Source organism: Nilaparvata lugens, chromosome 2, assembly GCF_014356525.2.
Source record: "Nilaparvata lugens isolate BPH chromosome 2, ASM1435652v1, whole genome shotgun sequence".
NCBI lineage: Eukaryota > Metazoa > Arthropoda > Insecta > Hemiptera > Delphacidae > Nilaparvata > Nilaparvata lugens.
Genome location: NC_052505.1, coordinates 12,021,124 through 12,309,481, shown reverse-complemented (window position 1 = coordinate 12,309,481; position 288,358 = coordinate 12,021,124). Strand labels below are relative to the sequence as shown.

The following is a 288,358-nucleotide window of genomic DNA, read 5'->3' as shown; positions in this document are numbered from 1 at the left end:
GCGAACATGGACAGCGCTAAACAGGGTTAGAACTGGGCATGAAAGATGTGAAGCACCTCTCAGTGACTGGGGTAGATAGTCCTCCACTGCTTGTGATTGTGGAGAGGATAGACTAACGATGAATCGTATCATCCAAATTTGTGGTATTCGAGCCTATCAAGGCAGTTTGGATAATTTCAAAGCAGCTCCTTCACAAGCAATGACTTACATAACTGACCTCGGCATTCATGGTGACCTGATTTTCATAATTCTTCTCTATTTTCAGCTTTGGGACCTGGAGCTTCAAAGGCAGGAGATTATAAAAACCCTGAATATTTTGCTTACCATCAATGGTCATTCTACGAAGCAAATGTTGAAATGGACAAATTCAGACTACCACAACCATCTGCCGTCAAAGAAAACTAATTTCAATATACAGTAGCCTTAGTTGAATGTGAATAAATAATAAATATAGTTATATAGGTTTTATTTAAAATAACCATACTTCTGTGTCAACCAATTCATGAAGGAATAAAAAGGTATGGAATAAATAAATTGATGTTTTATTGTTGAAAAATAGTAAGGTACTCAGTACCTGTTGCACAAATTTCAACCGTGATTAATTTCACGAGAACCTATCAGAGAAGCCGTCTTTTCTAAAAGGCCTTCTCTAGTACTTCTTAGTTCATACTTCTCTCCTTAGTCATGGCCAGAAATCTGGATTGACTGTGTCATGTCTGGAAGTGGACCTGACTTGGTCCTTGTCATGTTTTTCACTTAGTCAAACATATAAAACATTAAGAAATTTACAACTTTTATCAAGATGGCCTTGCCCATAAAAGCATCACAGGTTCAGAGGGTGTTTCTGTTGGCCATAAAATATTCCTCCACGGAGTAAAATGGTGACTCCATTAAGAAATTGTTGATTCGTGCCCAGAAGCTCCTGACGTCGAGACTCTTCACCTCATCAGGTAGAGCGTTGTACGTCCTCAGCACTAGCACCGGAAAACAATCCCTGCTCAGCCTGCAGAATGGAACGTCTAATAAATTTCACTTTACATCTCGTGTTGTAAGAGTGTTTATAAGCTTTTCTTGTCAGCAAGTGATGGTTATCTCTTGCATACAGCAAGGAGAGCATGATATATTGGTTGAACATGGTGAATATTTTAAGCTTGATAAAGATGGGTCAACAGTGGTACAGGTATTCATTTATTTATTTATTGATATACATATACATATAAAGGCTCAAAGACAATACCATGAAGAGCCTAAATTACCATAAGAGCCTATTAATAGGTAACCATACTACATAATAAAGAAAACTTAGAAGATGAAAAATATTATGGAAAAATTATAGAAGAGAATAAGATAAAAAGTAAATAAAAAATTGAAATAATAATAAAGTTTCAGAATTAAGTTTGTTTTTTCAAACGAGCTGCAAGATAAATTCATTTCACAATTTTTCTTAAAGACATCAAATGAGTTCGAAAACGGATCTATATGTTCATTCAAAGTATTATATAATCTTAGACTTTTAATAAGAAACGAATTATAGTGATGAGTAGTTCTCACAAAAGGGATGTTGAACAATATATTTTTTTTAGGCCTAGCATAAGGTAGCTCTACATTGAAATTCAATAAATTTATGAATGATGGAATATGAACTTGATGATTTAAAATGTTGAATAATAGCAATAGAGCATTTACAGATTTGCGTAATTCTAGAGAGTGCACTTTGAATTTCGATCTTAACTCACTAGTTGAGAAATTAAAGGGACAAAAGCAATTACATTTTTTTATGTATAAAAGTCTCAGAATTCTATTTTGAATTTTTTCAATTTCATGAATGTCTGTCACATAATAAGGCTCCCAAACTACTGCAGCATATTCAAGTTTACTGCGAACTAGTGCATTGAATATTCTTAAACTAACATCACAATTAGTGAATGGTTTGGTATAGTGAAATATAAAACCCAGTAATTTATTAGCACTACCTAGGGTATAGTTGATGTGGTTTTTGAAATCAAGTCTTGGGTCCATGATAACTCCAAGATCTCCAATGTTATTAACACACTCAAGATTGTCACCTCCCAATGTATATAAATGGTGCTGAAAATTCATCTGCCTTGTATACACCATAAATTTAGTTTTAGATACATTCAACTCGAGTCTGTTCTGACAACAACAAAGGTTAACTCGATCAAGATTGTCCTGCAATCTGACATAATCATCAATGCTTTTTATTGACCTATAAAGTTTTACATCATCTGCAAATATCAGGATTTCAGATTGTTTAATACAATTTCAGGTATCCTGCTGAGTCCAATATTCGGAGAGCTTTCTTCTGCAGGAGTAGTACCTCTTTACAGCCAGGTGCATGTCCCCACAGCTGGAGTACGTAATTAATATGGCTATGGAACATAGCAGAGTATACGTCCATAGTATGCTTCCGGGGGATCAAAGGCTTCAGCCATCTAATAAGAAATATCACCCTGGAGAGCTTCAAGCAGACATTGTGTAAGTGACCACTCCAGCTGAGTCTGGTATCTAAGGTGAAACCCTACAACTTTACTTCTGTGAGGCCACTAAGCTGGCTCCGTACAAGACTGCATGTAGTTTCCTGTGTTTTGTTTGCATTGGTTCTCCTGAAACTAATCACGGTTAAAATTGAACAGGCTTTTCTGCAACCGGGACTAAGTCTACTAGACACTGACCCCATGTGTGGAAAGCGCTGCTTGCATTCTCTAAATTGATTGTTTGAGAACTGATTTTGTCTGATTCATATTTTAACCTTGAAATCACTTGCAAGTGGGTCCATGATCAAAATGAGTAGAAAATTAATCTTCTAGCTACATTGAGAGGATAACTCGAAAGGCTGGACACATAGGCCTACGGTACATCATTGTTCAGATTGATTTCTTCCTCCTTTGACAAACTTGATAATCAAGTCATCTTTGATGCCAATTTCCGATTTGATTTTGAACCCATAGCAAAAAGGTTTTTTTTCTTGTAGGTACGGACTGTATATTTTCATTTCATTTCATTTATTGACACACTTTACAATTTACAATAATAAATAATACACAAAACATTACAAAACAATAATATAAAGTGGTTAGGTAACCTCATTTGAAAAAACGTGTTGAGGCACCATCACACTGAAAATAAAGAAAGAGTAGCTTAGAGCCTAGCTAAAATTATATAAAAACTTGATAAATTTTTATAATACAGAGAAAAAAATATGTTGAAGAGTACTAAGAGATAAACTGTCCCTTCATAAATGTATCATTCACTGCAATATGATAATATCAAAAATACAATATAAAAGTAACTATACTATCTAAACAGAAACTCAACATCTTCTAGTGAAAACAACCAAGATTTCAATTCCTTGAGAAAAATTCTTAAATTTAAACTAGAGGACACATGGAAAGGTAGATAATTATTTAAAACTTTAAAGCACAAAAAGTAAAAAACCTACGAAAAGCTTCAGGTTGTCAAATATTTGAAAAAAGGTGGTTAACGTTTTTTGCAAAAATTTGCAAAAGAATTCCAAGAAAAGTAATTTGTAATTTTTTGTTTGTTTGCTATATTTGACTTTTGTTGAAAAACGCTTCAGTCTATATTTGATGTTCCTGAATCCAATTGTAATAATATTGATAATAAAAAGCAAGTGTCAAAAAAGAGTAATGTCTCAATTTACATAAAGATCAACTGTGCGCGAGAAAATGAATGAAAATTAAAAAAGTGACCACAGAAATCACTGCCATTGGAACCATGCCCGTATGTATTGCGTACTCATCTGATTACACAGAGGGCAGCGGGCCAGGTTTATATCTAGCTGCCAGTTTTGAATGCGCTTGCAGTGCACATACATACATGAGCTCAGGGAAGAGAAATGTGCGTTGATTCCTCAACGAGGCATATGACACACATTTAGACGTGGAGGGGGCTGCTGTTCAGCAACTGGCCGCTGCCGAGCAGCAAGTGGCTGTTGCTAAGCAGCAACAGGCCGCTGCTGAGCAGCAACTGGCTGCTGCTGAGCTGGCCTTCGGCGTCTGGCAGCTGGCCTTCGAGTGGCCTGCTGTTCAATTAAGTAGTAGTAGCTTTTCAATTAAGTAGTTGTTTGTGCTGTACAATCAATTATTAGTATTCAATATATCATTTGATTCTCTCAAAATAGTGTACAATTATTTCATTTTCTCTATTTTTTTTAAAACTTGCAACTTGCAAGATTAATCCCAGTTTGTATGCTGCAATATGCATGCATGTTTGTAACATTCTATTTATTTATTTATTTATTTATCACATGGGCTGCTGTTCAGCAACTGGCCGCTGCCGAGCAGCAAGTGGCTGGTGCTGAGCTGGCCTTCGAGCGGCAACAACCTCTTCTGCCACAACCATTTCCTCCGCGCCCACCGGCAACATCCAATCAATTTCTGCTGCATTCGGTCCAAGAATGGCCGCATTTGGTTGATTATTGATGTCGTTTTGTTGGAGGCCCATTGTCTACACAATGTGCCAGCAGCGCTAAGAAATTGATCAGTGTCACCTCTTGCTGAACCAATCTCCGTAGCCCTGATCTGATTGTGTCGGAGTTGTTATTGGGGCCACTCCTGTCTCGGATCATCTCGCGATTGCCACAATCCGCCCTTTGCAGGCTCCCGAATGCTTTAGCCTCGATGGTGCGGAGTCGCCCTGGAATAACAATTGTTATACATTACAATCGTCATAATAGATTACTTGTATAATACGCATTATGAAGACTGTAACACTGGTAAATTTATAATTATCAATTTTCACATAATTAAAGTTTATTTCTTGTGTAGAGCGTAGCGGTCTTACTACTCTAGTCTTTAAATTTATTTTATTTTAAGAGAAGTGCACTCCAATAGGGCTTATGCCTAGGTGTGCTCATATTTATTTCGCTTATGTTTTTGTCATCTGAAGCAAAACATATAATTTTCATCAGTTTTTTTTTGTATTGTTAGATGGTACAATGTTTTGTAATAATATTATGTTGTGCGGAATAAATTATTTTTTGAATTGGAAATTGAAATTGAAATAAAGTAATAATCTCTATAAGACAAATCCATCAATTGCAAGTTATGGACTTTAAACAGTGGTTAAATTTTTTTGGACCATTTGTATAACAAAATAAATTCTTGGAGTGAAATAAAATTTTTCAAAGCAAATAATGAATTTAAAGTCCAAGTTAATAAATAACTATAAAACACTGGTTTCTATTCCATAGAGGAATACATGGATAATTAGTGGATACATTTCAATAATCGTGCACTTAAATAGCTGTCCTACAGTGAAGGTTTCGGTAAGTTTTAAAAATATGAAATATATATTATGTGATAGTATGTGACAGTCATGTTCAACAAGTCCTTTCTTGTGACAGCTTGTGGAATTCATTGCCGGCTGAATTGAAGCACATTCGGTTCGGCGCGGCTGTCTTTTGGTGGTTCAGGAGTGGGGGGGTGTGTTTGGGCTTAGCGGGGGGTGCACGCGCGTGTGTGTTTTCTTTTCTTGCTTTCGTACTTTTCATAGTTTTGATACTTCCTTTTATACTCTTATATTGTCTCAAAATAAATTAATTTAGTGAAATTTTAAGAGATTAAAGTTCAACTTTAAAAGAAAACTCTAAAGAAAGATAGTAATAAATACTCTTTTTCTCTCTCAAAATTAATTTCTCATCATGCGTATAAGATGTGTAGCCATATTGTTCTTTTTCTCTTTGCTTCTTTGATCTCATCATTTCGTCATAAACATTTTATTTATTACGTGACAGATCTTTGTCATTTTACATATTAAGAATGCTTTACTTTCAAGTTTATTCAACTAATCCACTTATTATTTTTACTATTTTTTCATATGAAATATTGTTTAGTTTTATTTTTCTTTTACTGAGTATCGTTGTTAAACTATGATTTAATATTGTATTGAAGTATCACACACACCCTGATTAACTTCAGAGGTAGGTGATTGATATCCTGGTGTTGCTCCTGGACGACTTAGCTCAGCCGTAATGTGGGCAGGGAAAGGAGGCAAGTCGAAGTTCCTCTTCTTTCTTCTCTGTACCTTAGCTGGCGTGGACAGCACCTCCTGGTGCTTGTGACGGTGTGAAGGTCGCTCTCTACTCTGATGACACCACTTCGAGGTAATTATGTATGGGCCTTACGGCCTCGGTTCCACTCCAGTATAGTATGAAGAGGAAGGATGGACGGCAGCCAACGGGCCACTGTACTGGGAGAAGATGGAAGGGACGGCAGCCAACGGGCCGCTGTGCCAGGAGAGGATGGATGGAAGGGACGGCAGCCAACGGGCCGCTGTGTCCAGAGAGGATGGACGGAAGGGACGACAGCCAACTGGCCGCTGTGCCCAGAGAGGATGGACGGAAGGGACGGCAGCCAACGGGCCGCTGTACAGGAGGGAAGGACGGCAGCCGACGGGCCGCTGTACCAGGAGTGGAGGACAGGGACGTACGGCAGCCAACGGGCCGCTGTACAAGGAGGAGGAAGGTTGGGAGCGGAATGCTTTGGTCTGGGGCTCGTCCGGCATTTAAATACTCTCCCAAAGTAGAGGGGATGAAGATCAGCCGTTGCCAGAGGCAGTAAGAATCTCTCGATGCGTGGAAGATATACGCGCCATTGGTACCCTCCTCATCTCCGCGTTCAGCCAGCTTTGCTGATAGCCGAGCGTCTTTTAATAATATTATTAATTATATTCTCGTCACAATTTTACTTTGTGACAGAAGTGTGAGGTAAAGTGTAAGAGAGGGCTAACTGCGCCCTAACTTCGCCCTCCTAGGTCAAAATAAAGGCAGTCATTCAATTCAATTCTTGTAACATCTTTTTATCATCATTGTATCATCTTCCTATAGTGAGGTCCACGTTATAATGGCAGTATTTTGATTAACATGGTGTTGTTATCCTTGTCTATCATTCCACAAAGCAGATGGCGCCGCAACGTTGCCAGGTAGATTTTTAAGAATGTTGAAATGAAATTAATCAACAAAATATTGAATCTCAATTATCATGAAAATATATTATTCAATCATTGAAAGATATATTTTCTTGACGAATAAAATATAATTGATTAAACGGTATCAGCTATTGTGATGATACATAATTTAGTTATACATTTATTTATCATAACATAAATGTGTGATAATTTAGCTATCATGTATGGAAGGCTGTGACAAAGCAGAGAAGCGGCAACGCTGTTGTATCTCGATTCCCTGCCATTATAACGTGGACCTTACTATAGTCTAGTTGAGTTTTGTCTCCAAGATGAAGCCTAGAAGCATTAAGAGGCCTTGATCGCCGGGGAGACTTTGTAGAAAACTATACAGTGTATTCATATGGGCGTATCCGCGTATATATGACTTATGACTGTAAGAGCTTAATATGGTACTAAAGATTCAATTTAAAACTACAATTTTATATTGTAGGTCAAAGATTCATTACTCACGCCAGCATAAGATCTAAGTCCGGCTACATTCCATGATGTTCTACTCGCCATCTTCAGTCTATTGCTCGCAAATCTTGTAATCCGACAAGGCAGCAAAATCGGTCTTGGCGGGACTGGATTTAGCTGGCTTCTTCAAAGCAGGCACCTCGACTTTGTCAGTTTTAGCTGAGTTCTTTTCTAAAAATGTAAAAGATAGCTTGTTTAAATAAATACTCAAGAATGGAATGATAAGACACATTGGAACACACAAAATTGTTGATGATTAGCACCTTATCGCATCTGCCACAACACATGTGCTTTTTAATTTTGTACATCGTTTCATAATTTTTAATTAAGCATTAATCTGATAAGAATAATTAATACAATTTATAATTATATCAACAAAAGTTTAATATACAAGATGAATGACTTGAAACATACCTTCATCATTTCAAAACTTGACTATTTTGCTACAGTAGCCTATCCTTTGTTTTACTGAGCGTAATCGTCGCAGTTATTGTTAGAATATTTAAAATGCTACTAGGAAAATTGGATGTCAACAAACTTGGACAATTTATTTTGATTTTAAATAAATGAAGGAAACAAGGGTTTGAGGTAGAATGTAAAGAATTTACATAGTTTTGAGGTTAGGTTACAAGTCTTGTTGCCAAGTATCGATATCAACCAAAAACATCCTTCCGTTACAATCGATATTGCAAATATCGATATTTTTAATGTATCGATATCGAACAATAATAAAAATTTAATAAATTATAGGTTAGAATTTCCTGCTCCATTCATAAATCACTAATATACTAATTTTTTACATGCTCATCTCCCATGCCATGAAACCGTATAATATACATAAATTTAACATGTTACCAAAAATATAAAGAAACACCAGTTTTCTGCACTCATGGTTCCAAAAGTTCTTTATAAAAACACGTTCTTCAATTTGATTTATGCAAAATCCACTTTGATACCTCCTTGATTACTGGTAAGTTTTTTAATTGTAATAAATCTTAGAAAATAACTTTATAGTGTTGTAAGCCTTTATCATATCAACTCATGTTTAATTCACTTTTGAGTTATGCTTAACAGTAAGCTACGCTACAGAATAAATGTTTGTAAACTGTAAAACTACTATAGAGTATAGAAATATCCGACCGTATTTTGAATAAAACGTTGGCAAATATAAGTCATGCACAAATTCTAGCCTCTGAGCAGTGGCCGTGGCGTAAACAAATTGTTGGCGCGGAGGGCATTGGGGGATTTCTTGGATATAGGTTATCCCCCAACTGCAGGGGAGTTTAGGGTTACTTCTTTAGAAAATTATGTAAAAAAAGGGCCTGGATAAGCAGTATAAAGCCATTGTGGCTTATTTGAAATTAGTTTTTAAAACATACAAAGGTTCTAATTAAATTTAGCCACTTGTGGGTTGACAGAGAGCGACGCTAGGAAACCACTCAGACACCTTGATTGACTGCCAGGCTGGCAATCTGAGTGAGACACGAGTCGGGTCGCCAAAATCTGGTGGTCGGCTGCTATAATCTGACAACCCTAATGCCGCATCCACATGTTAGCCGAATGAAGGCCAATGTCGACCAGCGCCAGTGTGTGGATGAGTGGTTTGCCAACGCTGTAGTTTCGGCATAAGGGCTGAACCACACCGCGTTTTTAGACAAGTCGGCATGATAGGACAGGAAGCTCTCCGATTGGCTGATTCTTGATACGCCAATCCAATCTCCCAATCTGAGAGCTTCCTATGTTCTCATGCCGTGCTGACTCGTCGGAAAAACCGTCTCGTGTGTCTCGGCCCTCTGTCACCCCTTCTAGTGTCGGGAACTTTGGCACCCGACTCGCTCGGACACTTGGCAAACAATTGTTTACGGAATGTATATGTATACAATACTACGATCCTTTTTAGTAGGTACCTTTTTCTTATTGACATGACACAGCATACTCTAGCTGCCCGTGGTGACATCCACTACCACAATACCAGGCGCAGTGAGCTGTTGGATATCCCCAGGAGGTGCCTCCACCGATCACAGGTCAGTTATAGGATTTCTGCCCTGAAATTCTACAACAAGCTGCCTATAGTCCGTACAAATTTACTTCAGGCTTTGAGGAATATGCAGCGCAGAGAAATGGAGGGAGATCAGCCAATTACAGTGATTAAAAGAGTCATAGGAAGAAGCGCAGTTGCCAATTTGTCAGTCGTCTGTCTACTTTCAGACAGAAAACTTAGCATGTGTAGCATGAGCACATGAACAGTCACTAGAAGTTGAAGAACGCTGGCCACTTCAAAACGGCAACATCGCGCCTCTGTATCCCTCCCGCTGTATGCTTTCTCTGCTTCGTATGTCCATCCCAAGTCAGAAGCAAGTCTGTACAGAGTATAGTAGTGTGAAGCAATTGGATGAGGCCGCCTTCGGGAGAACCGTCCGGAAGCTACTGTGTGACAAGGCATATTACAGTGTAAATAAATTTATGGTTGTAAATAATTACATAAAATGGGTGTAAATAATTAAATAAATGAATTACAGTGTAAATAATTTGAATTTTTACGGAAGCGCGATCACTGGATCACTGCCATCTGAACCACCCTATTACAGTTTGTGTTGAATTACGGTACGTGTTTTGATTTTTGACGCCATCGATCCAACAATTGTGGGTAATGGATGAAGCAGAAGGTATCAAAGGTACTAAATTATTATTATCACCATTCGTCCACTGACCACCTATAAAAGGGGTATTTGAATTTGTCAATGAATATTAGTCAATAATATTATACTAATAAGTTACATAGAACTGCACAACTAATTTTGCATCTCATAATAAGCTTGAAATTCATCAATCGAGTATGCACAAATATTTAACAATTCCTTCTTCATTAAGACTTAGAATTTACGACCTGTGGATGCTCTTAAAAGGGCTAGTAGTTTGTTGTAAGATCGAATCCCAGCACTTTTAACTCCTCTCTCATATAATGTAGTGCGGTGCGTATCATCTCGCTACTGTTCTCTATGTCTAGTTCCATAATTGTGAAAAAGTGCACCAGTTTTAAATTTATCCTTGTTTTGATCAATAAAGCATATTGCTTCTAGGATATACAAACTTGGAAGTGGTAGAATTTTCATTTGTTTGAAGTATGGTCTACAGCTTGAACGAATTGATTCTCCAGCCATTACTCGTATTGTCCACTTCTGGATACGGAATATGTCAATTATTAAAGGTACACCTTTCAGTTATAGACTTTTCAAATTAATATAACTTTCATTTTTCCACTGTGGCAGTGGAATTAGAAGGAAAGCGTGCAGTACTGTCACCATAGAAATGCTGCCAACTACTTATCACTTATCAGATTACCCATGTTTTACTAAAATGTCCGCAGACCACCTTTCTTCTTTTGAAATTCATATCGAATTGGAATTGGAATCTTGATTCTGAGCGATATAATAAAATAATGTACGACTCATTCAATGAATATAAATGTTTTATCATGCGATACCAAGTTTTGATGATTAGATTTTCAGTTTTAATCATTAAGCCCTGCAATCAATTTCATTTTGTGATTGCAATTGCATTCCAGCATCATTCATGAAGCAGGAATGGAGATCCAACAAGATTGCATGGAGATTCCCCAGGAATCCATGGAAAACACAAACGAAGAACAGGAGAAACACAATTTCACCAAGGTCTTCAAAACCTTTCAATGCTATCGGTGAGATATTTTATGATTGATTTCAGTTTCTAGTATCTTGGGTTTCACTACTGTAACTTCACAGATATCAAAGCCAGTTTGGACGTATGATATACAACTTTTGGGTATTTAGCAATGTAATTTTAGATAATTTTTCCAAGCCTTAACAAATAAATATGCAACTATGACAAATATGATATACAACTTTTTAGTATTTACCAATGTAATTTTAGATAATTTTTCTAAGCCTTAACAAATAAATCTATGGGAACCGTTTTTCAAACTTATAAATTGAAATTATTCAGGTTGTAGGCATTTTAATTATATATAAGAAAGTGCCCAATTCATAAATATAGGCTTGGTTTTTAGAACACTTATTAAATAATCTAATTGTACATTGAATCTATAGGTTTAATAGTAGATTCGATTTAATAAGTTTCCTAGAGACCGGGACATACACTTTCCAGCGGGTCACACAGTGACTCAGACCATTTCACTTATTTTTAAATTCGTATCTAACACTTGATTAACAAGGTGATTGCTCTTTTTTATAGGGAGTATTGGCTTAAAGTGATGAACAAAAAGGAGGTGTTTGCAGCTGAAAATATGCCACAAGGGCGAAAAGGCCAATATTTTGCCCACCTACAAGAATTGAAAAAACGTGTTGAGTCCAATCAGCAATTCTTCTGGCATGTGCTTCGCGAATTTCCTTTTGATGAAGCTGGTTTCACTGATTATGTGAGTGCACTTCAACAAACGTCTATCAATTGGATATTAGATGAATACTTGATAATTTGATTACGTCAATTTAGATCATCTTTAAGTTATACAATCTCAATGACAAGTCACAACGTATTTCCATGGATCTTTTTTTAGATGCTGTTTCTCGGCTCCTGCATGATTCCATGTGCACTTGCACATATACGCATCCAATGTGATCTTACCCTTAGATTCAATAATCACATTCAATTTTTATCATTATAAATGAATTATTCAATTTTCAAATGTTCTGTAATTGTACTCCCTCCAGTTGCACCGTAACTTGAACAAAACTCTACCATATTCGCAAGATCCAATAAAAGCTGTCTTCAAACAATTGGTGAGAGAGTGGTCAAAGGAGGGTGAAGCAGAGAGATCGACCTCTTTCACTCCAATAATAGACGAGGTCAAGGCCCAATTCAAGTAAGTTTCATACTCATTTTCAAATATTTATCCATTTTAAAGATAACTTTATGGATGTCATCTCACAGTTTGATTGGCATGTTGCTATTACCACTTCCTATTCAGGTCAAATAGCAGTGTTGCCAGGGAAGTTATACAGTACTATGTTGAAAAAAGTTGTGAAAGTTGAGGAAGTTATGTTAGTCCTATGTTGAATTGTAGTTGAAATTTACTGATGCTCCTCATTTTTTATGATGCGGTTGAACTCTAGTATTGTGTTTTGCAACACATTTTACAGACTGTAAAAGTCCTATGTTAAATAGTAGTTGAAATCTACTGATGCTCCTTATTCTTCAAAGGTGAAGGTCATGATATGTAAGTCATCATTATCATATGTGTGAGTGTGGCCAAACACAAACCATGAGCCACATAACTGCTGAATGCCCAATCGATTCTTTTGAGGGATATCTAAGAGAGCTGCATGGAGCCACAAACAGCTGTAGACTGATTAAAACAGCTAAGAATAGAATTGTGAGTGACTCTGGAAGAAGAACTGAACATTTTTATTTTCAGACTAGGCCTGAAACTGATATTTTATGCTTTTGAGACGAGGGTCTAAGACCTAATTATTATTTTATTTCCTGAAAAAAAAGAATTTCAAGGCTGATGTTGGCTTCGGGCCATAAGATTGAATGAATGAATGATATTTATGTTTGAACTCCAGTATTGTGATATGCAACATATTTTACAGACACAGGAAGAAAGTGGATATTCTTGTCCCCGGTGCAGGGCTGGGTAGATTGCCGTACGAGTTGGCCCATGCCGGGTACACAGCAGAGGGAAATGAATTCTCCCTCTTCTTCTCGTTTGCTTCAAACTTAATCATGAATGGGTAAGAACTTTCTCTAAAAGTATTATAGCTTTTGTGCTAATAGTTGTTAAAAACGTTTTTACATATTTGCAAGCTGTTCTAGAAAAGCTCTTAACTTACCATAACACCTCTAAGCTGAATTTGAACTGATCATATAAGAAGCTACATAGATTACTGTATATTGAGAATACAATATTGTAACAAACAAACATGTCAATGCCATATGAATTAAACAAATCAATTTAGATTCGATGTATCGTTTAAGTAATAATTGCAAAACAGAACAGTACAATACGAGTGCATTGGCTATGAGCGAAAGCCCGACGCTATGCCACTTCTCAAAGTGGTCACCCACTATTTGTATACAGATGAAGCGAAGTGCTGCCATACGAGTTCAATTCAAATCAGTGAAACTTTGATAGCGCTATTAATTTATTCAAAAAAGTGTTAGGCTATTTATAAAAATTACGCCTATGTTATTCTATACAGCTTCATCATGAATCAAATAAGGTAAAAAGGTAATCTTTCTATCAAGTTACAAATTGAGCATAAAACTTCAATTTTAAATGTTTTTTCCTAGTTGTACTAAATGCTGCGAATACGAGATCTTTCCATACATTCACTCGTTCGACAACGTGGTGAAGAACGAGGACCAAGTGACTCCTGTCAGTTTACCCGACATTCTGCCCAAGATACCGAGCAGTGGCTTGTCAATGACGTGTGGCGATTTCGTTGAGGTTAGTTTCTCTTTTCGAATTTCAAGATTGCATTTGGAAGTTGGGAGATTTTACGTATTCATGAACGATTCTTCGATGATAAAATTTGGTGATAATATTGTGGAATTTCTCTAAAGTTGAAAAAACAGTTTCATTTTTGTCACTTTTGTTTCATTTTTGATAAAATTTGTTGATGATATTGTGGATTTTCTCCAAAGTTAAAAAAACAGTCTCATTTTTGTCACCATAGAAGTGGATGTGAAAAAATAAAACTGTGTTTTTTCGATTTTAGGAAAAAGTTAATGTGAATTGATCCTACTTTAAAACATCATCATCATCATCATCATCATCATCATCTTACGTACAAGGATTAGGTTAATGCCTGTTCCGACTTACAAACAGCTTATTAATATCTATATTTTAATTACAAAATTACGCTATAATATATACAAGTAGTGTATTTATTGCCATCTTTTCCGTGGCCTACCAATATATCTTTTCCCTGCCGGTTTATAATTCAATATCTGTAGTGGAAGCCTTTCTGCCGGCATTCTTTCCACATGGTCTTTCCACTGCTTCCGGTATTGCGTGATTCTTTCCAACAAGCTGTAAATTCCTAGCTCTGCTCGGATATCATCGTTTCTGATGTGGTCCCTTCTATCGCAGCCCTTGGTTCTCCGGAGGAATCGCATCTCCGCCGCCTGCACTCTACTCTCTAGGGGTTTAGTTGTAACCCACGACTTACGTAACCCAAGGTTTAGTTGTAACCCAAGACTTGCGTCTTTTTCTGCAAAAATACGAGGTATGCCGTCTGCTTTTCTCGGATAGCAGTTTCTATATCACAGTTCCAAATCCTTAAACGCTTCTTACTACTTCTTCTCAGCTTTTTCCCGAGTGCCTCAGTTGCTTTCTCAATGCATGACTTTATATTGGTCCATTCCGTCTGAATATCATCGGCAGTTGGTACGGTCAATAAGTGTTCCTGCAATCGCCTCTGATACAGGTCCCGTATGCTATCATAAAAGATTTATTTTAAACATTTCTCCCCTCTGTGGTCTACTCTTCTTGATAGTTCTCCATTTCCTCAGGATCAAAACTTTGCTTACTAAGATATAATGGTCGGTATAAATGTCGCATCCCCTAAATACTCTTACATCTTGAACTAGGCTTTTCATTTTATCATTGACGATGATGTAGTCAATGATGGACCTTGAGCCTCTAGCACTCCAAGTGAACTTGTGGATATCTTTTTCCCTGTAAAAAGTATTTGTAATTTTAAGGCCATTGAAAGAAGCAAATCGTCTCAGTTCCTGACCATTTTGATTCATTACAGCTTCTCCATATGAGCCCACCACACCTGGAATGGGGATGTTCCCGACTCTCGCATTAAAGTCTCCCACAATAGCAACATGATCTGTCTTACATATTTTTTGTACTACTTTTTGGAGATTGTCATAAAAGGTTTCAGTTTCTTCTTTTTTACCTCCATCTGGAGCATATATTCCAACTACCGTTAGGTAACCTCTTTCAATTTTGAGCCGAACTGATATAACTCTCTCACTCACACATGTATAATCTTGTATAGCACCCCTCCATTTATTGCTCACCATAATTGCAACACCTGCACTCGCTCTTTGATGCTGTGGAACCCCCTTATAGACCATCCAGTAATTTCTTAAATCTTTAGTTCCCTGTAATTTTCTCTTTGTTTCTGTAATTACCGCTATGTCAACATTAAGTTGTTTTCCAAGACTATAATCTAGTTCATCTTTCTATTTGATATTCCTCTTACATTCCACGTCGCTAATTTTAAAATATCCGCAATTCCAAATCGTTTTTTCTTGAGAGATCCTTTTTTATTATTATCCAAAATTCCGGTCCAATTTCCGAGGCTGTTTGTAAGTTTGTCAGTGATTAGAGTGATCCCCTGGCCGCGTTACGAGCGCTGCGCAGGTTAAGTCCAGTGGTGAGGGCGCCATCTTGCTGCATCTGGACTCACAGGATTTTTATGAGGTTTACTTCCCTAGACAAGTTGCTTCCACCACAGCTAATGAGTCTTGTCCACCCGGAGAAATTTGAAAAGAAAAGAGGAAGAGATCGGTCAAGGAAGATCAGACAGAGAAAGAAAGAGAGAAAATAGAGAATGGCAAAAAGCTTAGTCAATGGAAAATTCCAGATATAAAAGCGTTCCAGAGCAAAAGAAGACGAAGAAGGGAGGTGGGAGAAGGGCTCTGAAAATAGGAATGATGTCGCAGATAGCACAGTCGACATGTTTTACTGTGGCAACAGTCTAGATAGAGGTGACTGCCGATCTGACCTTGACTTTAAAACATTGCCTGCTTATCAGTTTACAGTTCAGGAATGAGCTATATATGCTAATTCGCAGCATCAATTTCACCAATTCAAAAGTCCAAAAAGAGGTATTCAGATAATTTAGAATTCAGTGGTTATGATAGACTAGTTAGTCTGGGTGCAATTCACCATTTAGTGACTTGAGTTACATTGCTATGAGATTGAATTCTTTACAAGGGAGTGCCTCAATACTGCGAGATTTCAATTTGTCTAGTGTATGAACTTACTGTTAATTAGTTTTTTTTAAGATTTCGTCTTGGAGACTCCAGGAGGGAGTATAAGACAAGTCATTCTTATGATAGTGTAAGTTATAGCATACTGTTCAATCAGGGTTTAAAGGTAGGAGGAAAGGTTAGGGAGGTTAGTTTTTGGCTTTTAAATGGCAATATGCTAATATTATTTAAAATGTGTTAATAAGTTTGTATAACAAACACAAATAACGAAAAGTTAAAATACTTTCACTTTTGAAATATCGCACATACGAATGACAAGCCTTTACAATTCTCAAAGATTGAATTAAACCTTGTTCAATAATTGCTTATTTACTAAAAATAAAACAAAACTAACACTTGAACTAAACTCCAAGTTAAACTTACAATAATAAAACTTATCATTCATTGATAACGTGTATCGGTCGAGTATAATTAATTATAGAAAAATAATCAAGGTAAGATGAAAATAATTCATAATAAAAAAGATTAATTTCGAATTGCAGGTATACTCGAAGTTGAGCGAGCAGTTCGATTGTGTGGCTACTTGCTTCTTCATAGACTGCGTGCCGAATACACTGCAGGCTATCAAGGTCATCTACCAAAACCTTAAACCAGGTAGGCTTTTGGCACATCATGTTTCTTTCAAGCTTTGTCATAAAATTTCTCAACTAATAGGATTGAATTTTTGTCTCAACCACATCATAGTCTCTTAAAACAAAATGTATATGCATTACTATCATGAAAATAGTTCTTTATTAATTTATGATAATGGCCTTAATGGGGTTTTACCCAAACAGCTGATTCAAGGTATACTGCTGAAACTTATAATTTTATACCCGGTGCACAAAGGGCACCCCTTCACAACGTTAACTTTTAATACAGATGCAACGGCAATAAGAACCAACCAGAGAAGCTGTCTTCTCTGATTTGTTTTCGTGGAATTCAATTATGATTTAAATTTAACAGGTTTTTGTGCAACTGGGCCTTGTTTTAATAAATTATTATAATCGTACAATAGACTAAAATATGACCTCATGAAGTGCGAAGTTCAGTAAGTGTCTCTTTTTTTCAATGATCTTGTTTGAAAAACAGCACCTTTTCGATCACATTTCTTACTTGACTTTCAGGAGGTTTATGGGTGAACAATGGTCCTTTAAAATACCATTTCGACGAGACAGAATCAAATTCCTCGATCCAGCTCTCCAGAGAAGACTTGAGAGAAGTAATTGTTGATACAGGATTCATTTTCAAGGTGGGTTGATGAAATTCATTTAAATTCTAAACTCTATTCCTGTCAACAACTTGACTGAACCTAATCAATTCTTGCTGTAATACTGGGTTAGCCAGTGAAACGGGAAGATTTGAGATGGCCTTGACAGTTGGAATGTCATTTCAACATACCGCGCAACAGGCCTGTTCCTTCGGATAACGCAATTCGTTCGTGGATAAACAACCTTGAACAAACTGGACCAACGTCTAAAAAACGAGGTGGGAGTGCAAAAACCGTTCGAACCCCTCAAAACATCGCTGCTGTTCAGCATGCAGTGCTCAAAAGTCCACGCCGATCTGCCAAACAACATGCTCAACGCCTTGGAATAAGTAACACATCAGTGAGAAGGATTCTTCTTAATGATTTACATTTTCACCCATTCAAAATACAGATTGTGCAATCTCTCAAACCAACTGACAATGAGAAACGATTACAATTTTGTGAGGAAATGGTCAGAAGACTTGAAGAAAATGTCAACCAAGTAAACAACTTGTGGATGAGCGATGTGGCGCATTTCCACCTCTCTGGTTTTGTTAATAAACAAAACTTCAGATACTGGTCGGAGGAAAACCCTGGCGCACTTCATCAAACGCCTCTTCATGCTGAAAAGGTGACGGTTTGGTGCGCAATGTCGGCAAGAGGAATCATAGGCCCATTTTTCTTTGAGGATATCAATGGAAGCGCTGTGACTGTTAACTCTGTGCGTTACGTTGCAATGATCCAGAACTTTCTTACGCCACAACTCGCCCGTTTTCCAGTGAATGAACACACAATGTTCCAACAAGATGGGGCAACAAGCCATACTGCAAGAGTTGCCATGAATGCTGTGAATGCTTTGTTTCCAGGCCGCGTTATTTCCCAAAACGGGGATATCCCTTGGCCCCCTCGCTCTCCAGATTTGACAGCCTGCGACTTTTTTCTATGGGGTTACTTAAAAACAAGAGTTTTCCAGAACGATCCACCTAGAACTATCCCAGCCCTAAAACAACGAATTTTGGGATGAAATCGAAGGAATAACAGTCAATATGCTGCAAAATGTCATGAGAAACTTCCAGGCCCGGCTGCAGCAGTGCATAGATTCCAATGGAGGACATTTGACAAATGTTATTTTCAAAAAATAATTTTTTTACTTATTGTACAGTAAATGGCTACCTTTTTCCTTATTATTTATAACAAGTAAATAATAAAATTTATTTTCTTAAAGAATTAGTTACTTATTAAAATCTTCCCGTTTCACTGACTAACCCTGTATTAATATTAATTAAATTACTGCCTTTATTAAAAATCTAGGAGGGTGAAGTATGTTGGTTGAAATGAATCAAACAAATTTGAAAAGTAATCTATGAAATGATTAGAACTTGGGAAAATTTCTTATAAAACTTATAAGACCAATTAGGCATTCCACTGTACTGCTATAATCATGTTAATTTATTTAATTTTATTTGTTAACTTGATGAAGCGATAATCCTTTTTTCTTTAGTACATAATGCACAATCTTGATAGGAATAGAAAACTGATAATCAGTCTTCTTCAGATTGTGAAGATGGCAACCCAGCCAAAAGATCTCCTTGTCAAAGTATGTAACTTTCTATCACAAAAGTTTCAAAACATGGGCTGCTAATCTTAAATTTATCAATTTTTTAATGAAAGAAACTCTATTACGTAGGTTATTGTTTCCTAATTAGTATTAATATTTTTATACATTTTTAATTTTCAGGTACCTATTGTATCTAATATTCTAAACTAGCAGGTAACCCGTGCTTCGCAAGGGTTTTTCTTAAAACTTGACGTAATGAAATCTAGAAGAATTCAAAATATGCCTATAAGAATCCTCGGTTGATTAAGAATTTATATGCTGCATTTCAAGTAAATCAGTATGACCACCTTTCAATTAAAAAAAGAAGTTGGATTCAAAATGACGGAAAAAATTTGGGTGTGACGGAAAACCTGTTTTTATCATTCGAAAAGGATCCCCAATCATACGTATCTTCTAATTTCATTTTTAAGAGAAATCTTCTGCTGCTTCCATACAAACTGGAAGCATGACAAATAATTGAAAACTTGACAAACTGAAAACTTGAAGTAATCAAATCTTGAAGAATTTAAAATTGGTTTATAATCACCCTCGGTTAAGCAAGAATCTATATGCAAAATTTCAAGTTAATCAGTCCAGTAGTTCTGACGTGATAATGCGTCAAACATAATTTCCCTATACTTTACATCAGTATAGGCTAAGTTTATAATCCAGTTCTTTCCTTTAGTATAGAAGATGATACATGGATGGATGATCATTGTTATTTTACTAAAAGATAGAATAAGTTGAATAGTTTCTCTTTCAGAGGGAGTTTTGACAACCCACAAAACTCATTTTTCATTTGAAGATATAACGAAAAGGTGCATTTATGACCTTATTTTTTTGCTCAGCTTGCCAAAATACCCCTCATTCCAATATTAAAATTTTCGACTAACTGTACAGTAAGTCAGTCATTCTATCAGGGCTCGAATAATTTTGAAATTTTAATTAAATAAAAATGGAAGAATATAATTTCTTTATGTAAATAACAACTTCATTCAAAGACATATTAACTGCATGCGTTTTCATATTGCCAATACAGCATTGATGAAACTGTAGACGTTTATTTAGCACTTTATTTCAAAAATTGTTCTAGCTGAAAAATTAATAATAATCCATGCCACGTGTAGGCCTAAACATTGCATCAGGAAAACGAAGTTTCAAAACTATGTTTTTCAGGTAGAAAGCAATATAGAAAATAGATGTTCCTTTTTTAATTTCGACCATATGATTTGGTGATTTTTTTAATGAAATCTAATGTACCATTAATGAAATTTAAACATTAATTCTGAAAAATCTAGAAGGAAAATTAAAATTTGGGCTTCCAGGTGCACGAGATTGATATTTTTAGAATCTATGTGCAAAATTTGGAGATCTACATCATTCCCGTTTTTCCGGTATGCAATCCACAAGTTGACATGTTTTGATGCGAACAAACGAACAAACACAACCCTACTCTCTCTTATTACATAGATAAAACTCACATGTAAATTGTAGACAGAAATGTTTGAAATATTCTAAATAGGAATCCATATCTTTATAAAAAGAGAACATAATACCATACAGGCTATTTTTTACTCGCAGCTATTTCGTTTGCTGTCTATTTTGTTCCTATTTTATTCATTGTAAAAGTATATTTTTACTAAGAAAATTCCTTGGTATTGTTGCGGTGCTCATCGACTGTTATCTACAAATTGTTCATTATTTTTCCTCTTCTCTTATATTTCAGACAGAAAAAGAAATCACAGCCACCTATGCGGAGAATGCGAGAAGTATGGCAAAAAGTCACTATCAAAATTGGTTTTTCTCATGCCAAAAACCGAGCTAATGAAGAGCCTTCATTTGAATTTATAGGAAAGAACAGACTCACCTAAGCCTTTACTGAGTTAATCCAGTCAAAGAATTCTTCTAGTACATAGTCCAGGTCAGAAGCTATTCGGTCCTCATCATAATTACTTAATTAAAAGTATAAGCTACCGTTTTCCGCACTTTTACAAAGTTTTTTCAAACTATTGTTATAGTTTTTCAAACTAGGTACTGTTGTAGCGTTGACGATTATGTAGACATCCATATTATAACAACTATATTATCTATATTAAACAACTGGAATTGAAAGAATAAGACGTGATATTGTCAATTTTATTTATTCGAAAATTAATTCATAATACAGAACCAGGTATCATGGTAATACCTACCACATCTTCAGCTGAACTAATATGTTTGTTGTTGTTGAAGAAACAGGAAATTCAATTTTAGGTTGTGTTGGGGTTGTAAAAGGGAAGGTGAATAAAAATTGTTAGTGGGAATAGATGGATTAATGATGGAATTAAACTATGCTAATATTTGTAGAATAGAATGGAAAATTAGAATTGAAATAAGTATAGTTTAATTCCATAATTAATCCATCTATTCCCACTAACAATTTTTATTGTCCTTCCCTTTTACAACCCCAACACATAACCTAAAATTGAATTTCCTGTTCCTTCAACAACAACAAACATATTAGTTCAGCTGAAGATGTGGTAGGTATTACCATGAAACCTTGACCTGTATTATGAATTAATTTTCGAATAAATAAAAGTGGTATTGACAATATCAACGTCTTATTCTTTCATTTATGGAGAAATACCACAACATCTCATATCATACAATCAAATTATTAACAACTGGAATTGTCAATTTTTCAATTATAAATTAGGATTTTAGAACTAGTTTTGAATTGTATAATAACTGAGTGGCTGTGACGATTTGAAACAGTTTTATTTAATAATGAAAATGAAATTTAAAAAATCTTTATTAGGCGGAGTTGGGACTTTTCAGTCCTCTCTACCACTCAACCTCAAATATTTTCAACATTTTCAATCTCTTATAATTAAAGTGTTCACGTTTGAATTTAAATTCAAGTTTTATAATGTTTTTAAACAAAAACGAGAAGAATAGACTCATTAATGGCTATATATTAACCAAAGTTGCCTTCCGTGAAAGCAATAATTTATTACAATATTGTGATGTGATTTTATAATAATAAAATAAAATTAGATGTTTTATTCTTTGATGAGTTATTCCATGTTAATATTATGACTAGAAAAAATATTGTATTTTGGTATTGACATTATTTCATGTGTTTAATTCATGATTTATTTCAATCCGTACAGCGTAGAGTCATTAAATCAATATTGTTGAACAATGCTATTCAATCAATATCGTTAAACAATGTTATTCAAGCAATATCATTAAACAATGTTATTCAATCAATATAGTTGAACAAAGCTTATTCAATCAATATCATTAAACAATGTTATCAATCAATATTTTTATTGTTGCTCATTATAATCTTAATTCATTGAAAATTCTATAAGAAATCAATTTCTGAAAGCCTCCAATTGCGAATGGTGACATTCATTTAGTCTAGATTCCAGTTTATCTAAAATCAGCTGTTCGGTCAACGTTTTCGTTCTATGTTTATTATCTAAAACTAGTGACCCCCTGGGTTGGAGAACTCACTCATGAACTGTTGTATTGTAATCTTTGAAACCAGCAACTTTTAATTATATAGTTGGTGAAAACTATGGAAATAGCAAAATATTTCTTTTAAAAGAATAATTTGAGGTTAATTTGAGAATAATTTTAAGAGGTTTCATTGGGGATCCTAAATGAAATGAAAAATTACTCTGTTGCTTAAACATCTTTGACCCTATGTATCCAAATTTATTTTTTTAAATGAGAATGTGGTCATGTGATACATGATTTTAATACAGAGTTCCAATAGAAAATGAATGACGAGAACCGCTCATTGATATCTCAACCAAGACCTACCAGACCTATGTCTTGTAGGTCTTTCGTCAACCCGTATCAATAAATTATGAACCAGCTGGAATCATGTGCCAGCGCATTTGTTTTGGTTTTTGTCTGTGCGTGTTGCACAAAAACCTGTTAAGTTTTAACCGTAATTAATTCCAAGCGAACCAATAAAAGTAACCTCTCCTCTTGAAAATAGCCTTCTCTGATTGGTTCTCGTGGATTTAATCATGATTACAATTTAACAGACTTTTGTGCAACCGGGTTTCTGTGTGGTAGCTCCCAAATAGCTTCAGCTGATGTTATGAATAAATGAATGAGAAAACTGTAGTAATTTCATGAAATGAATTCTTCAGCTGACTAAATGATAAATAACATTTTTTTTCTTATGCACTTTCAATGTCATTTTTATATCCTGAAAAAGGATGAAGGAGTGAGTCAATTCTGTTGTCCAACGAACTTGACCTGTAAAAAGGTTCGAAGAATACGTGTTCAAAATTTAAAGCTGATTGATCAATTTTTCCTAAAATATTGTAAAACATAGACGGACGACTTTGGCCTTCAGTAAGTCAAAAGTGAGAACTCGCTAACACTCGTTCAATAATAAAACATTTTGAATAATAACAACATTATATTGCTATTTAGAAGCAAAAACCGAATCCCTTAACCTACCTCAACAGTTGAAACATAATTCAACAGAACCTTTTAGGTTATGTCGCTATGTATAGATAAACTGAAATCTAGAGGAACTGAGAGCTGAGACTCTCGACTCGGACTATGTTCATAAACAGAACTTCAATAAACACTCATTGAAGCTGAATCGAACTTCTAAATAGTCCTTTATATTTAAATTCATTTGGCTGTTACATCAAACTTGAAGTGAAGGTCTCTTGTGAGTTGAGGTATGAAGAGTAATAGAGAACAAACATTTAAAAAGAAAAAATAGTTTAATGATAAATTTCACCACATTAAGTTTATTGAGATACTGTTGTCATCAACAAATCAATATTGGAAGTTTATTTTCTTTAGTTTCTTTTTTTTATTCCGATAAAAAAAGATTCATAATTCTTTATAAATACTATGACAAAATCAAAAATTACCAATGTGTTAGAAAACACGATTAAGGATTCAATTCTTTCTTGTTACATTTCCAACTTCTCTACAAGTAAACAATTCTTATTCAAATAAATGAAAAATTAGATTTCAAATCAAATTCAAAAATTCAATTAAAACAAATTCTTATTTCAATCATATTTAAAACAAAACAAAAAAAACATGAAAAGGTTCTTCAAAACTGTTAATATCCTCTATAAAAAATAACTTCTCAATTTTTGAAGATGAATATGATTGGCATAGAAAACACATTGCTATTCATTGTAGGATCAGTGGCTTGCAGAAATGTATCATAGTAACAAACATTAACAAAATAGGCTACTAGTAACAAATAATAGTATAACTAGAATTGTTTGGATTGCACATCAACAAAATAATGTTACTTGATAATGGCAGAATTGGTTCAAACCTAAGAATTACAACAATTCAGACAAACTTGATAGTGGCAGAATTGATTCAAACCAAAGAATTACAACAATTCAGACAATAGGCCTACAATACTTTCAAGATTAAAAGTTCAATAGAACATGAAAATATCAACTGAATTGATATAATAATATTCTGGATGTCGATAATTATTCCCTGTAGAGAATAGATACAATAAACATGTTTATATACTCCAAATGCAGAATAATACAATTGTTTTTGTGGTACTGAAAGATTATCTAGGTCTAGTGATATTTAAGTTCAAGATCAAGTTTACATTTTAGGCCAATCGACACATTTTCCTTAGATCATAAAAACCCAACTCCAGGTTTGAATAATTATTGATACTGAAGTAATGTTGGAAGAGGAAATCAAATTAGTTCTATACTAAGTGATTTTCTATGTAAGATCTAATTTGTTTTGATGGATGGAACTTAATTAAGTAGCATAGCAGGAATTGATCGATCAGCAATTGCCATCACTGATGGTAATTTTCTCTAGAATTATTGGTACATCTTTAATATTTCTTAAATTAATTAACTGACATATTTTCCTATTAAAACAATCGACTTATTTGTAAATAATTAGGCTAATAGAAATAAAATAATTATTGGCTAAGTAACTCTGGTACAGAAATAATTTCTAATGAGAAATTCAAGGTTGTTATCAAACAAATGAATATTTTTCGAACCTTGGATCGAAATTAAATATTTGAACGGAATGAGTTTGATAGACGAGCTTGAGGAGATTTTCTTAATTGGTTAAGCAATTTTAAGATACCAACCAATATTGTAATATAATTAATTATATTAATACGAAATATATTTTTACTGATAAGGAATATTTGATCCAAATGTGATACCTGAGTTTTGTATGTGGTTCAATACAAGGATTTTGTGTCCTTTGAGATTTAGGTCAATAGCTCTTTTGAAACTTAGGTCATTCGATATTTAAACAAGAGATTTTTTACATTAGGAAAAATTCCTAAATGAGAGTGTGGATACTCATGAATGAATAAATTTATTGTTATGTTTCAAACTGAAAGTTTAAAGAGGCAGACAATGAAAGTGTTATGAGTTATAATTCGCAAACATTAGTAATAGTTGATAAGGAAAAAATCGATGGAATATTAATTTATCACAGAATGGATTCAGAACAAGAGCCTTGTTCATCAAAACTTTTGAATGGAAGTCATACATTTTTTAACATGTGCGTAAGGTAAAATATTTTTGTCTAAAATCTGAGTTCGTCCAGACATCTTTGACGATTTTATCCTTTACACTCCACAAAATCAAGCACCGAAAATGTTTATTTGTCTTTTTTCACTTTGAGAGGAATCTTGGTGGTGGGAGCCGATGTGACCTCGGAGTTGGCAGGCTCTTTGATGGATTTCTCGTCTGACGGATGATCTTCATATCTGTTGAAAAACGAATCGTAAATTAATTTCTGAGAGATTGCTTCACCTCCGATAGAAAACAAACAAGGATGCTAATAAAATAACTTGAGAATGCTACTCTTATGCTCGGTTCCACAAAGCTTGGTCAATACATTTGAACATTGTAAAATCAGGTACGCTTTACAATGAGTAAACTGGAACATACATACGTATAATTTTTTATGCCGATAGTTACTATTGATAATACCAGTGCACATTTGAAAAGCGTACCCTTAAGCTTGGTGAAACAGAACATTTTTGACAGAATTAAATTAAATTAAACATTAATCAATTCAATAGAGTTAGCTACTGAGAAATGGCATATGTGATATTTTTGGAATTTTTTTAAAGGGAAGGAAGATAAACAACATTTCGGAGGTGGAAATAAGGGTACTCCGCAAAAATTATTCAAGATATATTAAAAATTGATTAAGTTTCAAATTGAGAGCAGCGTCTCCACATCAAGAATTTAACAAGAGACTGAAAACAGATTAAATTCAAACCATAACAAATTCTGTGCTAGAGCCATCTCAAGTAAGGATTTATCTCTAGTAAACATTACCTTCTCTACTGAGATGGCTGCGCTAGCATTTAATTAATTGTAGGTTAAGTTAAATGTTTAATTTTGTTGGTATACTCATATAATATTCTCTCAGAAGCACATCTATGAACGGAATATTGAAGCAGTGTATTATTGAAATATGAAGAATATAATGGAATATTGAAATTAATGGCAGTGCATTAAACAATTAAATTCAATTGAAACGTACATGCAAAGAGAATAATCATTCGTAATTCAAACAACTTTTGATTTTATTTCCGCAGCAAAAGGATAGAACGCTCGCAGTTTTTTTTGAAATACGATTTTAATGAATATAAAATAATGTTTTGCGTAGCAGAAATGACTGATTCAGTTAACTATAGTGTGGTTAATAGTAGTAGTGTATAGTGAAGTTAACTATATTCTGTCCACGTTATAAGGGCAGATTTTTAGCAACATTGGTGTTGCTATCCTTGTCTATGATTCAAGAAAGCAGATAGCGCTATCCTTTCTAGCTCTGCAACGTAGCCATATCGGTTTTTAATAATGTGAAAATATAATAACAAAAAATTCAATCTCAATTATAAAATTTATTATTTAATAATTGAAAAATATTTTTTCTCGACGAATAACATGTAATTGATTATTTTATACAAGAATGGACTGTCAATTTCACATCAGATATGCCGGTACCCTCTATAGAAGTAACTGACAAGGCAGGGAATCGGCAACGCTGTTCTGTATCTCCACTACCATCACAACGAGGATGTCACTATAGATATTGATAATGGTATAACAAACAAAACTATAGTCTGAGCAAACCTTAGTTTGCAGCATAAAGCTAGGCGCACAACAGTTAGTCAAGACAAGACAAGACATGATCAGACACGTTTTGTCACAATACTTCACATAGCTGCTTGTTAAGACATATCTAGTTGCAATGACTAATCAGTGTGAGTTGCGTCACAAGCAGCTAAGTATTGAGACAAAACGTGTCTGATCATGTCTTGTCAAGTTTAGTCAATACTTCACATAGCTGCTTGTGACGCAACTCACACTGATTAGTCATTGCAATTAGACATGTCTTCATAAGCAACTATGTGAAGTATAATGACTAAACGTGTCTGATCGTGTCTTGTCTTGACTAACTGGCGTGCGTCTAGCCTTAGTCTTATTAGAGTACAGCGCTGCCAGATTTCCCACAATCCAGAGAGCCTGTGAAATAATTGTGCGAGAGAAAGAGTGAAACAAGAGCGTAGGCCTTATTGATAGGATGAGCATGAAAACGGCAACTGTGTACTCCTATTGTTCTATTGAAATAACATTGGCCATAAAGCTCCGTGTTTTAAAAGTTTTACTAAGGTTTGCACGGATTATAGTATTTCAAATAGTTTGGATAAATTAGTGGTTTGAAAATAAGTAGTTTTCATTCAATAGTGGAAGGTGCACTTACTGAAACAGGGCCGTCAAGTCTCCCTTGAGAATAGCGACGATCATTGGAGTGCCCAGACAAGCAGGCACCAAGTACAGCAGAGCCGGCTGCGCATGCTTGAACACATGCATCACAAACATTGTCACAGCTAGGCCGGCGATGTACGCGATAAACGTCGAATAGAAGTAGGTCTTCGAGTTTCTTTGTAAGCTGAAAAACGAAATCATCAATCAATCTATTCAAGACATACAATGTTATCTTGTACATGAATGCGTCACATTAGTATTAAATGAAAATTATAATTATTATAATATTGTGGTCAAGGTATCCTTAGTATACTCGATAAAACATAAACCTTAGTCTATCCGTCTCCTTTCTGATGCTACCCGAGTATCGAATTTAGAAATAATATGATAATCTTGTATTATACACGTTCTTGTCGTAAAATACGAGTTAAAACTAACATGTTCTTTTCCTTGGAGAATCTCAATGAATATAATTGAATTCATAGCTATAAAATATCACATCAATACAAATGGGAATCAACTAGCTTAAACACTTTGGACACATTTGAGTTTGGAAACCAGGCATAGGTTGATTTATCATAATCAAACGTTTGAAATAGGATAGGAACAACTTACTTACAGTATCTCCATAATAACACAGAAAGTTCAACAAAGTCGACAGAATAGTTTATGATCTATGATGTGACGTGCAATAAAATAGCGCACAATAAAGTCAGACATAATAGCGTTTTCTCTGAAGTATCTTTATTTTAATAAGGGTGGCTACGAACGACAGGACTGTATCTTCGATTTTTGTTGTATATCTTTTCTTCGATGCTGTATTTGAGGTTAAATTATTTTTGTATAATTATGATTTGTGATTTTCTAGTGGTTTATTTATTGTTATTGGTTGTTTATTTTAGTTTATAAGCTACGGTCAAACAGCTGTTTTTATGAAGCCTCTCGCTGATGAAACAACAACCATGATGAGCTTGTTGTACACACATGTTGTACACACTTGTCCTGTCGTTAGTGGCCACCCTAAGGTAATATTGTTTTGTTTAATGCTGTTTTTATTTTATAAAAATGTAACCAATAACTTTTTGGTTATATTAAATTAAAATAGTTTAGAGTGTTAAATCAAATTGAGTGAATACTCCAATCTACAACACTGATAAGATAATAACATTCAGATAGAAAAGTTAAAATAGCAACTTACCTATTATCGAATCTGAGAAGAAGTGCAATGAAAATGCCAGGTACAACAATGTCTCCCAGTCCAAGCATAGCGAAATTGTTGGCTGCAATTCCCTTCTCCAATATGTCTTGCGGAAACACCACTGCCAACAATACAAAATCAATTACAAAAATTGAAAAGTAGAGAATATTGAAATGAAATTAAATTTGAAGGGGAAAAAAATATGAGTTTTCTCGATGGTGAAAATTAGCTGCTGATGAGAACACTCCATAGTCAAGTTGGGTGGATAAAGTCTATAGAGAGTAGATTTACTAATATTGAAAAGGTAGGAAAGATTTGAAGGAAAAACAAAAAATATGAGTTGTCTTTATGGAGTAACTGTAAATTAGGTAATGATAAGAACACTCATAGTCAAGTTGGGTACATGAAGATGGGCTTCACAGTCTCTTTGAAAAATGTGAACATATAGTTTAATCATGGTACTGTACTCCATAAGCTGGAACAACATTGTAAAAGAATGACAACTATCCCCTTAGTTTACTAACGGGTGTTTCAAAAAGGACGCACATCGAAGTTTGAGGGAATATATTTCCTGTATGGGGGATATTTTGTTCCCTCAAAAAACAGTTGGCACTACCGTACTCATTGTTGAACCGGCATGCACCATTTTACATACTAGTGCTTGTTAGTATTCATTTGTAATCTGTAGTGTCTGTGTATTTTCAACTATGTTTTTTCAAAGGATGAAAGTTTGTTTATTATTGAAAGTATTGTAGGGCCTTTATTTTTTACAAATCTGTGGATGGTGATGTGTATCGCAACCTTATTGAAAAATTTATAGCGTTGTTAGAATTAGACGATCGAGATTGTTGGTTTCAGCAGGATAATGCAACATGCCATACTTCTGCTGAAACGATGAATATGTTACGAGAATTTTTTGACCATCATGTGATATCAAAAGGATTGTGGCCGCCAAGATCCCGAAATCTTACTCCAGCTGACTTTTTTCTTTAGGGGAATTTAAAAGTAAGGTTTTTAATAACAATCCTCATACACTTGACGAATTGAAGGCTAATATTGAAAGTGAGATTAAAATCATTTCTGAGCAAACAAAACTAAAAGTGGCTGCAAATGTTATGAAACGTGTTCGAACCTGCATTACTAGTGGAGGAAGCCATTTTGAACTTTTATTGTGAAGTTTTAAAGGTAATTTGAATATAATAAAGGTAATAATTTCATACAGCATAACTTTAATAGCTTAATGTAATAAATGATATTCTCAAACTCCCATGTGCGTCCTTTTAACACCCGTTAGTAACCTATAATTTACGGTTCTAAAAGAAGTCGACATCATATCTTGTGAATTGAGATGATGAGAAGTTATGCAATGTAAATTCAATGAAGCGAGTGGAACGTTTGTCACGATAGTGGTTTTAAATATTCAACAAAATTTTATGAAAGATTTAAAGTACGGTATGTTGAAAGCAGGTTAATTTGATTATTTGCTAGACTAGCCAGCATAATTTTTATATTTTTAGAATTTGCCTATATCTCAAGTTTTTAAAAATTACAATTAATAAGAATTATATAAATTCGGTAACTGTTATAGAATTAACTAGTAACATGTTTTAAACTTTTTTACAAAAACAACTTGTTTTAGCACTCATGTCATTGCCTCAAGCGTTAAATATAAGTGTCTACTATTATTTTATTATTTTTTATTGGGAAGAGCAAACAATATAACAGTAATTTACAATGCTAGTAAATAAACTCTATTTGAAAGATCATAACAGTATCCTATTGGATTGATGTTATCCATATCTCTGTTATACTGGTCATCGCAGTATTGATTGAAGGAATACCCTCAAGCCACAGAAAATAACATGTAAAAATTTATAGAAGAAAATGGTTACTTACGTTTAATTGGCGCCTCGAAAGATTTGGCAACAAACACCATCACATTTGTGCCAAAAACCCAAAAAATGTCATAGACGAAAAGTCCTCCCAATAGAATGCAACCAGTGACCACATTATTCAAATGGAGCAGTTCAACTCCATTCACAGCAAAAGCTAAGCCGAACAGATTGTTAGCAATCCAGTGCTGAAACATTTGATATTACAAGAAGATCAATTAACATGAACAACAAGTAATATTAATCTTATTGATTAGTTGATTAACCGTTTTACTTTTATTCACACATCCTATTGAACATTGATCCAATTACATGAATGTTTCAATTGATTGCTGTCAACGTTTCCAATGATTGTTTTTCAATAATGAGTTTCACGTTATGAAGTCAACACCTGATTATAATTGTGTTGCTATCTTTGTCTGTTGTTAGACAAAGCAGATAGCTCTATCCTTCTATACATCAGCACCGTTCACAAATCGTTTGTAGACTACGTAGAAATATAATGAACTACCAAAATATTTAATCTCAATCATCAAAGTTTATCATTAAACCACAAAAAATAATTTCTTGACGAATAAGAAATAATTGATCATTATTAACAAGAATCAATTATATTAATATTATATCAAATATACCGAGATGACTTGAATCATGCTACCTACTATATAGAAGGCAGTGGAAATATGAAACTTGGCAACTCTGTCGTCCTATCATTTCCACATGTTCAAACCTCCGCCAATTTTTGTAGATACAAACCATATTCTATCATAGTAGTTTCAAATTGTAATTTAGCGTGTATAGTTTAATATTCTCGAATTCATACTTACTTTTTTATTAAAATGTGTCATGTTGTAAACTTTTTATCTGCGTATAAGCCTGTATATATTGTAATACGTTTAAATAAAGTGATTCAATCAAACAATCAATGTATTTCGCTATAAAGAGACTATGATCTGAATGGAATTGATCTCACTATGAGTTGAGTTTCATTGGTTTATTGACTTGACGTTCATAACGTTCTCGTTCATAGAACAACACGTATATTTGCACAATGAATTACTGTACAAACATGTAAGTAGTTCGTAAATTATTGCTGAAACAACATTAGTCACAGACTACGGAATCAAAAGCACTTCGCTCATATTTCCATTAGTAAATTCTAGTTCACTAACCAATTATTTTATAAAGAGCTGGGAAATATAACTGTACCTCAGAGCTAGAGGAGCGTAAGTCCATTTTTTTGACAAAAAGATGTTTTCAGTGAGTCTTGTTCAGTTTTTCGAACTCTATAGATTCAAGATAACGTAAGTCCTCTGCAGTTGATTGTTTTGAAGATAGCCAGAGCTGAAAGAGCGGAAGTCCAGTAAGCATTAAAACTGAAACAACGTGAGTCCAATAACTTGAAAGTGAATGTAATGATAATTCGACTTACGCTCTTTTAGCCCCGGCTGGGAGTGTAATACTCTTTGGGCTCTCCTGTGAAATCAACCGTTTGAGACTTCTCTTTTAGCCCCGGCTGGGAGTGTAATACTTTTTGGGCTCTCCTGTGAAATCAGCCGTTTGAGACTTACGCCCTTCTAACTCTGAGGTACAGATAATAACAACAGATAAGAGTTTCTTATAAAAAATATTCACTCACCTTCTCTTTCAAATACCAAGCTCCAACAACTGAGCAACAAATCAAACAGAAAATGTCGTGAGATGTGAATTTGTAATCGATGACATCAGTCTTATCTTCGTCGTTTCCTTTTGAAAAGCGTAAATGAAACGGAATGTTAGGAATGGCAGCAGGCACCAGTGAGCTTATTACAGGACTGCAACCAAAACACAAACATTATCAGAGAAACTACAAGACAACTACAATCAATTTTGAAGAAAAAACGAGAATAGAACAATGATAATATTAAGCAGGATTCCCAAAAATCAGTATCAATGAACGTGTCCGGTACAGAGAAAATATTATTCCCATTAGAACTCATAGGAATTATATTTTCACTGATGCTCACTGACTCTGATGTTGATATGTGGTTATCCACCTTTATTATGTTCATCGAAAGAAGATACAAAAATAACATGAAGTTTGCACGTTTGTGAATCTATATAATAAGAGAGAGTAGGGTTGTGTTTGTTCGTTTGTTCGCATCAAAACATGTCAACTTATGGATTGCATACCGGAAAAACGGGAATGATTTAGATCTCAAAATGTTGCATATAGATTCTTAATTAACCGAGGATGGTTATTTATGCCTATTTTCAGTTCTTCAAGATTTCATTACATAAAGTTTTCAATTTGTCATGCATCCAGTTGTTGTATAGAAGCAGCTGAACATTTCTTTTAAAAGGGACACTAGATGATAGGTATGATTGGGGATCCTATTCGAATAAAAATAACTGATTTTCTGTCGCATCAAAACCGCACTGATTTCTCAAACCGTTCAAAAGTTATTCTCATTCAGAGATACTGATAAATCATTAATCTATCCATCATTTTTACTATAATAATGGAAAGAGCTGGCTCATACAAGTACGTGATGTAGAAAAATTATGTTTGACACATCATCACGTCTGAACTACTGTACTGATTGATTTGAAATTTTGCATAAAAATTCTTCATTAACCGAGGATGGTTATAGGCCTATTTTCAAAATTCGAATTTTTTATTATGTCAAGTTTTCATTTTGCAGTTTTAAAATAGACCCTTGTGAAGCACGGGTTACCTACTAGTAATTATTATAAGAGTGATGACTAGACTCATATCTGTTAATAAATTCCTGAACTCGTAAATACCAGTTCACAATGCTTTCATCCACACTGAATCGCGTACTGTGATTATTCAATTCAGTACTAATTTCCTACCCTCTGTGTACTGTGAATTGACCTTACTGCTCCAAGATCCACTATCACACGGGCATGTTTTTCCCATCGTGTTTGGGCTCCCATGATAAGCTAGTAAATTACAAAGGACATTCATTGGCATCATTCGATGAATGAAAGTAAGACAACACTATAATTGGTGTAACATCTTGTCCTGTCATCATTTGAAAATAATTTACGTTACTTTCGACGTTAAAAAATCGTTAGAGGTACTAATCTCTCTATTCTTATTCTATTGCTGCTCTTACTGTAATTTAGGCATTATTTTCATGCCGTGAAAGATATTTAAAATTTAAATTGATAATAATCATTGCTTTTCTTTCCTCAAATGATGTGATTATTTCGTTGTTCAGAAAAGCATAAGATACTAGCGCTATGGATGATTTTACTTCTTCCACAGAAAAATTAGATTTATTTTCAAGGCAAGCCCTCACAAATATGGTAAACCAAATTTTGCTGAAACGACAAATCATGACTAAGCTAGAACCTATCCCAAATCAAAACAACGCACCAATTGTGAAACAACTTTCATTGTTCTTTAGGGCCTATTATACAGAATAAATCTTGACCTATAACTGAATCCAAAGTGATTCACGCACGTAATATCAAACAACAATGATGAGTAATACTATACAAATCATCATAAATTCGTGATTTGGGAATGAAACATAGTGTGTAAATAAATGTGATATGAAAATGTATGAATTCAGGGCTACTTTCTTGTATTTATATAATAGAATTAATTATATATATTTCTATAGTTAAAAAATATATGATTTACCTCATAAGATGACAAAGAGCGAGCACTCCAAGGAAGAAGAAATATCCAGTCACTAGAAGATTTATGTATTCTTTGGAAAAAGTCTGCAATAGAAGAAAAAGAGTTTAAAATAAGATATTGTAGAACTCAAAATCAATAACATCCAGACATGCAATAGACGCCAGGATTCAATAAGCAGACCTAATAATTCAATAAAGAATTTCTAGAATTGAGAAAATTGAGATAAGGAATACATGAATATAAAAAAATAAAATAATTCTAATGATGGGGTTTTCGCCTGAAATTATTGTTACAAATTTAATGCACATGTTCTTGATATTTCTCAATAATGCGCATGAGTATGGGAAGACAAATGGCATTACACATCCTTCATCCTTATAGCCACTTTTTTAATATTAACAACTCGATTTGAGTATTCAAAACGTATTCAAAATATATTTTCTTAACTGATAAAACAAATTTGAGATATAATAGATAAACGATAACAAGAAATCACAAACAAAACATCACCAATTATATCACTGATTAGCATATCTATAGCTATCCCCTCATCAACACTTTCAAATCCCTTCCACCAACTAGGCCTAATAAGATAAGAATCAAAAATTGATATTTGATCAGATTTACCGGGTTAACTTGAATCCTAGCTATATACTATGGAAATAAAAAATGGCAACAATGCCTTCCTATAATTTCAACTGACTTTATTATGTGAATCTAACCATAGATGAATATGCAAGCTAGTGCTCAAAATGCAATCCCCAAAAACATTCAATCGTTCAGAAATACGCAAGACTTCCACAACATAATATTTTCTATCTACATCATGCATAACATTACACTTTGTATCAGCGAAATGTTTCAATAATGAAACCATCCATCCTACCATAACTATGACTGTCTCGTGATTCATCCAAATATTAATTTTCTTTTTCTAAATACGTGTTCCACAAAAAAACATCCACGACATGAAAAAATAAAAAATCGAGACATGAAGATAAATGTTATATGAATAATTAGAAGTGGAACAAAGAAAATAAAAATAAGCAGATTGTATGGAAAAATAAAAATGTGCATATTATATGCAAAATATCTATATCTTGAAAATAGACCAGACAAGAAACTGTATTTCTCACTTTCTGGTTAGTTGAGAAGTTGATATTATGGTAATTATTTAATTCATATTGAATAAAAATACTAAGAAATTGTCAAAAACCACAGATTTATTGATTGTTAGAAAGATCGGTTTCAGTTGTTACACCATTGTTAATCTGTGATCAGAGATCGACAATGGTGTAACAACCGAAACCGATCTTTCTAACAATAAATAAATCTGTGGTTTTTGACAATTTCTTAGTATCTTTATTTAACAATAAAAAACTGTATCTATAGGTACTGACTTAGTGGATATTTATTGTGAATGATAATGTTCTGACATAAGTTATATGCAATTATTATTGAGTATTGTTTATCGCTATAATAGCGCACTAAGGAGAGGCAAAGAAGAAGAAGAAGAAGAAGAAGTTAATTGAGAGAAAAAAATTTATCTGAAGGTAAACTTTTGGGAAATTTAATCCATTTCCACAAAGTAGCGTAATATGAGTTAACTTGAGTAATTTAAAAAAATTCAATTTATTCCATAAAGAATAAGTTACCGTGAAGAATGTGCTCTCACATTTTAATTATTTTATCTATTACCAAATCTGTAAGTTTTGATAGCTTTCGAATTTAAGCGAACATACTAGAAAGTATATTATTGTATGATAAAGTATTGTTAAAGTATGTTGTATGATAGTAAAGCTATCTAAAAAGTAATAGCTGGATAAAAAATCCACAGAAATTTATTTCATTTCGATATCTAAATAGTATCAAAATAAGAAAACTTGGAAAAGACTCATGTAAAAAGTTTCCAAAAATCTGCTGCGCAGTTTTAAACAAGGCGAGTCATTTTTTTAACATAGCAATTAATTTCCAAATAATAGGATACCGATCTATGAATTATGATATATATGAATTGATATTATTTGAGGATCTGTTATCTAAATATTGTACAGAATTCAGTAGTGTAGCTATCAATTACCTCTGAGCCAAGTAGAACATTTTTCTCATTATTATTTCTAACTTAGTTATTGCTAGAGTAAAAATGTAAGATTGTGAAATGCACTGCTCAATTCTTTAATTATGGTATATATCAGACAATCTATATTTATTAATGATTGATGGAGGACAGATGAAAATTGTCATGAAACGTGACAAAAATGAGTTTATGAAACAAAACTGATCGATTTTATTGTAAATTGATCTCTTGATAAAGCTTACCCCGTACGCCTCAACGGTGACATAAAATTATTATGACAATTAGAATGAAGGTGATCCTAAATCATTGATAATAAATTGTGCGTAGTTTTCAAGGAACTGTTTTACTCAGCCATAACAGAGAATCTTAAAAATAATGTGAATATACATCATCTAACTTTGAATTCTTCACGTTATTAAATTGGAAGCTATTATATTAATTGAATAGAAAGATATTATATTAATTGAATAGGAAGCTATAAAGAGAATGCAATTATGGACAATTAGATAAAAAACCCAATAAATATTATGTTTTGAAATATCGAAACTGAGAAGCGGAATCCAAACCACAAAAATATTATAAAAACTAATAGGGATAAAATGGAGTTTATAAAAAAAACTAGAAGCCATGAAACGAGTTATTTGAAATATTAGAAAAAACGTATAATTGAAGAAAACAGTTAGCTCACCTGAAAAAATACATAAAGTCCGAAAAGAGCAGCACTTGCTATTAGAGGAAACATGGCGGCGTCTTTTTGTGTCATCGTTTCAGGTTTTTCACCAGATTCCTGAAAAATAGATAGCATATGAATATTTCAAAACTAAACTGGTTGAAAATTCAAGCATTAATAAGACTACGAGCTAACAAAACTACATAAAATGTAATTTAGTCACAATAGTAATTCAAGTGTATTCAGTCTATGACCAACAGTCGCCAGATAGACTTCGTCAAAGTTCAAAACAATTAAAAACACAAATAATTTGAGATAACTGCAGATAGTTTGTTTCATGTGACTCTGTAGATGGACTGCCACTCCATCTATGAAACAAACTGTTCCACAAGTCCACTGGTTTCATCCTCTCTCAGTGAGTACAGAGGGTAGTTGATAAGTTTCTCACGTAACAGCCTACAAAGCTTCCTATACTCCAGAGCTCACGAACACAAATCGGCAGTCTATTGAAAAATATTAGAGCTCGTAAGGGGTAGCATTCATGTGCTTTCGACAGTCTGGAGTAGGGCAGGTAAATTTTGCCTCGCCCCCTGGTATCGTGATGGTGCAACTGGCCCCTCTCCCGGAAGGCATGAATCTCACTCATTAGGTGCCGTAGGGAGCTATACATGTACTGACTAAGACTGTCAGTATTCTCAAACGTTTGCAAATTGGCCGGCTTTGAAATAATGATTTTATTTATCAGAAAAATGCATTAATACAATAATTCATAATACATTGCTCAAGGTAATGCGATGACGTGATAACACTAATAACTTTCTTCTGTAGAAGGAGAATCCTTTCACAGCTACCCGCATGGCTCCAAAGTAGCCTCCTATTCCATAGCTTTTATGGAAAAGCCCATGGTAGGCTGAAATCAAGTAGTTGGCAGGCACATGTCGCTTCAGTTTCCGCATCAAAAATGTTACCCTGGCCAGCCGATTACACAGCATACCAATATGTCGCTCCCATTATAGAGTGGGGTCCATTACATAACCCAAGACCTCCACCAGCCTGCAGACCACGCCTCAAGGTGCACACCAGGTTCTGTTGTATCCCCTCATTAAAACATATTTGAAGTCTTATGAAGGACATGAATCAGTATTGTGTGATCTCTCAAAGGCCTTTGATTGCGTGTCTCATGTTATCTTGTTGAGGAAGCTGGCTAGATATGGCTTCGAGGGACCGGCATGGAAGATGGTTGCTGACTACCTCCAGGATAGAAGACAGGTAGTTTCTATAATGGGTGCGTCATCAAATGAAGGAAATGTACCACAAGGTTCAGTACTTGGCCCGCTGCTGTTCCTGCTGATGATAAACGATTTGCACCTGGATGGTTCCAGCTTGCTTTTTGCTGATGACACCACCATCATTGGTCAGGGCAGACGGCCCCATGATGCCAAATTCGAAGCACAGGAGCTCTTTTCTGAGGCTAAGAAGTGGTTCTCCAATAACAAGCTGAAATTGAATGAGACCAAGACTCAGGGGATTGTCTGTACCCTAAGTAGAACAGAGATTCTTGATGCTGGTGCTGAACCTGTTTCCTTTCTCGGTTTTCGTGTTGATAAAAAATGATTATGGGAGTCTCATATTTCCAAAGTCTACAAGAGGCTCTCAAGAGTGATTTATCTGCTTCGGAAGATGAGACGACTACTTACTGTTGAACGCCTGTTGATGCTGTACCATGCAGTATTTGCCAGCCACAAACAGTATGGCATCTTGATATAGGGACATTCGGCGCATGTGAAGGACATACTCCTGCTCCAGAAAAAGGCACTCCGTGTAATGACGTTTAGCGACTATGATGCACACTGTCAGCCCATATTCCAACGCTTGGGCATCCATACAGTTTATGGCATGTACATATTGTCATCGCTCCTACACGTCAGGAGAAACATCTGCACGTTTGCTAGAAGGGAGGAAGTGCACTTACATGGAACTCGAAGGGGGGTTGACTTGGATGTGCCGCGCTGTCGCCTGTCAAGAGTGAAGGACAGTTTTCCTGTTTTGGCGGTGCGAATGATCAACTGCCTGCCGAACTCGGTTAGGGCACGCCCAGTCAATGTGTTCAGAAGCTCATTGTCAAAGAGGCTTGTTGGAAGGAGCTTCTACCGGTTAGAGGATTTTTTTCGGCGAAAGCTTTGCTGGACTGTGACGCTGCCTACAGTTTTATGTACCATGTTTAATTGACACGATCTATACAGGAAGACCTGGCCATGATTACGACTTTGGATATTTGGATTTTATCACGAACCACATTTTGATGTAGTAGCTCATTAATATTCTAATTCGGTAATTATGGGAGTGACCAATATCTTAATATGAAAAACCTCAAGTATTTGATTCAAGATTCAATAAATTGTATTAGCCAATTTATTAACTTATCCTTATTTATATCTCAAAAATATTTTTTTCAGGACCCTCCTTTTCAAGGATGAAGACGATAAGTCGTCGTTACGGCTTCCTAAAAACAGTCGATGAGTCATACCGTATCATACCAAGTTTAGTGTCAGAGTTTTTCAGAGAATCAGAGGACACAAAAAATGTTATACCCCAGAAATAGAGTGGGTGTCAGACCTGACCAAAACTGAATAATTTTTATATCTCAACTTTATCTGAACAACCAGAAACAAGTAACTTGATTATTATAATATGATTTTATAGTGGGTGCGGATAAATTTCTAAAAAAATAAATTATATTGATTTGTACTCAATAGGTCAAACACTTAGTTTATTACTTCTTTATACTGGGATGATAGCCACGTGACAACTATATTATTCAATTTTTAAGTTTCTTGATACTTAAAAAAAGTAAAGTATCAAGTAAGTAAGTAAGATATGTACTCAATATGTCAAACACTTAGTTTATTACCTCTTTATACTGGGGTGATAGCCACGTGACAGCTATATTATTAAATTTTTCCATTAGGCCTGTCAGAAGTCCTAGATATGGTTGTAACTTTTTCACACATGTTTCATATTAGGCCTATCTTGTAGAGATACTTTTAAAAGTTGAATTATGTTATACAGTACCATACATATTTTATAAATTCATTAGCTAGCAATTTTATTTTGACTTTATTTGATAGGTAGAGCTAAAATTCAATTCATTGGACTTTATAGAACTATAGTTGCTTATAGAACATATGGAACCTTGCAAGGAAGTCCTGAGAAAAGATTCTTGATAATGACAATATAAAAAAATTAAATTAATTTTAAAATTTACCTTTTGTTCTTTTTGGTGTTTGACAGAGCGAAACGCTCCAAAAAATATTGGTAATAAAGCCATGATCAACAAACTTCCATAAGCTACAGCCATTCCTTCAGGAGTCGCCGGGATTTTTGCCGTGGCATTAGTTGCGTTATGAACTAGATTGTCCTCTAAAGAGGAAGGTATTTTATCAACCTCTGCCATTTTTACAACTTTTATTCTAAAATTTTACTATTACATAGAATATGAAAAACACAAGTTGAAATGAAATACTAGTCTAGCTTATTTTACGCCACGACACGAAAACAAGTGATGATACGAAGACAGACGAGTCGAAGTCGAAGACAAGTCTGACCTACTGCCTCCTTGATATATTACCTGTGATATCACTCTCTATCCAGCCTGTAAAATGAGTTTATTTCATCATAAATCATCCTGATTATGATAAGAATTTTATTCTAATTTCATAGATATTATTGTTTGAAGTAATACAACTATTTTTAATTATAAATACATTATTTTAATTATTAGGACTACATTGGTGAAGTAAAGATGGCATTGTTTAATGATTGAATAGTCAGCTGATTGTTTGTGAACCGTTTACGCTTTTAGTTATAGGTTAGGTCATACTTTGTTTATTTTCACGCAGAAGCCAAAAATATTGAATAATTTAATAATTGCATTGTTATGCAAATAGTAACTCATCTACTGTCCATTTAATTTGTTAAAATGGCTGGAAAAGAAAAAGTGTAAGTAGAATTATATTTTATGATTTCATCTAAAGACAGCATTTATTTGAATATTTGACTTACTTTATAAGGGTGGGTATTTATATCAACGTCCGTTTTTTCCATGATTGTCCCGGCCTTCACCCGTTGTTCTCAGTTAAATTCTTGGGGTTTAGTATTTATCAGCCTATTTATTATTTTAGGTCCATAATGTGATCACTAAGACCAAATACACGTCATAAAATAAAAAAGAGAAAGAAAGCTAAAACCTAATAGCTAGTCACAACAACAAAAATTCGATCTCACCAGCGTTTAGTCCAGCATTAAGAACTCTCTGATGGAATATGATGGTTTTTCCACTAGCAATCTTCTCAGTGCGCCCTGAAATCGCCTGGTCGACAGTTCTCTTGCTGCTATTGGCAGCTTGTTGCAGAGTCTAGCAGACAGGTGGGTAAGGAAACTTTGTGTCCTGCACAGCCTCTGGTACGTTTCGTCCAATCTATGGCTCCCCCTTGTAACGGGGGCATAAAAACTCTGCCTAATGGCAGAATCCTCATCTGAATTCACATGTGTCCTGCAAAGCGTATATAAAATATAGAGTGTAAATACTGTAAGTATCCCCTCTCTAACAAAGAGCTTGTCTGTCAACCCCACAGAAGACCCGCAAGGCTCTCTTCTGCATGCGCAGCACACGTCCAACATCAGCAACTCCACCCCCCGAGGACCAAACCTCACAACATGATGCTCTGAAAGAAAGCAAGGTAGTGCATGGGAACACCATCTCTCAGCCCTTTCAATAAGAAAACTACACTGCTCAGCCTACTGCAAACATACTCTATATGACAACCCCACGACAGCTTCCTGGCCAGGATCAAACCAAGCCGCTTCACCGGAGCAGACTTATTCCTCTCCATCTGTAAGGCTGAACACAATTGTTTGCGTTTTCTGTTCATTGAGGAGGAACAGTTTTGAAGAGAACCAGTTTGTTGCAAACACCCTGGTCTTAAACATAGCTGTTATTAGTTCCTCAGCACTGCAGCCATTATAGAATGTCGTGTCATCAGCATAGCAGACAGTCGTTCTGAAATCCATAATGCAACGTCATTCACTGCAATCAGAAAAAGCAGAGGGCCCAAGACAGAGCCCTGGGGGACTCGACAGTCAGGATAGTCTCTAATCTGTGAAAGAATGCCATTGGCCAGCACCGCCTGTCTGCGACCCTCCAGATAGGCCTGGATTAGCCTGAGAGGAGATTCAACTACACCATAGTGCTTGAGCTTCTTGAGAAGAAGTACATTTGGGATGCACAAATGCGACGGGTACAGGCATAATTTATATCCAATCAGTGATTTAAAATAAAATATGAAATAATCATACCCTTGCCCGGGGCATCTAGGCATCTCGACAACGTTTTTTGGGACACTTGGTCTTGTGTTCGTTTACTGAAATAAGAGGACAATCCCAAAGAACCAAGACGTTTGATGATTGGAACTGTAATTGGAATATATATTGTTCAATTCAGTCTAATCTACAAAGTTCTAACAGAACTTGTACGTCACGCCTTTCCTTACTAGTATGACTCTAGTAGGCCTATTATTTTCCAATTGATTAATACTGTATTACCTTATACACTAAGAAGTAGCAGTAGTCAAGTGGATTAGATGCTTTTTATTAGAAAGAAATATTTTTCGAGCTACTTCCTTGTTTTGGATGTAGGCTAAATATAAAGTAGTTGGTCCTGGCTGCCTAAATACAGTCGTAAGGTCATCTCAGACTCCTTGAAATTTATCTGGTGTGACCTGAGAACATAGCTACCAGACCTGAGCTGTAAATGATTCTTGCTGAGTTTTATTGTGAGCCAGTAGCCAGTCAGGTTATAATACATTACTATCCTGTAGGCTATTTTAATTCTGTTTAAATTACTGTACAGTTGCCATTTTCAACGTTTAACGATTTTAGAAGATTCAAATTCATTTATTTTCCATAAAATAATACAGATCCTTTATAAGTTCAACTTAACATTGCTTGCATGAGTGTATGCCATTTCCCTTTATCAATTCACATAATCAAGCAAAACGTCACTTATATTCACCATAATTTCCAATTTCTAGATCAATGACCAGGCATTCCTGGATAGATCATGTCGTAAACACAAACACTGCTGGGTAATGGATGAAGCAAAATGTATCAATGGTACTATATACTAATACTTTGACCAACTGTCATAAAAAATGCTCAGTTAATAAGATTGGCAAGAGTCGGCGTTAGGATCAAGTCACTCAAGACACTCTTTCAGTCTATAATAGCCTAGCTCTTTTCAGTCAGCCACCAATTTATTACATTCTTGAAAGTACTGAACAGAGCAGTCTGAAGCGAAGAAGGCTATTAAACAGCTCCATTGCCAATGCTGGGAAAAAGTCTCACTTTATAAAATCGACAGTGAAGTTTATAGATATTGGGTATTGGCTCTTCCTCTAGTTTTGTATTCATGAATTTGTCCTCTTACTGGAAAGGACTTGTGGTGAACATTATTGATCTATCAACTATCACCTACTAATGTATTCTATTATTTTTAGATTGATATGTGGCGATGTTAACGGAAAATTCAAGACGGTTTTCGCTAGAGTGGAAAGTATCAACAAAAAGAATGGGCCGTTCAGCTACCTGTTATGCGTAGGAAATTTTTTCGGAAACAATGCCAAAGATTGGGAGCCCTACGCCAATGGATCTATAGAAGGTAGGAGACTATACAATATAATACACATCATATTATACAACAGTATATGTATCATAGAAGTTAAGGGTATGATCACATTGGATGCGTGTATGTGCAAGTGCACTTCAGATCATGCAAGTTCCGATCTGGAAAGATCCATTGAAACACGTTGTGACTTGTCTGTAGCTGCTCACACTAAACACAACCAGCAAGTGCACGCGTTCAGTGTGAATGTACCTATTGCACTGTCATGTTTAAACATAGATGGACATAAAAAAATAATATACTGTAGTTTTGGGATCATTTTATATATTTAATAGTATTTTTCTTGTATTATTTTTATATGTTATAATATTAGATTATTATAATTGTGTATGTTTTTTGAGAAATAAATTTGAATTTGAATTTGAATTTGAAAGTTAACTACAAGTTCATCATCGTTTGTTTTTTGGTTTCAGAAATATAATACTTCAACTATATATAAATTCATTAATAATCGTACGTCATTATAACTATTGTTATCCTTTACAGTACCGGTTCCAACATATATTCTTGGTCCGAACAATGAAAAACATGTTAGTTTCTATGCTAATGCAGATCGCGGTCAGCTAGCACCAAGCGTTGTTTATCTTGGTAAGTAAAGTCGAATTATATATTGAATTTGTTGTTACTTGTGTACCAGTAGTATTTAAATCCGGTTTTTATACAGGGGGATTTTTTAGTCCTGTTACCCAATTTTTGATGTAATTTATAAACGGAAATTTAGGTATTAATAAAAAAATAATATTTGTTATTTACAAAAGAAAATTTATATTTTATTACTCACATTTCTTAGTTACTTAAAATTATTACACCATATGCTCAAAATGTCCACCCATTGAGGTTATATACACGCTCCGACTCTTTCCACCATATTAGCAGAAACCTATATATTGGAAATATTCGTGATTAAGTCTTAATATTGGCTTTCAGTTCATCAATATTGTGAGGATTGTTTTTGAAGGCCTCAGACTTAATGTAGCCCCACAAAAAGTAATCAGGGGATTACTTTATTTTAAAATGCTTCTTTTACACTCGCGTACGATTTCGTAGCAAAATATTGTTCCAGAATGAAAACCCGTTGTTTTATGGTAAAAGACATTCTGTTCATAACACGACCGGAATCATTACAAAATGTTACACAGCTTAAGGATAATAAACTCGCACTGCCTTGTGTATACTGAGTGAGTAGGGCTACCAACTTCGTGCAACAAAACAAAATTTCCCTTTATTAGGGAAAAATTACCATGTATTAAAAATAGGGTAACAGGACTAAAAGATCACCCTGTACATTGGGCCATATGAATAAAGTTGAGCATTTGCTAATACTTCTAAAATATAGAGCATTTGCTTCATTTTCTATGAATAAACGTGAGCAAAACCTTTTGCTCATGCTCATCAAAAAAATAGTTTAAGCATTTGCTCAAAATTAAAAGCTTTTGCTCAAAATTGTATGAATAAACTAGAGCATTTGCTCAACTTTTGAAGCAAATGCTTCAAAAAAGGTGAGTCTAGTCTAGAGCAGCTTATGCTCATAGTAAAATGGTTTAACTAATTTGTATGAGGAAGAGGAAACTATACCAGATACGATCACAACCAATAGTTGAGAACTATAAAACTCTTTTTAGATTCAACCGTGATATATATCACCATTATCCCTACAAAAGAATAAATACAAAAGATAGCGGTTATAAAGATAGCCATCACAAAATAGGAAATAGGCATTTAAGAAGATGAGAGTGTAGACGATTATAAGAAGGCTATCGATATTATAAGAATATGCTGAAGATTATCATAGAGATGACATTTTTACACGCTATTATTTTAAAATTCTAAACTCAACTAAGTTAACCTAAAACTCTATTCATAAATAGAAAACAGAGCAGACGACGCAAACACAAGCGGTACACCCCACAGTATTTAGATGAAACGGTAGGGATCATGAGATGTGTGCGCAGTGGCCAGCTAGCTAGATTGCGTCATCACCACCAACCGAGGTTTTTAACACCTATTGACAATCTATGAAACTTATTTGTTAAAAACAGATGATTTGATATGAAAAGTGACGTCGGCTACACCGGAAATTTAGCGCAAACATGCGCGTGACACCTACCGTCTTCTTCTATATACCGTGGTACACCCTACTTGCATATTTAGCGCTTCCGTGAGCTATAAAAACAAAGTAAGGCTACAAAAGCGAATCAGCTGATGAAAAATCTTTAAAATACGTGAGCATTTGCTCCAGAGTTCAGGAGCATAAGGTAAGAGTATAAGCTTATTCATACAAGAATGAGCAAATGCTTTTGCTTCTACCTTTTGCTCATGAGCAAAACCTTATGCTCCATGCTCTTGCTCATGAGCATTTACTCTGGTTTTATTCATATGGGCCAATGTGCTTAAAGTGCAAGGTGCTAAATACTGGTCGTGATATTCTACGGTTGTTGAAGGGACCAATAATGCAATGGGACAGGTGTCTGATTGGTTTGCAGCTAATGGTTTTCTATTGAACCAAGCAAAGACACAGTCAGTTAGTTGTCTTCGGTTCAAGACCATATATGGGCGACCCCTTGATTTCTAATAAGGCCAAATTTCTGGGATTGACTGTGGATAGGGATTTGTCATGGGCTTCTCATATTGATACAGTTTTGGACAAGTTGTCTCGAGTGAACTTCCTCTTGCTGCATTTGATGTCATGTGTTCCTTTTGAATAATATTCAACATAATATATGAAATCGTCATACTTTGATCCAATCTGGATTACTAGATCTAGTAATAGATTACTTGATCAATCTAGATATATTTCTCGATCCATGAAACATCTATTTTAGATGCATAGGAATTTAGTCCAATCGGTTTTAGGGTATGGTCTGGTGTTCTGGGGTAATGCTACCAAGATTGGAGAGCTATTGATTATGCAGAAAAGTTCAATCAGAATAATGAGTAGAGCTGATAGAATATCCCACTGTAAGCCACTTTTTGTTGAGCTTGGCATTCTTACGGTGGTGAATCTCTATATATTCAGTAGCCTTGTTCACACTCATGAGTGTAGGGAAACGCTCAAATGTAGATCGAACGTTCATGGGATAGACATGACATCATCTTGTCCGTCTGGAGAGGCTAAGGTCCAGTCATCTGATCATAGGTAGACGTTTATTTAATAAATTGCCCCTAAAATTTAGAGGGGCATTTAGTTTTGTGGTTACTGAATTGTAACTAGAGACATGGGAACCATAGAGTTAAAAAAAACTTTACATACGTGGCTTTGCTTAACCCCCTTTTATGACGTTGAAGAGTTTTTTCAGCTGCCTGAATCCAGCATAGACCTGCAATGCTTTATAACTATTGAAACCATATAGGCATAATGGTATAATAACTTATTGACTTGTCCATATTATGTATGTGTTCTAATTTTTCGACGTGATCTTATGCATCTATACATGTTTCATGGATCGAGAAATATATCTATCTAAGTTACAGCACTTTTCCTTTACAATTTGAAATTTTGACGCTTTTTGTTTCCAATTGACATCAATTCATCGATTCCGTTGCCATCTATTTCTCGTTGTATGTCGATTTTTTGTAGTGTTTTTCTATGGCTTATACCTATTATTTGACTATTATTATGTAATTTCCTTTAGATTGACGGCTAATGTGGTGTGGCTACTGAATTGTAACTAGTGTAAATGTTTCAGGCAAAAGAGGAGTGCTGAATACAATATCTGGAATGAGAATCGCCTATTTAAGTGGAGTTGAAGGTGATAAGAAGGAATACACGTTTACTAAGGAAGATATTGTCCAAGTGCGAGACTCCTGTATCAAGGGCCAGCCTTCTTATCGCGGTGTTGACTTCCTGCTGACATCTCCGTGGCCAAGTGATATTTGCAATTTGGACGAAAAAGCGGTGAGAATACAGATGATCCAAGCCATTCTAATTACAAAATTTCACCTAAAAATTACATACAACTGTCTGATTTTATTCATCTCTCATGGTTTTTGTCGTTTGATAAGCCTTTGAATGAGAATATAAAATTTGAAACAGTTTCCTATTTTTCAGGTGAAAAATCCACCGGCAGGATCATCACTCCTCTCTTGGTTGGCTGTTCAGATCAAGCCGAGGTATCACATATGTGGGTTGGAGGGGTTCTATTACGAACGGTCTCCTTACAAGTTAGTAAACATTTGTTGTTATCTCCACTGAACTCATATTTCGCTTCGAGTGTTATATTGAATCATTTATTCAGAAAATCTTTTATTCGACGTAACTGATTCTGATTTCACAAGAGTAATTATTGAATATTAAATTCTTCAAGGCCTCTTTTATTACCAATTCAATTCAGACCAAGATCAATACATTGAATTCTTCAACACCATCCCCATGAATGAAATTCTATGTTCACAAATCTTTCATGTTTACTGAGCTTCCTGTAATATTACTAATTCCACCTCGATTATCAATTTTCATAATAATATTTCTTAATTGTAATAATAGTCATACAATGGGAGTTTGAAAACATTAGTTAGATGTAATCCAAAATTATTATAAACCACCATATATGATCAATACATGTCGCAGATTTGTGTTCTGTCTTGTTGCATTTATTCGGACCATTGTGTCATTAATCATCTATTTGGACTGACAAGTTGATTCCTAGCTTTTCAGTGATCCAATCAGACTGCCCGTCTGACTGTGTGACCTGGTTGCCTATTCTAATGGTGGCCCAAGGTATTTATTGTAAAAAAACTTTGGAATTTTCTCTTTACATTCTGAGTGATTCCTCATTTCAGACTGAGTTCTGAACGGTATTAAATAGTGCTTACTTACTTCTCAAATTTAAAAATATACTGCTAAATTTCTTATTCTTCTTACAGGGGAAGGAATCAATACCTGCTCCGCCTTCAAACATTTTCCCATCTTTTTCTTTGTCTGCCAATACTTCTCCTTCCTTCTGGCTTGTAAGAAATGACAGCTTTGGGGATTCTTCCGTTTTCCATTCTCTCAACTTGTTCTCTCCACTGTTATCGATTCTCGTTTAACTCGTGGAGGTATAGAGGGTTCTCTATATTGAGCTCTCTACAGATATTGAATTTCTATAAAATAAAATACTTAATTAGCATACATACAACATTTTGTTGATTTGTATTTATCTTGTATGTGTGTGTGAATAAATTTAATGCTTTCTAGGAACCTAGATGCAGGGCACGGCATTCACTGCACGAGGTTTGTGGCGTTGGCCGGCGTGGGAAACGCTGAGAAACGGAAGTACATGCTGGCACTGAGCGTGACTCCTATCGACGTGATGAACGTGATCGAATTGCAGCAGCAGACCACTGACCAGACAGAGCTGCCGTACGCAGGCGCCGCCCTTTCGTCACGCTGTGGTGGAGGGGGAACCGACGATGCGCATGCTCAGTTCTTCTACGACATGTCGACCTCGGATGGGGGTGGGGCTAGTGGACGCAAGAGGCGCCATGATGGATCTGACAAGAGGCAGCGGCCGACTTTCGATCAAGGTAGGTGTAAAGTCGCGGACTGGAGGGAAGATCTCTGGGTCGGTAAACAGCATCAGACGCTTCTATGTCCAGCAATAACATTTCATATCCAATCTTTCCTTGCCCTATTACCATAGGTAAGGAAAGTATTCCTTTCAAAAATATGGAGAAAAGATGAATCAATAGTTATAACTTTTCTGATAAAATATACTACCTCATTTGTTCTCACAAATTCATGATATGCTTGTGACAAAAGCCACTAGAAGTTGATGATATGCTTATTAAGTAAACTAATAATTTCTGTTGTATCTTATAATATAATAAATAATATCGTTCTCCAGAGGACTTCAGGATTGAAATGTAAATTGGGATTTTATTTTTTTCAGACAAATGCTGGTTCTGTCTTGCTAGTCCAGAAGTGGAAAAGCATCTGGTGATAAGCATTGGAACTGAGGTGAGTCCACTTCTGTTCTCATATATTCCTACTCCAAGGTATCTAAACTATCGATTTTTTGTGACAGTTGAAGATTTTTCTCCAAAAAAACATTTACTAACAAGTGCAATGAAAACTAATTTCAAGGGTTTAAGAGAAAATATCCATAATTTTTGTAGTATAAAATGTTAACAATTTGAAAAAAGCACAAACCAGGGATATTGTATCGTTCTAACTTTATCATGATTAATGGATAATAGCTCAATATTCCAACTTTACTATAATCTTCACAACTTTCCAGTATACTTCGAAAATAAAACAAGTTGAGACTTGAACAAAATATCCGTGTTGCCAAATTGTGCGAAATTTTAATCTTTTCACGCAAGCCCATATGGCTGAAACTATTCAAATTGACAAATCTGCATCGACTGTGTTGTCAAATTGAATATGAATATATCGAGTCATGTGAACATGCATGATCTCACACAACTTAACACCACGGATATTTTGTCCAAGTTCAAATATGTTTTATTCAGACTTTAGATTAAGTTGGATAGTTGTGTCATTCAAATCACTCTATTTTTATTTATTCTATGGAACTATGGTCAATGATTTATTATTGTCTATCAGTATAGATTGCCCCAAATCATCAACTCATTTTACAAGAAAATAATATTTATTGTCATTTCAATTCAATTGAAAGTATCAACCTACTCCAGATTTCCCAATTCTCTCTCAACGTCTTAAATTTGCTCTTCTGCATAATATTAATTGTATGCGTCTTATTTTTAATGGATGATTCACATCTTGCAGGTATATTTGGCATTAGCCAAGGGAGGACTTGTGCCTGACCACCTGCTAATATTGCCAGTGGCGCATCACCAGTCTACATCAAGTGTACCATCTACTGTATCTGATGAGATCAAACAGTATCCTTCCATATTACTTAAATTATTAATTTCTATTGTAAATTGACTGTGCTGCAGCAATTTTTATAGAATGATACTCTTATTTGAATTTGAATTTATTTATTTGCCAAAAACAAAATTTTGTTGATATATTGCAATCATTTGTTGTATCAGACGCGAGCTTTTGTAGAGTGGGTTTGGATAACTCCTCTCAAGCTTCAAAAAAATCTCTAAATATGCAATGTTTGATTCAAATTTGTTTCAAACTTGAATTTTAAAACACTTATGAAGTGAAAATGCACTTATCATTACCAGTCACGTTCGTTTCAAGCTGGTGTAAGTCATCATCAGACTGAAGAAACTAGCTCTAATGTCGCATAAGTGTTTTAAAATTTGAGTTTGAAATTATAAGTGAAAAAGAATGGATATGCAACACAGTTATCGATTTTTCATCAATACTCTGGTACTGAGCGATCAACAATAATTTACAGCAATGACCAGTTTTTCTTCCTGGCTGTAGCTCGCATAATAATATCTATAGTGCCGGTTAAATTTAAACCGTGATTAATTTCACGAGAGACAATAAGAAAAGTCGTCTTTTCAAAAGCCGCCTTCTCTGATTGGTTCTAGTGAAATTAATCACGGTTAAAATTTGAACGGCTGTTGTGCGACTGGGCGATAATCTTGTAATAGGTTAATTAATCAAAATAAGTCAGATCATTTTCACATATGAACTACAATATAAATAATAAGATAAATAATTTAAACTTATCAACTTGAATACCTGCATACTAGATCGACTGTATAACAATCCCAATTGTATATTACGTATAGTTTCCTCAACCAAATTCCAGATTCAAATCAGCGTTGAAGAAGTATTTCAAAAGTAAGAGAAAAGCTGTTGTATTCTTTGAAAGAAACTACAAAACATCTCACTTGCAAATACAAGTGGTGCCAGTTCCAATTGGCGCAACAGAAATATTGAAGGCGGAATTTGAGGTAAGTAAAGTTGAAATGCATGGATCTCAAGTAGTATTTCTACTAATCGTTTTAGTAGAAAATACGTAATATTTTACTCAGAGACTCTAGTACTAGTAGTTTTCAATGGATGATTTTCATTAAATATTACTTTTGAGAACTGATTTTAAAAATATTAAAAATTGAGGGCTAAAAGCAAAAACTGCAAAGTCTACTTAAGTGAATTTTACAGGACAGCCAAAAGAAAATTTGAGGTAGTTTCACCAAAGGTAAAAGGCTGAATTTTTTCTATAATGAACTTTCACAAAGTATTATGACTGAAAACTCATTTGTTGAGTGGTTATAGCAGTTTTTAGTTGTGACTTTGCTGGTTTTGCTTTTAAGTTTTGGATTTTGCTACCAACCTTTTATTTTACTGCTTTAGACAAACTTACACAAGAATAAAAAAGTAACTTTTTTATTACAAATAAAAAATAAGTATTTAAGGGTTGTCAACTTGAAAATGTGACCGGTGTGGTCACGAAACCATGATCGTATACCGAATAAAACTGTGTAGAATTTGACAACATATGTGTGTTTTTAATCAATATGGAACGGTTCTACAATATTGACAATGACTCAGTCGAATTTTTATTTAACGGTTTTGAAAAACGAATAAGTAATGAAAACTGACATTGTAGTCAGTTTACTTTCACAAAAAGTAAATAATAATAGAACGATGCGGTCTTGCGGCCATCACTGAAAGTGATCACATGACTAAATTACGGACTCTGATTGGTGGAATTGGATTTTATCGGTTTTGCTTCACAGATGTCAACATTTGAACTTGGATTTTGCAGACTTTGCATCTAAGGCCATTTTACAGATATTAAAATAAAGTATTCCCAAGTTTTTGCTTCTGAGAGTTCGATATTCTGAAACTAGACACAATACAGCATACAGTACCAATAACTCAATTTCGAAAAAATGACTTTGCAGCTTTTGCTTTTTGTGCCCACAAAATATTCTATTATATTTTTTATTGGAATGTTATCTTGTATATGATTTTTTTCAGGCTGGCGCTGAAATGGAAAATTTCAATTTGGACGAGTTGCCAGAGCAAACTGATCTTCAGCAGATAGCCCCTCCTGGCACGCCCTACTTTTTTGTAGAATTGCCTTCGGGCGAGAAACTATTCCATAGAGTGCGAAAAAACTTCCCTCTTCAGTTTGGAAGGTGAGATCATACATCATAATATTATCGAGTTGATTCTAACTTCAGTGTTATAGTGTCACAATTGATGCATACATTTTTTATAAATTTTAAAGTGTTGACACTATTAACCGCAAATAATTAAACCGTGAATATTAGTGTATCATGAACTTCCAAAATAACCATTCTTTTTGCAATAAGAATTCTATATTGATTTGTTTTCATAGGGGAACTTGATAGTTTCTTGATTAAAAGATTGAAATAAAAAAAACAAGAGTTATATAATCAGCCGAAACCGGTCGTTTCTCAAAAGAAGGAAACAGGTACCACTCATTTGAATGAAAAAAAAAAAATTAATATTGATTTTGGGAATCAAACAGGTACCACTTCAAAAGAAATAAACATGTACCACGACTACCACGTGATTGAATGGAAACATTTTTCTATTGGTTTTGGATAATCAAGTACCTTTAATTTCAAATTACTCATGTGTAACATCGTCTTATTTCAAATTTCTCCATATTCGTGCATCATAACTGATGAGGCCCACTGGTTTTCAATTGACTTGGGCCTTAAAAAATGAAAATGAAAATGTTTCTTCTATCTGAAAATTAAATTCTCTGACAATTGAAAGTAGCCTACCTGCCAAATTCCAATATTTTCGGTTGTGTAGATTTCCAGAGCGGTCGATGAATAAATTTACGCATAAATTTCAATAATTCATTCTCTATCTATTATACCAATTGCTATCATTATTATTGTGAACGCTTTCAGAGATGTTCTGGCCAGTGAACCAGTCCTGAACATGGAAGAGAGAGCCGATTGGAGAGAATGCAAACTTACGAAAGAAGAAGAAGTTGAAATATGCCAGAAATTCAGAAAAGATTATCAGCCTTTCGACTTCACATTGTAAACAAATATCTTGTATGCTCTCTTTTGGTAATGTATCACTTCATTTCTGTATAAATACAATACATATTTTATATTTGATGGATGTTATTTCAATTCTATTTTCCGATTTGAGAAAGTCAGCTATCATGTACTAGGAATTGAACAACAAGATAGGGAAGTAACCAAACATGGGTTTAGTGGATTACAATATAATACCGGTATCGTATTTGTAGCCGTACTCCTGTTATATTATTGGAACCATTCCACATGACATTTCGAGTGAAAAATATTCTATTACTGTATTTGTCATTCACTAATTTGTCTCAGCACCTTTATAAGAAAATCCATGAGCCACTCTTTTGAAGGAATGAAAACTAGTTTTTCTCTTGAAATTCTTTCATTGTAGATCTGATGATTTTTTAAAGATTTGGTACATTGTTACAGGCTTTATTCTGATAGAGGATAAAAAAGTGTTTTTGATTCCACCTTTATTGGAAAAAGTAAGGGGGATTCAATTTCTTCTTTAAGATTATTTTTCTAACTCATATAAAGTTCACAATAATATTATTTTATTAATAGAGATATACGTTTTTGCTGTGTTCCATGAAGTCGTTATCATCAAAATACCTTTTAAAGTAGATTGTAAAGCGGGATACTGCCAATTTCAAGTTTCATATAATTCATACTATTATCATAAAATGACATTTAAAAGTGTAATAATTTTATATCCATTTACAACTGATATTGAAATTTAAGCTTCACACTGAGTAGGTATTGTTTTCTAGTAAAATTAAATTTACAGTTTTTTCCATTCAGTAATTGGTATCAGGAATGGAATCCATTAAGATACGAAATTGGTTTTCCTGATTGGTATTGCTATTGGAAAGATTCATGAAGAAATTGAACAATTCCCTATTTATAGTTTTATTCATATGAAAAATAATATCACATACAAATACAGTACATTATTCTGTGAACAATAGAACTTATCTTACATTTTTAAAATTATAACCTATACTAAACGAATAAAATATTGCAAACAATATAAGTTTTTACTTAATATAAATTACAGTACTCATTGCATATTTGTTGATTGGATTACATTTTTTTAATAATTCTATCAAGCACGGTACTCCATATTTCATCTCAATTGAAATGAATCAGAATGTATCACTCCATAAGTACAATTTTAACGTTAATAAATGCAAAATATTTTAATTTCAATCAATAATAACTTATTTTCAAGATGATTCTCCCAATTACCATTTACCCTATTGTATGGTTACCAAATAAGTCTTATTCTATTGTTAATGCTTCACTTAGTGTTTAATCTTCTGTGACTACAATGCAGTGAACTTAATATCTTAGCAGTCATGTCAATTCAGTATTTTCATAGCACAAAGTTTATCAATGTTTGAGCAAGGTATAAAACTATTATAAATTTATTCAAATAGATTGCACATTGATACTTTTTTCTAATAGATGATGGAAAGTCGCAAATGCATATAATCAAGATTAAATTTGAATTAAATCTCACGTTCACGATCCCAATCTTCATACTATTTTGATTTCTGAACTGTGCGATTTGAATCTTTGATCTGTTGAGATTTTCGATGTTATTTTCAATATACATTTATAATTGTTTGTCCAAACCATGTAAAATGAAATTTGTCAGGCGAGTACTGACCTAGAAGGATTATTGTACCCATTGGAGCTCCCGATGCAGACAAACTCACAGAACTAAGACTAGGGGTACGCATCTCTCTCATTATGATCTTTGATGTGAAGGTCTGACCGGCTGTCATGAATGCGTCAAACGTGCTGTTCCACATGGGATCGATATTCAATGAAAATTGGCCACTGGATAAGCTGGTGGGGAACTGTTGTCCTTTCATAAATTCAGATAATGAGTATTCTCCCGACAATACTGAATCTTGAATACTGCCAGTCCAATTGACAAGCATGCTGCTGCTACCGTTCACTACAGGTATAGTTGTCGGCATCTCTCCCGACCACAACTTTCCTGCATTCTCCATACTTGTTATAGAGCCAGACTTTACAATGACAGCAACATTTTTCCTCAAACTAGCATCAGAAATACCTGCCTTCTTGACAAACTTCAATCGTTGCATATTTTGTGGACCCATTGGCATCATCAATTCGTTCATGAAAGTTCCTGGGTAGTAGTGAAATTTGATAATGAAGTTTCCAGACCAATAGAATGTCTTTTTGTTAGCTGAGTATTTCCCCAGTAATGTAATTGGTGCTTTGAAAGATGAGTCTATTTCATCCTGAGATGGAGCGTAAGCTAGTAATTTAGTCATGCTTTTCTCGTCTCCAAATGTCACTCTAGAACTGTATTGTAGTCCTGGGGCAATCATCTGTGCTAGTCCAATGTCCCAAGCTGATTCTATTTTCAAGGACATATCTCCCTTCCACCATTTGGTTGCTGCTGCCTTTCCAACCAGCGTGTGCTGTGGCAGGTAGAATGAACACTGCACCGTATTTCCAAACACGGCTCCTGACCATATCACACCATGACTGAATGAATCGGTGTCAAGACTTTCCGAATCAATACCTGGAGTCCAGAACACAGATAGGGGAATTTCCGTGGGAAGATCGCCAGACCAAACGGTGCTCTTGCTGAATGGACTTGTGCCAGCTACAATGGTGCCTGATAGAACTTTTGCAACTATTGGTTTCTGTTTGGTTGAAGCCAAACTTTTACTTGTATCCATACTTTGTTTCAGTGGTTTCTGGACTATGCTTGCTGGATCACTTGGAGTGAAGGGTGCCGGTGCTGGCAAGTCATAAGTGTAAGGAGAAGGCAAATTTCTAAAGACAAGTATAAAATTGCCAGACCAATAGAACACTTTTCTGTCTGGTGAATAGTTTCCAAGGAGAATTAGAGGTGCATCATAAGCAGAGTTGATCTCATTTTGAGTTACTGTTATGTCTGAGTCTGATGCTGAATATTTCTTTGTTTCTCTGAAAGCAACTCTAGAATAATATTTGAAGCCTGGTACAATCAAGCCTCCAATTCCAGTTGTCCATAGCGATTGTATGTGTACCCTCACATTGCCATTCCACCATCTCATTGAACTGCCTGCTCCATTTGAAATGTATTGAGGCAGTTTGAACGAGCAGTCAACTGTTGATCCGAATGCTGATCCCGACCAAATGACACCATGGCTGTAGGCATCAGGTGGTGTGTCTGGCAAAGTGGTCACTGGCGCCCAGAAAACTGGGAATGGGATGGCAGCTGGCACATTTCCTGACCATAGAGTTTTCTTGCTCTCACCTTGCAGTCCACCTTTCATATATCCTGAGATAACTTTGCCAATTACTACTCTCTGATGGAAATAGTATGGTGAGAATGGAGGAGCCCCCTTTGATAATTTGAGCTCATTTGGTGAGGGAGAGTCAGTGACTATGACCTCCTCTGGTCTGGGTGTGGTTGTGGCTGGGGGAGGGTATGAGTAGCTCAGAATAGCTTCTCCATTCCAAGTGAAAATAGTGGAGTCAGTGCAGAAGAAAGGCAAAATCTTACAATAGAATGGCTTCTTATAGAATACACCCACAAGAATGACATTGCAAGCTGAAGGAGAACCCAATGATTCAACATCAATTTCAGGTTTAGCTGCTTTCAGCTGTTGTTTAGTGCTACTCATGGGATTGATCGATTTCTGACCAAACTCTTTGAATATGACTTTGCATGTTAGCTTTCTTCCATCTTTAACCATTGACTCCAGGTTTCCACTCCATTTAACCATATATTTAACAGAGAAACTTCCTTTCCATTCTACCGTGGTTGTGTCTGTCTCATTCTTGAATGTTGTGGGTACAGAAAAGGTGCCTTCAAAATTAGTTTTATCAACAGTACCAGTCCAAGTGACCTGGGCTGAAGTTGTGTAAGACTCCTCTTCAAGGACATTATCCAAAGTCATGGTGACAGGAGGTGCTCCATTCCATACTTCTGTTGCATTCTCGAATCCTGCTGTTACTACTCCAGAAACAACTGTCAGTGACACGCTGAGTTTAATTGGGGATGGAGGTTTGGGAGGTTTAGTGGGCTTCGGTGCTTTTGTAGGCTTGGGTGACTTGGTTGGTTTCACTGTAACGTAACTATCTTTCTTTGCCATCAGTTTAAAGGTCTCTTCATTATCAGGCTTGGGTGCTCTAAATGATATTATGAAATTCCCATTCCAGAGGAAAACCTTCTTATCAGCTGAGTAATCACCTTGTAAAATAATTGGTACAAAGGAACCTGTATCATCTCCAGTCAACTTGTAGTTATTAACTGCAGGCTGTTCGTTACCTTGAAGGTAAATTTGAGAAACATATTTTTGTCCTGATACTACAATATTATCCAAAGAAGCAAACCATAGTGGTTCAACCATCAGTTTGAAATTACCCATCAGATTCATTGTAGAGTTGACATTTTGATAGTTATTGATTGCAAAAACACCTTGAAGTACTGACTCACTGTAGTTTCCATGCCATTCTACAAACATGTTGTTTGCATGTGGCATCATCATAATTTCAGTTGGAATCTGTGCTGGCAACATTCCCTCCCAGACCTTCTCTTCATTCACACTGTTGACTATACTCAGTTGCCCACTTGTCACTTTTCCTCCAAACTGCATACTGCCTTGAGTGGATTTCTGAAGTGTGAATTGTTGGTTTGCCACTGAAATTATTGCATCACCTGACCAGTAGAATAGCTTTTGATCCTTACAAATGAATCCAGGACAGAAGAATGGTTTCGAATAGTGGTATCCTAGTAGAGAAATCACAAGCCCTGGACTACCGTCACCCAAATTTTGATTGATTGCGTTGGTGTCTGTTTCCATACCATTGTTTCCTGCATTGACAGCTTTCTTTTTCATATCACTGAAAAATACTTTGGCAACGTATTTCTTATTAGATTTCAATACTGTGTCAACTGTTTGACTCCATGCTGTTGTGTAATCAAATGAGAAATTACCGGTATACAATGTAGAAATTCCTTTATCGTCATAAATTGGGACGGAAAATATTCCATTCAAATTTGTTGAACTCATCATACCAGTGAATGTTACCTCTGCACCTCTGATGAATGTGTTTGGTGGTATAAGAGAATCAACGTTTATTTTAACTGGGAAATCACCTTCCCAGGTTACTGGTGGCATATCTTGGTTTGAAGGGCCCACTGATACACTGCCTGTTGAAACCTTAATACGGGAAGTAGTTTTAGTTGGTTTGGAATCAGCAAGTTGCAAGCTTTTCTTGTAAGTTACAAATTTGTAGTTTTGGTTCATGCTTCCTTGAAATGAGATTATCAGATTGCCATTCCACATGAAAGTGTCTTTCATTGGAGAATACTGGCCTTGTAAAATAATTGGAGCGTAGATTGTTGAAGAAAGCTCTTCGGACATTTTATACTTGGAAAATGTATCAACTGCTGAGCTTCTATCTTCATCGGAATATTTACCTTGGAATGCTATTTTCGAAAAGTAGTTTGCTTCCGGTATGAGCAATGATTGTAGGTCGGAATCCCATAATGGTTGAAGCTGAAGGGAGAATGTACCATTATTCCACTGCATGTATGGTCCTAGGATAGAGTCTCCACCATACTTGGGGAATGAGAATTTACCTTTCAGAATATTTCCAGCCAAACTTCCAGACCAATGTATTCCAGATGAATATGAGAATGAATTCACAGTTTTATCATGTGACCAAATTGAACTTAGTGGTATATTGATTGGAGGGGTCAAGTTCATTTCCATGCCTGAAGCATCTTTGAAAGATCCAGCCTGCACTAAACATCCATACCTAGATTTAGTCGATATTGGTGATGAGGGTCCACCAATTGATTTTGTCAACAGGGTTTTACTTGTAGCTCGAACACTGATTGTCCCTTCACCAGACCAATGGAACATTTTCTTATCAGGTGAGAAAGATCCTTCTAATATAATTGGCGCTGGAACAGCTCCATCAATAGCACTTGCACTGTCTGCTAGGAACAATTTCAAATTCTCTTCCTTGCTATGACTATCCATACTATCTGACCCTAATAGTAAACTGTCCATTTTCTTCTCTCTAAATATTACTCTAGAAACATACTTAGTACCAGGCTCTATAACATTTTCCACAGTCATATCACTTGTTGACAGAACATCCAAGTCAAATTCACCATTCACCCAAATTACTTTATAGCCTTTAGTGTAGTTGTAAAGGGGCATTGAGAATTTACCTTGGTATTTGGGCCCACTTTTGAACAAAGTCCATGTGATTCCATACTGGAATAAGTCTGGATCTGCATCATTCATCTTGGCTTGAAGAAGAGTGAATTTCTCCAAGTGGAAAATTGGATTTGATAGATCAACTGGAAAACTACCTGACCAAATCGTTTCTTGGAGGCCTTGTGCATTGGTCAATTGAATGTTTCCATTTGTTACTTTGAATCCCACTTTGGTTTGCTCGGTTTTCATATTGCTTATTTTCAGAGAATTGCCAATCTTTTGCATGTTGTTCAAAGGGAGTCTTATTAAAGCACTTCCATCCCAAGAGAAGATACTGCTGTCTAACGAGTAAGTTCCATTCAAGATGATGGGAACTTTCTCAGATGAGGTTGATGCACTAGAAAGAGTGAATTCCTGATGAGGATGAACTTTTACGAATTGCAATGCATTTGTTATGTTGAACGACTTTTCTGAGAAAAATATTGGAGAAGAATAACTGCCAGATAGATCAACTGTTTCTGAATTATTCCAAAATGAGTCACAAAGAAACAAGAACTTTCCAGTGACCGATTTCAATGAAGTGGGAGAGAAAGGAGCAGAAAAATCCAAGTACGGGAAAGAGAATGTACCAGAAAATGTCAGCTTATCATCGGTCTTCGATAATTGACCATTCCATTGTATCTTGTAGAGATTAGCGAACGCTTCATAGGCTGGGTCGTTACCGAAATTTTCGGGAGCGAATTTTTTGTGGCTGAAGTATTCTGTTGGAATAACTAATGGGAGACTTCCGTCCCACATGATGCTTCCATCATCGCTACTTATGAAGCCGGATTTAACCTTGACTGCTAGAGTTTGTTTCTTTTCGTTGGGAGCGACACTTTTCTGTGGTGATTTCTGTTTTGCATCACTCGCCCAGTGAACGAGGTTTGGCTGCTGCAGACTGTCACAGGTCACTCTGGTATTTCCTTCACGTATGGTCTCCATCACCCGCGGCTGGATCACTGTCACGTTGTCAGCATTGTCACAGATCAGCTGGGCCAGACTGGTTTTGCGAATCTCAATCAGTTGCTCTGAAAATGAATCATAAACAACAAAACTCAATCAAATAACTTGACAATCAATCAAAATACCTAGTCTATATCTCCTACATTGTATAATTCGTTTTGTATTAAGAGGGAAATTATGGTTTATTATCATCCTTGTGCAAAAGTCAATTGAGTAACTTATCAACAAACAATCAAAATACCTACTCCGAACAGGCTTTCATCATTGTGACCACAAATGCGTAATTCGAATGAATAACAAAACTATAAAATATCTCAGAAGTTCACAGGTTTGAGTCACTTATATTAGTGATTCGAAAATTGTTGATGATATCAATTTGTTACGAATAAACTGAACGTCTTCATAATCAAGCTTCTTTAAATTTCACTTTTATTACGCATTTTTGGTTCATCATTTATTTTCCTAGTACTCGGATACAATCAAGTCAGTGGAATCTACATTATTACAATTCAATTATTAAGTTAGTCCTCTTATTAGATGTAAATTAAAATCTGTGTTTCAATTAATAAATAATATAATATAAATCTCCTATCTTCAAAGTAGTTGAATTATCTAAATAAATTGAAATTCGTGAATTGGGCTGATCTTAAGTCAGGCTTAAAGTATGCTAACAGCATTAACTAACCAGTATATTTATTCGATTTTAATAAGATTGAAATTATAAAAATCCTCCAAGGAAATTGTTTACCTATGATAGGCTGTATTCAGAGAGGCATGGTCATGAAGATGATTGCTACTTCAAGTAGCCCACAGTTACATTCGTATTGAACATAAACGCATTTTCATGAATGATAAGTAGATGAATTAATTCCCATGGTCTTGAAAATTACATGAACTTGTACCAAAAATGGTATCCTTCCCAAAAAAGTCGTCATCGAATTTTGCCTAGAAAATTTCCAGTTGGTTAATTGAAAATGGCATCATAGATGTCGAAACATGTTTGTGTTTTTCTCCAAATAAAATGTTGATAGTTGACTAAATTACATCTTTGTGTTTCCATTAAGGTTCGAGTACAGAGGTACGTTCCTGATAGTGTAATTTAAAATTTTTAGTTAAGTCATTAGTTTTGAAGTGGAAATTGGACTTTTTAAAGTGGAAAGTGAAATCATAACCTAATTTTTTTTTGAAATTTTTATTTGCAAAAATTTGGGAGAACACAGTTTTGGGCTATGCCTGTTGTCTTCTCCCAATCATATTATATTGTAATTATGATTTGTGACTGTCAATGAAATTAATAAATAATAGAATTATTGTGTTTTTCTAAGGTTCGATTATAGAGCCACGTTTCTGATAGTAACTAATAGAAGTAAAAAGTGACTAACAGAAGTGAAACGTGACTAATAGAAGTGAAAGGTGCTAAATGGAATTGAAAAGTGGATAATATAGAAGTGAAATGTGATTATCTAGTTGAAGTGAAAATTGACTAATAAAAGTGAAAAAATGACTGCATTACCTGGTGTGAACCCTTGTGGCATCTGGGATGTCTCATACCAATAACGATCTCCAACTTTCAGTCTCTTGAACTGGTCGCCAATGAGACAGGTGAGGGTGGCGCCTAGCATGCCTCCTTCCAGCGGGTATTCCGACAGTGCGCCCGTATACAGGTCTACGTCGTCCACCGATCTAAAATACAAAAACAAACATTGAAATAATGCAAAAGAAACAAACTTCATAATATAGCTGAACTGATAGGCACAGGTCAACATTATCTTCAGATCTGTAATGCTAATTGATACAGATATAAACTAGTAGTTCTGTGAACAGTAGACCTCACGCAATATTCTCATCCACAAGTACCTGATTGAAACTCTAGACCTTATGGAAATACAGCAATAGACTGGCTTCTCCACACATCTGTGTAATCACTTGTCAGTTGATTTATGATGAATAATTCTATAGTCTGATTTTTGCTCTAATATTGCTCTAATATGCAAAATTTCCAAAAACCTTGTATATACTTCGACGCGCAATTAAAAAAGGAACATACCTGTCAAATTTCATGAAAATCTATTACCGCGTTTCGCCGTAAATGCGCAACATATAAACATTTAAACATTAAGAGAAATTCCAAACCGTCGACTTGAATCTTACACCTCACTTCGCTTGGTCAATCAAGTTAATTCAAATAAACTAATAGAATTGCAACGTCTGCAGTACTCCGTCACTGATATCATATCATGTCAATAATGTCAAATCTTGAAATTAATGCACTACCATGATAATTCCCTTGAGAAAAAAAAACCTGACACTCAAAAGCAGTCTGAGTTTTTAATAAAATTTATAAAGTCTCAGTTTATAATAGCTGAATTGAGATATTTATTCAAATCAATTTAAAGTTGATAATGTAGAAACAATTTCTCTTATATAAACTAATTTAATTAATTAGCAATAACTTTTTCATTTGAAACTTGCCAAATTCATCAACAAAGTAATCGGTTTTTATATTTTGGATTTACTTGGGTGTCTCCTTAGACAATAAATTGACAGACTATTCTGTTCTGAAAGAGAGAATGGCTTTCATCTTATTCGAGTTATCGTAAAAAACCAATCAAATTTTTCAATCTGGTGCTGATTCCTGAACATATTTTGTTTGTTCCTACTTCCAAAATACATGTCAGATGAGCTTTTTGAAGCTGTATAGTCTCTGTACTTACTTGTATAATTTTGATATCCGGTTCAACGACTCATCATCGACCAATCCCCTCAGGTCATCGAATGAGGATGGCTTGGAGAGGCCACAATGCTCCCGCCACTCGGGGTACGCTGGCAGTCCGTGGTCTCGGCCTCTTTGAACATTCAAGGAAACCAGATCCAACCCGCAAGTCTTGTTCGGCTGTTTGAACAGTTTCTCAGTCACCTGCAAATGTTGCATTCCATTCATTTATTTGTTTACATAGTTACAAAAAAGACAATTCACCTATATTAATCAAAATAAACACATAAGAAAATACTGTATAATAATTCAATCAATACTATGTTTTTATATACTACCATAGATAAAGGATAAACATATCTATATTTCTTGTCTCTGATACTACGTTACTATACATCATTACTATGTTTTAATAATTCATCTTCACACGTTTTTTTGGGCCACAATGGATACTCGCAATTTTTATTAGAATACTCTCAGTAAGTTTCAAGTTGTGAAGCTGCTATGTTTTTTTTTATTATTACTTCCATTAAAACTAGTCACTAGGACTAACCATTAATTTTGTTCTCTTATTTCTTATCCTAAAATATTAATTTTTATTGCTAAAGTCTTCCAGTGAAGCCTACAGTTCTAATCTATAATTCTTCTACTTTAAATTCTTTCGCTACACATTTATTTAATTTATACTTTTTTCACTTCACTAGCACCACACCAACTCGAAGGGCTTTGTTCTCTTCAACCTCCTTGTGAGTTCAGTGCTTGCTGTCTAGGAGTTGGATGACTTCGGTGTTGTCGTGTTGATGAAGACGTGACTCATGATGGGCTGCCAATCGTCTTATTTCACTGGTCACATAGGGGATGTGTAGATCTCGGTGCAAATCGCTGTTCCTTATGTACCAGGGCGCATTCACCATGTTCCGCAGTACTTTGTTTTGGAATGTTTGAATCTGATTGATGTTAGATGTTCTAGAGCAGCCCCAAAGCTGAATTCTATACGTCCAGACAGGTTTTAGAATTTGTTTATAAATCAATATTTTGTTGTCCAATGAGAGTTGTGATTGTCTGCCCAACAGCCAATAGATTTTACTGTATTTGAGTCCCAGCTCACTCCTTTCATCTTGATATGCTCTTTCCATTTCAACTTAGCGTCAAGAGTCATTCCAAGGTATTTTGCTGTGTTTCTGTGTGGTACTACATTCCCATTTAAGCTGCTATGTAATAGATAATTTTCTCGTTTCAATATCCATTCCATAAGTGTGACCTTCACTCACTCCTTATTCATCCATTCAAAGGGTTAGCACCATAGAAAATATTAAATAGGCAAAACCAAATCTTCTTTCGTCCCTGATCTTGATAACAATAATTTTATTTGTTAACAGCACAGCTATTTAAATGAGTTGAGTTGGTTCACAGTTACAATGCAATGATCACACTATAAATTATTCAGTAACTCACATTTTACGATTTTTGGCAATAAATAATCATTTTAATTTTCCAGCAATTAATTGAATTTCAGGATTTTAATAAATAGTTAGAATTTTCGCCATCTAGCTATCAACTCTAAAGTTTTAAATACTTCACATTGAAAACGAGAGATAGTTCTCATTCTAATTTTAATTTTTCAGCAATTAATTGAATTAATCTCAGGATTTTAATAAATAGTCTGAATTCTCGTTATTTAGCTATCAACTCTAAAGTTTTAAAATATGTGTGATTTCACATTGAAAACGAGAGATAGTTCTCATTTTTGCATCCTATTTAGAATCTCCACCATTTTTAAATAATGAATAGTCTCAACTCAAAACTAAATTTATTTATCAAATTCATCACGTCAGAAAATGAGTTTGGAATTGGAAAGTACCAAATGGTACTGTAATTTCAAATGAGAAATGTATCTTACCTCTTTGTTGAAATAATTGTCCATCCTTTCAAGTGGCGTATTGATAGCACCCAGCATGGTACCGTCAATGTAACCGGGCGAATACAACTTGTATGGGTTGAAAAGCATATTATGGAGTTCAATTTTCTCTTCAGCAGTAGTGTTATGGTAAAACTTCATCACACCCTGTAAAAAATAAACTTGTTTACAATGCAGATTAGACTCACCTCTCTACTTGACCAAACAAATGTTGTATGTCAATCATCAAATTTCATTCGGTTGAACTATCAATTGGATTCCTTATATACGAGTATTATTTCGCAATCAAAGTTATTACCTAATTTGTTATCTAGTTTACAACTGCAATTCTCAGATAAATTAGATTTTCATAAATATATTTTATATATTTACAACCTAATTTGTTATCTAGTTTATTACTACAAGTCTCAGATGAATAAGATTCTCATAAATATATTCTGTATATTAACAATCTGTATTTTTTGCATTCAACTTTTCTTAAGAACTTAATCTATACCATATTTATTAAAAATAGTGCTATTTCAAAAAATATTTCATAAAATAATATTCCTCCTTACGCCACGCGCTAGGGCATAATTCTCTTGTAGGAATTTTTCTCAGACTTCTGAAAATTCTCATTCTCAGATTTTCTCATTATTTTCCCCAGAAATATATTTCTTAATACTATAAATACATACATGTATATTGAAATACCGTACCAAAGTACATCTCATAGGTTTAATTTATTAATTAATTTGTACATCTCACATTTATTGAAGGTCTTCTCCATCTCACAAAAATCTCTTTTGTACTCTAGTGATCTCTCAGTGAATATTAGAGTCTATTATAGGCATCAAATAATAAAATATGATTAAGTTGATATGCATATTGCTTACCGGCAATAATGTGTGAGCGAATCTGAAAGAAGCTGCAGCAAAACTATTACTGACAGATGCATCTACTTTGTCATCATACTTTGCATTGTAGCCGCTCTCTTCAGGAAGTAGATCCAGCCTGTCTAGTAGTTTTGGTCCTGAAAATTACATATTTCTATTAGAGATTTGCTCGCACTCCCAAAAAAGATTGATATTAATTCATTACGATTTAAAACTTGACATATCGGTACCGTACCGATACAAAGTAAACCATTCTCTCTTCGTATACCTGTGGACATCTCTAAGGGCCGATTTCCGAGCTCAGGATTTGGCTAAGTTCTAGACTTTAAACAGCTGGAGTCAGAAAATTGGCTTTCCGAAACGGGGCGTAGTCGTAGTCATTGTCAAAGTCACGTTTGAATTAAATTTCCAAAAACTAGAAAATTGAACACAAAATAAAATAAAGAGTAAATAGTGTAAAGTTTCAACTATTTTGAATCAAGGAATGTTTAATTCCGTCAAGGAAAAACGTTTCCAATTATAGAAATGAGAAAATTAAAACTGCGACTACACCCCGTTTTGAAAAGCCAATTTTCTGTCTCCAACTGCTTAAAGTATAGGACTTAGCTAAATCCCGAGCTCGGAAACCGGCCCTTAATGCTGTTTTGGAAAAGGACAATAGAGCGGATGTTGACAAGGAATTGAGAATATTTATCGCGTCCAGTTCATGATGATATAAAATTGAACTCTTTCAGAGAGTCAAAGCCAAAAACATATATTATTTTCTTAAACTGTTGATTTTTTCAGCAACAAACACTCTCAACTGAGCTTTCAAATTTTTGTAAAGGATTTTATGTTCATGATAAGGAGTACCATTCGGCTATTCTATCCAACTCACAACAATGAACACGTTATAATCATTTAGTTCAAGAACAATAATTTTATGTTTATCTAACTCGTGTTGAATTCCACAATCATTTTTTAGATGTGGATCCCCTATGTTCCAAGTATCGATTTTAGAAGGGATGTCCTGAAAGTCTTCTATATACGGTTCAATTTAATCTTTTCAAAAATCAAACTAGTTTTCAAAGTTCAATTCCAATGACAAAAGACACAAATTTAAAATGTCACGTGCTTGCTCATGTAACTTTATAGTGCCTGTTAATTTATTCTGGGTTTATTAACATATTTTTTTATTCTAAAGTATTGAGTATTCAAGTATTCTTAGGTTTAACTTGTGAACACTTAAAATCGGGGTTTCTCGTGATTTTTTCAATCTCCCCAAGTGACTCCATCAAATCCACACTTTCGTTTGTTTTTTCCAAAATTTTCAATGCATTTTGGTAGATTCGATTTTCCTTGATTGAATCAAAGATATTCAAATGCCAGTCAAATGTAGAATCATAGAAAAACATGATTCATTGTTGATGAATTCAGTAATGAATTGAGTTCTTCAGTCCGAATTAGCAGAATTATACCTGTACTATTACCATAGATAAACAATTATAGCGTGAGTAGATATCCCATGGTATAGGGCGTTTATGTTGCAACTTTTACTGTTTTCTCAAGTCGATTACTGTCGATTTTTACTGTTTTGTTGGGGTGAGAGTATATGAACGGCACAGTATGAGAGACTACGAGCATCACATAGCTTAACGGGAAAGAACTACGTGGACTATCGGCTTGAGATAACAGTAAAAGTGGCGACATAAACGTCCTATACCATGGGATATCTACTTACACTATTGTTTCTCTGTGGTAGGATTCAATTACCGTATTCAATATTCATATGCCGAAGATATATATACTGAAGACTAGGAAAATTGTGTTGAAGTTGAGGGGGTATTCTAATTCTAAAGCTTCTTGGAAAATTGTGATTTTTGTATAACACGTACCAATCAATACAGGTAGAAATTCATTGTAAGTGATGTGTTGCATTTGAGCTGCCACTATTTTCCTGCTTTCTTGGTAGATCTTCTCATCATCCCAGGTTGGATTGAGGACAGCCAGCTGCGATGCCAAGTTGTTGTGCTGTCTGGCCATTATCAAGTGCATTGTTGTTAGGTGCATGTTCTCGTTGGCCCTTGCGTCTCCTGCAATTTCAAATATCCATCTTAATTTGATCATAACCTATAATATCATAAAATAACTTAATGTGATTGTATACATATATCCGGCCTAATGTGATCATAGTAAAACCTCCAATATCATAATAACATAATAGTATAATGTGATTGTATAATCTCCAATATTGGTAAAAATGTTTCGAGATTTCGAGACTAAAAAACATTGAACAGCCAATCTATCTTTAAACAACAAAACTGAATAAAACAACATTCAAGAAGTTTCAGTAAGTTGTCAATTTTGATAAATCCCTTTTCATTTTAACTGTATGGAAGAAGAATAAATAAGACAAATAAGACGAACTTGTTAGCCCTTCAATCTTTTTAAAAACTACCTGCACTTTTCGGAACACATTGCTTTAGTTATTGGTTCCTATTTTCAACTCACTCTACATTGAAAAACATTGGTGTATTTTATTTGTAAGTTCTTATTGCTACAACATTGGTTTCATCAGTTGAGCTTGTTGGTAGGGAGAAGCTCGCGAGTTAATAACAAATTAACATTGACTTAGACACTAAAATTGTTGATGAATTCAGTAATGAATTGAGTTCTCCAGTCCGAATTAGCAGAATTATACCTGTACTATTACCATAGGTAAACAATTATAGCGTAAGTAGATATCCCATGGTATAGGACTATCGGGCGTTAATGTCGCAACTTTTACTGTTAACTCAAGCCTATTACTGTCGATTTTTACTGTTTTGTTGGGGTCAGAGTGTATGAACGGCACAAAATGAGTAACTAACAGCGTCACACAGCTCCACGGTAAAGAACTGCGTGGACTATCGGCTTGAGATAACAGTAAAAGTCGCGACATAAACGCCCTATACCATGGGATATTTATGCTATTACCTATAAACTATTATCTATAATATTACCTATATTTTACTGTATAGTAGGTGTATTTTCTTTGTAAGTTATTCTGACATCATTGTTTAATCAGTTGAGTTTGTTATTAGGGAAAAGGTCTAGTCAATAACAAATGAAAATTGTATCAAAATACTAAAATTGTTGATGAATTCAGTGTTGAATTGATTTCTCTAGTCAAAATTGGCCTACTGAATAGGTTTATTTTCTTTGTAAGTTATTAATTCTGATATCACTGTTTCATTAGTTGAGATGCTCAAGTTCATAAAAATAAAACTGAATTAGAAAATAGGCTTGTTGATTAAGTTGGTAATGAAATGGGGGGGTTTTTAGTCAAATTAGCTCAAGTTCATAACAATAAAAATAGAATTAAAAAATAGACTTGTTGAAGTTGGGAATAAAATGTTTTTCTTTTTTGGACGAATTATCTTACTTTATTTCTACTTTTGCATACTATTGCCAATTATTCTGACCTGAGGCGAAGCAATATTGGCCTTTGCTGTTCTCTTGCTCTCTGTTGCAACCGTCGTTGGGATCAGTTGAGACCGGAAGCAGTTCACGACCGTCAGGCGTCAAAGTCATGCGCAGTTGTCCACTCTCATAGGACCGCAGTGAACTGCTCAGTTCCAGAGTGTTTCCGTACACTACGCTTCCATCGATGAAGCTGCTCGCTTGGTTCAGCTGTTCTCTTGGTCCTAGGAAAGCAATCGTCATGGGGGAAATTAGAGTTATTCAGAGATGATAGGAAAACGTAAATCATATCCTAGCAGCATTTGGGTTCGGCTTCTAGGTCCAAGGACCAGTACCATTAATAATTATATAATAATATCCTTTATTTCTGCATGTACATTACTTGTATGTTTTACAATCGTCACCGTAACAATAAGATATAATGTAATATAAATCATTATACATGCGCTATTCAATACTAACATAGATATTGAGTTAAGTGACACATAACCTAGCTACATTTGGACTGTTGTGTAAATTAATTGGAGCCGTTTTGGGCTTATAAGCCTGTGGTAATTTTCTGTAAGTTATTATTAACACATTTATTTTTGAACACAGCAATCATGAGTTCAACGTCTAGATTCGAATAGTTCTATTAATGTCTATAAATTTAACTGTCCATTCGATTCAGTGTCGCTTTTTCCAAAAAAGTTGAACTAAAATTATAGTTTAAACCATCAGCTGTCTCACTTGGAACACATTATAATAAATGCGACCATACATTGATTAAAATATGTTAAAAGTTGAACCAACTTTGGAGAAAGTGACCCTCAATGTCCTAGAAATTAATTCTCTAGAATTTAGTATCCTAGAAACCAGACCTTAGTTTATTAGATGAAACCGTTAAATAAAAGAATTATAAGCGATAAGCAAATAAATAGAATAATGTTCAATATTTTAACTGAGTTTTTTGTACTAATTTTGTTTTTTCCCAATAACTTACTACAAGCTTTTAATAGTTCCCTATTTAGTGTTTAATTCAAAGAATTGCCTTTCATGCCAACTTGTTCACTAGTATAGCTTTAGTTGGAGATGCATTATTGAAGATCATGTATCGAAACCGAGGAGATATCTAATTTAGCTGAAAGCAACTAAAGGAGACTGTTGACTTTTTCCCATTTTTCTCTCATTGGCCCTCATCATAATTCATATGATTCATTAATTCCATGAAATCGATGATTTCAGTAACAGAGGACTGTTACGATTTAATATTCTCACTATACCGATTCACTTTAACTGTGCGTGAATCCTGAATTAGGGTATTTATAAGCTTACCGAAGGAGCAGGCAGGAGCTGGAGCAGAACGCACAAACTCCAAACAAGTCACGTTGAAGTAGGGATCACCAGAGCCCACCCTGACCGGGTAGCACTCTGGGTGACGCTGCTCCTCAGCCACATCGCAACAGGAAATCGTACTGCCGTCCTTTCCTGAAATACAATTCAATGCTTTACAAACAACGCCTCAATAATCACAATCATTTGGATTCAAGTAGCCTTCTTCAATACGTTTTATGTATACAGTGAATCGACGGTTTTTTTTCTATAATCACAATCCATAGAGACAATATACTATTTCATAGAGAATATTCCAGTACCATAGAGAGAATATGCCGTAGCTACAGTTTATTAATATTTCTATTTATTTCTCATACGTTACAAAAGAAATCAATAAACTATACAAAATACAATATACACTGTAATAATGATATTATTCTACAAAATAAAACTTTACTTCTTCCCCAAAAGATCAAGCTGGAGCTTGGGCAAGGAGAGCAAGATACATTGCATTATTAGTCTCTGCTAGTACTACATAATGTGACTATTCTGTGATGTATAACTCAGAGAATGTTCTAGCATACATACAATCATACAAATAGATTATGTAATTAGTAATGTCTAAATTGTTTATTAATACGGTAAAAAACATACCTTGACTGAGGGCTGTAGCCGAGATGTCATGATCCAAAAACTGTCCCCAAACGGCAAGCATGACAGTGAACTTAGGATCATCTCTGTATTCGGGTCTGTGGATTACTACACTCACTTCTCTAGCTGAAGGAAGTTCGGCACCGCTCATAGACTTACGTGGCGCGGAAACACCTACAATTCAAATCCAATTTGAATTTATTTCCCAAAGAAAACATTATATAAACACTTAGAAATCATAATACAGAAATCATAATACATACAAAGCACAATACCCTTTGTGTTACAATAAAATAAATGTACTTGATAATTTCAATTGTGTTTTTATAATCAGTAGCCCTAAAAAGAAGAGTGAATATACAAAACAAAATAACAATAATTATACAATGAAAAATAAAAAAACTATGGCATTCAATTAGAATTGAGGGTAACAATAGTCTGTTATTTAACGTGTTTGAATGTTTCAATAAGATTTATAGTCAGAATGTGTGCTATTGATGCTCAAAATATATTATGCCTTTTTCCAGTCACTTTTGACTTGCTCGTTTTCAATCATTCCTCAGACTTCATTGGAGGTCAATTATTTTGAATGAGTATCGTGAATTCCAATATGAATTTATTCTGAAATAGTCGGTACCGTACCGGTACTTATTCAAAAGAACTGACCTCCAATCAGGTATCCTGGTTTTGCATTCCCGGTATTATCCAGGAATTGCAACTGAATATTGGATTCATCTACAGATTTTTTAATGTAAAAAATTATTTTAAATGATCATCAACTTAATTTTTCTAATCAAGTCCAAATAAAAAATAAATAATGCATTTCCAAATTAATTATCTCTAATTGTTTTGATTTGAAAAAATACAAAATTAGCTTCAAAACTACATTAATTTGTTTTTCATCCATTCACTCAATAATGAAAATTTTTTCTTTGAAATACAAAGAAAATAATACCCTTACTATGTGTACTGTTCGTTTGGTGTATTTCTATAAATCTAATACAAATAATATAAATCCAAATCCCTCGTATCGAAAACACAATGCGCAATTATCAAACTCTTCCCATTTGGCCCATTGGCTTTATCTTAATGCTCCTCCAGAAATTCTATGAATTGGTGAGGGGTGTAGCATCGCCATCTATAAGCGTGGAGTGAGCAGGTGGCTTCTGAGTATTGGCCCGGCGGCTGCAGAGGCTCTGTTGCGGTCTCCTTATGTCTAGCTGTAATAGCCCGTCCTAATAGTTCGTCCTTACCTATTGGGTTTGTTCAGTTTTTTCTTCCCCTTCAACCACATATACTGTACTTTTTATTTATATTTTGGTTGTATGATACCTTAAATGCCGCAAATTAAATTAATTAATTTTTTTTAGTTCAAGTCACTTAGTTAAACTATTATTTTTGCTTATAATTTTCAATTTCTTATTTTATTAGTAATCTTCTTAGTAACTAGATTTTATATAGTATCTAGTGTCAATTAAGTTTTTCATATTAATGCAATCTAATATATTGCGTTTACTTTGTTTTTACATACTATGTAATGTATAAAGTTTTTGAATAGCCTAAATTGAATTTAATAATAGAAAAACAAATTATTCTTCTATAAACTTCAAATCCAATTATTTGTTTTGATAAAAAAATCCCGTTGAAATTCAACTGTTTGTTGGAATAATTTGTATATTGTTCCATAATTTTTCTAAATCGGGGAAGTTTACAATTTAATTCATTTTATGAGAAAATATAATAAATTTGAATTATTACCATCAGCATAGTCTGGAGCTAGAACTCTTCTAAACGGCTGCATAGCTACTCCCCAAGTGGAAGGGTGGTTGAGGTTGTTGCAAGAGCCGTCAATTGAGCGATACTCAGCTCCGTCGCACACCGAGCCTACATCATGGCTGCAGAAAGATGGCAGAGGAGGCACCTCCTTCAATCGCAACGTCCTTCCAATCGAAGCTTTCTTATTCTTTCCATTCGTATTGTTGGACTTACTGCAACACAAGTTCAATATTTCCTGCTTGAAATTTTCAATTTTGTGTGCTCATAGTTCTCAGAGCACATTTCTTGAATCAATCAATGTTATCAAAATCAATCAATATATACATTTTTATAATAATAAATTCCAACTAAATAATTGTCGCATTTTTTCCATGTATTTCACACGACATGCAGTCAAATATTCAAGTAAATAATCAAATTATTTTACTTACTGACTGTAGTACTTTATTGATTCTTTATGACAAATGACAATGTATTGCCAGGTCTTGCAAGACCCATTGCATACTAACACTACATTATAATGGAAAAAAATGAAAATTTAACGTATTCAGAGCAGATAATAGATATGTAGATGAGTAGATAACTTCAAGAAACTTTCGACCGTCTCGCGATCATTTTCAGTCAGTAGGTAAAAGAATTTGATTATTTCATTTTCACTGTTGAAAATGATCGCGAGAAGGTCGAAAGTACTACAGTCAGTAAGTTGAAGAATTTGATTATTTACTTAAATATTTGACTGCATGTCGTGTGAAATACACAGAAAAAAGTGTGATAATACATCACAGCTCGGAATGGATCAAGAAACCATAATCTTCAAATATATTGTTATAATAATCAAATTTTTGTTGCATGAAAAAGATTTTCCTCTTTCAATTATAACCTGATCTCAATCAGAAAAATACTTCAGTTGAACTTAGTACTATTTGAGACTAAGCTCATCTGTTTCAATTAGACTGATTGGTTGCAAATTGTAATTTTATCATAGGCCTAATTCTCATCAGAGAAATACTACAGTTCAACTTTAGGAAATACTACACTTGAACCTAGCTAACAACTCTACTAGGATATTCGGGACTTAGCTCTGTTTCAATTGAACTGATCTATTTCAATTACAACAATATAATTTCAATCAGAATAATACTACAGTTGAACTTAGCTCAACTGGAATATTTGAGGTGAAACTCAATTCTTTTTTATTCTCTAATGCTTATATATGGTGTGTTAATTATTTATTCATTCATTTATTGAACAAAAAACTATAATGTAATTATGACCATGGAGGAAAATCTAGGCTAAGCCTGTACTATCTCTCTCCAAAAATTTTGATAAAATGACCTAACGGTGCTTTAAAAGCATACTGCTACAGTGTCCAGTATAGAAGTGAGACCAAGTGTGAAGTCCATCTTCAACTGGAGGTGCATGCTGACCTCACTTTGTTAGGCTTAAAATAAACAACTATAAAATCAGTTGTAATATGACATTTTCTTCTTGTAGTGGATTGTAGATCAAGCTCTTCTGCAAACGCTGCAGCATTTATCCATTTTCCTAAATTTTTTCTATGAACTCTACAAATTTCTTTGAAATTAAATTCTCCCTAAAGTGAGTATTTATATAAAAATTCTGAAAAATGTTACAGCTTACCTGATCAAGTGTTTGGTAGCTACATCCATGACGTAACCAGCTCTTGACAGATACTGGGCACGGGGCGACGTTCTGATGGACTTTTGATGCTTGTATGATGCAGTGTCTCTAGGCAGTGATTTTGTATTCTTCTCAAGTTCATCTTTGGCTTGAAGGCTCTGCTGGCCTTTTACTAGAGCGATGACCATATCATTCTCCTCTGGCATTTCTCCCTGCCAATCAGGTACTCCATTGTCTGCAAAATTGATTTATAAAAAAATATTTATATAAAAATTATGATTATTTTGTTAGTTGGGAAAGGTAACTGCAATAGGACAGTATAGCTATATTCTATTTGATATAACTTGCGTGATATAACATTAATTGTGGTAGAGTTGACATTTACTTCCCAGACTTCACCACGTCATCAACTAAAGAAGTAATTCTATTCTATAACTTCCGACTCAGGAAGACAATGAAGACTATATAAGACAATGTATTCCAATTTGGAGTTGGGTACAACAATTAACAAGCTTAGACTTTTTAGAATAATATAAACATTTCAAATCGAACTGAAACACAGGTATAACTTATTCTTTAGAAAATTCATTCTTGTATTATATTTTTTATAATATCATTCTGAACTATTCTAGAGACAAATTCTTGAAAAAGATGTTCAATCGAATTGGATTAAATCTTATGATCTGAGATTTTTTCAAACCAGTTGTCAATTATCTCTAGCAAGATTTTTCTTTCCGTTGGAATTGATTGTAGTTACAGTATAGGTACTTCAATCATCTCCCTATAGATTTTTGTAGAATATTTGGTAATTATTATTCCCCTCTTTTCTTCATTATTGAACTGCTTTATTAAACTTGTACTTTTCCTCAATTTATGGTTTATTCCCAAGTTTTAATAATTATTACATAATAATAATAACAACGTATTTTAAATGTGAAAGTGCTCAAGCCTATCTCACTTCGTGTTTGTAAATTTTGTTGATTTTATCAATAGGGTACTAAGTACTTAATTTGTTTGAGTTTGACCTTGCTTCCATCAGTCGACCCCCACGAATAATTTATAATAATATAATGCATGGCTTAGATAATTGAAACTAAATAAGCATTTATCTGCTGGTCACAGATAGGGGATAGAGTATAGTTCTCAATAAAGAAATCTGATCCCATACATCCGAAAACATACATACCTATTTAGATGAATTTGATGTACTTATAGACTACATTTGCAGTTGCCTGCCAACAGATATTGGCAATGAAGGAGGGCGAGCATTGTATTTAGGAACATTAAAGTAATAAGATTCGTTTCATTTTATTGTGGCTATTTTGGCTAGTGATTGTGTCATTTATCATTCACTTACCGGCTAGCGGCCACGACAAACTCAATAAGGGGCCAATCGAAGAGTTATCGCTGATTATTGGCGCAGGTGGATTGTCGATTGTGTCCTCTTCCACAGAACGCAGCACTGATATCACAACGGCCGTTGTGAAAAGTACTCTGCACAAAAATAATAATCGATTGAAAATGTGTATTTGGATCGTAGAGAATCAACTTAAAATTATAATCTTCTTGAAAAATAATAATATATCGAGTGACCTGGCTGGCTAAGGAACGGTTTCACCAAAGTTCCTTATTTTATTTATTTATTTACAATGCAAATGACACTAATGTGATAACATAGAAAGATAAAATAATAAGGTAGTCCTTGTGGTATTTTTCTTCCAAATTTTAGGAATGACTTTCAGGTTGAACCCATAAATTCAATGTATTTCCTGATCAATTCCAGCGCCACCGACATAAATTAACTACCGGTACTGCTTTTAGGCATTCGAGACCGACGACTTAATACTCTTATTGAGGTAGAAAAATAATATCGGAAACTTGATCATAGCTGCACCAATTTTTTTTTCAATCTTTGGAACGTACCTTATCTCACTTTTCAAATGCTTCCACTTTTTAATCATTATAAAAATGACTAGTACCCTAGTGTGACTAGTGTGGAGTGACTAGTACCCTATAGTGACTAGTACTTCATAGAGTACATAAATTGCATGAGTTTTCGAAACTGGTTGTGTTTATATGAAAAAGCATTAAGAGTGTACTAGTAATTTCTATAATAATTGAACAATTCAAGAACCCCTATTTAAATACTTCATTAGCTTCCACTTTAATTTATTTTCTAAAAAAAACATTGACAGATTCATATACCTACTGATTGTATTTCATCCATACCATTTTATTTTTAGATACTATGACCTTCTCTTACTCAAAAGAAAATAATCCATACTCCAGAACTCCAAGTTTACTGTATGAGATGTCTCCTGACAACTTTCAATACTATTTCAAAAGAGATATCTCCTGACAACTTCATAACTAATTGAAAACGGTTGTCTTAGGAACAATATCCAACAGGAAATCTAACATTTTTCATGTTATTGTGAATAAATAAGAATATTTATCATCAAAAAATACAAAAGCTGTTCCAACAGTCACAGGAAAATAAACAGTCATCAGTAATCAAAAAATAAGTAAAGTTATTCATGGAATACTGGAGATAATTGAATTGTATTTACCCTCCAGTTTAACAGCATGAATACAGTTTATCATTTTTAATCAATAATTTGAACAAACCGATAACGAGTGCGTGAAAATTAAATCTGAAGCTTCTTATTGTTTTTCTATTAAATCAATAATTAATTATTATTAAAATTTATTTTACTTTATTCAAGTTATTGATAAGATTTGAAGTATAGTATTGATAAGATTGTAGGAGAATATTGATAATGTACTTACAGAAATAACGAACAAATAAAACACTGGAACTGATGAATTTGTTTGCGATACAATTTATTGGGATTCTGCATGAATACATAGGGCGGCCCCCCTCCCTCTGCCCTGCGAAGGGGAGTCCTCTCGCTCACCATCTCTCTCTCTTCTTTCCACTTTCTGAAATTACCAAAATTATTACAAACATAAAAAAATAATTACTATATAAAGCCTATGTAACTTATTTATAAAAATTGCACAGTGTAAAATATTCCTTCAAAACAATAACCTGATGATTTAATATCAAGCCCTTGAAATGATTGTTCAGAGAAATCCAGTTCAAACAGAATAAAGAGAACAATTTAAAATTGTCTCTTATAAAATATTGAATCTACTTAAAACAGAAGATTATTTGATGATTCAAATGGGGAGATACAATGGTCCAATTGGGATATTGTCTAGATCATGTTCTTGGATGCTACAAGAAATTGACGTGAAAAGAGTGTTTCAAAACCTAGACGTTAACTTAATATTTGAATTTGTAATATGTCATAATTGAGTTGAAAAACAGCATAAATCATTTTCTAAAACCTTTTCAAGAATAACAGAAAACCTCAATTAATATGCTTATTCCCCGAAATAAAAGAAAATAAATTAATAGCTATCAGATAGTCAGATCTCGCTTGAAATACAAAACGTTAAGTTAGTAGTTTATCACATCTATGAAAATGTCAGTGATTGACAATGATTGAATAAAATTATAATCTAACGTATCTTCATAATGCTCTTAATAATTTATTAAGAAAACAAAATTCACATTCAGAAATATCACCTTAAAATATAATTATTCTGTATAAAACCACTAGCAGAGCAATCAAGAATGTCAACGGAGAAGACTTGTAATTCAAGTCCCGTTTCTGTTGAATGTGGGAGTTCCACCAAGCAAATAATGCTTTTGTGGTGCAGCATTTAGTTGATAATTCATCATGATTATGTAATACTAAATCATTTACGTAATAATAATTTTTCAGTTGATAACGAATGTGGTAGGTGAGATATCCAACAATCTGAAAGGGCGGGAACATATATTATTGCAGAATAATTTGGATATGGTAGAATATCAGAAACATTTTTTTTCAAATCTATGAATATTATAAAAATTAAGAAAATTTTTGATCTCATTCGATTGATTTTTCAAACGGTACTCCATCATTCACCATAATTAACTAAAACTATAATGTTCAATATTGATAAAAAAGTGTATCCTCCATTGATCTTATCAGAATGGATTTTTTATCAATAATTGATGTTTATTATCAAATCTATATTTATATTCAAAGTCAAAACTATAAGTTCAAGTTGAGGAAATTTGTATAATATTATATAACAAATTCTCAGTTCCCACCTTAGCTTACACAATTCATTAAGCGTGAAAACATTCAAATATTATAATAAATTATTGATTGAAGAGTTGGTTTTATAAAGCTATGATTTTATAATTTCTAAACATGCTCATGTATAATTATATCTAATTAATTCACTATTTTTGTGAAAATCATCGTAAAACTACTAATTTCAACAAAATCCAATAATTTTCCAGGCGTATTGCGTTGTGGAGCTTGAAGGGGTGATGTGTTACATAACACATGAGCCGAAAGTCAATAAATTATGATTTTTGCATATTATTATTCGTTAAAAATTTATAAGATGAAAATATCAATGGAATCCAATACGTGTATGCAGTTTTTTGTCCTGTTTATGAAATATTTCTTAAAATTCAGTTTCAAAAATTGATTCCATTGAAAGACGGGCTAGAATGATCTGTTATGTAATCACTTCCAAGCTAAGGAGTACGGCTTTATTAAACTTTTCCAAAGGAAATAAGTTTCAGAGTAGGTTATTTGATGATTTTAATGATGGGATACAATTGTCCAATTTAGACTATTGTTTGAAAAATGTTTATCTGTAACTTTTACTTACCGATTTAATGCGTTTGTACTGGAGCAAGAATACCGCGGCAGACGAACATGGAACTAGAGACTATAGACTGAATACTGAAGGAGTGAGAGGATAGGATAGGGTCAGGCTGGTTTGCCGGTGTTTGTCTGTGGCTAGCGTTGATACGAGCATGCATAGAGGAACTCGTTCTGCAAGGTTATTCGATCCTCGACCAGCTGACATCTCAGATCTGAATATCTTAGCTTCAACTACGCATAAAAACTGTTTCACTTCAAACGTTTCTATTTGTCTCCACTTTTCACATTCATCAAAGATCTTATATAACTTTCTACTACCCGATCTTTTCGGAAAAAATTCGCAAGATACAGCAACATTTTTCCCATTTTGTTTATTTACAAATGACATACATGTAGGGAAACAAAACAGGCTTTAAAGCCCAAATTTCCATGCTTTGATTTAGTAGATCAAATTTCATGAATAGCCCACAACTTGATGAAAAAATACAAAGGCTTTAGTGGTTTGGTACCTAATAAAAATTATTTCGGAAGATACAGCAATATTCTTTTCAAATTTGTTTATTTACAAATGACATAGGCCTACATGTAGTGAAAGACAACAGGCTTTAAAGCCCAAATTTCCATGCTTCGATTTAGTAGAACAAATTTCACGAATACGGTAGCCTACAACTTGATGAAAAAATACAAATGCTTTAGTGGTTTGGTACCTTATAAATAGATACAAATTATAGTGCAGATAATTGTCATAGATATATAGTACCGTAGCATTGAATAATTTATTGTGCATATAATAAAATTGTTTGATCCAGTATAGGCTACCGTTAGCAGATTTAATTAAAAGAATGATAGAATCAGCGTTGACGCTGAGTTGCTATTTTTGCTATTTATTTATTATTTTCACAAGAAAGCACTGACCGGGAGAGAAAAACTAAGGATACTCCTTGTACTATTTCTCTCTCAGATTTAGATAACATTTTAAAAAGTTAATTAAATAAAATAAGTCTGCAAGGATATAAGATGGCTGATATAAATGTGTACATTATTTATTATAAATAGGCTATAAAATATATTACACTGATGAAAAGAATTGTACGATTGCATGAATATTGCACAACGGTATTTATTTAGTATGACAATCATAATAATTCTTCTTTTCTGTCCAAGTGCTGAAGTATCATTATTAGGAACTATTTCTCAACATAATAATTAGTTATAATTCAACTTTACACAAATCACACAGTTCACTCAGAATCTTTTTATTTTTATCAGTTCTACATTAATGAACAGTAGTAACTTTCTCGGCCGATTTGGAGGAAACTAAGATTAAGAGACATTAAAATTGATTGAAAAATTCTAATTTTATTATCGAATTCAAATTTCATTATTACCATTTGAATAGTTTGAAAATAATTCCAGCAATAGGAAAATATATCATGCATTAATAGCTTTATAAAATTAAAATGCTGGAAAATGCTTTCAAAAACTTTTCGAAGTATAAACGAATTGGAATGTAATTTAAAAGATAGTTTCTTAGCTTCATAACAAGAGTTCATCTACAGAGCTGTTTTCAAACATTCTATTCCAAATGCTTCATTAAATGATGAAATTCAGCATAATTCAAGTATGATAATAAAAATAAGTTATGCAAATCAGTCAGCAGCAAGAGAGCTGGACATGTGCGAATCGAGTGATCAAACCTTTTCAAAACTCTTTCCAGAACAACTTTTTCCTAAAAAAATAAATTCTCAGCTGAGAAAAGAGCGCTTTGTTCGATTTACTCTTTCACTCATAAGCAAGCAGTCTTACCAAACTTATCATCAAAAATACCAGTCATGGAGCTGGGTAAATCGGAGGGAATGAAGCATTTACTATGCTACATTATAAAATACACTTGGCCACAATCCAGCCCCGTATCCACTACCTGTTACATTATTATCCACTATATATGACATTTAGCCATCATTTTTGTTGGAAAAAACTAATGCCTAATTTATTTACTAATGTTTACAAAATCACCTTTCATTAAAATATTAGAAAAAGATAAACAGGCTGACCCTTTAATATTCCTCTCCCAAATTTAGATTATTAGGCCTATCAGTTCGGAATAAGGATAGGCCTTTCTCAAGGTATAGGCCTAATCACCACCACTTTTCACTCATCACAAAACCTTTCTGTCCAAAAATGTTTGTACTTGAAATTTAGAACGGCAATAAAAATTGATTCCATAACCAACAAACCATATTTTGAAATATAGTGAGTTTACTGAGTAATTTTAACTGTAAAAACAGTCACTGTATGTAATTATATGTAGGTAGCTATGTGTGAACACATACTATTTATAAAAATAATAAAATGGTAGAGTCCCACTTGATAGACCCGTATTGCATACCAGAGCAGACTCATACTTTAATAATTAAATGTCTGCACACTAAACACTAAGACAAATCCATACAAGAAAAAATTATTCATTGATAGAATTAAATGTTTATTCTCAATCCATATATCACCATATAAATAGTATAGTATTCGTTGAAACAAATTTCTATAATACAGACAGAATATTTTACAGCTATAACCGTCATCAAATGTTAATATTACAGTAGATTCCTTATAAAACACTACCTATATACTTAGGTACCTTCCTCTTTCATAATTAATAAAGATACTGGGATTTGGTCTATAGCTGAACATATTGATAAACGGATACAAGACAAAAATAAAAAGATTCAGATAAGATACCATGAATTTATTTGCCATAAACAATATATAATCAGTGATTATATAAATAATCCAACAGTTATTATAAAATTAAAAATTATTTATGAATAGTACATAAATAATAGTAAATTGCGAGAATATAAAAATATTTTGATAGGAATATAATCTAACTATCCGTCAGGCTCGCTTCGCTCGCCATATCCGTCTAGCCAGGGGGCTCCGCCCCATGGAACCCCGACTGGATCGTCCAAAAATGAGATCAGCGGGCTCGCTTCGCTCGCCTGCATTTTTCATTTGAGCATGAAAGTCAAAGTACTGAGAAAACGCAGAAAAGCTGAGAAACACGTTGGAAAAACGCTGATTTTGGACGTATCTTTGATGAAATATTAAAGTCACCTCATCACAAAATTCTTAGACCCTATAGCTAAACCTCTGTTCCAAATTTTAACATTTTCTGTCTGTTACTTGATGAAAGAACTGAGAAAACGCAAAAAAACCAGCTAATTTTGGGCGTATTTTTGGCGTTATTTCAAATTCCTTCTAACACAACATTATTTCACCCCAGCTGAGCTTCTGTAGTAAATTTGAACATTTCTGTTCATTTGTTCTCGATAAAGCTGAGGAAAAGCAAAAAACGCTGGAAAACGCTAATTTTGGGTGTATCCTTGACGTTATTGCAAATTACTTCTAACACAACATTATTACACCCTAGCTGAGCTTCTGTACTAAATTTGAACAATTTCTGTTCATTTGTTCTCGACAAAGCTGAGAAAACGCTGGAAAAACGCAGATTTTGGGCGTATCTTTGGAAATTTTTCCAAATCCGTTCTTAGTGCGCCTCAAAAGGGCCAACTGAACATACCTACCAAATTTGAACGCTTTTGGTCCGGTAGATTTTTAGTTCTGCGAGTGAGTGAGTGAGTGAGTGAGTCAGTCAGTCAGTGAGTGAGTGCCATTTTGCTTTTATATATATATATATATAGATTAAGATTATTAAATGTAATCCAAGAATTAACACTACCTATACTTCACCTAATAATTATAAATATAACAATGACTGGTGATATGAAGCTTAATTTTAGATTAGTTATAATATTCTGAACTATCAAATATGCAGAAGTAGCACTGATTGAATAAATATATATAGAGTCAATCAAAATGATTGACCCAATTTTAAACAATTTCAAAAAACGATGTTCACAAACCAATTTTACATCAAATTATTCAACAGAAGGCTCAAGTTTATGAAGGTGTATTATAAGTATTCTATGTGCCCTCCTTTCGAGGTTCGAACGACATCTATAAAAAGTAGGGCTAATATAATATAATCCATGGTTTGTGTAAATGAACAAAAACGCTAACTTTGAGCTGATATGTCGGTCATAGTGATGAGGCAACGTCCCATTTAATCGGCAATGTCAATCGACATGATGCTCGCATAATATATCAACAATCTGTCAAAATTAGTAGTTGAAGGTGAGTTGTATCTGTTGCTGATGACACAGCACTAGGGTCTATGGGAGCGCTTGGGAGGAGGCCTACATGAGTGCTTCAATTGATTTGTCAAAAATAAAGAACTGGTTTGATCACAATAGCCTTACAGTAAATGTGGAAAAAACGAAGTTTATGCCAATAGTTACAAGAAATCAAGCTGATCCAGGCTCTCTAATACTAACGATGCATTCTTGTAATAATCCCAGGTCTGCTGGATGTAATTGTAGTTGATTGAGCGCGTTGATCATTACAAATACCTGGGCGTTGTCTTGGATTCCAAGATGAGTTGGGTACACAACATGTCCAGTGTGCTAAGAATAGGCTCAGAAAGCTGCCTTCGCATTTTCAGAGCTTAGTAATGTTCTGAGTGTGGATCAGTGCAAAGTAGTTTACTTTGCCTATGTCCAATCTATATACTATATGGAATTCTAGCTTGGGGAGGGGCTTCCTCCTCAGTCATTGAGCCTCTCGCAGTCACCCAAAGATCAATTATAAAAACAATTTTAAAGAGAGACTTTAGATACCAACAAGACAATTGTTTATCGAATTTCCCGTACTGAATGTTAGACAACTTTTTATTAAATCTTGTTGATCCACATAAAAAAATACAAAACTGAACTTCTGGGAGAAACAGTTAACCATAGCTACTCAACTCGCCACAGATCCAATTACAGCTTTGAGATACCTCAGCTGACTCACGGCTTTGAATTGACAAATCCTTCATACCTGGCCATGTCTTGTACAGAATGTGCCAGGGGTGATTAGGGAAGCAGAGGCATTTAGTTTGGTAGTGTTTAGGAAAGGGTGGACAGGTGGCTGTACCAGATTGGTTGGGAAGCTTCAGAAGAACTACTCAATCTCGTTATGCTGGTGACCAACACGACTTCAAGGGTTCCAGACAATTGATTGGTATTTATTTTATCATTGATATATAACCGATTTGACTGTTTTGCCTTTCTGGTTTATGCTTTTTTTTTTCATTCGCTCTTCTGAGAATTTCTGGAATCCCTGCCACTGCGGTCTTCAAAAAAATATTGTTATTTCTTCTTTATTTATTCTTTTATCAATCAAGGTATTAAGTATACTTATTCCTACATACATATTCCTACATACTCATTCTTAAATATACATCAGCACATATATTATCTATTTTATAATCAGAATATTAATAATACATCCATAATATAAGTGTATTCTCTATTATTTACTTCTATGAGCAGATTAAGCTTATTATGTATAAAGTGGAACTCCCCCCCTACACACAGATGGATAGTCTAGTAGGGGGATTCCAAATATGTTGTATATTGTATTTCTTATTCGTGTAATATGTTTTTGGGAAATAAACTGAATTGATTCTGTCAAAATGTTGTACTTGAAATTTAGAACGGCAATAAAAATGATTCCACAACCACAAACCATATTTGAAACATAGTGATTTACTGAGTATTTAACTGTAAAAACAGTCACTGTATGTAATTATTATGTAGGTACTATGTGTGAACACATACTATTTATAAAAATAATAAAATGGTAGAGTCCCACTTGATAGACCCTATTGCATACCAGAGCAGACTCATCTTAATAATTAAATGTCTGCACACTAAACACTAAGACAAATCCATACAAGAAAAAATTATTCATTGATAGAATTAAATGTTTATTCTCAATCCATATATCACCATATAAATAGTATAGTATTCGTTGAAACAAATTTCTATAATACAGACAGAATATTTTACAGCTATAACCGTCATCAAATGTTAATATTACAGTAGATTCCTTATAAAACACTACCTATATACTTAGGTACCTTCCTCTTTCATAATTAATAAAGATACTGGGATTTGGTCTATAGCTGAACATATTGATAAACGGATACAAGACAAAAATAAAAAGATTCAGATAAGATACCATGCATTTATTTGCCATAAACAATATATAATCAGTGATTATATAAATAATACAACAGTTATTATAAAAATTGAAAATTATTTATGAATAGTACATAAATAATAGTAAATACATGCGAGAATATAAAAATATTTTGATAGGAATATAATCTAACTATCCGTCAGGCTCGCTTCGCTCGCCATATCCGTCTAGCCAGGGGGCTCCGCCCCATGGAACCCCGACTGGATCGTCCAAAAATGAGATCAGCGGGCTCGCTTCGCTCGCCTGCATTTTTCATTTGAGCATGAAAGTCAAAGTACTGAGAAAACGCAGAAAAGCTGAGAAACACGTTGGAAAAACGCTGATTTTGGACGTATCTTTGATGAAATATTAAAGTCACCTCATCACAAAATTCTTAGACCCTATAGCTAAACCTCTGTTCCAAATTTTAACATTTTCTGTCTGTTACTTGATGAAAGAACTGAGAAAACGCAAAAAAACCAGCTAATTTTGGGCGTATTTTTGGCGTTATTTCAAATTCCTTCTAACACAACATTATTTCACCCCAGCTGAGCTTCTGTAGTAAATTTGAACATTTTCTGTTCATTTGTTCTCGATAAAGCTGAGGAAAAGCAAAAAACGCTGGAAAACGCTAATTTTGGGTGTATCCTTGACGTTATTGCAAATTACTTCTAACACAACATTATTACACCCTAGCTGAGCTTCTGTACTAAATTTGAACAATTTCTGTTCATTTGTTCTCGACAAAGCTGAGAAAACGCTGGAAAAACGCAGATTTTGGGCGTATCTTTGGAAATTTTTCCAAATCCGTTCTTAGTGCGCCTCAAAAGGGCCAACTGAACATACCTACCAAATTTGAACGCTTTTGGTCCGGTAGATTTTTAGTTCTGCGAGTGAGTGAGTGAGTGAGTGAGTCAGTCAGTCAGTGAGTGAGTGCCATTTTGCTTTTATATATATATAGATTAAGATTATTAAATGTAATCCAAGAATTAACACTACCTATACTTCACCTAATAATTATAAATATAACAATGACTGGTGATATGAAGCTTAATTTTAGATTAGTTATAATATTCTGAACTATCAAATATGCAGAAGTAGCACTGATTGAATAAATATATATAGAGTCAATCAAAATGATTGACCCAATTTTAAACAATTTCAAAAAACGATGTTCACAAACCAATTTTACATCAAATTATTCAACAGAAGGCTCAAGTTTATGAAGGTGTATTATAAGTATTCTATGTGCCCTCCTTTCGAGGTTCGAACGACATCTATAAAAAGTAGGGCTAATATAATATAATCCATGGTTTGTGTAAATGAACAAAAACGCTAACTTTGAGCTGATATGTCGGTCATAGTGATGAGGCAACGTCCCATTTAATCGGCAATGTCAATCGACATGATGCTCGCATAATATATGAGGAACTGAAAACCCTCACCGAATAGTGCAGCATGAACGAGATCCACCTAAGTGAACGTTTCTTGTGTATTTTCACAAACCATGATGGAGTATGGACCCTAATATTCTGTAGATGTCGTCGTAGCCTTAAAAGAAGAGTATATTGAACATTACCGTATTTATGATACACCATCATAAACCTGATGCTTCTGTAATCAATTGTATGTGAAATTGATTTGCGTGTATCGTTCTTTCAAATAAATATAATTGTTTAAACTTTAGACATTCATTTCATGTGTACTTGTGTTGATTCGATATCAATATAAAAGTCAATTGTGGAAAAACGTGGTAAGTACCTAATTCTAGCATTTAGGATGTATAAGAAGTTTTGATTATAGTATCCCAAAATACAGTAAAGCATATAGTGAGGAATATCTTCTTAAAATGAAGGTATTCAGGACGACTTATTTTCATTCATAAAATAACATTATAGTAGCCTACCCTTTTTTGAAGAGTTTTTAATATAAAATAACAGATTGAAATTAAAACAACTTGTTTCGATGTATTACCTCGTCATCTTCAGGTTTCAAAAATAGATCTCAAATAAACGTTTTACTCAAGTGAATTATTAAAAATAATAATTAAAAAAAAATTACCTTTAATAATTTACTTGAGTGAAACGTTTATTTGAAATTTATTTTTAAAATCTGAAGATGATGTGATAAAATACCAAAATATGGTAAAGAATATAGTGAGAAATATCTTAAAATATATGTATTCAGGGCTACTTATTTTAATTTATAAAATAACATATAGTACCCTTTTTCAAAGTTTTTAATATAAAATAACAGATTGAAAACAAAAATTAAAAAACAACTAGTTTTTAATAATTATGTTTAATAATTTACTTGAGTAAAACGTTTATTTGAAATTCATTTTTAAAACCTTAAGATGATGTGATCATCGAAACCAGTTGCTTTAATTTGTGTTTTTAATTGGTTATTTTATATTAAAAACTTATTGAAAAAGGGTACTATATTATGTTATTTTCTAAATAAAAGTGAGAAATATATTTACTATTTTTGACAAAGGGCTTTCAAGTCTGTTGTCGGAACAAATGCATGTACCTACTGTAAACAAATATTTGAAAAATATCAAAGAAGCTAGGTACTAACTCAAATTACTGTGAATTTTCAAATCTATTTAAATTTATATTTTTTGTAAAAGTAATTCTGAATTTGATATCACTCACTCTAAAATTATTGAATCAAGTCATTGGTGAATTGCAAGTAGTATGATTGACTTATCTTTTATCTTTTTATTAATTGATTCATACAATAAGTACCGTACATCATCAAAATGATAGGGAGAGAAAAAATAAGGTAACCTTGTGCTATTTCTCTCCCAAATTTAGATGAGTTAGTCTAGTCCTTAATTGTATATGTAATGGAGATATTCTAAATTAAATCCGAATCATTTGTAGGGCTGATATTCCCAATAGTCTTGAGAGTACACCAAAGATGCGCCTAGAATTGCCGGCCGGGATGGTCAGTGGTAAGGAGCGTTACAAACTTCGGTCTGCTAGCACCGCCTGCTTCGTGGGTTCGAATCCGCCGATGGCATGGACGTTTGATCATCTCATCAATTCACCAACGCATATTCTACTACCTACGTACAAGCAAAAAGCTTGTGTGGGAATCATCCGCAATAAAAAATAATATAAATCTGTGTTTTACCTAAACGGTTTCAGAGCCTTCTTGAAAATAAATAATTGACAGTCAGACTTGGTACACAGGTTTAGCTAAGGTATTTATTTATTTTCCTACAGATACCTTGAAAAGTGACCATTTCTGCACTGATTGCAGGCCGCAAAGAATCACTTTTCCGCACTAGTGCGCACACTTTGCGTACTCCAGATTTGCAGCATGACAACGCAAAATAGTTAGTAGGTTATATGGAGCACCAGTGCAGGAAAATCAAAATTAAGTTGGTAATACTCATAGTGAGGCCCACGTTATAATGGCAGTGGAGAACAGCGTTGCCTTGCCATTATGTGCCTTGATTATAGTCATTTTAATTCTTACATAAGATAAACCCCCTTCAAGCAGTCAGATAAATTTTCAATTGAATTACTACCTAATCATTTTATTTCAATTATTATTATTCAATTTTAAATAAATTAAGGTTTTTATCAATAATAAAATTACACAGAAAAACATTTGATGGATTTCAGGGAATTTTACCCATAATTACCCACTTTTCATATTCAAACGTGTCTAAAACGTAGGTATGTTGCTTCACTTGAATCAAATGTTGAGTCCAAAAATACTCGTATACAAACCAAAATTTAGAATTCAATTAGATTGAAAACCAAAAAGATTGGTTCATAAAAACCGTATGTGAATTGTGTAAATATAAATAGAGTTTTAGAAATTCTAGATCGGGATCCAGTGTATACTACAATCATGGTTTGTTATTCCTTTGAATCATAAAAACATGAATCCCTTATGAACATTGGAGTTGATGGGTGGATGCAGCCTAGATAATGATATAATATGATTAGAAAACAAACAATATCTACTTATTTAGAATAATAACAAAATTTGAATTAATGAAAAGAGAGAAAAAATTGCATTGAAAATAAAACATAACAATACTGAATAATAGTATTTTGTGATAGTTTAATTATTAGTTCAGCTGAAGATGTGGTAGGTTTTACCATGAAACCTGGTACTGAATTATGAATTAATTTTCGAATAAATAAAAGTGGTATTGACAATATCAAAGTATTATTCTTTCAATATTTTGTGATACTTAATCACTGTAGCAAAAAGAAAAGAAAATAAACCAACATAATTTAAAATGCAATACAGTAGGCCTACATGACAATCGAAGCGCTTCCTATACATTCCATTTCCTACTTATTATAACTATAATTATATAAGTTAAATCTCGAAGTGGATAAATAAACTACATTTTCACTTATTCAAAAAGTAAAATAGAATCTTCCTCAAATTAACAAATTTCAGGGGAGAGTAAGCAGAGATATTCTTTTAAAATTTAATTGTTTTTTTTTCAACCATCCAAAGATCCATGGATAATTTAGTATAATTTAGATAGTATAGATAATTATTCGGAATGAGGGTATAGTTTATAAAATTAAAATTATCGAATTAACTTGTGTTTTGACTAGAAATTTCTCATGTATTTTTAGAATTAAGGCAAAAGAAATTTTCAATTGGATTGGATGTGAAAATTGTATTGAAAATGGAGCCGTTCCCCTATATTTCATGCCATAGTTGATATTTCGTTCCTGTACTTGAAAGTTGAAATAGTTTAAACCTATATGAATTAAATATCAGAAAAAGTATTTTCGATTTAAAACTTCCACAATTTTCATGGTGTGGGGAGTTCCCCGTACGACCACCCCTCCCCCACAGAGTGTTCATCAAACCATAGATATTTCGTTATCATATTAGCAGTTTCATGAAAAAAATCCATATTTGAGCATCTTATTGGCTACATCACTTGATATTAAATTTGTTGAATATTTCTAGAGAAGATTCACTGGAAGTGCAAATGCTTTATGGATGTGGGATAACACCATTAATAAGCAATGCTGTTTTTCAGTGATATATACTAAACATATAGACACACATTTCAGAAAAATATATTATAAACACGGTGTCCCAATCATTCCATTTTCTCTGCCTGTTCGGCTAAGAACAATAATGTTCCTAATCCCGTTGGCAATGGAATGAAGAGAAAACAGATTCAATTAAAATAACATACCTTATTTGAAATGGACAATTCTATGAAGTGCTAAGGAAATCGGAATTTGAAATTTATTCTTCCAAAAAAATACATTAATTATTGAAATGTGTATAGTGGAAAATTATTGTTCTAAACAACCCCTGAGTTACTATAGTGTGGGGTCGTTCATGTTACATACGGTATGCATTTTTTACTTTCCTTGCCCTATTACCATTGGTAAGGAAAGTATTGCTTTCCGAAAAAAATTAAGGTACCCCAATTTCCAAATTTCTATACGTTTCAAGGTCCCCTGAGTCCAAAAAAGTAGTTTTTGGGTATTGGTCTGTATGTGTGTGTGTATGAGTGTATGTGCGTCTGTGTACACGATATCTCATCTCCCAATTAACGGAATGACTTGAAATTTGGAACTTAAGGTCTTTACAATATAAGGATCCGACACGAACAATTTCTATCTGATACAATTCAAGATGGCGGATAAAATGGTGAAGATGTTGTCAAAAACAGGGTTTTTCGCGATTTTCTCGAAAACGACTCCAACGATTTTGATCAAATTCATACCTAAAATAGTCATTGTTAAGCTCTATCAACTGCCGCAAGTCCCACATCTGTAAAAATTTCAGGAGCTCCGCCCCATCTATGCAAAGTTTGATTTTAGATTCCCAATTATCAGGCTTTAGATACAATTTAAACAAAAAAACTCCAAGTGGAAAACATTGAGCATGAAAATCTCTTCAATTAATGTTTAGTAAAATTTTCACCTAAAATTGAAAATAAGCTCGAAATTTGAGAAAATGTTATTATTTCAATTACAAACTGTTGGCAACTGTTGATTCTATTAAATCATTCACTATGAAGAGATAGCAAACTTCGTGTGTCTCCAGCCTTATTGTCCTGTCTGGCTTGGATCTTTGAATAGTAGACTTGAGATGCGCGGGAACACTAGCGTCAGGTGATAAACGGCAAGGAAAGTTGTGTGAGTGCGCCACATCAGATTTTTATTCTCTTGATCAGTATGGATACAATTTCAAACATTTATATTTCTATTAAACAAAAATAAAACAACAAAGCTCTGCATGAATAGAAACGTAAATATAAACAGTACAATGCCTTCAATATGAATAGTGGATATGATCAGATCTAGTAGGCTACTAGAAACTATTTATGGTAGTTATAATTTGAACAATAATGAGAGAGAATGCTAAATAAAACTGAAATTAGATAAAGCTATAAGTAATAAATTTAGTTGAATTTTTTGTAAGTAATAAATTCAGCTGAATCAAAAACTTGAAGCTTATGAATAATGCAATCTGATAATTGAATCTGAAATGCCATACATAAATAATAAATTTTATAAATTAATCTACTGAAATAAAATTCCTTGAAACAAGGTTTCCACTTCATTTCTCTCTAATAGTCAACTCTTGGTCAAGTGTCTGAATTTATTCAAGCCTAATGCATCCTTTATTTCACTTGGCAAACGGTTAAAAATATGATGATCGACATATAGAAGAAATTGATGGAGAAAACAGTAAAATAAAATTAAGTGGGTAATTTGGGTTGAGAGAACGATATTTTTCAAATTGATGTTCTCCATGACGAAACACTTTATAATAACTGAGTTATAACTACAATTAATTAGTCGTAGTCTAGTCACTGTGTTTCCATGTGAATACCGTATGTAAAAAAAGCACTCACCGTACTTTTTGATAAGAAATGAGAAATTCATCTCACTCCTTAGGAGGATTGAGGTGTTTCATAAATCAGTGTTAATATTTTAAATATTCACGTGGAAACACATATAGTGTCTTGACTAAAACTACGTTATTTTTCAATTATTAAGAAAAATACCCAATTATTTTGAAAAAATGCAATCTTACTAGCCTTTCTGGTAGGCCTAGTCTGAAGCATTTCCACTCTCTGTGAGCAAATTTTGATTCATATTTTGAAGTATTCAACATAACTAGTTGAAAATCATGCATCATAAGTGAAATTCGGTCATAAAATGGGAAGTTTATTGTTAAGTTGATTAGAGTGGGAAGAGGAGGGAAATTTTCACATCCTTACAAGATTTGTAAATTTTATTTGAAGTATTTCACAAGATATGCAGCTTTGAATATAGAAATTGGCAATTTTTTGTGTATTGGAATATGGGCTCGAGTGCACTCAACAATAAATTTTTAATTTTTCGACCGAATTTCACTTATGATACATGATTTTGAACCGCCTTGACGAGTTGCAAAGAATGAATACAATGAGATCCGAGCATTGTGTCAAAAGTTATGAGTGTTGAAATTTTCATCCTTGAGGAGTCCTTATGTGCGCCTCTCCTCTAGGAAATACTGGAATGAAGTGCATCTAACGGATGATTCTCATCATAGAACATAATCTCATGAACTCCTATCATTGTGCGAAATATCAATGTGACGACAATTTGGTTAGTGATAATGGTTGAAGTTGAAAGTATTTTTCACAATACAAGGAGCATTCTTGACAGGTGCACCTGAAAATCTATATGAGATAGAGCGCTCTACCTGATCTAAGATTGTAAAGCACAAAAATACGCTCAGAGAGATTTTGAATTATACATCTTAATGGTAGCAATCAGAAGATATTGTCGATCAAAAACTAAAATTCATCAAAATTGACTATTTTCTTTAACTTTCACTCATTTTCTAAAATCATAACTCAGTACCTACTCCTTAGAGATAGAGAGTTCCGAATGATTTAATTCTATTCAGAATTTTTAATCTGAAAAAAAGGCGAGAGAAAACTTTTACGTCCGATTAACGGATTTGGCGGAAATTGCTGAAAACTGGAAAATGAACCGAAAATACGAGGTTTTTGGGCTACTCTGTATCTAGCACAAGGAAATGTTGCATGAAGAAATTGGTTCTGGACTTCTCTCATGTATATATAGTGACTGGACTAATAATATTAATTTTAAATAATACTATACATTTAATTGAGTTTTTCTCTAAATTTAATGATATTTTTGTCGAATATTTTTCATTAACCGACTGGTGTCCAGTCCCAATTAATTATTCGGATAATTGGAGATCTACTGTTCACCCTAAATAAGAATTAGCCCACTATAAATAACAGGCTCTTTTCCTTCTTCTCACTATTTCAAAATAGATAGGGAGAACATTGTAGCGATTGTAGTTAGGCCTACAGAACTGTAGACTACTAGAAAACAATATTATTGAACTAAACCAAGAAAAAATCACCATTATATCAGCTGGTACATAATTCAAGGCATTAGATATTTCTCAAAATATTATCATTTTAAGATTTTGGACGCTCTGAAACAATACTGGTATTCTTGTATAAGGGACCGTAAGTGAATAACAACATTATTCATCATCAAAAAAAAAGAATGTAAGGAACTGGGAATAAATTTGAAATAATTGAATAATCAGTTTAATAAAATTTTGATACACATCTTTAATAGTTTCAAATTAAATTTTACACTATGAACAGAGTTGTTGTAGAATTTCTCCATATTAAGGTGGAATAAAACGGTTGTTTTTATTTCACCTCAAGTTTCAAATTATGCCATATTTAATAAGCCTGTAAACATTTCTTCACCTGTGGTTCTGTAGTAGGTACCTAGTTGGTTAGAGAAATAGGTAGTGATCAATGGTCGAATAGAGATTGCATGGTATTGTTGTTATATATTGGGTGTGTTCTTCCTCTAAAGTCTGAAAAACCAGCATCGCTTATATTAATGACGTTATCTCACATCCATAAAGCATTTGCACTTTTAGTGACTCGTTTCTAGAAATATTTAACAACTATCAAGTGATGTAGCCAAGATGCTCAAACATGAATTTTTTCTCATGAAACTGCTAATAAGATGGCGAAATATCTATGGTTTGATGAAAACTTCGGGAGGAGGGTTATTGGGTTAGATCCCCGAGGTGGAAGAATTTGATGTTTATTTGAGTGTTTCTTAATACTGTATCATTCTACGCTTCTATCGGTCACCTAGGAAAATATAATTTGGTGAAGTTTGAACCGTCCTAAAGTGAATTTATTGAAGATGGCTTCCAAATCTCGTCTCATCCTTACCTTTTCTCAATGCGGCAGCTCTCTTTCATAACGATTCTTTGTATCAGTGTTATAATAATAGAAGGTGGGAAATACTTCAATTTGAATATAATATAACAAGGCATAAATGGGATGGACTTTCAAATGCAACATTGTTACTCAAACTTGTGATGTTTTTGTCACATTAAAATTACTAACAAATAGATAATTATGAACAGTATGGTAAATCACCATTCGATTAAGGACTAAGGAGGCTCAAACTTTTCAGACAATGACTTTTAATACTACGATATTGATATTAATATTCTCCCGGTACTATATTATAATATAATACAACAATTAAGAATAGAATAGAATAAATTTCTATTTCTCCACACAACAGTATAAGCTTACAATAGAATAGAAATGAACTTTTTGTAAACTTAATTATCATATAAAAAATACCGTTAATAATTAATCATACTTTAAAACAATGCTCTCTAACTATTGGAAGCTTTCTATATAATATATGGTCCTATACTACCATGTACAGTAGTATAATGAAAATAAGCTAAAATGTATTGTGCAGTAGGGTACTATATATGGCGTATGGTATTATTTATTTAATTTAGAAATAAAAATGGGAGCTTTCACCATTTTTTTGACGAAATAAATATTTCTATTTCTATTGGGATGTCCCTCCATCATTTGTAATTTTGTATTTGCTTCGATTTTAACAATTGATGGCTCCACCACTTATTCCCAGACGGGAAGAAAATATTACAAATGACTGGAGATGCTTCGCTCAGATGTTAGAGCAAAACTATTAGCTGCAAAGATAATATTTTTTAAATTTAGGTGCTCAGGTTCCATTATAAATTTGACAAGGATTTGAAAGAGATAGGCCTACATCATGTATTAATTCAAAAACTGTTGACAAAAGTGATACAGTACTAAAACTATTGAAAAGAGAACAGTAATTATGTTGAATTATTCTTTATCTTTCTATTTTATTTATTTGTTCTATATTAATAAAGTTGATTTTATAATTTACATTTTCTTTAAATTTGTTTGATGAAAAAATGGATTTTCCTTCAAGTTTCACATAATTGTATTGTAGTGATTAAATGAACATCAAGATTTTACATAATTGAACCTGGAGATAAAATTTTAGAATATTTAGTTTGAATAAATAAATATATAATATGATTATCAAAGATACCACATCCTTGGCTAGCTTGACAAACCAGGGGGAAGTTCCAGGTACTGGGCAGTCAGAATCTTCAGGAGGCACAAACACGACTGAACTTGAAAAATGGAAAAAGTGGGAAAATCTAATATGAAAATGCCGGCTTTTGGGGAGATGGAAAATTCCACCACTTTGAAGCTCAGCGATTTTTCATTCAGTCAGCCCAACTTGGCTTTCTGGTGATCCGGATTTTGTATTAAATATTAGAAAAGAAAATAATTTTATGACAGTAATTTTTTAAAAAATTGCTTTGGAAGAGAGTTTTGAATCAATGCACATTCTCTGCTGGATGATAGTACTTTGATTCATCAAATATTATGTCAAGCCATTTTATCTCTCTATTTTTTCACAAAATATGGAATAATGTATGTAACTTTATTTACTTACTCTTATCCCAACATTTTTCAATAGAAATTCCATGAAAATTTCTTTGCTTACTGCTGTAATCGTGATAAATTCCGTTAAAATAGTGTAGGAGTTGAAGTGGGAGAGAGGGCCTGCTTTGCCCTTATTTCGCCCTCAAAAAAGAAGACGATCAACTGAGTAGCAAAAATGTCTGTCTCCCATTGTCCAGCCCACAGGAGAATGTATTCTGCGTCAATAGGTTGATGCTATCACCAAAGTTTGAGATATTTTCCAAATAAGGTGTCGACGACCAAATTTGGTGCACGCAAGGACCAACTTCATTCAAGTTGGATCTCGATTTCGAGTAAGCGTTGCCGTTCTAGAGCCTGTAATCAAACAGCTACTAAACGTATTCAATTAACAACTTGGCAGCTGGTATGAGTCAGAAAGTTTCAGATTATCAATCACGGACATCTAATGACAGTGTAAGCGCCATTCATCATAATGCAATTAACAATTTCAAATTAAAAATGGATCTGTAAATTATCCTGCTCTAAATCAACCTCTTAAAATTTGATACATTATCTTGTATCAAGCTTGTGGTCAAGCTAACAAATATGCTATAATAGTATCAGATACAAGTATCATCAAATAATACAATATATTTATTCATTTATTCTAAAAAAATACTACAATTATAATATAATTACGACATTGAAGGTAAAATTAAGCTGAGCCTGTACTATTTCTCTCCAAAAAAATGATAAAAAGTTAATGTTGTCCAAAGGTTGAAGTTATGATATCACACACTGCTTTGTCACTTGATTTTTGGCCTTTATTTAACGATTTATTTACTCTATGATAGTAGGCCTACTTACCAAGAAGAATGAAAATATAATAGGTGACAGCGAAAGGCCCACAGTGATATATTGAAAACTCTTTAAATTAAAACAATTAACATCACTACTTTTAAATAAAATAATTCTAAATTTATATAATTGAACCATTAAAAGAATTAATAAAAGATTATCATGTCAAAAACAAACCGAAAACAATGATCAAGTACCATATAAATGTAACGCAAGAAGTGGTTCTCTGTATTACTTTTGTAAGGTATTTCGAAAGTAGCAACAAAATAAACATCATTCTTAGAAAATATAGGATTTTTATTCAATTTCCCCGAAATCTGTAATTTCAGATTTTCAATAAAACTTATTACATCTCAGCAATGAATTGATCGATCGTTTGTGTCTCTAATGATAGAAAAGAATGGACATTTTCAAATTGAAATGATTCATTCTTCTCAAAATGTGTATGAATTCAGGGCTACTTATTTTTATTTATAAAATATAATTATAGTACCCTTTTTGAAGTTAATGAAATGATAGATTGAAAATACAAATTATAACAACTAGTTTCAGTTATTTTATTAATTTCGAAAAAGAGTACCATAATTCTATTTTATAAATGATTCTTTCTTATATAATTATGTATAATTTACCAATAAATCCTTTGAAACGTGCATGTCGCTGGTCCGGCTATGATCGAAATAGGTACTAAATATTGACATAGTTGGTTTGTTGAAATTCGATCATAGCAGGGCCAGCGACATGCACGTTCCTCTGAAACTGATTTTATTTAAGAGACGAGTGTATGGTTGCAATCGATATACTGTAATACAGTAGGATGACTCGATTCTGTAGAATGCTCGTCCTCAAGCTGAAAACCACGATTAGAGCACAAATCACAAAAATAGCATTATTCCTAAAAATCTGATTGCTCGGTTTGATTTTTAGAGCCCGATTTCCAATATTTGATATTCATTTAAGTTTTCTCTTCTACTTTATTAGGCCTATACCAATTGAAATTCATCCCTCAAATAATCTCATTTATCTATTTTAATCATAAAATCAATTTTTTAATATACCACATATATTTATTCTTAGAAAACACATGAAAACCACGTTCAGTTCATGTCTTATCACTTCCTGAAAAAATGAAATCACAGATCTCAGGAAAACAAAAATCAGATTTAAATTTCTTTTAAGAATAACATTTCTTGTTTTTAAATTAATTAAATATTGATGGCTAACAAGCTAACTGTGGGATGCACTTCTTGAGTGACACACAAACAGAACAAATAAATAATTATGCTGTTTTTCTTCTATGTCATGAGGTCTGAGAAGTAAGGTATTGCTAATTTAATGTTCTAATAATCTAAGTTATAAGATTTAACGTACAGTTGTATTCGCACTCATTATACAGTACATTAATTATTGTACCTACGTACGGGAGGCTATAACCTAGCCTAATTATTGTTCAAACAGTTCGTTCCACTTTCACTTTGGTGTTTGGTGATTTTCAACGTCTATGCACTCTGCAACGCTACCTAACAATACTGCTCCATTTAGCCTATCACTGTTACGCAACTTGGAAACACCGCTTCCACTATTTTCTATAGGCCTACTATATCCTATTGCAAGTGAGCGCCCCTCTTCAATTATTCTGTCGATGTATTGCATTTCATTCTCAATAAAGATTTCTTTCTATTCAGAAACAAAAATTGCATTCAGAGAACTGAGAGTCATGTCAATCCGTCAACTCTATGTGCTTAGCATATTTGAATAATTCAATGAACATAAAAAGCTCATTTTTTCAAGAATATTAATGTAACTCATAGAGCAAGATAGATATTACTTTATGATTCTAATTTACAGTCATTCGTAAGCAGGTGGTATACATCGCTCCACAGATTGCAAACTGCATCCCGAACGAGTTCATCGGTGAACCTATAAGTTTGTTCCAATAATATCAAAAACTGGATATTTCACAACTATCACTTCCATCTTAATATTGTATGAAATCAAATCTTTTTCATCTTTTAAAACTATTCATTATTGTCAGGATTAATTCACAATTGATAGCATTTATTTTAAAGATACTTTCTATTGTTTGCATAAAAAGATTCCATTTTAAATTATTAGCTTAAGATTTGGAAACATTTAATAAATCTCTTCTCCTACTGGCGAATAAGTGTTTCATTTATGCTAGTAGCTCTTCACCTCCAGCCGTATTTTACAGATAAGGTAGTTGATATAGATATTTAGAATAATAATAATATTGTTTTTTACTAACTGTCACAACATTGTATTTTTTGTGTTTTTGATGTTATAAATTGAATTGAAAAAAAGTAGGCTTGAAAGATTCCATCTACTTCAACAGGCTTGTAAAATTAGGTAGGTACCTAATCTTCAAAAACTGTTGTGATAAATACTCATTCCAGCATTCTATAATATGCATACTATTTAATTAAGAATACAGGGTTTCATTTCTAGCTATAACTATTATATTGTATTGTGTTATTTTAATTATCATCGATACGGGAAGAGTGCAAGAAACGGGAGGGCTACGACTAGAACAAAAACGTATCCTACTCTCATTTTCCTCCACCACTCTTTTGTCGCGTAAATACGCGGCAAAATATTCTCAATAGAACATTTTTAACAGGTGTTGAAACCTTTCAGCTTTCGTCAATTTTTCGATTTTTTAAAACTCCTTCAATTGTGGTGTCACGTGTCAGCACAAGCAGAGCCATTGATCCACATAAATAAGAACTATTGTTTTCTCAAATAAAACTAATTGAACAAATCTGTCTTTGTATACTACAAACATTATTGAAGAAATGGACGTTAATTGGTGGATATCTGAGTTCATCCCAATTTTTATATTCCAAGAACCTAAGGGCCAGACCATATCAAGCGTTTTTTCAGGCGTTTTTAGAGCCGGCAGAGCAGGAAGCTCTCCGATTGACTGGAAAACTCCTTGGAAAAACGCTCAATTTGGTCTAGTCCTAAATCACGCTCAGATGGACGAGCGTGTTAGTTTAATTTGTATTCAAATAACTTACTTTTGAACTTAATTATTTGCTGCTATTAGGATTCCAATGACCCTTGAGAGTTGCTTTAAAAATGCCCCGCCCCCGCCCACCTCTGCTGATTGTTTCCTCGCGCGGTCGTTAGACGTATTCGTCTAATATGTATTATGTGGGCCGCCTAGGTGTCGCAAGACGAATATGGAGAACACTAGAAGTACATGTAGGAAGTCGTGGACGAATTGACTCCGGGTTTTTTCGCAAGTGGGAGTATTTTGTTTACCTATCGATTCGCAAAAACTCAGCTCGGCATACTTATCCAACAATTTTATCCGGGAGTATTCCAATAAAATAATACAATCCAATACCAATACGATCAAATATTAGTTTTTCTTAGGGAGGTTTGCATTAAAGCCTGTTGAATTTTCATCATGAATAAATTTCACGAGTACTCAGAGAAGGTTTTTCTGAGAAGAAGGCTTCTCTGATTGGTTCTCGAGGCGTTTAATAGAGGTTTAGACGTTAACAGACTTTTGTGAAACCGGGTGTTGGAATTATAATCACGTACATTGAGAGTGTAAACTTAAAACGTACGTATTGTTACCTTGATTGAGAACCACTGTCTCTAGAAATATGTAAACATTATTTGTTTCTTCATTTATTGATTCTGTCCTTGGTTGTTCAAGAAGTTCATGAATCTCGAATAGAAAAGATTGATGATTAAACAGAGGTCTGGAATTTTGAGAGTTTGACAGTACCACTTGTTCTGAGACTTGAGTCTTATTTCGTCACTGCATGCGTCTGGTCTAGGGTGCGAATTCCGCTAAGGATATTATTGATATATCATATTACTCTACTTGTATTATTCACGAACATGAGGAAAACTTATGTGAACATCATAAAAAAGGCCATAACAAGAAGAAAAAAAAATACTAAAGATTCAGCAGCTTTTCCTTCAAAAACATAATTATTTCAACGAAGCTATTTTCACACTCCAATTTTATTTGCTGTGAAAAAGAAAAGAATGAATATCAGATCTATTAGGCATATATCAACATATTCTATATGTTTTCAAAACCGTATCAGACTTACCTTCATAGACTTATTAGGATCAAAGCCACACGAAGCGTGTTTTCAAGCGTTTTCAGATGAATCGACAGGGACAGGAAGCTCTCCGATTGGCTGATTATCAGCTGATTCCCGAACACCAACCCAATCAGCCAATCGTAGAACTTCCTGCCCTGCCGACTCTTATGAAAACGCCTGAAAAAACGCTTCGTGTGGCTTGGCCTTATTTTTTATACATTTTCATCCACTATACTTAAGATGTATAATAATTATAACACAGAATTGAAATTAATATGTACAATCTGCTATTATAAGAATGTTTTGTGTTGTATCATACCATTCAGTTTCGTGCTGTTCAGATTAATCAAATCAATTCTTTATCCTTTTATCGATTCATACAATAAGTACATCATCAAAGTTATAGGGAGAGAAAAAATAAGGTAACCTTGTGCTATTCCACTTACAAATTTAGATAAGGTCACGAAATAGGTTAAGTCATTGTAGTCGTTCACTCCACAAAAAGTTTCAAATTAGAAGTAGATTTTTAAATTTAGATATAGGAGAAATATTTCACATTATCATCACTAAAATAGGAAATATTCATATATTAAAGAAATATTTTTTCAGGCCAAAAAACAAACTTAAAAATTGAACCTTTTCGATGTGCCAATCGCCTTATTATAGTTTATTATTTAAATATTACGCTATATTTTATAGGCCTAGACTGGTATTCACTCTTCTTTTTAGGCCTAGGTACTACTAGTATATAAACCACAATAAAATGATCAAGTAGGTACCCTTCATTTTATTGCAATACTACTTGTTTTAACTCCATTTTAAACTAGTAGTGTTTCAATGAAATAAAGAGTGCTTAATAATCTTCATTGTGTTTTATATACTGATAGTAGGCCTACAACTCGAGTTCGCAATCATGTGACCCCAACAATAAAGCATCCATCGCCACCCTCAACTGAGTTTGCTACAATCGACTTCACCTCCAAAAATTAAATTCGTTCGAAGGCTGAACTGAATCGTGCGTAGGACACACACACACACACCACACACACACACACACACACATACACACACTCACACACACAGTTGCCTGGTTGTATAGCAGCGGCAGTCAGGAAGTGATCAGTGCTGCATGCACTCACACAACGCATCGAGATCCAACTCCACTGTAGGCCAAGAGGAAATGAATGAACACAACTGATTCATTCGACCTTTTTTCTATTCTGCACAAACAATGCATCAGACACAGAAAATTGAGTGGCTAGCTGGGAGATGTATTTATAAAAAAACACGTAACCTTTGGTTGATACTTGGTATAGTTCGACCTCAATTCGATCCAGAGACACCGCCATCACGTAGCCTAGGTACACGCAACAATTATTAATCCCACAAATAGTAAAGAGCTGCTAATAAATACAAATAATCGACTCATAATTGCTGGGTATTGTTGATAGTGGGCTTCGAATAAATTCAGTGCTTTAAAGGTAGCCAACCGTTGTGTGATCGTGTACAGTATTAGTTAGTATTCGAAGCTGGTGCGCACTTGCAGCTCCTTATTGGGCTGAGCCAACTGCGATTGAGTTGTGACACAAATCTGGCCTCAAGTCGTTCTCTTATCCTCTGTGGAGAGCTGAAAGGCCTTCGCGAAATAAAACATGCGGCTCTGACAAACACTGTGTCTTTGACATTCTGCGACAGCTGTCAACTGTGTACAAGCGCACCAACTCTGAATTACTGATCAATCCTCAACTTTCTAATTTGCGAATTGCTACTACCCAGCTTAAAATATCTTTTCAAAGTTTCTACGAGATATGTAGTGTGATTACTGTATGAGTTTGAATCAAAGTGTAACTTCTAGAATAAATAATCATTTCGTCACCCACGCACTCTTATTTCCATTACCTCAATCATGGCCAGTACAATCTTCCTCAATCAACCTCAGTAAGAGTGAATGGCCATATTTTTCCAGCGTGCTGGACATGTATTACAAGCTATTCATATTTTTAAATAATCGGTCCCGGCTGAAGTATGACAGTCGCGAGGCCCATTGACGGCTTAAATGATATATTCAGGCGAGGTGGAACTTCCGTCAGGAACTCTCCACCAATAAAAGCCATACGAATATTATTTTCACAAGAAGAATCCAATCATATTGTGATTTGTATGGGAGTTTCCAAACAAAGATATACATTATATTGAATATCGGGGACCGAGCTTCGCTCTGGAGTACAAAAGCATAAAAAATTTATTACGAAAGAAGAAATTATAATAGCATTCATAGTTCATACAGAAATGTTCTATCTGATCACAGTAAATTGAGATTAATTCCCAGAGAAATTAAAAAAATTCCCTCATAAAGGCACGGTTGCACAAAAGCCGGTTAAATTTTAATCCTGATTAATTTCACGTGAACCAAATCAGAGGAGACCATTTAAAAAAGATGGATCTACTGGAATTAATCAGGATTGAAAATAACCCGGCTTTTTTGCAACCGGCACTAACTACCTGATTGAATGATTACAAAAGTTCAACAGCTGAGTCATAATTTTGACACAGTCCCACACACCTGAACTCACTCACTCACTTCCATCATCAACAGACGACGAAATAATTATCAGCTGTTTTTCTAAGAATGAATAATAATTATCCTTTTAATGTCCTTCAGCGAGTTTTCTCAGGGATGAGACCTAGTGCAATCGAATTTTTATATTATAAACCTACTATGTTCTGAATTTCGTGTAAATCATTAGAGCCGTTTTCGAGATCAGGTGAAATACAAACATATAAACATCTAAACAGGAATTGCTCGTTTAATAGTATAGGATTTAAAAACACTCCTATTTAATTAGACTCGGACTTTCACTCCATCATAATGCTCATGAATATTGTAGTTGACTAAATAGTCTATTTTGACTATCAATGTTAACATAGAATGGAACCTCGATAGGGTACATCTCAAGGGAGAACTCAAAAAATATACTATTATGAGGTCTTTACTAAATCGGGGTGTATTATATCAAGGCTGAAATCTATATGGGGACGGTTCACGGGACTGCAGATAAAAATAATGTACAATAACGGGGAATACGATATAACGGAGTGTACTATATCCAGGGTCCACCACATTAATATTCATGTTATAAAATAGTATTATAGTACCATTTTTTGGAATTAATATAAAATAATATATTAAAAACACAATATTATATAATTATTATATTGATAATGATTACTATACTAAATTCCACATTCTATGTGATTCCGATATATTTTTACACTATCCGGAAGACCGGCTATCTATCTCTCCGCTCCCTGGTTAGATGGCTGAGGTGAGTGGATTAAGGTAAGGACCATGAATTCACTTTAATGATTTATTGTTCATTACAGAAATAGGGAACTGTACTTAAAAATAAATGCGTAAGATCGATAAGCCAAACCAGAAATTCAATGTAAAGATATCATGAAGCATAACGCAATGCGTGGTAGGTGTAGGTCTAGGTCTACTTGTCGGCATCACCCCATCATCACTAATAAATGAGTCAAGACTATTAAAAAAACACTGTACATCGATCAATGCTGACCTAATCGATAACGCAATGGAAGTACTCGAAGCTAATTTATGGTTTCCAATGAGAGAATAAGTACTGTAGTATCTGTGAGGAAGAAAATGAAAAAGTAGGCCTATCGTATAGGCTACCGTACAATATATACAGTAATACGTTCATTTCCAAATAAGTTTTTACTTTCCGTGCCCTATTACCATAGTGGTAAGGAGAGTATTGCTTTCCGAAAAAAATTAAGGTACCCCAATTTCCAAATTTCTATACGTTTCAAGGCCCCCTGAGTCCAAAAAAGTGGTTTTTGGGTATTGGTCTGTATGTATGTGTGTGTGGTGTGTGTGTGTGTGTGTGTGTGTGTGTGTGTGTTGTGTGTGTGTGTGTTGTGTGTGTGTGTGGTGTGTGTGGTGTGTGTGGTGTGTGTGTGTGTGTGTGTGTGTGTTGGAACAAGGTATAATACGGGGAGACAATCAAGTATACACAGCACATTAAGGGGAGGTGTGTACACTAAGGGGAGACCCCGTAGTGTCACTGCTCAATTTTAGTAAAAATCACTTCTACATGCTTAAAACCATGTAAAAACGTAATAAAAAAAATCTCCCCATTTTGTTAGTACTCCACCTAATTGGGATACACTCCAGTTTCCAAAATTGCCACCACGTTGTGCTACGATCGCTAATACACACTTACACAAAACTCATTTACGGATTGAGCATACAATGCGGGGTACTTGCATATCCCTGCATATCTCCATTGTCTCCTTCACTGTTCGAAGTAACTGGTTTGCTATGGGGCTTGCCGTGAATTTATGAATCAGCAACTTATCTCCTTTTTCGTTCAGACTCATTGAGTCACAGCTTAGCGAATTCATAGTTTATTTTTCTGTTCATTCACTTGAGACATGAGAAGGGAGCGAGAAACATGCTGCCAGAATGTATTGTGTACTGATTTTTTAGTTATTTGGTACAAATGGTCTGAAAATGATTCTTCACAAAAAAAACCCTCTGCTAACCTTACAGTGTTAAAAATACCTGTTTTTTTCTCCATATAACTCAAAAACCTTTCATAGTGAAAAAATCCAGAACTGTTTCCAAGAGAATAAATCCTCTACAATTCAACGCCAATTAGGTTCATCACAATCAATGGTGACTTGGTAACACAATTTCCCGAGAATTTTCCGCATTGAATTTGGGTTATTGCTAGAATCATGCGAATGGGAGGCTTGTTAAGATTCAAGAATAGCACGTCAGTAAGTTTATATTCTTGAACAGGCTTCACTGAGAATTCACTTACTGTTTTAGAGAAGCGGATGCCTCAAACTTTGCTAACCTAACATTGTATCTCAAGATCAGGATAGCCTATGATAAAATGAAATTTGTCTCTTAGTTTCTCTCCATATTGACATTTTCTTCTGTGTCTGTCATCCTTGCAAAAACTCTCTTGTAAACCTTGGATTGAATATTTTACTTGTGTACGGCATGCTCACTTTTTGTGAAAAGACGTTGTTCCGGAGAAAAGATTTAGTAATCATACCCTGCTCAAAAAAAAAAAAATAGTAGTCACAACACCTTTTCCAATTTTATTTGAGAAGTAAAAAGTTAATTTGAGAAAGTATCAATTGTATTTGAGAATAGTCACTTGTGATTGAGAGAATGTCAGATGTAGCCTAAATGAGAATAGTCAATTGTATTTAGGAAGTCATCACACATGTATTGAGAGTAGTGAATTGTATTGAGAAATCGTCAAATGTAAATGATAAATATCATAACAGAGCAGACATTTGAAAATGAGAAAATTTTCCAATTGACATGTCGTGACTCTTCTGTAGCCTACAGTACAGGTTTGATTTGAGTAGGAAAGGATACTGTACTACGTACACAGTATTCCATAGGCTTTGTATGTGTGAAATTATTATTTTCAATTGTGAAATTAATTATTCCCCTGTACTGTTCACGAATGATTATGAGAATCATTTCTATGTATGTATTGGCAACACGACTTTGGTCTCCAACATTTGAACTTGATGAAGATCAAATTCTCTATGTTCACGGCGCAATTGAACTTTATCATCAATCAATTGAATCTCTTGATCAAGCAATTCGGTAACTCTCCAATGATTTGGGCTCAAAAATATTTTTTTATTTAAAAACTAAACGTTTCATTTGAATATAAATATATTATCTATTATATTTTATGAGTACAGTTATGGAAAATAAAGTATTGGTTTTTTAAAATCATTCCCCAATTACACCGACAACTTTTCGATTTCAAATCGTATGTTCTCAAATTAGGAGTTGATAGTGAGCTGTTGAACGAGCGGTCGCAGAATTGTTTTGCTGTCTTATCTCAAGTTTCCGGACGGTCGTGCTTAATCGGTTCATTTAGTTTATGTTTAACCTAAAACGTTCTTCGTAATAAATTGAATTATCAATTTGTTATTTATTTGTGAAATTGTTTCAAGTGAATCGAAATATTCAAAGTTTAAATTAATAAAAACAGTATCCACCAGACGGTAGTGCTAAAAAGACCTAGAGCTAAAAGTTCTTTCGTAATAAATTGAATATGCAAGGTTTCCTTTTGACAGAGAGTCATGTATTGACTGTATAGAGTTAATGTTTCCTTATTGGAATGATTTTCTACTTCTATGGGTATTTTTTCATATTTTCTAGATATAACACAGACTCCATTGCATAGTTTGTGTGATTGAATGAAAAAAGTACGGGATCTTTTCTCGACCAGTTTCTATGTGCAATACTAGAGTCCTTCCTTAAGAGCACGAATACAATTGAAGATAATTCAAACTATGTTTCAATAATCAGTCATAAATGTCAAGTAGTCATCGATTTGCATTGTGATTCTAAAAAACTCCACAAATAGCTTCAGACTTCTTTCAAATATACGTTGACAATCTCTCATATTTGAACCGTTCATGAGTCCTTCTGTAGTTGTTTCATTGAATTGATTGCTTGCTCTCACACCTGATTATACTGATCTCCCCTCAATAATTTCTAACAGTATTCTCTCCAAAATATTCCAGATTCAACAAAGATATCTTCAATTCAACTTCATTCAAGTACCATCCCAAGACAATCAGTCAAACTCAGCCAGATGAAAAGTATCTATTCGTAGATATAAGTTAGAGCAAAGACCTTAAAGATGCATAGAATCACATGCAGCGCTAGTGTCGTACTTGGAATTGAAATCCGCCATTGAGGGGGCAACCCATAAGATTATTACATACCAATGCCACCAATGCCTTGTGATCTATAGTATTACAAATTTATATATATAAATATCGTGCTAAAATGGCGGCCTTCAATTTCAGTAAGAAAGAGCTATCATTGGGAAGGCATAGGCATTGTGGGTCTATATCTCTTTAAGGTCTTTGAGTTGGAGAAATCAGTTGATAGAGAGTGTATCTTCTTTAAAATCAAATATTTAGTCATATCACATGGGAGTAATTAGCATTATTTGGATTCAACTATAATTTATATGAAGAAATACTTTACTCCACTTACACGGTGCTCTATATGGGGTAGCCTATATAATTTGTTTAACTTACTCTATTAATTGACCTTCGCAATTCCAAAGTGATAATTGAACTAAATCGAATATTGTTGTCTCTTCATGAATATTAGTTTTTTATCGACTGAGAAACACATATAGGATTCCTAAAAAGATGGTTCTTCATTACAATGTAATTATAATAATAAAGTTTGTATTTTTGACTATAATTGTATATTATGATGAGAATTATTAATTATTGAGGCTTGAGAGTTGAAAAATCGTGTTCAGCGACCGAAAATACATAAGATAGCGTTCCTGAAATACATAATTTGAATGCATAGACTAGTAGGAGCGATGCGATAGACTGGCCACTACGCGCATTAATCATGGGGGAGGACCGCGCCGCAGCGTAACAGTGCTACTTATCCCCCTCCCACCGCCGCATCTATGATCGTAACCCCCAAACTATATATATCATTGGATTCAGGAGAACGGCCTACAACGTTTATTGAGAACCTTTTCTCTAAGTCGGCAACGACTTAATATTCGAGAATTAATAGAAAGTCCATAATAAAAAAATACATTTTTCGAGATATTTTATTTTTTTACGGAAAAACTATGCGGTTTATCGCAAAATGTAGAGGACCACATTGAAAGCCAGTTATGTGTACATAATATTGAGAAAAAATTCAAAGCTGTACTATGAATAGTAACTGCAGGACAGGTGATTTTATAAGCGCGCGTTTTTTACAACTTTCCCCCCTCCCCCCCAATCTGTCGACCACCCTGGGACGTGACGACATCGAGTTTCATATACACAAAGACCCCCTAACAAATCCGAAGTCAAATTCTCTTGCCTCTCTCATGTATGCTCATGTAAGCCAGCGCCTGGACTAATCGTTTAATCGTGAATAGTCGGGTTTTCACGCTGGATGAGGAGAATGGACTGGTCTCGGAGGGAGAGATGGGCTGCAGAAGATCGGGAGCATGTTCGTGATAGTGTGATGCGGGGCGTGAGCGGGAGCATGTGTGATGAGGAGGAGCGAGGCGGCGAGGACGAAGACCGCAACCGCTGAGATAACGCCGTCAGTCCGTGTGAGAAGGGACAGTTGAGTATAGTAGCGTACAATGTGGCTGGATTAAGTGGTAAGATTGTTCAAGTATAATTATTTGTAATTATGATGTTTTGTACTATTGGAGACGTTTGTTGAAAGAGGAAAGCAATTGTATTTTGAAAACTGTTTTCCAGATTACATTTTATACTGGGAATTCGCAGTTGGAGAATCAACTGGGAGAGCAAAGGGAGGAAAGTTAATAGAAATTAGTAAAAGAATAGAGAGTTTTTGTAAGGTAATCGATGCGCTTGAGAGGAAAGTTATTCACATGAATGCAGGACAACGGGATGAATATTATATAGTTCCAATTTACCTGAGTGGTGAGGAGACATGGAATGGGAGAGAGAATTCAATACATTATGGGAGTTTATGATAGTGCAAGAGCATAATAGAAATAATATGATTTTAATTGGAGATTTTAACGGTAGAATAGGAAATGGACAGGCTGTCGGAATTAACAGATGTAATAGAATTGGAAAATGCACTGAGTAATAAGCAAGAGCCAAAGGATGAGGTGATTATATGAAAGTAAGAAAATATTGGAGTTCTGTGAGGTTTTTAATTTCATCATTATGAATAGAAGGATAAGTGGAGATAGGTGGGGAGACTTTACTTTTATAGGCAGAGGGATTCCGTAATAGATCTATGTTGCATGGCTGTCGAATTAGCGCAAATAGTTGGAAAATTTTCTATTGTGCCAGAATTTTTATCTGATCATTTCCCAATTGAAGCTACGCTAATCACGGTTGATACTCTAGAAAGAGAGAGCACAATTTACTACCTTACTACGAAGTTGAAATGGAAGGAAGCGAGGAGAAGAATGAATAATATCTAAACTCACCAATGCTTGTAGAGAAATAAATGGTCTTCCCGAGAGTAGTGAGAGACTTATGAAGTATTAAATAATCTTGCATATAGAGCTGCAAATTATGTCCCCAACCTGATAGAAGAGAGAAGGGTGGAGAGAAAAGTGGTTCGACAAAGAGTGTGCGGTTATGAGAAAGCGAGTGTTCAGCCTATTGAATGTGTTTAGAAAATCAAATTCGGAGCAGGTGAGAGAAAATTATATGAAGGTAGTAACGGAATACAACTGCTATGTAAGAGTAAAAGGCAAGCGTATTACAGCGATATAAAAGAACAATTCAGAAGAGTCAAGGATTCCAGTGATTTGTGGGCTCTGATAAAGAAATTCAAGTGTAGAGAGTTCAAGATTTCGGAACTGTGAGTGCTGAGGATTGGGTTGAACACTTCAGACGAGTGTTTGGATCAGTTTGCGGGGTAGTCCATATTATGCGGCGAGGAATGTTGAAGATCAAACTCTTGACAAAGACATAGAATGAATGATTGGAAAGTGCCTTCAAGACAATGCGCAACAATAAGGCTCCAGGTGATAACAGAGTTCCTGCTGAGTTTTACAAGAATGCGTCAAAAAATTACAAAGAGATTATTTTGACTTTTTCCAATGCCATCGTCAGAGGTGGACAGATACCAACAGGGTTTCCACGTTCATTATATTTCCATTGCATAAAAAAGGTGATACTAATGAAGTGAATAATTATAGAGCCATATCTTTTATAAATGCTGTCGCTAAAGTATTTTCATTTATTTTACTGAGAAGGTTGCAGTTGTGGGAGGAAAGAGAAAAGATTATTAAAGAGAATCAGTGTGGCTTTCGGAGAGGTTATTCGGCTACTGATAATATTTTTGTTCTATTCAATATAGTAATGAAAACGTTGAATAGACTTACAAAGAAGTTGTACTGTTTCTTTTTGGGCTACGATAGTGTGGACAGAGAGGCTTTATTTTTTAAACTGAGTGAATTGGGGGTGTCGACAAAATTTATTGCGATGTTGAGAGTCTATATAGAAATACGAAGTCTCCTGTATGGCATGGCGTGGAGGGTAACTTACAGAATACTTTGAAACCAGAAATGGATTAAAACAGGGATGCGTATTCTCCCCGTTGCTATTCACACTATTTTTGAATGATTTGAGTGATGTTATTGGTGGAGGTATATTATGTGGGCAGAGGCTGATAATTCGCTGTTATATTCTGATGACGTGGTATTGTTGTCTGAGAATCCTCGACATCTGCAGTCAATGATAAATAAGATAAAGGGATATTGCATAAGGTGGAATCTCACAGTGAACATGGCTAAATCCAAGATTGTATTTTTCAGAAGAGGAGGACGATTGGGAGAAAGAGAGAAGTGGTACTATGGAAATGAAGTTATTGAAACAGTGAATGAGTACAGATACCTGCGAGTTGTTTTTTCATCAAGACTTGCCCTAACCGCACATTTTAAATGTAAGATAACAGCTGCCAGATTTGGGATTAATAGTGTATGGCGAAGACTCATTTTGAATGATGAATCACCTCTGTCAATGAAATGAGGAATTTTTGATTCGATAAGTAAAGCAGTTGTAACATATGCAGCACAGGTATTGGGATATGCGGAGAGAGAAGAACTAGAAAAATTTCTGAGGTTGTTTGTCGATAAAATATTTGGACTACCGTGTAATACGCCAAATTATATAGTATACTTAGTGACAGGAAAGGAAATTTTGTGGTTGTATACTTTGAGCGTTCATATAAAATATGTATTGAATTCTTTTGAGATACCTGGCGACCGATATCGAACATTGATCGCAAGGCATTGTTTAAGATAAAAGTGTGGTTGGTATTCTGAATGGAGACGGATATTAAGTGAGTTTGATATTGAATTGCCGATAACAGCGGACAACTGGCAAGCAGCAAATTTCAGGAGGGGGTGGGAAGCAACGTGGGAGAGGGTAATGGAGAAGATAAAAGCTAAAGTTAAAAGTAAGTGGCTAGAGAGAAGAGAGCGGTCACAGTTTCACAGAATCTACGCAGATGTAAAAATGACGATGGAACGAGAAATTACATGAATGATGAGTCCAAACGGAATGTTACCTCGATGATTTTCAAGGGCCTCCTCTGGGCTATTATCGCTCAATCACGCACCGCAAAGAGATGAGGGGATAGGTATCTGTTCTATGTGCAATAGCCGAGAAACGGAAGATGCTTATCATTTCATCGGTAATGTTCAATTTTGGGTGAAATAAGAAAGAAATATCTGAGAGGGGCGATGCTAGAGAGAGAGACAGTAATTGAGTATCTGAATGGAAAATTTGGACGAGTCTAGTAGGATATTGAGGGAGGCAGTGGAATACGGGCGAGAATTGATAAAGGAATTCAATTTTTAGGAGTTTATAATCGATAAGAGTCATTTCCTCTTTATTGTTATTGATATCTTGTTATGCATATTGTGAATGTACATTTTAATGTTGAAGTGGAAAAGTCTTTTTAGGATTATTATTAGAGTTATTAGCTATAAAAGTAGTATTTTATCATAAACATGAGAAGCCGCAAGACTTTATGTATTATTAAGTAGTGCTTTGATCTATGCAGATGACTTAATTGATTGATTATTCTAAGATTTTTAAGAGGTTTTGTTTACTTATTTATTCTTTCTCTCTTTTGTTTCTGTATATTATTTCTGAAATTGAATGTGGAAAATGTATTTCTGAATTTCCTGTTCTCAAGAAGAGATCTTGGGTACAGGTTAAATCGAAGTACACAATATCATTAAGTCTGGGAAAATGTTGTAATTTCAAAGAAGAATTTCAACAGCTGACTGCTTCTATGTTTCACAGATTCATGTCTATGGACATATTAGTAGAATTATTATTCTTGTTCATTCATTTTTGTATTTCAATACTGAGCAGATATTAAGGCTGAATTAATTGTATATTTCCAAATATCAATTCATTCCTAGGAATTTGAGATCAATTGTTCATTATTCAATTATTGAAGAGATAATGATTTAAATTTCCCAAGTATCTGAATACCGAAGCCTGGACGAGCCGCCGATTCATAAATGATTAATTCAAAGAATCCACGACAAGGAAAATTTACGTGCGTTATCTTTTATATTTGGGCCCCACTCTTTGCTTCGAAAAAGCGCAGTGCAAGTGAATTTCGAAATTAATATTATGGCCACATCGACATGCGCATTTTAATTATAAAGTTCTTAGAATTCAGATTGCTTTATAAATTATAATCTTTCATAGTTGATCAACTGTCCTCTGCCGCTAGGAGAGCAACCTTGATTTTCATTTGTAAATTATTTCATTATTAAAATTATAAGTTTTGTCAATTATAAAATATGTTGAAATGGTGCATTGTATCACACCATCAGAGCACAAATCTAGTAATAATTCTGTTGATGTTAAACTATTGTCAAACTATAAACCTTACTTCTTCATTAGCATTAAATCTTCACTGTCATAGCACATTCTATATTATATTTAAAATTCATTAATTCGTCTTCTGAGTTCGATTATTTCTTAAGCCTTTCATACATTGTGCCTGCCACGTTATATCCTGTTCAGAGCCGATCAATGACAATCATTGAAATAATTGATACAAGTTTGAATATTGGAACATATATAAGTGGATGTATTGTGTGGGCTGGATCGAGATTATTTATTATTCTTTATCCTCACCTGCAGATAAATCAGCTCTTATCTGTGACCAACTTCAATCTTCAACTCAAGGGCGAGCCTTCTACTACATGACAGGCGCAGCTGGTGGTAATATAATTCCATACAATAGAGCATAAAGTCTGACAAGACTCTATCCTCGATACATTTTCCAAATATTTTCAGGTCTTAGAACCATATCTTATATTTCAGAATTTATTAGAGGCGCAGTCCTGCAAATTATATCAATCAGAGTTTTTGCTCGACCTGTCTGGTTTATATAATTACGATTACAAGACAGGTAATAGTATTGAGGTCGCCGTACTCAGTGTTTAGCAGCTGCTACACTGCAACTTCAATTTCCAGAAATATTAATACAATCTATTTGAAATGAATATTAAGGGTGTGATAGTGTTTATGTCTCCTGCGATTCTGACGGTTGAACCAGATCTTGTATGGACTCTTTCAGTCTGGTGTTCATAACGCATTAATTCACACAATCTCTGGTTCATAACCTCAACACCGAGAACGCAATACAAGATTTGTTATAAGTGTGACGTCACAACCTGGGCATTGGCTGTTACATGTTATACCAATACCTACTATTACTTCATAGTAGGTAATAGTGATAGTAGGTATTGGTTATACTCAACCCCATTCTGAAAAGTATGAAACAATTGCCCTAACCTGTCTTGCTATTACACACAAAAACACACAAAAAGTAACTTCGATAATCTAAATAATACATAAGCGCTGCCTGCAAAACCGGAGTTTGAGTACTGGCGGCAAAAGTATCAATATAAATGTTCAATACAAAACTCCAGAATTAAAATGAATGATGTTTCACTTTATATTCATACTTTATCAACATGATATTAATCAGTAACTATCTATAATATATATTTTCATGTATTTTTTGCAGTCATCCATTCTTATAAATAGGCTACATTATTTTTAATTTTTATGTGAATATATTTACAACAGTTTCGCATCACAATATTTTATTGTAATTAGTCATGTTCGTTTAATATTATGTTATCCTTTGCTATTTTACTTTTATTTTGTTAGATTTTTCGCTCACTTCCAATCTCTTAGTGAATGGATGCACATTCGATAATTCCATTGAGTGTTTGATGTAATCTAAAGTAATAAAATCTTCAGCTTGGCATTCAAGTCTCAAAAATAGCCTAGCATAATTAATAATAGCCCACAAAAGTTTTACATCATAATAATTTAGTTATTGTAGTGAGGTCTATGTTTTAACTCGGATTTTCTTTTGTCTGTCTGTCTGTCTGTCTGTATGTATGTATGTATGTAACGCGTTGATAGAATTCTATGAGATTTGGCAGAAATATTCCTTTTTCAACTGCGCGTCAATGTATTAATACACAAGGTTTTTTTCAAATTTTGCATTTTAAGGATAATATGAAAAGAGAAGGAATCCCTCATTACTCCGACATCACTGTATATAATTGACCGAGCGAAGTGAGGTCTAAGATTCATGTCGAAGGCTGAACTGAATCGTGCGTAGGACACACACACACACACACACACACACACACACACACACATACACACACTCATACAGTTGACTGGTTGTATAGCAGGAGGCAGGAGCAGCGGCAGTCAGGAAGTGATCAGTGCTTGCATGCACTCACACAACGCAACGAGATCCAACTCCACTGTAGGCCAAGAGGAAATGAATGAACACAACTGATTCATTCGACCTTTTTTCTATTCTGCACAAACAATGCATCAGACACAGAAAATTGAGTGGCTAGCGGTGAGATGTATTTATAAAAAAACACGTAACCTTTGGTTGATACTTGGTATAGTTCGACCTCAATTCGATCCAGAGACACCGCCATCACGTAGCCTAGGTACACGCAACAATTATTAATTCCACAAATAGTAAAGAGCTGCTAATAAATACAAATAATCGACTCATAATTGCTGGGTATTGTTGATAGTGGGCTTCAAATAAATTCAGTGCTTTAAAGGTAGCCAACCGTTGTGTGATCGTGTACAGTATTAGTTAGTATTCGAAGCTGGTGCGCACTTGCAGCTCCTTATTGGGCTGAGCCAACTGCGATTGAGTTGTGACACAAATCTGGCCTCAAGTCGTTCTCTTATCCTCTGTGGAGAGCTGAAAGGCCTTCGCAAAATAAAACATGCGGCTCTGACAAACACTATGTGTCTTTGACATTCTGCGACAGCTGTCAACTGTGTACAAGCGCACCAACTCTGAATTACTGATCAATCCTCAACTTTCTAATTTGCGAATTGCTACTACCCAGCTTAAAATATCTTTTCAAAGTTTCTACGAGATATGTAGTGTGATTACTGTATGAGTTTGAATCAAAGTGTAACTTCTAGAATAAATAATCATTTCATCATCCACGCACTCTTATTTCCATTACCTCAATCATGGCCAGTACAATCTTCCTCAATCAACCTCAGATAAGAGTGAATGGCCCATATTTTTCCAGCGTGATGGACATGTATCACAAGCTATTCATATTTTTAAATAATCGGTCCCGGCTGAAGTATGACAGTCGTGAGACCCATTGATGGCTTAAATGATATATTCAGGCGAGGTGGAACTTCCGTCAGGAAGTATTCCCCCACCAATAAAAGCCATACGAATATTATTTTCACAAGAAGAATCCAATCATATTGTGATTTGTATGGGAGTTTCCAAACAAAGATATACATTATATTGAATATCGGGGACCGAGCTTCGCTCTGGAGTACAAAAGCATAAAAAATTTATTACGAAAGAAGAAATTATAATAGCATTCATAGTTCATACAGAAATGTTCTATCTAATCACAGTAAATTGAGATTAATTCCCAGAGAAATTGAAAAATTTCCCTCATAAAGGCACGGTTGCACAAAAGCCGGTTAAATTTTAATCCTGATTAATTTCACGTGAACCAAATCAGAGGAGACCATTTAAAAAAGATGGATCTACTGGAATTAATCAGGATTGAAAATAACCCGGCTTTTTTGCAACCGGCACTAACTACCTAATTGAATGATTACAAAAGTTCAACAGCTGAGTCATAATTTTGACACAGTCCCACACACCTGAACTCACTCACTCACTTCCATCATCAACAGACGACGAAATAATTATCAGCTGTTTTTCTAAGAATGAATAATAATTATCCTTTTAATGTGCTTCAGCGAGTTTTCTCAGGGATGAGACCTAGTGCAATCGAATTTTTATATTATAAACCTACTATGTTCTGAATTTCGTGTAAATCATTAGAGCCGTTTTCGAGATCAGGTGAAATACAAACATATAAACATCTAAACAGGAATTGCTCGTTTAATAGTATAGGATTTAAAAACACTACTATTTTATTAGACTCGGACTTTCACTCCATCATAATGCTCATGAATATTGTAGTTGACTAAATAGTCTATTTTGACTATCAATGTTAACATAGAATGGAACCTCGATAGGGTACATCTCAAGGGAGAACTCAAAAATGTACTATTATGAGGTCTATAATAAATCGGGGTGTATTATATCAAGGCTGAAATCTATATGGCGACGTTTCAAGGGACTACAGAAAAATAATGTACTATAACGGGGAATGCACTATAACGGGGTGTACTATATCGAGGTTCCACCACATTAATAAAATATCAATGCTAATAATATTCATATTATAAAATAGTATTATAGTACCATTTTTTGGAATTAATATAAAATAATAGATTAAAAACACAATATAATATAATTATTATATTGATAATGATTACTATACAAAATTCTACATTCTATGTGATTCCGATATATTTTTACACTATCCGGAAGACCGGCTATCTATCTCTCCGCTCCCTGTTTAGATGGCTGAGGTGAGTGGATTAAGGACCATGAATTCACTTTGATGATTTATTGTTCATTACAGAAATAGGGAACTGTACTTAAAAATAAATGCGTATAAGAACGATAAGCCAAACCAGAAATTCAATGTAAAGATATCATGAAGCATAACGTAATGCGTGGTAGGTCTAGGCCTACTTGTCGGCATCACCCCATCATCACTAATAAATGAGTCAAGACTATTAAAAAAAACACTGTACATCAATGCTGACCTAATCGATAACGCAATGGAAGTACTCGAAGCTAATTTATGGTTTCCAATGAGAGAATAAGTACTGTAGTATCTGTGAGGAAGAAAATGAAAAAGTAGGCCTATCGTATAGGCTACCGTACAATATATACAGTAATACGTTCATTTCCAAATAAGTTTTTACTTTCCGTGCCCTATTACCATAGTGGTAAGGAGAGTATTGCTTTCCGAAAAAAATTAAGGTACCCCAATTTCAAAATTTCTATACGTTTCAAGGCCCCCTGAGTCCAAAAAAGTGGTTTTTGGGTATTGGTATGTATGTATGTGTGTGTGTGTGTGTGTGTGTGTGTGTGTGTGTGTGTGTGTGTGTGTGTGTGTGTGTGTGTGTGTGTGTGGTGTGTGTGTGTGGTGTGTGTGTGTGTGTGTGTGTGGTGTGTGGTGTGTGTGTGGTGTGTGTGTGTGTGTGGTGTGTGTGTGTGTGTGTGGTGTGTGTGTGTGTGTGTGTGTGTGTGGTGTGTGTGTGTGTGTGTGTGTGTGTGTGTGTGTGTGTGTGTGTGTGTGTGTGTGTGTGTGTTGTGTGTGTGTGTGTGGTGTGTGTGTGTGTGTGTGTGTGTATGTGTATGAGTGTATGTGCGTCTGTGTTCACGATATCTCATCTCCCAATTAACGGAATGACTTGAAATTTGGAAATTAAGGTCCTTACAATATAAGGATCCGACACGAACAATTTCGATCAAATACGATTCAAGATGGCGGCTAAAATGGCAAAAATGTTGTCAAAAACAGGGTTTTTCGCGATTTTCCCGAAAACGGCTCCAACAATTTTGATTAAAGTTACACCTGAAATAGTAATCGATAAGCTCTATCAACTGCCACAAGTCCCATATTTGTAAAAATTTCAGGAGCTCCGCCCCATCTATGCAAAGTTTTATTTTAGATTCTCAATTATCAGGCTTCAGATACAATTTAAAAAAAAAAAATCCGAGTGGAAAATATTCAGCATGAGAATCTCTACAACTAATGTTTTGTAAGATTTTCACCTAAAATTAAATATAAGCTCGAAATTCGAGAAAATGTGATTATCCAATTGCAAACTGTTGATTCTATTAAATGATTCACTATGAAGAGATAGCACACCTCGTGTGTCTTCATCGTTATTGCCCTGTCACCAGCTGGCTCAAATCTTTGAATAGTAGACTTGAGATGCGCGGGAACACTAGCGTCAGGTGATCAATTTTCAAAACGGCAAGGAAAGTTGTGTGAGTGCGACACACCAGATTTTTGAATTTTTTCTCAATTTCTAAATAGAACCATCAAGAAATATTCCTAATTGACATTGGAAGAAACAAGAATTTCTCTATTTAAAGATTGTTATGCTGAATTTCTGAAGCACATATAAATAGAAGGGTATATAAATTATCATTGAATAAGTTTATTCTAAAACAATATTCTACGTCACTACGATATAATATCGTATTTTATTTGATGACTCACTAGCAATTTGAATAGGCTGTGAATTCAATGCCTTCATTTCCAATACCACTCAACTTGAAATTATAGCGACCTATATATAGGTAAGATTCAAGTTACAAGATTCTTGTTAGATTCATGATCGATGATCGGAAGTTTAGGTAAGAATGCAAAAGGTCGTGTCTACTGTCTATACGGTACTGTACTCTACATGAAAAGAGAATTGCTTCTTGTATGTATTGTCGTGTGTTTTAAACGAGCATGACCTTTCGTACAAGCAGGTCATTCGTGTTAACATGCGCAAGATTAAATAGATTGTATTCTATACTTGAAAGCTCTGCACTGAGAATTGAATAGAAAACGTAAACCTTCGATCGTTGAAAGCTAGATGCTTCTGAAAGAAGTGTCATTATTGAGGTCAAAGTGTTGACACTTCGATTGTCAGCTATATCAGTTTTTTTCGAGGATTAAAAACAGAATCTAGGATTCGATGAATATGGAATGAAGTGATTTGCAAAAAAAAGAATTAATACTGCTTCATATAGACTTTATAAGCTACATACACTCAAGTTTTAGCACAAATTCAAGACTGAATGACACAATACGTTACTGATTCACAGACAGATTCTTGCCTGTGGCTGTTATATAGTATGTGAAAAAGTTATTGATTAACTAATAATTTTCATTCACAATAAAGCTTTAGGCAATTAATCCTCCATATTTCTATTGCATGCACAATATTAAAAAATTCTAACGACGTAACGACTTGATTGTTTTGTTCCATCCTACTCACTCTTTCTCTCATCTCTTCTCTCTCTCATCTGCCACTGAAAGCAAAGCACTTTCTACCATATGGCACAAATTTATGATTCAAAGCCTCATTCAAGGTCTCAAAGCAAACCATAGACAAATTTGAAAAAAATCTGGTGTGGCGCACTCACACAACTTTCCTTGCCGTTATGAAAATTGATCACCTGACGCTAGTGTTCCCGCGCATCTCAAGTCTACTATTCAAAGATCTGAGCCAGCTGGTGACAGGACAATAACGCTGGAGACATGAGGTCTGCTATCTCTTCATAGTGAATGATTTAATAGAATCAACAATAATTTGCAATTGAATAATCATATTTTCTCGAATTTAAAGCTTATTTTCAATTTTAGGTGAAAATGTTACTGAACATTAATTGTGGAGATTTTCATGCTTAATCCACTTTTTTTCATTTTAATTTTCATTGCAAATTACTCCACTTGATTTTTTTTTTTGTTTAAATTGTATCTGAAGCCTGATAATTGGGAATCTAAAATCGAACTTTGCATTGATGGGGCGGAGCTCCTGAAATTTTTACAGATATGGGACTTATGGCAGTTGATAGAGCTTATCAATGACTAATTTAGGTATGAATTTGATCAAAATCGTTGGAGAAGTTTTCGAGAAAATCGCGAAAACCCCTGTTTTTGACAACATTTTCGCCATTTTAGCCGCCATCTTGAATTGCATTTGAACGAAATTGTTCGTGTCGGATCCTTATAGTGAAAGGACCTTAAGTTCCAAATTTCAAGTCATTCCGTTAATTGGGAGATGAGATATCGTGTACACAGACGCACATACACTCATACACACACACACACAACACACACACACACAACACACACACACACACACACACACACACACACAACACACACACACACACACACACACACACACACACACACACATACAGAGAAATACCAAAAAAACACTTTTTTGGACTAAGGGGACCTTGAAACGTATAGAAATTTAGAAATTGTGGTACCTTAATTTTTTTCGGAAAGCAACACTTTCCTTACCTATGGTAATAGGGCAAGGAAAGTAACAAGCCTTCGATGGGGTTCACACCGGGTCGATATCACCCGCGCGATACTTTATTTGAAACGTAAAGGAAGGCGACTCTTAACAGAAGATTCTAGCGATTTTCAGCTTCTCACAAGATCAATCGCGTCGATTATTGATGCTTGTTGTCCGTCCTAGCGATAAATTGTTTGTGACTTTTTCTATGTTCATCAAAAACTGTCAACATTCTCTATAATGCATCCTCATTCAACGAATGCTGACCTGAGCTTATACTTGTGACTGGAGTCAAAATCCTGTCCAGAATTTAGAAATTATTTTTTTCCCTCCATGCCGATAGCATGGTGATAAAATGCCGATATAGCATTCTCTTTAAATAACATCTATGCTCCCCATTCAAAGAATGCTGACTCGAGCTCATACCAGTGACTGAAGTCACTAACCTTTTCAGAATTTAGAAATATTATGATTTTTTCCCCACCGTGCCGATTTATCACTTGCTGCATCAACCCCCATCCGATTTATCTTGTCGATATTTCTTCGGCAATTTATTGTCTGCAAAATATTGTGCCGATATGAACTCCGCCGCTTCGAGATATACTTGTTGCTTCGTGCATATCAGTGTCAATGAATGGATTCTAAATTTGGATAAACTTTAAATTATTACTTGAAGTAATTATTTGTATAATAGACCTATGACCTAATATGTTGGTATAAGCTATAACATTCACTCTAATTATTTATGAATGATATGCAAGTAATTAACATAATTAAAAATGTGATTTATAGGTCAAATGTTGGATGTTAGTTGCATTTGGACAGTGATTGATTAGTTTTGGCGCCTCCCATGGACTGATTGAGTGATGTGAAGGTTCCGGGGCGATGTTTGGGTGAGTTCTGCGAGTGTGCATGCGTGTGCTGCTATCATTTTGTGCTTAGTAATTTAGAGAGGCGGCCATCCAAATTCATACGACCACGCCTGTACCAAATTCAAACTTGCTTTATGAATACATGTTCCAATGTGAATGGTGTTGACAGTAGTAGGAAGCGAAATGGAACATGAGTGAGTAACTACATTGGAAAAGGAAAACAGATATCCCTTCCCATAAGATGGTTTGATACACACAGAAGCCTGCATATCATACTGTACGGTACGGTTTGAGTATCTTGAGTACCAGTACCGTAAGATCCAACCCTACAACTATATAAACTGAATCAAATCTTAATCAAAGTAAAACATACTATCTTCAAGAAAACTATCGTTGGTTTTCCCATTTTCCTACAAAGACCGGCATATTAATCTGACGATTTTGTAGTACGGTACCGTAATTGTTATGTTTGAACCACTGTCATTGAAAAAGCGAGAATTTTGTACCGTACATCGACAGGTCTAATCTTGCAATTTCAGTAGCCAGTATGTCGTGGTCGAGTGAACATCAAGCGATTGTGATTGAAGCTTATTTTGAAAATTATGACTCAGTTATTTTAACACGGCAGCGTTTATGACGCAGACATTTCAATAATTTATATCGAAATACGCCTGTTCCCTGTAGGAATACGATCTTGTTGTGGGTAATAAGTTTCAGGAACATGTTGTCCGCTTTGAAAACGAACGAAAACGAACCGTGCGAAAAATGCTGTTGCGCTAGCCATTTCTGATCGGAGTGTAACAATAACGACGAATTCTTCATTCCGACTTAAAATTCCATCCGTATAAGATAATGTTAGTGCAACAACTTAATGCAAATTATTAAGCACATTGCAAAGCCGCTTGCGAGATCATTCTCGAAAATGTCCATCAGGATACCGTTATTCTTTCAAGTGACGAGGAACATTTTAATTTTTCGGGATTTGTGAATAAGCAAAATTACCGTTATTGAGCAGACAATAATCCACAGAACTAAAAGAAGTCATTTAACGAGAAATTGAAGCAATTCGACAAGTGATGATTGAGCGAGCAATGACAAATTTTAGAATTAGATTAAGTGAGTGTGTGAAAAGTAACGGAAATTATTTGGATGACATAATTTACAAACAGAAAACTTTGTGAGTAATCTACGTAATTCACTATAAATTACAAAATTTGATATATTATATGATTTAATTGTACGAAGCACACTTTAGTTACTATCACTCAAAAATCGTCATGTTTTTATGCCGGGCTCTGTGTAAAGAAGTCAAATATAATTATAATTAATTCTAATATCCAATGAAAGCTATAATATGAATGGAACTGATAAGGAGTTCTGCAACAGCAAATATAGAATGAAGAAATAAAAATAGCAGAAGGAATTTCAATGAATGAAACCAAGAATTTAACTTTCAGAACTACACTATTACCATAGCTACTATGCTATTACCCTTTAACAGACGCCTTTCCATGTCTTCACTACCTACCTTCTGTGGATGATAATAATTATTCATAATTAATCTATGTATAGTAGAGAGTATTCATGGATGAATTGAATTTTTGCTTATTTCATGCAGGAATATTTTGTACTTCAATATTGATTGAAGTATCCACGCACAAGCCTTGAACTCATGTGAGCATCATCATCAGAAAATAAAACTCGGTTTTCCTATTATTAATAAGTTTCTTGTATTTATTCTACTGAACCCTCCCGTCCCTTGGAACCGAGGAGGCACTAAATCATTATATCAATATGTGGTGTTAACTTGGGAGTGGAGCATGGGCTTATCGTGATTTGAAAGAGTCGATGAAGATGAGAAATATTTTTCAACTCATGATTCAAAACCCACGGAGGGTATAGAGAATGTTATCAAGATAAAATCAACTTTTCCTACATATTTTATATACAAGAGGGTGAAGATAGAAACTGGAAAATGCATCTCTATTTTCATGTGAGTAATAACAAAGAGTAAACAATATTCCTTATATATAATAGTTTAATTTGTAGTTTACATTTTTCTATGGTAATATAATCAATACTAGTCAAGATAAAATCAACGTTTCTTTTCACATTTTACGGAGGTGTAAACGGAAACTGAAAACTGCATCTCTCTATTCCTATGTAGGCCTAATGAATAATTTTGATTTTGATTTGAAAGGTGCTCATATTTTTTCTCTCAAACTTTCTACAATATAATAATAGTCTAAGCTTATGTTAGACTATATTCGAGTCTCGTTCATTTAAAAAAATTCACATTAGATTCAATTTCTTAATTGGAAAACATAAATTTAATTGCTCATTGATATCAAAGATTCAACAAAAATACTCTACGTTTCTGTAGTAGCTGTTTGATTTTCAGAAAGAGAGATGCTCAAATAGATATATTGTAATTGGTTGAATGTTTATAGCGGGATAAATTATTAATATGTTTTTGGGACAAAGTTTTAGAGTTCAAGTGACAACTCGGTTGCGTCATCGGGAAGAGTTGTGACGGAGTTTGGAGGACGCCAAAATAGGAGTGACACCGGCGGAGTAAATTTAGCGAGGAGGAGAGCAGGAGAGGAGGCCAGAGAGCAATCAGCTGAGAGCAAGCGAGCATCAACTCTGTTCTGTACTCGTCTACTGTTTGAGAGATAGAAGAATGCTTCTCTTCCTCTTATCTTGTCACAACTACTGAGAGGAATTCTCTCGTTACTGGACAGAACTGCTCAGACTTAAGATACGCCAGTGATAATAGCATTATCCGGTGGGTTTTGAAGGTGTTATCAGAGACCAGTGATTACTACATACAAGTAAAACGGTACTCTATGCTATGATTTCATCTACTTTCGACTGATTCAATGAACGTAGAATCTGTGATCCAACGAAGTCTCTCAAAATGTTAAGGTCTCTTTAAACTACGGTACGCTACGCTACGCTAAAATACGTCCTATTTCCTCATATCAAATCCACCAGCGTAGGGTAGATTTCAATTTTTAGAGATAGGACGTCAAAGTGTTTCATACGAAAACGTATTTCAGCGAAGTGCAGCTAAGTGTGAAGAGACCCAGAAACTTTAACGACCAATCAAAGCTAATCTTTCAGAAAGTATTTTCTGAATAAGAAAATTATCTTCTTCATAAGAGTATATTTTAGAGGCATAGAGGTTCGGAACTGGTAGTAATGCCTAACCCATGAAAGGAAGAAGAAGAATTGGAGTCCAAAAATATTAATAGCAACATTCCAGAAAATCGTTACTTCTACCGGATTTCGGTCAATAATTTTAACCTGATGAATGAAGATGAATTTCAAGCTCAACCAGGATGGAAGGTTCAACGCTGCAACAGGGTTTCAAAAGGACCAAAACTTTTAAATCCGAAATTTCCTGTGTTTTGCAACGCTTTATGAGAATTATTGAGTACAAGTTTATTGATAGTACAAAAAAGAATGATCTATGTCAATAGGTGAAAATCGATGAAATATAATAACAGTTGTAAGTCAAGAGTATTGTATACTTTAGTATACTATAGTAAGGTCCACATTATTATGGCAGTGGAGAAAGATAGGAGAACAACGTTGCCGATCCTTTGTCTTGTCAACTCCTTCTTTGACGGTAGCTAATACAGGTTTATTGATGAGATAGCCTATCAACTGTTCATTCTCGTTTAAAATAATCAATTATATATTTCTATTAAGCAAGAAATTATATTTTTCCCCATAATGAATTTTCATAGTTTTTTTGATTAATTATTCTACAAAAAGACGATCTGGCAACACAGCAAAGCGAGAAAGAGATAGCGCTATCCGCTTTGTTGAATGGTAGACAAGGGTAGCAATACCAAAACACTGCCATTATAACTTGGACATCACTATAGAAGGAGCCTACTGTTCAAGATACAAAAGAATCAGAACAATAATTATTTTTCCGTAGTAATTTATCCGTAAATATTCAACAATTTCCAGCCTCTCTCGTGATATCTGTAGAGGTATTTTACTGATGAAGTTATAGGTATAATGAGGTAAACTGATAAGGTATAATCCTACTGTATCAAGTGAAAATATACCCTTACATAAGAGGGGTTTTTACGACATGTTTTTGAGAATTTTTATCTTCACATCGTTAATTATAAGAAAGCTCAGTCACAAAAGGTTTTAAAAATGAAGTACTGAATAAAACTTCAAATGATTTAAGGCCTAATTGAAAATATTGAATAAATATTCAATGAAACTTATTCCTATAAGTTATGAATTCTATTCAGGTGAGCTTGAGCCAAATCTTTCCCTCTAGCATCTAGCTTGCTTCCATTGAACAAAAAGTAATCTCATCTATGAGAGCGTCTGTGCGAGTGAAATCTATTTTTGAAATCTACTCTCCCACGTCCTTTCAAAAGTACATGGACTTTGAAGTGGTGAAGTGAGAGATACGAGGAATACTTTTCCGAGAAATACGTATCTGTCACTAAGACAGAATAACTCAAAATATTCCTATTGAATGCTTATGAGACATACAGTAATTAGATAAATTATATAAAGACTTTTGCCCATGAGCTGAATTTTCAAATATAAATAGACCAACAGCTCAAATTTGTTCCCCTGGCAATTTATGCATGATATATTTTTATACGGTACCACCATCAGATTGTGTTGATATTTGGAGACTGTTCTGAAATTGATAATTACAAACATTTCGTTCCTGTTGTACTGTAGTTATTTTCTGCCTTTGTCATAATCTCCACTTTCAATTATTGACTTTTGATAGAAATCAAATTCAAATTTCAAATTAGTGTAGTACGGTAATCATTTTTCTCGTATTTAATACAATCGACAATTTGTGGTATTCATCAATGAGTTCGACTTCTTCAACATTTAAAACAGCTATGAAATTATCGTCAATGATTCATTCATATCTTATTTGACCTTCCCTCACATTCTTGTAAATGTTATTCTTTGAAAACCCAGAAACCGGTATTTTTTATAAATTTCTACTAACTTACATGTATTTCTGATTATTTTGGCATGACTGATAAAACTTTGGTGCCGAAATAATCAGAAGGTAAAATTGCCACTCCTAGGGATGGACTGAATTTACACAGAGATTGTATAAAATAATAATAATAATAATAATAATAATAATAATAATAATACAGTAGCAATAAGGTTTAAGAAAAAGTAGACACGATAATTCAACCACCATAAATTGATAGATAACAACTGACTCATATGATTTTCTTTTTCCCACAGTAGAATAATATTCTGTCATATATTTGACAATTATTACATGTGACAAATTTTTTGAAAACGTTGTAGTAGCAAGTATCTACTCATTGTTTACTGAAGTGAAGACCGTTTCGCCATTTTACAATGGCAAAACGGAGATTGATGGTGTTGTAGTACAAGGGAAAACTATCGTCACTCCTAGCAGAGATAAGGGAAGATCTAAGGTATGTCCAACTTTGACATAAACTGACAACTCTCTGATCCTAGTGAACAGTGAGTAGGAACTTTTTAATATAAAGTTTTCTTAAATTGAGTATAAACTGACATTTAGTACGTTATCGGTATAACATGTTCAAATACATTGAAAAAATAATGGACCTAAGGGGGTTCTGCTGTAAGAGAACAAAAAAACTACATAAATCAAAATTAAAATTGGTAAAGCTGAGAAAGGAAAATTATACTAAATGTATAGCTAAATTCCAAGTTTAAGACACTTAAATCAAGTTCATAGCAAAAACTACAGTTCTATTTTTTTGACAAATGAATAATGGTTGATTGCTACAACAATGATAGATGTTATTTCTTCTGTTCTAATTTTTAGTGGCCTTCATTGCCACTTGGAGTATAGAGTTCCCTTGATGTAGCCTATAATTCTTCCCGATTTTACAGCTGCTAGTTCATCTTCAACAGGGTGACCCATTTAATTATTTGACGAAAAACAGACCACTTGAAATATTCGCCCAATTCACCTTGCTTCGTTGAAATAGCAGTGAATTGGTTCAAGACCGACCAGCAACTATGTAATCTAGGTCATCAAACTCTAAATTTAGAGGCGAAGCAAAATGTTGAAACGAATTTTCTTTTGCTGCAACACACTTTCAAACATATTTTACTGACCACAAAAATGTCGAATGTAGGTAGGCACTACTATAGAAGGCACCTCTCTTAAAACTGTTGATCAGTTAGTAGTCGAGAAAAGTGCCTAAATTAGGCCTACTTGACAGCTCGGGGTCAAGTTTAAGCATTGTAAAATTCATCAAACATAATTTTTTACATGTAAGAAGTTTTAAGCATTGTTAAATTCATCAAACATAATTTTTTACATGTAAGAAGAAATAATGAATGGAAATCCAATAAACATACTAAATAAAAATAAATCTATGAAGAATTTAATTTACAATAAATTGTAATACTTCTTTAGAATAAAAGTCTACATTATATTTAAGAAAACAAAAATCCAATAAAACATATTGAATAGAGATAAATCAGTAGAGGAATTTTTTGTCATAAAATTGAATCCTGTAGTAAAATAAAAATCCAAGTTTTACGGGAAAAATATATCTATAACAAAAGACTTGAGAATGCTTAAATCTCATTAAGAAAAAATCTTGAAAACTTAAGTTTGAAAAATGTTTATAAAGAATTTAATTTACAATAGATATTGTAATACTTCTTTAGAATAAAAGTCCACATTTCATTTAAGAAAGCAAGTATACAATAATCCAAGAAAACATATTGAATAGAAATAAATCAGTAGAGGAATTTTTTGTTATAAATTTGGTTCCTGTTTTAAAATAAAAATCTAAATTATACGAGAAAAATTATCTATAGCAACAGACATGTTGTTTACCACTGATTTTTACTGAGATTTTTTAAAAGATTACAAACATTCTTTACCAATGTAAGTAGCTGACAATGCTAAAAATTAAATGAAAATTATACTGTTCAAATTGAATTTCTCTTTAACAAATTTGAACATTAATGACTAATCGTAAAACAAGATATAACAATGCTCAAGTTAGATCTCATTAAGAAATCTTGGAAACTTTAGTTAGATCAATTTTTAGTTCTTTAAAAAAACAATGTAGGTGGTTAATAAGAGGGATCTAACGACCCTTTAAACCTTGATATTCAAATAATCAATTACATATCGATAAGTCACCTGGCCTCAAGTTATACAGATACACTAAATTGACCATTTGTTTTCTGAATTTCAGTTTTCTTATTTGGGAAGTAGACTCTTGCGTCATTGAGTCCAGTGGGAAGCTGTGTGGATTTTTTGCAAATTCTGGGCTGTAGGCGATATGTTGCGAGGCCTACACAGTACCACACAAGTACTACCTATAGGCCTTACCTGTTCGGATCTTATTGCAACCAAAGAATTCCTTACTTTTACGGCCATCTGAATTATGGGTTTCGCTTTGATTTTGTTGTAGGTACGAAAAGGCGTTTATGAGTCAGCGATTTCATGCAGCATGGAAAGAGTATTGTGTTTTGGACGCGAGCCAAAGTTCAATGTTCCAGATGAGAGTACAAGGCGGTCTAGTGCTGAATCAAGCAATCATCTCTCACAAATAATAACGTTTCCTTACTTCATTTTCATGTCAAAAACATTCAATGACTGTACGTACTCATTTGCGAATATCAGTAGTTTCCCTTGACTTCATATCTCAACACTTTATATGACAGCAACAGGTGTTAATGCAATCAAAATTAACCGCCTAATAGTATTTAAATGTCTCTCATAAAATCACTTATTTTGAAGTAAGAGTGTAATTCTTTATAATTTTATAATTCTAATATCCCAACCTGAAAATGTTACATAATTTGTTTCTAAGATCTACGGTAAAAATTTCTCACGTAATTCAATATGTTCAATATTATGGTACAGTAGCCTCTCTCTTAACCGGACACCTTTTAACCGGACATCGGTTTAACCGGACTACACTCCACGGAAGTGACATCTCTTTTAACCGGAAAATAATCATCAGCACATCGGTTCAACCGGACTGTACAGTACTTCTGCACCTGCCACGAATCATAATGGCTGTTTGGTTTTAAATATTTCAAATGTAAAAAGGCTTAGCAACTAACTATTTTCTTGTGTTTTGTGTTCACATATATCATAATAAAGCGTCTAGTTTTATTATTTTTACGTAAAAGTCATTATTGGCTTATAAACTACAAAATATGCGTACCAATTTAACGACTTTTAGGGAACGTCGGTTTAACCGGAAAAAACGTTATCCGGACTGGCCTCAGTCCCGATGAGTCCGGATAAGAGAGAGGCTACTGTATTCAATTTTTATTGTTTATTCAAGTAACATTTTTTTGGACAGAAAATTGAGATGTGGAGTGAAGTGAAAAACAAACTAATTTCGAACTAATAATCTAAATTTGGGAGGGGAATATTAAAGGGTTTGCCTGTTCTAATATCACTACACCTAATCTAATATCGCTCTTCCAATATAATTTAAATGATAAGTAATGAATAAATAATTACCGTATTGAAAACCTTGAATAAAAAATAATAGTTATATAGAGATATAAATTATTGGTATGAATAAAGAAAAACCACAAATCAGAGTTCAGTTTGCTTTCTGACCCAATTGTTGTTATTGGTAACCACACACCACAAAATGGAAATAATTTATTTTTGTACTAGGCTTATTGGATTTGTATTTTTGATTGCAATGTTGTTCAAATAAATAGACAATCTGATCAATTACTGATCTCAGTGGATCGTAAATTATTGTTACTGTTCTACTAATAACATTCTCTTTAAACTTTCATTCTTACATTTTACATTTTCATTCTTTTTTTAGAAATTTTTCATCGATATTAAATAATGTAAATGTGGAGGTGACATTCAAACAGCTTTATAAAACTGATAAATGAACTGACTAACGATTCACGTCATTATTTTGTATAAAGCCAATTTAGACTTTCATCTAGAAAAAGGAAAAAGTATTGGTTTCCACAGTCGTAGGAAGTGAAAAATAGAGCTTGAAATGCCACAGAAGCGAAATCTTGCAAGAAGTTTTCTTTCTCCACCTCAGCTGCTGGTATATGCGCGTCTCAATTGTTGATTGGAGTATTTTAGCCCCGTCAGGTCTATTTTGACTTACAAAGTTGGCAAAGTGCTCTCATTTCCCACTGCAAGCGATTAAATATTTTTCTCTTTCGCGCAACTTGTGCTGCCTTCTATCAGCCACAGTATTTTGAATCTCAGTGGGCATCCAACATATTGCCTTCGCAATACTGTATTATCAACGAAGGAAAGTTCTCATCATTTTCGTCAGACGTTTTTCAACAAAGGAAAACTTAATGGCGCAAGCAACTGAAACCGTTATACAGAAGTTTATTATTTAACCTGTGACAAATAATGAAATGAATTGAATTATAAATACACGTATAATTTTCCCCGACTTGATCGGAATAGTTTCAACTATTGAAATGCTAGTACAAATGTTACTTTGTTGCTGAAATATCAAAACATTCTTCACTTTTCTTGTATTATTGAGATATTCAATCACCTAATTACCTATATTCAATTATTCAAATCATTCTTCACTCTTCTTGAGTTATTGCGCGATATTCAATTACCTAATAATTAATTTATAAATGAATGAATGCTTTAAATAGAGCACCAATTCGCAGATTGGTAGAAGACAATGAATTTTATATCATATTATGGCATGAATTGTCTTACACCTTATAGCTGAAACATTGGCGACCCAGTTGATACTAGTAAACGCGACCCAATTTATGGTTAAATAGCAGATTAAGACTTGCATTGAATTTCAAAGGTTAATATTATGCTATTCATCAAAAAACCATCATTATGAATGAACCAAAAATACGTGAAAATCTATAAAAATAGAAACCCAAGACTATTTTGTTTTTTCATTAGATCACTATTGAATACCGGAAAGTCAAATAATTATACAAGATTGAAATTATGTCAATTTTATTTTACAAATATTTTTAATTAATTCTCTCACAATTACAAAATATAACGGATTCAAACAAACATAACACTTTTATGTACAAATTGATAATAATAATTTATGCAGCCTTTGTGTAACTTGAATAACCAATATGGTTTCACCTTCAAAATATGATGGAATATATATACAGGCTACGAGAAAAATTTATGTGCGGATCTTAATTTACAGTTCAGAGCTAGCTGACCGAGATATTCACTAATTATCATTCTCAAGAATATGATGACGTTTCAATGCGATTCTTTGAGTTTTCAAGCAAATTGTCAATATTTGAGGTATTTCCTACATAATTTTTATGATGTTCAGTCTAGTAGCTGCCATGACTCAACACAGCGTGTCATTGCGTTATATGATTGGCAGGATGAACAAAAATTTCTAATTTTTATGCATTTCAAAAATTTTCAAGTATTTATATTTGAAAATTATAAAATATAAAGTACTTGAGAATTGACGAATAAATTTTAGAATGCATAATATTAGAATATTCAAGAAAACTCTATCCACATGTATAATTTAAGATTGCATTCTACATTCTGTTACAATAGGAAACAAGAAACTTGTTATGGAGAACGACTTCCATGAACACTGCTCATAATCTCATAATGTAAGGAGAATTACAGCCGAATTCCAATATTTTGAGAATCACCACGGTCCATTAATTACTTGTTCGTTATTACAATAGCTTTGGATTCAATTTCAAGCAAAACTAATTAAAGATAGGAATTTTATAGACTGAGAAAATTGAAAAAGTCAGTCTGGCATCTTTAATTTCTGGAACCTAAATGAAATCTTATTCAACATTCATACCGTATAAATGAACTAAACACGCTTAGGCTGAATTGGAGGTCATAGGTATTGTGTGAGAATTTAATAATTGTATAGATTCATTAGTTTCAGACTTAAATGCTGTCCAAATACATACTAGATGTTTTCAAAAATCGATTTCTACATACAACAATAATTTATATAAGATTAATATCAAGTTTCAGTTCGGTATTTACAAGTTATCAACTGACAAATCAGTCTAACAATATTTACTTACTTTTTATAAAAAGTACGAGTTTACTAACTATCTAATAAGAATAATACAATAGTTTCCATGTCTGGAAAGTACCAATTCAACCAAACTCACCAATATAAAAAATATACACTATCTGACATTACTTATAACTTTCTATTAATAAATAATACAACTTCGTTTCGCTTTTTTCTAGACCTTTATGACATGATTCTTTTACATAAGTGCTATTCTACATGGTATTAAAATTAGTTCTGTAAAATGAATTATTTGTTCACCGTAGAAAATAAATTATGAAAAAGAGTGTTATCGCATAACCAAGAGATTTTCATGTCCAAAATTAACAATAAATTTGACAGTAGTCGAGTGTCCAATTGCATTCATTCACTTCCGGGTGAAATTATCTAGGAAACCATCAAACCTGTACAAGGCTCCTGAAGCGTATTCTCATTGAGGTAGAGTGTCATACAAAATGTCCTTAGTACTTTGAGAGAGAGTGTCGGGAAATTTGATATCGAACGAAACTAATAGATCACCTTTACGGCTTGGCTCTTTCGGGAATGGAAGTCCGTGGCCTTGAATTCGCTTCACTGTTGCCGGCTTCACTATTTCTTTGGAGAAGTCCAATGTCACTTTGCTGCCTGTGAGTGTGGGCACTTCCACTATTGTGCCACACAGAGCCTGCAAAACAAACAATTTCATTACAATCTAGTAAACAGATGGAAATTACTGAGATATTTCAATTGTTCAAATGCTAATGAATTGATAATTATTATTAAACGAAAATCCAAATTAAATGCTGTAATTAAGCCCAAAGACTTCTGCTACTGCAAATATTGACAACAGGGTCAATATACTGGCGCTACTTGAATTTCCATCTAGCTGTCTACCTAATTCTGCCTAATAATTCAAAAATGATTTTGAATAGTAGCGCTTATTGAATTTCCACCTAACTGTCTATCCTGTTGTCAATATTTGCAGTAGCAGAAGTCTTCGGGGTTGATTACAGCATTTAATTTGGATTTTCTTTTGCTAATAATCAATGTAGTAATGTAAAACAATTATAATCATTATTCTATCAAGCAACCAGTTGACGATCAATGATTAAAATGTTGAAATCATTCAGATGCGGGTGAACACAAAAGTATTACCATAGAGAAACGATAGCTTAAGTAGATATCCCATGGTATAGGGCGTTTATGTCGCAACTTTTACTGTTATCCCAAGCCAATAGTTCAAGTAGTTCTTTCCCATGCAGCTGTGTGACGCTGGTAGTCTCTCAAATTGTGCTGTTCATACACTTTCACCCCAACAAAGCAGTAAAAATTGACAATAATCGACAGTAATCGGCTTGAGATAACAGTAAAAGTTGCGACATAAACGCCCTATACCATGGGATATCTACTTACGCTATTGTTTCTCTATGGTATTACTGAATAAAAACGACTTGATATTGTCAAAACCACCTATTTATTAAAAAAATTTGGATGATATAGCCTAATGGTTCCGGAGATTGATTATGGTGTAACAACCGAAATTAGAATCTCTAATTGCTCTAATGAATCAGTCAATGGTTTTGACAATACCAAGTCTTTTTCATTTGATAATACTTTTGTGTGTGGTCACCCATATTTGAATAATTATAACATTCATTTTCATTCAAAATTAATAGCCCATCTACCACAACATCACTTTCACGACAACACAGGAAGACAATACTACTACCTATAGTTCAATGTACAGTATGAACAACAGAAGCACATGAGACAATTTTTAAAAGTGAATTGTCTATATAGGCCTAAATCTTAATAAGAAACGAGGTCCTTAATTTAGGTTTACGAGAATGTATCAAGTTATGATGAATTTCATCGAAAATATTTTAATAATCTTATATATTATTATTATTTCGATCTTTCCTCTCTTCTCGATGTCTTCACCCCATTAAGTTCATCAGACATGAAGTACCTCGATTTGAAATGCATGAAAACTGTAGGAGGCAGAGGGCATCATCATTTGTTTAATGAACAAGTAGAGGACGTAATTAGAATAGTAGCACTTCTTGGAAGATATTAGAAATAATGTTATACTATATCATTATCCACAAGTCATAATTTAAATTTTAATTGGAGATAATTCTTATCAAGAGTAAACTAAATAATAATGCATTTATCAAGTACTCAACTGAAGTTGACACACTGTATCAATTTGAGGATTTGAAATTAAAAATTATTAATCGGAAATGTAACTTATGCAATGCATATGAATAATTATCCAATTGTTGGATACTAATTAGTCCATAACAGAAATATATTATCACACGAGAAACTGATAATGAGGACTTGAGGACAGATAGTGAAAGTATCCAATTCTATTTTAGATCATACAAAAACAAAGGTCCAAGATAGGTTACACGATATTGGCAAAACGTCAAGCTAAGAAAAGCTACATGTTGTTGCAAAATCAAATCATTTGGTTGATAGACCGAGTGAGATGATGCTGATGATGAGAATATTTCACTGTACTGGAATTTATTTTAGAGAAGCTAAGTAGGAGCAGCAATAATTAGTAACAAGAATTGATGTTGTTCATAGAAAATTTTAAGAGATAAATTAACTTGTCAAGCATCAAAGGAAATCAACCACTGGTTTGTTTGGATTAATTGGTTCACTCCTTATTACAATTAATAAAAATCTGGTGTGGCGCACTCACACAACTTTCCTTGCCGTTATGAAAATTGATCACCTGACGCTAGTGTTCCCGCGCATCTCAAGTCTACTATTCAAAGATTTGAGCCAGCTGGTGACAGGGCAATAACGCTGGAGACACACGAGGTCTGCTATCTCTTCATAGTGAATCATTTAATAGAATCAACAATAATTTGCAATTGAATAATCACATTTTCTCGAATTTCGAGCTTATTTTTAATTTTAGGTGAAAATGTTACTGAACATTAATTGTAGAGATTCTCATGCTCAATCTTTTCCACTCGAAATTTTTGTTTAAATTGTATCTGAAGCCTGATAATTGAGAATCTAAAATCAAACTTTGCATAGATGGGGCGGAGCTCCTGAAATTTTTACAGATATATGACTTGTGGCCGTTGATAGAGCTTATCGATGACTATTTCAGGTATAACTTTAATCAAAATCGTTGGAGCCGTTTTCGAGAAAATCGCGAAAAGCCCTGTTTTTGACAACATTTTCGCCATTTTATCCGCCATCTTGAATCGCATTTGATAGAAATTGTTCGTGTCGGATCCTTATATTGTAAGGAACTTTCGTTCCAAATTTCAAGTTATTCCGTTAATTGGGAGATGAGATATCGTGTACACATACATTCATACACACACACACACACACACACACACACACACACACACACACACACACACACAACACACACACACACACCACACACACACACACACACACACACACACACACACATATAGAGACCAATACCCAAAAACCACTTTTTTGGACTCAGGGGACCTTGAAACGTATAGACATTTAGAAATTGGTGTACCTTAATTTTTTTCGGAAAGCAATACTTTCCTTACCTATGGTAATAGGGCAAGGAAAGTAATAACTTCAAAGCTGATAATTTTTACTGTGCTTCATTTTCATGTTGAAATTTTTTTGTATGACCTTTTTGATCGTGTGGAATTCCGGTTCTCTTACGCTAAGTCCCATTCTTAAATCCCATAAGATTTTTTTTCAATTACAGACTTGTAAGAATGGATATCAATAAAATAGAGAGAATATAGAAGAGCTTGTCTTTTTTGTATAGGTTGGTAATGTATAGTAAGGTCTACGTTAGATCTAGCGCCATCTCTTTCTCGCTTTGCTCTGTTGCCAGATCGTCTTTTAACAATGTAGAATTAATAATTAATTTTTTAAATAATTCATCTTGATTGTGAAGATTCATCATGAAATTTTGAAAATTAAGGGGAAGGCAAAGAATGCGTTGGATTATGACGTCGAAACTGACTTGAGGCAGATGGGTATCAGAGTTCGAAAAACTGAGGCGCAAAATCGAGAATGGAGAGGCATACTGCGGGAGGCCAAGACCCTCAATGGAATGGGTTGTAGAGCCAAGGAGTAAGACTTACTCCTTGTATACTAAATAATAATACTAAATACTTGGTATTTCGAAATTATTGAAAATTATAATTTCTTGTTCAATAAAATATAATCGATTATTTTAAACGAGAATGAACCGTTTACATCAATAAACCTGTATCAGCTACCATCTACAGAAGGCATTGACAAGACAGAGGATCGGCAAAGTTTTTCTCTTATCTTTCTCCTTTGCCATTATAACGTGTACATCACTATAGTTCTTAGTCCCAGAGACATTAAAAAAATGACCCTCAACTTCAAGCCAATCCAACCCCTCCGCTCAAGCGGTACGAGGACTCCACTTCTATTATAATAATAATAATAATGCTCATCTTATTAGTCCTGGTTATTACTAGTCCTACTGCAAAGTTGGGAGTTATCTGTAGAGCATGTTAGGAGTTATCTGTAGAGCATTTATAGAGTTATCTATAGAGCATTTCCTACATGGGTCAATCTATAGAGCTTTATCCTTGATGGGATGTATTTTTTATAATCAAATACTTTTTCAAAGATTATGACAGCGACTGTGAACGTTATCATATTCATCAATTGTAAAGATAGATAGCCTACAATACTGGTATTGTATAATGTATGAGTGGTTTCTACCAAAACAATGATTAGGGGTCGAATAGAGAAAAATTAGTCTAAATGGAAAATGAACTCAAAATACATGCAGCGAACTTATTTAGTACAGATTGAACTCTGGTATTAGGATAAGAAAACTGTCTAGTATCGCCTAGTGTTGAGAAACTAGAGATTAGATTTTATTTAATAAAATTTCTTACAAGTTCAAAATAAAGTTTTATCAAATTATTTAGATTTTAGAAGGACTAAGAACCCTTTTTTTAGTAAGAAAGCTTGATACACAATGGAATGGACTACTGCATTCAATTCAATTTCAACTGTATGACATGAATTTGTTCATTCTTTTACTGATAGGCCTAGGCCTAATCCAAGGCTGAATACAACGAAATTTCAAGATATCTAATAGCACAATCTAGTGTATGTACTTACACAATTATAATTAATCCTACCGAAATGCTAACTTTACATTTTATACTTTTACAGCAAATAATTAATTTTAATGATTGTGTGATATGTAATGAGTAAATAATTTTAATTTTTATTAAAGTGAAAAGTTTATTTCCGTGATTCGTTTCTTAAATCAGTTTCCCTCTTTATTCTTCATTCATTTATACAATAAGTACATTATCATAATGATAGGGAGAGGAAAAATAAGGTAACCTTGTGCTATTCCTCTCCCAAATTTATATAACAGCTATAGGCTATATTTAAGAAGCCTTGCGAAAACCGGTACGAAACGCGGGAAAAAGGAAGCAGGAAAATTTTCAAGCCGTGGTTGAGAGGTTAAAATTAATCTGCTCTCGTCGACGTCCCGCGTCCCGCACATTTTTCGCACCGGTGTGACCAAAGCTTCATAGATTTTACAATAGCGATTGAGAGAGCAAGCTACACTAAGCTTATTCCCAGCTGAGAACGGCTAGACGAAAAATTTCCTTATTAATGAACGATAAATGATACGGTAACGTAAATCCCGCAGCGTAAAATATGGCGGAAGAACCATCATTTTGAAAATTTGAACTACTACAAATTAGATATTGAAATATCTATTGCTTGTGTAGTAATTATTGAACTTCACACTGAGGCAATCTTAATCATATTTTGTATTTCGAATGTAATTTATTGAATTATAGGACTACATTTCATCAATTTCAAATGTTCATTTTAATGATATCAGAAAACAAACGTTACAATCGTGCCAGTGCTTTGAGATAAGTTATGCCACGAGATGATTAATGGTTTTTATTTGAATTTACCAGCTGATAATCATTACCAAATATACAATTTTATCGTATTGTTATTGACAATCCAATTCTTGTTGAAAAAATGAGATGAGTGGCTCATAGACAGGGAATGTAGAGAAGAAATGGAAGATTAATGTACTGGCGGCCAGAACCATCCATTACGTCACGTTCCATCAGCTTCAATTTACTTATCTGAATAATATTATAGAAGAAATAGATGAAAAATACTGGAAACCAGTAGCTTTTTGTCTCTACATTCCCCGTCTACAAGCCGCTTATACCATTGTTTTTACAACAAAAATTATTTTTGTAATCCACAATTATTCAAATTTCTCTTTAATTAATTACAGAAAAAAGAATTATGAAAATTTAGTTACCTATAGAAATAGGCTAGTTTATATCTAAAATACCATTTAAAATACAAACTCCACAAATTTGAAAACTGCCAAGTTACCGTTATTCTCATTTCAGGTTCCAATTTTTTGCGTAGATAGACAAAGATTTAATCTGTGTAACGTTTATAAATACGTATATAAAGTCAAGGTTACTTGACTAAGAACCCTTCCAAAAATCGTCTATAAATACTGCATGTAGATGTAAATACCTGGCTAGTTTGTGACAAAGATTTGAGCTGAAACTTCTTTTAAATACGATAAATGTGAAAATAGGTCTATTGACTATTCAGAAGTTGGTTTGTTCAAAATAATTTTTTTGATCAGCAGACTAAAATGGTTGAAGTTACCAGGATTTTTTAATGAATGAAGTTTAATAATTTCATGTGGTAATTTCATTGGCAAATAATTTCCCGCTCAAGTCAATAGATGAATTGGATTGACAATCATTACATATCAATTCGATTGTGCTAAATTCAATTCATAATAGAACGTGATAAATAATAATGCGAAGGCAATATTCATTCTAATTAGACTATAAACTTCACAGCGTGAGGCGCCAAACAGTTTGTTAATATTTACAACCATCTTATTCAGTACTCTATAACTCGAGCAGTTCTAAAAAATAAATCAGGCAGAAATCAAGCAGTTCTATCAATAAACCATAAGAAGGCCCTACCAGATATATAACTATTATTGTAAATTTTCGACAAAGTAACCTAATTTTAGATATTTTTAGTCATTTACAGATGAAATAAGTGTATAAAATGGGAGTAAGGAAATAATATGAGATAAGGGCCGCTAACCTCTGCTCGGTACAAAGGACATTACATTCAATTCAGTATCAAGTTAACAATAGTTTTAGTTTTGAACAACTATTTCATATATTATGAGCTTAATTATTGATAAGACGTGTTGTCTTATATTGTATTTGATTGTGATAATATTGACTGAAGAATCCGCGAGTTTGACAATGCCAACTAATATTATCATATTTTCCAATAACGTATTGGGGCTACTTGATATGTTATGTTAGAAAATAATTCCATATTGCCCTTAAAAAAAAAAACTTTTTATTATTACATCATACTGTACTAACAACTGTATAACAACTAGTTTTGGAATGTTGAATATTCAATCCAACTAGTTATTATAAATTCATAAAAAATATTAAAATTGAACAGGGTATCATCACTACCTTCGTAAACAAAGCCGTAGAGCATTCGTGTGACGTCAGCTCAGGTAGGGCTCCTACACCAATAAAAATTCGTTTATTTCAGCTGATCTATATCAGCTAGTGTTTTTATTGATATAGGAGTCCTACCTGTGCTGACGTCACACGAATGCACAACGGCTTTGTTTACGGAGGCAGTAGCATGATAGCCTTATGTTTGTATTTTCAGTGGATCCTGATGTGTTTCAAAGAATACTGAGAGAATATGTTAGTAAAAAATGAATAATTCATCATGAATTACCTGTTTTAATGTGATTTTGGCAGTGTATCTGACATCACTTCCTTCCCGCCTGAAGTGAGGATGAGGCTTGTCTCGGATGATGAACACAATATCAGCCGGGATTTTATTCCTTCCTTGGTCTCCCTCCTTTTGAAATGTGATCTTTGTGCCCGCTTTCCAGCCCGGCTTCACATGAATGGTCAGAACTTTGTCCTCCTTCTTGGCGGTGCCGTCAGGCTGCATCACCTTCCGCGAGATCTTCATGCGTTTAGTGCAGCCGCGCAGAATGTCCTCCAAGGTGACGTAGAGGTCGGTTTCGATGGGCGCATCCTGTAGTTTATCCTTGCCGCGGTTGAGTGTGGGGTTGTTGAACGACTGGGAGCGGAAAGCGCCGCCGGGGCCTCTGCCCATTGGGCCGCCACCCAGGTGGATGCCGTGCGAGAATATGTCCTGGTCCATATCCATGTCGTCGTCATGGCCGAATGTCGAGAACATGCCATTTCCTCGGTTGTCCGGGCCAAAGTCGAAGAACGAGTTGAACGGACTCGACGTGCCAAAGAACTGGGCGAATGTCGCGCGCGGGTCCCCGTGGAACGTATACGTGAAGTTGGACCCATTCGGTCCCATACCCCCTCCCCCCGCACTGCCCGCACTCCCCTTCAGTCCCTCCTCGCCGTACTTATCATAGATATCTCGCTTCTTCTTATCACTCAACACTTCGTAGGCTTCTGCTATCTCTTTGAACTTCTCATCCGCGCCAGGGCTCTTGTTTTTGTCTGGATGGTACTTCAGGGCCAACTTCCTGTAGGCCTTTTTGATAGCATCATCATTAGCACCTTTTTGTAGACCGAGAATACTGTAGTAATCTTTCCCCATTACACCTGCAACAATTCAAAAAGTTTGTATTAGTAGGCTAATAGTGAAATTGAATTTTAATCTTCTGGAATAAAGTATTTTAATAGGGCTACTTGAATTGTTCAATTAGGTCACCGGACATTGGGGACCAACTAGAAAAATAGGATTTTTGGGACCAGGTCTGGGGTGATTAGAAAACAATAGTCGGACCTTTCGACAGGTTCACACGCTTCTGTCACTGAATAAAAATCTATCACATAGATTCATTTTTAGAAATAGTTCTGTGTATTGAGTAGATAAACTATCTATTTTGTATCATAAACATTTTCAGGTGGCCTCTTTATCAACATGTTATTAGATTCAAGATCTCGAGTTATCCGATAACTTTTGTAACCGGTTATTATAACTAAATTTGTTTCTCATTTGAACATTTCATTTTTGAAAAGGTAGGCTATTAAACAATTAAGGACTCCACTATCAGTAGATTGTGTCGTGTGTTGTGTGTAGATTGATCAGTTGAGAGACACCAGAGACTAGAGACACCAGTTAGAGATTAAATTATCCTTTCTCAGTAGGAGCATGCTATGTAGGTTACTCTTACTAATGTAAGTTCCGACTTGGAATACAAATTGGACTATCTTAAGGGCTCACACCAATTTGAAAGAAACAATGAATAAAATCTAGTAATATTGAGGGCTTTATTCAACTCTATTCTTTTACCACTTCTCTATAATTGTAAAGATGAGCTTGCTTATTCTGTTGGATGCATTACACCTAAGCCACCTAACTAAAATTTATTGGAACTGAAATATTTGAAATATTGCACAATCCTGAATTCACTGAGTATAGTAGAGTAATTATTTTTATTAATTCATTTACCTCAAGTTTGATAGTTACTAACCAAGATTTTGTATTTTATTGACATAACCTATAATTCAAACACATAAGCACAAAACCACCCAAACATAAACACACTAAAACATAACCTATTTACAACAGAACTCAGGAGCCTATTTAACTGAACCTATTTACAGACTGATGGAGGAAAAATAAAACGTCTGCATGCAGACATATTATGCATATTTAGGTCAGAACGTCTGTCTGCTTTCCAAAATTCAAACACCATCCCCGTCGGTCTGCTGCTTGCCTCTCGACGATCTGTGCAATTGCCTTTAATCGGTAATGCCGTCGGTTTCTTTACTTCTATAGCCTAGGTCGATATCTATTTTTTGTATTTTTTCGCCACCGTTGAGGAGCATGGGTTCCAAAACTATGCAAGTGTCCCAGACACTTCAATTAGCTAAATGCATTATTGTATCTTATGGGGTAAACTATACAAGCAAAGTAAATGCATAAGAAGCCATGCATTTTTTTGAAGACGCAAAAATGAATTTTGAACTAAAAACACTCGTAAACTTCCTGTACCAATCAGTCTACTTGCTCGTTTAGAATAAAGCTTAGCTAAGCACAAAATGATTTGTCCTACAAAACCCTACGGTACTTGACAAGGACCCAATACAATCATCTTCTATAGTCTTAATGTAGTGGCATCAGTACCCTATTACATTTGTTGAACTTTTATCAAAGAATAGATTTTCTATTAGACCCGTGTTATGTATAAGTAAGACAACCAAATAATATTTAATGACTATAAATAAAACATTACGGTAAATAAAATGTGGCTATACAGTTTATCAATAATGCAAAATAAATTTAGACAAATATTTCATTGTTTGATCTTAGGTAGTATTCTATAAATGAGAATATTTACCAGTTTCTCTCATATTTATATTCATCAGGAGAGATCAGGTTTACTATTACACAATGACAAAATAGTAAATACTATAATGTTACAATAATGTTTTATTTTAATAGAAAATTAACTTGTTCAATGTCCAAGTTGATGGTCTTTTGTTGGATTAGAATGATTGGGCTATTAGCCACCATCTTTGCCTGCAATCTAAATTCTAAAAACAAAAAAGTATACGGTAGGCTAATTGGTAAATACATTTTTTTGTTTAATTGAATAGGCCTATAATAGCCTACGTACAGCAATACATGAAGAGACAATTAAAAAGGGAACTAGGCTAATATGAAGAGCATGGGTGGGTTCACAAAATTCAAGTGTCATAAATAAGCAAAACTGATTGAAAAATAGTCACCTAATACCAATATGGTAAAATAGCAGGTATAAATTTAGATGACATTGCAATACAGCTTTCATTGTGGCTTTGACATTTCAAAATGGTATTGTTGAAAAAATAATGTTTCCTACAACTAAGTAATACAACTCAAATACTCACTTTATAATTTGATGAAAAAGAAATCAACTTTCACAAACACAAAACAAATTGAATATCACAACACTAAAAATGGAAAAGTTCCACACCCGTCACTTATTCACGAAATACAACCAACGTTCGTAGCAGTCAAACACAAACTGATTCTGATATCTGGCTGATCAATTTCAAGGCTGTTGTGTAGCCCAGCATGTTCTGGAACATTCTAGAACTAAAATCACAGCCTCCATTTCAGCTGGATGTCTCACAGAGTGACTGAGAAGTAATGCAGATTTGAAAAACAACACGAATTCGTAGTCGGCCATGATAGGGAAGCCTGTTGAACACACACAGCTCTCTCTCCCCAAAGAAACTTCCATCATAATGCGCATGCGTTGTTTCTCCAGCGCTCCAGGTGAGTGGTTTGTCAGTTGAAAGAGAAAATCCTGATTATGAATTTAAAAATTATGAGGTGTAATTCTTAATAATCATGTGTAAGAACATAATATTTATCAAATTCACTTATCCAAAATCAACAACATTTACATTGGTGGAAAAATAATATCCACATGGTTGTACTGAGAATTATAGACGACCTGTCCATAGTAGTTAATGTGTATAAGCCCCCTGCAGTAGAGTGGCCAGTCCATATTATATTCTTTATTTATATAAAATGTATGTATTGACTATAGTTCAATAAAAAGCTACTTTTGTTTTGTGGAATCCATATTTTAATATTATATTATTATTATTATTATTATTACATACTCAATATTATGCTTATGTTTTGTTATTTATATTAGTCATTGGGTAGAACAAAGTTCAAATAACAGTAGATGATGATTATTCATAATATACGAGGATCGCTCCAGAATAAAGCTATTGGTACTATTTCTGGAACAACCCTCGTATAATCTTAATATTATTGTAGATTGTAGAGCCATCCAGCTCAAAATAGATCTTACTTCATGTCAATGTGTAGAACAGGGCTAACCCCGGAGATTGGTATGATTCATAAGATAATCATCACTGAGCTCCAATAAATAAGCTAGTATGCCATAATGCGATACCTGCTATAGTGAGGTCCACATTATAATGGCAGTATTTGATCAACATTGGCGTTGCTTTCCTCATGCCTATCATGATAGACATAACAGAGACATGGACATAGGTAACCTTATGCCGACAAAACAGATAGCGCCATCCTTCTATAGCTCCGCAACGTTGCTAAATCCGTTTTTAACAATCTAGAAGTATAATAAACTAAGGCAGACAATCGGAAACGTTGTTCTCCTATCTCCATCCACTGTCATTATAACGTGGACCTCACTAATAGTATGTAAAATAATATACAAGCTATATTTTATTTATTTTTTTCTCTGTCATGCAACCCATGTCAGAGGTAGGCCTATTTATTAACTCTAATATTATTATACTAGTTTGAATAAAGAAATTTTTCATTATGATGAGAAAACTGTGTTTTGGAACAACCAGAAAATGTAAGAAATTAAATTAGTAGGCCTATCTTCCCGCTGTGTTGGCTCAACAGATCGACAACATCATGCATTATTTTATACCGTACCGTACCGTACCTCATTTTCAGTACCATCATTTTGGCTTCAAACAAAAAATTATGTTGCTATTCTAGCAGAAGTAATAACAGATACAAACAAATAGAGTTATATCAGAAACAAACGTTTATCCTTTCTCTATGGTAATATGCAATAATCTTTGAATAAGAATATTGAGAATATTTTTTTTCCAAGTGGTTGAAAAAAAATGGATTGATTCTACAAGAAAGATGTTCATAAAAAACTCTACAGACTGGATATTTTTCAAAATTTATTGAGAGACGGCGTTATTCTAAATGTTGCTATTTTGTCAATATTTTAACTTATTCAGAAACAAAAATTTAACAAAAAATAAAATTTTCTGCTAAAAAATGTGATGATTGAAACAAAGTTGTGGTTCTTAATTCATCCATTCTAGGAAATAAACGAAGAAGTGATTAAAACGAAAATTAATTTGCTTGTTTAGATCTAGACAGAACTATGAAATTGTAATGAAGAATATGACGACTTATGGGGAAACTTTACATGTACAAGTGTAAAATGTTTTCTGGCTTAAACACGTTTAGAGCATTAGTATTTACTCACTATGTTCATCAAATTTGATCATTCGATCACTATATTCAGTGTACGGTATTAAAAATTTCATTAAAATGGAAATGGTTCAACTTATTGAGATTTATTACAATTTATTTACTTTGAAAACGGTTCCGGTTTATCTGCCTCATGACCTTAGACTCCATTCACTGTTCAATAACCAAGCTAGAATCAGTAAGTGAGTTCACTGTGAATTTTATTATAATAATTTAACCCTTTCGGTCATGCTTTTTTTTTGTATAAGTAGAAAAAATCTGAAATTTGGTACTCTAATTATATTACTTTTTTAATGATTTTTGAAAGTGTCAAAAAATTTTTCTCACTAATAGTTATGGAAATATAACATGGTCGTTAAAATGGCCAAAATTACTCAAAGGTAAGAAATAATTAGTCTTTTCCATAAATTGCACAAATGTTATTTTTGGTGAAAAAAATAATTTTAGGCATTTACAAGTCTTATTTGACATAAAATAACATGTTGTAGATATGATAATATATATTACATAAATATGTGAAACATTTGGAGCAATGGAAGTAGAAAATTTGTAAGTTTAAGTTTCAGAAGGTATTCATTGAAATACCTATGAATAAGTAATGGATTGGCGTTTCCATATTGACCACATCCAAAGGAGGTGGTGAATACCAGTCTGCGTTTGTAGTCAAATCTTCTAAATCCGATAAATTTCCATCAAAAAGTAGGTCTTCCACGTCTTTATCACTTAGATTATTATCGCTCATGATAGAAGGATAAAATATGTAATATCCACAACAGCATAGAGCAAAAGCCACAAGAAAAATCTCTACAAATTTACTTGTTTTATTGTATTTCTCAGCTGATTTGGATATTTGAAATTTGATTTGCGCCAACAGTACACTTACCCACTATGTAATCTTGGACGTTAAACCGGCCAACACTTTGAAGGGCCAATTCTCGGTTCTCATAATTAATTAATTTTTTCTGACATCATATTCTTTTATTCCAACATTTTATTGATGTAAATTAATTTTTTTGGCCAAATAAAACTTGAAATCAAGCTGGTATGCCAAATTGAAAGTTGAGTGTTCTGAAACAATTACAGTCTCCTAACAGTCCATACAAAAAGGCTTCAAAAATTTCGTATTTTTACCGCTAGAGCTCACCACATGTCATATATTCATCACGAATATGTTCGTTCAAACGACCAATATGACTTAACGGGGTGAAACTAGTTGTTTGTGACTTAAAATTGAACCAAGTGATGGTCGTTATAACGACCACCATGACCGAAAGGGTAGTGATAAAATGAAATTTTCACGCAGATGAGAATGTTGAATACTGACTTCACTCATAGAACTACTCTTCTAATTATGAGCATTGAATCTTTTGAAACTGCTTGCTCAAAAGAAACGAGTTTCAAGAGTTTATGAAAATTTGTCTTGAAAATATGAATATATGGTATATGGCAGAAAATTCACGATATTTTATTGTTGAGAGGTTGAGTAGCAAAAAAATGAATGTTAATAAGAGAATTTTACAACTAAACTTTCTGAGTAGTTGTGAATGTGCCTTGTGGTATGCTGGTAGTTATCCATGCTGAATATAATGGCTAGATATTGTCCAACTACAGATTTATTAAAAATCGAGATACCGACTCCGTTGTTTTATCATTATCAATCTCTCTAGTAAGCTCTACCAGAGATTACCTGGAGTTTATCAGAGATTTCCTGGAGTTTACTATAGTGAGGTATACGTTATAATGGCAGTGTTCGATCAGCAATGATATATTGCTATCCTTATCTATCATTCAACAAAGTGGATAGCGCTATCTCTTTCTTGCTTTGCTCTGTTGCCAGATCGGCTTTTAACAATGTAGAATTAATAATCAATATTAACAAAATATTTCATCTCAATTATAAAATGATTAAAAAATATAATTTCTTGCTTAATAAAATATAATTGATTATTTTAAACGAGAATGATTAATCAATATTACATTGATAAACCTGTATCAGCTACCGTCAAGAAGGCATTATTGACAAGACAGTGAGGATCAGCAACGTTGTTCTTCTATCTTTCTCAACTGTTATTATAACGTGGACCTCACTATAGAGTTTGATGATTACCAGCATCAAAGATTACCTGGATAGGAGACTGATAATGGTGTAACAAACAGAAACCGGTGTGTTACATTATTATTTTAAATAAATATTTGATTGGACAATATAGTTTCACAAGATTGTTACCTACAAAAAAAAGAACAGAGAAGAAATTAAACATAAAAAAAGACTACATTATGAATACAGATGAAAAAAACAAACATACTAATTAGCGAGTGAAAGGTGAGTATAAATTATATTTATATAGAATTTTAATGGAAACACTCTTCATTGGTTGAGTAGAGCTGCTATGGAGAATTCCTGGTTCAAAGGTCGGGTAATGATTTGAGAAAACATCGGTTAAACAAGTGGAAAGTCTACCAAGGCTGCTCGTCAAACAGAGGGCAATCTGAGATCTTGTAGGGTTCTATATCTATATCTAAGATATGCGATCTATCTATAGATATAGAAACCCATGGGATTGCAGATCACTCTTTGTGTGTCCGAGACCCAATATGAAAGTAAGGAACAAGAGGCCGCGAGGTATAACATGACACTTCGACTCCCACAAACAAAATTTGGATGAGTGTCCGTTATATCTCATGGCCTCTATATGGGAAGAAGTAAGCTTGGATGAGTTCATGTAGGTATTTTATGAACAGGAATATGGGTATAGGAGCTTATGCAAGTGCAAGGGGATGGAAGTATGTGCTTATTATATTTTGGAAGAAGTTTCCTTCAACCAATAGCATCAGTCTGACGCAGGATTTACCAAATCGGCGTTTGATATCGCTCATTAAACTTATTACGGAATATTCTACTATATCATGTTTCTACAAATTTACTCATCTTTATAAGCTCTCATGCATAATGTATTCTTGAATCGAAATGTAATGTAACTACCACTCTATTTATTAGTACGTATTTAGTACGGTACCTGAAGAATACATTGCAGGCAAGGCAGATCAAAGTATTTTATTATTAAAAACTATCATATTTCAAATCTGTATTGGGGGCATTTCAATTCAGAACAGAAATGGTTGAGACTTTTTGTATACTGTATTTGTTTTGATTGACCAAGCTTTATAAGAGATTCTCTATATTAGACGTTATTTTTGTTAAATCATCAGTAGACTGATTGGCAGAAGGGTCATTCATCTGATGCCTTCTATTTTGTGAGAATTACCGTACAGATTTTTTATTTGATTGAAAATTGTTCCCTGACTCATGAAGACTTATAAGTTCAGTTAAAATCGGGTGTATAATTAATTTTAAATAAATTAAATATTATTTTAAAGAATCTATAGATATGTAGAATAAGTAGAATTTTATGTCACTATACCGGCAAGTGAAAATTATAACGTTCCCCTACAACACAGGACAGTCTTCTGACGCCTGTACAATTTATTTATGTGTATACTGTACCGTACCTACATGGTTTATCAATTCAAGTGTTGAGTTTTCTGTTTAGTTCTATTTTAATGAATTTTATTTTGACAGTTCCATACCAATTTTTTAATTATTATTGGTTATTGTTTTACTGTATATGGTTATGTAACTCTACTATTGTTAGTTGTATTATTTTAGAGTTTTTGTACGATTAGAATATTATTATTCGGAAACAGTTCTGTGTCATTTAGGGGCTCCTTGTCTATATTTATTGCCCTCAGATGCCTGAAATTTATTTGATGGTACTTCAAATACCTTTGTTACTTTTAAGGAATCAATTTTATGGTTTATCATTGTCAGGATAAGAATATGGATGACTAAATTTAGAATAGTAACGTTAGTAGATTTAGAAAACTTATAAAATTAATGAAACAGCATATTTTGTTAACATTACATTTATTTTTATACATACAAATTTAAACGTTTTATTATATTATTGACATTCATCCTTATTAAAAATTATTTTTTAACCAATATTCTTGATACTGGTATTTTATAGTAATGTATATATTCAATATATATAATATATACACATGTAACTTCCATGATAACTATAATTCAAACAGTAGTATTTTTATAAAATAATAGCGTTCTTAAAAGTACAGTTTTGTAGTGTACATATTTTGTTGTAGGATCGACGTTGTGAGAGGATTCAATATTAGTTTATAGAGTTTAGTTATAGGGAGCTTGATTATGAGGAAAAGGATTCCTTGTTGTCAATCGTGTTTTGCGGAGAGGAGAAGGAGGGAGAACAGGGGCACAAGACAGACAGAGTACAACGAACAAAGATAGATAGACACAGGACATCAAAGCAAGGAAACACAGCACATTTCATTCGGCGAGCTCTATCTAGGTGGCTGATGTAGGGCTGGCATTAATTTTATTATTTCAACTAGACTAGAATTTTTACAACACAGTGACATAAGATTTATTATTCGCCTCAGGATATATTTATAAGAAGTCAGTTCATTATTCATCATAGATCAACTTCCTGATTTAACTAAGGGATTATCAACAGCCAAGCTTAACATTTCCTTATCTCAATCACTCCCTTTTCCAAATAACAAAGAATATTTTTGTGTGGAATACTAATGTATCATTAATAGTTCACTATCATTTATTTATTTTCACTTTCACTGATGAATAAAAATAGAGTTGAAATTGAACTAATTCGTTTGAAGATAAAAAATGAGGAATAAATTGAATATAATTAGTTAGTTTGACTTTTCAGATGTGATTTGTAGCTCCTACACCAAGATAAGTTGAATATTGTAAAGCGCTCTCACCAGAGAAGTGATGAACGACTTTAATATTATCCGATGCACTGAGATAAACCTGTATTAGTTATTGTCTTCTTAACTTGAATAGAATATGCATCGCATTTTGAATTCTTTTGTCATGAAAAGCATTAATTGTGTGAATTTTACAATGAATTTAACTGGAAATAAAAAAATTCTCATTTTTATATTCAATTATTAGCGTACAAACGGTAACGAAAACCGATTATCTTCTACTACCTAAGTCATGCGGTTTTTTAAGAACCGCGAATATTTTAATCCCATGAAATATAAATTATTCAGTGATAAAAGAAAAAAGTATTGAAAATTAAGCTATTGACATCAACGTTTTAATTTTTTGGTTATTCAAATTGCCTACCATTATCATGAATTAATGAATAAGTAAACTGATTATAAGTATTAATTTGGATTTATTTTGTGTGTGTCTGTGTGTAGGGTGGTATTTCATATTCAATTTTAACTGCATCTTGTTAATTCATATTTATCCTATTGTTATTTATTGTATGTTTTATTAGTTATAAATTAGTGATAGGTGATGATTCACGAGATAATTTAGTTTAGAATAAGGATGACATGCTACCTCATGGTTAACAATTTCCAGTTTCATAGCGTCACAGTATGAGTTATTAGTACCGGTACCTATAAATTCCAGTTATTTCAGTACCTAATTGAATCCATAGGATATTTTATTCTGGATGATACTATAAGTTACACTATTAATTTCAACTGAATAAATATCTAAAGGGAACCTATCTGATAAAATAGGGTACCGTACCTATTTCAGAGAGGTTTTATCGAATTATTTTAAACATTTTTTATTTAAAAAAATAGTTTTCTGTAGTCAGACTATTTTTAATCATCAATCGAGCAGAAACTGAACTAAATTTTAAAAATATAATTCATGTTTTCTCAGTTCTTGTGATACTTTTCTATAAATTAAATAAAAAAGAAATCTACGACACATGCTTGTATTGAAAATTTGGATTTGGAAAGATGAAAACATTCCAAGAGGGACAAAGTAATTGAGAAAGATAGATCAAATCTAAGAGTATAAAAGAGTTCTACGTCATGCTGAATTGAATCAAGAAGAGAACTACTCTTCTAATTATAAACTCATTACTGATAGTTGACAAACGAACTGAAGAATCTCAATTGCTTGTTTCATTCAAGTGAAAAAAATCAATATAATATAGAGAGCTATAATAATAGAGAAGCTATATGAGCCACAAATTACTGAATATCTAGTTGATAGGTTTCAAATGCGTTTGTAAAACAAACCCTCAGACATTCCAATGCAACTAGAATAGTCATTTACTACCGAATCATTGAGAACTCCTACCTTTTCGATCTTTCGAAGGTAGCCTATGGTAATTATTTGCTGAAGATGAACTTCTAGTTATTCTTTATCAATCATTTATTGTGTTCAATTGGATGACATACTTTTATATTCTTCCAAAGTTTCTCTTATCAATTTTCTCACTTTCTTATCATTTGAATTGATTTTAGATTCCATTAAATCTAGCAATCTATCTCGACAGAAGACCCAATTTGATGTGATGTAGTGATTTAACAGCTAAATTGCTCCAAAAAACAGAGCACAATAATACTGAAGCTTGATACGTTGATTTGAAAATGAACATCTCAAATTCTTATACATTTTTGTCAGATGCTTCAAGCTATTTTATGCGATTATATATGCTTGATATAATATTACAGTTAAACATGTTTTCATTCCTTAAACACAAGGAAAACAACAATGGTGTTGAAGAATTCACCCATCTTTTGTATAAAACCACATCAAAATATCTTGAAAGAAAATGAAATACTCATGAACCATAAGTTGAGAATTTATAATATGGTTATAATATACAGTATTTTGAATCCATAGACATGATCAATATAAAGTAATTTTAAAGCATTAGGGTTTATATTTTTCTGTTTCGGATCTCAATAATTGGAAAGCATAAGAAGGAAACTTTATTGTTTCTCCAAAATTCATATGCCTATACATAAATTTTGGACGTATGCTTTGCATAAAAAAAATGGATATAATCTCATTAGAAACCAATAACTAATGTTTTAGGTATTTTTAAATTCAGTTATTACCGTACATTACAATTTTTTAAATGTAACAATTTCTAGCTTCAATTTGTAAAAGCGAAAAATGTTACTTGTGTTGACTTGTATGAAGAATAATTTAGTAATAGTTATTGCTAATATTTTAAGCGTTTAATTTTTTATCAACAGTGTTTTTTGATGCAGAAGAAAATTGAATATGACTACACCAATTTAGAATAGAAATTCATTTTGGTTGGCTTGAAAGTGTATTACAACTCTTATCGCTCTTATGAAAACAACAATAATATTTTGGTTTTAAGTTTTTTATTCATAAGAAATAATTGAATGAGAACTGGTTTATATAAGAGAAATATTTCGTTAACAGTACCAGGGGTTTGAAGTTTTTTGTCAAAATCATATTCTTTCAAGAAATAACAATTATTTTATAGTGATGGAATAGAATTAACTGTAAATGTTATTGTTTATTTAATTTGACTGCTACAGCGGAATTAAGATATTTTTACGAGAAATTCAGGATTATTTCCTCTGCTTATCAAGTGATCTTAAGCCGACCTTTCCAAATTTGTAAAAATGCTTTTTTTTGTTCTATCAAAAGTTAATTGCCAGTATTAAGTAATTATTTTAAAATTATTAATATGATTTCTACTGTATTCAATTCGAATATTCAAACTTTTCAGCAAATGAGTTAAGTATAAAGGGATTTATTTCATGTTTTGCGTATTAGTATTCCACTTCGTTATCAAATTTGCCTGATAGAATATTAACATTTCAAGTTTCATGATACCAGGCTATTTACTGACCCAGAAGAATTTATCAATGGAAAATATTTTCAAGACAAAACGTTTGGTACCAATTTTATCGATTAAGTTAATTGATGATGATAAATTGAATTTTATTCAAGTATTGCTCATTGTTTCATATAATTGAAACCTACAAGAAACAATATTTCTAACTGTACTCACAAAAATGCGAGTTTCGTTTCTTGATTATACATTACGGTATATTAACTTGCACAGTGGTACAAACACTACACCACTAATAAATAATATAATCTAGGATTACCATTCTCTTTCAATTAAATGTCAGTGTATTACAATAATAATAACCTCTCTAGTAATTTTGAGCAATTTTTATTTCAGATGGAAGGATCTAGTGAATGGAGAAAGCTTTGAATTTCGAATCGTATAACAAAGTTCAATTTATTTCCAGTTATAACTATAATTTTAAACTTAGTACATTATCAGAACTCTTCATTAAAACATTGCGTAAGTAAAATTCTATTCAATGAAAATCGCTCAAAGAAAAAATAAACAAGACATTTTATTTTCCAACAGTTCCAAGGATAAATAGAGCACTCATTGTGATTAAATTCCATTCATAATTCAATATAGATACACACGATCATTTTGTGAAGTTTTCAAAACTGGCAACCTGATTCATTTGACTACATCAACTCTGCTTCTATTATCAGCTCTAGAATTGAATAGCTACTACAAATCGCATGGCTATATTCAATCACAATAGATTTGCTCTTAATAAGCAAATTATTTCAGCTATCGCACTTATTATTGATAATCATATTTCGTCATCAAATTTGATGAGTTAATAAATAATAATCATCTACATCATTGCTTGTATAAAAATATTTGTTAATTGCTTTCAGAAATTGCGGATAAAGAGACATTATTTATATGAGTGCAATAAATGTACATTGCTTGCTTTCAATTTTCAATTTGAATTCAATACTTCACTAAAATTCAAGGATATAATAAAAATGAGTAATAAGAAAATATGAGCATGAAAGGGATAAGTTAATGCATGATGACATTTTCAACTTCACTTTGATTATAACAGCAGAGTTTCTCTCACATGTTGATTAACGTACTGTACTCACTAAACAGATCTAATTGATTTGTGGAATAGAATGATCACATAAATAAAAAGCAACAGCAATTATTGGATAACAATCCCACCTCAATTACTTTAAAAAGACTTTGCTTAACAAATACAAAAATTCTTCATCTCCAAATATTGCCCCAAAATTTTAATTCAATACCGCTTTGATTTAATTTGATTCTTAATAGCATTTTGCAGGCAGTACGGTAGGCCTGCCTCTTTGTAGAATTACGATTTGTAGTAGACTTCTTCGGTTTATCTTCCTAAAGTTGACTAAAAAATTACATAATATGATTTAAATGGATTTTTGAAATAATTATGATGTAAAAACAACCCTCTTATTTTTTATACAAAAGTACCTAATAAAACGAGCAATGCATCACATTCTCATCAATGATAATATATAGAAAATACAATAAATTCAATTGAACTTGCATTTGATACAACCATAAATTTCAACTTTATAAGTTGTGCTGTTTCAAGGAGTATCACTCGATTCTCAATGAAATAGATGTTGGTAGTGAAACTCCAATTTAATTTCTTAACTATGTGATAGAAAATTGGTGTTGATAATGATTAAAATTTACTTTTTCACTTCTGAATATCATGATTGTAATTGGTTATTAAAAATTGTAAGTAGTTCAGTAGAGGAATGATACAGGGCGAGGAGCTTAGTTATAGTTTCTGGAAAAAGAACTGGAGCTTCAAAGAATGAGAGAAAAATTTACATTAGCAATGTGAAAAAATGAGTAGTTTGATCAGTATAAATATGTGTGTGAACGATTAGGCCTACCTACCTACAAAAAGTTCATGTGAACTTTCTCAATTTTCTGAGGCCTCAGTGATAGTTACTTGGTTTTACATCATGTAGGTACTTCCTTTCGAGCTTAGGGAATACAGAGAAATCAAATTAATCAATAAATTTGGGTAATCGCATTGTTAACTCTATACAGGTATTGAAGCAGGTATCCTCCAATTTTTAAAAGTGAAATGAATCATAATAATCAAATTATTTGATCAATTTACTGATTAAAACAGTTACTCATCATTTTACCACAGCTACCAAACAACTTTTGACAATCCAGTCACAAAAAAATATATAGCCAGCTTATTCAACTCAGTTCCGTCATGCTGATTTTTATTCTATAGTACTGTATTATCTAAGTTATTTTCGAATCTAATGCTTGCTAGGAGCATGGTAATTTCAAAAAATCAAAACTCGCTTGGACGTTGAATTTGGCCTATGATTTGAAAAGTACCTAAATAAGTGTATTTTATGGCAGTGTATCAATAGAGAGAATATTGTACTGAGAAACTCATATTTTTATCTAAGCTCTCCAGATAATTGAAAATGATTCTGCCTCGTATAGACTGTCGAATATATTGAGTCTTGGGCGAGATTTAAATTTACTATAATAATGAAACAGATAGAACATGGGGCAACATTTGTTCCAGGTTAATATTCCCGATGAATATTCAGATTGAAAAATTCTAGAGACTCAGCATTTGTTTTTACCCTTAGAACAAATGATTAATTTATCATATAGAGAGTAATAATAATAAATTAAAAATTTTAAACAATCGCACACGTCTTCATTTGAGTACATTTAAAAATATTTACAATATAGTAACATAGTACATGTAACAATAACTGACTCTCCTTTACAATAAATTGAATTATTCACTCATCCGATAATAATTAATTTACAATAAACTTTGACAATACAATCAATAATGATCGGTTGTATATGAACAAAACTCGTATTCTGTTTGTTGTATCACAGTTGTTTTATCAGCTACGTGTCGTGATTTAGTACAAAGGCCAGTCATTCGAATACCTCTGAAATTTTCATTATTGGGTCGTGAATAGATAAAAACCTATTCTCAAATTGTTATGCTCCAATATCTGAAGTTGAAATTGTGTCAGAAAATGCAAATTATAACATAAACTTTTAAATAAAATTCACTGATTGCTATTTAATGTTTTGGTCTCATCCAACAAGGGTAAGATGGTGTTTCAAATATGGATTGTGAAAATTATCCAAATTTTATTGAGGGAGTCTTAATACGGTACGTTTTGTATGTAGAACTGAATGATTATCTCGACAATGAATTCAACAGGCTGCAAATACAACTAATATGAATAAGATATATGTATCAACATGTACTGTATTTAACATGAGGAATAAATCTTAAGAAAGTTTCTCCAAAAAAGCAAAAATCACCCAAAAACCTTCATTGGTGGATTAGGAATTGAATATATATTGTCATTCATAATTATAATTCTCAAACAATTGGAATATAATATTCAACTCAGTTATCATGTAAAATTACTGGAGCAAACATATTTGTCTAATAGTCATGATTCGATTGTAGTTAGCACTCATAAATCTGTGACAGACTGATCTATAAATTAAAAAAAAAAGATTTGGAACTCTTTAAAGTCCATCAAAGCTCCTTGAAAATGAAGTAATCAGCGCGAGTGTTGGTGAATTCCATTCATAAAAACAGGGGATTCATTTGCAGGGAAATTCAAAGTAGCCTAGTAATTTTGTTTTGACCAATTATTGTAAATGATAATTTTGTATGATTGTTAACAAAATTAATTTTGTTTTTGTTTAATCCTAGTTGGAAGAGTTTTATAATCTACAAAATTTCACATAATGTAAAGTGCCATTATTGTATGATGTCAAAATAGAAGTGATTTGATTGTGCTAATAACCAGAAACGAAATTGGAAAATTTATTAATCATAATAATAAAATGTTTATGGTTCTAGAAAGAACTATATGGCTCATGTCGATTACCGTTATTCTGATAAAAGGAATTTAATAACTTCTGTTTAATTCGGTCTCTATTTTTATGTTGATGGTGTGTATTCTTGCGGGGCTGAAATAACATCTTTTTTACAAACTTACTTCACATATTCAGATTATTATTGCTGTATTAGTTCTGAATTCAATAGAGCACAGTAGTTGGAGGCAACATTTGGTACACCAAAGTCATTTTTTGAACTATGTAGTTTCTTAATGGAAATGTGAAGAAAATAGGAATAATTGAATTGAGTACCAGAATTGACTAGAAAGAAAAAGAAGAACGGAATGGAAAAGAAATCGAAAAATGTGAGCACAAATCAGGTGTGTATTCCTACATGAATCGACTGCTCCAAGCCTCCAAGGATGCGCGTCTCCATTCACTTTCTTCTCTTCGGATACATGTATTAAACTAGAGACAGCTTGTTGACATCAAACAAGGCATTCTTCAATAACTGGCTTCATAATTATTACAATATTATCGTAATGATTATTATTATTGTTATTTAATTATCGTTAATTATTATTTAATAGTATTACGATAAAATAAGAGTTCTCTACTAGTATTGAATGTTGAGCATTCTATATAATTTCTTTTATATTCGTTGACCTTCTCTAAGTTGTTGGAGTCAAGTATCCTACTTTGTCAACAACGATGACTCACGACTCATCCGCTTCGGATCACCAAAGTGTGTTTCCTCCGTTAAATCAGTGTCCTGTAGAAAACACACTCGTGGCCAATTATCGTTATAGTATAATCGTATTATATTTTAGGATTAGGTAACTCAGGGATTTTACATGATTTTTAAAATGATCGATTGCCGAATTAGTTTTGTTTAATACACATTTTGACACTTGCCTTACCTAGATGATCTTTATGTATTATAATATGCACATTTTCATATCAAAACATTCATAGAACGTACGTACGGTAGTACTTTGTAAGACTAAGTATGGAGTAACCTTTTCATCACAAAAATGAAGCAATGAAAAATTATGTAGTAGCTTATTCATTTATAGGTTCATTTCCGTCTTTTCTAGGAATTAATACACGAAAAAGCAGTTCTCAAAATCCTTTATGCTTTTCAAATCTAATTCATTAAATTCATATGAAAACACATTTTCAAATGAGAAAACCTCTTATATTGTCTTATTCTGCGATTCATCGTTGATTATTTACAATACAAAGAAGATCACCTAATAATAACCATCATAGAAGATCTTTCGAGGATTATTGTATGATTTTCATTCCCTCCACTGTTTGAGCTGCAGAATGTGAAAGACTCAAAATAACAAACAATCAATACGAATTAATGTCCTAAGGTAGTTCATATTGAGTATTGTTCCGATACTTATAAACTAGATCTAGAAGATCCAAGGTCCTTAGAGTTTCGTCTTGTTTATCATCGTAGAAAGTAATGCCAATTTATGTAAATATCGCTCCGATTTTTATAAAGTAGAACTAGAAGATCCAAGGTCCTAAGAGTTTCGTCTTGTTTAGCATCGTAGAAAGTAATACCAATTTATGCAAATATCGATATATTTGACTTATGACTTATGTTGAGTGATATTTATTTCCGAGTATATGAGTATACTCATAGTATGACTCATTGAGTGATGAGTATTTTTCCGATTTTCATATATAGTTCTAAGTACATTTTCAACACGATCAACACTGGAGAATGTGCATAGAACTCAAATAGGCTAATGGAATTTGATAAATTTTACTTGTATTACACAAGCAAGATTAAGTTCTAAAGAAGAAGGAGAGGGAGGTGGAAAAAGAGCGGGAGAAGGTGGAGAGGAAATAGGAAGAATGAGAGATGGATGAGGAGGAGGAGAAAAATTGAGTAGAAGTGGAAAATGAAGTAAAATAGAAAGAAGAGGAATTCAAAGAGTGTGGAAGGAAATGACTATTCATATTATCTGGGTTTTTAGAGAGTCTATGAAGCGAGTGAAGAAACAGACGTAGGTGAAGAGAGAAAATGGGAAGAAGAAGGATTGAGAGAGTAGGGAGAAAATAGTGAGAAAGGAAATAAATCTTCATATATTCTCCAGGTCCATAGAGAGTTTGTGAAGAGTGTAGAGAAACAGAAGTAGAAGTTGAAAATGAAGGTAGGTGGATTGAAAGAGCAGGGAGAGAAGAGTGAGAAAGAAGATAAATCTCTATATTATCCGGGTATATAGAGAGTTTTTGAAGAGAGTAGAGTGGAAAAGCAGGAATAATACGTGGTAAAAGTGAAGGGAAGTAGTAAGGATTTGAGATACGGTGCATACAGGGAAGCAGTAGAGAATGAACAGCTATTCTATTCGGAGGAGATGTTTGAATATGCTGCAGCAGGATTTTGGCAAGAAGAAAATGAGAGTAGGCCCCAGAAGCTACGAGATTAGGCCGCTATGGAGATGCTGTAATTTTGAAGAGGAGCAAAGAATTGGTCAAAATGGAGCCGGATTAGAAGATTATGAGTGGAAGCAAGAAGGCAAGTGAAAAGACCGGGATGGTGAACCAGATAGGTTGAGGATGTGATAGATAAAAGGAGGCTGATAGTGTGAGAGATGGGGGAGGGAGGTGGTTTTAGTGTAGTTGAATCGATTCCCCCGAACTAGGGAAAAGGGGAGGGAGGTCTTGGCAGGGAAGGGCAGGCGTGAAGGGTCTTCTTTCTACTCTGGCGACATTTTCGCCAACAACTGGCTTTTTCACTCCATCGAACTTTGTAAACCTATGATTCTGTATGAAAAAACCTATAACAGCTATTTGAAAAATACGTGAATACTAATGAAAATTATATCATGGGGCTTTCAAGTAGAAGAATCTCTGGACCTATTAGAATTGGTAAGAACAATAGGAAGAATTTTCCTACAGAACATGCTTGAAAAACGTTTCCTTTGAATAAAAATTCCTCGTGAACTCTTGTAGATTCACATTCTTGGATTATTGTTATCATATCATTCACCAGTGTTGAACACGCAATGATGAGGGTAAGAGAAGACAATATTCAAACTCAATTCCAGTTTATTTATTAATTTCAAATATCGTGATGATCTAAAGAAATAAGTTCCTCTAGTATTTCTGTATTTGAAGAGAGAGAGAGAGAGAGAGAGCTCGATTTGAAAAGAAGTTGAGATACACAATATGTTATCGTTGAACTCGCTTCTCTTCAACCACCTCATCTGATTCCACCACAATTGATAAAAAGGAGACCTGAATGTTGTTCAAGACCTTGTCATACCTAAGAACCTAATAGAAGCTATTATGGTAGAATAAAGTTGAATTCATGAATTCAAGGAGCTCATACTGATAAATAAACATTCTGAGCGCAACTGCTATTTTTGAAATGAGCATCAGAGATGCTCGTTAATTCATAAAGAAAGAAGGGAGGATTGCTATCAGCAATTTTCTCTCCGAGACGAGTATTCTACAGAGTATTCCAACAAAGTTTTGTAGGCTACAGCTTTAAAATGCATATACATTGGATTCATTCAGACTTGGATACAGGGCTGGTCCAAGTGTTGTTGCAAGGATAACCATTCCAAGGTCTTCTGAAATACTTATTTGTGAAAATTAGTCGTAGAACCACTTCGACTTGGATACAGAGCTATTTTACCATACTTGTCGGATTTAAAGCGTTAGTAAGAATTTATGTATTGATTGGAATCTTAGTGTGTGTATATGCTATTCATTTGTCATTTATAAATCATACATTGGATTTATATATCGTATTGTTCCCATTTTTATAAAATAAATTTGATTTTGATATGATTACGACTAATCTTCACACATATTCCATGTCCATTTTCCATTACCTTTCTAATAATCATGTGACTTTAAATAATGAAAAATGAGACACAGATGTTGTCACATATTCACACATATTCTATGTCCATTTTCCATTACCTTTCTAATAATCATATGACTTTATTTAATGAAAAATGAGACACAGATATTGTCAATACCACTTTAATTTTGTTTTACAAAAGAATTATGGTTTCGGGTTACACCGAAGGTGTAGCCCCGAAACCATGGTCCTTTTGTAAAACAAAATTAAAGTGGTATTGACAACATCTGTATCTCATTTTTCGTTATGGAGAAATATCAAAATATCTCTTCACAAACAATCACTTTTAGTAATATTTTGTAATAGTTTTCGAATGATTGTCTAGAGAGGATGTGAGCAGTAGGCTTACCTGTATGTACTGGTCTTCGTTGCGCAGATGTTCGGCGATGAACTCGACAGCCTCAGTGGCTTTGGAAGCCTCGGGCGAGAGGAGCAGCGAGTCGGAGCTCTCACTCTCGCGACGCTCGGCCGACGCCTTGCGGTTGATCTTGCAGTTGGGGTGATGCAGGTCGGACAACTCCATCGCCTCCATCTTGCCCTTGGCGGCTGCGGCTGCAGCTGCGGCGGCCGACGCTGCGGCTGGCGGCAGGTGCTTGGGCAGCTCGGCCGGCGACCCGTAGGAGGGGTGCGGCGGTGCACTCATGCCGGGCATCTCCATCATCCAGCGCAGACGCGTCTTCTTCGGCCGCTTCATCAGCAGGATGATCGGCAGGTAGTAGAGGAAGACGGCGCGGATCCACGGCGGCATGCGGTGTGTGCGTGGTCCTCGGAAGTTCCAGTTGATTATGATGACTGTGACCAGGATACTCACTGTGTTCATGATGAAGGTGAATAGCAGGTACTTGGCGATGAGCGGCAGCACCAGTGACGTGGGTGGCAGGATTTTGGAGACGAGCAGCAGAAACACAACCAGTGACAGCAAAATACTTATGCCCAATGTCACTTTTTCGCCGGCCTCGGCCGGCAGATAGAACACCAACACACAAAGGAACGAGATGAGCACAGTCGGCAGAATGAGATTGACCGTGTAGAAGAGTGTCTTCCGCCTGATGATGATGTAGAAGGTGATGTCGGTCTCTGTCGGCTGGTTGCCCTCGTAGATGTTGAGGTAGGCTGGCACCTCGATTATGTCCCAAGTGCCCGACTTCCAATAGTCGGACAAGTCGACAAAGTTTTTGTTATTGTAGAGCGCTAAGGACACTTGGTCGCCGTTGAACGTCCACGATCCGAACTTCATGATGCACGTCTGTTGGTCGAACGGGAAGTATGTCACGTCGATTGTGCACGAACTCTGCAAAACAACACATTCATCAACACATTAGCCATATCCACTTTAAAATTTCGTTTAATAATTATGTTTCTCTGAGGAAGATGCCCACATTAGCTCTAGGCTTGTGCGTGGGTAATGTTGAATTTTTATCTTTAAACTACAAAATGGATTTATATATCGTATTGTTCCCATTTTTATAAAATAAATTTGATTTTGATATGATTACGACTAATCTTCACACATATTCCATGTCCATTTTCCATTACCTTTCTAATAATCATGTGACTTTAAATAATGAAAAATGAGACACAGATGTTGTCACATATTCACACATATTCTATGTCCATTTTCCATTACCTTTCTAATAATCATATGACTTTATTTAATGAAAAATGAGACACAGATATTGTCAATACCACTTTAATTTTGTTTTACAAAAGAATTATGGTTTCGGGTTACACCTGCCCCCGAAGGTGTAGCCCCGAAACCATGGTCCTTTTGTAAAACAAAATTAAAGTGGTATTGACAACATCTGTATCTCATTTTTCGTTATGGAGAAATATCAAAATATCTCTTCACAAACAATCACTTTTAGTAATATTTTGTAATAGTTTTCGAATGATTGTCTAGAGAGGATGTGAGCAGTAGGCTTACCTGTATGTACTGGTCTTCGTTGCGCAGATGTTCGGCGATGAACTCGACAGCCTCAGTGGCTTTGGAAGCCTCGGGCGAGAGGAGCAGCGAGTCGGAGCTCTCACTCTCGCGACGCTCGGCCGACGCCTTGCGGTTGATCTTGCAGTTGGGGTGATGCAGGTCGGACAACTCCATCGCCTCCATCTTGCCCTTGGCGGCTGCGGCTGCAGCTGCGGCGGCCGACGCTGCGGCTGGCGGCAGGTGCTTGGGCAGCTCGGCCGGCGACCCGTAGGAGGGGTGCGGCGGTGCACTCATGCCGGGCATCTCCATCATCCAGCGCAGACGCGTCTTCTTCGGCCGCTTCATCAGCAGGATGATCGGCAGGTAGTAGAGGAAGACGGCGCGGATCCACGGCGGCATGCGGTGTGTGCGTGGTCCTCGGAAGTTCCAGTTGATTATGATGACTGTGACCAGGATACTCACTGTGTTCATGATGAAGGTGAATAGCAGGTACTTGGCGATGAGCGGCAGCACCAGTGACGTGGGTGGCAGGATTTTGGAGACGAGCAGCAGAAACACAACCAGTGACAGCAAAATACTTATGCCCAATGTCACTTTTTCGCCGGCCTCGGCCGGCAGATAGAACACCAACACACAAAGGAACGAGATGAGCACAGTCGGCAGAATGAGATTGACCGTGTAGAAGAGTGTCTTCCGCCTGATGATGATGTAGAAGGTGATGTCGGTCTCTGTCGGCTGGTTGCCCTCGTAGATGTTGAGGTAGGCTGGCACCTCGATTATGTCCCAAGTGCCCGACTTCCAATAGTCGGACAAGTCGACAAAGTTTTTGTTATTGTAGAGCGCTAAGGACACTTGGTCGCCGTTGAACGTCCACGATCCGAACTTCATGATGCACGTCTGTTGGTCGAACGGGAAGTATGTCACGTCGATTGTGCACGAACTCTGCAAAACAACACATTCATCAACACATTAGCCATATCCACTTTAAAATTTCGTTTAATAATTATGTTTCTCTGAGGAAGATGCCCACATTAGCTCTAGGCTTGTGCGTGGGTAATGTTGAATTTTTATCTTTAAACTACAAAATGTATTTATTTTTATTTTCAGTGTAAAAGTACAACGTTTGTATTATACTTGAATGAGGTTTGTTTTGGCTGTAAACCTCTTTGAATTGTATTATATTCTCTTCTTCTATATGCCAGCTCCGCGACAGAAATTGGCGATCATCTGCATGTCTGGATTACCAATACCATTATAAATCATATTAACCTACAGACTGAAGAGTTTAACAATAATATGGAGCATACATAGGTGATGAAATATTCGAAAATTGAGGTAAAACTATACCTTCTCATAAATAAGATTGCATAGTTTTACCTCAATTTTCGAATATTTCATCACCTATGTATGCTCCATATTATTGTTAAATTCTTCATTCTGTAGGTTAATATGATTTATTATGGTATTTTACTCTTGTTCTCGATTATTTTTAATCCTAGAATGTCAGTTGAATTTTGTTTGATTAAACACATGAGTAAAGAGATTGGTATTGGATTTATTATGGTATTGGTAATCCAGACATGCAATCTGGATTCTACTGACTGCAGCTCGGAACAGGGTTGTTGAATCAATGTTGAACCACTCCCTCAGGTTTTCTAACCAGAATGTTTTCCTTCTTCCAAGCCAGCGTCTTCTTTCAATCCTGCCCTTCATGATCGATCAACTGCAGGAATTTGTACATTTCATTGCGCATCACATGTCCAAAATACCGAAGCTTCTGGCTCTTAATACAATGAACATTATTTCAGCAGCAAAAAGTTGTATTATTTTAGTTTGATGTTTTTCAATAAATAAATAATGAGACAGATGCTCATCTAGATTCAGATTTCTTTATTCATGTGTTTAACCAAACAAAATTCAACAAACGTTCTAGGGTTAAAAATAATTGAGAACAAGAGTAAAATACCATAATAAATCATAACCTACAGACTGAAGATTTAACAATATGGAGCATAGATTGGTGATGAAATATTCGAAAATTGAGGTAAAACTATAATGTTTTCTCATTAAGCGGTAAATTTTGGATTTTTAGTTGTCCTTTCTCAAAAATGGAGATGGAGCATATCTATCTGGCAAGTTAGATGAACCGGGTTCGATTCCCGGGCCTGCAAATTATTTTTGGATAGTAGCTCTTATAAAATTTCCTCCTAGCTGTCCATCCATTCATTTGTTAATATTTGCAGCAGCAAAAGTCTTCAGCATTCAATTAGAAATTTAGTTCAATTTGGACTATTCTTACTCAGCCCAGCCGAATGAGTATGAATAGTTCCATTAGAACTTATGGAAATAATATTCTGGAACTTATAGAAATATACAGTGGTACCGGGCACGTTCACTGTCACTAATGGGGACTCCTGCTTGAAACAGCAAAATTATAAATTGAAATATTTGAGATAAGACTATAAATTCAGTGACATCAATCATGTATGAGATACATATAATTCAAGAATGACAATTAAACAGTTTAGGACTCTCCTGAACAGAAAACTATTCACTGACAATTCCAAACTATTGGTGAACAGTATAACCCTTATGGTATTATTGAAAGTGGCTGATCAAAAGTGGGCTCTGAATCTATAAGAAATGACAAATTTTATATTTTTCCCTTAAACTGTCAAACACAGTGTTCGCTCCAATTTTTATAAAACTTGAAAGAGGAACAAGAGGTTTTTAAATGGCATTCCAGGTCAAGGAAGGTGGACTCTTTTTGACTTTTTTTGTGAAATTCATGGTCGCAAAGTCATCTCCTGCAAAAAGAGTGAGTGAGACGGCGAGAGAGTACCCAACTCTGTTAATTAATTTCAAAGGGTGAAATAGCTTGGTGGTGGATGCCAAAAACATGGCAGCATCAGTTGGGTGAGGTAGGGGGGGGGATTGCACTGCTCAAAGGTGTCTTCGTTCTTTGCTGCTGGAGGAATACTCCACCAACTAACACCAAGATGCTTTGAAACTTAAGCGACGGAGAGGGCGAAATCAATAAACAACGTTTGGAATTCGGAATTCCTTGCATAGACGGCTCCACAACTGCCTTGGAGGCCTGCCCTGGCTTCTTTTGCTTTTTAAAACAAGAAATCTAGTTTTCCACAAACTCCATCTGCAGATTTTTCTTTTCTCTTTCCACCTGCAACGAGTCAAAAAACAAGGCCGAGTGACTGTACATGGGGGGGCCAGGCGGCCGCAACTATTTGGGGCGCTCTTTGTCCCTCTCTTGAACTCTGCATTCCACCAACGCAACGCAAAGCAGCATCATAATCATCATCATCATCACAAACCCGCCCTTCACCTGGTGTGGGGTGTGGTATGCATGGCTTTGCAACATACCGCACATTTTTACCTGAAACATTTCCATCAAAATCTCGCCAACAGGACTGTAGCCAACAGACTGGACTTCTTACCACAGCTCAGAATCTCTATCTAGCAACATTATGAATCCTTATAGCTGCGTTTTGCTTTCATAAAATGAGAAACATAGTAATTTTGTTCTTTATTATGAACTAGTTTTGATATAATTATATGTTATGCTATATAATTATAATAGTTGTGTATAGTATAATTGTAATGGTTGTTATATAATTATACTAATTTGAATTACTCACACCCTGATTCTAATGCAATGTAGCCTACCCCAATTTTCAATTCAATTCCATTTGAATCTGTTAGGTGTTGATTTTCTTATCCGGTCACTAATACCGGTCAAAATACTAAATTGGGAGTCCGGTCTCACAAGATGTCAAGCTATCATGATAAACTGAAAAACTTTAATAACTTCACAATGGAATACATACATCCCAGCTTCTGTTTCTTCTAGCTTTCCTCATATAGAATCATTTAAATTCATAATGATTTATGTGTTTACTCGGCTAATTCTTATTTACCTGTCACTTCGAAAAAATATTAGTTATCTTTGATCAATATCCTGTTGCTTTGTATTTAATTTTGTATTTTATTATGCTATTTGAACGAATTATATTGCTGGATATGGGATATATCATATGGATATTGCATAATCTGGAATCACAATGAGCTTTATTTAATCATCAGAAATGTTGCACATTTAAATGGTGGTTGTTTAAATTAGGTTTTCTGCCAAGCATAATAATGTAAACGTGTGCATCATTCACCTTGGACGTTATATTATCATTGAAACATTAGAAAGATGAGACCATATACTTGATTACAGTTTTGGTCGAAGATTTTACAATCGAAAATGATGAGATTCTGTCATTAAACTGAAGATTATCAGAAAAAGATTATTAGAACATTGATAGTATGAACACACATGATAATTATTGACAGTTCATTAGATACTTGACGACACTCATGAACTGCGAAGTAGGGCAAATGTGAACACTCACTCTTCTCACTGCAAGATTCGATCAATGTTAACATGAGTGCTTAATTATACTAATCAATTCACACTCACTAATATAGTCATGTCGTGCTAATCAATACTTGAAACTGAGTCCTGGAACAACGATATCAAACAGAATCACGGTACAGATGTAAATTACTTGAATTTGGGAAAAAATAAATAGGAACTTTCCACATTGCAACAACAAAACTTTTCACTTAAAAATTGTAAAAGAAAGATTAATCCTTATAGAAAGCTGGTTAGAAGAACTCAAAGTCAATCAATTTTTGATAAGGACGACTGCTCGATCAGAACGAGAATATAATTACGGTTATATTCATAATTATTCATAAAACTATGAATATTTGAGAGAATAATAAATGATTAATAATTATATCGTGGTAATTATGTCTAGAACATAATTGTCTCATATCGTTCACATAATAAAACAGGCAGAATGGAGTTCATCCATTGAATGGTTTATTATTGGTAATGACTGAGCTCAGTTTATGATGATCACTATCCATTATTCACTGTCCATGATTCAAATTTTAGTGGAAAACCAAGAATTGTGTCTGAAATACTTTCAGATAGATGTAGATTTTTGGTTATAACTTCATTTATGGATATATTTCATTCTCAATAAAGTAATATCAACACACTTTTTCTCATGTATTTCACACATAAAAAATTTGAATTACTGATTCATTCAAAAAAATTTGATTCATTTACTTAAATATTTGACTGCATGTCATGTGAAATTCATAAAGAAGTGTGTTAATACATCGCAGCTCGGAATGGATCAAGATTCATCATCATATTTAATTTTGCCAGAAAAGTAATATTCATCTTTATAATATAATATAATTTATTGTTTATTTTATGAAACTGAATCTCCTGAAACGAAATCAATTTTATAAAAGGAAATTATTGTAGGCTCAGTATTGAGACTACTACTCCAGTTTTTCATCACAGGTAGCACACCATTTATAAATATCAATACTGATACTTATGAAAAATTGATAAGATAGTTCTTACTTGATAAATGGCAGGAGGGACCCAGAGGACTTCCCCGTTAGGGTAGATGAGCACATTGGATTTGTATCTAACCTCGTAGTTACCGTCGGCACTGCAAAAGACAACAACAACCAATTAAAAAATAACATATAGTAACAGAAACTTGAATTTATTAGGATAGAGTGACACGATATTTTACCGACAAATGCAATTGGAATGGCACGTTTTTACCCTGGTATAATCATCAGCAAAGCACTAATAGTCAAGGAATGAAGAATACATTCTAATACTATCTATAATCATACAATCAGAACGTATTCAAGATTTCTTGATAGTAGTCTACTGAGCAACGTCGCGTAACTTAGTTTGTTCTTGTGTTACTGTAAATAAAACCAAGTTCACTTGCAGAGCTTCATCAGCTGAGGCATAGGCTAGTGAGCCACGCTGCCCCCTATGTAAATTTTTCAACAAAATAGACAACCCTATGAAGTTTGCCCACCTATGAGTGGAAACATAGTGTAGCAGCGAAGGTAGATTCAACCTTGAGAACCTTGAGAGTGTTGAATGTAAGCATGTATTTGAATTGATCGAAACATACCGCTCCATTATTCGTCACCAGGGTGCGCCACCATTGAATGCGACACTCAAGCTTCGCTGCTCCACTATGATTGCACCCACCAACATACAGAATTCATGTAAACGCCTATGCATCACTAGAATGACTAGAAAATCAAATATGATAGATACAATAGATTATTTTAAACTGTTGACACATCTCAATAGCTATTTCAAAGGAATTGAAGCTGTTTATTGATGACTGAAATCTATATAGAAATCAAATTTAATCGTTGATAGTAATCTGCAACATACAGCATGCTATCAAGGAGACTATCTATGTAATAATAATCAACGATTCTTATGGAATAGATTCCATTTAATGCGGATCACTCACGTGTGATATAGTATTATACCAATTGTTTTATCAATGGTTCAACTTGATTAGAAAGATGATCGAATGAGAAAATTCATCAATGTACCTAGAATATCCAGGTATTGTATTCTAGGTACCTTGTAATCCAGGTACCAATATCCAGGTATTGTATTCTAGGTACCTTGTAATTATCTATATATATAAAAGCGAAATGGCACTCACTCAAGGACTAACTGACTGACTGACTCACTCACTCACTCACTCACTCACTCGCAGAACTAAAAATCTACCGGACCAAAAACGTTCAAATTCAGTAGGTATGTCAGTTGGCCCTTTAGAGGCGCACTAAGAAATCTTTCGGCAATATTTTAACTCTAAGGGTGGTTTTTAAGGGTTTAAAGTTCGTCTTTTAGCATGTATATTCTTCTTCTTATTCTCTCAATTTTAATTGAAAAATGTCCATACCATATGTTAATCTAGAGAGAGTAACTCTTCGAAACAGTTGTTAACTGGTAATTAAATTAATAATTTTTTCAGGTTGGCATTAAGTTGAGTTGACCTTGTTAGGTTGGCACCAAGTTGAGGATTGAAATGCATTTATCGCGGAAAAATTGATTGGGCACTGCTACTTCAATCAGAGCTATTCCTGGGAATATTATATTACTACCCGTCAGGCTCGCTTCGCTTGCTATATCCGTTTAGCCAGACGCTTAGTCTGGACCCCCGACTGGAACGTCCTAACATATGATAAAAATGCTCAAATGAAAAATGGAGGCGAGCGAAGTGAGCCTGCTGATCTCATTCTTGGATGATCCAGTCGGGGGGCCAGGGGGCGGAGCCCCCTGGCTAGATGGATACGGCGAGCGAAGCGAGCCTGACGGCTAGTGTAATATAAAGAATTCAATATTTGTGCAGAAAAAGCACATGATTTGAAAATATTTATTGGGTATACTAATACAGTACATGTACTACATGATTTACACACTCACAGTCCCCAAGAAATCCAAGCTTAGAAAATGTAAAACACATCTACTTGAACAGGAAAACTGATAGGTTCTGGATGGAAGTACAAGGATAAAGTCATTCCATGGAGTTAAATGAATCGGATCGAATTAGACATGTAATCGAATGTAGAACGTATTCAGTGTTGGAAAGGATTAATTGAGAACCTAGAATGGTGAAGAGAGTTGATTGGGTTAATTGATAGCGGGAACTTGGTAAGAATGCCAGATGAGTCTTAACCTCGAATATTAAGTGGGTCTGGGAACAGAAGCAATTCCTAGAAACACACAGCATGACTAGGGTGTGAAACTGTTGCATAATTCTTCCTGTTGAGTTCTTGTGAATTACTCTTGTTCATTCAATATACTTCAGTTACTAGAGATTCGTTATTACTGGTATGCTTTATCTATATTTCCTCTGTTATAATATCTTATATCTATTTTTTCTGGGATATGCTCTGTTTTCTCTATGGGTTTCTCTATGGCTTTCACTGTATATGTATAAGAAAGAGAATACTGTAGTTATAAAGTATAGGATACTCGAAAGAATTTTTCATTTTGTTGTTAATTTTGTTTTGTTTCAATTCTTCGTTGTAGTATTTTCTTTTCTGTTTATATATTTACTTCTTTGCTAACTCAATTTAAATCAAGTTAAGCGTATGATAATCTTATCTCCTACTGCTACTGGAGAACAAGAGTCATCTTATGCCAGTGGTTCTTCCACTTACAATCTATTATTAAATTTTAGTTGAATTATTGTATTTGTCATCCTGGACTCTATTCGATTTCTGTATATGTATTTATGAGTGTGAAATAAATTTTAATTTGATATTGCTTGATAATTACTTATTGTAAAATTAGTAGAATCGATGGTGATGTTGTGAAATCTCTCCATAATAAGAAAACAAAGATATTGTCAAATTTCACTAAAAATTCGTTAAAAACTGGATCCATTTTTCTCATTTTATAAAAATGAGGATCCTCATTCCTCAGTACAGCTGATGATGCGTTGGTAAACGTGAAATCATGGTACTGTTCTAAAGTTTTCAATAAATTTTTAGTGAAATTTGACAATATCTTTGTTTTCTTATTAATTACTAATACGTAATTATTTTTTCCTACAGTTACGTTGAAAAGTGGCCATTGCTGCACTGATTACAGAACGCAAAGAATCACTTTTCCGCTCTAGTGCGGGAAAAATTTTTCTGCACTCCAGATTTGCAACATGGCAACGCAAAATACTTAGTAGGTTATATGGAGCAACAGTGCAGCAAAATGAAAATGAAGTTGGTAACAGTGACTGGGCTGCTATAGTGAGCAGAGGTGCAACGAAGCACAACGCGCTAATTATTAGTATTAGATATTATAACCAAAGACAACGAGGACTTTAGGATTTTAGGATTAAGGTTTTTATCAATAATAAAATTACACAGAAAAACATTTGATGGATTTCAGGCAATTTTACCCATAATTACCCACTTTTCATATTCAATGGTAACTGTAGGAAAAACTTAATGTGAAATACGTGCGCAAAGTTCCTCTGCTGCACTCAAGAAACCATTCCGCCCTCGCCTACGGCTCGGGCGTAAACGTTTCTTTCGGTGCAGCAAACTGACACTTTGCGCACTAGTTGCACAAATAACTAATATTGAATATTGATAAGGTTCCGGTAAAGCTTCGATGTGATCCTAATAAGGAAAAGGATTTCCATATAAGAAAGATTTTCAAAAGGTTAAAGCTCTACATTTCTAATAGAAACTGTGTAAATACAAGTAAAGAAATGATTGTTAATCGTGAATTTCTTTGAGAGATGAGACTCACGGATTTGCAAGATGATGAAAAATGATTGAAAGGGCGGAGAAAAAGTAGGTTAGCAACCGCAGAACAGATTATGGAGTGGAATGGATGTTTCATGAAAGACGATGGGGAGAGAGGAGGGGATCAGTTGAAAGCGTTTAGAGCGAGGGGTGGTCATTTGCTGAAAGTTCATCTTCTTCTCTTCTTCCTTCTCTCAAAGAGAAGAGAGTAGCTCGGCTTCCCTGGTAAGAGATCAAAGTTTATTACCGCCTGGCATGAATCTACTCAGACTCAGCTAACATCCGCAGGCGATGGAACCCGGCACACAGAAACAAGTGGCGAAAGTAAGCGGAGACAGAATCGAACTTATAGATATACAGCTGTACAGTTGCAACGATGAGCATTATTTTCCACTTCCATCTGCTCAACAAAGTATTCAAAGCTCACAAGAAAAGTTTGAAAAACCATTTTACAACCTTTTGTTCAGTTGCTGAGAGGATACTGCATTAGTTCTAAAGTAAGTTACTGTGAATTCATACATTATATTGCTACAGAAATATATACTCAAACGAGATGAAGTTTGGAAAGTTATTCTCCCACTTTCTGTTCAGATACTAAAAAAATACTGCATTTGTCCCAATATATTAGATTAATGATAAGTTCTCAGTAAGTGACGTAAAATATTTTGTAATTGAACAGTGTATGACAATTTTATATATTATTAAAACTTCGAAAATTTGAAAAATATGGTCACACTACTTTTGTCGGATTCATTGGCTGATACATCTGTAATTGGGTGGACTTTCATTATCTCCTCAAGTGAACTATTGAGAGAATTTGCTCCTCAACCACAGGCATAATCCCTTGTGAGGGGCTTCTTCATACTTGGGGATGTCAATCCCGGGATGCCGGTCCATTTTTGATACCTAACAATCCCGGGATTTCGGGATTAGAAAACCTGAAATTGTGAATCGTATTTTTACAAAAACAATTCAATATGTAGAATTAATTTACGGTGTTGAATATGAGTTTTGCATAACTAATTTATTGTTCTAAGTGTTTGACTTATTTATTCTACAAGCATAGCCTACAGTTTCATATACATAATTTACTGTACTGGTCTAGACAGCGCTATATTTGCAATAATATTTGACTAATTTATTCTACAAGCACCGACTACAGTATCATATACATAATATACTATACTGGTCTAGACAGCTATACAAATTGAAATGAAGTATAAATTCACAGACTTGGAAAATGCCATGATAATTAACAAAATGTTCTAAAAACAGGAAAAGATTTCCGAGCCGGGGTAGTAAATTTAGGTCGGCTAGTAGTGAAATGATTTGTAACGAACTCAATCGCATTTTGATTCTCTCATTCAGTATAATCTCGAAATTAATTTATTGTATACCAACAAGAAAAATGTTTGCTTGAGGCAAAAAATACTCGAGGTAGTAGAGGTTCAACATGCATGATGATATTTATAGTTGTACTCACTTGTTGAATAAAACAATATCAGGCTTCCAAACTTTGTCGGGCGGTAACCTGAGTACGCCAATTCCACCGTAGTCCGCCTCATCCCATTGTAATTGATAGTCATTCCACACCTGCAAACAAGTAGTAAAAATCATAATTGGTGGAATATTGGGGATGGGGATATGAATTGAATATTGATTTCAAGTATCAAAGTTATTATATTTACCATAGCCCTTCTGAATAGAACAAAATAACACATTGCTAACCACCGTTTGATTTTATAACCTGCATACTGCAGTGGTCGAAAGCAGAACTGAAGAAGTAACAAGCTATGCTATGGAAGCTGGTTCTATGCTTTCGAAAACCAAGCAATTCTTGACTATTTATTTTTTTTATTCAGTATCGAACCCAACAATCACAACAGCAGTCTTAACACAACTCACAACTACGATAAGTGGTTTTCTTACAGGAAAAAGTATTTTAAGTGGTATTTTTTTACAGAAAAAATGTAAATAATAAAACGAGAATAATTGAAGAAATGAGCTAAATTGATTAAAAAATTTGCCATGAGAAGAAATAAGTGCTAGACGTAATCTGGATTAAAATTTAAATTTAAATCTGTGGTTTTTTGACAATTTCTTAGTCTTTTTCATTCAATAATCTGGATTATACAGTATGTAGGTTTCTCAATAGTATAAGAACTGGAGTGTCGAGTTGCAGAACCAACATGATGGAATGGGACATACTCCCTATTAGTTGTTAACTAGGAATAGTTATTAGTAAGTTATTCTTCAACTTCAAATATTTTTCGATCCATTATAAATGGTACTTGATTTATATCGAGTTCGTTGGCAAACGAAATAGACTTAATCGTCCCAAACTAGACTTAAACTTATTTGTCCTTTTTGAGCATTTAACAGGATAACATTGGAAGTGCATGAGAAAAGCATTATTCAGCTGATTGCTATTTTGTGTTTTGGGTGTTATCACACCCAATATTATAATCACAAGATGCGGATTTGAAAATCAGTACAATCATTCATGAGCGAGTTCTCCAGCACAGGGAGCTCAATAGTATATAATCACAATTAAAATAAGGTATTCCACGTACAATTGGCAGTTAGACTCAGGAATGTTATGACGTGTACAGGTACTACCCAGTAACTGGTGCCACCTACAAGCAGATATTGAGAACTACACCAGTAGGCGTTCCAATCCACCAATCAGAAGAGAGTATGGGGATCTGGAAGACGTGACTTGCCGTCATTGGTCCGTTATTTTAGTCATGATTTTGGCATACTCTATCATTCCCGCTCACTTCTACACACACTCTTCCTCTCTCTTCAAGTAGAATGTTGATGGGAAGGATATCCTTGAGTATCATATCCCAAAGAATTGACCTATTACTCTTACATGGTAACCTATGAAATTCTGTTGAATCACAAGTTGCGGATTTGAAAACCAGTACAATAAGTATGACGGCATAAGCGAGTAATCCAGCCCGGGGAGCTCACTACTCACTAGTGAGTAAAATAACCAGCTAAACGGATGCTCAGGCTTTCATAAACCTCATACAACTTTAACGAACGGTTCTGTTCTTTATCCTTGATCTTACATGAGAATAATATCCGATACCCTTTGTATAGACTAGTCTGAATGTTTGCAAATCAATTCTGAAACAGCAATGCACTTAGTTATTGCCTATTATAATTTATGATTTTGGCATCGAACTGATTGGGAATGGATCAATGGCACAATGTTATGAATACAAGTCGGAAGACTTAGAAAGAGACTTATAGAATGAGAAAACTATTCAAATTTCAAAATACATAAATGGAAAATTGATCATAAAATATGAGTACCATTTATGTGAATGAACTGTATGCAAAGATGCGGTTGCAATTATTGCATCTACTGTACAAGAAGTTCATTAAAAAGGCTATCAAAAATATAATGTTGAGTGAAAACTACTTTAAATTGTCCTAAACACTGATTTTTCAAAACAGTTGTTACACCATTATCAATCTATAGTAAACTGAAAGCTTAAACATTCAGCAGCAGAATATTAGAGTGTTTGTGAAGACATAGGTCATTGGCCATTAGCTGTTGACCGATGAAGGTTGAACTCGTTTGTCATTGGCCGAGGCAAGACACGCATGACGATTCATTCTGTGGGATACCTCGGCCAATCACAGTAGTGCTCAACCTTCATTGGTCAACAGTAATAATTAAAAACGTCTTTCAAAACGTTTTAATTAAAATAGTCTTTTCAAAAACGCCTTTTCCGATTGGATTTCGCGTAACTAATAACGGTTAAAATTTAACCGGCTGTTGTGCAACCGGGCCAAAGCTATCAAGATTTGTGATACTAGGGCCCTGTTGTAAGAGAAAATACAAGCCAATTTTTAAAAAAATTCCTATTCTAATAACCAGCTGACTACTAATATTATTAGTTTGTATCAATGTACCTAGAATACATTGTATTATAGCAACATCAGTTTGTACCTATAGTATACCTGTATTCTAGCAGAGATGAGGGAAGATCTGAGTTGAAGAGAGTACTGAGTTTTCTCTGATTCTAGGTATATTGTTTTGTATTTTCTCATGAAATCAGAGAGTATAGAATTTCACATTCTATCCTCACTGCATGCAATAGGTTTCAGGTAAACAAATATTCAGAATATCGCTAGTCATCAGCAATACTGCTCGTTATATTCATAACAAAATATTGATGTAGCAGTATTAAAAATTGCAACAACCTCACACTATTCTCGATTTAAGGTATAAATAAATAACAATGAACGATGAGATTCCTATAATAAAGGAAGGCACTCGATAAATCATTTTTTTACAGATTTTTCTACCAATGTCGAAATGATTCCTCAACTATAAACATTAACTTCATTCTCGACGAGTTCTATAATAATACTTTATAAGTAACACTATACTTTAATAAGTAACACGTCTACGATGATAAGATAACACACTTTTGAATAAGAAACACTGGTGTAACCTTAAGAACATAATGCGTTTTGAAAGAATTTCTCCATAAGATCAATATCATTAACCAATAGACGAAAGAGATGTGGGGAGGCTGAGAAAAGGACCATGAGTACCATGAAGTGAAGATGATGACGAACTTAATTTCCAATATTCTTAATGTGAGATCTGCAATACCACATATGAAATGCTTTTATTATAATACACACCAGCTCCAGCTATGCTGTGATAAATAAATAGTATATTCTGGTGAATTGATATGGACAACAGATACAAACATTGAGTTGAGTTTGATAAGCTGAGCAGGACTGTTGTGTTTTCTGTCGCTCTTAATCATTTCACTGTTCTAGTGTGTTAAAGTGTGTTTTTGAGTCACTTTTTTACAGTATATCGTTTAGTAGTTATCCAAAATTTAATTAACACTTTGTAAAGTCAATCAAAGTTATCAAATAATTTGTTTTTATTAAAATATTGTTGCGAATACTTTGAGGTTAGAACCGAGCCTGAAGCAAGAGCTGTCGATTATTACAGTGGAATACGTGGTGGAGAGGAGGAAGGGAGCTGTCTATAGATAAGTACTGTTCAACTGCTACACTATCTTGTCCAACTATATAGAAATACAAGAGCTCCACCGAATTTCTTTCCGAGTGTTTCCAGATAAGCTGTAGGCCCGTAGGATTTGATAACAAAAAGATTCTACCGTTATTAGTCTGGGTTATTATTCTTTCTGTATTATTGCTGTAAATATAGGTATAGTTTATGATGGCACTGGATGCACATAGTTTAGAAAATATTTTGGAGAAATTCAAAAAAGAAATTATCATGAATACAGAAAGTGTAATAAAACAAGAAATTAGTGCACTAAATTTAACTTCAATTATAACGGAACAAAACAATAGGATTGAAGAGCTGAGTAGAGAGAATGAAAATTTAAGAAAAGAACTTAATAAGCAAAGTGATTGGATAGAAAATATAAGAAGGGAGAACAATTTAGTATTTTATGGTGTGACGGAGCACAGTGATGAAGTTGAATATCAGGTTATAGAAAAGGTCTTGGACATATGTAATCGAGTAATGGCAGTAGAAATAAAAGATACCGATATAAATTTTATTAGAAGGTTAGGAAATAAATCCAAATCTGCCAGCCGCCCTCGTCCGATTATTTTGTCTCTCCTCTCAGGAATGAAGAAGTCTAGTATTTTGAAAAACAGTGGTAAGCTGAAAAATTCCAAGATCTTCATTGCTCACGACCTAGACAGGAGATCAAGAGAAAAACGGAAAGAGCTGAACGAGGTACAAAGGCGACTCAAGGAGAAGCATGCTGTTAAAATTAGAAGAAATGGCCTGGTAATTGATGGAACGTTTATGAATTATGAAGATGTAAAGAAGAGGTACATGGAATCGAATGAAGATCGTCAGAGTGAGGAGAATCATAGAAAAAGAAAAGGAGAAATACTCCATAAACATACTAAGAAGATAATCTCAACTCAATCATGCAACAATCCGGAAATCACCCAGTTTTTTCGTCCCTCAGGCAAAGGAACCAACTATACAGATTAATTGCTCTCAAAATAAATATTGTAATCGAAGAATGAGAAATAGTGGGGACGATTCTATACTAGAACTTGACATTATTGCTTACAATGTGGCGGGAATAATAAACAAATTGAGTAACATGTCATTTATCACCTTTCTCAAGAACTATGATGTATTCTTTTTATTTGAAACATTTGTTGAAGATGAAAGAACTCTTTCAAGATTTAAAATGATATTTGACGATTATGAATTGGTATCAATTCCTGCAGTTAGAACGGCATGTCGCGGTCGGGCCAGTGAGGGTGTAATCTACGGTATTCGAAGGGGAAAGAAATGTGAGAAATATCTAAAATTCAGAACAATCCACAACTATCAATTGGTCGAGATGTACATCAATGCGCGGAGAATATTTATAGTTCCTGTTTACCTTAATTGTAACAAATGGTTAGAGGACTTCAGAAGGCTCAGGGATTTGATGACAGACCTAAGAGTAGCGGAGTTTATGCTGATTGGTGATTTTAATGGAAGGATCGGTAAAGAGCAGGCAATGGCTGAGGAAACTCTATCAAGCTTGTCTAGTTTTCTGAGCGGCGAGAGGAATTCAAAAGATTTGATAACCAATGCAAATGGAAAGGAATTATTGACCATGTTTGAAGATTTTGGTATGGTTATCTTGAACGGTCGTACGGAAGCGGACGCAGAGGGGGAATTTACGTTCATTGGAGCTCAGGGGTCATCCGTTATTGACTTATGTGCTATATCAATGGATGCCTGTCAACTTTCATTGACAGAACATTTTAAAGAGAAATCCTCCTCGGGAAAGATGGCACTAAATATGTTCAATGGTTTGCTAGCAGAAAAAAATATACCCTTCAAATCCAAATTCAAGGTCTTTGAGGCAGTTTCGAGATCGGTTGTATGCTACGGAGCACAGATTTGGGGGGGAAGAATGATTGAAGAGGTGGAAAAAGTGCAGCGTTTCTTCCTCAAGAAAGTATTCAACCTGCCTGTGTGGACTCCAAACTACTGTCTCTATCTTGAGACCCAGGCGGTTCCACTGCTTGTCCATACATTGAAGCTTCATATCAAGTTCTTGCAGAGGAGTATGAAGCTGCCTGCCCACAGATATCCTCGTGTTTTATTGGAGAAGATAATTGAGAAGAAACTGTTCATATACAACGACTGGTTGAGTCTACAGGATATGTATGGAGTCTCTGCATCGGATCTGATCACATGTCATGTACCATCAGTGCTGGCCAGAGTGGCCGATGAACTTCAGTCAGGATTCAGGAGAAGACTGCAGGAAAGTAGGAGATATTCATTATACCCAGAATTGGCACCCTTCACAGACTACGTCCATGAGCTGACCGACTTCACTCTTATTAAATGGTTTATGAAGGCAAGGACGGAGTTAGTCCAACTCAATAAATATTCTCACAGCCAGGCGGTGAAGCTTTGCTCTCTGTGTAGCCTAAAAGAGGAAGAGGACATAATTCATTTCGTCGCCAGGTGTCCGGTTCTGGCGGAGATACGACGTCAACACTTTGGAAGGAGTCTCTTGCTCGACGCCGAATTGAAGACTCACCTTGACGGGAAGAATTGGAGGATTGTGGGAAGGTACTGTAGGGATGCATGGAAGTACAGATACTTCATGATTCAGGAGTTCAATTATTGAACTGATTTAAAAACTCTGAACTGAATTGAAATTATGATTACATTATGGTGGTCAAATAAAGTATTTATCAACTCCCCCAGACGGCGATATGCCATGGGGAATAAGCCGATATTTTGTCTGTACCTGTTTATTTTATGTAATGAATATTTATTATTGTTGATATTTATAATGTTTAATATTGTTAATAATTACTATCTAATGTTTATTACGCATGCAATTGTTCAATAAAGGCCTTTATTTATTTATTTTTATTTTATTTATTTATTTTTATTTACAAACATTGAATGTGGAGATAGAAAACTTGATGTTGGTCCAATTTAACTGTAAAGATGAGTTGACAGTTGTTTTTTTTTACTTTCCTTGCCCTATTTTATTTGTAGAACAGCTGTTTTGACAACTTTCAAAAAATCCTCAAATTTCATAATTTTATTCAGACAAAGGAAAATGAACTCTGAACACAATAGCAATAGTATAATCGTAGTTTTAATTATTTAGCCGCCAATCGGCATAATGTTATTCCCCTAAATTATCCTCGTTCAAGAATGAGGCTTATAGATCAATGAGCAAGGAAAGTTGTGTGAGTGTACCACATCAGATTTTTTAGTTATATTTGACTAATGATTATCACGGTTTATAATTTTGAATCTCACATTAGGATGGTGGACGCTGAGTGATAAGCAACAAATGAAAGTAGATCGATTGCAGAGGTCCTTTGTCTCGAGTCTGGGGACTACAACTAGCATTATTGGAAGCAGGACAAATAGCGTTATCCACTTTGAGATTCAGAGTCTCTTGTGAAGAAGAAGAAACGGCATTCCACGACATCTGAGAGTATTGCTCGCTAAAACTGATCGCATTCTATCCAACTTGAGCGCCGACTTAGACAAAGACTCTACTCAACAATAAATTCACTCGAATTATTTATCAGCGTCGATATCGATTACAAAGCTCTCACAAAGTTATTAGGCGATTGAATTGATTCTCTTGGGCCGGGAAGCCCCTCAATATCGAGTAATAAGAGAAGACCGGAAATAGTATCCTTGAAAATCACAATAAAGTGATTCTCTAGGGAGGAAATTGACCGGATTCCTCCAATGGCTGTTTTCACACTTACCGATTACTCGACGGCACGGCACGACACGAGAGAACAGGAAGCTCTCCGATTGGCTGATTAGGTTGATGTATTGAGAATCAGCCAATCAGAGAGTCCTGTCCTGTCCTGACGTGCCGTGCCGTCAAGTGTGAAAACGGTCATTGGTTAGCTGTTTCGGAAAACATTAGATTCAGAAATTGGCGCCATGACATAAAAGAGAATAAATTGTCAGATCCATACACTTTGTACCGAATTCAATGCACTACACTGAGGTGGAATTAGTCAAAAATTAGAAATTCGACCAGTTCTATATAGTTGGGTCCTGTGTAAAACCATAGAGAAAAGAAAGAATGCTATCTTTTCTCTATATGGTGATACTGTGTACATTGTGGCCTGTTACTCTGGGTGATTAGAAAATTATGAGATATTTGATTGAATTAGTGTGCTATCTGGACTGTTCAATTTATCTATATTCATATTTTAGCAAGGTGAAACATATTCATATGGTTTTGTATATCTGATAATTTTACCAATGTAAGCTAGTGTAAGCTTAGTTTGATGAGAAAAAATTTACATGAAACAGGAAGCTTCTGTTGAACGAAAAAATAGTGTTATTTGAAGAACATGATCATGATTAGTAAATAGTTAATGATAAAGTTTGACTCTGATGTACACGAATCTGAATCAGGTGATGTACTATAAACTTTTTAAACAGTTTTTACTGTACTGTATTGTTTATATTGAACACTAGAACAAGTTGCACTCATTCTAAGAAAATACAAGTGAGTAAGCAAATACATCATCCTTTATTATTTGAAAATGAATTCTGCAAAACTTTTAAAATCCTATCTTTAAATCAAGGAAGCCTCAAGTATAGCGAACGCAAGTATTGGCTTAAACGTCGTTTTAGCAACTCGAATCATAAGTACCATTGCAATAATAATAACAAACTACATCGAAAGTTAATTACTGAAGTTTCCATGTATATTATGTAATCATGTATTTATGATTCTATTGTATTCAAGATCACCCAACTTATATATCTTATCGTGCGTATAATCATGATGATATGCTCACTTTCAACAATCAATCCAATATTATTCCCAATAGATTGCTATCACGATATTCTCTATTATAATCATGGAAAATTCTCATTGAATAGTTTTGAATTAAATCGGGTGTCCAAAATCAAAAATAACGTCAACAGTTTTGACGAACTCAAGTGTCTTCTCGATTCTAGTTAATTAGGAAAGCAAATCAATCATAATTCTGTATGAGCTCAATTGATTGACTGAAACTAAGAGAGGACACTGTTGTTTCACATAACCAGTAGTTTATAACAATGCTCTACAAAATATTCAAATCGCATCAATTTATTATTCTCCCTTAAACTTGAGCCAATTACCATTGAAATGGATTCCCGCTACTCATTCGTATGCACACCACGAGCAACGTTTTGCAGCTTCCGATCTCAAGGACTCTGATTTAATCCCATTCCATTTGTATCGTAATACCACTCCATTCATAATAGCATCTTGTCCAAAGATGGTCTGTGGACTTGAGAAATAGACCCAATCCCAACAAATAGGGACAGATGTCTTCAAACATGCTTTGTATGAGGACAATGTAATTTTGTAGCTCCATCGATTTGTTCCGTACATATTAGATTAGTCTCACAATATTATCATACAATTCCACAGTATTGTAGCATGAGCTTATTGAAGTTAATATTGCAAAAAGGGAGTACAAAAAGATTACTGTACAATTTTCAAAATTACAGAGAAATAACCAATTTCAAATAGAATAAGGATTAATCTGATAAAGCCGTGTCACATCCCAACAAATAGGGACAGATGTCTTCAAACATGCTTTGTACAATATCAATGTAATTTTGTAGCTCCATCGATTTGTTCCGTACATATTAGATTAGTCTCACAATATTATTATACAATTCCACAGTAGTGTAGCATGAGCTTATTGAAGTTAATATTGCAAAAAGGGAGTACAAAAAGATTACTGTACAATTTTCAAAATTACAGAGAAATAACCAATTTCAAATAGAATAAGGATCAATCTGATAAAGATGTTCGACAAACATGTTTGTTGAAACAGTTTGGGCAAATTTTATTATGTTTGACAAACAATGTTTGCCCGTGGCCAGTGTGGACGCGTCACCAAACAGAATATTGTTAGTGGGAAAAGCAGGTTTTTATGATTTACAGCAAACACTGAACATGTTTGGAAAAACAGTAATTTTCTGTTTGACAAACAATGATTGTCCAAACTTTTCAAATATTTGACGAACATGTATGTCAAACATTTGTTCAGTGTGGACACGGCTTGAGGTGTAAGCTGTGAAAACCGTAGCGTGAAGAAAAACTCTTAATTAAGTTACGGCCTTGGTTACGGCCGTTTAGTTGAGTTAATTAAGTTACAGCCTTTCCAATACTTTTTCATTCTCATCTCAATTCGCTCATTAATAACTTATATTATTTTTAAATCAAAACAAGTACCTCATAGTAACGTATATGAGTATATTATTTATAATATTATTCGTTTATTAGTATTACAATACGATCATTCAAAAAAACTTTGATGGACTACAAATTGTTTGCAGTAATTCTAGGAGTAGAGTAAAACAACATTCACATTACTGAGCGATAAATATATAAGTCCAGTGCTGGTATGCCCACATTATCGAGTCATAGAGACACATGAGTCTCTGTTTCTACACATTGAGTCTCTTCATATTTTGAATTGACCACTTATATTTTCCAATCTCTCAATTATAATCAACAATTTCAATTATTGTATTCTATATTATTTATGGCCATCGACTCCTATCATAGTGTAGTCAAATCATGGTTTGAGTTATAAGAAATTGCAAAATGAGCGATTTCTGGCAGAAATGAAGGCTCGTAGCCTGATTGAAAATTATATAATAATAAATTTAGTTATTCTTCCAATTGATACATTACACATAATCAGAAATTATGAAATATAGAGTACATCACAACAATATTTCAAATTATGAAAATAAAGATAATAAAATAATACAATTACAAGTTGTAAAAAGAAATCACAATAACTCATCTATATCAATAGAAGAATAAATAATTTCAAGTACCCCGAGGACTAAAAGTCCTGTTTGGGGCACCATCATATTAATTTTCAATTAAGGAAAAAACAATGAATTATTTTTCTGAGTCGGAACTTTCATAATATGACAGGGTAAGGAATTTTAGTTTAGATAATACAGGTTTATTAACATTTCAATCCACTTTCCATCATTTGAAAAGAATAACAAACTATTGATGCACATTCCAAGCAATTAGCAGTCTCATAAATTTGATTTCATAAATTTCCCTCCATACTTATCAACATTATACGAAAACAACTAATGTATCTTGAATAATTATCTTCACACAATTTCCAAAAGAGAAAGAAGACATCCATTCATTCAATGAAACCCGCAAATTCATATCTATTCTAGTCTTGAAAATAAAATCTCCACATCATTTTGTAATAGAAGCCAAGCTTTTAATTCATTCTTAAGATGTTTTCTATTATCGATTTGCTTCAATTCTACATGTAAGTTGTTGAATATTCGGGGGGCTACATACAAGTAAAATTGATTTGAATCTCGTCATAGGTCGATGATGACAACCTATACAAACCAATTAACGGAAGATTTGGTTCTAGGAATATGAGAGTTCTTTGCATTTAAAATATCATTCTAATAAATTGTGCTTAGCCTAAAAGTGACAAGAAGATATAACAACAACAAATAAAGAAGAAATTTCATTTCAAAATCTCAATACATGCATTTTATTTCATAATACAAATATCTTTCATATTATGAAAAATATGTGTGTTGTGAAAGAAGAAGCTTCGCAATGAATGAGAGGTGGTAATCTAAATGCAGAGTAGAGGATTTTCTGATGAAGAGCACCGGTGTGTGGGGATTAGTAGTTGAAAAATCAAAGCTTTGCCATGTGACAAGGAGAGGTGGAGCATGTTTGTACAGGGCACTGCTACGGAGGAGACTTTGATTGGATTCACGCGAATTTGCATGAGCTTTGCAGTCAAGCTATGGGTAGATTAGATTCCTCCATATTTTTCACATCATAGTAATTATCATGTGAATACTCCACAACATAGGAGATACACAACAAAGTTTCAAAGAATCAACAAAGAAAAAAAATCTAATAGATTGATATTGATATCATATTAAAAAAATATTGATTGAGATCAAAAATAGACAACGATGAATCTTTGAATTGTAGTTGTTGCCCTATCTAGTTAAAACTAGATTCCTTTGGAAAATAATCTACTGTAATTAAAAAATTTGTCGATTGTGTACTGTTATTGCAAATAAACAATTTTCCTCTGCATCAATACCAAGCTGTGGATAGCAGCTTAAGGTGAGCCGTCCACTAGAACCGAACTAGCATCGGCCGAAAACTACCGTACAATCCCCCAACAAAGAAAGGAATAGATTCTCGTCCATTGCAACAGGTTCACACGGCCGTGCACGGCCGATCAATTTTTTGATCTGAATTGAATGGGATTTTCCGGCTCTATCCGGCCGAACTAACTAGTCGAGCTGAGACAACAAAGTGTTCCTAACCTAAATTTCACAGTCTTGAGTCTTGTTTGTTTTTGATCTGTTTTATAAAGTTGTAACTATGAACAATGAAAAGTTGATAAGTTTGGTCCAAGCATGTTCCATTGTGGGATATGCGAGACAAAAGATATCATTGTCGTGATGCTCAAAGGAATCTGTGAACAAAGATTGCTTAATGATGAAAAACCAATTCAGTGGATATTTGTTGAAGGTAAGATTATTGTAATGAATAACTAATTTAGTGGATATTTGTTTATTCAATTATCAAAATCCCAATATAATCATTGTTCATGGAAAATTTTGGTGACTATGATAGTAGTTAATTCAATAATTGGCAACTAGACTGACGTAAACGGTTTCAATGGACGACCATATTCGGCCGAGTTAACGGCCGGCAGATTCGTCCGATCCAACGGCCGAATGGATCGGTTGAATACGGTTCCAGTGGACGGTTACCCTAATCCCAAACTCTTGATTTTGACTCTTTTGAGGGCCGGATTTAGCAATTTGATGACCCTTCGTTAAATTATAATATCTACACCCAGTCTATAGTCAAGCCAGTTAAATACATATCGATTTTTGGACGTACAATTATTCACCGTCCTTACAAACTCTATTAGATTGAACAGATGATGTTTATCAAGCTCCGTTTGATCTGGTGAGATTCATAATAAGGGCGACAGGAAATCGATGAGCGTGTAACTGGGCCCAGAGCTACTCTACTAAAACATTTCGGACATCAATAGCAGGCAGGCCTATTTTGTTAATTGCTTGAACACCATAACTATCACCATGCAACTTTATAATTGTTGTGGTATTTATTAAAGAATATACTGGCTTGTTCACTTCGAGATTTATGATATCTAATTAATAATTAGCGCGTTGTGCTTGGTTGCACCTCTGCTCACTATAGCAGCCACAGCAGTCACTGTTACCAACTTCATTTTGATTTTGCTGCACTGTTGCTCCATATAACCTACTAAGTATTTTCGGTTGCCATGTTGCAAATCTGGAGTGCAGAAAATTTTCCCGCACTAGAGCGGAAAAGTGATTCTTTGCGTTCTGTAATCAGTGCAGCAATGGCCACTTTTCAACGTAACTGTAGGAATAGTATATTCGCACCTAGGGCCGAAAATGGACTTTTCTGGCTCGAAATCGGTTTCAAGTCCGAGGCCGTAGGCCGAGGACTAGAAAAGATTGAGAGCCGGAAAAAAACATTTTTGCCCATGGTGAGAACGTTATTTTTCGCCACACAGGAAAATAAACAATATATATATGAGAATAATTGTCCATTTTAAGCACTTCCGAAAGCAAAAGTGGAAGGTAATCTAGCAAATCTGAGGTAATCTGAATATCAAGAAATTGTCCAAGTATTTTTATTTTTATTCTGATTTGTCTAAATAACCTAAAAGATTATGTTCAATTATGTAAGAGGTTGAGTTTATACTTTTTATTCTCCATATGACAATAAGATGATATTATTATAAATGTTTTGATTATGAATGATAAACACAAAGAATGAAAAGTTTTTGATCAGCTGTTTTAGCACACTTGAAATTTGGCCAATCTGAATGTCAACGGAAGTTTAGGTTAGAAGTTCTATCCTACTCTGAAAATAGAATTATTTGAATAGTTTATAATATATATCTTATCTGTATTTTATTCATCCAAATAAAATGATAGTATATTATTACAGAATACTTTATTGAATTCTAAAAGCATAAAATGATTCCGTTTATCCACCATGTTCCATGATAAACGCTGTACTAGGAGGTTTGAGGTTAGATTCTATTATACTCTGAAAATTGAATTTGAATAGTTTATAATATCTCATTATTGTATTCATTCATCCAAATAAAATGATAGTATCTTATTGCAAAAACTTTATTCAATTCTAGAAGCATAAACTGATTCCGTTTCATAAACTATTTTGTAAACACGTTCACATCAAATCAGAATCAGCTGACTTCAAGGTTATTTTACAGCCCTAGGGCCGTAAAAATTTTACCGGCCTGGTCAGAAAACAATCACTTTCGGCCTCCATATGACGCACGTAAACCAGCTCATTACATCCAAGTGGGGCGAAAAAGAATATACTGGCTTGTTCACTTCGAGATTTTTGAGAAAAATAATCCTAGCGGAGAAATGGAGAACTAACTCAAGACACCAAAACATGAGGGAGTGGCTATGCTATTGTAAGTCTCGCCTCAAATTCAACGAGTATAGTATCATTGGACGATGACTTGTATCCGATATAGCTGCTATATTATGTATAATCTAAAGCTGCTCGATTCTCATTGGTAGTGAGCTGTGAAGATAAAATGGCGGCTAGTCAAGTCATTGACCAATCAGACAGCTCATTGGTTTTGGAGGCATGAACTACCAATATTTAGCCTCTCCCACGTGATGTATTTCTTGTTATTGCCCTTAATATAATAATAAATAATAATTCAATTATTATCAATATTATCATCAATTATTATTATATTATCAATAATAAATATAATTCAATTATAAATAATAATAATATCGGGTGCTCGTTATTTTCATTTATTGATAAACAGAACACAATCTCTAAAATTATCGTGTTTATATTTCACAGCTGGCTATATGTCAGCTTATGAATATCGGGGATGCGATATTTGATTTTCACATACTCACTCGCTCACTCACTTTATTACTATCCGCAGACGACAAAAGTCTCAGCTGTTTCAGCCAAGGATGAATTATCCTTTTAATATCGTTCAGCTAGTCTTCCCAAGGATGAGACCTAGTGCAATCGAATTTTTATATCATAAACCTACTATGTTCCAAATTTCGTGAAAATCGTTAGAGCCGTTTTCGAGATACGTTGAACATGAATAACCAGATATATAAATACAGAAATTGCTCGCCTATAATAGGATTTTCTAATAGTCTGATATCAAATGGTTAGTACTTCTAGAAACCACCCGATGAATGAATAATCATAGACAAAATAATACTAAAAACTTTTAGTAGTTTCAAAACATTGCATGATGACATAGTATGACTCAAGATGCTTTATTTGATCTCATCCAATTACTGGTTTCCTGAATTCACTCACTATTAATGTAGATAATTAGGACGAATATTATGGAATCGATTCAAACAATCATTTATTCATTCATTTCCATTTTTTAGAAAATTAAAAAGCAGAAAAAAGTTTCTTTCAGTCTCATAAGTTTTAGGTTTATCTTTATTAATTTTGGATACAATACTTTTGAAACGATTCACTCACTACTCTTACTGAAAAAAAAATGATTTCACGGAACTTCTTTGACCGACCTTACGAACTTGATTAGTTCGAAAACTAACATAATCACTGAGAAAACTTTATCCTCCAATCCAGAAAAAATTAAAAACATGCTAAAATAATGAATACTGTACTCACTAATCGTAGCCAGACGTTCGATTTCATGATCTGGTTCTTCTCATTCTGAAAATTGAGAAAAATCACAAGTTATTCGTAGGTTTCAAATATTACACTATGACTCAAAATAATGTATATAATAATTCATGTTATCATACTACTATGCGATGGCAGTTACCGGTATCTAATCATGGTGAAAGCAATAAACTTATCAAGTGAGCCTTGAAGCGGGTATCTGAATACTGACAGATATTTTGTGGTGGGAGAGAGGTGTGCCTCTCTTTGAATCGTCATACTGCCTAAAAGCTCTTCTTCCTACAAAGGAAGAATCGATCACCAGTTCAAGACCATAGTCTGAAAAAGTTCTAGAGCGATGATTTTCATCTTCCGTTATGGAAATTTATCACCTGACGTTAGTGTTCACGCGCATCGAGTCTTATGCAAAGATCCAAGCCAGCTGGTGACAGGACAATAACGCTGGAGACACACGAAGCCTGCTATCTCTTCATAGTAAATGATTTAATAGAACCAACAGTTGCCAACAGTTTGCAATTTAATAACCACATTTTCTCGAATTTCAAGCTTATTTTCAATTTTAGGTGGAAATGTTACTGGACATTAATTGCAGAGATTTTCATGCTCAATCTTTTCAACTTGAAATTTTTTGTTTGAATTGTATATGAAGGCTGATAATTGAGAATTTAAAATCAAACTTTGCCTACATGGGGCGGAGCTCCTGAAATTTTTACAGATGTAGGACTCGTTGCAGTTGATAGAGCTTATCAATGACTTTTTTAGGTATAAATTTGATCAAAATCGTTGGAGCCGTTTCCGAGAAAATCGCGAAAAGCCCTGTTTTTGACAACATTTTCGCCATTTTAGCCGCCATCTTGAATCGCATTTGGTCGAAATTGTTCGTGTTGGATCGTTATACTGTAAGGACCTTAAGTTCCAAATTTCAAGTCATTCCGTTAATTGGGAGATGAGATATCGTGTACACAGACGCACATACACTCATACACACACACACACACATACAGACCAATACCCAAAAACCACTTTTTTGGACTCAGGGGACCTTGAAACGTATAGAAATTTGGAAATCGGGGTACCTCAATTTTTTTCGGAAAGCAATACTTTCCTTACCTATGGTGATAGGGCAAGGAAAGTAAAAAGCGAGCGTGTGTAAAAGACTTCGTTTTTATTTTCGGTTTCCTAGCAACGCATTCGAATATGATAAAACCTATTCGTGGGGGTGTTCGGTGCTATGCGGTTGCTATTTGGAACCGAATTCAAACCGAATTACCGTTTCACAGTTATCGGAATTTGCCGAAAACGAAACGAACCGAATGTGTGTGAAAGTAGCCCTCCGCTAGAAACGAATTTGAACCTGATAGAATTTATTAGAATCAAGTGGGCGTTCGGTTCTATGCGGTACCGAATTCAAACCGAATTAACGTTTCACACTTATCGGAATTTGCCTAAAACGAACCGAACCGAATGTGTGTGAAACAAGCCTTATAGTAAAATTAATTACTAAACTTCATAAACACTCCAGAGAAACATTTCATAACATTTCATCTTTTTATGCTTCCCGTATATATTGTGGGAACGTTTATTCTCATAGAGGCTAGAATATTGCTTTCTATGGGGTTAGTAATTTCAGGATTTTGATATAGGCCTAATTTACATTGATTGTGTTGACATATGTCCCATGTTGATTAGTAGAAAAGACAGGAATTCGAAGCAATTAATTTCTGATTCGTTCACCTCAATCAAAGCAATTCCACACACAACATTATTGTCTCGGCACTCATTTGTTTCCAGTAAAAAAAATCGGCCTCATGTAGAACAGTTGAAGGCCTTCATATTTAGAAAAAAAACTGGTGGGAGAGAGTTTGCAATGGAAGCAGGAGAGAAGAAGGCAGGCAGGCATAGGGAATCACATCTCACTCCGTTGTTGCTGGACTAGGCAAGGGAAAGTGTTCGAAATGTTTTATGCAGAAGAAGCAATTTACTTCCGTAACTTGACAGGACCTTTGCATTTCGAGTACTTTTCCCAGCTCCACCTTTTCCAAAACAACTACCGCTCAGCTCTCTTCACTAAACTGCGCATGTGCAATGCGATACAAACCACTTGCTGATATATACTCTTCTTGTGCTGTCTAGCGGTATAAAACCATTGAATAAAATGCAATTACGATATTTATGAATCGTCAATCACTGTCAAGGGCCTACTTGACATGCTCATTCAACTTAGCAGAACTAAGTAAAACAACATCATACTATAACATTGTAAAATTCAATAACATATACTGCAAAATTTCATATGGAACATATAAAACATGATACTGCATATATACAATATATAGTGACTTGTCTCTGAAATCGTACTGAGCTGTATTGAACGATGAGGCTTCAACCAATTTATATCAATGTGAATGTTTGGGAAAATCATATATATTTGAATAAGTTTTCAATAGAATTATAATATCGAGTAAGAGATTCTCAGATTTGAGAATGTAGAATATTCGAGCTAGAACACAGACAGTAAAAAATCAAAAAGTTTGAAGTTTTAGGCCAACCTGTATTGATTGAAGATGAGAATATCCGAATGAAAACGACTTGATATTGTCGAAAATGTCTGAGATACTAGTCTTTGTTCATACTCCATTTGAGTATTGGTTCAAGCATTTGAGATACTTGTGTCGATTCGTACACTATCATCAATCTCTAGTGAACTGAAAGTCTAAGCATTGTACAGCCGAATATATTATATATGATGAGGGTGAATCCCTACAATTGGCCATCAGCTGTTGACCAATGAACGTTAGAGCTTCACTGCCATTGGTGAAGACTAGACACGCCTCAATATTATAAACTATGGTCAGGAGAACCGCTCAACAACAACAAATAACTAGAAAACCAGTAAGTAATAAACTAAAACAAATGGATAATATGGGGAAAAATGAAAGAATCTATTAAGGTGAAATGAAAACGATATTGTCAGTTCCACATAATTTATTTTAGCCAAACTTAATTTTCAATGCACTAAGGCATCATTTTCAGTGGTCTTCTTTGGTTAGACTGAAAAGTCATAATGTTTAAAAGTAGTGTTCAAAATATTGTAAATTTTATAGAATCTATATTTATGCTGCAAATTACGAAAAATTTCGCAGCCAAGAATTTGGAAATCAAATCACGGATTGGAGAAACCAGAAAGATGATTTAAAATGTTTGATTTGATAGCAAATAAATGATCATAAGTTCAAGGCTCAAGAGACAGAAGAGGAGGTTAAAGTTCTGCAAAGTTCCCCACTTGCGATTACGAAACGAAAAACACACATAGGCTTCAAAGAATGATAAATTTTATCGATTAAACATTGCTAGGAAGAGGAAACGTATCAGTATCAAATAAGAAATGTGTGTATGAAGGACTAAAATTGGAAATGATCTCCATAATAATGCTTTGATAATTATCATCATCAAGGCTGCTGTATTGTGAATGATCCAAAATCCTTTTCCAAGAACCTGAATACTATCTTAAGTAGAGTACATTTTGCAAGCTTCAATTATTATTTGGATCCGAACAAACACTTTTAAATATCCGTTACCGTATTCAAGAAAATTAACATTCCATTTGAAATGGTTCTATGATTAGCGATAAAAATTGAGATTATTTCTTTCAGATTTTTTCCCAACCTCTCCACATTCTTCACACTTTATTCAATCAGATTCATCTGAATTGGAAATAAAAATTTTGATGTGGGATTGGTGGTTAATCTTGAATTTCTAGTTGGAAGACAAATTAAAAAAAAAAAAAAATGGTTCACATCGATAATAGAAAAAACGGAAAGTATGATTAACATATATTAAAGTTTCATTGATAATTGAGTAAAAAGCTAATTCAGCTTTTGTAGGTTACTAGTGTATTTTGTATGAGTAGTAAAGGAGTTAATGAAGGCGCTGGTTATACTACCCGCATTACATGTATGACTATTATAGGAAACTGTGGTTGACGTTATTGATTACAGTTACCGTATATTGTTGATACCTGGGAAAACTTATAATTCGAAGAGTGAAATGTTATTCTATTGCACATGACATCGATTTCTTCCTCATTAATGTTGGAGAAGATTGCAAATTCTAATTAATATTATATATATTTATCACGGTAGGTCTTCAGTGCAGCCCAGATAATTGAACGAGCGCCAGCGAGTTCTCACTTTTGACTTACTGAATGCCAAAGTCGTTATCCATCTGTTTGTATGTTCTACAATAACTTTGATCAATCAGCTTCAAGTTTTGAACACGTATTCTTCAAACCTTTTTACAGGACAAGTTCAGAAAACAAAATTGACTCTCTCCTTCGTCCTTATCCAGTTCTGAAAATAACATTGAAAGTGCATAAGAGAAACTTTGTTTTGATTTACTCAGCTGAAGAACTCATTGCATGCAATTACTACAGTTTTTCCATTCATTCATTCATAACATTAGCTGAGGCTATCACACAGACGGTGTGATTCCAGTTGGATTTCAGTTGTGATTTCAGTGTCACAGAACATGATTTTAGTTGATCGATATACAAAATAATTTAAAACTTCTTCAACAAACTGATACGGGTTGAGATATCAATGTTCAGTTTTCGTCATTTATTTTCTCTTGGAACTCTGTATCGTAATCATCTATCACATGACCATCTTCTCATTCCATAAAATGAAATTGGTTTCATATGAGGGTCAAAGATGTTGAAGCGACTGAGTAATTTTACTTTCCTTGCCCTATTACCATAGGTAAGGAAAGTATTGCTTTCCGAAAAAAATTAAGGTACCCCAATTTCTAAATTTCTATACTTTTCAAGGTCCCTTGAGTCCGAAAAAGTGGTTTTGGGTATTGGTCTGTATGTGTGTGTGTGTGTGTGTGTTGTGTGTGTGTGTGTGTGGTGTGTGTGTGTGTGTGTGTGTGTGTGTGTGTGTGTGTGTGTGTGTTGTGTGTATGAGTGTATGTGCGTCTGTGTACACGATATCTCATCTCCCAATTAACGGAATGACTTGAAATTTGGAACGTAAGGTCCTTACACTATAAGGATCCGACACGAACAATTTCGATCAAATGCAATCCAAGATGGCGGCTAAAATCGCGAAAATGTTGTCAAAAACAGGGTTTTTTGCGATTTTCTCAAAAACGGCTTCAACGAATTTGATCAAATTCATACCTGAAATAGTCATTGATAAGCTCTTTCAACTGCAACAAGTCCTATATCTGTAAAAATTTCAGGAGCTCCGCCCCATCTATGCAAAGTTTGATTTTAGATTCTCAATCATCAGCCTCCATATACAATTTAAACAAATTTCGAGTGGAATAGAGCATGAGAATCTCTACAATTAATTTTCAGTAACATTTTCACCTAAAATTAAAAATAAGCTCGAAATTCGAGAAAATGTGATTATCCAATATATTGCAAACTGTTGATTCTATTAAATGATTCACTATGAAGAGATAGCAGACCTCGTGTGTCTCCAGCGTTATTGCCATGTCACCAGCTGGCTCAAATCTTTGAATAGTAGACTTGAGATGCGCGGGAACACTAGATCAGTTGATCAATTTTCTTAACGGCAAGGAAAGTTGTGTGAGTGTGCCACACCAGATTTTTTCATCTCAAATAGGATCCCCAATGAAACCTAATGTCAAATTAATCTTCTTAGAGAAATATTTAGCTGCTTCCATGATTGTCATCAACTCTGTATAATTGAAAGTTGCGGGTTTTAAAGATTACAATATAACAATTCTTGATTGAGTTCTAAAACCCAAGTGGTTACTAGTTAGAGTTTCATAGATAGTTATTCAGCTTTTGTAGGCTACTATTGTATCCTATACTATTAAACGAGCAATTTCTTTTTATATTTTTAGATGTTTGTATGTTTATATATATATCTGTATGTGACCGGATATCGAAAACGGCTCCAACGATTCTCACGAAATTTGGAACAAAGTAGGTTTATGATATGAAGATTCAATTGCACTAGGTCTCAACCCTGAGATAACTTGCTGAAGGACATTAAAAGGATCCATAAAGAAAGTCCAAAATAGTAACTAGATGCTGTTAGTGTAGAATAGTACTTAGTATATTAACAAATATTGTAGCAAACATAGTATATCATTCTAAATCGAATTCATAGTATATATATTTGTAATTGATGATGTGTTTGTTTTTTGAAGTGTGGATGAATATTGTTATTTTGATGAGTGATAGTAGCTCAACCTACATTTTGTTTTGGACTGTAGTATAAATTTAGAAAGGTACAGTTTTGGGCATAAACCTGTTGTGTCTCCTCATATAACTGTAAAAATATAATTGAACGACCCAGAAAATGGATAAATAAATATAAACTACAAATTCGTTCTTTCGTTACAAATTTTCTATGCTTTTACACTCCAGAGCAAAGCTTGGTCCCCCGATATTTTTGTTTGAGTATCAAAGGCGTTTATGAAGGCGCTGGTTATACTACCCGCATTACATGTATTACCACGAGTGTTATCGGGAATTAAATATGTCGTGGTTGAAGTTTTGTTAATAATTATTGAACAGTCACCGTACATTGATGATATCATGGAAAAGAGCTGGAAGAGTAAAATACTAAAATTTTATTGTTTTACACATCACATCAATTTATTCTACATCAATGTAGGGAAAGATTTCAAATTCAAATATTAAGATTAAATCATTTATCACCGTGGGTTTTCAGTACAGAACAAATTTCAATTTCAGTTCAATTTATTAAAAACACACAAAACAAGACAAAACAAAATTACAAAGAATTATGAAACAAATAAAACGTTACAAATATAAAAAAAAGTTATTGTTATTTTTATTACAGAAATTGTTTGATATTTGAAAATAATCAACGCTTACAATACGAAATGATTCCTTCAAACTTTATTATCGACTACTAAAATTCAGTTGCAATAGAATATAACTGTGTGACATACAGTGCAAAATTATTAGGGTGCACATCATAAACATCCCCAGTTTCGGAATGAATGATAGAATTACAGTACTAAAATTATTCTCCCCCTGAAAAAGCATGTCCAATTGTTGGCCGACAAGTGTTGAACATACGTCCTGATAATCTGTCCGACAAAATGCTAAACAGCGTTGTTCCTTCTATATAAGAGATTCCAGTTTTATAGCGTGAGATAAAAAAATACAGTCAATAATACATGACAAGATCAAATTGCTTGGACAATGGGTCCCAGAACGAGCAGGTGGATAGGATGCTGGTGGATCCCATCCTCCCTCTCCTCCTCATCTTCCTACTCCTCCTTCACCACCTAAACCTCCACCACCTACTTCTCCACCTCCTCTTCCTCTACCTTATCCCCTTCCCACTGCATCTCATCCTTATCATCCTACTCATCTCCTCCAACCCGTACTCCTTCTCCTCCTCCTCCTCCTATACCTCCTCATACACCTCCTCCTTCTCCTCCACCACCTTCTCCTCTTCCTTCAGCTCCTCCTCCTCTACCTCATCCCTTCCTACTGCGCCTCCTCCTTCTCATCCTCCTCCTCCTCCACCAACAACACCAACTCCACCACCTACTTCTCGAACTCTTCCTCCTCCTCCTCATCAACTACCACCCCCTCCTCATCACACACTTCCTCATTTCCGCACTCTTCTCTGTCGCATTTTGACCACTCTTCTCTTCTTGATCACAGGCAGACCAGACCGGCAGAGAAACGAACACATTGCGGCCTCTTCTAGTTGCTATGGCAACGGCAACGGCAACGCATGAGCATTTTGATCGCGTTCTGTACGATGCTCTACGATTTTTCACAAAGTCAGACCTTCACTATACACTTTGACGTACGCTCTACATTACTCCCTCACTTCATTTCTTTCTCTCACACACACTTACCCTCGATCTATCTCTATTTCGTCCTACTCCTGTCAGCTACTTCACTGAAAGCCACAGCTGCTTTAACTTTGTTACTATGTCAATAATGAGTATGTTATTGTATCGGCCGCGTACTATCAATTATTATACGACCGCTATCGCTACATTTCCATCAAATTTGTCACTAATTTCATAGGAATTGGAGAATGATTGAGTTATAACGAAGCTCGGTGGTCTGTCACTCTGTGGGACCCAGGTTCAATTCTCGTTCCTGCCAGATTTTTTTTGCAGATTATACTAATATTGTTTTATCTTATTCTAATAATATATCATTATGAAATACATTATTACGATGAGATAGAATAATCAAATTGAATCATCTTATTATTATTATTATCAAATTGATTTAACAAATTAATTGGATAAATTATTTGAAAAATACTTTATTGTATTGGAGTCCAATACTGCAGTTGTAGAGAAAAATGTGTATGTAAAGGTATAAAGGTTTTTTTCCTTTTTGTGTGGTTGAGAAGTTGATCTTGTGGTAATTATTAACATTAAATTAAAAAGACCAAGAAATTGTCAAAAAACCACAGATTTATTGATACTTAGAAATACCGGTTTCGGTAATTACACCATTGTCAATCTCTGATAAACTCTGATAATGACCGAAACCGGTCTTTCTGAGTATCAATAAATCTGTGGTTTTTTGACAATTTCTTAGTCTTTCTCATTTAAAAGGTATGTATTTGATATAAAAGTACTCCTTGATAAGTCCGGTGTCCCTGGAAACAGTGTCTCCAGCACTTTCAATGGAGAAAATAATAGATGACAATCATTACTAAATCTTCACAATATACTGTACTCACTGTACTGGCCCTTTTCATCAGATTGAAAGTTGTATTCATGAGCGAGGTCTACTGTTCGCAGAACTACTAGTTATAATATGTGTGTATTAGGCCTTGAATAAAAATCTTGATATGATAGTAGTAGTCTTACACCGTCAATAGAATGTTACAAGCATATTAAAATATTAGACCTACAATAGCAGACTTAGTAAATGATAAAATAAGGCTTATAAAGCCTCAACAAATCATAGAACACAGTAGATACCTGGGATTGAATGTATGTGAAGAATATTCGAAGAGAAAGATGTCAACCTTGAGACCTATAAGTTCAAAAGACCTGTGAGCTTCAAATAGAAGAATTTTCAAAGAGAAAGCTACCACCCCGAAACCTGTAAACTCTCTCTGTTGACAATTCCTCAAACCAGAGTTGTGTTGTTTCAAGGAATCGACAAATTGAATAATCCCGCCTCTGAGTTTTATAAAATAAGGAAGTAGAATTCCATAGTTGTTTCCAGAAAAGCATTCTATGATAGCGTGAGTCATCACTGTCAGGTTTTCTTAACGAAAAATATTGTATGTGACATGACCGTGAATATCTGTCACATTATTCGCATAGAATTCCATCCTCAATATGGTCTATGGTTGATATGGTCATAATAACGTTGAGCGACAACAAATTACGAGAATCCTAGTAATTAACAAAACCAAATGGAGAATATGAGTAAGAATGGGAGAATATAAGATTTTTATCAGTAAACTCGCTAGTTTATTAGAAAAAGTTTATATGAATTGGTCACAGAACCGATTGAATGAATGGTTTTGACATTATTAATCCGTTTTGATTCAATATGGATGCCTAACACATCACTTTGACAACGGCACAGAAAGTTTTGAAAGTCTTTCCATATTCCATACGTTACCGTTAACCCATTTTATCGAGAACTTCTTGTCCAAAAAATTCTAGATTTGGTTCAAAGATGTAGCTAGGGATTCGGGAGTCCCTTAAAAGTGTGTGATGGGTTCTCCAATACCTCCTTTGTCATGCAATCGATGGCATCGAAATTTCTCATGTTTTTTACTTTTTTCAATAGAAGCAAGAGATTTAGTGCACACGTTCATTTGATTTGGTGAGATGCGATTGAAGGTTTCAAAGTTCCCAGAAATTAAACTCAAATTTGTAAATATGCCTTGATATATGAAATGCGTTGCTATATTTTCTCGCACTCCAAATTTTTCTGGTCTTTAGTTATTTACTATTTATTCTGAATAATTTTTTTTCTATTGGTCAATACTATAGCCATCTAGTCTAAAGACTAATGAGCTAATTTTTTCTATCCTAAATTACTACTTGAAAAATTGAACAGTGAATTTCTCATTAGGAACTCTTACTGCTATTGTTTAATTAATATGTACACTTATTGACTGCACTATAGAAGCTAGATTTACTCAATCACTGCTCTGCTCTTTCACTGGACACTACTTGAACAAGCACTACACTAGTTCAAACGGTTTCCTCCTTTTGAGCATCCGCTCAAAATTATTTATTCTAAATAATTGAAATCTAAACTTCAATATTGTTATTTGTGAGAATCTAAACGATTTTGCAAGCTGGTTGAATGAGAATCACTGATACTAGCTCTACTGTAGAATCCCGATGTCTCCTTTACATCTGGATATTGAAATTCTCAAACGATCATCATAGCATTTTGAAGAGGATGTTACGAGAGTGCAATATTGAAAAATAGCGTTCATATGCTAGTATGTGTAGTGTTGTTCAAACTCTCCAAATTGCAACGCTAAAATGATTTTCAAGTGCAGGATAAGAAATGTTTGAAAACTGCCATGCTATATTTGATCTCCGAGTTTTTCCGATTTTATACTATATGCTTTCCCGGCATTCATACATTCTAAACTCTGCACACTTGATGTAAAACTATCGCTTTGGGCAGTCCAGAAATGTTGATCACTCAGTGACTACCAAGAATTTATTTGGAGGTGATAGGATATGGTTCCGGGTACGGTATGGGTGGGGGAACGTTGGGATTCAGCAGCTGTGAGTGAGAAAAGGGGAAGTAGAATCTGATTCCTGGAAGGAAGTGTGAGAGTACAATGTGATTCCTGGAAAGGGGTTTGGATAAGTGAGTTCTAATTTATGATAGTGGCTCATTTGGATTTTCTGTTTACCTAGTTCCAATCTAACAATATATGTATATTGCTTCTGGAAGCATCTCTGGGTGACTGAGAATTTGTTTCAATTTTTCTCTGAAAATCACTAATTTTATCATTTATTGTTAGTTTTTGCCATTCAATATTGCTAGATCGCACTTCAATATTGCTAAGAGGTGGATGAGTAATGAAAAATGGAACGTCAGTGGAAGAGACTCCTTCGTGAAACCTGGTTTCTGGTTCATTTCTCCTGGAATATATTTATAGAGTTTTGAAGAACCAATGTGAGCTCCCTTGTAAACGGGCCAATTTTCGTTTCTGTGCTCTGTGTATCATTAGATTAATAAATTAATCTAACTAATTAATAATTATTTAATAAGTTAATTGATTTTCGGAATTGTATAGGATCGTGAGAATGAAAAGAAAGTTGTCACAAAAAACAGGGAAATAAAGATTCATTCCATAATCCGATTTACAAGGTAGCAATCATGATCTGTTCAAGACTCAGTAGAGGAGAATGTATTGATTCGAAGCCCGACGATTCAAATCAACGGATTGATTTAATGAGTTAGATTGCTTAATTATTCAATTATTAACCTGATGTAACGTAAGCCGATTTTCCATTTCCTCCTATACGCACAAATGGCTATGTTGATATAAATTATGAATGAGTCTTCGGAAGTGACTTGAATGGAGCAGTTGTATTCTCGATTTAAAACAATTGAAAATAAAAGACAAGGTTTTCATACTGCACGTATCAGATTCGAATGTCATTAATACATAATAATTCATCAAGTATATATACGAATTGTATTAAATATATTTATCTCAAGTATTGATAATGATTTTATTTGAGTATGATGGCTCTGTTTAATTTAATGTGAAATTATCATTTCAGCGTGGAAAATGTTTTTATCAATAATTGATGGTGAATGGAATACGCAGCTAGATTTCCATGAAACTTCCGGTTCCGGGAACCTGGCGTTTGTTCAATGTCAGATTCATAAAAATCGGCTCAACGCAGAAAACGGAAAAGCCATGGAAAATTCATCTGCTAATGTATTTCATAAGATGACATTCATTTCATCCTGTATTTCAGTTTATCCTGACGAGCTGTTTGGTCAACGATTTCATTCTTTGTGTCTATTATATTAAATAATTATCAAAACGTTTTGAATAATACCAACATATAGTCATTCAAAAGCTAAAACATAACCTTTCAAACTTATCCTTTTAGCCAGGAGGATGTTTGTACTTCATAGCCGACCTAGATTACACAATGCTAAAATTCTTTACCAATAGTAGACCAGTAGTATCATTCGTGAAATCTCCTTGCTCCAAACACTCACGGACACTCACAGGATTCCAATCAGAATGTAATATTGAAAATTCATTGGAATTGGTCAAAAAATAAAGCAGATTCGGTAATTATCAATTGGCATCATTAACATAAAATACAATTTGGATTTTTACCTTCATTCCCCTAATCACGGTCTCATATCAGTAGCAAAGTAATAAGGGTGATCTGTCATTGCACAGTGAAATATAGATTTTAACAGCACTTGTCATGAACACGGCATCTTGTATACAAATACAATGAATCTGAAACATCAACCTTCGCTGAGTAACTGAAGATAGCACATAAATGAAGTAAACGTAGCCTATTTACGTCAATCACCAATCGTATGATTTGTGTGTCCAAATAATCGAAGCACCAAGCACGTCATTTTTACAATTATATGCGGGCTGTTTAGTCATTAGCCACCCGCATCGATAAATATTTCTATTTGAGAACATTTTTTGTACTAAATGAGTTTATTTCAACAAAAGAAGTATGAATCACAGAGTTGTACTACATTGTACACCATCTATAATTTATTATTATGTGAATCTTCAGATTATTTGAGGTTAAGTGGTAGAGAGGACTTTGAGTCCTAACTTCGCCAGATAATGAATTTTTTCTTTATTTCATTATTCCTTTTCGACGATCATCACTGAAAGTTTGATTAGACAATATGATTTCTTATTTTAATATAGAAACCTACTACATAAAGAAATATGGTTATACAGAGTGTTTCTATTGATTCAAGATCTTGAAACTAAAGCTGGTTTTTAGACCTAAAAAATTGATAGTAGCTCGGGTTCGGTCATGTTAAATTTACGCCTTATTTCAGTTGGCTTATCTTATGAATTGGAAGTCTGAAGGAAGAGTGGTGTGGGGTGCGGGGATTGGTCCTCTCAACTCTTCAAATATTTAATTGCGTCAGTCAAGTCGGATGGTAAATGAATGTTTCTCTCGTTAGCAGACAAGCAAGATGATTCTCACTCCGCTCCGATGATTTCAGAATAGCTGTGTACATTATCTTCAAATTATAGTCCAAAGCCTGGACTTCTTTAATATTGCAAAGTACTCCAGCTATGAAACGGCATTTGTCATCCTAGCCTGCTGAGAAGAAAGCAAGTTTTAATAAATAAACCTCGATAGAAGCAGCCTCAATAAATCTAGATATTATAATATCCAATTATTTTCAGACTCCATTACTTCCTCATATTATTCATTTCACTATACAAGGAAATGCTCATTTATCTCAGTAACTATTGACTTGACACATGAATATGCGAAATAGAAATTATTCATCAATAAATAAATTAATTAATTCAAACATATAGATAGTTTTCTTTGATGTATGTGCTGTAGGTTTGTTGTAGGTAACAGAGTATTTTCAAGGCTCGAAATCCTTCAAGATCGATCCAGTATTCTGTACATGACTGAGTCTTTTTCAGAAAATTGGAAAATTACTTTCAGTCAACGTTTCGGAATATTCGAGAACTTTCAGGGTTTCAAGACTTGAAACTGTTGTCAATCTTTCGGATAAACAGTCCGACTCTTTTTTCAAACGGCCTTATTGTAACTAAGCTAAATATTATCACCTGATTCAATCAATATATAGATTCATTGTCTGTTTTGTTTATCGAGAGGAATGTCAGTACTGATAAACCAATATATTATTCGATCTGGTGTCATTATGTCGCCATCAAAAATAAAAGTGTAATGAAAATGTATGGAAGTTTATGAGAGTGCAAGACATTTCGTGGAATTGAAAATGGAAGTGTAATCAATAGTCTGTAGTCTTATGACAATCGAAAGTCTTTCTACAAACACACTATTTTGCTGTTTCATATTCCGACAAGTATACGCTTGATGTTGTTTCAAGCTTGGCACCCGAAAGTACTACGGTCAGTAAGTGAACTCACATTCATTCTGCTCAATAACTGCCTGCATGTCGGTGTTTGAAACAATGAAAATATCGATTGAATACATGACAGTTCGGAATGGATGAAGAAACAATAATCTTCCTACTGTTTCTCTCGATCATATCAATTCACTCTAGTATGTGGGAATGATTCAAATATATTTTTGTAAGTATGTTAAGGTGCGTATAGACTTATGTAGTCTACAACGAACACGTTAATAATTTCGCTCTCCATCAGTTGATACTATAAAAAAAATAATCATACTTAAACATGAGTATAATAAATTATACATTATCTGTATATTACTGTAAAAATACATGAATATAATTAGTTGAATATCAGCTGATGAAAAGCGAAAAGCGCGTGTTCATGGCGCTTGAGACTGTTCGCACTTTTAGATTCGGGTAAACAATAAATTATCATATAATATTATTATAGTGAGGTCCACGTTATAATGGCAGTGTAAGATTGACAATACTGTTGCTGTCCTTTTCTATTATACAACAAAACAGATAGCGCTATCTCTCTCTAGCTTTGCAATGTTGCCTGTTTGCCAGAATATTTTATTTTTACTTTTGACAGTGACTGTACAAAAGTTGACAAACAATTCTCTGCCGCCATTTTTTTTACCATTCTATCAAAATACTCTAGTACACCAGTCATATAATTGATTTAAAATGTATTTTTGAAACAATTAAATAATTTTTAGACATTACCGTACGAGAAACACAAATTAAAATACCTGAATTGATATTTTAAAAGTTGATAACTAACCATCCTTGACTTCATCCATGCTTCAGTTAGCCTACACGTATAGGTTAGACCTACTTGTACCGGTGTAAATAATATTGAAAGGTTATTTCAGAATTACTTCCATTAAAATTACTCATTTTGAATAGGATTTATATTTTTCTATTATTTTTCAAAGAATTTGAAATAGTATTTCACCAAACCAGCCTACCAAATAACTTAATTTCTGTTGTTTTGAAATTCAGATTGGTATATCACAGCATTTTAAATTAGCCGCCATTTCAGGTTTGTATAAAAATAAAATCTGATCTCAGTTATGGAAGCAAGTTTTTGAATCAAATTAAGAAAAAATATATATTCTTGACTAATTTGACATTTAATTGATTATTTTATCAAGAAAATGTTAATTGTTATTAGATCAAATTTAATGGGATGAATCGAGTAACAGCTGTGTACAGTCAGTGGCAAAATGGAGAGACTTGGCAACGTTTTTCTCGCATCTTTCTTCACTGCCATTATAACGTGGACCTCACTATAGGCAAAGAGATAGCAAATTTTATGATTTTTTAAGTTTTGTACAGACTTATGTGCCACGAACACACCCATTTCACTTATTACATGTGATTATTACATCTGTATCTCACTTTTTCTTCACAAATACAGATACTTCACTAATAAGAATAGCATCATCTGATGAGAAGCGAAAAGCGCGTGTTCATGGCGCTTGAGACTGTTCGCACTTTTAGATTCGGGTAAACAATTATTATCATATAATATTATTATAGTGAGGTCCACGTTTTAATGGCAGTGTAAGATTGACAATACTGTTGCTGTCCTTTTCTATTATACAACAAAACAGATAGCGCTATCTCTTCTAGCTTTGCAATGTTGCCTGTTTGCCAGAATATTTTATTTTACTTTTGACAGTGACTGTACAAAAGTAGACAAACAATTCTCAGCCGCCATTTTTTCCACCATTCTATCAAAATACTCTAGTACACGAGTCGTGTAATTGATTTAAAATGTATTTTTCAAACAATTGAATAATTTTTAGACATTACCGTACGAGGAACACAAATTAAAATACCTGAATTGATATTTTAAAAGTTGATAACTAACCATCCTTGACTTCATCCATGCTTCAGTTAGCCTACACGTATAGGTTAGACCTACTTGTACGGTGTAAATAATATTGAAAGGTTATTTCAGAATTACTTCCATTAAAATTACTCATTTTGAATAGGATTTATATTTTTCTATTATTTTTCAAAGAATTTGAAATAGTATTTCACCAAACCAGCCTACCAAATAACTTAATTTCTGTTGTTTTGAAATTCAGATTGGTATATCACAGCATTTTAAATTAGCCGCCATTTCAGGTTTGTATAAAAATAAAATCTGATCTCAGTTATGGAAGCAAGTTTTTGAATCAAATTAAGAAAAAATATATATTCTTGACTAATTTGACATTTAATTGATTATTTTATCAAGAAAATGTTAATTGTTATTAGATCAAATTTAATGGGATGAATCGAGTAACAGCTGTGTACAGTCAGTGGCAAAATGGAGAGACTTGGCAACGTTTTTCTCGCATCTTTCTTCACTGCCATTATAACGTGGACCTCACTATAGGCAAAGAGATAGCAAATTTTATGATTTTTTAAGTTTTGTACAGACTTATGTGCCACGAACACACCCATTTCACTTATTACATGTGATTATTACATCTGTATCTCACTTTTTCTTCACAAATACAGATACTTCACTAATAAGAATAGCATCATCTGATGAGAAGTGAAATGCGAGTGTTCAATAAATAAACCGTCTACTTAGAAATTCATCACTAGGCCTTTCACTTCTATAGAAGCAGCCCCAATAAATCTAGATATTATTATATAAAATTATTTTCAGACCTCATCACTTCCTTATATCATTCATTCTACAATACAAGGAAACTCTCATTTATCTCAGTAACTATTGTCTTGACACATGAACAAGTGAAATGCGAGTGTTCATGGTGCATAAGTCTATGAGCACCTCAAAATAGGATAGAATGATTGTTAAAATAGACTATTGGAGCGAGAAAGTGCTCAGTTTGGCATTTCGAATTCATAACTCCTGATGATATGAGTGGAGCTCATGTAATATTCAGAGTTTTGCCAGCACGGTGATGACAACAGTAGACGGGACTGGGAAGAATCGTGATGAGACCAAGTAGTAATTAGGTTAGTGCGGCACATTCGCGATTCGCTTTCGTCAGAGATCCACAGCGATCCATCAAACTTCTACGGGCAAAGGTCACGTATCAAGTCGCCCGAAAGCTACAACATGTCAAGCCGCTTCTTGCCGAAGCACACTCTTGCCAAATTTCGGTTGGCAATCAATTTTTTATGCACTCGGGCAACTCGAATTCACCTGAAACTTTTGATCCGTGTAGAAGTTAACTTGTTGAACATGATTAAACTGTTATTTAGTTTCTAGTCTATCATCAGTTGGTGAAAACTTTGGGGATGAACGGAAGCTACCAGCGAAAGGTTCTGCTTAAGAAAAAGACGAGAGGTAATCTTGGAAATTCCTCCCAAAATGTCTCACGGATCAGGATAAGTGCCATACGCATCATCCAGGCTCAACGCTAAACTAGGTTTACATGAAGATAGGAACATACTATATAGCTTTACATTCGAAAATTTACATTTAAAATGTGACGTGTGTGATCACGAAACCATGATCCAGTACCAAATAAACCACTAGAATTTGACGATATAATGTGTATTTTTACTTTCCTTGCCCTATTACCATAGGTAAGGAAAGTATTGCTTTCCGAAAAAAATTAAGGTACCCCAATTTCTAAATTTCTATACGTTTCAAGGTCCCCTGAGTCCAAAAAAGTGGTTTTTGGGTATTGGTCTGTATGTGTGTGTGTGTGGTGTGTGTGTGTGGTGTGTGTTGTGTGTGTGTGTGTGTGTGTGTTGTGTGTGTGTGTGTGGTGTGTGTGTGTGTGTGTGTGGTGTTGTGTGTGTGTGTGTGTGTGTGTGTGTGTGTGTGTGTGTGTGTGTGTGTGTGTGTGTGTGTGGTGTGTGTGTGTGTGTGTGTGTGTGTGTGTGTGTGTGTGTGTGGTGTGTTGTGTGTGTGTGTGGTGTGTGTGTGTGGTGTGGTGTGTGTGTGTGTGTGTGTGTGTTGTGTGTGTGTGGTGTGTGTGTGTGTGTGTGTGTGTGTGTGTGTGTGGTGTGTGTTGTGTGTGTGTGTGGTGTGTGTGTGTGTGTGTGTGTGTGTGTGTGTGTTGGTGTGTGTGTGTGTGTGTGTGTGTGTGTGTGGTGTGTGGTGTGTGGTGTGTGGTGTGTGTGTGTGTTGTGTGTGTGTGTGTGTGTGTGGTGTGTGTGTGTGTGTGTGGTGTGTGGTGTGTGGTGTGTGTGTGTGTGTGTGTGGTGTGTGTGTGTGTGTGTGTGTGTGGTGTGTGTGTGTGGTGTGTGTGTGTGTGTGTGTGTGTTGTGTGTGTGTGTGTGTGTGTGTGGTGTGTGTGTGGTGTTGTGTGTGTGTGTGTATGAGTGTATGTGCATCTGTGTACACGATATCTCATCATCATCCAATTAACGGAATGACTTGAAATTTGGAACGAAAGGCCCTTACAATATGATGATCCGACACGAACAATTTCGATCAAATGCGATTCAAGATGGCGGCTAAAATGGCGAAAATGTTGTCAAAAACAGGGGTTTTCGCGATGTTCTCGAAAACGGCTTCAACGATTTCGATTAAAGTTATACCTGGAATAGTCATCGATAAGCTCTATCAACTACCACAAGTCCCATATCTGTAAAAATTTCAGGAGCTCCGCCCCATCTATGCAAAGTTTGATTTCAGACTCTCAATTATCAGGCTTCAGATACAATTTAAACAAAAAAACTCGATTGGAAAAGATTCAGCATGAGAATCTCTACAACTAATCTTCAGTAATATTTTCACCTAAAATTAAAAATAAGCTCGAAATTCGAGAAAATGTGATTACCCAATTGCGAACTGTTTATTCTATTAAATGATTCACTATGAAGAGATAGCACACCTCGTATGTCTTCAGCGTTGTTGCCCTGTCACCAGCTGGCTCAAATCTTTGAATAGTAGACTTGAGATGCGCGGGAACACTAGCGTCAGGTGATCAATTTCCATAACGGCAAGGAAAGTTGTGTGAGTGCGCCACATCAGATTTTTATTTCATTATGTTACATTCGAGGATCAAATCAACAGCTGATTTATTTCCGTTCAAACTGTGATAGTGCAACGTAAAGGTGCATTTTCGTTTATGCGTAAATTTCCGCAGTCCACGACGGCAAGCATTGTTGACATTCATATTGTCCAAATTTCAAGTGTTCTAAAACAGCTGATCAAATAACTTTCCATTATTTGTCTTTATTATTAAAGAATAAAACATTTCTAATAATATTAACATATTGCCATCTAAAAGTATAAAAAAGTGTAAGCTCAACCTGCCCCATTACAACATAATATTTTAGGTTATGTTGACAAATTGAAATCTACCCAATCTGAGATTCTCTCCCTGACGTGGTCGACAACGGCATTTACGCACAAACGAAAACCCAGCTTTAGTAGACCGAACTAACATTGTCTACTAACATTGGTGATAGTGATCTATGACCCTGTTACAATTTTTAGTTATTAGACAGTATAATTTGAAGGAACAAAAGAGCATGTAGATTCCTACATCATTGGTGAGACAGAGAAGTTTCAACTGATGATGAACTAAGCAACTTTGAATCAATCAAGAGAAGATAAATGAAGCTTTTTGATTTACTGTTAGCACAGAAAATGATATAATGTGTATACCTCTTATTCTCTTTGCTGTTAGTCAAAGTATGGACAGTACATTCTCGATCTGATATCCCGTTTTGGGAAAAATCGACGATATACACTGACTCTATTTGATTTGAATTTTATGCTCATACATAACTCTCCCAATATATTTCAGGTTCACCTGTCGTTTTTATTTTGGAAGGATTCTGTTTTCTTTCATTTCAAAATGCTTTGATTCCAACAGCAAATATTTTTTTTCAAAAAAATACTCTTTTCAAATGGTTACTGTTAATGAAGTGGAAGAATGGTTTATCTTCGAAGTCGATGTGTTAGGTAATTCGCAGGTTTGTTGGTATGGTTCACAAAATAGGATACTATTAAGCTCTGTCCACACTGAACAAATGTTCTACACACATATTCGGCAAACATGTTTGTTGAGTGGCTTAGGGACTGGTGTGTGTGTGTGGTGTGTGTGTGTGTGTGTGGTGTGTGTGTGTGTGTGGTGTGTGTGTGTGTGGTGTGTGTGTGTGTGTGTGTGTGTGTGTATGAGTGTTGTGCATCTGTGTACACGATATCTCATCATCATCCAATTAACGGAATGACTTGAATTTGGAACGAAAGGCCCTTACAATATGATGATCCGACACGAACAATTTCGATCAAATGCGATTCAAGATGGCGGCTAAAATGGCGAAAATGTTGTCAAAAACAGGGGTTTTCGCGATGTTCTCGAAAACGGCTTCAACGATTTCGATTAAGTTATACCTGGAATAGTCATCGATAAGCTCTATCAACTACCACAAGTCCCATATCTGTAAAAATTTCAGGAGCTCCGCCCCATCTATGCAAAGTTTGATTTCAGACTCTCAATTATCAGGCTTCAGATACAATTTAAACAAAAAAACTCGATTGGAAAAGATTCAGCATGAGAATCTCTACAACTAATCTTCAGTAATATTTTCACCTAAAATTAAAAATAAGCTCGAAATTCGAGAAAATGTGATTACCCAATTGCGAACTGTTTATTCTATTAAATGATTCACTATGAAGAGATAGCACACCTCGTATGTCTTCAGCGTTGTTGCCCTGTCACCAGCTGGCTCAAATCTTTGAATAGTAGACTTGAGATGCGCGGGAACACTAGCGTCAGGTGATCAATTTCCATAACGGCAAGGAAAGTTGTGTGAGTGCGCCACATCAGATTTTTATTTCATTATGTTACATTCGAGGATCAAATCAACAGCTGATTTATTTCCGTTCAAACTGTGATAGTGCAACGTAAAGGTGCATTTTCGTTTATGCGTAAATTTCCGCAGTCCACGACGGCAAGCATTGTTGACATTCATATTGTCCAAATTTCAAGTGTTCTAAAACAGCTGATCAAATAACTTTCCATTATTTGTCTTTATTATTAAAGAATAAAACATTTCTAATAATATTAACATATTGCCATCTAAAAGTATAAAAAAGTGTAAGCTCAACCTGCCCCATTACAACATAATATTTTAGGTTATGTTGACAAATTGAAATCTACCCAATCTGAGATTCTCTCCCTGACGTGGTCGACAACGGCATTTACGCACAAACGAAAACCCAGCTTTAGTAGACCGAACTAACATTGTCTACTAACATTGGTGATAGTGATCTATGACCCTGTTACAATTTTTAGTTATTAGACAGTATAATTTGAAGGAACAAAAGAGCATGTAGATTCCTACATCATTGGTGAGACAGAGAAGTTTCAACTGATGATGAACTAAGCAACTTTGAATCAATCAAGAGAAGATAAATGAAGCTTTTTGATTTACTGTTAGCACAGAAAATGATATAATGTGTATACCTCTTATTCTCTTTGCTGTTAGTCAAAGTATGGACAGTACATTCTCGATCTGATATCCCGTTTTTGGGAAAAAATCGACGATATACACTGACTCTATTTGATTTGAATTTTATGCTCATACATAACTCTCCCAATATATTTCACCTGTCGTTTTTATTTTGGAAGGATTCTGTTTTCTTTCATTTCAAAATGCTTTGATTCCAACAGCAAATATTTTTTTTCAAAAAAATACTCTTTTCAAATGGTTACTGTTAATGAAGTGGAAGAATGGTTTATCTTCGAAGTCGATGTGTTAGGTAATTCGCAGGTTTGTTGGTATGGTTCACAAAATAGGATACTATTAAGCTCTGTCCACACTGAACAAATGTTCTACACACATATTCGGCAAACATGTTTGTTGAGTGGCTTAGGGACAAACATTTTAAAAAGTTTGAACAATCATTGTTTGACAAAAAATTACTGTTTTTCCAAATATTTTCAGTGTTTGCTGTAAAATATAAAAACCTGTACTCCTCACTTACAATATTTTGTTTGGTGACGCGTCCACACTGGCCACGGGCAAACATTGTTTGTCAAACATGATAGAATTTGGCTAAACTGTTTCAACAAACATGTTTGTCGAACAATTGCTCAGTATGGAACCGGCTCCATACTTCCAACATCTTTTGGCTGTTCACAAACAACTTTTCACGTTATAAAGTCAGCACGTTATTGACATTGGTGTTGCTATGCTTGTTTATCATTAGTAAAAGCAGATAACTCTATCCTTTTCAAAGTCCGCACTGTTGCCGAAATCTTTGTACGCTATGGAGAAAATTTCTTCATGGGGAATCATATTTAATATAATAAACCAAAAAAATATTTAATATCAATTACAAGAATTGTTATGATTCTGAAAAGTGGCAGGATATCATGCTCCCAACTTAATTTGGCTGTTCACAACAACTATTATGCGAAACACATTATAAAGTCAGCACATGATAAACATTGGTGTTGCTAATTGCTTGGCTGTTCACTCTTGTGTGAAACAGATTAAAAGTCAGCACATGATAAGCATTGGTGTTGCTAATTGCTACCCCTGTCTATCATAGAAGAAGCAGATACTTAAAGAACTGTATCATTTCCAACTCCTGATCATTGACTAAATTTCTTGTAAGTCATGGAGAAATATAATGAGCTTACAAAATATCTCACAAAAACTACAAGAATTATTGAATCATGAGAGGATATATTATTTCTTGACGAATAGAATGTATTTGAGATAGAATTGATCATTAAGAACAAGAATTAACAATAAGTATTAGATGAGATATACCGGGATTATTGACCGAGCGAAGTGAGGTCTAAGATTCAAGTCGACCGTTTTGCATTTCTCTTTATGTTTATATGTTTATATTTATCTTTCTATGTTCCGCCTTTAGATTTTCATGAAATTTGACAGGTATGTTCCTTTTTTAATTGCACGTCGACCTATATAGAAGGTTTTTGGAAATTTTGCATTCCAAGGATAATACAAAAGGAAAAGGAGCCTCCTTTATACGCCAATATTAGAGTGAAAATCAGACTATGGAATTATTCATCATTAATCAGCAGTCGAGTGGATTATAAATTCACGCAATAACGCATGCAATTCAATATCTCAATGTAACTTAGTGCATAAACAGCTGTTGTGTGGACTATTGATTGCATGCAGTGAGGCATGCAATTGATAACTTGAAGTAGCATAGTATTTTCTTCCGACTTTTCTCTGCTTTCAACTCGGTAAGCTTTTGATGGCAGTAGCATATAGCTGTTTACATCAAATTATTAGCATTGTCGATACAACAACCCAAACAGCCATTAGTAGTTTATACACCGATATCTCGCCGACACGACAGGACAGGACAGAATTTACTCTGATGGACAGTATAGGAGGAGACCTTAGACCATTTATAGAGTAGACACGCTGGGAAGTCTAGCCTCTGTAGCCAACATCTACTACCAAATCCGCCCATATTGACGTCACAACCAAGCTAATAACAATTCATTGTTAAACAACAATGTAAGTTAAACACCACAAACACTTACACAACAAACTGTTGTGACGTCAACGTGGGCGAATTTGGCAGTAGAGATGTTGGCTTCAACGACTTTTAGTATGAATATACAATTGGCCGTGTCTACTCTATAAATGGTCTAAGGAGGAGATCTATTACTGCGCGAGTTCTACTGTTCACAGAACTATTAGTGTACTATAGATGGCGTCGGAAACGGAAAATTGGCAACAACGCATTCCTATAATTTCCACTGGTTCCATAATGTAAATCTCACTATGGTTATTTCAATTACTTGCCAGCAGTAGAGGCTTGAACAAATGTGCTGAGTAATATCCCAATTACTACACTGGAGCAAATTGATTTGATTCAATGGAATAGTTTGGTAGTTAGTTTGAGTATCTGACTTGGTTTGCTACTATAGACGCTCAATTGCTTAAATAGCATACACGCTCAATTGCCCATCACTACACATATAATCAGGCTACACTATTGATATTATTGCCTCCTGAACACAATGAGCCTCTAGTCTGAATCGGGTGACATTCATTCCATCCTGTATTCCAGTTCATCCTGATCAGCGGTTTCGTCAACGATTCCGTTCTTTCAAGCGGTTGCAAAAACTGTTAACTCTTAATGTCGATTAAATGCTGCGAGAACCAATCAAAGAAGCCTTTTTCTTAAAAAAAACCTTTTCTTGAAATTTAACAAGCTCTTGTGCAACCGGCCCAAAGTGTTTGTTATCTAGAATTATCAACACATTTCGAATAATGACATATTGCCATTCAACACCTAACCTCCCTAACCGTTTACCTTTGAAACATAATTGAATACAGTATGAACACAACTGCAATATGCTGATTAATATGATTCCCTTAAACTTATTCACCCATAAAATAAACAAAAAACTTACAAAAGATATTGATGAATTGGTAAAAGCTAGAATATTTTTCAAAATAGACTTTTAATCATAAAATTACACATAATAGATTGATTTGGTGAATACCTAAAATAAAATTGTGATTTTATGAATTTTAACGAACTTCTTTTTTTGTGTTTCAATCAAGAAGAAAAAATCTTTCAATGATTTGAACTGAACTCATTGCTAGCGATCAGACACATGTCTCTGCTAGCAATTACTGCCGGTAGAATGAGTACAACTGGGATTTCAGTAATGTTATATGTAATTTATTTTTATTATTTCTAGAATAGAGTATATTCTGAATTTCTGTATGATGTACCCAATTATTATGTGAATTTGTAATTGTAAAAATCTTGTATATATGGCAAATAAATTGAATTGATTCTCTGAATTGATTGATTCTCTCTGAATAGAGACTTTCAGGTAATGTTCATCTAGCCTTTCAGGGTAGATGAACTGGAACCCAGAAGGACTTAAACCCTTTTTCTGAAACAAAATGATGACCTAGATTGTACAGCAGTTTGGTGAGATAAGTTTGAATGTTTCCATTAATTGTGCATTAGGTTGAAATGAACCAATCATTATTCTCATTACTGTAACTGTGAAATCGATGTGAAACTTCTAAGCTCCAAGAGAAATTAATCTAGATGTCATAACAGTTGCAATCCAATTGATTATTGTAGCTTGATATAAACATCATATTATATACCACATCTATATATATTTCGCTTTCTTCTCCATTCAATTTACTATAACAACAGAAGATGGTAGAGAGAGAGACCCTGACCTTTTGACCGGATGCAATTGAATAACTGGAAATCCGATTCCAATTCCACATATTTGAGGATATTCATTTCATTCAATATTGAATCATTGCTTCTCAAAGGACTATCCCACGAGAATTATTACATCAAAATGAAGAAGAAGAAAAGAAGAAGAAGATGGAGAAAAAAAGAAGAAGAAGATGATGATGATATGAGAAGAACTGATTTGTAGAATTCATAATAATTGATGTAGCCTAATCATATTTAATTGAATACTGGAAATCTGATTCAAATTTCACATATAGAGAACAATTTAATTTCTAATTCGAGGATATTCATTTCATTCAATGTAGAATCATTGTTTCTCAAAGGACTATCCCAAGAGAATTATGACTTCAAAAAGAAGAAGCAGATGGAGAAAAAAGAAGAAGAAGAAGAAGAAGAAGAAGAAGAAGAAGAAGAAGAAGAAGAAGAAGAAGATGATGTTGATGATGATGATGATGATGATGATGATGATGATGCTGATATGAGAAGATCTGATATGTAGAATTCATAATAATTGATGTAACCTAATCATAGTTAACCGGTGAGTTCCAATTCATCGGGAAGTGTCTCCGAGGCGTTTCCTCCTTGTAGATATGTCTCTGTTCTTAAGCTGCCCTCAACCTCAGCTTTGAACACCACTCCATCACAGCTAATTCATTCTTCTTTGAAGAATGCCACACAATCAAATTCCTCATAATCCCCTACATTCAAATTTCAGCTCACACAGACGATTCTACGATCAGTTAGCTGAGATTAAATGGGAGACTATTTATCAATAAAGATCTGGCGAGTGCACTTGAAGAGCTTTCATAATGAATGGACGAGCAATGAAGAAGAGTGAAGTGAGGACAGGTGGAAGACGGGCGCAGTGATTTCTTCAATCATTAGTAACGCCGTCACCGTCATAGTCTCCGGTCTCCGGTCTCCGGAATCTGTCAACCACTTCTCATTCCATTTGTCTTCCTCCGCTCTTTCTTCCCACGATTCACCGTCCAATTACTGTCAGGAAAACCTGTAACTTTTGTCACAGACCTTTTATCCTTGTCACAGCTGAACTCTTCTATTAATTTTCGCATTCGCTTCTCAAAATTACCATCTCCTGCATTCCATCTTACATGAATTATAATATAACCTACATTTTGGACATATTTCTAGCAAACTTTGGAAAGGAAACAGTTTTGTTCTAGGCCTGTTGGTCGTTTTCTCTTCTTGTATATGATTTGATTATCAACCTTCTATAGTGGGGTCCACGTTATAATGACAGTGGATAAAGATAGAAGAATAGCGATGTCGATTCTCTGCATTAATTAATTATATTTCTACACTGTCAAAAACATAATTGATCAAATTGACCAAAGTTGATCAAATACTGTTATTATAACGTGGACCTCACTATAGATAGGGCTACTCTTAGGGCCAGTTTCCGAGCTCGGGATCTATAAGTTCTGGACTTACAGAGTCCAGGACTAAAATAAGCACTCGGGTTTGAATCGACTTTCTGAGTCACGGGTCTGAGTTATCTTCCAAACTCCGGGGTCTATTAAGTTCACGACTTATTTGAGTCCAGGACTTTAACACAGTAAACATGAGGACAACTTCACAATATTAAATTGTTGTTATTTTGGCAATGGGAGACAGCTGATTGAAGCGAGCTTATTCAAATGAGCAATGAGCATGCTCTACAAACTATTTTGTAACAATAAATTATTTTGTGAAAATACGTCTCGGTTTATCTGTAGGCCTATTCAAAGCAAAACCTAACCTTTTGAAACATGACTGTATGAACATTCAATTTTATGTTATTTATGTGCTCATATTCTTATGTCCTTATGCATGTCCTATATGTCCTTATGCTCATATCGATCATCCTTGCCAGTGATTTCAAGATAAAAATTTTAGTAGGCTGTTGAGTTGGAAAACATATTTGTTTTGAAAAAAAACTAGAATGATAATTTATTATTGATATATTATTATTAATAATATGTTGAATATGACATTGGTTAATAACATTCATATTGGAACATAAAATTCCAAGGCAATCCTTGCCTTGTATTATTTTTCCTGAAAATTTTCAGGTTATGTCACAATTGAAAAATAAGGTTAGTTTTTCACGCATAATTCTGATGGAACTTTATTTTAAAATAGACTTGCAAACTATTAATTATGAATTTAGATGTACTAATCCAAATAATTCACGTCATCCAAGACATTTGACTAATCATATACTACAAAACAATAACTGAGATGTATTTGCTCAGTTTAAGTGCAGAACTTAATTTTAAAACCTACCTCAGTCGAGGGTTCAAATCACGCTGTTTTGAGTTTTGATTTTTGATAAATCCTTGACTCGGAAAGAGGCGAGAATCTAATTCGAGTCCTGATCTCATAAGCCCTTCACTCAGAAAGCGAAATTATAAACTCCAGGTTTCAATGTTATCTCTAAGCTCTATTTGAGTCCTCGACTCAACGCTCTGACTCGGAAAGCTAATTTTCTGACTCAATTAAAGTCAGAGTTTAAAGTCAATTAAACTCAATTAAAGTCAGAGTTTAAAGTCAATTAAACTCAATTAAAGTCAGAGTTTAAAGTCAATTAAACTCAATTAAAGTCAGAGTTTAAAGTCAATCAAAGTCTAGAACTTAGCTAAATCCCGAGCTTGGAAATCGGCCCTTAATTATCAATAAATAAAAAATAAAATCCAAGATCCAGATTGACTTAAGATTAAGATTTACTAGGATTCTATATTCCTTAATGATTTGTTTATTATGGTATATGCAATAAATGAATGATTCGCAACTAGTCCAGCGGTCAGTCAACTTCTGCTGTAATTATTGGAATCCTCTAAAAAATATGTTTTCTCGGGAAACAAGATGTCTAATCGATATTCGACTATCGGATAATAAAAATGAGAACGATATTTTCTCTTGACAGGATATTGCTCGTAATGAACTGGTGTCAGATACGAGAAGAAAAGCCTTCACTGGAACAAAATCCAGTGATTTTTCATCGTGAAAATCTATTTTTATCTCGAAATACATTACCGGTAGCTTCTAATTTCATAATTTCATCACACTTTCAAGAAGTTTTCAACGGAATATTTCATTTATCTCAGTTGTTGATAATTCATTACTGCAATATCAACCTTATCAATGTGTTAACTCCTATTTGATATCATGTCGTTGAGTCAAAATAGCTATTTATGTATTAAGAGCGTAATGCGCGACTTTATGGCTCGCGCAAAACAGTTATAATTTGCAAGAAAAAAGCATTACGCGCGAATTACAAACAAAATTTTTTCTACAACTGCCCAGACCTGTTAAATTACTTATATCGGCGGAGTTACAATTACCGACTTTTTAGGTTAAGATCTGACTTTTTGGCGAGCTGCTTTCAATCAGCTGATTAGGAAGACAAACCACTCTCTGTCTCAGACAGCACCGTATCGCGCATGCGTTAGCAACGGGTTTTTCCCGTTCCATTCAGTCAGCTCTTTGAATGTAACGTTCTTTGTGATGATGGTTACCGAGCACTGTAACCGGAGCCAATCGTCATTCTATTTGATGAAGATATTATTATCCAATGATGATTCATAATTAAATCCAATATAATAATCAATATATTATCATTTTATTTAATAAAAGAAAGAGTACTTTTGAAATATATAATTAATAAAATATAACAGTTGCTATTTAACTGATGTTAAAAAACACTATAACTAAGTTAGCATATTGTCATTTCAAAACAAAAACCGAACCCTCAACCTCCCCTTCTACATTACAACATCAATAAACATAACTATTTGAAAAACCTCTAATCCCTTTCTAGCATATTGCAATTTTAAAGCAAAAACCTAACCTAACCTTATGAAACATTATTGAATATAAACCAAAAAAACCTAACCACTAACCCCTAACCCCTTCACATTTAATAATTTAGATTTCAAAGCAAAATCCTAACCCCCTAACCTATCCTTTCACATTTGAAACATCAAAAAACATAACTCTAACTGCACCCTAGCCCCTTCTAGCATATTGCAATTTCAAAGCAAAAACCTAACCTATCCTAATAACACATTATTAAATATAACCTAAATTTAACCTAACCTCTAACCCTTTCACATTTGATACTTTGGATTTATTTGTCATCTTTAGAACAAAACATAAACATATGGTTCATTTCATGAACATGTTCACAAACATGTGGTTCGTTTCATGAACATATCCACAAACATGTGGTTCAAAGCAAAATCCTAACCCCCTAACCAATCCTTTTACCTTTGATACATCAAAAAACATAACTCTACATAGACCCTAGCCCCTTCTAGCATATTGCAATTTTAAAGCAAAAACCTAACCTATCCTAATGAAATATTATTAAATATAACCTAAATAAAACCTAACCCCTAACCCTTTCACATTTGTTGAACGATAGACAAGGATAGCAACACCATTGCAAATCGTACACTACCATTATAACGTGGACCTTACTAAATATACTCAAAGAATACTTTTGATTAACTATGTTATAACTGTGACTGTTGCTGGCCGTTACTCTGTTTCTGAGACAAAGAGAAGCTGCTGATTAGGAAGCGTAAAGAAACTCGACTGCGCATGCGCGAATGATTTGGAAGCGTAAAGTAAATCTACTGCGCATGCGCGGATGGTTAGCGAGCGAAAAATTAGATTCTCCTCAGAAATAAGCTGTTTTACGATGAGAATTGAGTGTGTAAATTCTTTCTTCACGCGCAGTTGTAGAAAAAAATGTGATGAGCAAAATACTAGGGAGAATTGTAGAATATGAAAATGGAAGGTTTTCACACCCTTTTCCATTCAAGTGTGGGGTTTTTGTACGAGCTCAGCGAGGTCTTAGTTTTGGTTTGGGGCGTTTCAATGATCTCAATTTCATCACATATGGTTGGAGTCTTTATACAGTCTGTATACTGAAATAGAGTTAATTATGTCATGATCTTACGATTACTTGATAGAATAACGTTCGTTGTTGAATGTTGTTAACGTTCGAAACCTGAATAAATACATCAAGATTGATCTCTAGTTAAATTCATCAAGTAAGACATTCTCTATCATCTAATGATTAGTATTATTGTTGTAATTATTGTAAGACGAAGTAGTTGAGTATCATTTTCTAGAGTTGAGTGAGGCAAAAGGTCTTTGTTAAGCTCAACCCCAAATTGAAAGAATACTTTAAAATAATAAGCAAAAGTGGTCAAAGAATCATTTGCTAGAGTCGACTGAGAAAAAAGTCTCTGTTAAGCCCAACCCCAAATTGAAAGGATAGTCTGAAATAATAAAAACAATATGGAGAACTGAAGTACACTTCATCATTTTAAATATTACAACAACTAGTTTCGACACTAACTCAGGTCATATTCAAGTTGAAATCATTTTTCCAAAATAATAGTTTGAAAGAGTAGACAAAAGGTAATGAAGAATCATCTTCTAGAGTGGATTGAGAAAAACTTTTGTTAAATTCAACCCCACATAGAAAAAAATTCTATTCGTGGATTGAATATCTCTAGAGTTAAATCCTGATTAGTATCTAGCTAACCTGTATTTCAAAAGGTATGCTAATTGTGATGCCATCATCTGAGTATTGAGCACAGTAGTAATAATGTATCAGCCAGACAGCCACCAACTCTCCGAATAATCTATTAACCAATTATTGGTAATACGATTGATTACCCCAGTGACCTACAAAGCCAAGAAGCAGCCTTACAGTATAGTGAGATTAACGTTATCAAGTCAGTGGGAATGATAGCACTACAGAGTTGCCCATTCTCTATTTCCAGCGTCTTCTTTTTAAGTGACACGACGATTAAAAACGATATATTATCTGATATAATATTATTAAGATGTTGAATAATGGAAAATATGTTGTCAGTTCCAAATAACGTATTCAAGCCAAACTATCAAAGTATTGAGTAGTCGGTATCAGTTCCATCGTCAGTATTCTTTCGGGTTGGACTACTGACAACATCTCTTTCAATTTCACCTTCAACAGCATCTTTGTTTCTCCGTTTCTAGTGTAAATAATATTGATTGCTCATTCTTGTTAACAATGGTCAATTATATTTCTAAGGTTTGTATATTTCAAGCGTTTCAACATGTTCTGTCCTTACAATTTTCCCACTGCTAACCTGAGAGCCATATTTGATATTCAATTCCTGGAAGCATCTAGGAACTGTAAATTGCTTTTGTTTCTATGTATATATTGAACAACTGTGTTCAATCAACTTACCTCCTTTCATTGCTGAATATAATGTGTCTTCAGTTTCACGGCGTTCCGGCTTCAGATTTCTTCATCCCCAATGTAACTCCAATAGTCACTTCAATTCTCCAATCAACCGCATGATGAATCTTTATAATATTACCATAGCTTGCACCTAGACCTTTTTCATATGAATCCCAGTCAGCTCAAGAAAGCATGCAAGCAGCTTCACCCAATGTAGACACCTATTTTTCCCATGCTAGACCTCGTCAACTTACATAGAGTGGCATATTAAGCAGTGACTACTCTTCATTCTTAGATCTGTTATCATTCGCCTCATTCTTATTCGTAATTCACATCATTCTTGGAATGTTATTTGTAATTTCTTGATTCCTCTCCTATTATTTTCTCATACCGTATTATATATGGTTCTAGTATATAGTATAGTCTCTAGTATTCAGTATATTTCTCTCATAACATAGGTAAGTTTCTCATAAAACTTTTTTTTCTTCAATAATATTTTTTTCCTTGTTTCTTTTTCTCAATTTTCAATTTCTTTGTTGAGTGATTATTGTATATTTTTTTTTGATTGGGGAGCAATTTAGGGATTTCCCCGTATACTCCCATATTGTAAATAAATAAATATTATTTTATTCGCCAAGAAAAACTATCTGTAACGGTGCGGAGCGAGAAAAGGATAGAGATATCTGATTTGTCCATAAAAACAAGGAGTGCAAACCAATGTTAAAAAGGAGCTGACCTTATAACGTGAATTATAAAGCACTCACATTAGTGGGTACTGCAACATAGCAATCGCAATAATAATTATTGTCAAAGCTTGGCGAGAAATGATAGAATTCTTTTCCGATGACTTTGAAAATCCGATTGATCATCAAGGTACTTGATATCTATTAATCAAATTTCAATTTTTCAATATGGAGTCCAATAAGTAAATTGAACTGTGGGGGCTACAACCAATCGGTGACGCAGCATCAATTTACAAATATTCTTATTGAATGAAAATGACTTGATTTGTTGGAAACCATTGATTTATTAGAACAATTCAGGGTTCCAGTTCAATTCATTTTTTATAGTAGTTATTACAGCATCATCAATCTCTATTTAACTGGAAGTCTAATAAACATTGAACAGCATAATATGGGTGGAGCCGTACGATTAGCCATTAGCCGTTGACCAATGAAGGCTGAGCTCTCATTTCATTGGCCGAGACTAGACACGCCCAAGTATTCCAAATATGGTCACAAGAACCGTTCAGCAGCAGATGGTGAGAAACTTAGTAACTAAGAAGACCAAATGAATGATATGAGGAAGAATGAAAGAATATCATGATAATTTAGAAACTAGTTGACACGAAAATAGAAAAACAACAGAAAAAGGTGAGAAATTGATTTTAAGGAAGTAATCAAGATCAAATACAAAAAAATTTCTTCTATTTTCGTTTTTAGTAGAGCAATATTATCATTCAATTACAGTTATCACGTTATCAACGTGATCCCTATGATATCTGTTATCCTTTTTATATTATAATTGAGTGTTATCCCTCTATTCAAAGATGATTTCAAATTTGTCTCTGAAGGTAGGAGAATAGATGCTTCACATACTAGAACCGGAGAAAGTACTTTAAGGATGCCCAATCATCGAACTACTATTTTCACAAAATCCTTCTTAGTCAGTGCCTGTCGTGTATGGAATGCACTTCCTGTTCCTATCAGGTCTATCGAGAGCCGAGCGAGCTTCATCCTGACTTTAAAAAAACATCTTTTGGAACAAATGACTGAAACTGTCCGGCCCTAGAACGATCACATGACAACCACCCCTCACCCATTCCACCAATATAAAACCTTTAAACCTGTTATAGAACGAATTGTATATATATATATATATAAACTCATGTTATTTCAATTATCCACTGCATACTTCTGTATATTACTGAAAGTTGATAACCCTGATCTACTTTCAGCCTACTTCATTTTATTAATCAATTATTTGATCTTATCTACCTATATAATTATTTTACTTTATCAATTTTCTGTTTTTTTCTCTTAAATATTCATATTGATTAAAACTTTTACAATATTTTCATTAATAAATAAATCCTTAGTTTAAATAATGAAATTGACGTTTTGGTAGAGAGTTAGTGGGGAGGATATTTGTAATATTCTTTCCGAAGAATGGACATTGATATGTCCAAAGCTCCGCCAATTTATGTAGATGCATAACAATATAATTATTATCTATAGTTATTATATTACAAATTTCTTTCTCATATCATATACAGTTCAATAATTATTTTCTTAGTCTATGTTATGTAAATTCTTCTATAATTTTGCTGTATTGTGAGCTGTTGTATATAAGTGTATAAGCCAGTATATATTGTAATCTACATAAATAAAGTACTCAATCAATCAATCAATCTATTGATTCAATCTCTTGAATCCAGTATTATTCGTGAAGTATATGCACATACAACGTTCATGACCTGTTCGTTTTATTGCCATGAGTATTGCAAATAATATAAAATAAACTAAGGTGGGGTAGCTTGCCACCTCTTGCTTCTCACTCCATTCACTTCAACAGGTATCGTTATTGTTAACAGAAAGCGCAATATCATTTACTCGAGTTATCTTGTCATTGATCATGTTACAATGTTATCCAGAGGAGTTGTATCCATTTTATAACGATATTTTGAATATAGATTCAATTCTATTATTCATGAAGCACGATCACTACGTTTATGAGCTGGACTCCATTCATTTACAGATATGACAGATATTCAGATTACAGAAATTTTTATTGTTCACAGAAAAAACAATATCATCCAATACAACTTACACGATCCTCTCTATCATGTTATCGGTGTGGGTGTTATCCCTATGATATGATGATAATGATTTGTTGAATTGAGGATTGTTAATTAGTGAAGCACTTACCACGTTGATGAGCTGAACGAAGGCAAGACCGAACCGAACGTCGACTTTCTGTGTCATGTTCTGCACAGGCCGAATGAGTTTGTTGTAGCCACGAAACAGGTCTCTCACCAGACGCTCCTCATCCTCCGAGCACAGACCTGCTGGCAAATCAAACAACATTACTTATAATTCATATCATCATAGAGTCATAAGATGCAGATTATTAGCTCAATATACAAACCTACAGGGAAAAGAGATGTGGGAATGCCGAGGAAGAGATTGGTACCGGAAAAGGTTATTCAAAAAAGCGTAATACTTCAAGTAAAATGATGATTATGATGTTACTAACATTGATAATTTCCCAGTTTAAAAATTCCCTACGACGTGAAAGGCACGAGGAAGCACGAGAGCTCTCTTATAGTAGAATTCGACATGCTCCAGAACACTGTAAAATAAAGGTAAGGTTTCAAATTGAATAAAAAAGTAACTAGTCTGATAGAATCAGAAAGTTAAAGTTTTGATGGATTTTATCGTGTCAACTAGAGATAGCTGGACTGTTTTTGTTTTTGTTATTTCTTTTTCATATTATAACTGTTATTCAATACAATATGTCGCATTCATGTACAAGTAGATAACATTATACGACTTGAATGAAGGGATTCATTGATGATTTGAAGAAAACAAGAAAATTGAAGAAAACAATAATACACTTCAAGCGGAGATCATACTTCAGGGGACAGTTTTACAGGTTTTATAGTTGACCGAGCAAAGTGAAGTCCAAGATTCAAGTCAACGGTTTTGCTTTTTCTTCATGTTTATATGTTTATATTTATGTTCCGCATTCACAGCGAATAGATTTTCATGAAATTTGACAGGTATGTTCCTTTTTGAATTTCGCGTCGACGTATACATACGGTTTTTTTTTAAATTCCGCATCTTAAGTATAATACAAAAGGAAAAGGAGTCTCCTTTCAACGTCAATATTACCGTAAAAATCAGACATTAGAATTATTCATTAAATCAGCTGTCTAGTGGACTCTAAAGGTGCGTACAGATTTACGCGCCGCGAACATGAGCAATTCACTTTTAATCGGCTGATGCCAAGCTTTTTATATCTGTATATTACCGTTTCTGTAAAAATACAGATATAGTCAGCTGATTAAAAGTGAATTGCTCATGTTCGCGGCGCGTAAATATGTACGCAGCTTTAGAGTTCACTAGACAGCTGATTTATGATGAATAATTCTGTTCGCGGCGCGTATATCTGTACGCACCTTAATACTATCCCATCAAAAACATCGAACATCTTGAAAATGTATCTTTCCATCAACGATGTAGACAGTTGCAGCCAGACCTGATAACAGCGCTTACACTCACATTCCGGGACGACACTTCACGGTACGATAGGACAGAAAGCTATATGCTTATTTAGGATTTTTTCTAGACATTTTAGATTGATAAATTATTTATTAATTTTTTATAAAACATAACTTACTGAGCGCGAGGTCCACTGTTCACAGAACTACTAGTATATTAGATTCAATAAGTTTCCTAGAAATTGGGCCCAGGTGTCTTGATCAGAAAATTCCACAATCGTTATCAAAGATGTTCCATGGAGAATGGCTATTTTCTCCCAGCACATATTCCACTCGCTCTAAAAATAATGATTATTAGTAAGTAGAACAATCTCACTCTTCATTGATTGAAGAGGAAGTCATACTGTAAGATTGAAGCGTGAGTAATAAAACATCCGTGATCAAATTTGAAGATAACTGTTTTTCTTATACAATGTCATAATAATTAAGTCCATGATGATGTGATTCCTTATATCAATATAAATATCGGGGGACCGAGCTTTGCTCTGGAGTGTGGAAGCATAGAAAATTTGTAACGAAAGATTGAATTTATAGTCTCTCTTCTGTATAGGGCTACTTGTATATAAATAGAAATAAAAATAAAAATCTCAGTACCCTTTTTTTAATTATTACCCTATTTTTTCACTGTGATGAAATAATTCAAAAAAGGGTACTGAGATTTTCATTTCCATTTCTATTGAACTTATAGTTTATATTTATTTCCTCAGTCATACCATTATTTTTACAGTTATATGAGGAGGCACAACAGGCTTATGCCCAAAACTGCCCCTTTTCAAATTTATACTACAGTCCAAATCAAAATATAGGTTAAGCTACTATCACTCATCAAAATAAAAATTTATTCACACTTTAAAAAACAAACACATCATCAATTACAAATAGATATACTATGAATTCTATGAAAGATATACTATGAAATGATATAGGCTACTATGTATGCTATAATATTTGTTAATATAGGTATTTACTATTCTACACTAACAGCATCTAGCTATTATTTTGGGCTTTCTGGTGTGAACATGTTTTAAAAAAAGAGAAAAATAAACAAAAATCAGTTTCTCTTGCTAGATTATTCCTCTTGTGAAATAGTCCCCAGCTGAGAAATAGCGCACACATGCACTCGCTTACTTGCTTCCATTACGGTATCGACAGACGACAAAATTTCCAGCTGTTTTTCCAAGTACGTATTTATCCTTATAATGTCCTTCAGCGAGTTATCTCAGGGTTGAGACGTAGTGCAATGGAATTTTTATATCATAAACCTATTTTGTTCCAAATTTCGTGAGAATCGTTAAAGCCGTTTTCGAAATCCGGTCACATACAGATATATAAACATCTAAACAGAAATTGCTCGTTTAAAAGTATAGGATAGCAAATGATTACAAATCATCTGGACTTTATTCTTCAGAGTCTTTCTCAATCCTTTTGCTGAATGGATGTAGTACATCCCAATTGAGAAGTAATACAGTACTTGAAATTGTATCTGAAACTTTATATTTTTGTATCGAGACCTGGTTTATCGCTTAGCAATGCATTTTGTTCTGACATATACATTGAAGCAAATCCAAGCACCTACTTAGAAAGTAGCTCGGCCACATTCTATCTGTGAATTCATACATCCTGCGCATTTGGAATTCTCGTAATTATTTTCACGGAATAGTTAGGAATTGAGTCGTAAATATCCTTCGCCATGGTTCTGGCTTCAGGCATCTTGCCAGACTAGTCCGCTTGTTGTATCCAGTTAACTTGCCAGTATTTCACGTTTATACTTTCAAATTTTGTAGTGCGGTTTCATATCATTTTTCAAGTTTGTCTGAATTTATTTTGGATTCACTTCCGAAGCCAGGGAGCGGAAATGCACCGGAATACTATGAAAGTCGAATAATGTGAAATGAATTCGTAAGCACAAGCTTGATACTATCCAGATTGAAGAAAGGGTTTAGAAGTGTAGTAGTGAAACATATATACAGTATAACTCAAGTAGAATAGTGTATAAGTGCGACTATAGTATTTGCACTTTCATAAAAAGGCTTACTCTCAGTTGGAAGAATTTTGATAAAAATACTTGAGAATATCAATGCTGCTTTCAAAAAAAAAAAACAAAGCAAAACGGACAAAATGCTAAAAAAAGCATATATTGATGACTAGTAAACTGACAGAAACTTGGAGAGTTTCAAACAAACATGGGCTGTTAATATTATTACTCTTCTATTGACCGTGAATAGAGCTGTAATGACTTGGTGAGCAAATTTGATATTATAATAAGATAGGATTCAAGATTAGTTGAATGACATAACTCTGTGGTACGTAACGTTAACAGAAGAAGAAGAAAATATGTGAGAATTTAACAATGAGTTCATTTTGAAGATCATCAAGCTTGGTCATCTTCTATATAATAAGCGAGAGTAGGATTGTGTTTGTTCGTGTGTTCGTTTGTTCGTTTGTTCGTTTGTTCGCATCAAAACATGTCAACTTGTGGATTGCATACCGGAAAACGGGAATGATTTAGATCTCCAAATTTTGTACATAGATTCTAAAAATATCAATCTCGTGCACCTGGAAGCCCAAATTTCAATTTTCCTTCTAGATTTTTCAGAATTAATGTTCAAATTCATCTATGCTACCGTAGGCTACATGAAGTTTCATAGCCCAAAGTGTGTCTTTTTATGAGCAGGTTATAAGACTACCATTTATGAACGTCTATGTAACGCAGCGGTAAAAGGCCTGCTTACGGAGCGATGTTTCCTCGGTTTGAATCCCCCGAGGCTTCCCATTTTTTTGTTCTTAATTTTTTCCTTCGAAACGTATTATTATCAATTATTTTTTTAAGGGATTGAACTTGGATTTTATCGAATAATTATTTTTAATGTAAAATTTTGCCACCAGTACAAATGAATTGGACATAGTCTTCATGCTGTAGGCCTATAATTGAATTTCATAAGAAAAACATGAATAGATCACAGTAAAATAAGCAATAATTTATATTCTTCAGTTATAATGTACTATCAGACACGAATTCCCAGTGAAACGAGTATTTTAGGTATTTTGTTTGGAATTGGGAAAACAAAAGGTTGCCTGATTCAAATTGAGGAGGATCCTAATCGAACCAAAATTAATTGATGTATTGGAAAAATCACTATGATTCTGTGAGGTTTCCAAGTATTATGTATTCTTCAGTTTTCTATACTATAATAAAGGAAAGAACTGGCTTATACACGTAAGGAATAGGGAATTATGTTTGACGCATCATCACGTCTGAAATATACTCAACTGATTAATTTGAAATTTTGCATTTAGACTCTTCATTAACCGAGGATGGTTATAGGTCTATTTTCAAATTTCGATTTTTTATTACGTCAAGTTTTCATTTTGCAGTTTTGAAATAGACCCTTGCGAAGCACGGGTTACCTACTAGTATTCTATAAACAAGTAACTTATTACTCAACAATGAAAACTCATACTATAGCACATCACTCAATACGTCTAATAAATGAAACTTAGTCAAAAATTTATAAAACCTTGTAATGTGACGTCATACAATGGAAAATACCAAATTATCACGTTGATTTCAACAATGAAACACTGAACCACCTCTATACATAAATAAAATAATACTATAGGTCAATTATGCATCAAAATAAATATTGATTCCATCGATTTTCAGTTATAAAACCAAAATGACTGTCAATCCCATTCAAGTCTCTATACCAGTTAGGGTGAATTATATTGGTAGGGTGGAGTTGATCATTCGCTGAATATTGACTTCTCGTTAAACCAATCCAGGAAAGTGCCAGCAGCTAAAACTGGAAGGCGGAAATTTTGTTTCTGGAGTGGAAATAAGAGCTGAATGTATTTCCTCCATTGAAACCGAATTTCCTGCCTCGAAAACGTCTTGCCTGAAATGTCCTCGACTCATCTGCCTTGATTTTCAGTCCAAATAGAAGCGCACCTCCTTGCCACGGAACCTATTCTCAATATTATTATTCCAAACCTACTGAGCTGTGCAAGCTTCGTCTCAGTTTCATAAGCAAACTTTGATTGAGAGTGCCAGCGGAGATTATTATCTTACAAGTATATTATATACAAGTTATATACTTGATTGTTATACAAGTTGGATTATTCCACATGATTCGTCGGAGTTCCTAACTTTAACTCTAGATAATATTTTGATTACAGGTCTCAAAGCGGCACTTTCTATAAAATCCTGGCAATTAAAACTTGGGTAAACTCGATTCAAAATATAACTGCTCCTCAAAACGCACGTTATATTATTATAGTTTACACCAGATGTGTAACTTGTCACTAATTAACAAATGTGACTGAGACATTGAATCATCTAGATCGATTTCGCTAGGCAATAGCATAGAGGAAGTTAGCATGAGAAGATATCTCATGGTTTATGTCAAAAATTACATTGTTGGTGAAGCAGATAGTCCACGTAGTTCTTTTTCACGCAGTTGAATCCCCCCTCCCTGCGGGCAGTCCTGTCTATACCTATTACATCTATATCAATGACTCCAAATGTATTTATCATTGCTCAGCTGTTTAGTGGCATCGATCTCCACCGCGACTCACTCGTTCTGTTCGCACCTTAAAACTATACTAACAGAGAGGACGTTCCAAAAGTCATCAATATCTGAATCTATTGAGCTAATACAGTACTGTCGAGAAGGTTGTGCTCAGAACATGGTCAAGTAGGTGACCTGTGGTGATGGAGGTGGTGGTGGAGGTGGTGGTAGAGGTAGCAGAGGAGGTGGCAGACTGTGAGCGTTATTCGATTAACTGGGCTGTGATGTCAGCGCTAGTCAGCAGGTATTGCGTTTTACCTGACAGATTGTCAGATTGGGAGCTATCGGAGGAGATTAGAGACGAGTGGGCCTGTCAAAAGAACAGCTGTGACCTGTTTTTGCTCTTGTTCGTCATTTAATCATCCATATTCACTTCTGGCCACTTGTTTTCTTCGTTAACGTGAGAGCAACTGTCTCCACAGAGGAAAACAACTGTGACAGATTCTGGGTAGAATATTTATGTCGTTCTACTAAAATTAAATTCAAAGATTTCATATTGTACCCGAAATCTTTGGTGTTCAACAATATATTCACGAAAATCCCATAGAGATATTGAAAAAACACTGTAATGTTCCATTCTTGATTTTAACTTTGGGAGAGTGACCACATTCCTCTATTCAGAGTCGCTGACTACCGTGTATGAATGTCGTCGTTCCAGTGAAACTCGATACATTCAAGCTAGTAAAGTGAATTCGTATGGCTTTTGTTGGTGGGGAGTCCCTTGCGGGAAGTTCCCACCGCCTGAATATATAATTTGAGCCGTCAATGAGTCTTACGACTGTCATTCTTCAGCCGGGACCGACAATTTAACGTGCCCATCCGATAACTCGGGAGTGATCTGGTTAAAAAACTTTTGGTAACGAGAGGGTTTGAACCCGGGATCTCTATGCTGCTACGCAAACACTCTATCCACTAGACCACGGATCCCTCCACATTCAAGCTAAACAACAATGACACAACTATTTGCAAGCTATGAGCTTCAAATGTGATAATGTGCTCGTAAAATTATGATTTTGTATCAAAATCTTTCAGAAGACGGAGGCGATTGGTGACTAAACATCACTATTATCATCCCGTTTTGTAAAACAACATTCTATATCTGTATTAGTATTGAACAAACCGGGATCACACTCATGTGGAAATGTATATTCTCGATATAATGGAGCCTATAGCTGTGGGTATTATGAATTATTTTGATACAGAACCAATATCCTCTTCTATACAGTTCCTCCATGTCGAGCAATTATTGATACTCTCTGTTACCGTGAAAAAATTACATCGCTCATAATATTTACTTTTCGCACTTGAAAGAGAAGTAGCACATTTGCAATACTTATCGTTGAAATCTCATTTGAATATGAATATTTTTTGAGGAGGCTCGGAGCAAAACTCTCCAGGTGGAGCTACAGGACTCATCAAAAAGTTAGAAGAAAATAGATTAAATGTTCGTGTGTAATATTCTCAGGTTATGCGTAAGATGTGTACAATGGTTCACCACGAATCAAAATTTCTTCCTGAAACTACGCTTCCCTTTACCTATTCCCATCTCCCTAATTCCAATTAATTTCCTCTAATTTACATTTCTCTCCCAATCTCTCCCCAGAATCTTTTTTCATTTTGAATATTTCACTCTCTGCAAACCATAATAGTCAATAATTTTGTAGCCAAACTTGACAAATTACTAAAGCATATTTGTTGTGGAGCTATCCTTCTTACGGATTTAGTTGAAAGATGATTTTAGATGATCTCTCAAAATTTATAATCATACTCCGTACAGGTTTACATGGCTGGATCTCTATGGGAGATCTATTTCTATTAAATAATAGGAAATATCGAGATTTCTATGGGATTTCTATGAGAGATCTGCATCTCTATGGTTTCCATAGCTGGATTTCTTTGGGAGATTATCTATATAATATCAATAACCAGTTCATGATCTCCTTCTTCTTCTTGCCTTCAAGGATTAGACATATTTGCCTGTTCCGACTTACAATAATATTATGATACTCATAATAAGTGTTAATTATTGTAATGAGATTTTTTTTGTGAAAAACATCACTTTCTGAATTGAATCGACTCTTGCCTCGTAACACTCCACATTCATCAAGTTGCAATTCATGAGTTGAAAGCAAACCAAGCTGTGGTTACAAAGTACCCTACTTGTGAATTTTGTTTCGATTACATCGTAGTTGGAATGTGTATGAAGTGGAGCCGCGTACACATCAATATGCGAGATTGTGTGTTTGTGTTGGTGAGTGGGGTCCACAGCTAGTGCTGGAGTTTCGCTTAAGGGTTCTCATTATTGAAAGTGACTTCCTTAACGATGCTTCACAGCACAAGCAGCTGCTGCCTCGGCTTTGCTTCGTTGCCTCATCAACGCGCTGACACGACTCGATGAATTTCCCTGACTAATTTCATATACTTCACAATGTACAACAAAATAGTGTAATTTACAGCCATAAAACGGTAGAAACCAGAGACAACGGGAAAATTTGATATATTCTCTAAAATAACTCAAACGTAAAGCCAACATTATTCATTAGTTATGCAAAATACTCATTTTGTCATGTAGTGGAGCTGAAAAAATTTGATTTTTGCTGAGTTTTACCATAGAGTAATGATAGTATTTAATTTTTTTATCTAGATACCTATATTATTGATTTGTCTCTGATTCTACCTCAGAGTAAAAAGCATAGCATAGGTATCTCCAGTAAGAGTAGCTAATAAGACGGAATTCAATATTACTGATGTAATAATTAATCGATTATGATATGAATTAATTCTACTAAAATAAGAGTAATATTCAATGTCGTATGAGCATAACTTTTGTCATCTTTTCTTTATGATTCTACTTTGAAACACTAGAAATGATCAAGTCCTTGATCATCTCAAATTTCAATCATTGAATAGTTCAAGTAGCAGTCATATCCCGTAGTTATGAGGAATGTACGTCGAATCGAAGAATGTACTTGAGATATCAGTCATTTTCTTCAGCTATAATGTTAAAGCTTTACTGTAATAGCCTCATTACTCTTATAACGTGTTTTGAAAACTAAGGCAATGATTACTTCTTATGTCTTATATAACTAATTGAATGGAAACGACTGAAAACCTCAAAACAATTCACTTGATTGAAACAATTTCAGATACTAGCTGAGCTTGTTACATCATCATCAATCTAGTAGACTGGAAACTTGAACATTGTGCTGCATAATAAAGGCCTATTATGGGTGTAGCCCAACTATTGGTCATTAGCTGTTGAGCAATGAAGGTTGAACTCCACTGTTAGCCACTGTTCGTCGAAACAAGTATTTCAAATATGTTCATGAGAACTGTTAAACAACAACAAAATTTCCAACTATATACAATAACTCATTATACAACTATGAGAAACAAATACAAGTGTTGATAAACAACGCTTGATATAAGTGACCTGCCGTATTTATTAATCTAAAATGTCGATTATTCACAGTTGAGAATAGCAGTAACGCGTCAGAAGCATTAAAGGGGTGAGTCAATTTTGTTGTCTAACGAACTTGAATTGTAAAAAGGTTCGAAGAATACGTATTCAAAGTTTGAAGCTTATTGATCAATTTTTTCAAGAGTTATTGTTGAACATACAAAGCTGGATTCCCACAAATCAGTATCCGTGGAAGTGACGGGCTCACTGGAAATATAATTCTCATGATCCCTGATAGAACTATTTCCACCCAGCACGGTCAAGCGAGTATGAATACAGCTACATTACAGCTTTTGGGATTAATATTCTCTTACCGTAACAATCACTTTTATCGACACCGATATGTGGGGCTTCAATCCATAGTTTCTCGTGTGATTCTCGATATAGAGAGTGCGAATTCTGATAGTTTTACTTTTTTGGAGACGGTTGATTCATGACCAGCAATAATTTTATCAAAGTTCAGTGTTAGCGTGAGAATGTGATAGAATCGATCCATCACAGCACAAAGATTGGTCGATCGTGAGGCTGTTAGAAAGCAGCAGTAGCAGAAAATCTAGAGAAGCTCTCCGTTGAGAAGGTCTTGCTGTCGCGGAGCACCTCAATCAGGGAGGACGACCGATGTAGTAGAGGTTGCGGGGTATTGGAGGGCACTCCCAAAGCTTGTTTTCGAATTCATTCCGTCGATCGTAATGCTAGGAGAGGGACAAGTCGTTGTGTTTAATTCAACCCCAGAGATAAGCTTAGCAAGTCAAGCGGAAGGGGGTGGTACTGAAGGGGATGAGGGGGGATCAAAACGAGGCCACTGAAACCGATGAGAAGTTTGCCACCCCGCGTGCCGCCCCAGGGGGTGGCAGTCTCCCCCCCGCCCTCATCCGGGGGGGCAGCCGTTCACTTTCTTCAGTGTCCCCAAACTCCCCCTCAACCCATTTCTATTATCAAAGCCTCTCTCTATTCCCATATCCTTCCCACCTCCCCCTTCTCAACAGGCAATAAACAATTATCACTCGACAAGTATTCGTTTACGATGGTCATATGTGTTGTTACTGCTTCGCCTGTGTATTCAAGCAAATACATGATTGTTAACTGACTGAGACATTGGCTATTTGCTTCACCTCGTAACATTGAATCGCTGCTCGTTCTATTCAATGACTGATTTTAGTGTTCGAAATTATTTAGTTAATCTCCAGTGGTCTCTTGTCTTGATTGGTAACTATGTTTAGGAGAAGTGGTCGAATCTCCTCCACTTGAATCATTCTTGAAATACTTGATATTGGTCAGCTGTAGTTTCTTAAGAATGGCCATAGCTTAGTTGAATTATGAAATAGTCATTTTCTTCATTCTCTCAAATTTTCTAGTTTGAACGTTTTTCTTGAATCATTTGAGCTACTTGGTTATGACCAACTTCTGATATCTCAAGAATGATCATAGATAGCTTAGTTCAATTATGAAATAGTCATTTTCATCATTCTCTCAAATTTTCTAGTTTGAACGTTTTTCTTGAATCATTAGAACTACTCGGTTATGAGTTGATGACCAGCCTCTGATATCTCAAGAATGGTTAGCAGCTTAGTTGAAATATAAAATAGCCATTTTCTTCATTCTTTCAAATTTTCTAGTTTGAACGTTTTTTTTCAATTATTTGAACTACTTGATTATGACAAGTCTCTGATATCTCAAGAATGGCCATAGCTTAGTTTATAAATGAAATAGTTAGTTCTATTCTCTTACTTTTGTAATGGGGACGTTTTTATGGAAATACTGTTCTTATTTATTTTCTGTGTGTACTGTATAAGGTGACAAATGGAATCAAATGAGAAATTGATTTTCAGGTTGGTTAACAGAATTCACTTGGATTTTCTTTGAAAATCATTTTGTGCATTGTCAAGTTTTTTGAGTAACTTTACAAAGCTTGGCCAATGAGCGACCATCTTCCTGATTATGGGGAGCTATTTTTTAAAAATACAAAAAAGAAGGACTTGCGATAAATATAGTTGACTCACATCAGTATCTCAGTCATGGAATGGAAGTATTTCTTCCTCAGCCAATATGTCAATAATGAACAGTAAGAATATATCCCAATTTTTCGACTGAGTTTATTCATATAAGTGTTCCACAACAATTCAAGAGATTTGATATTATCTTTATATCTAAATCACAAACTTAAGATCTTTTCCTTTACACCTCCTTCTTATTTCAATTGGATCTTATAAGGGTACTGAGATTTTTATTTTTCTTTGTATTCATATTACAAGTAGCCCTATACAGAAAATATGATATTTCATAGTATTTTAGTCAGTAGTTGAAGGTTCACAAATATTTTTTATCTTTTAACAAATGATTCTTCTCCTACAGAAACATTAAAATGCATAATGATTTGATTCATGTTGCTTGAACTGTCAGAAATATTATTCCTGACCACTACAAACATTGGCGATCATAATGGCTTCAATAACTTTGTTAGTACGCTCCGGAACAATGGTTATATGGATTGAGGAATACGACAGTCAAAGGAACTGTAAAGGGACTTATCAGAATACGACGATGGTGAGCTGAAATTCCATGGTTGCTGTATGCGCTAAAATACTTTCACAATAAAATAATGTTTACTGATACAAGAAGCTTGAATAGTGGCTACTCTGATCAGTAACAATATAATTTGAAACTAAAATGAAACAATATCAATAAAACTGTAATATCTATACCATTTTTGCTTCTATAGATCTATTATCTATCCCGTTTCTGCTCATGTTCTTCAATTGCAGTTTCATTGGTTACTTCTTCAACCAGAGGATACTTTAGGCTACTGGAAAGATACTGGATACTGGAGCAATCAATCTACCTCCATTACTATGCAAAGGCCAAAAGAATTCCCAAACAATCAGGAAAGTGATATTTCATATGAATATAAAGAAAAATAAAAATCTCAGTACCCTTTTTGAATTATTTCATCACAACATGTTTCAACATTGATACCATTTTCAAGTCAAAAATGTTGTGATAAAATAATTCAAAAATGGTACTGAGATTTTTATTTTCCTTTGTATTTATATTACAAGTAGCCCTATACAGGAAATGGATAAATATGATATTTCATACTATTTTAGATAGTAGTTGAAGGTTCACAAATATTTTTTATCTTTTAACAAATGATTCTTCTCCTATAGAAACAGTAAAATGCATAATGATTTGATTCATGTAGCTTGAAATGTAGTGCAGCTAACGAATGGATGACAATAGCCAAACATACTTATCAATATATTGTTCATTATTTCAGTAAATTATAATTGTATGACGATGTTTTTAATCATAAGGATCATAATGTATTTCATTCTATCATCAACACTTATTTTCAGGGGTTATATAGTACGGTAGGTATTATCTACGATAACAGAGAGAAGTTATTTGAGGTGTACTGCTCTCAACCTATCATGCAAATTCCTAAGAGAAACAGTCATCGAATTTATCATTTCGTAATCCACATTATCTTGAATACTTTTTGCAGTTTTATAGACATATATTTTCGACACTAGAGAGATTCTCGATTCATTAATTTCAAGACAAGCTTCAAAAAAACTGTGACAACTCTTAAAAACAATGAAGACAACTTTTTAAAAAGTACAAAACTATTTTCATATTCACTATCATTCCGAAAGGAAGTAGTAATGAGATAATAAGATATCAAAAGTATATCTGATACCTTTTTCATTTATCAAATCATTTATTTGCCATACAATAAATAAATATTCAAAACAAATAAAAGAAAATACATAATCTTATAATCAAAAGTATAAAATAATAAAATAAAAAGTAAGTATAAATAATACCAAAATCATAATTAGATACTTTTCATGTGTAATTTGGCATCACCAGCAAAATGAATTAAGCCTTGCCCGTTAAGTTTTGATATATCTCCTGTGACCACTAGGCAGCTTTGTGATCCATCCCGATTGCAGCCATTATAATTTTTCAGCAACACCACATCACAAAATTTTTGTCCCCAGTTGCGCGAATCCAAATGGTTGTCAGTTGTTGACATCCTTCGATTAGCCTGTGCACTGACAAACGACTCTGTTGATACATCTCCGATTGATGGCTTTTCTTCCCCGCTTGGAAGCATCTCAATTGCATTGTATGTTGGCGTGGTGACATACTTTCATTGAATACGAATTGGCGAGAGGATCGAAATGAATTTTGCAGCTGGCGTGTGAAACGACGAGCATCGCGTTTGGCGGCGCCGCGACGTTTACTCTTGTTGTTAGTGTGTGTGAATGTGCGTGTGTGTGTGTGTGTCTTCTTTCCGTTACACTACCGCCCCTCATCAGCTCCTCCCCCCTTGACCACTACCAGAGATTCGCGTCATGCAAGCGTTGATGAAATTAGAGAGCAATTCATGTGCCACTTATAAATATGATTTATGAGCAGCAGCGTATGAACTGCTTACTAGCGGGACGTGTGATGATGCTAAGAGGGTGATCTGCCCAGATGCAGATCTGGGGGGGGTGGTCGAGTGGGGTGTGCGGGGGCGGGAGGGGTGTGGAGTGGGATCGGGCGTGGCTTTATCGATTGTTGGCAGTTGGCGTCCCCCGTCACTGGTTTGGTGGCGGCGGGTTGGCGGGGGCGGGTGTGTCCTCTCTACGATGCCGCCTCCCTCTCTCTCCTCTTTGTTCTCTCCTCACTCATAGTATTAATCACCGCATTTATTCACGATCTACTCTCTCTCCCACCGTCTCACTTTCATTCACTTGTTTGTCATCTGAGAAAAAGTGCGGACGAGGCCTCCAATTCACAATTAAGGCCTCTAAGGCCTCTCAGCATCAAAGTATCACGACTCCCACAACATTTTTTGTAGGCACCTTTGTATTTTTCCAATAACACACTCTAGGATTTCCTCTATTGACAGAGCTGGTGAGACAGAGCCAATGGAGATCCTCCGAAAGTTGGAGAGGTCTACCTAGTAAGAGGGTTGCCTATATTTCCCCTTTCTTTAGTGTCTAGATCTCGTTTGATAGTTGTTATTAATGATCACTGTATACCATGATTACCAGTACTCATTAATAACAACTATCGAACGAGTTATCAGTATAGACTCAACAATGTTGGTATGTTATCATTAAAGATGTGTTAATATTTTTTATGTTAACAAAATTTTTGGTACTCTATTAACACGCTCTATTATATCCTCTCAACAGAGCTCTGACCAATGAATTCTCCGAAGTTGAAATAAGATAAGGTAAGGTTACAAATGATAAACTCAGATGTAATGTAGACATTGAATATTCTATATTGTACAGAGGGTACATTCATACATGATTATTCTCAATAGGATCTTGATTACCTGAACATATTACCAAAGTTTCTCCGTGGAGGCTAAGCCACCTCTCATGAAAGCCATGCCCAACAAATTTTTTTTAAATTTATAAGGCCTAGAAATGCTTTATTTAACTACTGGTATAAAATATTTTTCAAAAAGTCAAATTTATGGAAGAAAAAAGCTTACTTCTTTCTATTTATTAAAAATACAGAGAGTATGAAGAATAAATTACTGTATTTAACCCAATATGTATATATACATATTGATTGGTTGGCCAATGTCCCTAAATCATGGACCAATTTTGAATTTATAAGACCTAAAACGCTGTATTTAATTATGCAGTATAAAGAATATAGGCAGAAACAAATCACATTTTACTCTTTCACACTAAAATAAAATAAAAATGAGCAAAATTAATGAACTAAAAATAGCATAAAGAATATCTAATATTACTCGAAAAGCCAAATTTTCAGAAGATAAAAAGCCTAGGTCTACTTACTTAAAATACAGAGAGTATGAAGAATAAAATAATTACTGTATTTAATTCAGTTTAACTTACATACATATCCATTGATTGGCCAATGTCCTTCTCCTTATACCATTGAAAAAGTATGCCTTCTGAGTTCATTGCTGCTTATAAACTCGTTCATCACCGTGCTCAAGTGAACTTCGTCCAGGACATCACGGTGGGCGTGAAGGACTGCTAAATTGTTCAGCCGTTTCTGTCCCATTGTTGATCTCAGATACGTCTTCAGTCGACGGAGTGCACTAAAAGAGCGTTCTGCCGTTGCCGACGAAATTGGCACTACTTGAAGAAGCTTGATCACTTTAACCACTTCTGACAGCATTTTTTTAATGGCTGGCTCTTGTGAAAGATATTTCCTTACATCACGCATTGATTTCATTTTTAAATTATTTTGCCTATTAATATCGGCTAACATGTTTAGATGTATTTGCAACCTTTCAACATCCAGGTCATTTTTAAAAAAATCTTTCGACTGTTCGAAACTTGAACCTTCTTCGTTCGCCACTAACACACTCAAAAACTCTTTTTCGACCGCAACGAGCCGCGACAAGCCCGTGGACTCAAAGCGTTCTTTGATGCAAGATCGCACCGTTTCACACACCTCGATGTAGAGAGCTTTGAAGTAGTCCTTTGGGGTGTTGAAGTTATGTGGTGAGCTGGCTCCGTCGTTTTCATATCTATTTGGAACGCGCCGTTTCCTTGGAATCACAGGCTCTTCTACTTGTGAAAATTTGTTTTTTAAGCACGACTTCCAAAACTCCTCAAAGCCATCTCGCTTATCATCTAAAATGCTAATCAATCCTTTAAACATGCCTTCCACTTCAGTTACACTTAGATGAGGGCTCTGAATGTTTTCGTTAACTTCTTCTACTACGTTCATTACATGGCAATATAAATTCAAAAATAAATAAGTCCTGAACAGTATCATAGATTCAAGAAAACCCGCACATTTATAACCTGCTTCAGTTTTGTCTGTTGAGGAAAATATCTCAAAAAACTGTAGGAGATCTTCATAGTTTTTCAAAATCCTCTGTATACTTGAAGCTCGCATTGTCCATCGGGTCGGGCAAAGTGGTCGAAGATTGGCTTGATTATTTTCACTTTCGAGGCGTATGTTTCTAAATAAATTGATTCTTTTGTTAGATTCCTTAACTGTATTTATTAGATCTTTGGCTAAGGCCATAACATCCCTCATGCATGGGAGGCAAGAAAGGCTGTCCTGCACTGCTAAGTTCAAACTATGGGCTGTACAGTGCACGTAGTGTGCCTGGGGCTGAATATCCAAAAGTAACTTTTGCAGGCCTTTAAATCTTCCTCTCATGTTTGCCGCTCCATCATAGCACTGTCCTCTCAATTTTTCAATAGGTAAATTAAGCCGCGCAAAAATGTCCTTAACAATTTTGAAAAGAGTTTGTGCTTCGGTATTAGGAGTCTCATATAAACCAATAAAGTCTTCATTGATTATTAAATCGTCACTTACAGTTCGAACACAAAATGACACTTGCTCATGAATCGATATATCACTTGTTTCGTCCACAATAATTGAAAAGTGTTCACTATTCTTGATTTTATCTAGCACTGAGCGCACAACAGATTTGCCCAATATATCAATTATCTCATTTTGAACGTCATGTGAGATCCATTTATACCCAGAACGCCCCAACCAGTCTTTTAACTCAGGAACGTCTTTTTTCCTAAGTTCTAGCAATTGCAAAAAATTTGAGTTAATATCTTCATGTCCTCTTATGGCCAAACCTTGCCGGCAAAGGTACTTAACTGTTGTAAAAATAATTTCAAGAGCCAAACGGGCTTTCTTCATGTCACTGTTCAATTGATCATTTAATTGAGCGGCTACACTTGGTTTTGCTAAAGATGAAAGTTTTAAAACTCCTTCCTTATGCACAGACGTATTTTCATGAGTACGAAATTTGTCCAATCCCTTTTTCCAGTTAGAAAAACCAACAGTAGTAAACGCATCTTCTTTCTTGGTAGTCAATTGGAGAAGGCCCTTGGCCTCTGCCTCTTTGCAGGTCTGACAAAAAACTTTATCCATTGTTGCGTCATATTGTAACCATTTATATTTAGTCACCCAAGACTTCTGGAACGATCTTCCTCCAATAGGCTTGTCATTAGGTTTTGTATTTTGCTGTGAAAAGCTCACGCCTGATGTTGAAGCAGTTGTTTCGACATTTGCCGGGGTTGCAGTGTCAATGCGAGGCTTCTTAGTGATGAATTTATCCATTATAGGCTACAAAAAAAATCACTAATGCAGAAGCCGACAAAATAAACACTTACTCTAAAAACACTACATACTGTGCACAATTCTAACAATTGCAGCCCTAACAACACGTCAACACATGAAATTAGGTTATACGCGAACGCGACCGTGTCATAACTCACTTGACAAGCAAGAAGCAACTAGCCAACTATCACAACTACACAACACAAGACAGACTAGAATGCAGTGTGTCCAGCCCGGGAAAAATTAAGTACTAATTATCAAAATATCCCTCGCAAAATGTACTACGGCTGGACACACTGCTAGAGTGAGTGCAGGAGCAGTGGCGCAATTTTTGGCATGAGTGTGCGGGGAGGGGTGGGTTGTTTGACTTACCGGGTCGTCGCCCTCTACGCCTTCTAGACAATAACAATAACAAGTAGACAATAACAATAACAGTGGTTCGCGTCGCAGCACAGTTCCAAATTCTTATAACTATCTATGACTCCCCTTACCCTCATGCTTCAACACTCATCTCTTTGGCTAAACTTACTCAGTTTTACATCGTATTAAGTTCGGAAAAATATATTCTTACAAACTTTTCAATGTTATATCCAGCAACGTGGTAGTTTCTTGTCAGAAACAACAAAATCATGTACATATTTCAAATAAATATTGTAATACATATTTCATTGATAGCTTTGTTTCTTGTAAAAAAAAAAAAAACATTTTCCCGTTGATTTTGAAATATTAGAAAAATTAATGTTGATGAATTTTATAAAACATTGAATAAGATATATATGTGAAATATTTTTATAAAGTTGGAGAAAACAACCGGAGTTACAGGGTAAGTCTCATATCATATTTTATGAGTTACTCAAGTTCAAGTTCAAGTTTCAAGTTTATTCATTCATCTCTTGTACAACATAGAAAATCAAATTGACAATGTACATACAAAAATTATTACAAGAAATAGAATGTGGAGCTCACAAGACTTACGTCCGTTCGTGAGCTTCAAAAAGAAATAGATTACAAAAAATTTATAAACAAAGTGGCATAAAATAATATGAAATAAAGTAGGATTAAAAAGTAGGAGATAAAAAATACATACAAAAAAAGTAGTAAATAATGGAATTGGAAAGCAGGTAGAATAATCTTCAAAGTGGAGTTATACATTTTAAACATCGCTAGGCTAGACAGCACAACAGGAACGCAAATGAGAAAAGCATAAAGCTGTTTTAGAGTACGGTAAGCTTGAATGATAATATTGGGCTAGAAAAACTTAGGGCTCTGATATAGTGGAGAAAGTAGTGAGAAACGATCCAAATCACAAAAATACTATCTTATGTTACCAGAGAAGTCAGTGGATGCTTTGATCCAATTTATGGTTTCAATCTTTAGTTTATTTGGTGGAGAATTTGCAAACAAGGTTTGGGGAATTATATTCACAAGCTTATCACACCTATAAGGAAATTGCATCCTACAAACACTAAGATTTGTTTCAGTCATGTCAGAAGATCTAAAAACTCGACGTGTATGGTATGGAGTATACCGGATATTAAATAAATTTTTATTTTTTACCACGTATAATGCTAGGTTTTTTAAATAGAGCTGTTTGATTGATAGTATTTTGCTTTCCTCGAAAAGTGTTCTGGTCGGGTAGAGCCCGATTTTAGTTACTTACTTCAGTTTGGTTGGCTCAACAGTCCTGGGTTAACTTTGGCCTCCTCAACACAACGCATTCAATCGTTTTTTCTCTGTGATCTTTGTCGCTAGTTGTTCGATACGCCCAGCACACGCAGATCACCAATCAAGTCATTCATCCATCTCTCTCTCTAGTCCAGTCACTACATACATTGGTGCATGCAATTCATTATAGTAGTTCTGATTTTTCAATATATTATTTGGGCACATAAGAGAAGTCCAAAACCAATTTTTTCATGCGAAATTTCCTTGTGCTATATACAGAGTGGCCCAAAAACCTCGTATTTTCGGCTCATTTTCCAGTTTTCAGCTATTTCTGCCAAATCTCGTAATCGGACAGAAAAATTTGCTCCTGCCTTTTTTCTAGATTAGGAAATTCTGAATAAAATGAAATCATTCGGAGCTCTCTCTATCTTCAATGAGTACTGAGTTATGATTTTTCAAAAGTGAGTGAAATTTGAAAAAAAAAATCAATTTTGATTAATTTTAGTTTCTGATCAACAATATCTTGTTACCATTTGATGTATAATTCAAAATTCCTCTGGGCATATTTTCTGCTCTACAATCTGAGATCAGGTAGAGCGCTATATCTCATATAGATTTCCAGGTACACCTGACAACAATGCTCCTTATATTGTGAAAAGCACCCAATTTTCAGCTTGAACCATCATCACCAACTACATTGTCCTCACATTGATATTTCGTACAATGACATAAGTTCATGAGATTATGTTCTATGAGAATCACCCGTTAGATGCACTTCATTGCAGTATTTCCTAGTGGAGAGGCGCGCTCAAGGACACCTCAAGGATCAAAATTTCCATCACTTATAACTTTTGACACAATGCTCAGATTCCATCGTACTACACTTTCGGCCGAAAAATGGTAAATTTATTATTGAGTGTACTCAAGCCCATATTCCAGTACACAAAAAATGGCTTAATTCTGCATGTTAATTGTAAGAGATTTAAGGTCGTTTCAAACAATAAAATAACGTTACATAACCCTCTAAAGGTGCTTCACCAACCACCAAAGCTCTCATATCTCAGTTAATATTGGTTCAATCTTGAAGAATTTGATACCAATTGATAAGAAATTGAAGTTACTAAAAAAAGTTATTCTTGTAAAGTTTTTGTAAAACCAACGGTTTCTGAGTTATTCAAGGAACAACATTTTAAATGGCCGCCATTTTGTTTATGAATTTGATGATTATCATAATTTTTTCTAGTTTTGTCCAGTTGTTATAAATGATCATACAAAGTTTCAATTTCGTATGTTCAACCATTATTTAGTAAAAAAATAATAAGTGAAAAAAGCAGAATGGCCGCTGTGCAGGCGCGGATCCAGGACCCTGATCTGGGGGGCGATTTGGGTGGTCACCCCTCCCCGTTCGACCACCCCCCCGCCACACGGAAATTTTTGAAGTTTTTAATCGAAAACAGCATTTGAGAGCTTTATTTGTTGAAATTGATTGGATTTTTGAATTTGTTCATTCAATTGCCACTGCAACTACAGTAGTAGTACAGTCACTATATTGGTGCTTGCATTTCATATTGTGTAGGCTTCTGATTTTTTTTTAGATACATTAGAGAAATCGAGAGCCGAAGTATTTCATGGCAAATTACCCTTGTGCTAGATACAGAGTGGCCCAAAACCCTTATATTTTCGGTTCATTTTCCAGGTTTTAGTTATTTCCGCCAAATCCTGTAATCGATCAGAAAAATTTGCTCTCACCTTTTATTCAGATTATGAAATTCCTAACAATATGAGATCATTCGTAAGTTTCTATCTCCAATGAGTACTGGGTTACACTATTTTCAAAAATAAGTAGAATTTTAGGAAAAAATCAATTTCAAGCTCATTCTTCTTGGCACGTCAGGACGGTTCAAAATCATGTATTATAAATGAAATTTGATTAGAAAATAGACAATTCATCCTTGAGTGTTAGTACTTTAACCAGTATTTCAATTCACAAAAAATGACCAATTTCCATATTCAAAGCTGCGTATCTTGTGAAATACTTGGGATAAAATTTAAAAATGTGGATGTGTAAAAGTATATTTTACTTTTTCACTACAATGAAGAATACTTCTGTTTCCAGTATCATAAGAAAGTTACAACCGATTTTAGAAATAGCGATTTCAGTTTCTCATTTTTTCGCGATTTTTCTCCCAATCAAGAGTCTTTAAAATGAGAGTCTGATACATAATAGAAACTCATGATTGATTCCAAATTGTAGACAATTCCATTCTCTATGAGCTCAATTGCCTTGAAATCATTTTTAATCACTGTTTCCTATCATAGAGCTTCCTAGACCGTTAATATGAGAAAAGTATCTTCGATTTCTTGATTTTTTGAAATGATTGAATCCTACATTACCATCATATTCTTCAATTTACAGCAGCTAAAAGAGGAGGATACTGGTTAATTAAACTACACTCATGGATGAATGTTATATTCTTCGAACGAATTCGACTCATGATGCATGATTTTGAACCGCCTTGACGAGCAGAAAAGAATCAGCTGTGGTACAATGAGACCCCATCATTGTGTCAAAAGCTATGTTTGTTTGAAAATGTGATCCTTGAGGTGTCCGCGAGCCTCTCTACTAAATTAGGAGCATCTAACGGGTGATTTTCATAGAACATGATCTAATGAACTTATATCATTATGCAAAATCTTAATTTTATGACAATGGAGCATTTATTATCAAGAATATCATTATATAAAAAAAGGCAAAAACAAATTTTTGTGTCAGGATTTGGCGGAAATAACTGAAAACTGGAAAATGAACCGAAAAGCTTTTTGGGTCATCATGTGTCTAACACAAGAAAATTTTGCATGAAATAATTAGCTCTGGACTTTTTTTATGTATCCAAACAATATATTGAAAAATCAGAACTACAATATAAAATGCAAGCACACCCCCTCTTTCATGTATATATATTATCTGGACTTGAGTAACTGTAAATTTTTCAAACACCACTCGGAAAGTGGGGGGGGGGGGTGTGATCGCCCCGATCGCCCCCCTCGATCCGCGCCTGCCGCTGTGTGAGTAACTGAAGACTTGCGGACAATTTAAATATGATATTTAGATATGCTTTTAACCCAGGACCAATGCCCTAGACTTGCGGACAATTTAAATATGATATTTGCGGACAATTTAAAATGCAAGTACACCCCCTCTTTCATGTATATATATTATCTGGACTTGAGTAACTGTAAATTTTTCAAACACCACTCGGAAAGTGGGGGGGGGTGTGATCGCCCCGATCGCCCCCCTCGATCCGCGCCTGCCGCTGTGTGAGTAACTGAAGACTTGCGGACAATTTAAATATGATATTTAGATATGCTTTTAACCCAGGACCAATGCCCTAGAGTGTTGGTGGGAGTTTGTAAGCACCCTGTATATCATCTAGTATTCAATATCTATATTGAAAACTGTGGTAAAAGAAAACTGTGAAAACTGTGGTGATGAAATATGGATGATTTTAAATAGAAAATATTTTAGTTGAATCATTAATTATTGGAGTGATGGTTAGAGTTATCCAACACTTGAACTTCGAAACATATTGAATCCTATCCATGTAGTAACATGTACTGCATGTTTCTTGTGTTATTGTATGTTTTTATGTCCACTCTGTGATATGTCTTGACGTTGCTTATGACCTGACTGTTCCTCGGCAATAACATTTTATTTATTAATTCAATCATCTATTAATTTCATTCACTCACTAATTTTTTAACAAGAATTCAATTTGCTATAGTGTGTACCGTACCTTCATTGCTGCCATTCCAATTTTTGGAAAGAGAAAAATGTAATATTAATAATGTACAAAAAATAAAATTTCTGATAATGGCTTTCGTATTTGTCCATACACTCTATGGACGTTATAGTTATAAATTCACAGTCATACTCTGTGGAGAATAATGTTGTGAAAAGTTCACAGAGTACCATGCAAGAAGAAATCTGTCTCCATCTGCCGTGAAAGAAGCTTGAGTGGATGATGACTATTTTATGGGATTTTCTCTTTGTAATTGCCTTTTTTTGTGGCAATTTTGTATGTTTGGTTTACTGTATGTTTGTATGTATGTGTGCATTGGTCAAAGTGTTAGACTGGTACTTTTTTATTGACTAGTAGCTTAGTTATCTAACAATGATGCGTGTTTTTTGCAACAATTGAGTAGACGACATATGAACCTCAATATTTTAAGGTTCCAAGATGCCATAAATCGATAGCTGTGGAATTACCAAGGCAGACCTTCCCTGAACGACTCATTTCGTAGCAAACAGACGTGAAGTGGACTCCTCGGTCACCGGACCTGATGAATATTATTATAAGACCATTCAGAAGAAAGTTCATACATCAACAGATACTCGTACGTTCACTTGAAGCGCTGAGTAGGATAATAACACAAGAAATTTCAGCAATAACACGAGCAATGCTTCAGAGGAGGGACAACTTCCCACAACGTCTACAGCTAGTGAATGATATTTATGGGACAAAAACGGTCACCACTCTACACATACTCCAGTCACAGAATACATACAGAATGGAAAGTATCAATTCGAACAATGCATTTTACATGACGCAAAGACTTGAGTGTACCAAAATAACGTCACGTGACTGCGCCATCTTGTTAGAAATTAAAATTACCACTATCCGGGTCTTTTGATTGGCTCGCGGCAGTGAACGAGATCAATTGATCCGGATCAGCAAAGTGATGCGAACCTCCCATCTATACTATTACAATGCTGAACTTTCGTTCAAGATGGCGGATTTTTGTGACAGAATACTAGCCGAGTTTCCGTTCTGTATGATTGTATTCTGTGGTCCAGTCATCGAATGCTCTGGCCAAGCTCCCGCCGACAACAATGGAACACGTGGCAAGCTCCCGCTCTGACCTCCATCATCGTACATAGCGAATCGTTGGCCAAGAAACGTTTGTCGCGCAGCGCGTGAATCTGTACGAAGATTTAGATAGTATATTGGATACTGGATAGATACTAAATAGACACTACGTACAAGAAAGAATCCTACTGATTATTAGAATAAGATATCATGTAGTATTGGATAAGGAGACTTTAAAACAAAAAAAGCGGGAACTGGTGTGCTTTGCCTTTTGTTGTATGCTAGTTTCATATACAACAAAAATGTTATTCACCACTCAGAAGCTCATCAGAATATCTCAATCACAAATCTAAAAGCATTTTCATTGAATATCATTCCAAATTCACATGAATAGAGTAGATGACTTCAATAGTTGAACATTTTGATTAATTGATATAATTAATATTCATCCATGAAATGTATTTCATATTTTCATGGAATAATTATCCATAATCATGCTACTTTCTTTAATAAATTAATATCTTCAATGCGTCTAAAGTTCAATTAATATAATGTTTAATGGATTTGGAATTATGACTTTATACGAGTAGAATATAACAATCAATCGATCAATCAATCACGGATCCATTGCATCATTTCAACAATATCAGTAGCGATCAGTAATGTTACATGCCCTCAAGCGTACAAGTCTATGCACATGGATGACGAATGAGAAGCAACGGAGAAACATTACTGGCTCTTTGATAGGGACTTCATCAAACGGTTCAACCCTATTATCAACATCATCTTGTCGTTTCATCTCCTATTCAAGTACTATCATTCCACTCTTTAGTATGTAATTACATGAGCCAAAAGTATACCAGGGGCTTTTCCTTCATGTGGGAAGAACATTTTCGCATTCAATTGAGCATGGATTACTATAAAATCTCTTGAAATAGAATAATGATCTTCTGCAGAACCTGAAGATAAACAGGACCTGATTCATAGCAATTTGGTGACCTAGGCACAATATTATTTCCGTCACGATTCTAGTTGGAATTTCTCTTCCACAATATAATTCAAAAATATATAGCATTCCGATGCTCAACACCATACAAATTAAATTGCTTGAGCACCACATCACGATCCAACTTCTGATTATTGTAATTTTTCTACGGAATGAACCAGAATTGTCCACTTTGAGGACTGAAGAGAATAATAATTTCTAGCGGAGAAAGGCTGAATATTACATTAGAATCGCGGGAAATGAAAAACATGCGCCGAATTCAACAAGCAGTCTGATTGGTTAATCACTGCATGTATACCGAAGCTGTTGAGCTTCCTATTGGTAGAAAGATGTGAAAGTAAAATGGTGAATAACCAACACATTGACCAATCAGACAGCTCCCTGGTTTTGAAGCCTTTAACTACTAATTCAGCCACTCCCATGCTATTACCCTTATAAAACGATTAGAATGATATGAAGGGGTTATTATTTATTCCAAGAACGACCAAGCTAGGAAAGTTTTAATTCGATTCACAGGTAGAAGGCCTGACTGGCAGGACTGATTGTTTAGAGTTTCTTTTGAACAATTCATCTTTGCATTTCTAAAGCATTTCACCAGATTTTTGAGTAGACTTGTGATAATTGTTATACATGAATGTTGTGAGAGTTTTAGAGATATTTGATATCATTTTTTTATAATTTATTCTATCTTAATCAACAATAGAAATGCAGACTCAAGTACGTTCATATTATGATCATAATTCCTTCTCAATGTGGAGAAGTAGATTGATTTTCATTTCAATTATAAATAGAAAGGGAGATTTCTGCAACTCAGAGCTACATATTACGTACCAGTATACGTTGTATCATCACCATCATCATCTTCATTTCAGGGATTAGGTTTATTAATGAACCTGTTCCGGTACCCATCTCTTTCTTGGTCTCCCTACATCCCTTTTTCCTGTAGGTCTATAGTTTTGGACTACAACGGGAATTCTTCCAGGTGGCATTCCATCCAAATGACTGCACCAGTTGCGTCTATTTTGAATAATTCTTTCATGTAGAGGAGCAACCAATAAAACCTGTCTTATATCAGTATTTCTGATTCTATCAACTCTAGTGCAGCCAAATACACTCCTTAAAAACCTCATTTCTGCAGATTGAATTCGACTGTTCATTCTACGTGTGTGAATCCAATTCTCACTGCCATATAGGAGAGTCGGAACTGCAATGGTATTATAGAACTTTATTTTTGTTTCTTGTCTCGATTTATTTTTGAGGTTACTATGTATAGTGATAGTGCCACATATTTTCTGAAACTTTGAAATATTATTGTATACATCAATATCTGTATCATATGTTACATCATTACTAAGATAGTTGAGATTTTTCGCTTGTTCTATTAATTTTCCGTTCAATTCTATTTTGGTTCCTAATTGGATATTTTCCTTTCAATGCCATGCATGGATTTGGTTCTTATAGCTGATATTCTTAAATTGTAATTTTCAGCAACTCTGTCCAACATGAGAACTGATTTTTGTAAGGAATCTTCATTTCTCTGAATTATCACTAAGTCGTCTACATACATAATTGAATTTACAAAACTATGGGTTGAGAGCTGTTAACCTGAGTCCACCAAAGTTTTCCATGTGCGTAACATGTCGTCAACATAAATATCAAATAAAGTCGGCGATATACAACAACCTTGTCTAACCCCTTTGTTTATGCCAATGGCATCAGTCAAACCCCCCTTCACTTGCAGACGAATTGTAGTATCCATGTAGAGGCTCTGTAGAGATTGAATGATATGTTTGGGATATCCTCTTGATTCAAGAATTGACCATAACATGCCAGGATTAACTGAATCAAAAGCATTTGTAAAATCGATAAAAGCCATGTGGGTCTCAATATTATACTCCCTTCTTTTCGCAATTATTTGATTCAAGGAGAAAACTGCATCAGAGCATGATCTACCCTTTCGAAAGCCCATCTGTTCTTCCAGAAGCGATATTTCAGTTATTATTTTCAGTCTATTATTAATATTTTTTTTTGCATATACCTTGTATGTTGCATCCAAAAGACTAATACCTCTGTAATTTTGAGGGTCTGATCTATTTCCTTTTTTGAATAGGGATATAACCTTAGACTGCAACCATTCTTTGGGAACTTGGTGTCTCTCCCAACGTAGTATGAATTACCTGAATTACCTTCCTCTTCACCAATACCAGCAATGCCGGATGGGTTGCGTCAAGAGTTTAAAATATATAACTTTTCACATTTTCAACTAGCGAGATGGCAGTACACGTCAGACAAGGCCTACCAAGTCGTTAAGAAAAAAATCCTGAATGGAATAGAACGGATTTCTCCTAAGCCAACACTTGAGTCTCAGGTTGAATGCTGGTGTGTTCAACATCTTCAAATCCCCCGGCAGCCTATTGAAGATCCGCAACGCCAATGAAGGAAATGCATCACGGGTCTTTGACAAGCGATGGTATGGCACATCTATGAGACCTCGACTTCTAGTGTCGTGACCATGGAAGTCACTCCTTGTGTTGAACTTTTTAATAAAATATATGAAAATCCTATTATATTAAGCGAACAATTTCTGTATATATCTGGTTTTTTATAGCTGGTTATTTTTATATCTGGTTATTTATGTTTTACGGATCTCGAAAACGGCTCTAACGATTTTCACGAAATTTGGAACATAGTAGGTTTATGATATAAAGATTCGATTGCACTAGGTCTCATTCTTTGGAAAACTCACTGAACGACATTAAAAGGATAATTCATCCTTGGAAAACAGATGATAATTTCGTCGTCTCTCGATAACAGAAGATGCGTGTGTCTGTGTGGGAGAGAGACAGAATTATTTCCAGCAGTGTAATCATAATCTATCAGCGAGAAATTTTATCTAGCTAGACAATTTAATCGATTTGATCAACATAATCTGATTTGTTGACATGACATGATAATCCTCCTAAACTAGAGTAGGTATATTATAATTTTCAAAGTTGATCATTGTTTGACAATTTCAAGTGATTAGTGGGTGTGATTTTGTTATTTAATTTGGTTAATATAATCTAAATTATGATTTTCTGTTTTCAAATGTTTGAACAGGAAATTTAACCTGAATTTAAGTGTATGGAACATAACCTACTTCCTGGACTATTTATAGTGTATAAATCAAATTTCGGGAAAGAATCAGTTTTGGGCTGTGCTGTTAGTACTTCCCCAATCATTTTAAAGAATTGTGTTCGGCTTATCAAAAGTCAATAAATAAATAACGAGCGTAGCTCGGTGCCCCAATATTTTCTAGTAAACAGGTGATTGAAAAGAGTTTGAGAGTCTTTATTGGTGGATATTACTGCAAAGGAATCATGTTAATTTATTGTACGAAATACTACAGTCGTCATATAATTATGACATTGAAGGAAAAACTAGGCTGAGCCTGTACCATTTCTCTCCAAAAATGTTGATGAAAGTTAATGTTGTTCAAAGGTTGAGGTTATGAAATCACACACTGCTTCGTCATTTGATTTTTGGTCCAGGAAGATTTTGAATTTTGAAGGTTGACAAAATACTTCAGTGATTTTGAATCACAGAAAGTATCACAATGGATGAAACTTTTAAGAAATATTGCACTTATTTGAAAAATTTGTATACAAAAATCACAAACCTACCCACTATTAGTAAGTTACAGGAGTCATGTTCAAATAAATGCAGGTGAGCTTAGCGAGCCTATTGGTTTCATTCTGTGGTTCAGGGGGCAGAGCACCCTGTTCGAGTGGATATGGGAAGCAGAGCGGTCTCCTGACTAGTACAATAATAGAATACATTCATATTCCTTCATTCCTGTATTACAGTTGGTACGGTAATTGTTTTGAACCTCAGAAACACAGCTATTACATGAAGAGTTTTAATGGTGTGAAACAGAAACGTTGTGTCAAAGTTAAACTTTTTAATTCATTCAGGTACTAAAAATACTGGCAGTCTATTCAAATCATATTATTCCATTTTTTCCCGTATTATCTATTTTGTGTTGCTAGTTACTAAGTTTTCTCCTCATTAGTTGTTGTTTAACGATTCTTATAACAATATTTGGAATATTTGAGCGTGTCTTGTCCAATGACAGTAGGAGTTTAAGCTCCATTAGTCAACAGCTCATGGCCAGTTTCTACAATTCTTACATGAAGATTTTTGTGTTCTCTGGTTCAATAATTATATATCTTTTCATTCTTGCTCATATTATCCAGTTGGTTGGCTATCAAATTTCACTTTTTGTGTAGTTGAAAAGTCAGTTGGTAATTATTCATATTGAATGAAAAAGACTAAGAAATTGTCAAAAAACACAGATTTATTGATACTTAGAATGATCGGTTTCGGTTATTATATCATTGTCAATCTCTGATAAACTAAAACTAAATACAAGAGCAGCAGAATTTATACTAGTAGGCGAGTACTGCTATTGGTCAAGGGCATGAACGCCTGCCATTGGCCCAGCTAGACAGTCTCCTCCCACTCAACGGTGTAACAAAATGGCGGCTTAAGCAACAGACTCGCCTTGATAACAGAATTTACTTTCTGAAAGTTGATCTGTTTTGACACTTTCTTAGTCTTTTTCATTAAATACCAAGTTTCTCTTCATTTGTTGTTCAACCGTTCTCGTTGCCTTATTTGGAATACTTGGGCGTGTTTAGTCTCGCCCAATGATAGTACATTTCAACCTTCAAGAGTCAACAGCTAATGACTAATCGTAGGGCTGCACTTGAACGATATTTTCTGCCACTCAATGTTTGAAATTTCAGTCCATTAAATATTGAAAATGAAATAACATCCAAAATAATATCTCAAACTTTTTCAAGAGCTAGTGGTTTTGACAATATCCATTCGTTTTCGTTTTCAATATAGATTTCTACCAGAACCTCACCTTCAGAATACAGTTCTGTGGAATTCTAACTTGTTGACTTTTTCCGGTAGTCATGACAGATGTGTTTTAACATGAATTTAATATTATTTCTTGTCTGTACCCTTGCTAAGGAATACTCGTGTCACATCAAGACTAGGGCCAAGGAGATCTTCACGTACCTAGGTGCAGACTCAGTAAATCTCTTTCAAGTTTCCCAGTAGTGGGGATAAAATTTTACAACCTTCTACCAGCCTCCTTCCGTAACCTCCACCTGCCTATATTCCTTAGATCCTTGAGAAAATGGCTTGTTAAAATCTATTCTACTCTCTAGAAGAATTTAGAACAGGGATAGGTAGAATAAATGATTGATATAAAATATTGAATGAAATAGTTAATTATATTTATAATGTAGCCTTATTGGGAGTGAACTATTATTGTCTATATTGATTTAAATAATTTGTTATTATCGATTTTATCATGTATTGTGAAGTAATTATGATTAGATTAAGTACTGTAATCTTATAAAATACTTCATGACTTAGCCTTGTATCTTCAGGCTGAATAAATTAATTGATTGATTGAAGACGAACGACAGCATATGAAAGTCAGCCGTCTGAGAATATCGCAAGAAAACCTAATCAGTTGCGTCATAAATCTGCTACAACAAATGCGATCGGATACGGATATCAACTTTCAAATAACTCTTCACAAAACAAACGTGGGTTTGAATCTCTCTGGTTTATTACATATGCATAAGTAAAGTGGAAAATATTGCACTGTAAAAAGATTATTTCACCTGAATACATCGGAGGAGTTCATTCAATTGTCTGAGCGACAAATTAGATCAACAAAATGATTATTCCACCCCAGTAAATCGCAATAAGCTGTTGTTTGAATGTATGGTATCAACTGCTGGAGCTGAGTGGATGAAGGATAGAAGGATAGAAGCACTCTGTTGTATGGTGCGAGTGGCGTCTATCCAAACACGAGCCTGCCTCTGTTATGGATCAATATTATCTAGACTTTTGACAAGACCCTACTAAAGTGCTTGGTCAGATCTGTGACGGCGGAAAATTGGCTCTCTCTTGTTCAAGCATTTGTTCACTGACTGTGAACAGATGATATGTTTGTACTCGATCGACTGTAAAAATTTGCATATCCTATTCCATTGCTATAGATATATGCTGAGCTTTAATACGTTGTCTCATAGCGTTGGACATTTATAAAGTGAGATAATCCTATTATATTAAGCGAGCAATTTCTGTATATCTGCTTATATTTTTCTATTTTTATATCTGGTTATCTGTTTTTATGGTTATTTATGTTCAAGCTCAACGGATCTCGAGAACGGCTCTAATGATTTTCACGAAATTTGGAATATAGTAGGTTTATGATATCAAAATTCGATTGCACTAGGTCTCATCCCTGGGAAAACTCGCTGAAGGACATGAAAAGGATAATTCATCCTTGGAAAAACAGATGATGATTTCGTCGTCTGTCGATAACAGAAGGTGCGTGTGCCTGTGTGGAAGATCAGCTGTGTAATCAATTAGCTCACCGTATCTTGCGAGAAATCTAGAAAGTTTATTTGACTCGATCAAAATACAGTAATCTGATTTGTTGCCATGAGATGGTATATATCATAATATTCAAACTTAATAATTATTTTACAGTTCTCAGTGATTAGTGAGTGTTATTTTGTTATTCAATTTGGTATGGAAACAATCTAAATTAGATATTTTGTGTACTCAAATATTTGGACTGAAAATTTCACCTGAATTCAAGTGTATGGAACATAAGCTACTTTTAGAATATTTATAGTGTATTAATTAAAATTCGGGGAAGGAACAGTTTTGGGCTGTACCTGTTAGTCCTTCCCCAATCATTTTAAAGAATTGAGTTCTGTTTATCAATTAATAAATAACGAGCAAAGCTCGGTGCCCTGATATCATGCATTGGATCACGGAGTAGGAAGCTGCATGTTTCCATTTTCTATGATTGATTGTCAATTGACAATGACATTTGAATGATCGGTGTTACACTTCGTAACATGTCTTTATTCAATTGGATATGAATCACGTGATTCATTTGTGCTCATCCAATTTAAGAGTAACATCATTCAAATAATGATTTCTTTTCGAGATAAAAATGTCGTACATCATTGAATTTTTTGATGAACTTATCGTATATAACAATAAAATCAATATAGATTGTACAACGATATATCGCATGGTGATTTTATTTGCTCACTGGTACAAATATTTCGAATAGTGAACTCCAAAAGTTTCATTTATTGCTTAATCAATTACGAACTTTAATAAAGTGTGGGTGGAGGAGCCGTTTGTGTTGATTCTACCAGGTTCAGTTACCAAAGCCAAATTAGCGAGCTTTAGTGGGTCTCATGCAGCAAAAATTATTATTTTGAGAGTAAATTTGCAATCAGAATGAGACAAAAAAGGTTATTATCACTTCTGGAGAATATGTGCATACATTGCACAACAATAAAGCGCGCCCTAGAAGATAACTAAATAATAGAAAAATTTGCAATAGAAGTTCTGTGAAAGAAAAAAACAGAAGAAGACACGTTCAATCGCAAGTATCAATACGATAAGTAATTATTATTATTCGAAGTAATCAATTATTTGATAATACGTATTCCATACGCTTCCAGTGAGGGAAGTCGATTTGTCACGTGGTATGTGTTGAGAATCTATAATTATGTCAACCTTTAGGCAAGTCAACTACCACGAAAAGAAGATCTAACCAGGAGGCTGAAGAGAAGGAAGCCTATTGAACTAGTTCAAAATCAATCCGTGATAGAAGATTGCCGACTATTATGTAATATTATGCTTGGGTCATCAATGGATAACTGGTGTGTAAGATTTATATTGAAATGAGAATGAATGGCCTATCTCTGGAATTAGTTTTAATGATAATCATCATAATAAAATGAAGAAAATGATAAGACCAGAAACAAACAGATCAATCGAAATGTATTTTGAGCATTGAAATAGATTTTGTACATACATTCGTAATGAGAATTAAGAGATTCTGATGTTCTCTCCCTTTTAAATTTCCTGTGAATTAGTAATAGAATTTTTAGAACAGATCAAGTATGACGCTCAACCTTTCTGGCCCTACTGTAATAATATTCATATTTCTATTTTCATTATTATTATATCAATATAATAATATCATATTTTGTAATAAAATGTTTTTGCATACTGTAATAGTATTCACCAATAAATAGTACTTTACGTAACAAGTCCGGTAACGATAATTTACCGCATAAGTAGGATTGTTTCTGCCCGAAACGTAGTTGAGGGCAGAATTATCATACGAATGCGGTAAATACGTTACCGTGCAAGTTACGTACACTTTTTTTTTGTCATACTTAACTGAGAAAGAATAATATTGCTGAGAAACAGAAATCATTACCTGCTGCTGCTCAAGCTACTGCATTCTAGAAACATGACCTAGCCTGTAGCGCCTAGTTCATAACAGACCCTTCGAGCTCAAATAAAATAATAAAGGCCTAACTTATAAGATTTCAGATGAGTTCTTATAACTTATGAAACTCATTGAATGAGTTCTTCAATTATTTGGGTTAGTAGCCTATATTAATTATCACTCAGATGTTATTGGGACTCAGTAGAGTCCTAACATACTCGACTGTAAAGAGAACATATGATCTCTTTACAGTATAGTATGCTGTAATAAAAATCACATGTTTTCTTTTTCTGCAAACAGCTGTTTACCGGCTTGATTTAATGCATGGAAAACAGCTGCAATTGAGTAAGTATGACAAAAATATATTTATGAATCCAAACTGTGCATAAGTAGGAACCAAACAGAGGATGCAGGGGTGATGTAGGCAACCCTCTTAACAGGATCCAGCCTCCAATAGTGAGTATTCTCCTCTCTGGTGAAAAATACAACCTCATACCCATATTTATGATGTAATAGTGTTAAGAGGGAAGTATAAATGGTGTTGTGTTATCATGTTAATGATGATAAGAATGAAGTGAAGGCTTGGTAAGAAAAATAAAATGTGGATAGAAATTGAAATGATCGAATTGAATTGAATTGATCTGTCAAAATTGAATTGATCGATCAATAATCAGCAAAATATTGAGTTTGACATAGACGTGCGCAGTTTGAAGGCTTATTTGACTTTTCCACATAAATTTCAGCATATTAATTGTACAAATCTATGGAAAACTATACATTAATTTTCGAATAGATAGCTATAAATAACCGAATTCACAATAACCTATTTTTTTAAACACTGTTAATTGTTCCTCCACTCCTGTCTTCATAAAACCTCAATGTTCAACTGAGGTATCAATCCTTGATGGAGTTTTCCTCAATATCTTGCAATTTGGCAACAACTTTTTAAAATGTGATATCTTTCCTAAATGGTGGAGATACAAAAGACGTGAGTAATTTCTACCAATAATTGCTATTCATGTATTTTCGGAGATACTGGAATCTAATATTATGGGAACTGCAGTTAAGTCTAGATTGGTTGCTCCAATGAACATAAATTCTTAAATGAAATCTTATGTGACTAACTTTATCACATAATCGTGTCATACTTGTTTTAAGATACTTGTATATTCGTAAATATTTTTGAAAATTGATGTACAGTTGTCTGCACGCGTCGGTTGTTTGCATGCGTCGGCCATGTCAATACGTCAGTCATTTCAACAATATACGTTGCAAACTTTATGCTGATGTATTTGAATCTTCTAAATAATAAATTTCTACTCATACAAGAGTTTGTTCTTTTTTATATGAAACTGTATTGATCGTCTTAGATATAAAATAGTCGTTTATCTGTAAGCAAATTTTCCCTCTAGTATGCAGGATCCAAAAGGATCTGAAAATGTGAGAATCTAAAAGGATTAAAATTAGAAAAACTCTCCCTATTTTTACTAGTAGTTCTGTGAACAGTAGACCTCGCGCTCAGTAAGTTACATTGACCTGTTGTTATGCTTTCTTAAAAATAAATAAATAATTTATCAATCTAAAATGTCTAGAAAAAATCCTAAATAAACATACTAGAGCTTTCTGTACTATCGTACCGTGACGTGTCGTCCCGGAATGTGAGTGTGAGCGCTGTTATCAGGTCTGGCTGCAACTGTGTACAACGTTGATGGAGAGATATATTTTCAAGATGTTCGATGTTTTTGAACGGGTAGTATTATAGTCCACTAGACACCTGATTTATTATAAATAATTCTAAGCTGAGTTTACACCAAAGTTATTAACAAAATGTTTATAACTTAATGCTTGTAGATTCTATTAGATTGAACGGAACTTGACAAACACATATGCTCATCATGTGAATGATAAGATATGTTCAATCTAAAAGAATCTATAAGGATTAAGTTATCAACATTTTGTTATTAACTTTGGTGTAAACGCAGCTTAAAGTCTGATTTTTACGGTAATATTGGCGTTCAAAGGAGACTCCTTTCGTTTTGTATTATCCTTAAAATGCAAAATTTCAAAAAACCGTATGTATACGTCGACGCGAAATTCAAAAAGGAACATAATTTTCAAGTTTCATGGGAATCTATCGCTGCGTTTCACTGTAAATGCAGAGCATAAAAACATAAATATAAACATATAAACATAAAGAGAAATGCAAAACCATCTACTTGAATCTTAGACCTCACTTCGCTCGGTCAATCAGCCAAGCACGTTCCAATAACCTAGCTAAAAATACAAGATCCATCCTGATCTGGGTGAAGTTCACCATAATGGGTAGCTTACAATAATTAGTAGATGATAGTTAGTTGCATGCAAGTGAAGGAAATGGTTGTTGATTGTTTACAGTTCTAGTATGATTTTGTGACATGTTGTCTCATGAGCATAAAAACATAAATATAAACATATAAACATAATTTTGGCCCCTATAAAACCTATAAAACCCCATATAAAACTTTAATTTTGGCCCCTTTGACGTGTCATATGCTGCAGAAGGACTGCTCCCCTATTGCAGTTCTCAATGATGAAAATAAAGAAAGTACAACTCAATCTTGAAACTCACCCAGTCCCATTTATCAATGGTAAGTGGTTATTGAAATGCTGGCTCAAAAGGTGATTGAAACTGAACACAATTTTATACAATAATCACTGGGCTATTTCAAACGATAAAGCCAATATCCTTCCAATTTCCCGGTTCGCTAAACAACGATTTCCATTAATCTTCAATCAAAAACGACCTCCCCTTCACTCATTTTACTAATATCAGCCTCGAAGCAAGTCTCCACCGACGAATCTTCCCTCTTGGGCAGCTCATTTCTTGCTCATGAACTTTGCTCTTCGTTGCGAACAAACGAATAATTATTTTGTGCCATGAACAAAAGAAGAGTAAGAAAGGGTGAGGGGGGTTTGGAGGGAAAGATCCTTTAGTGCTGCAAATGACAAGAAAGGCTGTTGAAACCAGGCGCTGCTGGGCAAATGAGCATTAAATCTGGGACAAAAGAAAAAGGCCACCGTAGTCGGACTATGAGGGCACAAACGATAAGAGATAGCAGCCTCAGACAGAAATTTCATGTCAAGGAAGGAGTCAAGAAAACGAGCCACTCTCACCGCCAATCTTGTACTTGTTGCTGTGGATGTGACAGTTGATACGAGAAAGGCATGCAATAATTCGGGCTCCGTTCATTCAAGTTTGCATCGACGTCTGAATGATGAAAGCGTTCCTCAACACTGTTATCCTATACAAACGATCTTGCTTGAGTCCCGGTTCTAGCCCAATTGACTCAATGAACCTAGTGACGTCAAGCTTAGTCAGCTGTTACATGATTAATCGTTCGATGATTAAACTCTCACATCTACGCACAAAGACTTGAGGCATGTCGTGAACCTGGTTCTACAATGTAAGGAATACAGTTACTATGTGGACAGGAGCTATCTATACAGAAACTGTAGTATGGAAGAACTGAGGTCATACAATCGAAAATATACCTTGCTGAATACCTAGTCGTTCTTCGCTGGTTGCCAAAACTGTGGTTGATTGGTACAGAGGACTTGGAAGTCCAAACCCCGCCCAATGAAGGATATTCTCATTTCATTTTCATCTAATTCAAACATCAATGTTCCTCCCCTATTGTTCAACTAGTAGTTCCTCACATAAATTTTTATGGCCTATCAGTTTTATTTATCTGAAGACACATTCCTAGATGCTTATGACTTTGTGAAATTGTTCGATTCACAGGATAGACAGCAATCCAACTCTTATATTCCCTTAATGCCCGTATTACTCCTTTATTTTGTCGTCTTCGTTGATTGAAAAATTATGTCGTGATCCTTATTCTACAATGTAAGCAATACAGTTACTATGTGAACAGGAACTATCTATAGAGAAACTGTAGTATGGAAGAACTGAGGTCATACAATCGAAAATATACCTCAATCGAAAATACAATCGGAGGTCATACAATCGAAAATACAATCGGAGGTCATACAATTGAAAATATACCTCAATCGAAAATACAATCGAAGGTCATACAATCGAAAATATACCTCAATCGAAAATACAATCGAAGGTCATACAATCGAAAATATACCTCAATCGAAGGTCATACAATCGAAAATACAATCGAAGGTCATACAATCGAAAATACAATCGAAGGTCATAAAATCGAGAACTATTATCCAATCAATTCGTTTCTATAGTATTCTTTTCTATTGTTAAGTATTTTAGGACACACAATAATGGTCCAACCTCCTCATAGATGCTAGTTCCAGAGCCAATTATTCTCATACATCATCAGTCAGAATAATTCGCTTTGATTTGGTAAACTATCCGATAAATAGTCGACCGAGCCTGGTGAGGTCTATGTTTTAATTCAGTACGGTGCTTACCATCAAATCAATATCAATAAAATATACTTCCAATAACCGGAAAGCTATTTTTAAACTCATGAATGGTATTCAGAGGAGTTCGGCTCTTAAAGTGGTCACCCTTACAAAGGAGTAGTAGGAGTATAGAGCTTAAATTATCTTATCGATAGCTTATCAGCGAGACTACGGAGCCAAATCACTTTAGATTGGTACTGATTGGTTCAGTGAACTGAAAAGATGAGATCTCATCGATTGAAGAGTGTTGAATAGATGCATCATCAACTGGATGTTACGGTGATAGAATGTCAGCTTGTCAAGTTGATGAAGCTCTGGGATAGCTACAGACTTGTAGCTTGTCAACTTGCTCTGCAGTTGATCTCCGTTTTCTGACCCTATCACATGTAACACATTTCTAATCAATGTTATTGTTGTCCGAGGGATAGATTGGATGTGCCATTGAGCAAGCAGCCTGCTCCGTCGAATAAACTGCAAACTTCTGGAGCCATGCGAACGCAATAAATAAGAGCCGGACATCGCCTGTCGATTGCCTGCCTCATCTCCGCAGAGTGTCTGCAGAGTGTCTGTCTCTATCTCTGTCTGCAGACTGTGTGCAGCGAATCGATCCAAGAACGAGAGCGTCTGAGAAAAAAGATCAGACGACAACTTGAATTCGTTCCGAAATTCTCCAAGTATTATCGACAAAATGTCACCACAACTGAGGGTGATGGAAATGTCTCTCCAGTTGAATGTCCAATAAAGAACGTGGAACGTGAGTGACGTAGTGACGTCGATCACTTCGGTTTTGATGGAATTCCACAAATGTGAGTGGATTTAGAATGTGATCAATTTTCCACCTGGTCATCATGTCCCTCTTCCCTAGGGGTTCCCCACTGCATCCATTCTCACCAATATATTGCTTATTACTAGCTCGTGCAATAATTTGTTATTGATGCCGCCGCATGCTCCTGGAATTTGTGATTGGAACGAACATTCCAATAATATCGTTTCGAAATTAGCTTCGTCTTTTATTAACATATTCTGTATAACCATACAACGAAATACCATCATTTCGTTACTGCTTGAATCCTATCGAACGTAAATAATTAATATTTCACTCGTACCACTCCCACTAAATAATTGTGAATTAATTCTATGAAAAGCTAACCAATAGCCTGAGGAAGAAACTGAAATAAAATGAAATTTATTGATTCCTTTCCACAAAAACATTTATAACGGTGCATTTGGTATAGGCCTACCTCAAATTTATTTGTTAGAAGAATTATTAGGTCTCATGGAAAGAAACCAGAGATTTTTATCATCAATTATATTATCAGTCGAATAATAGAGATAAGATAATAACGACTCTAAATGTTATGACTATTTGCAACAATACGAAAATGGAAGTCATTTTTTAATTATTTAATACAAAAAAAAGTATTGAGGTTAGGTTCTTTGGTAATATTGCTTGTCGGCAACATCAACAGTGGTCAAGCTGGAATTCAGTCAGATACTTTCCAGCAAAATAATTGCAAGCATACAGTACTCAATAAAGCGAGGACAAAGGGCCTTTTTAAATTCTAGCATGCCAAATAAGGGACATAAAACGTTTGAAAAAATATGAAAATATTTATTGTGTATATACGAGCAAGAGAATATCAGTTCTCTGGAACAAAATATCATAGTGTTACTTTTTCTCCCAAAGGAGTCAAGTTACTACTTGACTCGCTGGGGATTGGAGATACCCCATTCAAATTACATGATGTGTAGCATCTCTATGAACTTTTACAATATTACTTACGTTCCAGCTTAGTCATTGTTAATAGAAAGCTAAGTTAGATTGGCATATCTATGAGTTCGTCTTTCAGACACCCATACGTCTTAGCGTCTCCAATTGCAAATAGGTAGCACGTTTTAGACTATACAAGATGTTCGGCGCAGGAGATCATGATAGGAGGAAATCGAACAATGTATTCTTATCAACATAGGTGTGAGGAGGATTGAATAATATAGGATAGGGCGAAGTATTCTTCGCCCTCAAGTCAGAAATCTACGTTTCAATTAACTTCGAATTAAGTACGAATCCATCACGTCTCAATCTAATAAATATTTTACTTACTTTTGAAAAGAATTCGAATACTGTGAAGTGCTAATTCAAATACGATAAACATAATTGAAAAGACTTTTTTGGAAGCTATTAGGAATAAAATTCAAATGATATCATTCTCAATCTAATAACAGTTAAGACTGTTCTTGGAAGCTTTTAGGAATAAAATTCAAATGATATTATCCTCAATATAATAAATTTTCTACTTACTTATGTAAAGGATTCGATTACTGTAAAGTGCTAATTCAAAGACGATAAAGATCATTGCTAAGACAGTTCTTGGAAGCTTTTTGAAATAATATTCAAATGATATTTGATCGTTAATGATTACTTCTTATTAAATGCAAATAATTTCATAGTTTATAACTCAGTCTTCCAACTCAATAATCTCCCAAATGAATACAGGAAAAGATGATAAAGATCATTGCTAAGACAGTTCTTGGAAGCTTTTTAGAATAATAATCAAATGATCTTAGATCGTTAATGATTACTTTTCATTAAATGAAAATAATTTCATAGTTTATAATCAGTCTCCCAACTCAATAATCTCATAACTGAATACAGCAAAATTGTCTTAAATACAATAATATATAGGAGGACTTTGATCACTGCTTATACAATGTATATGAGAACTTCAAATATGAGATCGGAGTATATAGCTTAGATAGCTTATATAACACTGCTCTCTCTCGGAACTTTAAACACGGTGTTCGATGTATTAATGTAGACAAGCCACTATATGCTGAAAAATAAAAAAAATTGCGTTTGAATGTTTTTTAGGCAATTTCATCGCTAGAATCAATGAGAATGTTTTTATGTTCCTAAGACAAAGGAAATCCACAGTGTTAATTTCTTGAGAAATAAGGATAGCAATCACTACTTGATGAATTGTAGCCTACATAATCACAAAAGATCCTACTAGTTATGGGGGTTCCAAATATTACCTTTCAAGTGAATGATCATTAAATAATAATTAGGGCACTAGATGTGTTAAAACACAAAAGAATTTATCAATCTAGAATGATGATTTTAAAATACATTTTCTTGGAGTTTCCGTGGAGAAGAAAGAGTTCAACAGAATTTCTTCGAAGACGAACCAACGGAAAGGAGCTTGATGCCAAAGTTCACAGTCTCCACCTGTACTTACCATGGAAATCCAAATGCACCCTAAGAAAATTCAATGGAAAACCCCCCAAAACTCAAAATTAGACATATTCTCATTCGTGAATTCTTAATTTGTACTAATAGCATTAAAATCATAAATATTTTGGAAGCACTTGTCGTATACGCTATTGAGCCTGACAATATTCAATTAAAGGAATTATATATCAAATACGTTGCACCAATGTAAATAAATGATTTCAATTTTAACTCTCGTGATGCAGCTACTACTCATATCAGATGGCTATTTTCAATAGTGGATTCAAACTCGGTCCAAAAATATTACAAACCCTAAAAAATTAGAATTTATCATTCCATTGTACAGAGTATTTTGATCTATGGCTCTGAAACTTGGGAATCAACAAAAGGAGACACTCAAAGAATAAATGCTGTGGAAATGGATTTCTTGCGCCAGAGTTGTTGTGTTTCGAGGATGGATCGAGTGAGGAATACGGAGATAAGAAGCAGAATAGGGAAGCTAGATATAACAGTAGAGCAGATTGAAAGGAAGCGCCTTGTATGGTTAGGACATACACAAAAGATGAGAGATGAGAGGCGGCCCAAAAGGATACTCAATTGGGATCGACCTAGGAAAAGAAGGAGAGGAAGACCGCCCGAAATTTGGAACAAACAGGAATATACTAGTATGATGACTAGAAATCTGGTCCAGGGAGACTGGAATAATAGCAATAAATGGCAGATGGGATGCGAGAAACGGCTGGAGCTGTAAAATAGACTCGCTTATATACATATATGGATTCAAACTTATCTCTTCTGTTATAATTTATTTATTCACAATTATCACAAAAACGTCAAAATTTGAGTTTCATTCAAATGACAGGTGACATGTCAGTATAATCTAATATTGAATTATTCCTATAGCTATCCTATAACTAAATATTGTAGATAAGAATCATCTATTTACAAAGTCAAAAAATCTACTCTCCAATTTAATCTATATATCAATGTGTACTAACGTATTAGATATTAATAGATAGTCTAAATTGATAAAATTAATCAGAAAAATTTGTCGTTATTCAAATCAATTAAAATTGAAATTCGGTAGCACTGTAAATAGTTTTCTCAATTAATATCTTCCTAGCTGTTTTTTTTGAATAGTTGCACTGACTCTATCTTTCTTATTTCTGCTGGGAGTTTATTAAAATATCTCATCCCAGAATAAAAGGGAGTTCTCTCAAATGCTGTGTGGCGATGAATTGGGAAGGCAATTATGTTTCTATTACGAGTGTTGTACTCGTGGTTGTCATTCGTAGGTGAAGAATTAACTTGTGACTTTTGAGTGAATCGGACCCATGTGGGTGGAAAAAGAAGATATTTAAAGTAAATAATAGGTGACCAACAATAATTTATCGGGGAAATTGATTTTAATTTCTCAACTTCCAAAATAATAATAATTATCATTATTTAATAATAATTATTATTATTTTGGAAACTGAGAAATTATGATAATAATAATAATTATTATTACAATTAGTAAGTGATATTACAAATTATTGTAAGTGATAAGAGCTCTGTACACAAAAAAGATTTGGTGCGCGAGTGAGTGTAATCATTGAAGCACAGAAAAGTAATATTTGTATTTGTGTGAAGTGAGCGAATATATATCAAGTGTCTGTTTGGAAAGTTAACTGGAGACGGAGAGAATAGTGAAGCGGTTGATGTGTGACAAAGTGCACAGCACCGGGTGAGAGAGGGAGGGGGATATTGAGTGAAAAGAGCACAGGTCTACAACGGTGAATACAGAGTAATGTGGAGAAGCGAACCAACATAGGGACGCCGAGAATGAGATATGAGGCAATCTCAAATGATTTATTGGAGACTGAAACAAAATCTGTGGTTTCTTCCAGGGAGATGCGAGACGAAGCGCTTTTCTGTGTGCTTGTGTATGTATGTGTGTATGTGTTGCGATCATGTAACCGGAATATTGAGAACGGCAACTCAATTCCACCCGTAACACTATACAGTTATTCATCCCCTTGTGGAACTTGAATATTGATTGCGTATTATAATTGAAATCGAATGCTCACATAGACTTGAATACATTCAATAACGATGCTTGTGTCACATTATATTTTATATCTTAGACTAGTTACAAACACATAGATTCTTGTACGTACGATTTTTTTCCGTCCTTATCAATTCTATTGGATTGAACAGATCTAGTCAAACAGATTTTGTGTTACTTTGTATTTTATATCCTAGGCTAGTTTCACACACATTGATTTTTGGACGCACGATTTTTTTCCGTCCTTATCAATTCTATTGGATTGAACAGATCTAGTCAAACAGAGATGATGTTTGTCAAGTTCTGTTTTATCTGAGAATTCATAAGAACGGCAAAAAATCGAACGTTAAAATATATATGTGTGTGTAACTAGCCTAAGATATGAACTATAATGTAACACAAGAATCGTTATTGAATGTATTCAAGTCTATGTAAGCATTCGATTTCAATTCTAGCTGGCTTTACACACATCTCCATATTTTACATTTTTTAAATAAATGCAAACTTTTCATCGATAAGACAGATAAGGCTGATGAGGCATCGTCCTATAGAAGAATTCAAAGGAAAGCCACTGTAAAAAATAAATGTAAGTTATCGTTTTCAACGGGTTGTAATATTGCACTATAGTTGTAATATGACTACTATTCCAATAAAATTGTTTTGAAGGAAAGACTTTGGGTAATTGGGCGAGGTAGAACATCTGAAACGATCTCTCTGCCAATAAGAGACAAGAGAATAAGTAAATTATAAAAACACTGTAGTTTTTCAACAATAATTTTTTGTATTGCACTAGTAGGGATAAATTCTCAACCTGCTTATTTGTTCGCGTTTCTCTGGCTTTGATGACTCCAGTACTACCCTCTATAGATCTTGAATAGAGAAGTATCATAGTTATCCACTAGAGATGAACTCAAATATTGTGCTTGAATGAACAATAACTTGAGTACTACGTACTAAAGATTATAATGAAAACAAATAATAAAAAGTGTTTGACAATATAAATTTTTGTTTTCATTATTGAAAAGTACCACAACATAATTCACAACACAATTGTAAGGCTAAAGATTATAAATATTACTGTTGCTGTCTTGTTGATAGGGTGGGCCACGTCAAGTCCTCTTCCTCTTGAGTGCCGAATCCAGATCAATTGCATTACACTAGAGATGTGTGACCATATGACCATATATAGCTGAACCAGCCCCAAGAGGTTACCACCCAAGATGAAAGTATTCCGTTTCTCTATATTATATTATATTATATTTTTCTCTGTCATTGTAACCAATGTCAGAGATATTTATTAAACATGGAAAAACATTTACAATATTGAAAAAAGTTCTTTACACACTTGAATTAATCTCCTTACACTATCGTGTAGCATCCCACTTTAGAGTCTATGTGAAAGATAGATGGTACTACACTCTCTAGATCTTAAATAGACAATTATTTTCTAACATAGCTATCTACTTGAAATTATCTTGGATAATTATGTTTAATTATGTTCTAATGGATAGATATATCGATAAATAATAACAAGTAGTATTCTCATTTTTTTATAAAATCACTAGTAAACTTCATGTTTATGAAGATACGATGCTTTTGGCCATGAGGTTTTAGCCATTTGTGCCTTTTTCAAATTCCAAATTACTTGGACACTTCATAGGGGCATAAATGGCCGAACCAGATTGTGTAGTCAAAAAAATTAAGGACAAGTATTGTGATCCTATAAAGAAGAACAAGCCCTCAAGTAGCCCTGTAGAAAAAATAATTAATAACAGGTTACTCAGCTTGTGAAGTGTATAATATTGGAATAGTTGCCTACCATTATCAATTAAGTCTACTAGTAATTAAGGCTGTGCAAAGGCTAAAAATAAACTTTCTACCGGTGATATTTTTCGAAGTTTTTCGATTTGTATATCATCAAGCTATCAAAATGAGAAAGTTTTCTCAGGAAAACATTCATTTTCCGATCATTACTCTTCGAGATATGCCCAAAGTTTATATTTTTGGAACAGAACATTTCAAATTCGGTAGGAGAAAAATCCATGAGATCTAGAGGATAGATTCTTCATGGTATTTTTGATCTAGTAAGACAAACATTCTGTGGATATATCAATTTTTGAGAAAGTTATTCAATTTATTAAAAACAACTTTTAGTTGAGTTATTTTTGGTAAATTGAATAACTTTCTCAAAAATTGATATTTTCAGAAAATTTTTATTTTATTATAGATTATGAAGAATCTATCCTCTCAATCTCATGAATTTATCTCTCACCGAATTTAAAATGTTCTGTCTCAAACATTTTAACTTTGAGCGTTCATATCTCAAAAAGTAATGCTCGAAAAGAAGGTTTTCTCAAGAAATCTTTTCCATTTTGATAGCTTTGATTTTCATTTTAAAAATATCACAAGTAGAAAGTTTATTTTCAGCCTTTGCACAGCCTTAAATGAGCTGTTAATATCTACTTATCTGGAGTAGCATGTAAGCATTTATCCGCCTATAAAACTGACCAACTGCTCTGTGTCATGAATACAACAAACAAATCCAACCACATAAAACTTCACAAGACTTCGAACCTCATGCTTGTGGATGAAATATGACAAGCTGAGTCCAATGGTGGAATAAATGCAATGGAGACGGAAGAGAATTCTTACTTTCAATAGAGAACATATTGGCTCGTTCAATATACGATGTCTGAGAGCTCTCTCATAAGAGCCTTATCGATGATTAACGACGGGCTTCAACGGCACGTCAAATCCATATTGAAGATAGATTGCTGGCAGGGTTTATGTCTGGAAGGCGAATTTATTACATGGAGGAGTGCGAACTGATGAGTCTGTTGTCGGGAGAGGCAACTGTCGGCGTATTAGGAAAGGAAAACACGGAGGCGACCGACCGTTGGATTGATAGCGGTTCAAAGATCGCTAAAAACTTTTCCGACCACTCGCCTCCCGAATATTAAACGGCCATTTCGATTGCTGGCCAAATATTGAGAACGGGCATCGTAGCGCATGTTGTCATTCGAAAACCGACGCACGATTGTTGCCCGATGGCTTTGAACATTTACTACAAATGGCGGCATCTGCGTCTGCAGCCGCTCTGCAAATCATTTTCATCTTCACTCCTGTATAGGCTATCGTTCAACCTTTCCGATTCAGCTACTATGAGATTCCCATTTTGAATTCTATGAGATTCTCAACACACGGTTAAGTTAGGCAAGCTACTTTTTATCAAAATTTATTTATTTATATATTCATTCAATAATACACAAACATTTGCGTGCATAGTGAATACTACATTTGATTTTCAATTCCTTCAAACAGTTCTATTGCATATCAAATCTATGAATCAAATTTATTATTTGATGAGATTAAATTCATCATCTTAACATGTTGTTTTGAAGGTAATGTTATTGGATGGGATTAAATTCATCATCTTCACAGGTTGTTTTGGAGGTAATGTTATGGGATGGGATTAAATTCATCATATTCTCATGTTGTTTTGAAGGTAATGTTATTGGATGGGATTAAATTCATCATCTTCACAGGTTGTTTTGGAGGTAATGTTATGGGATGGGATTAAATTCATCATATTCTCATGTTGTGCTTAATATTCATTCATATTGGTTGATAGAATTAAAATCTCTTAATATTGTCAAAACCATTCGTTTTTAGTTTATAGTATAGAAATCATTGGGTAAAGAGTTCATTAGAGATTGTTGATGGTGTAACAACAGAGACTGGTATCTTCAATTGTTTTAATGAGTTAGTGGTTTTGACACTATTCACTCGTTTTCAATCAATATGGATATCCACCACAACATAACCTTCACAATAAAAGAGAATTGTGAATAACTTGATCTTATAAAATGATAAATTTATTTATAAATGTGTTTTCTTCTATTCAAATCTGCTTCAAGAAATCAAAAATATAGTTTAAATTTATCAATCAGTATTATTTGAATTCGAATATATACATGGCATTTGAATGGATAGATTGATCAATAATAAATTATAGTTTGTAGATAAGATTCCTCTATCAATACAACTATATATACAAACTTGAGAAATTTTATACTAAAAGTAATGTCTGTCCCGCCCATCGAGTTCCTTCAAAATTAATCATAAATGTATAAGGAAACTGAATAGAACGATACATTCATTCATGGGAGTGGTGGAATAAACTTTGTGACATTATCAACTTCCCAGATATATATCTCAGTATGAGGCCCATCAGTATCACTCAGTATCACTTCCCATCATAGTGAGAAATGTTATGATGTTTTGCAGATGAATATCTGCTCAAATTTCAGTTTTGTTTCCATGAACTAGAGAATGAAATAAATTTGATATTGACATGAGATAAATTTGATACAAAGGTAGTACGGAGATGTATCATGTTTCAATGAATGTTATTTTTATCGAATTCTAGTTGAAAACTTGAAGCAATCTCCAAGTTCGAATGACGACTTGCTTTTGATGGAGTTTGTTTCTCAGTAGAGCAATGGTATTCAGAAGCATGGAGCTGGGAATTGTGTAGAATTGGGATTGTGGATTGTGTTTGATCTCTTGTTTACTTCTCGTTTGACTTTCCACGGTTTGCCGAGAAAACTGAGTACTTTCATGTTTTGAGGTTCATTTTATACAAATAGTAATACAGTATAATATATTACGATTTTATAAATGTAGAGCAATTTCATGGTATTCCCATGATGTTTATCAAGATTATTATTCAGTCTTCTACTCACTACTCTTTACTATTGGTTGGATCAATTCAATTCCCGACGATTAGAAGTGGGAACTTCATTTGGTAAGAGAACTTATGATGTATATAAATATAACATTGTTATAATAGATTACTTGTATAATACGCATTATGAAGACCGTAGCACTGGTCAATTTAAAATTATTAATTTTTACATAGATAAAGTTTATTTCTTGTGTAGAGCATAGCGGTCCTACTACTCTAGTCTTTAATTTATTTTATTCTAAGAGAAGTGCACTCCAATAGGGATTATGCCTAGGTGTGCTCATGTTTATTTCGCTTTATGTTTTTGTCATATAAGGCAAAATATATAATTTTCATTAGTATTTTTAAATGGTACAATGTTTTGTAATAATATTATGTTGTGCGGAATAAATTATTTTTTGAATTGAAAAAAAAATAAATACAATTTGCAGTCATTTTGAGAATAATACTGGAGAAGACAAGAGATGAGAAAGTTTTGGTTGAACGTTAGTGTCTTGCATTTTGCAAGAACCTTGTCTGAAGCAATCTTGCATACTTGTATGACGCCATTCTGACTGACCAACCGAACGTAAAATTTTTATCTATTTATGGCAACAGTAATGAATTTAATGGAACTCAAATCCAATATTGTAGTGATGACCAGTCACTATCTAATTTCCTCTTGAAACAATTTGTGGTCAGTGAATTTGAATGATATTTCCAATAAGAGTAATAATAATAATAATAATAATAATAGTAATAATAATAATATAATAATAATAATAATAATAATAATAATAATAATAATAATAATAATAATAATTGACAACGAATCTATGACCTTTTTATGATTCCATTAGAATTTTTATTAGAAGTAGATGAGTTTTCTGACCTTACCACCTAGAACTTGGATGAAGCAAGTAAAGAGCGACATGCGCGAGAGAAATTTGGCAGAGGGTGATTGGATGGTTAGAGTGAGATGGCATGTGGGATGCAAGAGACGGCTTGAGCTTTAAATCAAACTCACTGTATAGTAGTATGTAAGCCTAGTAGTAATGATAGCCTACTGTAATAGTACAGAAGCAGAACGTGACACATGCCGACACAACGTGGGGCATTAAACGTTGAGAAATATTGCTCATGGTTTATGATTATAATTTTGGTTTTTGGTTTAATTGTTGAAAGTTTATAATTATCAATTTTAGTACATGCTCATGCCCCTCCCAGGAGCAGAACGTGACACATGGCCAGAGTGTGAGTATGGAGTTTCCTTTGTCAGATTGTCTAATTTCTTCAAGAAGAGAGAACCTATTTTTGTAAATCACAATAAATTTTGAAAAAATCTTCCAGTTCTTATTATTTTTTAATCGGAAATTTAGCTGAATAGGAGAGAAACAGCAGTATCATTAACAGTAATTTATTATTCTAATTTTTACAAGAATGCACTGAATGGGAGAGAACAACACTAAGGGTACTCCTAAAATAACAATAACAATTGCACGCAACAAAGTAATCACAAACTAGAATGAATAGCCCATTCTCACTCAGTCGACCAATCTGTTGTGTATTCTCAGAATCAATAGGAATCACTTCTGGAATGGAAATCGTATATTAATGCGGAACAGAGAGTCTGAATAAGCCTGGAAAGTGCTCCTGCTCGAGGAAGGTATTTTATTACAATGTTGGTTGCAAGTATAGTAATACTGGCAGCGGCTGTGTGTCCAGACCGCTAGCATTACTTTTTATCTAGCTCGACCATTATTTGTTATTCAGATTATGGGCTTATAAAAACGCCTGCTGCTGTGTTTGGTGCATTCAAAGCAGGCGCAGCGAACGTACTCTCACGTCAAACATGGACGGCTCTTTCAGCCGCGGTAAAGAAAGACATCATAAAACATCTCAGACTTGCTTGCATTAAGAAAAATGGTTGCTCAAGGCATCACAGTGTTTGTCCCGCTGAAAAACCAGCTGTGCCTTCGAGAGCAACTGAACAATTCAGGGTGTTTCCTCAAAATATCATCACTATTCTAGTCTACTTTGAAAAAAGTAATATCTGGGAGACGTTGCTCAATTCTACTCTGAAGATTGAAATATTCAGTTCTTTATTCATCCAGAATCACAAAAAATTATAAAAGTAACACAGGATCGATTGAGTTCTATTTGGGATTGACCATTTGGATTATTTTTGACCATTGACTATTTGTGACGGATTATTTTATTTCGAAATGAAGACTTTTTACATGATTCGTGTTCTATCAAGGAGAGAAACTCTGAAATCGACCAGGAACAACATGAAAGCTTTGACACCAGACCTTACCCAGCCAGGTTACACGACATTTTATAATCACGAATAAATCCAACAATGACAAGACAATACAACTTGAACTTGGAACCAGTTCAATACAATTGTCAAGGAGAATCGCAGTATTGTTGTACCAACACCAATACATCTGGCATGAGAAATGGTTGATGTACCAAAACCAATACACATCTCATGGAAAATGAACATTAAGAATGAAGAATCTTCTGAATAGACGGGAACAGCCCTACAATGAATATGTCTGCAACGATAAGTAGCATTATAGTTTAAGACAAGATTAAAGATACTTTGATAATAATTGATCTCTATATTTGCCTTAAAAATACTTATTTAACATGGACTTGGAATTCATTGCATTCTACATCTTGTCTAGGATTTTCAGGATCTTTCCTAGGCGGAAACAAGCCTTCAATGAATTGTCTACAATGATAAGTAGCATTAAACTATTAGAAAATATTAAAGATTTTTGATAATGATTGGACTCTACATTTTCATTGAAAATACTTATTCAAAATGGACTAGGATTGAAATGAAATGAAAAAGATTTTATTCATCCAAAAAGTAGTACAATAACAGGAAAATCTGTTTCTTATCATCTAAACATAGAAATGTACAGTAATAATGATGTAACAAAACGATAAGATTCTTTTATAAGAATGAATAGAACAAAAAACGCCCCGAGGCCTAGCCTGTGTGGGGTGAATTCAGTTCATCCTACATCTTGTCTAGGATTGTTTTTAAATGTAGGATGTATTGACTTTTATAATAACGTATGGCATAGAAACGAAATAGGCTACATTATATTGTTCAATGACCGTCTAATGGTTAAAGGGCTCTTGTGCGAGAGGCTAAAGCTCACATCGAGCTGTAATGCCAGAAGTGGAAGATTGAATTATATAAGATGTTATATCTGAAATGAACCAGAGTTTCTAGAATCTGTGTGTCGAATAGCAGGCTACTTCCAGACGAATGTCTCCACCAATGAATACAAATAAGAAAGAATATAGGAGGGCGAGAATTTGTAATGGGAACGTAAAGTTATTGGTACATTGGTTGATTTTTCAGGCAGAAAATGCGATATGAATGAGCGTTCAAGTGGTAAGCGAGGTGTGACTGTGAGACAGAGAACTCTGCACTACTCTAACTTGTGTATCGCTTTGCCAGCATCCTTTGTGAGCTGAAGATCGTAGCAGGCTGAGAAATGACCTGTCATTGAGCTTACATTTTTGAGGTGAGCTGCTTCGCGCCTTCAAGCCAGAAGAAATACGGTGAGCCGCTCACCCCTACTCAATATTGCAGTGAGAGCAAGAGCTGAATAATGTGGCTTCGACTCGCTTAGTCCCTCAGCGCCCTGAGTGCTCCCCTACAAATGATCGCCTGGTGATTAGCTGCTCAACCCAACAATTACCCACAAAACAATCGTATCCCAGCCTCTCACATTGAATTCAAAACACTTCCAAACATAAATTTTAGTTTCAAATGAAATGTCTATGATAATTATTATTGAAATTTTCACTAGGAACAGAGATGATGTATGCTTCTCCATAATAAGGTGGAATGAGAGAGATGAAACATAGCTCACATAAATTATGTGAAACTGAAAACATCTCTTTCATATCACCTTACTATTGTTTTCTTCACTGTTGATGCCAAGATGAGTGTCAAGTGTAGAATATTAGAAATAAATAAGTCTCAAAGATTAATACTCAACGTGTGTAATCTCTATTAAAACATGTAGGATCGAGTGAATTCCAATCAACAAACTATTAAATATTATAACTGATTTATGTCATCTGTTTTGCATAACATCTGGTTTCTGGTATACTACATCTTCCCCCTTTCTTCTTAAGTTCAATCTGCATATCGCAGTTGATCTGCGTGGCATCTTCTCATCGTTTCCTCAACATTCACTAGGTATGAGTATGGTCCATTTACTTCAACGATTTTTCCTTTTTTGTAGCCTTTGCCTGATCTGTCTAGTATCCATACGCCATCGTCCTCTCCGAACACCTTTGCGTTGACTCTCGGCTTGCTGTTCCCTTGTCTAACTAACTCTTCCTCTACTCTGTCGTTAACATCTGGTAGTAATAGATCTATTTTGCAGCGTAACTCGCGACCGAACATCATAAAAGCAGGTGTTTTTCCCGTTGCTCTCTTTGGGGATGTTCTATGAGCGAATAAAAATTTATTTAGTTTTTCTTGTAAGGTGCCAGTACTTCCTTTTGAAATTCCCATACGTTCTTTGAACGTTCGTACACAACGCTCCGCCAATCCATTGCTTTTTGGGTGATATGGGGTGATACGTGCATGTTTTATGTTCAGTTCTTTGCAGAAATTTTGGAATTCATACGAAGTCAGTTGAGGACCGTTGTCACTTACAATTATTCTTGGGTAGCCAAATTTAGAAAATAGATCTTGTAATATATTGATCGTGGATTTTGTTGTGGTTGTTGACATGGGTATTACTTCGAGCCATTTCGATCTAGCATCTACAACGACTAACCACATTTTCCCTAAAAATGGTCCTGCGAAATCTATGTGGATTCTAGACCACACTTCTGTTGGAAAAGTCCATGAGAAAAGTGGCATCTCAACATTTCTGTTTCTGTTTTCTTGACATGCGGTGCAGTGTTTTACATGTTCCTCTAGATCTTTGTCCAGTCCAGGCCACCATACTTGGAATCGTGTTTTTCCTTTCATTGCTACAATTCCTGGATGACCTTCATGAAGAATTTGTAGTACTTTTGTTCTTAATCTTGTGGGTATGACTAAACGACCCGACCAGAGGAGTATGCCATTTTCAAATGATAGTTCTTCTCGTTTATTGTAATATGGTAGTAGTTCTTTGTTTACATTTGTATCTGTTGTCCAACCACTTCGGAGATAGTTTGTAACTTTTGCAAGTGTTGTGTCATGTTTTGTTGTTTCTTGTAAGCTCTTTGTTGATAATGATATATCTTGAAATCGAAGGTGGAAAAGATGTGCTCTATTGTTCATCCAGGTTATCACCAAAATTACAATTTCCTGCGAGAAACCTTAAATCTAGTTCAAATTGAGTTATGGTCTCACCTTCATTACGGAATCGTCGAGAAAAACAAACTCTCTGGGATAGAGGTGCTTGTGGTTTCGTGTAGTATTTGTTTAAGACTTCTATCGCATCATTAAATCCAATGTTGTTCATGGGGGTCGGATGCATAGAATCGAAAACTATCTTGAATGGTTGCGGTCCCAGATTCTCAAGTAGTAAGTCTCGTTTTTTTTCTTCGTTTTTGATGTTTCCATTTCGTAGGAAAATCTTGAACCTTTCGTGCCAATATATCCAATCTTCGGTTGTTCCGTCGAATGGTTGACATTTGCTGTGATTTTTATTTACCGACTGCGCCATGTAGAATATTAGAAATAAATAAGTCTCAAAGATTAATACTCAACGTGTGTAATCTCTATTAAAACATATAGGATAGAGTGAATTCCAATCAACAAACTATTAAATATTATAACTGATTTATGTCATCTGTTTTGCATAACATCTGGTTTCTGGTATACTACATCAAGGAAAATTATCACTCGATACAAATAGAGAATAACTTTTTGAAACCAAAATTTAAGTGGAATACCAGATATTGTTATCAACTGTTTCTGTTGTTTTTGAGTGAAAAAAGACCAAATTTTAGAAAAGTCGATTCATAACCTCATTTCGGACTTCTAAAATATTATCTGAATTTGGGAGTGAAATAGCACAAGGAGTATCCTTAGTTTTACCATTCAGTGCTTCCTTGTGGAAATGAATGGATGAAAAAAATACTGGCATATCTGGCACCACGGTAATTGGATTGGTGGATTTCTCAAGATGGTTTAAACCTGAATGTTTACCTAAATGTTTGTCGAATAGACAAGTTGATTTACATCCTCTTGAACATATATGAGGATAGAAATTGAATGATCATCATTAGTTAAGGGATTAATTATGGCAGTGCTATCGTAAGAAATGCATTCTCAATTCTATTGGATCATTCCAAAAGCTTCTTTAGCGAGTTATGATTGATTGAAGATTCTATGTTTGAATGCGTTTCTCTATTGAATTAATGAGTTCATCATTATTATGGGATAGTTATACCTATCTATGCAATGGGAAACATCACTTTCAAATTAGAATCTATAGTAGAATCTTGCCAAATGTTATCAAATGTTATCCTCTCTAACTGCATCGAATGAAGAAATGGGTTCAATTGCTATCATGATTTGCACATTTACTGGTATGAGAGATCGAGATTTTGCACCCGTTCAGCTCTGTACAAACGTTTATAGTAAGATGCAAGTCCGTGATTGTCTCTTTATAAACTCAATTTTTTATAATGAGTATTAATGATTATGCAGCAAACATTTTTTAAAAACTTTGTGTGGCTCATAGTACTTGGGAAAACTGGGTAGATTTGAGAGTTCGATACTTTCTCCATTGTGCTACTATTCACAGAACATTATTCACAGAATGTTCGCCATGCAAGGTAACTAAGCTCAGTGAGCTATTTGAAGAAGAAAGAAAATATTGATAAGAATTTCTACTGATGAGGCCTTCTACAGGAATATGGCCAGTTACGTGATACTGATATAAATGTAGCGAAACGATGAATCCTCCAAACGACTCACTGGGAATATCCATAACCGTAGTTGCTTATTTTGTTATCTAGAAGTAGTTGCAGACAAATTATTATTCAAGGATGGGCATCGTTTCAAAACAGGAGGATTATATTGATGGATATGTGCAATTAGGCAGTAGCAGCTCAATGAGAGCACCCAAACCCCAATCTACGTGGATTGAACGTTCAAACGCATCTAAGAGTTTACGGTTGGTGAAGAGAGACAGGACCCTCACCATGAACTCTATTCAATTTCCTGAAACATGAGTCCCACATTTGGGAGTACCTTCAGAAAGCAATGCTGTTAAGTGAGTATTCTAATGAAACGTTAAACCCCTTCAAATCAGATCAATAACTAGATGCTATCATACATTATCAGGTGAATACTGAAATCAATCGTTGTCATTGAATTAGAATAGAATGGACGCAATACCTTTATCACGTCTAAACGTTTCAATATTGAGGAATATTGGGAATATTCATGGAACGAGGCAAATGATCAAAGAATTTTGGTAAATGAAAAAGAGGTGAAGGTTTAATAATTATAAAGTGCAATTTAAATTCCAGTCCAATAATTACTATCATTAATTGATACTTCACAGACATCAACGGGAATTGATGTCATTAATGTGTAGAAGAGAGCTGAAGTTGCTGTTCAAGTAATACTATAGAGAAACAATAACATAAGTAGATATCCCATGGTATAGGGCGTTTATGTCGCAACTTTTACTGTTATCTCAAGCCGATAGTCCACGTAGTTCTTTCCCGTGAAGCTTTATGACGCTGGTAGTCTCTCATATTGTGCCGTTCATACACTCTTACCCGGTCAAAACAGTAACATCGACAATAATCGACAGTAATCGGCCTGAGATAACAGTAAAAGTTGCGACATAAACGCCCTATACCATGGGATATCTACTTACGATATTGTTTCTCTATGATAATACGCTCTGAAACTTGTAGAAATCACTGGTCACTGTGATTAATAATCGTTCTATAATCTGGCAATTACGAAACGCGGTCACTGAACTACAATATAATTTTCCTGACATGGCACTAATACTGATGCTATGAGTGGAATAGAACTCAAGGTGTTTGAATAATAAACTTTAGAGCTCACAGTCATCACTGTAGAACCAGTCACACTAGATTTCGTATTATAGATGATAAACAATCAAGTTTAGCTTAAACGCTATTAAAAATCAGTGACAGTATCCTCTCCTTGAACCCTTTATTCATTTTTTGTGGCTTTTGAATGTCTCACATTCACAGTATAGGCTACTGTTAGAGATCAGGATTGATGAGTAATAAGTATTCTACTCAAATTTATAAGTATTTATAACTATTCCACTCAAACGTTGAATTTTCTTTCTAGATAAGTCTGTAATCTGGTCTAGCACATTCAGTGCCATTTTTTGATTACCTTTCTTCTCAGTATCTAATATCAGAGATTAGTGTTGATAAGTGAATATTCTAGCCTCTCTCTTCAGGTGAGTTCTGGTTTAGCATCTGGAATATCTGGTTAAGCAAATGCAGTGCCCAACCTTCACCTGATATTTCAGTGCACTAGGATTGCCTAAAAAAGAGTCCAATGAACATGCATGGATTGTTTATCATATTGAAAGTAGACCACTATCAGAGATTAGTGTTTATAAGCAGGCATTTTAGTAGAACGTCAAACCTTTCTCTTCAGATAACTCTATATTATGATCTGGTACATGCAGTACCCAACCTTGACATGATAGTTTAGTGCTCTAGGATTGCCTGCAATAGGTTGTAATGAGAATGCATGTAATGATTAATGTCAGATTAGCATAGTGGTTGGATGGTTGTCGATAATCTTCTGGTCTGGCAAAACAGTGCCCAACCTTGTAATCATAGATTAATATTGTAGGATTGTTCTTTATAATGAACACGAATGATGTGATGAATGTCTAACCAAGAATAACACTGGAGTCTTAGTTCAGATCAGCATAGTTAAAGAATGATCATGAATGATCTTGTCTGGCACAAGCAGTGCCCAACCCAACGATTCTACATGCTTTAAGATTGTTTGTTATAATGAACATGCATGATGTGATGTATGTCTAACCAAGAATGATAACACTGGAGTCTTGGTTCATATCAGCATAGTGGAGGAATGTTTGAGCATAATCTAGTCTAGCATGAGCAGTGACCAATCTTTAGACATGCTAGTTTAATGGAGTTTGTGGATTGTTTGTTATAACTGACCAGGAATGACACATTCAGGTGACACAGAAGACTAGCATAAACATGGCTATGACATAATGGTTATGGATAATCTAGTCTGACACATGTACTGCCCAAACTTTTGACAGTCTCAAGGATTGTTAGTTATGGATAACATGCATGATATGATGAATGCTTGACCAACAGTGATAACACTGTAGTCTTGGTTCAGATTAGCATAGTGGCAAAATGGTTGTGGATGATCTGGTCTATGCCCAACCTTTTGACATGCTCTAGGATAGTTTGTTATACATGCTCTAGATTAGTTTGTTATAAAGAACATGCATTATATGATGAATGTTCGACACTGTAGTCTTGGTTCAGATTAGCATAGTGGGAGAATGGTTGTGGATGATCTGGTCTATGCCCAACCTTTTGACATGCTCTAGGATAGTTTGTAGTGATAAACTGACCAGGAATGATGACGCCGAAGACTAGCAGAACCATGGCTGTGGCAATAACGACGGGGTTCATGCTGGCTGGTGGGACACGTCCATTGTCAGGCAGGCTCCATTCACCACACGCGCACTCAATCACCACGCTCGTGTTTACTAGAATTATTGTGCAGCCTACACCAGAGTGCAACTAGAGTGCTGCTGTCCCAGAGTCATGACGGCATCGCCCAACAGCTGGCCAGGCTGGTGATCATCGGGGTGGTGGATTAGCCTGAGGGGTGCAGTAGCAGTAGTCAGCGGCGGCTGTGGCGCGAGCAACTACTGACTGTGTTTGTGTCTGAGAGCGCCATACTGCAGGACTGTCCCAGCCTGCCAGCCGAACCCCGGCGCTATCGAACCGACCCCCCCTCCTGCGCAGACTCCACCACCCTTTCACCCCTCCACACACACGCACCAACAATTCCCACCCAATTTATTACAATACATCAAACAACCACATCCTCCTGAAACCTTCTCAAAAATGTTTCAAAATCAAAACTCCCCTGAAACCTTGAAGCTACTCGAAACACCACATCTTCTAAGGAGTGGCTGTAAAGATAACCTTTCGTGTCCTTTTTGGGAGGAGCTGGCTAGTGCCGAATTAGTGCCGAGTGACGCCGAAAGTTGTGCTAGTGTTCCCGTTTCTACTACGGCTCTTTCTCGACCCCCTCCTCACCCCACCCACAACACTACTTCCTCGGGGGAAGCGTCGATCATCGGCTAATCCCGAAAAATTTCACCAACTCACGACTTTCTTCCGACCAGAAGCGATCGAAACCAGAATGTCAGCAGCAGCTGCAGATGAAAATGGTCCCAAATTACAGAAAGTCAATTATGATGTTGATGAATGTATTAACAACTCATTTGCTAATTTGAGTTTGGATGGAATTACCCGTCAAATAGTGATTAGAAACTAAGTCAACATAAACTGAAAAGTAGACTGTACAAAGAAGAGTTTTAATCTGATTCCTCCATAGATTTTGTATAGGAAATGACAAGAATGATAGTCAGTTATATTTCTCTGAATTTTTTGATTTATAATAGAATAGTTCAAAACTGGCCGATTTTTATTGACACTCTTCTATATCATCATCAAAGTAAAGTAAACTTCTGCTACTTAGCAAATTCCAGAAGATCATGCACCTGTTTTTATTTGTTTATTTTTTTGAAAAAGGAAATAAATTAATGTCTCTATTTATTATTCATTCAAGATATTTTATCTAATGGGTTTGTTCAAAATTAAAATGATTGTTTTGATGTGGAAACTCTTTCATATTACAATCGAGTTTTCATTTAATCATAGATTTCTTCTCTCATTATCTTGGCTGAAGTGAAAAAGGTCCAAGCTTCTTCATAGGTTCATCTGTTCAGCATTGAGTACCGTTTCTATAGTTATCAATCAGAGAGTTTTGAGTAGAGCTCAAGTGACATGCAACATGTCAAGAAGGAAAATCAAGACGAGTCCTGCTGATGGAAAGCAAAATGCGTGTGTTCATGACGCATAAGTCGGTATGCACCAAGGATGGTATACAGCTATACACTATACACTATTCTTGGGACCTATGCACCTCTACATTCCTCATTGGTATGGGACCATGGAAAAATCTCTTCAAGCTATCTTAGAAAGGATCTATCAGCTACTATGACACAATCTGCAATCAAAGAAGGAAAACAATTGATGCAATTTCTGTTCAAAACTCTACTTTTTCAAGTAGAGTTGGGCTGTAATCTGGGAACTAGTAAACCAATTTAAACCTCTACCCATAGTTTCGTGGTCATGACTAATACGGTTAACCAATTAATTATACAGTTTCTATGAACAACATATAAAACTTAAAACCAATAAGGCGGGAAGAAAATTTCTACCTCGTACATGGTCATAAGCTTTCCACTTTAGCTTGATCATTAACGGTTGGCTGATTTCAATGATTCCACTGAAAGTTAGGGAAATATTATTTAATTAGAATTATTGGTTGAAGCGTACAAAGCTTATCTGTGATAGTTATGTATCTGAACATGAATTCTAGTCTGTACATGTTATGCATTTATGAGTATCATTGAATAAGTCTGTCTAGTTCTTTGATAGTGACTGAATTTTTTGATAATGGCAGCATAGATGCTTTTGGGGACTTCACGATAATTATCTTGATAATTATAATTGATAATAAATTCTAATTCTTGTAATTTGTATGTATAGTTCCACTTACATTTTCCAATGAATAATTCGTGTTATCACTTATAATCCACTTACTGTTATCTGAATCTTATTTTTATAATTTTTATCACACATATTGTAATTTATAGTAAATATAACTACTGAATAATTCTGCTTGCTGGAACTGTCCCCCAATCTCAGACGCATAGTCTTACTGGGGGAATTCCACTCAATCAATATGTTCTTTGTACTGTTTTTGTAAAAATGCAATTCTTATTTTGTTGAATATCGAATAATATAAATATGTACATGTATTGTATGCCAAGTGGAAATAAACGAATTGAATTGAATGATCAACCGATAACTTACAAAGAAGAATGCACTTACGATATGAGTAGTTTCTAACTCGTACGAGATGAGATGAAGTGTTGAGGGCTGCCGCTGAAAACAGTAACAGTAACTGTCCAATGCCCACTCACTGATCTTTCTAAGCGATTAGCATATATCAGCTGGTCAACCTTTTGCATATGCAGTTGCCGTTTATTATTCAAATTAGAAGCGATTTGCAATTATTGAGCTGGCCTTAACAGAGTTGTCTACAGATTAGATCCGCCATGATTGTCATTACCCAGTGCAACCAATTTTAATTTCATTCAATACTGTGCTCTGAGTATAGTGTCACTGATAGTGAATCACTGATCGTCACTGTAGCTTCAACCCTTCTTGATTGAAATCTTATAACGTTTCACGAAATAATGCTAAGTTAAAATTATTTAAATGTGATTTTAGGATTTGTTTGGTTTAATTTTCTCTAGAAGTATAAGGAATCATTGTAGATTAGATTTTTCTTCCCCTTAAAAATGGGAAAATAAATGAATTACGCTTATCTTGGGATCATTCATTGCTGTCTCTATTCTCTATACAGATAACTATATACTCTATATATATATATATATATATATATATATATATATTATATATATATATATATATATATATATATATATATATGTACTATATACTATTTATGCTATCTATACAGAGACAGCAATGAATCATTAAGCTTATCTTGTTCATAATCAGCTGCTGTTCTAAATATTGGTACAATGAATTGAATCATCAATCATAGATTATAATATATAATGTATTTGTGAACTGTACTAGCTTAATTGCCAGCTTAATTGCTTAATTGATATTGTGAACTGTACCAGCTTAATTGCCACCTGAATGTGAACGTTCAAAAGCATAGTTAGGTATAAGCATAGAGAGAATATAGCATTGGAAGATATCCCATGGTATAGGTCTTGTATGTTCCAAATTTAAAGCCGATAACTGTCAACTACTGTCTATCATTAGTGTTTTGGGAGGATGCGAGTGTAAGAACGGTACAGTATGAGAGACTACCAGCTTCACATAGCTTCACGGAAAAGAGCTTCTGAGACTATGGGGTGGGTTAACAGTGAAATTCTGAACATACTCCCTTTATCATTAGATATTTTCACATCATATCAATCTTTTCTCTTATGCTATCTTTTCTCTATGATAAAAGCTTTATAATTGATTTATATAAATTTAAAAGTTGAATCAATGGGTTGAAGCTTTCTACCACAAACATTACCAATCCAGGTTAGAAGAATTATGAGCTCATAAATAATTATAGACAGGGTGCTGGAGACGGAATGGTAAGAAGTTAAAGTGTATTTGAAGAAAATATTCAAGAGATGCAACAAAACATGAATAATAAACCAATTGTAGATAATTGAATTTCCATCTAGCTGTTTACTCTGTTGTAAATATTTGCAGTAGCAGAAGTTTTCGGGGTGATTTACAGCATTTAATCTGATTTCTCGTTTAATAATAATTTATTATCAATTTTAGATTATGATTCTCTGATCCACTACAAACTGCGATGCATAGACACACTGTTTCAATGTTTCATACGACATTCAGTCAATTATTCAAGTTATATATTATTTTGCAGATGGATGCTTGCCGTCCGAAAGTACTCCAGTCACTGAGTGTACACAATTATCCATTCACTCGAATAATAATTGTCTGCATATTGTTGTATTAAACATTGAAACAGTGTGTTAAAACAATTTAGTATCGTAATTATTGTGTATTGTAGGAATTTAATAAGGATCGTAATAAAGATCGAATTTAATCGTAATTATTGTGTATTGTTTTATTGTGTATTGTATTATTGTGTATTGAGGGAATTTAATAAAGATTGCAGTTGCGATACCCTATCCCATTTTGCATTTCCTCTTACCCCGTGAATATCTTTCCTTTCTTGTTGTAGGTTTTTCTGTGACACCAGGTAGGCGTTCCTAATCTGCATTCGGCTTGTTCAATTTTTCGCTCGCACCTGAATGTGGAACAAATCGTAAAATCGCACCAGCAGCTGCCGAGGCATAGGGGGATCGGCCGCCTATGCAAATGTCACATCGTAAAATCACCAACAGACTTCATCGAATATTCAGCATAAATCTTCGGTGCAGGTTGACAGCGGAGACGGTGTAGTTCCACTTCTAAGATGAGATTGTGCCTACAAGACAATGTCATCAGCTCACACCTCATTCTCTTCATTACTGCTAGATGAACACAGGGTGTCGATCGATGCAAAAGTAAGTAGAATTTATTATGAGATCATATAAGATGACTTTTATATTCGAGTAGACTATATTATTATATTATTATTATTATTATTATTATTATTATTATTATTATTATTATTATTATTATTATTATTATTATTATTATTCTCCTTGCCTCATACTATCCCATTATATTAAGCGAGCAATTTCTGTATATATTCATATATTTGGTTATTTATATTGTTATTTATGTCCAACAGATCACGAAAACGGTTCTAACGATTTTCACGAAATTTTAAACATAGTAGGTTTATGATATAAAGATTTGATTGTCCTAGGTTTCATCCCTGGGAAAACTAGCTGAAGGTTATGTAAAGGATAATTCATCCTTGGAAAAACAGATGATAATTTCGTCGTCTGTCGATAACAGAAGAGGCGTGTGCCTGTATGCGAGAGAGACAGAATTAAGTTCAGCTGTGTGATCAATCAGCTTATTTCACGAGAAATATTATCTAGAAATGTTAATCGTATTGATCAAATAATCTGATTTGTTGACACGATTTGATTTGATAATCTGATTTGATTCCATTCTAAATTAGAGTATATCATAATTTCCAAAGTTAATCATTATTTCACAGTTTTGAGTGATTGGTGAGTGGTATTTTGTTATTTAATTTGGTTTGTAAACAATCTAAATTATAACTTTTCTGTTTTCAAATGTTTGGACTGAAAATTGGACCTGAATTCAAGTGTATGGAACATAACCTTCTTTTTTGACTATTCATAGTGTATAAATCAAAATTCGTGGAAGAAACAGTTCTGGGCTGTGCCTGTTAGTCCTTCCCCAATAATTTCGAAGAATTTTGTTCTGTTTATCAATAGATAAATAACAAGCGAAGCTCGGTGCCCCGATATTTCACATTATTGGGGGTCGGCT

At 34.4% G+C, this 288,358-nt stretch overlaps 7 protein-coding genes and 1 long non-coding RNA gene across 9 annotated transcripts; 2 read left to right on the top strand and 6 right to left on the bottom strand.

Moving 5' to 3' along the window:
• Positions 1-3,112: 3,112 nt before the first annotated feature.
• LOC111053413 lies at positions 3,113-8,098 on the bottom strand. Its single transcript, XR_005570422.1, has 3 exons — positions 7,879-8,098; positions 7,459-7,635; positions 3,113-4,677 (listed from the first exon to the last, which is right to left on the bottom strand). It is a non-coding gene; the product is annotated as an uncharacterized LOC111053413 (long non-coding RNA).
• LOC111053405 (carnosine N-methyltransferase) lies at positions 8,086-22,596 on the top strand. Of its 2 annotated transcripts, XM_039420565.1 has the most exons (10): positions 8,238-8,434; positions 10,545-10,672; positions 11,030-11,161; positions 11,695-11,878; positions 12,171-12,322; positions 13,053-13,193; positions 13,753-13,909; positions 16,956-17,067; positions 17,580-17,704; positions 21,025-22,596. In XM_039420565.1, exons 3-10 carry the CDS (start codon positions 11,049-11,051, stop codon positions 21,121-21,123), a joined length of 1,083 nt encoding a protein of 360 aa, XP_039276499.1. In that variant the 5' UTR covers positions 8,238-8,434; positions 10,545-10,672; positions 11,030-11,048; the 3' UTR covers positions 21,124-22,596. The 2 variants fall into 2 exon arrangements, with proteins under 2 accessions (XP_039276498.1, XP_039276499.1); XM_039420564.1 differs by lacking the exon at positions 10,545-10,672 and having other exon boundaries at positions 8,086-8,434.
• A 1,428-nt stretch (positions 22,597-24,024) lies between these two features.
• Positions 24,025-41,165, bottom strand: LOC111053404 (minor histocompatibility antigen H13). The gene is made up of 8 exons (XM_039420563.1): positions 40,824-41,165; positions 37,577-37,675; positions 34,812-34,894; positions 32,796-32,970; positions 31,161-31,344; positions 29,265-29,385; positions 28,062-28,250; positions 24,025-26,049 (listed from the first exon to the last, which is right to left on the bottom strand). Exons 1-8 carry the CDS (start codon positions 41,010-41,012, stop codon positions 25,941-25,943), a joined length of 1,149 nt encoding a protein of 382 aa, XP_039276497.1. The 5' UTR covers positions 41,013-41,165; the 3' UTR covers positions 24,025-25,940.
• A 73-nt stretch (positions 41,166-41,238) lies between these two features.
• Positions 41,239-75,859, top strand: LOC111053410 (CWF19-like protein 1). Its single transcript, XM_039420562.1, has 12 exons — positions 41,239-41,557; positions 44,113-44,273; positions 44,784-44,885; positions 47,984-48,192; positions 48,346-48,458; positions 49,474-49,802; positions 50,168-50,235; positions 51,028-51,143; positions 51,977-52,121; positions 53,155-53,315; positions 54,066-54,230; positions 75,736-75,859. Exons 1-11 carry the CDS (start codon positions 41,538-41,540, stop codon positions 54,202-54,204), a joined length of 1,563 nt encoding a protein of 520 aa, XP_039276496.1. The 5' UTR covers positions 41,239-41,537; the 3' UTR covers positions 54,205-54,230; positions 75,736-75,859.
• LOC111053403 lies at positions 55,294-80,641 on the bottom strand. The gene is made up of 14 exons (XM_022340291.2): positions 80,484-80,641; positions 78,531-78,683; positions 77,098-77,234; positions 75,741-75,975; positions 74,082-74,311; positions 72,327-72,497; positions 71,673-71,825; positions 70,361-70,582; positions 68,792-68,989; positions 66,918-67,054; positions 66,025-66,189; positions 64,126-64,328; positions 62,925-63,094; positions 55,294-61,476 (listed from the first exon to the last, which is right to left on the bottom strand). Exons 2-14 carry the CDS (start codon positions 78,659-78,661, stop codon positions 55,805-55,807), a joined length of 7,824 nt encoding a protein of 2,607 aa, XP_022195983.2. The 5' UTR covers positions 78,662-78,683; positions 80,484-80,641; the 3' UTR covers positions 55,294-55,804.
• A 52,630-nt stretch (positions 80,642-133,271) lies between these two features.
• LOC111053402 (dnaJ protein homolog 1) lies at positions 133,272-145,579 on the bottom strand. Its single transcript, XM_022340289.2, has 3 exons — positions 145,295-145,579; positions 142,158-143,017; positions 133,272-135,024 (listed from the first exon to the last, which is right to left on the bottom strand). Exons 2-3 carry the CDS (start codon positions 143,010-143,012, stop codon positions 134,791-134,793), a joined length of 1,089 nt encoding a protein of 362 aa, XP_022195981.1. The 5' UTR covers positions 143,013-143,017; positions 145,295-145,579; the 3' UTR covers positions 133,272-134,790.
• Positions 145,580-159,683: 14,104 nt separating this feature from the next.
• On the bottom strand, positions 159,684-164,181 carry LOC120349588 (acetylcholine receptor subunit beta-like 1). Its single transcript, XM_039419990.1, has 2 exons — positions 163,231-164,181; positions 159,684-159,761 (listed from the first exon to the last, which is right to left on the bottom strand). Exons 1-2 carry the CDS (start codon positions 164,116-164,118, stop codon positions 159,684-159,686), a joined length of 966 nt encoding a protein of 321 aa, XP_039275924.1. The 5' UTR covers positions 164,119-164,181.
• A 561-nt stretch (positions 164,182-164,742) lies between these two features.
• Positions 164,743-283,238, bottom strand: LOC111047516 (acetylcholine receptor subunit beta-like 1). The gene is made up of 6 exons (XM_039419989.1): positions 282,649-283,238; positions 225,266-225,402; positions 190,788-190,832; positions 175,466-175,575; positions 170,255-170,345; positions 164,743-165,747 (listed from the first exon to the last, which is right to left on the bottom strand). The coding sequence occupies exons 1-6, from the start codon at positions 282,707-282,709 to the stop codon at positions 164,743-164,745; spliced, it is 1,449 nt and encodes a 482-aa protein (XP_039275923.1). The 5' UTR covers positions 282,710-283,238.
• Between the last annotated feature and the right edge of the window lie 5,120 nt (positions 283,239-288,358).

Bases quoted from the DNA above. Each gene is read 5' to 3' on its own strand.
- LOC111053405 (XM_039420564.1), top strand. From the start codon at position 11,049: ATGGAGATCCAACAAGATTGCATGGAGATTCCCCAGGAATCCATGGAA. The intron at 13,194-13,752 runs GTAAGAACTTTC...GTTTTTTCCTAG, and splicing joins TCAAACTTAATCATGAATGG to TTGTACTAAATGCTGCGAAT. The intron at 13,910-16,955 runs GTTAGTTTCTCT...TTCGAATTGCAG, and splicing joins CGTGTGGCGATTTCGTTGAG to GTATACTCGAAGTTGAGCGA.
- LOC111053404 (XM_039420563.1), bottom strand. From the start codon at position 41,012: ATGGCAGAGGTTGATAAAATACCTTCCTCTTTAGAGGACAATCTAGTT. The intron at 37,676-40,823 runs GTAAATTTTAAA...TCTATTTTTCAG, and splicing joins AACACCAAAAAGAACAAAAG to GAATCTGGTGAAAAACCTGA. The intron at 28,251-29,264 runs GTAAGTTGCTAT...TTCGTTTTTCAG, and splicing joins CTTCTCAGATTCGATAATAG to CTTACAAAGAAACTCGAAGA.
- LOC111053410 (XM_039420562.1), top strand. From the start codon at position 41,538: ATGGCTGGAAAAGAAAAAGT. The intron at 44,886-47,983 runs GTAAGTAAAGTC...TAAATGTTTCAG, and splicing joins ACCAAGCGTTGTTTATCTTG to GCAAAAGAGGAGTGCTGAAT. The intron at 48,193-48,345 runs GTGAGAATACAG...CCTATTTTTCAG, and splicing joins GCAATTTGGACGAAAAAGCG to GTGAAAAATCCACCGGCAGG.
- LOC111053403 (XM_022340291.2), bottom strand. From the start codon at position 78,661: ATGGTGAGCGAGAGGACTCCCCTTCGCAGGGCAGAGGGAGGGGGGCCG. The intron at 75,976-77,097 runs GTAAGTGAATGA...TCAATTTTGCAG, and splicing joins TTTGTCGTGGCCGCTAGCCG to ACAATGGAGTACCTGATTGG. The intron at 63,095-64,125 runs GTAAGTACAGAG...TTTGTATTTTAG, and splicing joins CGGATATCAAAATTATACAA to ATCGGTGGACGACGTAGACC.
- LOC111053402 (XM_022340289.2), bottom strand. From the start codon at position 143,012: ATGGGGAAAGATTACTACAGTATTCTCGGTCTACAAAAAGGTGCTAAT. The intron at 135,025-142,157 runs GTAATTCATGAT...TTTGTTTTGCAG, and splicing joins CCAAAATCACATTAAAACAG to GCTCTGTGTGGCACAATAGT.
- LOC120349588 (XM_039419990.1), bottom strand. From the start codon at position 164,118: ATGAAGTTCGGATCGTGGACGTTCAACGGCGACCAAGTGTCCTTAGCG. The intron at 159,762-163,230 runs GTAAGCCTACTG...TGTTTTCTACAG, and splicing joins ACGAAGACCAGTACATACAG to GACACTGATTTAACGGAGGA.
- LOC111047516 (XM_039419989.1), bottom strand. From the start codon at position 282,709: ATGAACCCCGTCGTTATTGCCACAGCCATGGTTCTGCTAGTCTTCGGC. The intron at 190,833-225,265 runs GTAAGTGCTTCA...CTCAATTTTCAG, and splicing joins TCGTTCAGCTCATCAACGTG to AATGAGAAGAACCAGATCAT. The intron at 175,576-190,787 runs GTGAGTACAGTA...ACTTGTTTGCAG, and splicing joins CGAACGTCTGGCTACGATTA to GTGTGGAATGACTATCAATT.